Genomic DNA, 288358 nt, shown 5'->3' on the forward strand with positions numbered 1-288358 from the left:
GTGGTACCCTATGGCCTGGCAACATGACTGAAGTTTGATTCTGGATCCCTGTGGCCTGGGAACATGACTGAGGCGTGATTCTTGAAAATTGTGGCCTGGGAACATGACATCTGTTTAGATTGTGGAATACTGTGCCCCGGGAACTTGACTGAGCCTTGGTTCTGGAACCCTGTGGACTGGGAACATGACTGAGGTTTTATTCTGGAACCCTGTAGCCTGGGAATATGACATCGGTGGATTCTGGATCCCTGAGGCCTGGGAATATGAAAACGGTTTGATTCTGGAACCCTGTGGCCTGGGAACATGCCTGAGGTTTGATGGTGGAAACCTGTGGCCTGGCAACATGACTGAGGTTTGTTTCTGGAAGCCTGCTCCCTGGGCACATGACTGAGGTTTGATTCTGGACACCTGTGTCCTGGGAACATGACTGAGATTTGATTGCTGAACCCTGTGGCCTGCGAACATGACTCAGGTTTGCTTCCGGAACCATGTGTCCTGGGAATATGACTGAGGTTTGATTCTGGAAAGCTTTGGCCTGGGAAAATGATTGAGGTTTCATTGTGGAAACATGTGGCCTGGAATCATGACTGAGGTTTGATGGTGGAACACTATGGCCTGGCAAAATGACTGAGGCTTGATTCTGGAACCCTGTGGCCTGGCAAGTTGCCTTAGGTTTGATGGCAGAAACCTGTGGACTGGCAACATGACTGAGGTTTGATTGTGGAGCCCTGTGAACGGGGAACATGACTGAGGCCTGATACTGGCACCCCGTGGCGTGGGAACATGACATTGGTTTGATTCTGGAGCCCTGTTTACTCGGAACATGACTGAGGTTTGATGGTGGAACCCTGTGGACTGGCAACATGATTGAGGTTTCAGAGTGGAAGCCTCAGGCTTGGGAACATGAGTGAGGCTTGATGGTGGAAACCAGTGGCCTGGCAACATGACTGAGGTTTGATGGTGGAACCCTGTGGCTTGGCAAGATGACTTAGGTTTGATTGTGGAACACTCGGGCCTGAGAACATGACTGAGGCTTGATGGTGGAACCGTGGTCTGGCAACAGGACTGAGGTTTGATTGTGGGACTCTCTGGCCTAGGAATATGACTTAGGTTTAATTGTGGAAGCCTGTGGCCTGGGAACATGACTGGGATTTTATTTCTGAAACCTGTGTCCAGGGAACATGACTGAGGTTTTATTCTGGAACCCTGTGTCCTGGGAACACGACTGAGGTTTGATTCTGGATACCATTGGCCTGGGAAGATGACTGATGTTAGAGTGTGGAATCCTGTGGCCTGGGAACATGACATCGGTTTGGATTCTGGTACCCTGTTGCCTGGGAACATGAAATCGGGTTGTTTCTGGAAACCTGTGGCCTGGGAACACGACTGAGGTTTGATTCTGGAACCATGTGGCCTGGGAATATGACTGAGGTTTGATTCTGGATACCATTGGCCTGGGAAGATGACTGATGTTAGAGTGTGGAATCCTGTGGCCTGGGAACATGACATCGGTTTGGATTCTGGTTCCCTGTTGCCTGGGAACATGAAATCGGTTTGATTCTGGCAACCTGTGGCCTGGGAATATGACTGAGGTTTGATGGTGGTACCCTATGGCCTGGCAACATGACTGAAGTTTGATTCTGGATCCCTGTGGCCTGGGAACATGACTGAGGCGTGATTCTTGAAAACTGTGGCCTGGGAAAATGACATCTGTTTAGATTGTGGAATACTGTGCCCCGGGAACCTGACTGAGCCTTGGTTCTGGAACCCTGTGGACTGGGAACATGACTGAGGTTTTATTCTGGAACCCTGTAGCCTGGGAACATGACAGAGGATTGATTCTGGAACGCTGTGGCCTGGGAACATGAAATCGGTGGATTCTGGAACCCTGAGTCCTGGGAACATGACATCTGTTTAGATTGTGGAATACTGTGCCCCGGGAACCTGACTGAGCCTTGGTTCTGAAACCCTGATGACTGGGAACATGACTGAGGTTTTATTCTGGAACCCTGTAGCCTGGGAACATAATTGAGGACTGATTCTGGAACCCTGTGGCCTGGGAACATGAAATCGGTGGATTCTGGAACCCCGTGGCCTGGGAATATGAGAACGGTTTGATTCTGGAACCCTGTGGCCTGGGACCATGTCTGAGGTTTGATGGTGGAAACCTGTGGCCTGGCAACATGACTGAGGTTTCATTCTGGAAGACTGTGACCAGGGAACATGATATCGGGTTTATTCTGGAAACCTGTGTCCTGGGAACAAGACTGAGGTTTGATTCTGGAACCCTGTGGCCTGGGAACATGACTGAGGTTTGTTTCTGGAAGCCTGTTCCCTGGGAAAATGACTGAGGTTTGATTCTGGACACCTGTGTCCTGGGATCATGACTGAGGTTTGATTGTTGAAACCTGTGGCCTGCGAACATGACTCAGGTTTGATTCTGGAACCATGTGGCCTGGGAATATGACTGAGGTTTGATTCTGGATACCACTGGCCTGGGAAGATGACTGATGTTAGAGTGTGGAATCCTGTGGCCTGGGAACATGACTTCGGTTTGGATTCTGGTACCCTGTTGCCTGGGAACATGAAATCGGTTTGATTCTGGAAACCTGTGGCCTGGGAATATGACTGAGGTTTGATGGTGGAACCCTATGGCATGGCAACATGACTGAAGTTTGATTCTGGAACCCTGTGGCCTGGGAACATGACTGAGGCGTGATTCTTGAAAATTGTGGCCTGGGAACATGACATCTGTTTAGATTGTGGAATACTGTGCCCCGGGAACCTGACTGAGCCTTGGTTCTGGAACCCTGTGGACTGGGAACATGACTGAGGTTTTATTCTGGAAACCTGTAGCCTGGGAATATGACATCGGTGGATTCTGGATCCCTGAGGCCTGGGAATATGAAAACGGTTTGATTCTGGAACCCTGTGGCCTGGGAACATGCCTGAGGTTTGATGGTGGAAACCTGTGGCCTGGCAACATGACTGAGGTTTGTTTCTGGAAGCCTGCTCCCTGGGCACATGACTGAGGTTTGACTCTGGACACCTGTGTCCTGGGAACATGACTGAGATTTGATTGCTGAAACCTGTGGCCTGCGAACATGACTCAGGTTTGCTTCCGGAACCATGTGTCCTGGGAATATGACTGAGGTTTGATTCTGGAAACCTTTGGCCTGGGAAAATGACTGAGGTTTCATTGTGGAAACATGTGGCCTGGAATCATGACTGAGGTTTGATGGTGGAACACTATGGCCTGGCAAAATGACTGAGGCTTGATTCTGGAACCCTGTGGCCTGGCAAGTTGCCTTAGGTTTGATGGCAGAAACCTGTGGACTGGCAACATGACTGAGGTTTGATTGTGGAACAATGTGAACGGGGAACATGACTGAGGCCTGATACTGGCACCCCGTGGCGTGAGAACATGACATTGGTTTGATTCTGAAGCCCTGTTTACTCGGAACAGGACTGAGGTTTGATGGTGGAACCCTGTGGCCTGGCAACATGATTGAGGTTTCAGAGTGGAACCCTCAGGCTTGGGAACATGAGTGAGGCTTGATGGTGGAAACCAGTGGCCTGGCAACATGACTGAGGTTTGATGGTGGAAACCTGTGGCTTGGCAAGATGACTTAGGTTTGATTGTGGAACACTCGGGCCTGAGAACATGACTGAGGCTTGATGGTGGAACCGTGGTCTGGCAACAGGACTGAGGTTTGATTGTGGGACACTCTGGCCTGGGAATATGACTTAGGTTTAATTGTGGAACCCTGTGGCCTGGGAACATGACTGGGATTTTATTTCTAAACCTGTGTCCAGGGAACATGACTGAGGTTTTATTCTGGAACCCTGTGTCCTGGGAACACGACTGAGGTTTGATTCTGGAAACCATTGGCCTGGGAAGATGACTGATGTTAGAGTGTGGAATCCTGTGGCCTGGGAACATGACATCGGTTTGGATTCTCGTACCCTTTTGCCTGGGAACATGAAATCGGTTTGATTCTGGAAACCTGTGGCCTGGGAATATGACTGAGGTTTGATAGTGGTACCCTATGGCCTGGCAACGTGACTGAAGTTTGATTCTGGATCCCTGTGCCCTGGGAACATGATTGAGTCGTGATTCTTGAAAACTGTGGCCTGGGAACATGACATCTGTTTAGATTGTGGAATACTGTGCCCCGGGAACCTGACTGAGCCTTGGTTCTGGAACCCTGTGGACTGGGAACATGACTGAGGTTTTATTCTGGAACTCTGTAGCCTGGGAACATGACAGAGGATTGATTCTGGAACCCTGTGGTCTTGGAACATGAAATCGGTGGATTCTGGAACCCTGAGGCCTGGGAACATGACATCTGTTTAGATGGTGGAATACTGTGCCCCGGGAAACTGACTGAGCCTTGGTTCTTGAACCCTGTGGACTGGGAACATGACTGAGGTTTTATTCTGGAAACCTGTGGCCTGGGAACATGAAATCGGTGGATTCTGGAACCCTGTGGCCTGGGAATATGAGAACGGTTTGATTCTGGAACCCTGTGGCCTGGGACCATGTCTGAGGTTTGATGGTGGAAACCTGTGGCCTGGCAACATGACTGAGGTTTCATTCTGGAAGACTGTGACCAGGGAACATGATATCGGGTTTATTCTGGAAACCTGTGTCCTGGGAACAAGACTGAGGTTTGATTCTGGAACCCTGTGACCTGGGAACATGACTGAGGTTTGTTTCTGGAAGCCTGTTCCCTGGGAACATGACTGAGGTTTGATTCTGGACACCTGTGTCCTGGGATCATGACTGAGGTTTGATTGTTGAAACCTGTGGCCTGCGAACATGACTCAGGTTTGATTCTGGAACCATGTGTCCTGGGAATATGACTGAGGTTTGATTCTGGAAACCTTTGGCATGGGAAAATGACTGAGGTTTCATTGTGGAAACATGGGGCCTGGGATCATGACTGAGGTTTGATGGTGGAACACTATGGCCTGGCAAAATGACTGAGGCTTGATTCTGGAACCCTGTGGCCTGGCAAGTTGACTGAGGTTTGATGGCAGAAACCTGTGGACTGGCAACATGACTGAGGTTTGATTGTGGAACCCTGTGGCCTGGGAACATGACTGGGATTTTATTTCTGAAACCTGTGTCCAGGGAACATGACTGAGGTTTGGTTCTGGAACCCTGTGTCCTGGGAACACGACTGAGGTTTGATTCTGGAATCTTGTGGCCTGGGAATATGACTGAGGTTTGATTCTGGATACCTTTGGCCTGGGAAGATGACTGATGTTAGTTTGTGGAATCCTGTGGCCTGGGAACATGACATCGGTTTGGATTCTGGTACCCTGTTGCCTGGGAACATGAAATCGGTTTGATTCTGGAAACCTGTGTCCTGGGAATATGACTGAGGTTTGATGGTGGTACCCTATGGCCTGGCAACATGACTGAAGTTTGATTCTGGATCTCTGTGGCCTGAGAACATGACTGAGGCGTGATTCTTGAAAACTGTGGCCTGGGAACATGACATCTGTTTAGATTGTGGAATACTGTGCCCTGGGAACCTGACTGAGCATTGGTTCTGGAACCCTGTGGACTGGGAACATGACTGAGGATTTATTCTGGAACCCTGTAGCCTGGGAACATAACTGAGGATTGATTCTGGAACCCTGTGGACTGGGAACATGAAATCGGTGGATTCTGGAACTCTGTGGCCTGGGTATATGAGAACGGTTTGATTCTGGAACCCTGTGGCCTGGGACCATGTCTGAGGTTTGATGGTGGAAACCTGTGGCCTGGCAACATGACTGAGGTTTCATTCTGGAAGACTGTGACTAGGGAACATGATATCGGGTTTGTTCTGGAAACCTGTGTACTTGGAACAAGACTGAGGTTTGATTCTGGAACCCTGTGGCCTGGGAACATGACTGAGGTTTGTTTCTGGAAGCCTGTTCCCTGGGAACATGACTGAGGTTTGATTCTGGACACCTGTGTCCTGGGATCATGACTGAGGTTTGATTGTTGAAACCTGTGGCCTGCGAACATGACTCAGGTTTGATTCTGGAACCATGTGTCCTGGGAATATGACTGAGGTTTGATTCTGGAAACCTTTGTCCTGGGAAAATTACTGAGGTTTCATTGTGGAAACATGGGGCCTGGGATCATGACTGAGGTTTGATGGTGGAACACTATGGCCTGGCAAAATGACTGAGGCTTGATTCTGGAACCCTGTGGCCTGGCAAGTTGACTGAGGTTTGATGGCAGAAACCTGTGGACTGGCAACATGACTGAGGTTTGATTGTGGAACCCTGTGGCCTGGGAACATGACTGGGATTTTATTTCTGAAACCTGTGTCCAGGGAACATGACTGAGGTTTGATTCTGGAACCGTGTGTCCTGGGAACACGCCTGAGGTTTGATTCTGGAACCATGTGGCCTGGGAATATGACTGAGGTTTGATTCTGGATACCATTGGCCTGGGAAGATGACTGATGTTAGAGTGTGGAATCCTGTGGCCTGGGAACATGACATCAGTTTGGATTCTGGTACCCTGTTGCCTGGGAACATGAAATCGGTTTGATTCTGGAAACCTGTGGCCTGGGAATATGACTGAGGTTTGATGGTGGTACCCTATGGCCTGGCAACATGACTGAAGTTTGATTCTGGATCCCTGTGGCCTGGGAACATGACTGAGGCGTGATTCTTGAAAATTGTGGCCTGGGAACATGACATCTGTTTAGATTGTGGAATACTGTGCCCCGGGAACTTGACTGAGCCTTGGTTCTGGAACCCTGTGGACTGGGAACATGACTGAGGTTTTATTCTGGAACCCTGTAGCCTGGGAATATGACATCGGTGGATTCTGGATCCCTGAGGCCTGGGAATATGAAAACGGTTTGATTCTGGAACCCTGTGGCCTGGGAACATGCCTGAGATTTGATGGTGGAAACCTGTGGCCTGGCAACATGACTGAGGTTTGTTTCTGGAAGCCTGCTCCCTGGGCACATGACTGAGGTTTGATTCTGGACACCTGTGTCCTGGGAACATGACTGAGATTTGATTGCTGAACCCTGTGGCCTGCGAACATGACTCAGGTTTGCTTCCGGAACCATGTGTCCTGGGAATATGACTGAGGTTTGATTCTGGAAAGCTTTGGCCTGGGAAAATGATTGAGGTTTCATTGTGGAAACATGTGGCCTGGAATCATGACTGAGGTTTAATGGTGGAACACTATGGCCTGGCAAAATGACTGAGGCTTGATTCTGGAACCCTGTGGCCTGGCAAGTTGCCTTAGGTTTGATGGCAGAAACCTGTGGACTGGCAACATGACTGAGGTTTGATTGTGGAACCCTGTGAACGGGGAATATGACTGAGGCCTGATACTGGCACCCCGTGGCGTGGGAACATGACATTGGTTTGATTCTGGAGCCCTGTTTACTCGGAACATGACTGAGGTTTGATGGTGGAACCCTGTGGCCTGGCAACATGATTGAAGTTTCAGAGTGAAACCCTCAGGCTTGGGAACATGAGTGAGGCTTGATGGTGGAAACCAGTGGCCTGGCAACATGACTGAGGCTTGATGGTGGAACCGTGGTCTGGCAACAGGACTGAGGTTTGATTGTGGGACCCTCTGGCCTGGGAATATGACTTAGGTTTAATTGTGGAACCCTGTGGCCTGGGAACATGCCTGGGATTTTATTTCTAAACCTGTGTCCAGGGAACATGACTGAGGTTTTATTCTGGAACCCTGTGTCCTGGGAACACGACTGAGGTTTGATTCTGGAAACCATTGGCCTGGGAAGATGACTGATGTTAGAGTGTGGAATCCTGTGGCCTGGGAACATGACATCGGTTTGGATTCTGGTACCCTGTTGCCTGGGAACATGAAATCGGTTTGATTCTGGAAACCTGTGGCCTGGGAATATGACTGAGGTTTGATAGTGGTACCCTATGGCCTGGCAACGTGACTGAAGTTTGATTCTGGATCCCTGTGGCCTGGGAACATGATTGAGTCGTGATTCTTGAAAACTGTGGCCTGGGAACATGACATCTGTTTAGATTGTGGAATATTGTGCCCCGGGAACCTGACTGAGCCTTGGTTCCGGAACCCTGTGGACTGGGAACATGACTGAGGTTTTATTCTGGAACTCTGTAGCCTGGGAACATGACAGAGGATTGATTCTGGAACCCTGTGGTCTTGGAACATGAAATCGGTGGATTCTGGAACCCTGAGGCCTGGGAACATGACATCTGTTTAGATTGTGGAATACTGTGCCCCGGGAACCTGACTGAGCCTTGGTTCTGGAACCCTGTGGACTGGGAACATGACTGAGGTTTTATTCTGGAACCCTGTAGCCTGGGAACATAACTGAGGATTGATTCTGGAACCCTGTGGCCTGGGAACATGAAATCGGTGGATTCTGGAACTCTGTGGCCTGGGAATATGAGAACGGTTTGATTCTGGAACCCTGTGGCCTGGGACCATGTCTGAGGTTTGATGGTGGAAACCTGTGGCCTGGCAACATGACTGAGATTTCATTCTGGAAGACTGTGACCAGGGAACATGGTATCGGGTTTGTTCTGGAAACCTGTGTACTGGGAACAAGACTGAGGTTTGATTCTGGAACCCTGTGGCCTGGGAACATGACTGAGGTTTGTTTCTGGAAGCCTGTTCCCTGGGAACATGACTGAGGTTTGATTCTGGACACCTGTGTCCTGGGATCATGACTGAGGTTTGATTGTTGAAACCTGTGGCCTGCGAACATGACTCAGGTTTGATTCTGGAACCATGTGTCCTGGGAATATGACTGAGGTTTGATTCTGGAAACCTTTGTCCTGGGAAAATGACTGAGGTTTCATTGTGGAAACATGGGGCCTGGGATCATGACTGAGGTTTGATGGTGGAACACTATGGCCTGGCAAAATGACTGAGGCTTGATTCTGGAACCCCGTGGCCTGGCAAGTTGACTGAGGTTTGATGGCAGAAACCTGTGGACTGGCAACATGACTGAGGTTTGATTGTGGAACCCTGTGGCCTGGGAACATGACTGGGATTTTATTTCTGAAACCTGTGTCCAGGGAACATGACTGAGGTTTGATTCTGGAACCCTGTGTCCTGGGAACACGCCTGAGGTTTGATTCTGGAACCATGTGGCCTGGGAATATGACTGAGGTTTGATTCTGGATACCATTGGCCTGGGAAGATGACTGATGTTAGAGTGTGGAATCCTGTGGCCTGGGAACATGACATCAGTTTGGATTCTGGTACCCTGTTGCCTGGGAACATGAAATCGGTTTGATTCTGGAAACCTGTGGCCTAGGAATATGACTGAGGTTTGATGGTGGTACCCTATGGCCTGGCAACATGACTGAAGTTTGATTCTGGATCCCTGTGGCCTGGGAACATGACTGAGGCGTGATTCTTGAAAATTGTGGCCTGGGAACATGACATCTGTTTAGATTGTAGAATACTGTGCCCCGGGAACTTGCCTGAGCCTTGGTTCTGGAACCCTGTGGACTGGGAACATGACTGAGGTTTTATTCTGGAACCCTGTAGCCTGGGAATATGACATCGGTGGATTCTGGATCCCTGAGGCCTGGGAATATGAAAACGGTTTGATTCTGGAACCCTGTGGCCTGGGAACATGCCTGAGGTTTGATGGTGGAAACCTGTGGCCTGGCAACATGACTGAGGTTTGTTTCTGGAAGCCTGCTCCCTGGGCACATGACTGAGGTTTGATTCTGGACACCTGTGTCCTGGGAACATGACTGAGATTTGATTGCTGAACCCTGCGGCCTGCGAACATGACTCAGGTTTGCTTCCGGAACCATGTGTCCTGGGAATATGACTGAGGTTTGATTCTGGAAAGCTTTGGCCTGGGAAAATGATTGAGGTTTCATTGTGGAAACATGTGGCCTGGAATCATGACTGAGGTTTGATGGTGGAACACTATGGCCTGGCAAAATGACTGAGGCTTGATTCTGGAACCCTGTGGCCTGGCAAGTTGCCTTAGGTTTGATGGCAGAAACCTGTGGACTGGCAACATGACTGAGGTTTGATTGTGGAACCCTGTGAACGGGGAACATGACTGAGGCCTGATACTGGCACCCCGTGGCGTGGGAACATGACATTGGTTTGATTCTGGAGCCCTGTTTACTCGGAACATGACTGAGGTTTGATGGTGGAACCCTGTGGACTGGCAACATGATTGAGGTTTCAGAGTGGAAGCCTCAGGCTTGGGAACATGAGTGAGGCTTGATGGTGGAAACCAGTGGCCTGGCAACATGACTGAGGTTTGATGGTGGAACCCTGTGGCTTGGCAAGATGACTTAGGTTTGATTGTGGAACACTCGGGCCTGAGAACATGACTGAGGCTTGATGGTGGAACCGTGGTCTGGCAACAGGACTGAGGTTTGATTGTGGGACCCTCTGGCCTAGGAATATGACTTAGGTTTAATTGTGGAACCCTGTGGCCTGGGAACATGACTGGGATTTTATTTCTGAAACCTGTGTCCAGGGAACATGACTGAGGTTTTATTCTGGAACCCTGTGTCCTGGGAACACGACTGAGGTTTGATTCTGGAAACCATTGGCCTGGGAAGATGACTGATGTTAGAGTGTGGAATCCTGTGGCCTGGGAACATGACATCGGTTTGGATTCTGGTTCCCTGTTGTCTGGGAACATGAAATCGGTTTGATTCTGGCAACCTGTGGCCTGGGAATATGACTGAGATTTGATGGTGGTACCCTATGGCCTGGCAACATGACTGAAGTTTGATTCTGGATCCCTGTGGCCTGGGAACATGACTGAGGCGTGATTCTTGAAAACTGTGGCCTGGGAACATGACATCTGTTTAGATTGTGGAATACTGTGCCCCGGGAACCTGACTGAGCCTTGGTTCTGGAACCCTGTGGACTGGGAACATGACTGAGGTTTTATTCTGGAACCCTGTAGCCTGGGAACATGACAGAGGATGGATTCTGGAACCCTGTGGCCTGGGAACATGAAATCGGTGGATTCTGGAACCCTGAGTCCTGGGAACATGACATCTGTTTAGATTGTGGAATACTGTGCCCCGGGAACCTGACTGAGCCTTGGTTCTGAAACCCTGTGGACTGGGAACATGACTGAGGTTTTATTCTGGAACCCTGTAGCCTGGGAACATAACTGAGGACTGATTCTGGAACCCTGTGGCCTGGGAACATGAAATCGGTGGATTCTGGAACCCTGTGGCCTGGGAATATGAGAACGGTTTGATTCTTGAACCCTGTGGCCTGGGACCATGTCTGAGGTTTGATGGTGGAAAACTGTGGCCTGGCAACATGACTGAGGTTTCATTCTGGAAGACTGTGACCAGGGAACATGATATCGGGTTTATTCTGGAAACCTGTGTCCTGGGAACAAGACTGAGGTTTGATTCTGGAACCCTGTGGCCTGGGAACATGACTGAGGTTTGTTTCTGGAAGCCTGTTCCCTGGGAAAATGACTGAGGTTTGATTCTGGAACCCTGTGGCCTGGGAACATGACATCGGTGGATTCTGGAACCCTGAGGCCTGGGAATATGACATCTGTTTAGATTGTGGAATACTGCGCCCCGGGAACCTGACTGAGCCTTGGTTCTGGAACCCTGTGGACTGGGAACATGACTGAGGTTTTATTCTGGAACCCTGTAGCCTGGGAACATAACTGAGGACTGATTCTGGAACCCTGTGGCCTGGGAACATGAAATCGGTGGATTCTGGAACCCTGTGGCCTGGGAATATGAGAACGGTTTGATTCTGGAACCCTGTGGCCTGGGACCATGTCTGAGGTTTGATGGTGGAAACCTGTGGCCTGGCAACATGACTGAGGTTTCATTCTGGAAGACTGTGACCAGGGAACATGATATCGGGTTTATTCTGGAAACCTGTGTCCTGGGAACAAGACTGAGGTTTGATTCTGGAACCCTGTGGCCTGGGAACATGACTGAGGTTTGTTTCTGGAAGCCTGTTCCCTGGGAAAATGACTGAGGTTTGATTCTGGACACCTGTGTCCTGGGATCATGACTGAGGTTTGATTGTTGAAACCTGTGGCCTGCGAACATGACTCAGGTTTGATTCTGGAACCATGTGGCCTGGGAATATGACTGAGGTTTGATTCTGGATACCACTGGCCTGGGAAGATGACTGATGTTAGAGTGTGGAATCCTGTGGCCTGGGAACATGACTTCGGTTTGGATTCTGGTACCCTGTTGCCTGGGAACATGAAATCGGTTTGATTCTGGAAACCTGTGGCCTGGGAATATGACTGAGGTTTGATGGTGGTACCCTATGGCCTGGCAACATGACTGAAGTTTGATTCTGGATCCCTGTGGCCTGGGAACATGACTGAGGCGTGATTCTTGAAAATTGTGGCCTGGGAACATGACATCTGTTTAGATTGTGGAATACTGTGCCCCGGGAAATTGACTGAGCCTTGGTTCTGGAGCCCTGTGGACTGGGAACATGACTGAGGTTTTTTTCTGGAAACCTGTAGCCTGGGAATATGACATCGGTGGATTCTGGATCCCTGAGGCCTGGGAATATGAAAACGGTTTGATTCTGGAACCCTGTGGCCTGGGAAAATGCCAGAGGTTTGATGGTGGAAACCTGTGGCCTGGCAACATGACTGAGGTTTGTTTCTGGAAGCCTGCTCCCTGGGGACATGACTGAGGTTTGATTCTGGACACCTGTGTCCTGGGAACATGACTGAGATTTGATTGCTGAAACCTGTGGCCTGCGAACATGACTCAGGTTTGCTTCCGGAACCATGTGTCCTGGGAATATGACTGAGGTTCGATTCTGGAAACCTTTGGCCTGGGAAAATGACTGAGGTTTCATTGTGGAAACATGTGGCCTGGAATCATGACTGAGGTTTGATGGTGGAACACTATGGCCTGGCAAAATGACTGAGGCTTGATTCTGGAACCCTGTGGCCTGGCAAGTTGCCTTAGGTTTGATGGCAGAAACCTGTGGACTGGCAACATGACTGAGGTTTGATTGTGAAACCCTGTGAACGGGGAACATGACTGAGGCCTGATACTGGCACCCCGTGGCGTGGGAATATGACATTGGTTTGATTCTGGAGCCCTGTTTACTCGGAACAGGACTGAAGTTTGATGGTGGAACCCTGTGGCCTGGCAACATGATTGAGGTTTCAGAGTGGAACCCTCAGCCTTGGGAACATGAGTGAGGCTTGATGGTGGAAACCAGTGGCCTGGCAACATGACTGAGGTTTGATGGTGGAACCTTGTGGCTTGGCAAGATGACTTAGGTTTGATTGTGGAACACTCGGGCCTGAGAACATGACTGAGGCTTGATGGTGGAACCGTGGTCTGGCAACAGGACTGAGGTTTGATTGTGGGACCCTCTTGCCTGGGAATATGACTTAGGTTTAATTGTGGAACCCTGTGGCCTGGGAACATGACTGGGATTTTATTTCTAAACCTGTGTCCAGGGAACATGACTGAGGTTTTATTCTGGAACCCTGTGTCCTGGGAACAGGACTGAGGTTTGATTCTGGAAACCATTGGCCTGGGAAGATGACTGATGTTAGAGTGTGGAATCCTGTGGCCTGGGAACATGACATCGGTTTGGATTCTGGTACCCTGTTGCCTGGGAACATGAAATCGGTTTGATTCCGGAAACCTGTGGCCTGGGAATATGACTGAAGTTTGATGGTGGTACCCTATGGCCTGGCAACATGACTGAAGGTTGATTCTGGATCCCTGTGGCCTGGGAACATGACTGAGGCGTGATTCTTGAAAACTGTGGCCTGGGAATATGACATCTGTTTAGATTGTGGAATACTGTGCCCCGGGAACCTGACTGAGCCTTGGTTCTGGAACCCTGTGGACTGGGAACATGACTGAGGTTTTATTCTGGAACCCTGTAGCCTGGGAACATAAGAGAGGATTGATTCTGGAACCCTGTGGCCTGGGAACATGACATCGGTGGATTCTGGAACCCTGAGGCCTGGGAACATGACATCTGTTTAGATTGTGGAATACTGTGCCCCGTGAACCTGAGTGAGCCTTGGTTCTGGAACCCTGTGGACTGGGAACATGAGTGAGGTTTTATTCTGGAACTCTGTAGCCTGGGAACATAACAGAGGATTGATTCTGGAACCCTGTGGCCTGGGAACATGAAATCGGTGGATTCTGGAACCCTGTGGCCTGGGAATATGAGAACGGTTTGATTCTGGATCCCTGTGGCCTGGGAACATGACTGAGTCGTGATTCTTGAAAACTGTGGCCTGGGAATATGACATCTGTTTAGATTGGGGAATACTGTGCCCCGGGAACCTGACTGAGCCTTGGTTCTGGAATCCTGTGGACTGGGAAACTGACTGAGGTTTTATTCTGGAACCCTGTAGCCTGGGAACATGACAGAGGATTGATTCTGGAACCCTGTGGCCTGGGAACATGACATCGGTGGATTCTGGAACCCTGAGGCCTGGGAACATGCCATCTGTATAGATTGTGGAATACTGTGCCCCGGGAACCTGACTGAGCCTTGGTTCTGGAACCCTGTGGACTGGGAACATGACTGAGGTTTTATTCTGGAACCCTGTAGCCTGGGAACATGACAGAGGATTGATTCTGGAACCCTGTGGCCTTGGAACATGAAATCGGTGGATTCTGGAACCCTGAGGCCTGGGAACATGACATCTGTTTAGACTGTGGAATACTGTGCCCCGGGAACCTGACTGAGCCTTGGTTCTTGAACCCTGTGGACTGGGAACATGACTGAGGTTTTATTCTGGAACCCTGTAGCCTGGGAACATAACTGAGCATTGATTCTGGAACCCTGTGGCCTGGGAACATGAAATCGGTGGATTCGGGAACCCTGTGGCCTGGGAATATGAGAACGGTTTGATTCTGGAACCCTGTGGCCTGGGACCATGTCTGAGGTTTGATGGTGGAAACCTGTGGCCTGGCAACATGACTGAGGTTTCATTCTGGAAGACTGTGACCAGGGAACATGATATCGGGTTTATTCTGGAAACCTGTGTCCTGGGAACAAGACTGAGGTTTGATTCTGGAACCCTGTGGCCTGGAACATGACTGAGGTTTGATGGTGGAAACCTGTGGCCTGGCAACATGACAGAGGATTGATTCTGGAACCCTGTGGCCTGGGAACTTGAAATCGGTGGATTCTGGAACCCTGAGGCCTGGGAACATGACATCTGTTTAGATTGTGGAATACTGTGCCCCGGGAAACTGACTGAGCCTTGGTTCTGAAACCCTGTGGACTGGGAACATGACTGAGGTTTTATTCTGGAACCCTGTAGCCTGGGAACATAACTGAGGATTGATTCTGGAACCCTGTGGCCTGGGAACATGAAATCTGTGGATTCTGGAACTCTGTGGCCTGGGAATATGAGAACGGTTTGATTCTGGAACCCTGTGGCCTGGGACCATGTCTGAGGTTTGATGGTGGAAACCTGTGGCCTGGCAACATGACTGAGGTTTCATTCTGGAAGACTGTGACCAGGGAACATGATATCGGGTTTATTCTGGAAACCTGTGTCCTGGGAACAAGACTGAGGTTTGATTCTGGAAGCCTGTTCCCTGGGAACATGACTGAGGTTTGTTTCTGGAAGCCTGTTCCCTGGGAACATGACTGAGGTTTGATTCTGGACACCTGTGTCCTGGGATCATGACTGAGGTTTGATTGTTGAAACCTGTGGCCTGCGAACATGACTCAGGTTTGATTCTGGAACCATGTGTCCTGGGAATATGACTGAGGTTTGATTCTGGAAACCTTTGGCCTGGGAAAATGACTGAGGTTTCATTGTGGAAACATGGGGCCTGGGATCATGACTGAGGTTTGATGGTGGAACACTATGGCCTGGCAAAATGACTGAGGCTTGATTCTGGAACCCTGTGGCCTGGCAAGTTGACTGAGGTTTGATGGCAGAAACCTGTGGACTGGCAACATGACTGAGGTTTGATTGTGGAACCCTGTGTCCTGGGAACACGACTGAGGTTTGATTCTGGAACCATGTGGCCTGGGAATATGACTGAGGTTTCATTCTGGATACCATTGGCCTGGGAAGATGACTGATGTTAGAGTGTGGAATCCTGTGGCCTGGGAACATGACGTCGGTTTGGATTCTGGTACCCTGTTGCCTGGGAACATGAAATCGGTTTGATTCTGGAAACCTGTGGCCTGGGAATATGACTGAGGTTTGATGGTGGTACCCTATGGCCTGGCAACATGACTGAAGGTTGATTCTGGATCCCTGTGGCCTGGGAACATGACTGAGGCGTGATTCTTGAAAACTGTGGCCTGGGAACATGACATCTGTTTAGATTGTGGAATACTGTGCCCCGGGAACCTGACTGAGCCTTGGTTCTGGAACCCTGTGGACTGGGAACATGACTGAGGTTTTATTCTGGAACGCTGTAGCCTGGGAACATGACAGAGGATTGATTCTGGAACCCTGTGGCCTGGGAACATGAAATCGGTGGATTCTGGAACCCTGAGGCCTGGGAATATGACATCTGTTTAGATTGTGGAATACTGTGCCCCGGGAACCTGACTGAGCCTTGGTTCTGGAACCCTGTGGACTGGGAACATGACTGAGGTTTTATTCTGGAACCCAGTAGCCTGGGAACATAACTGAGGATCGATTCTGGAAACCTGTGGCCTGGGAACATGAAATCGGTGGATTCTGGAACCCTGTGGCCTGGGAATATGAGAACGGTTTGATTCTGGAACCCTGTGGCCTGGGACCATGTCTGATGTGTGATGGTGGAAACCTGTGGCCTGGCAACATGACTGAGGTTTCATTCTTGAAGACTGTGACCAGGGAACATGATATCGGGTTTATTCTGGAAATCTGTGTCCTGGGAAGAAGACTGAGGTTTAATTCTGGAACCCTGTGGCCTGGGAACATGACTGAGGTTTGTTTCTGGAAGCCTGTTCCCTGGGAACATGACTGAGGTTTGATTCTGGACACCTGTGTCCTGGGATCATGACTGAGGTTTGATTGTTGAAACCTGTGGCCTGCGAACATGACTCAGGTTTGATTCTGGAACCATGTGTCCTGGGAATATGACTGAGGTTTGATTCTGGAAACCTTTGGCCTGGGAAAATGACTGAGGTTTCATTGTGGAAACATGGGGCCTGGGATCATGACTGAGGTTTGATGGTGGAACACTATGGCCTGGCAAAATGACTGAGGCTTGATTCTGGAACCCTGTGGCCTGGCAAGTTGACTGAGGTTTGATGGCAGAAACCTGTGGACTGGCAACATGACTGAGGTTTGATTGTGGAACCCTGTGGCCTGGGAACATGACTGGGATTTTATTTCTGAAACCTGTGTCCAGGGAACATGACTGAGGTTTCATTCTGGAACCCTGTGTCCTGGGAACACGACTGAGGTTTGATTCTGGAACCATGTGGCCTGGGAATATGACTGAGGTTTGATTCTGGATACCATTGGCCTGGGCAGATGACTGATGTTAGAGTGTGGAATCCTGTGGCCTGGGAACATGACATCGGTTTGGATTCTGGTACCCTGTTGCCTGGGAACATGAAATCGGTTTGATTCTGGAAACCTGTGGCCTGGGAATATGACTGAGGTTTGATGGTGGTACCCTATGGCCTGGCAACATGACTGAAGTTTGATTCTGGATCCCTGTGGCCTGGGAACATGACTGAGGCGTGATTCTTGAAAACTGTGGCCTGGGAACATGACATCTGTTTAGATTGTGGAATATTGTGCCCCGGGAATCTGACTGAGCCTTGGTTCTGTAACCCTGTGGACTGGGAACATGACTGAGGTTTTATTCTGGAACCCTGTAGCCTGGGAACATGACAGAGGATTGATTCTGGAACCCTGTGGCCTGGGAACTTGAAATCGGTGGATTCTGGAACCCTGAGGCCTGGGAACATGACATCTGTTTAGATTGTGGAATACTGTGCCCCGGGAAACTGACTGAGCCTTGGTTCTGAAACCCTGTGGACTGGGAACATGACTGAGGTTTTATTCTGGAACCCTGTAGCCTGGGAACATAACTGAGGATTGATTCTGGAACCCTGTGGCCTGGGAACATGAAATCTGTGGATTCTGGAACTCTGTGGCCTGGGAATATGAGAACGGTTTGATTCTGGAACCCTGTGGCCTGGGACCATGTCTGAGGTTTGATGGTGGAAACCTGTGGCCTGGCAACATGACTGAGGTTTCATTCTGGAAGACTGTGACCAGGGAACATGATATCGGGTTTATTCTGGAAACCTGTGTCCTGGGAACAAGACTGAGGTTTGATTCTGGAAGCCTGTTCCCTGGGAACATGACTGAGGTTTGTTTCTGGAAGCCTGTTCCCTGGGAACATGACTGAGGTTTGATTCTGGACACCTGTGTCCTGGGATCATGACTGAGGTTTGATTGTTGAAACCTGTGGCCTGCGAACATGACTCAGGTTTGATTCTGGAACCATGTGTCCTGGGAATATGACTGAGGTTTGATTCTGGAAACCTTTGGCCTGGGAAAATGACTGAGGTTTCATTGTGGAAACATGGGGCCTGGGATCATGACTGAGGTTTGATGGTGGAACACTATGGCCTGGCAAAATGACTGAGGCTTGATTCTGGAACCCTGTGACCTGGCAAGTTGACTGAGGTTTGATGGCAGAAACCTGTGGACTGGCAACATGACTGAGGTTTGATTGTGGAACCCTGTGGCCTGGGAACATGACTGGGATTTTATTTCTGAAACCTGTGTCCAGGGAACATGACTGAGGTTTGATTCTGGAACCCTGTGTCCTGGGAACACGACTGAGGTTTGATTCTGGAACCATGTGGCCTGGGAATATGACTGAGGTTTGATTCTGGATACCATTGGCCTGGGAAGATGACTGATGTTAGAGTGTGGAATCCTGTGGCCTGGGAACATGACATCGGTTTGGATTCTGGTACCCTGTTGCCTGGGAACATGAAATCGGTTTGATTCTGGAAACCTGTGGCCTGGGAATATGACTGAGGTTTGATGGTGGTACCCTATGGCCTGGCAACATGACTGAAGTTTGATTCTGGATCCCTGTGGCCTGGGAACATGACTGAGGCGTGATTCTTGAAAACTGTGGCCTGGGAATATGACATCTGTTTAGATTGTGGAATACTGTGCCCCGGGAACTTGACTGAGCCTTGGTTCTGGAACCCTGTGGACTGGGAACATGACTGAGGTTTTACTCTGGAACCCTGTAGCCTGGGAATATGACGTCGGTGGATTCTGGATCCCTGAGGCCTGGGAATATGAAAACGGTTTGATTCTGGAACCCTGTGGCCTGGGAACATGCCTGAGGTTTGATGGTGGAAACCTGTGGCCTGGCAACATGACTGAGGTTTGTTTCTGGAAGCCTGCTCCCTGGGCACATGACTGAGGTTTGATTCTGGACACCTGTGTCCTGGGAACATGACTGAGATTTGATTGCTGAAACCTGTGGCCTGCGAACATGACTCAGGTTTGCTTCCAGAACCATGTGTCCTGGGAATATGACTGAGGTTTGATTCTGGAAACCTTTGGCCTGGGAAAATGACTGAGGTTTCATTGTGGAAACATGTGGCCTGGAATCATGACTGAGGTTTGATGGTGGAACACTATGGACTGGCAATATGACTGAGGCTTGATTCTGGAACCCTGTGGCCTGGCAAGTTGCCTTAGGTTTGATGGCAGAAACCTGTGGACTGGCAACATGACTGAGGTTTGATTGTGGAACCCTGTGAACGGGGAACATGACTGAGGCCTGATACTGGGACCCCGTGGCGTGGGAATATGACATTGGTTTGATTCTGGAGCCCTGTTTACTCGGAACAGGACTGAGGTTTGATGGTGGAACCCTGTGGCCTGGCAACATGATTGAGGTTTCAGAGTGGAACCCTCAGGCTTGGGAACATGAGTGAGGCTTGATGGTGGAAACCAGTGGCCTGGCAACATGACTGAGGTTTGATGGTGGAACCCTGTGGCTTGGCAAGATGACTTAGGTTTGATTGTGGAACACTCGGGCCTGAGAACATGACTGAGGCTTGATGGTGGAACCGTGGTCTGGCAACAGGACTGAGGATTGATTGTGGGACCCTCTGGCCTGGGAATATGACTGAGGTTTAACTGTGGAACCCTGTGGCCTGGGAACATGACTGGGATTTTATTTCTAAACCTGTGTCCAGGGAACATGACTGAGGTTTGATTCTGGAACCCTGTGTCCTGGGAACACGACTGAGGTTTGATTCTGGAACCATGTGGCCTGGGAATACGACTGAGGTTTGATTCTGGATACCACTGGCCTGGGAAGATGACTGATGTTAGAGTGTGGAATCCTGTGGCCTGGGAACATGACTTCGGTTTGGATTCTGGTATCCTGTTGCCTGGGAACATGAAATCGGTTTGATTCTGGAAACCTGTGGCCTGGGAATATGACTGAGGTTTGATGGTGGTACCCTATGGCCTGGCAACATGACTGAAGTTTGATTCTGGATCCCTGTGGCCTGGGAACATGACTGAGGCGTGATTCTTGAAAATTGTGGCCTGGGAACATGACATCTGTTTAGATTGTGGAATACTGTGCCCCGGGAACTTGACTGAGCCTTGGTTCTGGAACCCTGTGGACTGGGAACATGACTGAGGTTTTATTCTGGAACCCTGTAGCCTGGGAATATGACATCGGTGGATTCTGGATCCCTGAGGCCTGGGAATATGAAAACGGTTTGATTCTGGAACCCTGTGGCCTGGGAACATGCCTGAGGTTTGATGGTGGAAACCTGTGGCCTGGCAACATGACTGAGGTTTGTTTCTGGAAGCCTGCTCCCTGGGCACATGACTGAGGTTTGATTCTGGACACCTGTGTCCTGGGAACATGACTGAGATTTGATTGCTGAAACCTGTGGCCTGCGAACATGACTCAGGTTTGCTTCCGGAACCATGGGTCCTGGGAATATGACTGAGGTTTGATTCTGGAAACCTTTGGCCTGGGAAAATGACTGAGGTTTCATTGTGGAAACATGTGGCCTGGAATCATGACTGAGGTTTGATGGTGGAACACTATGGCCTGGCAAAATGACTGAGGCTTGATTCTGGAAACCTGTGGCCTGGGAATATGACTGAGGTTTGATGGTGGTACCCCATGGCCTGGCAACATGACTGAAGTTTGATTCTGGATCCCTGTGGCCTGGGAACATGACTGAGGCGTGATTCTTGAAAATTGTGGCCTGGGAACATGACATCTGTTTAGATTGTGGAATACTGTGCCCCGGGAACCTGACTGAGCCTTGGTTCTGGAACCCTGTGGACTGGGAACATGACTGAGGTTTTATTCTGGAACCCTGTAGCCTGGGAATATGACATCGGTGGATTCTGGATCCCTGAGGCCTGGGAATATGAAAACGGTTTGATTCTGGAACCCTGTGTCCTGGGAACATGCCTGAGGTTTGATGGTGGAAACCTGTGGCCTGGCAACATGACTGAGGTTTGTTTCTGGAAGCCTGCTCCCTGGGCACATGACTGAGGTTTGATTCTGGACACCTGTGTCCTGGGAACATGACTGAGATTTCATTGCTGAAACCTGTGGCCTGCGAACATGACTCAGGTTTGCTTCCGGAACCATGTGTCCTGGGAATATGACTGAGGTTTGATTCTGGAAACCTTTGGCCTGGGAAAATGACTGAGGTTTCATTGTGGAAACATGTGGCCTGGAATCATGACTGAGGTTTGATGGTGGAACACTATGGCCTGGCAAAATGACTGAGGCTTGATTCTGGAACCCTGTGGCCAGGCAAGTTGCCTTAGGTTTGATGGCAGAAACCTGTGGACTGGCAACATGACTGAGGTTTGATTGTGGAACCCTGTGAACGGGGAACATGACTGAGGCCTGATACTGGCACCCCGTGGCGTGGGAACATGACATTGGTTTGATTCTGGAGCCCTGTTTACTCGGAACATGACTGAGGATTGATGGTGGAACCCTGTGGCCTGGCAACATGATTGAGGTTTCAGAGTGGAACCCTCAGGCTTGGGAACATGAGTGAGGCTTGATGGTGGAAACCAGTGGCCTGGCAACATGACTGAGGTTTGATGGTGGAACCCTGTGGCTTGGCAAGATGACTTAGGTTTGATTGTGGAACACTCGGGCCTGGGAACATGACTGAGGCTTGATGGTGGAACCGTGGTCTGGCAACAGGACTGAGGTTTGATTGTGGAACCCTCTGGCCTGGGAATATGACTGAGGTTTAATTGTGGAACCCTGTGGCCTGGGAACATGACTGGGATTTTATTTCTGAAACCTGTGTCCAGGGAACATGACTGAGGTTTCATTCTGGAACCCTGTGTCCTGGGAACACGACTGAGGTTTGATTCTGGAACCTTGTAGCCTGGGAAGATGACTGAGGTTAGAGTGTGGAATCCTGTGGCCTGGGAACATGACATCGGTTTGGATTCTGGTACCCTGTTGCCTGGGAACATGAAATCGGTTTGATTCTGGAAACCTGTGGCCTGGGAATATGACTGAGGTTTGATGGTGGTACCCTATGGCCTGGCAACATGACTGAAGGTGGATTCTGGATCCCTGTGGCCTGGGAACATGACTGAGGCGTGATTCTTGAAAACTGTGGCCTGGGAACATGACATCTGTTTAGATTGTGGAATACTGTGCCCCGGGAACCTGACTGAGCCTTGGTTCTGGAACCCAGTGGACTGGGAACATGACTGAGGTTTTATTCTGGAACCCTGTAGCCTTGGAACATGACAGAGGATGGATTCTGGAACCCTGTGGCCTGGGAACATGACATCGGTGGATTCTGGAACCCTGAGGCCTGGGAACATGACATTTGTTTAGATTATGGAATACTGTGCCCCGGGAACCTGACTGAGCCTTGGTTCTGGAACCCTGTGGCCTGGGAACATGAGTGAGGTTTTATTCTGGAACCCTGTAGCCTGGGAACATAAATGAGGATTGATTCTGGAACCCTGTGGCCTGGGAACATGAAATCGGTGGATTATGGAACCCTGTGGCCTGGGAACATGTCTGAGGTCTGATGGTGGAAACGTGTGGCCTGGCAACATGACTGAGGTTTGATTCTGGAAGACTGTGACCAGGGAACATGATATCGGGTTTATACTGGAAACCTGTGTCCTGGGAACAAGACTGAGGTTTGATTCTGGAACCCTGTGGCCTGGGAACATGACTGAGGTTTGATTCTGGACACCTGTGTACTGGGATCATGACTGAGGTTTGATTGTTGAAACCTGTGGCCTGCGAACATGACTCAGGTTTGATTCTGGAACCATGTGTCCTGGGAATATGACTGAGATTTGATTCTGGAAACCTTTGGCCTGGGAAAATGACTGAGGTTTCATTGTGGAAACATGGGGCCTGGGATCATGACTGAGGTTTGATGGTGGAATACTATGGCCTGGCAAAATGACTGAGGCTTGATTCTGGAACCCTGTGGCCTGGCAAATTGACTGAGGTTTGATGGCAGAAACCTGTGGACTGGCAACATGACTGAGGTTTGATTGTGGAACCCTGAGGCCTGGGAACATGACTGGGATTTTATTTCTGAAACCTTTGTCCAGGGAACATGCCATTGGTTTGATTCTGGAACCCTGTGTCCTGGGAACACGATGAGTTTTGATTCTGTAACCATGTGGCCTGGGAATATGACTGAGGTTTGATTCTAGATACCATTGGCCTGGGAAGATGACTGATGTTAGAGTGTGGAATCCTGTGGCCTGGGAACATGACATCGGTTTGGATTCTGGTACCCTGTTGCCTGGGAACATGAAATCGGTTTGATTCTGGAAACCTGTGGCCTGGGAATATGACTGAGGTTTCATGGTGGTACCCTATGGCCTGGCAACATGACTGAAGTTTGATTCTTTATCCCTGTGGCCTGGGAAAATGGCTGAGGCGTCATTCTTGAAAATTGTGGCCTGGGAAAATTACATCTATTTAGATTGTGGAATACTGTGCCCCGGGAACTTGCCTGAGCCTTGGTTCTGGAACCCTGTGGACTGGGAACATGACTGAGGTTTTATTCTGGAACCCTGTAGCCTGGGAATATGACATCGGTGGATTCTGGATCCCTGAGGCCTGGGAATATGAAAACGGTTTGATTCTGGAACCCTGTGGCCTGGGAACATGCCTGAGGTTTGATGGTGGAAACCTGTGGCCTGGCAACATGACTGAGGTTTGTTTCTGGAAGCCTGTTCCCTGGGCACATGACTGAGGTTTGATTCTGGACACCTGTGTCCTGGGAACATGACTGAGATTTGATTGCTGAAACCTGTTGCCTGCGAACATGACCCAGGTTTGCTTCCGGAACCATGTGTCCTGGAAATATGAATGAGGTTTGATTCTGGAAACCTTTGGCCTGGGAAAATGACTGAGGTTTCATTGTGGAAACATGGGGCCTGGGATCATGACTGAGGTTTGATGGTGGTACCCTATGGCTTGGCAACATGACTGAAGTTTGATTCTGGATCCCTGTGGCCTGGGAACATGGCTGAGGCGTGATTCTTAAAAATTGAGGCCTGGGAACATGACATCTGTTTAGATTGTGGAATAGTGTGCCCCGGGAACTTGACTGAGCCTTGGTTCTGGAACCCTGTGGACTGGGAACATGACTGAGGTTTTATTCTGGAACCCTGTAGCCTGGGAATATGACATCGGTGGATTCTGGATCCCTGAGGCCTGGGAATATGAAAACGGTTTGATTCTGGAACCCTGTGGCCTGGGAACATGCCTGAGGTTTGATGGTGGAAACCTGTGGCCTGGCAACATGACTGAGGTTTGTTTCTGGAAGCCTGTTCCCTGGGCACATAACTGCGGTTTGATTCTGGACCCCAGTGTCCTGGGAACATGACTGAGATTTGATTGCTGAAACCTGTGGCCTGCGAAGATGACTCAGGTTTGCTTCCGGAACCATGTGTCCTGGGAATATGACTGAGGTTTGATTCTGGAAACCTTTGGCCTGGGAAAATGACTGAGGTTTCATTGTGGAAACATGGGGCCTGGAATCATGACTGAGGTTTGAAGGTTGAACCCTGTGGCCTGGCAACATGATTGAGCTTTCAGAGTAGAACCCTCAGGCTTGGGAACATGAGTGAGGCTTGATGGTGGAACCGTGGTCTGGCAACAGGACTGAGGTTTGATTGTGGAACCCTCTGGCCTAGGAATATGACTGAGGTTTAATTGTGGAACCCTGTGGCCTGGGAACATGACTGGGATTTTATTTCTGAAACCTGTGTCCAGGGAACATGACTGAGGTTTTATTCTGGAAACCTGTGTCCTGGGAACACGACTGAGGTTTGATTCTGGAAACCATTGGTCTGGAAGATGACTGATGTTAGAGTGTGGAATCCTGTGGCCTGGGAACATGACATCGGTTTGGATTCTGGTACCCTGTTGCCTGGGAACATGAAATCGGTTGGATTCTGGAAACCTGTGGCCTGGGAATATGACTGAGGTTTCATGGTGGTACCCTATGGCCCGGCAACATGACTGAAGTTTGATTCTGGATCCCTGTGGCCTGGGAACATGACTGAGGCGTGATTCTTGAAAACTGTGGCCTGGGTACATGACATCTGTTTAGATTGTGGAATACTGTGCCCCGGGAACCTGACTGAGCCTTGGTTCTGGAACACTGTGGACTGCGAACATGACTGAGGTTTTATTCTGGAACCCTGTGGCCTGGGAACATGAAATCGGTGGATTCTGGAATCCTGTGCCCTGGGAATATGAGAACGGTTTGATTCTGGAACCCTGTGGCCTGGGAACATGTCTGAGGTTTGATGGTGGAAACCTGTGGCCTGGCAACATGACTGAGGTTTCATTCTGGAAGACTGTGACCAAGGAACATGATATCGGGTTTATTGTGGAAACCTGTGTCCTGGGAACATGACTGAGATTTGATTGCTGAAACCTGTGGCCTGCGAACATGACTCCGGTTTGCTTCCGTAAACATGTGTCCTGGGAATAAGACTGAGGTTTGATTCTGGAAAGCTTTGGCCTGGGAAAATGACTGAGGTTTCATTGTGGAAACATGTGGCCTGGAATCATGACTGAGGTTTGATGGTGGAACACTATGGCCTGGCAAAATGACTGAGGCTTGATTCTGGAACCCTGTGGCCTGGCAAGTTGCCTTAGGTTTGATGGCAGAAACCTGTGGACTGGCAACATGACTGAGGTTTGCTTGTGGAACCCTGTGAACGGGGAACATGACTGAGGCCTGATACTGGCACCCCGTGGCGTGGGAACATGACATTGGTTTGATTCTGGAGCCCTGTTTACTCGGAACATGACTGAGGTTTGATGGTGGAACCCTGTGGCCTGGCAACATGATTGAGGTTTCAGAGTGGAACCCTCAGGCTTGGGAACATGAGTGAGGCTTGATGGTGGAAACCAGTGGCCTGGCAACATGACTGAGGTTTGATGGTGGAACCCTGTGGCTTGGCAAGATGACTTAGGTTTGATTGGGGAACACTCGGGCCTGAGAACATGACTGAGGCTTGATGGTGTAACCGTGGTCTGGCAACAGGACTGAGGTTTGATTGTGGAACCCTCTGGCCTGGGAATATGACTGAGGTTTAATTGTGGAAACCTGTGGCCTGGGAACATTACCGGGATTTTATTTCTGAAACCTGTGTCAAGGGAACATGACTGAGGTTTTATTCTGGAACCCTGTGTCCTGGGAACACGACTGAGGTTTGATTCTGGAAACCATTGGCCTGGGAAGATGACTGATGTTAGAGTGTGGAATCCTGTGGCCTGGGAACATGACATCAGTTTGGATTCTGGTACCCTGTTGCCTGGGAACATGAAATCGGTTTGATTCTGGAAACCTGTGGCCTGGGAACATGACTGAGGTTTGATGGTGGTACCCTATGGCCCGGCAACATGACTGAAGTTTAATTCTGGATCCCTGTGACCTGGGAACATGACTGAGGCGTTATTCTTGAAAACTGTGGCCTGGGAACATGACATCTGTTTATATATTGGAATACTGTGCCCCGGGAACCTGACTGAGCCTGGGTTCTGGAACCCTGTGGACTGGGAACATGACTGTGGTTTTATTCTGGAACCCTGTAGCCTGGGAACATAACTGAGGTTTGATTCTGGAACCCTGTGGCCTGGGAACATGAAATCGGTGGATTCTGGAACCCTGTGGCCTGGGAATATGAGAACGGTTTGATTCTGGAACCCTGTTGCCTGGGAACATGTCTGAGGTTTGATGGTGGAAACGTGTGGCCTGGCAACATGACTGAGGTTTGATTCTGGAAGACTGTGACCAGGGAACATGATATCGGGTTTATTCTGGAAACCTGTGTCCTGGGAACAAGACTGAGGTTTGATTCTGGAAGCCTGTTCCCTGGGAACATGACTGAGGTTTGATTCTGCACACCTGTGTCCTGGGATCATGACTGAGGTTTGATTGTTGAAACCTGTGGCCTGCCAACATGACTCAGGTTTGATTCTGGAACCATGTGTCCTGGGAATATGACTGAGGTTTGATTCTGGAAAACTTTGGCCTGGGAAAATGACTGAGGTTTCATTGTGGAAACATGGGACCTGGGATCATGACTGAGGTTTGACGGTGGAACACTATGGCCTGGCAAAATGACTGAGGCTTGATTCTGGAACCCTGTGGCCTGGCAAGTTGACTGAGGTTTGATGGCAGAAACCTGTGGACTGGCAACATGACTGAGGTTTGATTGTGGAACCCTGTGGACTGGGAACATGACTGGGATTTTATTTCTGAAACCTGTGTCCAGGGAACATGACTGAGGTTTTATTCTGGAACCCTGTGTCCTGGGAACACGACTGACGTTTGATTCTGGAAACCATTGGCCTGGGAAGATGACTGATGTTAGAGTGTGGAATCCTGTGGCCTGGGAACATGACATCGGTTGGGATTCTGGTACCCTGTTGCCTTGGAACATGAAATCGGTTTGATTCTGGAAACCTGTGGCCTGGGAATATGACTGAGGTTTGATGGTCGTACCCTATGGCCTGGCAACATGACTGAAGTTTGCTTCTGGATCCCTGTGGCCTGGGAACATGACTGAGTCGTGATTCTTGAAAACTGTGGCCTGGGAACATGACATCTGTTTAGATTGTGGAATAATGTGCCTCGGGAACCTGACTGAGCCTTGGTTCTGGAACCCTGTGGACTGGGAACATGACTGAGGTTTTATTCTGGAACCCTGTAGCCTGGGAACGTGACAGAGGATTGATTCTGGAACCCTGTGGCTTGGGAACATGAATTCGGTGGATTCTGGAACCCTGAGGCCTGGGAACATGACATCTGTTTAGATTGTGGAATACTGTGCCCCGGGAACCTGACTGAGCCTTGGTTCTGGAACCCTGTGGACTGGGAACATGACTGAGGTTTTATTCTGGAACCCTGTAGCCTGGGAACATAACTGAGGATTGATTCTGGAACCCTGTGGCCTGGGAACATGAAATCGGTGGATTCTGGAACCCTGTGGTCTGGGAATATTAGTACGGTTTGATTCTGGAACCCTGTGGCCTGGGACCATGTCTGAGGTTTGATGGTGGAAACCTGTGGCCTGGCAACATGACTGAGGTTTCATTCTGGAAGACTGTGACCAGGGAACATGATATCGGGTTTATTCTGGAAACCTGTGTCCTGGGAACAAGACTGAGGTTTGATTCTGGAACCCTGTGGCCTGGAACATGACTGAGGTTTGTTTCTGGAAGCCTGTTCCCTGGGAACATGACTGAGGTTTGATTCTGGACACCTGTGTCCTGGGATCATGACTGAGGTTTGATTGTTGAAACCTGTGGTCTGCGAACATGACTCAGGTTTGATTCTGGAACCATGTGTCCTGGGAATATGACTGAGGTTTGATTTTGGAAACCTTTGGCCTGGGAAAATGACTGAGGTTTCATTGTGGAAACATGGGGCCTGGGATCATGACTGAGGTTTGATGGTGGAACACTATGGCCTGGCAAAATGACTGAGGCTTGATTCTGGAACCCTGTGGCCTGGCAAGTTGACTGAGGTTTGATGGCAGAAACCTGTGGACTGGCAACATGACTGAGGTTTGATTGTGGAACCCTGTGGCCTGGGAACATGACTGGGATTTTATTTCTGAAACCTGTGTCCAGGGAACATGACTGAGGTTTTATTCTGGAACCCTGTGTCCTGGGAACACGAGTGACGTTTGATTCTGGAAACCATTGGCCTGGGAAGATGACTGATGTTAGAGTGTGGAATCCTGTGGCCTGGGAACATGACATCGGTTGGGATTCTGGTACCCTGTTGCCTGGGAACATGAAATCGGTTTGATTCTGGAAACCTGTGGCCTGGGAATATGACTGAGGTTTGTTGGTCGTACCCTATGGCCTGGCAACATGACTGAAGTTTGATTCTGGATCCCTGTGGCCTGGGAACATGGCTGAGGCGTGATTCTTGAAAATTGTGGCCTGGGAACATGACATCTGTTTAGATTGTGGAATACTGTGCCCCGGGAACTTGACTGAGCCTTGGTTCTGGAACCCTGTGGACTGGGAACATGACTGAGGTTTTATTCTGGAACCCTGTAGCCTGGGAATATGACATCGGTGGATTCTGGATCCCTGAGGCCTGGGAATATGAAAACGGTTTGATTCTGGAACCCTGTGGCCTGGGAACATGTCTGAGGTTTGATGGTGGAAACCTGTGGCCTGGCAACATGACTGAGGTTTGTTTCTGGAAGCCTGCTCCCTGGACACATGACTGAGGTTTGATTCTGGACACCTGTGTCCTGGGAACATGACTGAGATTTCATTGCTGAAACCTGTGGCCTGCGAACATGACTCAGGTTTGCTTCCGTAAACATGTGTCCTGGGAATATGACTGAGGTTTGATTCTGGAAACCTTTGGCCTGGGAAAATGACTGAGGTTTCATTGTGGAAACATGTGGCCTGGAATCATGACTGAGGTTTGATGGTGGAACACTATGGCCTGGCAAAATGACTGAGGCTTGATTCTGGAACCCTGTGGCCAGGCAAGTTGCCTTAGGTTTGATGGCAGAAATCTGTGGACTGGCAACATGACTGAGGTTTGATTGTGGAACCCTGTGAACGGGGAACATGACTGAGGCCTGATACTGGCACCCCGTGGCGTGGGAACATGACATTGGTTTGATTCTGGAGCCCTGTTTACTCGGAACATGACTGAGGTTTGATGGTGGAACCCTGTGGCCTGGCAACATGATTGAGGTTTCAGAGTGGCACCCTCAGCTTGGGAACATGAGTGAGGCTTGATGGTGGAAACCAGTGGCCTGGCAATATGACTGAGGTTTGATGGTGGAACCCTGTGGCTTGGCAAGATGACTTAGGTTTGATTGTGGAACACTCGGGCCTGAGAACATGACTGAGGCTTGATGGTGGAACCGTGGTATGGCAACAGGACTGAGGTTTGATTGTGGAACCATCTGGCCTGGGAATATGACTGAGGTTTAATTGTGGAACCCTGTGGCCTGGGAAAATGACTGGGATTTTATTTCTGAAACATGTGTCCAGGGAACATGACTGAGGTTTCATTCTGGAACCATGTGTCCTGGGAACACGACTGAGGTTTGATTCTGGAACTTTGTGGCCTGGGAAGATGACTGATGTTAGAGTGTGGAATCCTGTGGCCTGGGAACATGACATCGGTTTGGATTCTGGTACCCTGTTGCCTGGGAACATGAAATCGGTTTGATTCTGGAAACCTGTGGCCTGGGAATATGACTGAGGTTTGATGGTGGTACCCTATGGCCTGGCAACATGACTGAAGGTTGATTCTGGATCCCTGTGTCCTGGGAACATGACTGAGGCGTGATTCTTTAAAACTGTGGCCTGGGAACATGACATCTGTTTAGATTGAGGAATACTGTGCCCCGGGAACCTGACTGAGCCTTGGTTCTGGAACCCAGTGGACTGGGAACATGACTGAGGTTTTATTCTGGAACCCTGTGGCCTGGGAACATGAAATCGGTGGATTCTGGAACCCTGTGGTCTGGGAATATTAGTACGGTTTGATTCTGGAACCCTGTGGCCTGGGACCATGTCTGAGGTTTGATGGTGGAAACCTGTGGCCTGGCAACATGACTGAGGTTTCATTCTGGAAGACTGTGACCAGGGAACATGATATCGGGTTTATTCTGGAAACCTGTGTCCTGGGAACAAGACTGAGGTTTGATTCTGGAACCCTGTGGCCTGGAACATGACTGAGGTTTGTTTCTGGAAGCCTGTTCCCTGGGAACATGACTGAGGTTTGATTCTGGACACCTGTGTCCTGGGATCATGACTGAGGTTTGATTGTTGAAACCTGTGGTCTGCGAACATGACTCAGGTTTGATTCTGGAACCATGTGTCCTGGGAATATGACTGAGGTTTGATTTTGGAAACCTTTGGCCTGGGAAAATGACTGAGGTTTCATTGTGGAAACATGGGGCCTGGGATCATGACTGAGGTTTGATGGTGGAACACTATGGCCTGGCAAAATGACTGAGGCTTGATTCTGGAACCCTGTGGCCTGGCAAGTTGACTGAGGTTTGATGGCAGAAACCTGTGGACTGGCAACATGACTGAGGTTTGATTGTGGAACCCTGTGGCCTGGGAACATGACTGGGATTTTATTTCTGAAACCTGTGTCCAGGGAACATGACTGAGGTTTTATTCTGGAACCCTGTGTCCTGGGAACACGAGTGACGTTTGATTCTGGAAACCATTGGCCTGGGAAGATGACTGATGTTAGAGTGTGGAATCCTGTGGCCTGGGAACATGACATCGGTTGGGATTCTGGTACCCTGTTGCCTGGGAACATGAAATCGGTTTGATTCTGGAAACCTGTGGCCTGGGAATATGACTGAGGTTTGTTGGTCGTACCCTATGGCCTGGCAACATGACTGAAGTTTGATTCTGGATCCCTGTGGCCTGGGAACATGGCTGAGGCGTGATTCTTGAAAATTGTGGCCTGGGAACATGACATCTGTTTAGATTGTGGAATACTGTGCCCCGGGAACTTGACTGAGCCTTGGTTCTGGAACCCTGTGGACTGGGAACATGACTGAGGTTTTATTCTGGAACCCTGTAGCCTGGGAATATGACATCGGTGGATTCTGGATCCCTGAGGCCTGGGAATATGAAAACGGTTTGATTCTGGAACCCTGTGGCCTGGGAACATGTCTGAGGTTTGATGGTGGAAACCTGTGGCCTGGCAACATGACTGAGGTTTGTTTCTGGAAGCCTGCTCCCTGGACACATGACTGAGGTTTGATTCTGGACACCTGTGTCCTGGGAACATGACTGAGATTTCATTGCTGAAACCTGTGGCCTGCGAACATGACTCAGGTTTGCTTCCGTAAACATGTGTCCTGGGAATATGACTGAGGTTTGATTCTGGAAACCTTTGGCCTGGGAAAATGACTGAGGTTTCATTGTGGAAACATGTGGCCTGGAATCATGACTGAGGTTTGATGGTGGAACACTATGGCCTGGCAAAATGACTGAGGCTTGATTCTGGAACCCTGTGGCCAGGCAAGTTGCCTTAGGTTTGATGGCAGAAATCTGTGGACTGGCAACATGACTGAGGTTTGATTGTGGAACCCTGTGAACGGGGAACATGACTGAGGCCTGATACTGGCACCCCGTGGCGTGGGAACATGACATTGGTTTGATTCTGGAGCCCTGTTTACTCGGAACATGACTGAGGTTTGATGGTGGAACCCTGTGGCCTGGCAACATGATTGAGGTTTCAGAGTGGCACCCTCAGCTTGGGAACATGAGTGAGGCTTGATGGTGGAAACCAGTGGCCTGGCAATATGACTGAGGTTTGATGGTGGAACCCTGTGGCTTGGCAAGATGACTTAGGTTTGATTGTGGAACACTCGGGCCTGAGAACATGACTGAGGCTTGATGGTGGAACCGTGGTATGGCAACAGGACTGAGGTTTGATTGTGGAACCATCTGGCCTGGGAATATGACTGAGGTTTAATTGTGGAACCCTGTGGCCTGGGAAAATGACTGGGATTTTATTTCTGAAACATGTGTCCAGGGAACATGACTGAGGTTTCATTCTGGAACCATGTGTCCTGGGAACACGACTGAGGTTTGATTCTGGAACTTTGTGGCCTGGGAAGATGACTGATGTTAGAGTGTGGAATCCTGTGGCCTGGGAACATGACATCGGTTTGGATTCTGGTACCCTGTTTCCTGGGAACATGAAATCGGTTTGATTCTGGAAACCTGTGGCCTGGGAATATGACTGAGGTTTGATGGTGGTACCCTATGGCCTGGCAACATGACTGAAGGTTGATTCTGGATCCCTGTGTCCTGGGAACATGACTGAGGCGTGATTCTTTAAAACTGTGGCCTGGGAACATGACATCTGTTTAGATTGAGGAATACTGTGCCCCGGGAACCTGACTGAGCCTTGGTTCTGGAACCCAGTGGACTGGGAACATGACTGAGGTTTTATTCTGGAACCCTGTATCCTTGGAACATAACAGAGGATTGATTCTGGAACCCTGTGGCCTGGGAACATGAAATAAGTGGATTCTGGAACCCTGTGGCCTGGGAACATGTCTGAGGTCTGATGTTGGAAACGTGTGGCCTGGCAACATGACTGAGGTTTGATTCTGGAAGACTGTGACCAGGGAACATGATATCGGTTTCATTCTGGAAACCTGTGTCCTGGGAACAAGACTGAGGTTTGATTCTGGAACCCTGTGGCCTGGGAACATGACTGAGGTTTGTTTCTGGAAGCCTGTTCCCTGGGAACATGACTGAGGTTTGATTCTGGACACCTGTGTCCTGGGAACATGACTGAGATTTGATTGCTGAAACCTGTGGCCTGCGAACATGACTCAGGTTTGCTTCCGTAAACATGTGTCCTGGGAATAAGACTGAGGTTTGATTCTGGAAAGCTTTGGCCTGGGAAAATGACTGAGGTTTCATTGTGGAAACATGTGGCCTGGAATCATGACTGAGGTTTGATGGTGGAACACTATGGCCTGGCAAAATGACTGAGGCTTGATTCTGGAACCCTGTGGCCTGGCAAGTTGCCTTAGGTTTGATGGCAGAAACCTGTGGACTGGCAACATGACTGAGGTTTGATTGTGGAACCCTGTGAACGGGGAACATGACTGAGGCCTGATACTGGCACCCCGTGGCGTGGGATCATGACATTGGTTTGATTCTGGAGCCCTGTTTACTCGGAACATGACTGAGGTTTGATGGTGGAACCCTGTGGCCTGGCAACATGATTGAGGTTTCAGAGTGGAACCCTCAGGCTTGGGAACATGAGTGAGGCTTGATGGTGGAAACCAGTGGCCTGGCAACATGACTGAGGTTTGATGGTGCAACCCTGTGGCTTGGCAAGATGACTTAGGTTTGATTGTGGAACACTCGGGCCTGAGAACATGACTGAGGCTTGATGGTGGAACCGTGGTCTGGCAACAGGACTGAGGTTTGATTGTGGAACCCTCTGGCCTGGGAATATGACTGAGGTTTAATTGTGGAACCCTGTGGCCTGGGAACATTACCGGGATTTTATTTCTGAAACCTGTGTCAAGGGAACATGACTGAGGTTTCATTCTGGAACCATGTGTCCTGGGAACACGACTGAGGTTTGATTCTGGAAACCATTGGCCTGGGAATATGACTGATGTTAGAGTGTGGAATCCTGTGGCCTGGGAACATGACATCAGTTTGGATTCTGGTACCCTGTTGCCTGGGAACATGAAATCGGTTTGATTCTGGGAACCTGTGGCCTGGGAACATGACTGAGGTTTGATGGTGGTACCCTATGGCCCGGCAACATGACTGAAGTTTAATTCTGGATCCCTGTGACCTGGGAACATGACTGAGGCGTGATTCTTGAAAACTGTGGCCTGGGAACATGACATCTGTTTAGATATTGGAATACTGTGCCCCGGGAACCTGACTGAGCCTGGGTTCTGGAACCCTGTGGACTGGGAACATGACTGAGGTTTTAATCTGGAACCCTGTAGCCTGGGAACATAACTGAGGTTTGATTCTGGAACCCTGTGGCCTGGGAACATGAAATCGGTGGATTCTGGAACCCTGTGGCCTGGGAATATGAGAACGGTTTGATTCTGGAACCCTGTTGCCTGGGAACATGTCTGAGGTTTGATGGTGGAAACGTGTGGCCTGGCAACATGACTGAGGTTTGATTCTGGAAGACTGTGACCAGGGAACATGATATCGGGTTTATTCTGGAAACTTGTGTCCTGGGAACAAGACTGAGGTTTGATTCTGGAAGCCTGTTCCCTGGGAACATGACTGAGGTTTGATTCTGCACACCTGTGTCCTGGGATCATGACTGAGGTTTGATTGTTGAAACCTGTGGCCTGCCAACATGACTCAGGTTTGATTCTGGAACCATGTGTCCTGGGAATATGACTGAGGTTTGATTCTGGAAACCTTTGGCCTGGGAAAATGACTGAGGTTTCATTGTGGAAACATGGGGCCTGGGATCATGACTGAGGTTTGATGGTGGAACACTATGGCCTGGCAAAATGACTGAGGCTTGATTCTGGAACCCTGTGGCCTGGGAACATGACTGGGATTTTATTTCTGAAACCTTTGTCCAGGGAACATGCCATTGGTTTGATTCTGGAACCCTGTGTCCTGGAACACGATGAGTTTTGATTCTGTAACCATGTGGCCTGGCAACATGACTGAGGTTTGATTGTGGAACCCTGTGAACGGGGAACGTGACTGAGGCCTGATACTGGCACCCCGTGGCGTGGGAACATGACATTGGTTTGATTCTGGAGCGCTGTTTACTCGGAACATGACTGAGGTTTGATGGTGGAACCCTGTGGCTTGGCAAGATGACTTAGGTTTGATTGTGGAACACTCGGGCCTGAGAACATGACTGAGGCTTGATGGTGTAACCGTGGTCTGGCAACAGGACTGAGGTTTGATTGTGGAACCCTCTGGCCTGGGAATATGACTGAGGTTTCATTGTGGAACCCTGTGGCCTGGGAACATGACCGGGATTTTATTTCTGAAACCTGTGTCCAGGGAACATGACTGAGGTTTTTTTCTGGAACCCTGTGTCCTGGGAACACGACTGAGGTTTGATTCTGGAAACCATTGGCCTGGGAAGATGACTGATGTTAGAGTGTGGAATCCTGTGGCCTGGGAACATGACATCGGTTTGGATTCTGGTACCCTGTTGCCTGGGAACATGAAATCGGTTTGATTCTGGAAACCTGTGGCCTGGGAACATGACTGAGGTTTGATGGTGGTACCGTATGGCATGGCAATATGACTGAAGTTTAATTCTGGATCCCTGTGACCTGGGAACATGACTGAGGCGTGATTCTTGAAAACTGTGGCCTGGGAACATGACATCTGTTTAGATATTGGAATACTGTGCCCCGGGAACCTGACTGAGCCTGGGTTCTGGAACCCTGTGGACTGGGAACATGACCGAGGTTTTATTCTGGAACCCTGTAGCCTGGGAACATAACAGAGGATTGATTCTGGAACCCTGTGGCCTGGGAACATGACATCGGTGGATTCTGGAACCCTGAGGCCTGGGAACATGACATCTGTTTAGATTGTGGAATACTGTGCCCCGGGAACCTGACTGAGCCTAGGTTCTGGAACCCTGTGGACTGGGAACATGACTGAGGTTTTATTCTGGAACCCTATAGCCTGGGAACATAACTGAGGATTGATTCTGGAACCCTGTGGACTGGGAACATGAAATCGGTGGATTCTGGAATCCTGTGGCCAGGGAATATGAGAACGGTTTGATTCTGGAACCCTGTGGCCTGGGAACATGTCTGAGGTTTGATGGTGGAAACCTGTGGCCTGGCAACATGACTGAGGTTTGATTCTGGAAGACTGTGACCAGGGAACATGATATCTGGTTTATTCTGGAAACCTGTGTCCTGGGAACAAGACTGAGGTTTGATTCTGGAAGCCTGTTCCCTGGGAACATGACTGAGGTTTGATTCTGCACACCTGTGTCCTGGGATCATGACTGAGGTTTGATTGTTGAAACCTGTGGCCTGCGAACATGACTCAGGTTTGATTCTGGAACCATGTGTCCTGGGAATATGACTGAGGTTTGATTCTGGAAACCTTTGGCCTGGGAAAATGACTGAGGTTTCATTGTGGAAACATGGGGCCTGGGATCATGACTGAGGTTTGATGGTGGAACACTATGGCCTGGCAAAATGACAGAGGCTTGATTCTGGAACCCTGTGGCCTGGCAAGTTGACTGAGGTTTGATGGCAGAAACCTGTGGACTGGCAACATGACTGAGGTTTGATTGTGGAACCCTGTGGCCTGGGAACATGACTGGGATTTTATTTCTTAAACATTTGTCCAGGGAACATGCCATTGGTTTGATTCTGGAACCCTGTGTCCTGGGAACACGATGAGTTTTGATTCTGGAACCATGTGGCCTGGGAATATGACTGAGGTTTGATTCTAGATACCATTGGCCTGGGAAGATGACTGATGTTAGAGTGTGGAATCCTGTGGCCTGGGAACATGACATCGGTTTGTATTCTGGTACCCTGTTGCCTGGGAACATGAAATCGGTTTGATTCTGGAAACCTGTGGCCTGGGAATATGACTGAGGTTTCATGGTGGTACCCTATGGCCTGGCAACATGACTGAAGTTTGATTCTTTATCCCTGAGGCCTGGGAACATGGCTGAGGCGTCATTCTTGAAAATTGTGGCCTGGGAAAATTACATCTATTTAGATTGTGGAATACTGTGCCCCGGGAACTTGCCTGAGCCTTGGTTCTGGAACCCTGTGTACTGGGAACATGACTGAGGTTTTATTCTGGAACCCTGCAGCCTGGGAATATGACATCGGTGGATTCTGGATCCCTGAGGCCTGGGAATATGAAAACGGTTTGATTCTGGAACCCTGTGGCCTGGGAACATGCCTGAGGTTTGATGGTGGAAACCTGTGGCCTGGCAACATGACTGAGGTTTGTTTCTGGAAGCCTGTTCCCTGGGCACATGACTGCGGTTTGATTCTGGACCCCTGTGTCTTGGGAACATGACTGAGGTTTGATTGTTGACACCTGTGGCCTGCGAACATGACTCAGGTTTGCTTCCGGAACCATGTGTCCTGGGAATATGACTGACGTTTGATTCTGGAAACCTTCGGCCTGGGAAAATGACTGAGGTTTCATTGTGGAAACATGTGGCCTGGAATCATGACTGAGGTTTGATGGTGGAACACTATGACCTGGCAAAATGACTGTGGCTTGATTCTGGAACCCTGTGGCCAGGCAAGTTGCCTTAGGTTTGATGGCAGAAAACTGTGGACTGGCATCATGACTGTGGTTTGATTGTGGAACCCTGTGAACAGGGAACATGACTGAGGCCTGATACTGGCACCCCGTGGCGTGGGAACATGACATTGGTTTGATTCTGGAGCCCTGTTTACTCGGAACATGACTGAGGTTTGATGGTGGAACCCTGTGGCCTGGCAACATGATTGAGGTTTCAGAGTGGAACCCTCAGGCTTGGGAACATGAGTGAGGCTTGATGGTGGAAACCAGTGGCCTGGCAACATGACTGAGGTTTGATGGTGGAACCCTGTGGCTTGGCAAGATGACTTAGGTTTGATTGTGGAACACTCGGGCCTCAGAACATGACTGAGGCTTGATGGTGGAACCGTGGTCTGGCAACAGGACTGAGGTTTGATTGTGGAACCCTCTAGCCTGGGAATATGACTGAGATTTAATTGTGGAACCCTGTGGCCTGGGAACACGACTGGGATTTTATTTCTGAAAACTGTGTCCAGGGAACATGACTGAGGTTTTATTCTGGAACCCTGTGTCCTGGGAACACTACTGAGGTTTGATTCTGGAAACCATTGGCCTGGGAAGATGACTGATGTTAGAGTGTGGAATCCTGTGGCCTGGGAATATGACATCGGTTTGGATTCTGGTACCCTGTTGCCTGGGAACATGAAATCGGTTTGATTCTGGAAACCTGTGGCCTGGGAATATGACTGAGGTTTCATGGTGGTACCCTATGGCCTGGCAACATGACTGAAGTTTGATTCTGGATCCCTGTGGCCAGGGAACATGACTGAGGCGTGATTCTTGAAAATTGTCGCCTGGGAACATGACATCTGTATAGATTGTGGAATACTGTGCCCCGGGAACCTGACTGAGCCTTGGTTCTGGAACCCTGTGGACTGGGAATATGACTGAGGTTTTATTCTGGAACCCTGTAGCCTGGGAACATAACAGAGGATTGATTCTGAAACTCTGTGGCCTGGGAACATGACAACGGTGGATTCTGGAACCCTGAGGCTTGGGAACATGACATTTGTTTAGATTATGGAATACTGTGCCCCGGGAACCTGACTGAGCCTTGGTTCTGGAACCCTGTGGACTGGGAACATGAGTGAGGTTTTATTCTGGAACCCTGTAGCCTGGGAACATAACTGAGGATTGATTCTGGAACCCTGTGCCTTGGGAACATGAAATCGGTGGATTCTGGAACCCTGAGGCCTTGGAACATGAGAACGGTTTGATTCTGGAACCCTGTGGTCTGGGAACATGTCTGAGGTTTGATGGTGGAAACCTGTGGCCTGGCAACATGACTGAGGTTTGATTCTGGAAGACTGTGACCAGGGAACATGATATCGGGTTTATTCTGGAAACCTGTGTCCTGGGAACAAGACTGAGGTTTGATTCTGGAACCCTGTGGCCTGGGAACATGACTGAGGTTTGTTTCTGGAAGCCTGTTCCCTGGGAACATGACTGAGGTTTGATTCTGGACACCTGTGTACTGGGATCATGACTGAGGTTTGATTGTTGAAACCTGTGGCCTGCGAACATGACTCAGGTTTGATTCTGGAACCATGTGTCCTGGGAATATGACTGAGGATTGATTCTGGAAAGCTTTGGCCTGGGAAAATGACTGAGGTTTCATTGTGGAAACATGGGGCCTGGGAACATGATTGGGATTTTATTTCTGAAACCTGTGTCCAGGGAACATGACTGAGGTTTTATTCTGGAACCATGTGTCCTGGGAGCACGACTGAGGTTTGATTCTGGAAACCATTGGCCTGGGAAGATGACTGATGTTAGAGTGTGGAATCCTGTGGCCTGGGAACATGACATCGGTTTGGATTCTGGTACCCTGTTGCCTGGGAACATGAAATCGGTTTGATTCTGGAAACCTGTGGCCTGGGAATATGACTGAGGTTTGATGGTGGTACCCTATGGCCTGGCAACATGACTGAAGTTTGATTCTGGATCCCTGTGACCTGGGAACATGACTGAGGCGTGATTCTTGAAAACTGTGGCCTGGGAATATGACATCTGTTTAGATATTGGAATACTGTGCCCCGGGAACCTGACTGAGCCTTGGTTCTGGAACCCTGTGGACTGGGAACATGGCTGAGGTTTTATTCTGGAATCCTGTAGTCTGGGAACATAACAGAGGATTGATTCTGTAACCCTGTGGCCTGGGAACATGACATCGGTGGATTCTGGAACCCTGAGGCCTGGGAACATGACATCTGTTTAGATTGTGGAATACTGTGCCCCGGGAACCTGACTGAGCCTAGGTTCTGGAACCCTGTGGACTGGGAACATGACTGGGATTTTATTTCTGAAACCTTTGTTCAGGGAACATGACATTGGTTTGATTCTGGAACCCTGTGTCCTGGGAACACGACGGAGGTTTGATTCTGGAACCATGTGGCCTGGGAATATGACTGAGGTTTGATTCTGGATACCATTGTCCTGGAAGATGACTGATGTTAGAGTGTGGAATCCTGTGGCCTGGGAATATGACATCGGTTTGGATTCTGATACCCTGTTGCCTGGGAACATGATATCGGTTTGATTCTGGAAACCTGTGGCCTGGGAATATGACTGAGGTTTGATGGTGGTACCCTATGGCCTGGCAACATGACTGAAGTTTGATTCTGGATCCCTGTGGCCTGGGAACATGGCTGAGGCGTGATTCTTGAAAATTGTGGCCTGGGAACATGACATCTGTTTAGATTGTGGAATACTGTGCCCCGGGAACTTGACTGAACCTTGGATCAGGATCCCTGTGGACTGGGAACATGACTGAGGTTTGATGGTGGAAACCTGTGGCCTGGCAACATGACTGAGGTTTGTTTCTGGAAGCCTGTTCCCTGGGCACATGACTGAGGTTTGATTCTGGACCCCTGTGTCCTGGGAACATGACTGAGATTTGATTGCTGAAACCTGTGGCCTGCGAACATGACTCAGGTTTGCTTAGGGAAACATGTGTCCTGGGAATATGACTGAGGTTTTATTCTGGAAACCTTTGGCCTGGGAAAATGACTGAGGTTTCACTGTGGAAACATGTGGCCTGGAATCATGACTGAGGTTTGATGGTGGTACCCTATGGCCTGGCAACATGACTGAAGTTTGATTCTGGATCCCTGTGGAATGGGAACATGACTGAGGCGTGATTCTTGAAAACTCTGGCCTGGGAACATGACATCTGTTTAGATTGTGGAATACTGTGCCCCGGGAACTTGACTGAACCTTGGATCAGGATCCCTGTGGACTGGGAACATGACTGAGGTTTTATTCTGGAACCCTGTAGCCTGGGAATATGACATCGGTGGATTCTGGATCCCTGAGGCCTGGGAATATGAAAACGGTTTGATTCTGGAACCCTGTGGCCTGGGAACATGCCTGAGGTTTGATGGTGGAAACCTGTGGCCTGGCAACATGACTGAGGTTTGTTTCTGGAAGCCTGTTCCCTGGGAACATGACTGAGGTTTGATTCTGGACACCTGTGTACTGGGATCATGACTGAGGTTTGATTGTTGAAACCTGTGGCCTGCGAACATGACTCAGGTTTGATTCTGGAACCATGTGTCTTGGGAATATGACTGAGGTTTGATTCTGGAAACCTTTGGCCTGGGAAAATGACTGAGGTTTCATTGTGGAAACAAGGGGCCTGGGATCATGACTGAGGTTTGATGGTGGAACACTATGGCCTGGCAAAATGACTGAGGCTTGATTCTGGATCCCTGTGGCCTGGCAAGTTGACTGAGGTTTGATGGCAGAAACCTGTGGACTGGCAACATGACTGAGGTTTGATTGTGGAACCCTGTGGCCTGGGAACATGACTGGGATTTTATTTCTGAAACCTTTGTCCAGGGAACATGACTGAGGTTTGATTCTGGAACCCTGTGTCCTGGGAACACGACTGAGGTTTGATTCTGGAACCATGTGGCCTGGGAATATGACTGAGGTTTGATTCTGGATACCATTGGCCTGGGAAGATGACTGATGTTAGAGTGTGGAATCCTGTGGCCTGGGAACAGGACATCGGTTTGGATTCTGGTACCCTGTTGCCTGGGAACATGAAATCGGTTTGATTCTGGAAACCTGTGGCCTGGGAATATGACTGAAGTTTGATGGTGGTACCCTATGGCCTGGCAACATGATTGAAGTTTGATTCTGGATCCCTGTGGCCTGGGAACATGACTGAGTCGTGATTCTTGAAAACTGTGGCCTGGGAACATGACATCTGTTTAGATATTGGAATACTGTGCCCCGGGAACCTGACTGAGCCTGGGTTCTGGAACCCTGTGGACTGGGAACATGACTGAGATTTTATTCTGGAACCCTGTAGCCTGGGAACCTAACTGAGGATTGATTCTGGAACCCTGTGGCCTGGGAACATGACATCGGTGGATTCTGGAAACCTGTGGCCTGGGAATATGAGAACGGTTTGATTCTGGAACCCTGTGGCCTGGGAACATGTCTGAGGTTTGATGGTGGAAACCTGTGGCCTGGCAACATGACTGAAGTTTGATTCTGGAAGACTGTGACCAGGGAACATGATATCGGGTTTATTCTGGAAACCTGTGTCCTGGGAACAAGACTGAGGTTTGATTCTGGAAGCCTGTTCCCTGGGAACATGACTGAGGTTTGATTCTGGACACCTGTGTCCTGGGATCATGACTGAGGTTTGATTGTTGAAACCTGTGGCCTGCGAACATGACTCAGGTTTGATTCTGGAATCATGTGGCCTGGGAATATGACTGAGGTTTGATTCTGGATACCATTGGCCTGGGAAGATGACTGATGTTAGAGTGTGGAATCCTGTGGCCTGGGAACATGACATCGGTTTGGATTCTGGTACCCTGTTGCCTGGGAACATGAAATCGGTTTGATTCTGGAAACCTGTGGCCTGGGAATATGACTGAGGTTTGATGGTGGTACCCTATGGCCTGGCAACATGACTGAAGTTTGATTCTGGATCCCTGTGGTCTGGGAACATGACTGAGGCGTGATTCTGGAAAACTGTGGCCTGGGAACATGACATCTGTTTAGATTGTGGAATACTGTGCCCCGGGAACGTGACTGAGCCTTGGTTCTGGAACCCTGTGGACTGGGAACATGACTGAGGTTTTATTCTGGAACCCTGTAGCCTGGGAATATGACATCGGTGGATTCTGGATCCCTTTGGCCTGGGAATATGAAAACGGTTTGATTCTGGAACCCTGTGGCCTGGGAACATGCCTGAGGTTTGATGGTGGAAACCTGTGGACTGGGGACATGACTGAGGTTTGATTGTGGAACCATGTGGCCTGGGTATATGACTGAGGTTTGATTCTGGATACCATTGGTCTCGGAAGATGACTGATGTTAGAGTGTGGAATCCTGTGGCCTGGGAACATGACATCGGTTTGGATTCTGGTACCCTGTTGCCTGGGAACATGAAATCGGTTTGATTCTGGAAACCTGTGGCCTGGGAACATGACTGAGATTTGATTGCTGAAACCTGTGGCCTGCGAAGAGGACCCAGGTTTGCTTCCGGAACCATGTGTCCTGGGAATATGACTGAGGTTTGATTCTGGAAACCTTTGGCCTGGGAAAATGACTGAGGTTTCATTGTGAAAACATGTGTCCTGGGAATATGACTGAGGTTTGATTCTGGAAACCTTTGGCCTGGCAAAATGACTGAGGCTTGATTCTGGAAGCCTGTGGCCTGGCAAGTTGCCTTAGGTTTGAAGGCAGAAACCTGTGGACTGGCAACATGACGGAGGTTTGATTGTGGAACTCTGTGAATGGGGAACATGACTGAGGCCTGATACTGGCACCCCGTGGCGTGGGAACATGACATTGGTTTGATTCTGGAGCCCTGTTTACTGGGAACATGACTGAGGTTTGATGGTGGAACCCTGTGGCTTGGCAAGATGACTTAGGTTTGATTGTGGAACACTCGGGCCTGAGAACATGACTGAGGCTTGATGGTGGAACCGTGGTCTGGCAACAGGACTGAGGTTTGATTGTGGAACCCTGTGGCCTGGGAATATGACTAAGGTTTAATTGTGGAACCCTGTGGCCTGGGAACATGACTGGGATTTTATTTCTGAAACCTGTGTCCAGGGAACATGACTGAGGTTTTATTCTGGAACCCTGTGTCCTGGGAACACGACTGAGGTTTGATTCTGGAAACCACTGGCCGGGGAAGATGACTGATGTTAGAGTGTGGAATCCTGTGGCCTGGGAACATGACATCGGTTTGGATTCTGGTACCCTGTTGCCTGGGAACATGAAATCGGTTTGATTCTGGAAACCTGTGGCCTGGGAACATGACTGAGGCGTGATTCTTGAAAATTGTGGCCTGGGAACTTGACATCTGTTTAGATTGTGGAATACTGTGCACCGGGAACCTGACTGAGCCTGGGTTCTGGAACCCTGTGGACTGGGAACATGACTGAGGTTTTATTCTGGAACCCTGTAGCCTGGGAACATAAATGAGGATTGATTCTGGAACCCTGTGGCCTGGGAATATGAGAACGGTTTGATTCTGGAACCCTGTGGCCTGGGAACATGTCTGAGGTTTGATGGTGGAAACCTGTAGCCAGGCAACATGACTGAGGTTTGATTCTGGAAGACTGTGACCAGGGAACATGATATCGGATTTATTCTGGAAAACTGTGTCCTGGGAACAAGACTGAGGTTTGATTCTGGAAGCCTGTTCCCTGGGAACATGACTGAGGTTTGATTCTGGACACCTGTGTCCTGGGATCATGACTGAGGTTTGATTGTTGAAACCTGTGGCCTGCGAACATGACTCAGGTTTGATTCTGGAACCATGTGTCCTGGGAATATGACTGAGGTTTGATTCTGGAAACCTTTGGCCTGGAAAAATGACTGAAGTTTCATTGTGGAAACATGTGGCCTGGGATCATGCCTGAGGTTTGTTGGTGGAACCCTGTGGCCTGGGAACATGACTGGGATTTTATTTCTGAAACATTTGTCCAGGGAACATGACATTGGTTTGATTCTGGAATCCTGTGTCCTGGGAACACGACTGAGGTTTGATTCTGGAACCATGTGGCCTGGGAATATGACTGAGGTTTGATTCTGGATACCATTGGCCTGGGAAGATGACTGATGTTAGAGTGTGGAATCCTGTGGCCTGGGAACATGACATCGGTTTGGATTCTGGTACCCTGTTGCCTGGGAACATGAAATCGGTTTGATTCTGGAAACCTGTGGCCTGGGAATATGACTGAGGTTTGATGGTGGTACCCTATGGCCTGGCAACATGACTGAAGTTTGATTCTGGATCCCTGTGGCCTGGGAACATGTCTGAGGCGTGATTCGTGAAAACTGTGGCCTGGGAACATGACATCTGTTTAGATTTTGGAATACTGTGCCCCGGGAACCTGACTGAGCCTTGGTTCTGGAACCCTGTGGACTGGGAACATGACTGAGGTTTTATTCTGGAACCCTGTAGCCTGGGAACATAACAGAGGATTGATTCTGGAACCCTGTGTCCTGGGAACATGACATCAGTGGATTCTGGAACCCTGAGGCCTGGGAACATGACATCTGTTTAGATTGTGGAATACTGTGCCCCGGGAACCTGACTGAGCCTTGGTTCTGGAACCCTGTGGACTGGGAACATGACTGAGGTTTTATTCTGGAACCCTGTAGCCTGGGAGCATAACTGAGGATTGATTCTGGAACCCTGTGGACTGGGAACATGAAATCGGTGGATTCTGGAATCCTGTGGCCAGGGAATATGAGAACGGTTTGATTCTGGAACCCTGTGGCCTGGGAACATGTCTGAGGTTTGATGGTGGAAACCTGTGGCCTGGCAACATGACTGAGGTTTGATTCTGGAAGACTATGACCAGGGAACATGATATCTGGTTTATTCTGGAAACCTGTGTCCTGGGAACAAGACTGAGGTTTGATTCTGGAAGCCTGTTCCCTGGGAACATGACTGAGGTTTGATTCTGGACACCTGTGTCCTGGGATCATGACTGAGGTTTGATTGTTGAAACCTGTGGCCTGCGAACATGACTCAGGTTTGATTCTGGAACCATGTGTCCTGGGAATATGACTGAGGTTTGATTCTGGAAACCTTTGGCCTGGGAAAATGACTGAGGTTTCATTGTGGAAACATGGGGCCTGGGATCATGACTGAGGTTTGATGGTGGAACACTATGGCCTGGCAAAATGACTGAGGCTTGATTCTGGAACCCTGTGGCCTGGCAAGTTGACTGAGGTTTGATGGCAGAAACCTGTGGACTGGCAACATGACTGAGGTTTGATTGTGGAACACTGTGAACGGGGAACATGACTGAGGCCTGATACTGGCACCCCGTGGCGTGGGAACATGACATTGGTTTGATTCTGGAGCGCTGTTTACTCGGAACATGTCTGAGGTTTGATGGTGGAACCCTGTGGCCTGCCAACATGATTGAGGTTTCAGAGTGGAACCCACAGTCTTGGGAACATGAGTGAGGCTTGATGGTGGAAACCAGTGGCCTGGCAACATGACTGAGGTTTGATGGTGGAACCCTGTAGCTTGGCAAGATGACTTAGGTTTGATTGTGGAACACTCGGGCCTGAGAACATGACTGAGGCTTGATGGTGGAACCGTGGTCCGGCAACAGGACTGAGGTTTGATTGTGGAACCCTCTGGCCTGGGAATATGACTGAGGTTTAATTGTGGAACCCTGTGGCCTGGGAACATGACCGGGATTTTATTTCTGAAACCTGTGTCCAGGGAACATGACTGAGGTTTTATTCTGGAACCCTGTGTCCTGGGAACACGACTGAGGTTTGATTCTGAAAACCATTGGCCTGGGAAGATGACTGATGTTAGAGTGTGGAATCCTGTGGCCTGGGAACATGACATCGGTTTGGATTCTGGTACCCTGTTGCCTGGGAACATGAAATCGGTTTGATTCTGGAAACCTGTGGCCTGGGAACATGACGGAGGTTTGATGGTGGTACCCTATGGCCTGGCAATATGACTGAAGTTTAATTCTGGATCCCTGTGACCTGGGAACATGACTGAGGCGTGATTCTTGAAAACTGTGGCCTGGGAACATGACATCTGTTTAGATATTGGAATACTGTGCCCCGGGAACCTGACTGAGCCTGGGTTCTGGAACCCTGTGGACTGGGAACATGACCGAGGTTTTATTCTGGAACCCTGTAGCCTGGGAACATAACAGAGGATTGATTCTGGAACCCTGTGGCCTGGGAACATGACATCGGTGGATTCTGGAACCCTGAGGCCTGGGAACATGACATCTGTTTAGATTGTGGAATACTGTGCCCCGGGAACCTGACTGAGCCTAGGTTCTGGAACCCTGTGGACTGGGAACATGACTGAGGTTTTATTCTGGAACCCTGTAGCCTGGGAACATAACTGAGGATTGATTCTGGAACCCTGTGGCCTGGGAACATGAAATCGGTGGATTCTGGAATCCTGTGGCCAGGGAATATGAGAACGGTTTGATTCTGGAACCCTGTGGCCTGGGAACATGTCTGAGGTTTGATGGTGGAAACCTGTGGCCTGGCAACATGACTGAGGTTTGATTCTGGAAGACTGTGACCAGGGAACATGATATCGGGTTTATTCTGGAAACCTGTGTCCTGGGAACCAAACTGAGGTTTGATTCTGGAAGCCTGTTCCCTGGGAACATGACTGAGGTTTGATTCTGGACACCTGTGTCCTGGGATCATGACTGAGGTTTGATTGTTGAAACCTGTGGCCTGCGAACATGACTCAGGTTTGATTCTGGAACCATGTGTCCTGGGAATATGACTGAGGTTTGATTCTGGAAACCTTTGGCCTGGGAAAATGACTGATGTTTCATTGTGGAAACATGGGGCCTGGGATCATGACTGAGGTTTGATGGTGGAACACTATGGCCTGGCAAAATGACTGAGGCTTGATTCTGGAACCCTGTGGCCTGGCAAGTTGACTGAGGTTTGATGGCAGAAACCTGTGGACTGGCAACATGACTGAGGTTTGATTGTGGAACCCTGTGGCCTGGGAACATGACTGGGATTTTATTTCTGAAACCTTTGTCCAGGGAACATGACATTGGTTTGATTCTGGAACCCTGTGTCCTGGGAACACGACTGAGTTTTGATTCTGGAACCATGTGGCCTGGGAATATGACTGAGGTTTGATTCTAGATACCATTGGCCTGGGAAGATGACTGATGTTAGATTGTGGAATCCTGTGGCCTGGGAACATGACATCGGTTTGGATTCTGGTACCCTGTTGCCTGGGAACATGAAATCGGTTTGATTCTGGAAACCTGTGGCCTGGGAATATGACTGAGGTTTGATGGTGGTACCCTATGGCCTGGCAACATGACTGAAGTTTGATTCTGGATCCCTGTGGCCTGGGAACATGGCTGAGGCGTGATTCTTCAAAATTGTGGCCTGGGAAAATGATATCTATTTAGATTGCGGAATACTGTGCCCCGGGAACTTGCCTGAGCCTTGGTTCTGGAACCCTGTGTACTGGGAACATGCCTGAGGTTTTATTCTGGAACCCTGTAGCCTGGGAATATGACATCGGTGGATTCTGGATCCCTGAGGCCTGGGAATATGAAAACGGTTTGATTCTGGAACCCTGTCGCCTGGGAACATGCCTGAGATTTGATGGTGGAAACCTGTGGCCTGGCAACATGACTGAGGTTTGTTTCTGGAAGCCTGTTCCCTGGGCACATGACTGAGGTTTGATTCTGGACCCCTGTGTCCTGGGAACATGACTGAGATTTGATTGCTGAAACCTGTGGCCTGCGAACATGACTCAGGTTTGCTTCCGGAACCATGTGTCCTGGGAATATGACTGAGGTTTGATTCTGAAAACCTTCGGCCTGGGAAAATGACTGAGGTTTCATTGTGGAAACATGTGGCCTGGAATCATGACTGAGGTTTGATGGTGGAACACTATGACCTGGCAAAATGACTGAGGCTTGATTCTGGAACCCTGTGGCCAGGCAAGTTGCCTTAGGTTTGATGGCAGAAAACTGTGGACTGGCATCATGACTGTGGTTTGATTGTGGAACCCTGTGAACAGGGAACATGACTGAGGCCTGATACTGGCACCCCGTGGCGTGGGAACATGACATTGGTTTGATTCTGGAGCCCTGTTTACTCGGAACATGACTGAGGTTTGATGGTGGAAACCTGTGGCCTGGCAACATGATTGAGGTTTCAGAGTGGAACCCTCAGGCTTGGGAACATGAGTGAGGCTTGATGGTGGAAACCAGTGGCCTGGCAACATGACTGAGGTTTGATGGTGGAACCCTGTGGCTTGGCAAGATGACTTAGGTTTGATTGTGGAACACTCGGGCCTCAGAACATGACTGAGGCTTGATGGTGGAACCGTGGTCTGGCAACAGGACTGAGGTTTGATTGTGGAACCCTCTAGCCTGGGAATATGACTGAGATTTAATTGTGGAACCCTGTGGCCTGGGAACACGACTGGGATTTTATTTCTGAAAACTGTGTCCAGGGAACATGACTGAGGTTTTATTCTGGAACCCTGTGTCCTGGGAACACTACTGAGGTTTGATTCTGGAAACCATTGGCCTGGGAAGATGACTGATGTTAGAGTGTGGAATCTTGTGGCCTGGGAATATGACATCGGTTTCGATTCTGGTACCCTGTTGCCTGGGAACATGAAATCGGTTTGATTCTGGAAACCTGTGGCCTGGGAATATGACTGAGGTTTCATGGTGGTACCCTATGGCCTGGCAACATGACTGAAGTTTGATTCTGGATCCCTGTGGCCAGGGAACATGACTGAGGCGTGATTCTTGAAAATTGTCGCCTGGGAACATGACATCTGTATAGATTGTGGAATACTGTGCCCCGGGAACCTGACTGAGCCTTGGTTCTGGAACCCTGTGGACTGGGAACATGACTGAGGTTTTATTCTGGAACCCTGTAGCCTGGGAACATAACAGAGGATTGATTCTGAAACTCTGTGGCCTGGGAACATGACAACGGTGGATTCTGGAACCCTGAGGCTTGGGAACATGACATTTGTTTAGATTATGGAATACTGTGCCCCGGGAACCTGACTGAGCCTTGGTTCTGGAACCCTGTGGACTGGGAACATGAGTGAGGTTTTATTCTGGAACCCTGTAGCCTGGGAACATAACTGAGGATTGATTCTGGAACCCTGTGCCTTGGGAACATGAAATCGGTGGATTCTGGAACCCTGAGCCCTTGGAACATGAGAACGGTTTGATTCTGGAACCCTGTGGCCTGGGAACATGTCTGAGGTTTGATGGTGGAAACCTGTGGCCTGGCAACATGACTGAGGTTTGATTCTGGAAGACTGTGACCAGGGAACATGATATCGGGTTTATTCTGGAAACCTGTGTCCTGGGAACAAGACTGAGGTTTGATTCTGGAACCCTGTGGCCTGGGAACATGACTGAGGTTTGTTTCTGGAAGCCTGTTCCCTGGGAACATGAATGAGGTTTGATTCTGGACACCTGTGTACTGGGATCATGACTGAGGTTTGATTGTTGAAACCTGTGGCCTGCGAACATGACTCAGGTTTGATTCTGGAACCATGTGTCCTGGGAATATGACTGAGGATTGATTCTGGAAAGCTTTGGCCTGGGAAAATGACTGAGGTTTCATTGTGGAAACATGGGGCCTGGGAACATGACTGGGATTTTATTTCTGAAACCTGTGTCCAGGGAATATGACTGAGGTTTTATTCTGGAACCATGTGTCCTGGGAGCACGACTGAGGTTTGATTCTGTAAACCATTGGCCTGGGAAGATGACTGATGTTAGAGTGTGGAATCCTGTGGCCTGGGAACATGACATCGGTTTGGATTCTGGTACCCTGTTGCCTGGGAACATGAAATCGGTTTGATTCTGGAAACCTGTGGCCTGGGAATATGACTGAGGTTTGATGGTGGTACCCTATGGCCTGGCAACATGACTGAAGTTTGATTCTGGATCCCTGTGACCTGGGAACATGACTGAGGCGTGATTCTTGAAAACTGTGGCCTGGGAATATGACATCTGTTTAGATATTGGAATACTGTGCCCCGGGAACCTGACTGAGCCTTGGTTCTGGAACCCTGTGGACTGGGAACATGGCTGAGGTTTTATTCTGGAATCCTGTAGTCTGGGAACATAACAGAGGATTGATTCTGTAACCCTGTGGCCTGGGAACATGACATCGGTGGATTCTGGAACCCTGAGGCCTGGGAACATGACATCTGTTTAGATTGTGGAATACTGTGCCCCGGGAACCTGACTGAACCTAGGTTCTGGAACCCTGTGGACTGGGAACATGACTGGGATTTTATTTCTGAAACCTTTGTCCAGGGAACATGACATTGGTTTGATTCTGGAACCCTGTGTCCTGGGAACACGACGGAGGTTTGATTCTGGAACCATGTGGCCTGGGAATATGACTGAGGTTTGATTCTGGATACCATTGTCCTGGAAGATGACTGATGTTAGAGTGTGGAATCCTGTGGCCTGGGAATATGACATCGGTTTGGATTCTGATACCCTGTTGCCTGGGAACATGATATCGGTTTGATTCTGGAAACCTGTGGCCTGGGAATATGACTGAGGTTTGATGGTGGTACCCTATGGCCTGGCAACATGACTGAAGTTTGATTCTGGATCCCTGTGGCCTGGGAACATGGCTGAGGCGTGATTCTTGAAAATTGTGGCCTGGGAACATGACATCTGCTTAGATTGTGGAATACTGTGCCCCGGGAACTTGACTGAGCCTTGGTTCTGGAACCCTGTGGACTGGGAATATGACTGAGATTTTATTCTGGAACCCTGTAGCCTGGGAATATGACATCGGTGGATTCTGGATCCCTGAGGCCTGGGAATATGAAAACGGTTTGATTCTGGAACCCTGTGGCCTGGGAACATGCCTGAGGTTTGATGGTGGAAACCTGTGGCCTGGCAACATGACTGAGGTTTGTTTCTGGAAGCCTGTTCCCTGGGCACATGACTGAGGTTTGATTCTGGACCCCTGTGTCCTGGGAACATGACTGAGATTTGATTGCTGAAACCTGTGGCCTGCGAACATGACTCAGGTTTGCTTAGGGAAACATGTGTCCTGGGAATATGACTGAGGTTTTATTCTGGAAACCTTTGGCCTGGGAAAATGACTGAGGTTTCACTGTGGAAACATGTGGCCTGGAATCATGACTGAGGTTTGATGGTGGTACCCTATGGCCTGGCAACATGACTGAAGTTTGATTCTGGATCCCTGTGGAATGGGAACATGACTGAGGCGTGATTCTTGAAAACTCTGGCCTGGGAACATGACATCTGTTTAGATTGTGGAATACTGTGCCCCGGGAACTTGACTGAACCTTGGATCAGGATCCCTGTGGACTGGGAACATGACTGAGATTTTATTCTGGAACCCTGTAGCCTGGGAATATGACATCGGTGGATTCTGGTTCCCTGAGGCCTGGGAATATGAAAACGGTTTGATTCTGGAACCCTGTGGCCTGGGAACATGCCTGAGGTTTGATGGTGGAAACCTGTGGCCTGGCAACATGACTGAGGTTTGTTTCTGGAAGCCTGTTCCCTGGGAACATGACTGAGGTTTGATTCTGGACACCTGTGTACTGGGATCATGACTGAGGTTTGATTGTTGAAACCTGTGGCCTGCGAACATGACTCAGGTTTGATTCTGGAACCATGTGTCTTGGGAATATGACTGAGGTTTGATTCTGGAAACCTTTGGCCTGGGAAAATGACTGAGGTTTCATTGTGGAAACAAGGGGCCTGGGATCATGACTGAGGTTTGATGGTGGAACACTATGGCCTGGCAAAATGACTGAGGCTTGATTCTGGATCCCTGTGGCCTGGCAAGTTGACTGAGGTTTGATGGCAGAAACCTGTGGACTGGCAACATGACTGAGGTTTGATTGTGGAACCCTGTGGCCTGGGAACATGACTGGGATTTTATTTCTGAAACCTTTGTCCAGGGAACATGACTGAGGTTTGATTCTGGAACCCTGTGTCCTGGGAACACGACTGAGGTTTGATTCTGGAACCATGTGGCCTGGGAATATGACTGAGGTTTGATTCTGGATACCATAGGCCTGGGAAGATGACTGATGTTAGAGTGTGGAATCCTGTGGCCTGGGAACAGGACATCGGTTTGGATTCTGGTACCCTGTTGCCTGGGAACATGAAATCGGTTTGATTCTGGAAACCTGTGGCCTGGGAATATGACTGAAGTTTGATGGTGGTACCCTATGGCCTGGCAACATGATTGAAGTTTGATTCTGGATCCCTGTGGCCTGAGAACATGACTGAGTCGTGATTCTTGAAAACTGTGGCCTGGGAACATGACATCTGTTTAGATATTGGAATACTGTGCCCCGGGAACCTGACTGAGCCTGGGTTCTGGAACCCTGTGGACTGGGAACATGACTGAGATTTTATTCTGGAACCCTGTAGCCTGGGAACCTAACTGAGGATTGATTCTGGAACCCTGCGGCCTGGGAACATGACATCGGTGGATTCTGGAAACCTGTGGCCTGGGAATATGAGAACGGTTTGATTCTGGAAACCTGTGGCCTGGGAACATGTCTGAGGTTTGATGGTGGAAACCTGTGGCCTGGCAACATGACTGAAGTTTGATTCTGGAAGACTGTGACCAGGGAACATGATATCGGGTTTATTCTGGAAACCTGTGTCCTGGGAACAAGACTGAGGTTTGATTCTGGAAGCCTGTTCCCTGGGAACATGACTGAGGTTTGATTCTGGACACCTGTGTCCTGGGATCATGACTGAGGTTTGATTGTTGAAACCTGTGGCCTGCGAACATGACTCAGGTTTGATTCTGGAATCATGTGGCCTGGGAATATGACTGAGGTTTGATTCTGGATACCATTGGCCTGGGAAGATGACTGATGTTAGAGTGTGGAATCCTGTGGCCTGGGAACATGACATCGGTTTGGATTCTGGTACCCTGTTGCCTGGGAACATGAAATCGGTTTGATTCTGGAAACCTGTGGCCTGGGAATATGACTGAGGTTTGATGGTGGTACCCTATGGCCTGGCAACATGACTGAAGTTTGATTCTGGATCCCTGTGGTCTGGGAACATGACTGAGGCGTGATTCTGGAAAACTGTGGCCTGGGAACATGACATCTGTTTAGACTGTGGAATACTGTGCCCCGGGAACGTGACTGAGCCTTGGTTCTGGAACCCTGTGGACTGGGAACATGACTGAGGTTTTATTCTGGAACCCTGTAGCCTGGGAATATGACATCGGTGGATTCTGGATCCCTTTGGCCTGGGAACATGACTGAGGCGTGATTCTTGAAAACTGTGGCCTGGGAACATGACATCTGTTTAGATTTTGGAATACTGTGCCCCGGGAACCTGACTGAGCCTGGGTTCTGGAACCCTGTGGACTGGGAACATGACTGAGGTTTTATTCTGGAACCCTGTAGCCTGGGAACATAACTGAGGATTGATTCTGGAATCCTGTGGCCTGGGAACATGAAATCGGTGGATTCTGGAACCCTGTGGCCTGGGAATATGAGAACGGTTTGATTCTGGAACCCTGTGGCCTGGGAATATGTCTGAGGTTTGATGGTGGAAACCTGTGGCCTGGCAACATGACTGAGGTTTGATTCTGGAAGACTGTGACCAGGGAACATGATATCGGTTTTATTCTGGAAAACTGTGTCCTGGGAACAAGACTGAGGTTTGATTCTGGAAGCCTGTTCCCTGGGAACATGACTGAGGTTTGATTCTGGACACCTGTGTCCTGGGATCATGACTGAGGTTTGATTGTTGAAACCTGTGGCCTGTGAACATGACTCAGGTTTGATTCTGGAACCATGTGTCCTGGGAATATGACTGAGGTTTGATTCTGGAAACCTTTGGCCTGGGAAAATGACTGAGGTTTCATTGTGGAAACATGGGGCCTGGGATCATGACTGAGGTTTGATGGTGGAACACTATGGCCTGGCAAAATGACTGAGGCTTGATTCTAGAACCCTGTGGCCTGGCAAGTTGACTGAGGTTTGATGGCAGAAACCTGTGAACTGGCAACATGACTGAGGTTTGATTGTGGAACCCTGTGGCCTGGGAACATGACTGGGATTTTATTTCTGAAACATTTTTCCAGGGAACATGACATTGGTTTGATTCTGGAATCCTGTGTCCTGGGAACACGACTGAGGTTTGATTCTGGAACCATGTGGCCTGGGAATATGACTGAGGTTTGATTCTGGATACCATTGGCCTGGGAAGATGACTGATGTTAGAGTGTGGAATCCGGTGGCCTGGGAACATGACATCGGTTTGGATTCTGGTACCCTGTTGCCTGGGAACATGAAATCGGTTTGATTCTGGAAACCTGTGGCCTGGGAATATGACTGAGGTTTGATGGTGGTACCCTATGGCCTGGCAACATGACTGAAGTTTGATTCTGGATCCCTGTGGCCTGGGAACATGACTGAGGCGTGATTCGTGAAAACTGTGGCCTGGGAACATGACATCTGTTTAGATTTTGGAATACTGTGCCCCGGGAACCTGACTGAGCCTTGGTTCTGGAACCCTGTGGACTGGGAACATGACTGAGGTTTTATTCTGGAACCCTGTAGCCTGGGAACATAACAGAGGATTGATTCTGGAACCCTGTGTCCTGGGAACATGACATCAGTGGATTCTGGAACCCTGAGGCCTGGGAACATGACATCTGTTTAGATTGTGGAATACTGTGCCCCGGGAACCTGACTGAGCCTTGGTTCTGGAACCCTGTGGACTGGGAACAAGACTGAGGTTTGATTCTGGAAGCCTGTTCCCTGAGGACATGACTGAGGTTTGATTCTGGACACCTGTGTCCTGGGATCATGACTGAGGTTTGATTGTTGAAACCTGTGGCCTGCGAACATGACTCAGGTTTGATTCTGGAACCATGTGTCCTGGGAATATGACTGAGGTTTGATTCTGGAAACCTTTGGCCTGGGAAAATGACTGAGGTTTCATTGTGGAAACATGGGGCCTGGGATTATGACTGAGGTTTGATGGTGGAACACTATGGCCCGGCAAAATGACTGAGGCTTGATTCTAGAACCCGGTGGCCTGGCAAGTTGACTGAGGTTTGATGGCAGAAACCTGTGGACTGGGGACATGACTGAGGTTTGATTGTGGAACCCTGTGGCCTGGGAACATGACTGGGATTTTATTTCTGAAACCTGTGTCCAGGGAACATGTCATTGGTTTGATTCTGGAACCCTGTGTCCTGGGAACACGGCTGAGGTTTGATTCTGGAACCATGTGGCCTGGGTATATGACTGAGGTTTGATTCTGGATACCATTGGTCTCGGAAGATGACTGATGTTAGAGTGTGGAATCCTGTGGCCTGGGAACATGACATCGGTTTGGATTCTGGTACCCTGTTGCCTGGGAACATGAAATCGGTTTGATTCTGGAAACCTGTGGCCTGGGAACATGACTGAGATTTGATTGCTGAAACCTGTGGCCTGCGAAGAGGACCCAGGTTTGCTTCCGGAACCATGTGTCCTGGGAATATGACTGAGGTTTGATTCTGGAAACCTTTGGCCTGGGAAAATGACTGAGGTTTCATTGTGAAAACATGTGTCCTGGGAATATGACTGAGGTTTGATTCTGGAAGCCTTTGGCCTGGCAAGTTGCCTTAGGTTTGAAGGCAGAAACCTGTGGACTGGCAACATGACGGAGGTTTGATTGTGGAACTCTGTGAATGGGGAACATGACTGAGGCCTGATACTGGCACCCCGTGGCGTGGGAACATGACATTGGTTTGATTCTGGAGCCCTGTTTACTGGGAACATGACTGAGGTTTGATGGTGGAACCCTGTGGCTTGGCAAGATGACTTAGGTTTGATTGTGGAACACTCGGGCCTGAGAACATGACTGAGGCTTGATGGTGGAACCGTGGTCTGGCAACAGGACTGAGGTTTGATTGTGGAACCCTCTGGCCTGGGAATATGACTAAGGTTTAATTGTGGAACCCTGTGGCCTGGGAACATGACTGGGATTTTATTTCTGAAACCTGTGTCCAGGGAACATGACTGAGGTTTTATTCTGGAACCCTGTGTCCTGGGAACACGACTGAGGTTTGATTCTGGAAACCACTGGCCGGGGAAGATGACTGATGTTAGAGTGTGGAATCCTGTGGCCTGGGAACATGACATCGGTTTGGATTCTGGTACCCTGTTGCCTGGGAACATGAAATCGGTTTGATTCTGGAAACCTGTGGCCTGGGAACATGACTGAGGCGTGATTCTTGAAAATTGTGGCCTGGGAACTTGACATCTGTTTAGATTGTGGAATACTGTGCACCGGGAACCTGACTGAGCCTGGGTTCTGGAACCCAGTGGACTGGGAACATGACTGAGGTTTTATTCTGGAACCCTGTAGCCTGGGAACATAAATGAGGATTGATTCTGGAACCCTGTGGCCTGGGAATATGAGAACGGTTTGATTCTGGAACCCTGTGGCCTGGGAACATGTCTGAGGTTTGATAGTGGAAACCTGTGGCCTGGCAACATGACTGAGGTTTGATTCTGGAAGACTGTGACCAGGGAACATGATATCTGTTTTATTCTGGAAAACTGTGTCCTGGGAACAAGACTGAGGTTTGATTCTGGAAGCCTGTTCCCTGGGAACATGACTGAGGTTTGATTCTGGACACCTGTGTCCTGGGATCATGACTGAGGTTTGATTGTTGAAACCTGTGGCCTGCGAACATGACTCAGGTTTGATTCTGGAACCATGTGTCCTGGGAATATGACTGAGGTTTGATTCTGGAAACCTTTGGCCTGGGAAAATGACTGAGGTTTCATTGTGGAAACATGGGGCCTGGGATCATGACTGAGGTTTGATGGTGGAACACTATGGCCTGGCAAAATGACTGAGGCTTGATTCTAGAACCCTGTGGCCTGGCAAGTTGACTGAGGTTTGATGGCAGAAACCTGTGGACTGGCAACATGACTGAGGTTTGATTGTGGAACCCTGTGGCCTGGGAACATGACTGGGATTTTATTTCTGAAACATTTGTCCAGGGAACATGACATTGGTTTGATTCTGGAATCCTGTGTCCTGGGAACACGACTGAGGTTTGATTCTGGAACCATGTGGCCTGGGAATATGACTGAGGTTTGATTCTGGATACCATTGGCCTGGGAAGATGACTGATGTTAGAGTGTGGAATCCTGTGGCCTGGGAACATGACATCGGTTTGGATTCTGGTACCCTGTTGCCTGGGAACATGAAATCGGTTTGATTCTGGAAACCTGTGGCCTGGGAATATGACTGAGGTTTGATGGTGGTACCCTATGGCCTGGCAACATGACTGAAGTTTGATTCTGGATCCCTGTGGCCTGGGAACATGACTGAGGCGTGATTCGTGAAAACTGTGGCCTGGGAACATGACATCTGTTTAGATTTTGGAATACTGTGCCCCGGGAACCTGACTGAGCCTTGGTTCTGGAACCCTGTGGACTGGGAACATGACTGAGGTTTTATTCTGGAACCCTGTAGCCTGGGAACATAACAGAGGATTGATTCTGGAACCCTGTGTCCTGGGAACATGACATCAGTGGATTCTGGAACCCTGAGGCCTGGGAACATGACATCTGTTTAGATTGTGGAATACTGTGCCCCGGGAACCTGACTGAGCCTTGGTTCTGGAACCCTGTGGACTGGGAACAAGACTGAGGTTTGATTCTGGAACCCTGTGTCCTGGGAACATGACTGAGGTTTGTTTCTGGAAGCCTGTTCCCTGAGGACATGACTGAGGTTTGATTCTGGACACCTGTGTCCTGGGATCATGACTGAGGTTTGATTGTTGAAACCTGTGCCCTGCGAACATGACTCAGGTTTGATTCTGGAAACATGTGTCCTGGGAATATGACTGAGGTTTGATTCTGGAAACATTTGGCCTGGGAAAATGACTGAGGTTTCATTGTGGAAACATGGGGCCTGGGATTATGACTGAGGTTTGATGGTGGAACACTATGGCCCGGCAAAATGACTGAGGCTTGATTCTGGAACCCGGTGGCCTGGCAAGTTGACTGAGGTTTGATGGCAGAAACCTGTGGACTGGGGACATGACTGAGGTTTGATTGTGGAACCCTGTGGCCTGGGAACATGACTGGGATTTTATTTCTGAAACCTGTGTCCAGGGAACATGTCATTGGTTTGATTCTGGAACCCTGTGTCCTGGGAACACGGCTGAGGTTTGATTCTGGAACCATGTGGCCTGGGTATATGATTGAGGTTTGATTCTGGATACCATTGGTCTCGGAAGATGACTGATGTTAGAGTGTGGAATCCTGTGGCCTGGGAACATGACATCGGTTTGGATTCTGGTACCCTGTTGCCTGGGAACATGAAATCGGTTTGATTCTGGAAACCTGTGGCCTGGGAACATGACTGAGATTTGATTGCTGAAACCTGTGGCCTGCGAAGAGGACCCAGGTTTGCTTCCGGAACCATGTGTCCTGGGAATATGACTGAGGTTTGATTCTGGAAACCTTTGGCCTGGGAAAATGACTGAGGTTTCATTGTGAAAACATGTGTCCTGGGAATATGACTGAGGTTTGATTCTGGAAACCTTTGGCCTGGCAAAATGACTGAGGCTTGATTCTGGAAGCCTGTGGCCTGGCAAGTTGCCTTAGGTTTGAAGGCAGAAACCTGTGGACTGGCAACATGACGGAGGTTTGATTGTGGAACTCTGTGAATGGGGAACATGACTGAGGCCTGATACTGGCACCCCGTGGCGTGGGAACATGACATTGGTTTGATTCTGGAGCCCTGTTTACTGGGAACATGACTGAGGTTTGATGGTGGAACCCTGTGGCTTGGCAAGATGACTTAGGTTTGATTGTGGAACACTCGGGCCTGAGAACATGACTGAGGCTTGATGGTGGAACCGTGGTCTGGCAACAGGACTGAGGTTTGATTGTGGAACCCTCTGGCCTGGGAATATGACTAAGGTTTAATTGTGGAACCCTGTGGCCTGGGAACATGACTGGGATTTTATTTCTGAAACCTTTGTCCAGGGAACATGACATTGGTTTGATTCTGGAACCCTGTGTCCTGGGAACACGACTGAGTTTTGATTCTGGAACCATGTGGCCTGGGAATATGACTGAGGTTTGATTCTAGATACCATTGGCCTGGGAAGATGACTGATGTTAGATTGTGGAATCCTGTGGCCTGGGAACATGACATCGGTTTGGATTCTGGTACCCTGTTGCCTGGGAACATGAAATCGGTTTGATTCTGGAAACCTGTGGCCTGGGAATATGACTGAGGTTTGATGGTGGTACCCTATGGCCTGGCAACATGACTGAAGTTTGATTCTGGATCCCTGTGGCCTGGGAACATGGCTGAGGCGTGATTCTTCAAAATTGTGGCCTGGGAAAATGATATCTATTTAGATTGCGGAATACTGTGCCCCGGGAACTTGCCTGAGCCTTGGTTCTGGAACCCTGTGTACTGGGAACATGCCTGAGGTTTTATTCTGGAACCCTGTAGCCTGGGAATATGACATCGGTGGATTCTGGATCCCTGAGGCCTGGGAATATGAAAACGGTTTGATTCTGGAACCCTGTGGCCTGGGAACATGCCTGAGGTTTGATGGTGGAAACCTGTGGCCTGGCAACATGACTGAGGTTTGTTTCTGGAAGCCTGTTCCCTGGGCACATGACTGAGGTTTGATTCTGGACCCCTGTGTCCTGGGAACATGACTGAGATTTGATTGCTGAAACCTGTGGCCTGCGAACATGACTCAGGTTTGCTTCCGGAACCATGTGTCCTGGGAATATGACTGAGGTTTGATTCTGAAAACCTTCGGCCTGGGAAAATGACTGAGGTTTCATTGTGGAAACATGTGGCCTGGAATCATGACTGAGGTTTGATGGTGGAACACTATGACCTGGCAAAATGACTGAGGCTTGATTCTGGAACCCTGTGGCCAGGCAAGTTGCCTTAGGTTTGATGGCAGAAAACTGTGGACTGGCATCATGACTGTGGTTTGATTGTGGAACCCTGTGAACAGGGAACATGACTGAGGCCTGATACTGGCACCCCGTGGCGTGGGAACATGACATTGGTTTGATTCTGGAGCCCTGTTTACTCGGAACATGACTGAGGTTTGATGGTGGAAACCTGTGGCCTGGCAACATGATTGAGGTTTCAGAGTGGAACCCTCAGGCTTGGGAACGTGAGTGAGGCTTGATGGTGGAAACCAGTGGCCTGGCAACATGACTGAGGTTTGATGGTGGAACCCTGTGGCTTGGCAAGATGACTTAGGTTTGATTGTGGAACACTCGGGCCTCAGAACATGACTGAGGCTTGATGGTGGAACCGTGGTCTGGCAACAGGACTGAGGTTTGATTGTGGAACCCTCTAGCCTGGGAATATGACTGAGATTTAATTGTGGAACCCTGTGGCCTGGGAACACGACTGGGATTTTATTTCTGAAAACTGTGTCCAGGGAACATGACTGAGGTTTTATTCTGGAACCCTGTGTCCTGGGAACACTACTGAGGTTTGATTCTGGAAACCATTGGCCTGGGAAGATGACTGATGTTAGAGTGTGGAATCTTGTGGCCTGGGAATATGACATCGGTTTCGATTCTGGTACCCTGTTGCCTGGGAACATGAAATCGGTTTGATTCTGGAAACCTGTGGCCTGGAAATATGACTGAGGTTTCATGGTGGTACCCTATGGCCTGGCAACATGACTGAAGTTTGATTCTGGATCCCTGTGGCCAGGGAACATGACTGAGGCGTGATTCTTGAAAATTGTCGCCTGGGAACATGACATCTGTATAGATTGTGGAATACTGTGCCCCGGGAACCTGACTGAGCCTTGGTTCTGGAACCCTGTGGACTGGGAACATAACAGAGGATTGATTCTGAAACTCTGTGGCCTGGGAACATGACAACGGTGGATTCTGGAACCCTGAGGCTTGGGAACATGACATTTGTTTAGATTATGGAATACTGTGCCCCGGGAACCTGACTGAGCCTTGGTTCTGGAACCCTGTGGACTGGGAACATGAGTGAGGTTTTATTCTGGAACCCTGTAGCCTGGGAACATAACTGAGGATTGATTCTGGAACCCTGTGCCTTGGGAACATGAAATCGGTGGATTCTGGAACCCTGAGCCCTTGGAACATGAGAACGGTTTGATTCTGGAACCCTGTGGCCTGGGAACATGTCTGAGGTTTGATGGTGGAAACCTGTGGCCTGGCAACATGACTGAGGTTTGATTCTGGAAGACTGTGACCAGGGAACATGATATCGGGTTTATTCTGGAAACCTGTGTCCTGGGAACAAGACTGAGGTTTGATTCTGGAACCCTGTGGCCTGGGAACATGACTGAGGTTTGTTTCTGGAAGCCTGTTCCCTGGGAACATGACTGAGGTTTGATTCTGGACACCTGTGTCCTGGGATCATGACTGAGGTTTGATTGTTGAAACCTGTGGCCTGCGAACATGACTCAGGTTTGATTCTGGAACCATGTGTCCTGGGAATATGACTGAGGATTGATTCTGGAAAGCTTTGGCCTGGGAAAATGACTGAGGTTTCATTGTGGAAACATGGGGCCTGGGAACATGACTGGGATTTTATTTCTGAAACCTGTGTCCAGGGAATATGACTGAGGTTTTATTCTGGAACCATGTGTCCTGGGAGCACGACTGAGGTTTGATTCTGTAAACCATTGGCCTGGGAAGATGACTGATGTTAGAGTGTGGAATCCTGTGGCCTGGGAACATGACATCGGTTTGGATTCTGGTACCCTGTTGCCTGGGAACATGAAATCGGTTTGATTCTGGAAACCTGTGGCCTGGCAACATGACTGAAGTTTGATTCTGGATCATCCCTGTGACCTGGGAACATGACTGAGGCGTGATTCTTGAAAACTGTGGCCTGGGAATATGACATCTGTTTAGATATTGGAATACTGTGCCCCGGGAACCTGACTGAGCCTTGGTTCTGGAACCCTGTGGACTGGGAACATGGCTGAGGTTTTATTCTGGAATCCTGTAGTCTGGGAACATAAAAGAGGATTGATTCTGTAACCCTGTGGCCTGGGAACATGACATCGGTGGATTCTGGAACCCTGAGGCCTGGGAACATGACATCTGTTTAGATTGTGGAATACTGTGCCCCGGGAACCTGACTGAGCCTAGGTTCTGGAACCCTGTGGACTGGGAACATGACTGGGATTTTATTTCTGAAACCTTTGTCCAGGGAACATGACATTGGTTTGATTCTGGAACCCTGTGTCCTGGGAACACGACGGAGGTTTGATTCTGGAACCATGTGGCCTGGGAATATGACTGAGGTTTGATTCTGGATACCATTGTCCTGGAAGATGACTGATGTTAGAGTGTGGAATCCTGTGGCCTGGGAATATGACATCGGTTTGGATTCTGATACCCTGTTGCCTGGGAACATGATATCGGTTTGATTCTGGAAACCTGTGGCCTGGGAATATGACTGAGGTTTGATGGTGGTACCCTATGGCCTGGCAACATGACTGAAGTTTGATTCTGGATCCCTGTGGCCTGGGAACATGGCTGAGGCGTGATTCTTGAAAATTGTGGCCTGGGAACATGACATCTGTTTAGATTGTGGAATACTGTGCCCCGGGAACTTGACTGAGCCTTGGTTCTGGAACCCTGTGGACTGGGAATATGACTGAGATTTTATTCTGGAACCCTGTAGCCTGGGAATATGACATCGGTGGATTCTGGATCCCTGAGGCCTGGGAATATGAAAACGGTTTGATTCTGGAACCCTGTGGCCTGGGAACATGCCTGAGGTTTGATGGTGGAAACCTGTGGCCTGGCAACATGACTGAGGTTTGTTTCTGGAAGCCTGTTCCCTGGGCAATTGACTGAGGTTTGATTCTGGACCCCTGTGTCCTGGGAACATGACTGAGATTTGATTGCTGAAACCTGTGGCCTGCGAACATGACTCAGGTTTGCTTAGGGAAACATGTGTCCTGGGAATATGACTGAGGTTTTATTCTGGAAACCTTTGGCCTGGGAAAATGACTGAGGTTTCACTGTGGAAACATGTGGCCTGGAATCATGACTGAGGTTTGATGGTGGTACCCTATGGCCTGGCAACATGACTGAAGTTTGATTCTGGATCCCTGTGGTCTGGGAACATGACTGAGGCGTGATTCTTGAAAACTCTGGCCTGGGAACATGACATCTGTTTAGATTGTGGAATACTGTGCCCCGGGAACTTGACTGAACCTTGGATCAGGATCCCTGTGGACTGGGAACATGACTGAGATTTTATTCTGGAACCCTGTAGCCTGGGAATATGACATCGGTGGATTCTGGTTCCCTGAGGCCTGGGAATATGAAAACGGTTTGATTCTGGAACCCTGTGACCTGGGAACATGCCTGAGGTTTGATGGTGGAAACCTGTGGCCTGGCAACATGACTGAGGTTTGTTTCTGGAAGCCTGTTCCCTGGGAACATGACTGAGGTTTGATTCTGGACACCTGCGTACTGGGATCATGACTGAGGTTTGATTGTTGAAACCTGTGGCCTGCGAACATGACTCAGGTTTGATTCTGGAACCATGTGTCTTGGGAATATGACTGAGGTTTGATTCTGGAAACCTTTGGCCTGGGAAAATGACTGAGGTTTCATTGTGGAAACAAGGGGCCTGGGATCATGACTGAGGTTTGATGGTGGAACACTATGGCCTGGCAAAATGACTGAGGCTTGATTCTGGATCCCTGTGGCCTGGCAAGTTGACTGAGGTTTGATGGCAGAAACCTGTGGACTGGCAACATGACTGAGGTTTGATTGTGGAACCCTGTGGCCTGGGAACATGACTGGGATTTTATTTCTGAAACCTTTGCCCAGGGAACATGACTGAGGTTTGATTCTGGAACCCTGTGTCCTGGGAACACGACTGAGGTTTGATTCTGGAACCATGTGGCCTGGGAATATGACTGAGGTTTGATTCTGGATACCATAGGCCTGGGAAGATGACTGATGTTAGAGTGTGGAATCCTGTGGCCTGGGAACAGGACATCGGTTTGGATTCTGGTACCCTGTTGCCTGGGAACATGAAATCGGTTTGATTCTGGAAACCTGTGGCCTGGGAATATGACTGAAGTTTGATGGTGGTACCCTATGGCCTGGCAACATGATTGAAGTTTGATTCTGGATCCCTGTGGCCTGAGAACATGACTGAGTCGTGATTCTTGAAAACTGTGGCCTGGGAACATGACATCTGTTTAGATATTGGAATACTGTGCCCCGGGAACCTGACTGAGCCTGGGTTCTGGAACCCTGTGGACTGGGAACATGACTGAGATTTTATTCTGGAACCCTGTAGCCTGGGAACCTAACTGAGGATTGATTCTGGAACCCTGCGGCCTGGGAACATGACATCGGTGGATTCTGGAAACCTGTGGCCTGGGAATATGAGAACGGTTTGATTCTGGAAACCTGTGGCCTGGGAACATGTCTGAGGTTTGATGGTGGAAACCTGTGGCCTGGCAACATGACTGAGGTTTGATTCTGGAAGACTGTGACCAGGGAACATGATATCGGGTTTATTCTGGAAACCTGTGTCCTGGGAACAAGACTGAGGTTTGATTCTGGAAGCCTGTTCCCTGGGAACATGACTGAGGTTTGATTCTGGACACCTGTGTCCTGGGATCATGACTGAGGTTTGATTGTTGAAACCTGTGGCCTGCGAACATGACTCAGGTTTGATTCTGGAATCATGTGGCCTGGGAATATGACTGAGGTTTGATTCTGGATACCATTGGCCTGGGAAGATGACTGATGTTAGAGTGTGGAATCCTGTGGCCTGGGAACATGACATCGGTTTGGATTCTGGTACCCTGTTGCCTGGGAACATGAAATCGGTTTGATTCTGGAAACCTGTGGCCTGGGAATATGACTGAGGTTTGATGGTGGTACCCTATGGCCTGGCAACATGACTGAAGTTTGATTCTGGATCCCTGTGGTCTGGGAACATGACTGAGGCGTGATTCTGGAAAACTGTGGCCTGGGAACATGACATCTGTTTAGACTGTGGAATACTGTGCCCCGGGAACGTGACTGAGCCTTGGTTCTGGAACCCTGTGGACTGGGAACATGACTGAGGTTTTATTCTGGAACCCTGTAGCCTGGGAATATGACATCGGTGGATTCTGGATCCCTTTGGCCTGGGAACATGACTGAGGCGTGATTCTTGAAAACTGTGGCCTGGGAACATGACATCTGTTTAGATTTTGGAATACTGTGCCCCGGGAACCTGACTGAGCCTGGGTTCTGGAACCCTGTGGACTGGGAACATGACTGAGGTTTTATTCTGGAACCCTGTAGCCTGGGAACATAACTGAGGATTGATTCTGGAATCCTGTGGCCTGGGAACATGAAATCGGTGGATTCTGGAACCCTGTGGCCTGGGAATATGAGAACCGTTTGATTCTGGAACCCTGTGGCCTGGGAATATGTCTGAGGTTTGATGGTGGAAACCTGTGGCCTGGCAACATGACTGAGGTTTGATTCTGGAAGACTGTGACCAGGGAACATGATATCGGTTTTATTCTGGAAAACTGTGTCCTGGGAACAAGACTGAGGTTTGATTCTGGAAGCCTGTTCCCTGGGAACATGACTGAGGTTTGATTCTGGACACCTGTGTCCTGGGATCATGACTGAGGTTTGATTGTTGAAACCTGTGGCCTGTGAACATGACTCAGGTTTGATTCTGGAACCATGTGTCCTGGGAATATGACTGAGGTTTGATTCTGGAAACCTTTGGCCTGGGAAAATGACTGAGGTTTCATTGTGGAAACATGGGGCCTGGGATCCTGACTGAGGTTTGATGGTGGAACACTATGGCCTGGCAAAATGACTGAGGCTTGATTCTAGAACCCTGTGGCCTGGCAAGTTGACTGAGGTTTGATGGCAGAAACCTGTGAACTGGCAACATGACTGAGGTTTGATTGTGGAACCCTGTGGCCTGGGAACATGACTGGGATTTTATTTCTGAAACATTTTTCCAGGGAACATGACATTGGTTTGATTCTGGAATCCTGTGTCCTGGGAACACGACTGAGGTTTGATTCTGGAACCATGTGGCCTGGGAATATGACTGAGGTTTGATTCTGGATACCATTGGCCTGGGAAGATGACTGATGTTAGAGTGTGGAATCCTGTGGCCTGGGAACATGACATTGGTTTGGATTCTGGTACCCTGTTGCCTGGGAACATGAAATCGGTTTGATTCTGGAAACCTGTGGCCTGGGAATATGACTGAGGTTTGATGGTGGTACCCTATGGCCTGGCAACATGACTGAAGTTTGATTCTGGATCCCTGTGGCCTGGGAACATGACTGAGGCGTGATTCGTGAAAACTGTGGCCTGGGAACATGACATCTGTTTAGATTTTGGAATACTGTGCCCCGGGAACCTGACTGAGCCTTGGTTCTGGAACCCTGTGGACTGGGAACATGACTGAGGTTTTATTCTGGAACCCTGTAGCCTGGGAACATAACAGAGGATTGATTCTGGAACCCTGTGTCCTGGGAACATGACATCAGTGGATTCTGGAACCCTGAGGCCTGGGAACATGACATCTGTTTAGATTGTGGAATACTGTGCCCCGGGAACCTGACTGAGCCTTGGTTCTGGAACCCTGTGGACTGGGAACAAGACTGAGGTTTGATTCTGGAAGCCTGTTCCCTGAGGACATGACTGAGGTTTGATTCTGGACACCTGTGTCCTGGGATCATGACTGAGGTTTGATTGTTGAAACCTGTGGCCTGCGAACATGACTCAGGTTTGATTCTGGAACCATGTGTCCTGGGAATATGACTGAGGTTTGATTCTGGAAACCTTTGGCCTGGGAAAATGACTGAGGTTTCATTGTGGAAACATGGGGCCTGGGATTATGACTGAGGTTTGATGGTGGAACACTATGGCCCGGCAAAATGACTGAGGCTTGATTCTAGAACCCGGTGGCCTGGCAAGTTGACTGAGGTTTGATGGCAGAAACCTGTGGACTGGGGACATGACTGAGGTTTGATTGTGGAACCCTGTGGCCTGGGAACATGACTGGGATTTTATTTCTGAAACCTGTGTCCAGGGAACATGTCATTGGTTTGATTCTGGAACCCTGTGTCCTGGGAACACGGCTGAGGTTTGATTCTGGAACCATGTGGCCTGGGTATATGACTGAGGTTTGATTCTGGATACCATTGGTCTCGGAAGATGACTGATGTTAGAGTGTGGAATCCTGTGGCCTGGGAACATGACATCGGTTTGGATTCTGGTACCCTGTTGCCTGGGAACATGAAATCGGTTTGATTCTGGAAACCTGTGGCCTGGGAACATGACTGAGATTTGATTGCTGAAACCTGTGGCCTGCGAAGAGGACCCAGGTTTGCTTCCGGAACCATGTGTCCTGGGAATATGACTGAGGTTTGATTCTGGAAACCTTTGGCCTGGGAAAATGACTGAGGTTTCATTGTGAAAACATGTGTCCTGGGAATATGACTGAGGTTTGATTCTGGAAGCCTTTGGCCTGGCAAGTTGCCTTAGGTTTGAAGGCAGAAACCTGTGGACTGGCAACATGACGGAGGTTTGATTGTGGAACTCTGTGAATGGGGAACATGACTGAGGCCTGATACTGGCACCCCGTGGCGTGGGAACATGACATTGGTTTGATTCTGGAGCCCTGTTTACTGGGAACATGACTGAGGTTTGATGGTGGAACCCTGTGGCTTGGCAAGATGACTTAGGTTTGATTGTGGAACACTCGGGCCTGAGAACATGACTGAGGCTTGATGGTGGAACCGTGGTCTGGCAACAGGACTGAGGTTTGATTGTGGAACCCTCTGGCCTGGGAATATGACTAAGGTTTAATTGTGGAACCCTGTGGCCTGGGAACATGACTGGGATTTTATTTCTGAAACCTGTGTCCAGGGAACATGACTGAGGTTTTATTCTGGAACCCTGTGTCCTGGGAACACGACTGAGGTTTGATTCTGGAAACCACTGGCCGGGGAAGATGACTGATGTTAGAGTGTGGAATCCTGTGGCCTGGGAACATGACATCGGTTTGGATTCTGGTACCCTGTTGCCTGGGAACATGAAATCGGTTTGATTCTGGAAACCTGTGGCCTGGGAACATGACTGAGGCGTGATTCTTGAAAATTGTGGCCTGGGAACTTGACATCTGTTTAGATTGTGGAATACTGTGCACCGGGAACCTGACTGAGCCTGGGTTCTGGAACCCAGTGGACTGGGAACATGACTGAGGTTTTATTCTGGAACCCTGTAGCCTGGGAACATAAATGAGGATTGATTCTGGAACCCTGTGGCCTGGGAATATGAGAACGGTTTGATTCTGGAACCCTGTGGCCTGGGAACATGTCTGAGGTTTGATAGTGGAAACCTGTGGCCTGGCAACATGACTGAGGTTTGATTCTGGAAGACTGTGACCAGGGAACATGATATCTGTTTTATTCTGGAAAACTGTGTCCTGGGAACAAGACTGAGGTTTGATTCTGGAAGCCTGTTCCCTGGGAACATGACTGAGGTTTGATTCTGGACACCTGTGTCCTGGGATCATGACTGAGGTTTGATTGTTGAAACCTGTGGCCTGCGAACATGACTCAGGTTTGATTCTGGAACCATGTGTCCTGGGAATATGACTGAGGTTTGATTCTGGAAACCTTTGGCCTGGGAAAATGACTGAGGTTTCATTGTGGAAACATGGGGCCTGGGATCATGACTGAGGTTTGATGGTGGAACACTATGGCCTGGCAAAATGACTGAGGCTTGATTCTAGAACCCTGTGGCCTGGCAAGTTGACTGAGGTTTGATGGCAGAAACCTGTGGACTGGCAACATGACTGAGGTTTGATTGTGGAACCCTGTGGCCTGGGAACATGACTGGGATTTTATTTCTGAAACATTTGTCCAGGGAACATGACATTGGTTTGATTCTGGAATCCTGTGTCCTGGGAACACGACTGAGGTTTGATTCTGGAACCATGTGGCCTGGGAATATGACTGAGGTTTGATTCTGGATACCATTGGCCTGGGAAGATGACTGATGTTAGAGTGTGGAATCCTGTGGCCTGGGAACATGACATCGGTTTGGATTCTGGTACCCTGTTGCCTGGGAACATGAAATCGGTTTGATTCTGGAAACCTGTGGCCTGGGAATATGACTGAGGTTTGATGGTGGTACCCTATGGCCTGGCAACATGACTGAAGTTTGATTCTGGATCCCTGTGGCCTGGGAACATGACTGAGGCGTGATTCGTGAAAACTGTGGCCTGGGAACATGACATCTGTTTAGATTTTGGAATACTGTGCCCCGGGAACCTGACTGAGCCTTGGTTCTGGAACCCTGTGGACTGGGAACATGACTGAGGTTTTATTCTGGAACCCTGTAGCCTGGGAACATAACAGAGGATTGATTCTGGAACCCTGTGTCCTGGGAACATGACATCAGTGGATTCTGGAACCCTGAGGCCTGGGAACATGACATCTGTTTAGATTGTGGAATACTGTGCCCCGGGAACCTGACTGAGCCTTGGTTCTGGAACCCTGTGGACTGGGAACAAGACTGAGGTTTGATTCTGGAACCCTGTGTCCTGGGAACATGACTGAGGTTTGTTTCTGGAAGCCTGTTCCCTGAGGACATGACTGAGGTTTGATTCTGGACACCTGTGTCCTGGGATCATGACTGAGGTTTGATTGTTGAAACCTGTGCCCTGCGAACATGACTCAGGTTTGATTCTGGAACCATGTGTCCTGGGAATATGACTGAGGTTTGATTCTGGAAACATTTGGCCTGGGAAAATGACTGAGGTTTCATTGTGGAAACATGGGGCCTGGGATTATGACTGAGGTTTGATGGTGGAACACTATGGCCCGGCAAAATGACTGAGGCTTGATTCTGGAACCCGGTGGCCTGGCAAGTTGACTGAGGTTTGATGGCAGAAACCTGTGGACTGGGGACATGACTGAGGTTTGATTGTGGAACCCTGTGGCCTGGGAACATGACTGGGATTTTATTTCTGAAACCTGTGTCCAGGGAACATGTCATTGGTTTGATTCTGGAACCCTGTGTCCTGGGAACACGGCTGAGGTTTGATTCTGGAACCATGTGGCCTGGGTATATGACTGAGGTTTGATTCTGGATACCATTGGTCTCGGAAGATGACTGATGTTAGAGTGTGGAATCCTGTGGCCTGGGAACATGACATCGGTTTGGATTCTGGTACCCTGTTGCCTGGGAACATGAAATCGGTTTGATTCTGGAAACCTGTGGCCTGGGAACATGACTGAGATTTGATTGCTGAAACCTGTGGCCTGCGAAGAGGACCCAGGTTTGCTTCCGGAACCATGTGTCCTGGGAATATGACTGAGGTTTGATTCTGGAAACCTTTGGCCTGGGAAAATGACTGAGGTTTCATTGTGAAAACATGTGTCCTGGGAATATGACTGAGGTTTGATTCTGGAAGCCTTTGGCCTGGCAAGTTGCCTTAGGTTTGAAGGCAGAAACCTGTGGACTGGCAACATGACGGAGGTTTGATTGTGGAACTCTGTGAATGGGGAACATGACTGAGGCCTGATACTGGCACCCCGTGGCGTGGGAACATGACATTGGTTTGATTCTGGAGCCCTGTTTACTGGGAACATGACTGAGGTTTGATGGTGGAACCCTGTGGCTTGGCAAGATGACTTAGGTTTGATTGTGGAACACTCGGGCCTGAGAACATGACTGAGGCTTGATGGTGGAACCGTGGTCTGGCAACAGGACTGAGGTTTGATTGTGGAACCCTCTGGCCTGGGAATATGACTAAGGTTTAATTGTGGAACCCTGTGGCCTGGGAACATGACTGGGATTTTATTTCTGAAACCTGTGTCCAGGGAACATGACTGAGGTTTTATTCTGGAACCCTGTGTCCTGGGAACACGACTGAGGTTTGATTCTGGAAACCACTGGCCGGGGAAGATGACTGATGTTAGAGTGTGGAATCCTGTGGCCTGGGAACATGACATCGGTTTGGATTCTGGTACCCTGTTGCCTGGGAACATGAAATCGGTTTGATTCTGGAAACCTGTGGCCTGGGAACATGACTGAGGCGTGATTCTTGAAAATTGTGGCCTGGGAACTTGACATCTGTTTAGATTGTGGAATACTGTGCACCGGGAACCTGACTGAGCCTGGGTTCTGGAACCCAGTGGACTGGGAACATGACTGAGGTTTTATTCTGGAACCCTGTAGCCTGGGAACATAAATGAGGATTGATTCTGGAACCCTGTGGCCTGGGAATATGAGAACGGTTTGATTCTGGAACCCTGTGGCCTGGGAACATGTCTGAGGTTTGATAGTGGAAACCTGTGGCCTGGCAACATGACTGAGGTTTGATTCTGGAAGACTGTGACCAGGGAACATGATATCTGTTTTATTCTGGAAAACTGTGTCCTGGGAACAAGACTGAGGTTTGATTCTGGAAGCCTGTTCCCTGGGAACATGACTGAGGTTTGATTCTGGACACCTGTGTCCTGGGATCATGACTGAGGTTTGATTGTTGAAACCTGTGGCCTGCGAACATGACTCAGGTTTGATTCTGGAACCATGTGTCCTGGGAATATGACTGAGGTTTGATTCTGGAAACCTTTGGCCTGGGAAAATGACTGAGGTTTCATTGTGGAAACATGGGGCCTGGGATCATGACTGAGGTTTGATGGTGGAACACTATGGCCTGGCAAAATGACTGAGGCTTGATTCTAGAACCCTGTGGCCTGGCAAGTTGACTGAGGTTTGATGGCAGAAACCTGTGGACTGGCAACATGACTGAGGTTTGATTGTGGAACCCTGTGGCCTGGGAACATGACTGGAATTTTATTTCTGAAACATTTGTCCAGGGAACATGACATTGGTTTGATTCTGGAATCCTGTGTCCTGGGAACACGACTGAGGTTTGATTCTGGAACCATGTGGCCTGGGAATATGACTGAGGTTTGATTCTGGATACCATTGGCCTGGGAAGATGACTGATGTTAGAGTGTGGAATCCTGTGGCCTGGGAACATGACATCGGTTTGGATTCTGGTACCCTGTTGCCTGGGAACATGAAATCGGTTTGATTCTGGAAACCTGTGGCCTGGGAATATGACTGAGGTTTGATGGTGGTACCCTATGGCCTGGCAACATGACTGAAGTTTGATTCTGGATCCCTGTGGCCTGGGAACATGACTGAGGCGTGATTCGTGAAAACTGTGGCCTGGGAACATGACATCTGTTTAGATTTTGGAATACTGTGCCCCGGGAACCTGACTGAGCCTTGGTTCTGGAACCCTGTGGACTGGGAACATGACTGAGGTTTTATTCTGGAACCCTGTAGCCTGGGAACATAACAGAGGATTGATTCTGGAACCCTGTGTCCTGGGAACATGACATCAGTGGATTCTGGAACCCTGAGGCCTGGGAACATGACATCTGTTTAGATTGTGGAATACTGTGCCCCGGGAACCTGACTGAGCCTTGGTTCTGGAACCCTGTGGACTGGGAACAAGACTGAGGTTTGATTCTGGAACCCTGTGTCCTGGGAACATGACTGAGGTTTGTTTCTGGAAGCCTGTTCCCTGAGGACATGACTGAGGTTTGATTCTGGACACCTGTGTCCTGGGATCATGACTGAGGTTTGATTGTTGAAACCTGTGCCCTGCGAACATGACTCAGGTTTGATTCTGGAACCATGTGTCCTGGGAATATGACTGAGGTTTGATTCTGGAAACATTTGGCCTGGGAAAATGACTGAGGTTTCATTGTGGAAACATGGGGCCTGGGATTATGACTGAGGTTTGATGGTGGAACACTATGGCCCGGCAAAATGACTGAGGCTTGATTCTGGAACCCGGTGGCCTGGCAAGTTGACTGAGGTTTGATGGCAGAAACCTGTGGACTGGGGACATGACTGAGGTTTGATTGTGGAACCCTGTGGCCTGGGAACATGACTGGGATTTTATTTCTGAAACCTGTGTCCAGGGAACATGTCATTGGTTTGATTCTGGAACCCTGTGTCCTGGGAACACGGCTGAGGTTTGATTCTGGAACCATGTGGCCTGGGTATATGACTGAGGTTTGATTCTGGATACCATTGGTCTCGGAAGATGACTGATGTTAGAGTGTGGAATCCTGTGGCCTGGGAACATGACATCGGTTTGGATTCTGGTACCCTGTTGCCTGGGAACATGAAATCGGTTTGATTCTGGAAACCTGTGGCCTGGGAACATGACTGAGATTTGATTGCTGAAACCTGTGGCCTGCGAAGAGGACCCAGGTTTGCTTCCGGAACCATGTGTCCTGGGAATATGACTGAGGTTTGATTCTGGAAACCTTTGGCCTGGGAAAATGACTGAGGTTTCATTGTGAAAACATGTGTCCTGGGAATATGACTGAGGTTTGATTCTGGAAACCTTTGGCCTGGCAAAATGACTGAGGCTTGATTCTGGAAGCCTGTGGCCTGGCAAGTTGCCTTAGGTTTGAAGGCAGAAACCTGTGGACTGGCAACATGACGGAGGTTTGATTGTGGAACTCTGTGAATGGGGAACATGACTGAGGCCTGATACTGGCACCCCGTGGCGTGGGAACATGACATTGGTTTGATTCTGGAGCCCTGTTTACTGGGAACATGACTGAGGTTTGATGGTGGAACCCTGTGGCTTGGCAAGATGACTTAGGTTTGATTGTGGAACACTCGGGCCTGAGAACATGACTGAGGCTTGATGGTGGAACCGTGGTCTGGCAACAGGACTGAGGTTTGATTGTGGAACCCTCTGGCCTGGGAATATGACTAAGGTTTAATTGTGGAACCCTGTGGCCTGGGAACATGACTGGGATTTTATTTCTGAAACCTGTGTCCAGGGAACATGACTGAGGTTTTATTTTGGAACCCTGTGTCCTGGGAACACGACTGAGGTTTGATTCTGGAAACCACTGGCCGGGGAAGATGACTGATGTTAGAGTGTGGAATCCTGTGGCCTGGGAACATGACATCGGTTTGGATTCTGGTACCCTGTTGCCTGGGAACATGAAATCGGTTTGATTCTGGAAACCTGTGGCCTGGGAACATGACTGAGGCGTGATTCTTGAAAATTGTGGCCTGGGAACTTGACATCTGTTTAGATTGTGGAATACTGTGCACCGGGAACCTGACTGAGCATGGGTTCTGGAACCCTGTGGACTGGGAACATGACTGAGGTTTTATTCTGGAACCCTGTGGCCTGGGAACATGTCTGAGGTTTGATGGTGGAAACCTGTGGCCTGGCAACATGACTGAGGTTTGATTCTGGAAGACTGTGACCAGGGAACATGATATCGGTTTTATTCTGGAAAACTGTGTCCTGGGAACAAGACTGAGGTTTGATTCTGGAAGCCTGTTCCCTGGGAACATGACTGAGGTTTGATTCTGGACACCTGTGTCCTGGGATCATGACTGAGGTTTGATTGTTGAAACCTGTGGCCTGCGAACATGACTCAGGTTTGATTCTGGAACCATGTGTCCTGGGAATATGACTGAGGTTTGATTCTGGAAACCTTTGGCCTGGGAAAATGACTGAGGTTTCATTGTGGAAACATGGGGCCTGGGATCATGACTGAGGTTTGATGGTGGAACACTATGGCCTGGCAAAATGACTGAGGCTTGATTCTAGAACCCTGTGGCCTGGCAAGTTGACTGAGGTTTGATGGCAGAAACCTGTGGACTGGCAACATGACTGAGGTTTGATTGTGGAACCCTGTGGCCTGGGAACATGACTGGGATTTTATTTCTGAAACATTTGTCCAGGGAACATGACATTGGTTTGATTCTGGAATCCTGTGTCCTGGGAACACGACTGAGGTTTGATTCTGGAACCATGTGGCCTGGGAATATGACTGAGGTTTGATTCTGGATACCATTGGCCTGGGAAGATGACTGATGTTAGAGTGTGGAATCCTGTGGCCTGGGAACATGACATCGGTTTGGATTCTGGTACCCTGTTGCCTGGGAACATGAAATCGGTTTGATTCTGGAAACCTGTGGCCTGGGAATATGACTGAGGTTTGATGGTGGTACCCTATGGCCTGGCAACATGACTGAAGTTTGATTCTGGATCCCTGTGGCCTGGGAACATGACTGAGGCGTGATTCGTGAAAACTGTGGCCTGGGAACATGACATCTGTTTAGATTTTGGAATACTGTGCCCCGGGAACCTGACTGAGCCTTGGTTCTGGAACCCTGTGGACTGGGAACATGACTGAGGTTTTATTCTGGAACCCTGTAGCCTGGGAACATAACAGAGGATTGATTCTGGAACCCTGTGTCCTGGGAACATGACATCAGTGGATTCTGGAACCCTGAGGCCTGGGAACATGACATCTGTTTAGATTGTGGAATACTGTGCCCCGGGAACCTGACTGAGCCTTGGTTCTGGAACCCTGTGGACTGGGAACAAGACTGAGGTTTGATTCTGGAACCCTGTGTCCTGGGAACATGACTGAGGTTTGTTTCTGGAAGCCTGTTCCCTGAGGACATGACTGAGGTTTGATTCTGGACACCTGTGTCCTGGGATCATGACTGAGGTTTGATTGTTGAAACCTGTGCCCTGCGAACATGACTCAGGTTTGATTCTGGAACCATGTGTCCTGGGAATATGACTGAGGTTTGATTCTGGAAACCTTTGGCCTGGGAAAATGACTGAGGTTTCATTGTGGAAACATGGGGCCTGGGATTATGACTGAGGTTTGATGGTGGAACACTATGGCCCGGCAAAATGACTGAGGCTTGATTCTGGAACCCGGTGGCCTGGCAAGTTGACTGAGGTTTGATGGCAGAAACCTGTGGACTGGGGACATGACTGAGGTTTGATTGTGGAACCCTGTGGCCTGGGAACATGACTGGGATTTTATTTCTGAAACCTGTGTCCAGGGAACATGTCATTGGTTTGATTCTGGAACCCTGTGTCCTGGGAACACGGCTGAGGTTTGATTCTGGAACCATGTGGCCTGGGTATATGATTGAGGTTTGATTCTGGATACCATTGGTCTCGGAAGATGACTGATGTTAGAGTGTGGAATCCTGTGGCCTGGGAACATGACATCGGTTTGGATTCTGGTACCCTGTTGCCTGGGAACATGAAATCGGTTTGATTCTGGAAACCTGTGGCCTGGGAACATGACTGAGATTTGATTGCTGAAACCTGTGGCCTGCGAAGAGGACCCAGGTTTGCTTCCGGAACCATGTGTCCTGGGAATATGACTGAGGTTTGATTCTGGAAACCTTTGGCCTGGGAAAATGACTGAGGTTTCATTGTGAAAACATGTGTCCTGGGAATATGACTGAGGTTTGATTCTGGAAACCTTTGGCCTGGCAAAATGACTGAGGCTTGATTCTGGAAGCCTGTGGCCTGGCAAGTTGCCTTAGGTTTGAAGGCAGAAACCTGTGGACTGGCAACATGACGGAGGTTTGATTGTGGAACTCTGTGAATGGGGAACATGACTGAGGCCTGATACTGGCACCCCGTGGCGTGGGAACATGACATTGGTTTGATTCTGGAGCCCTGTTTACTGGGAACATGACTGAGGTTTGATGGTGGAACCCTGTGGCTTGGCAAGATGACTTAGGTTTGATTGTGGAACACTCGGGCCTGAGAACATGACTGAGGCTTGATGGTGGAACCGTGGTCTGGCAACAGGACTGAGGTTTGATTGTGGAACCCTCTGGCCTGGGAATATGACTAAGGTTTAATTGTGGAACCCTGTGGCCTGGGAACATGACTGGGATTTTATTTCTGAAACCTGTGTCCAGGGAACATGACTGAGGTTTTATTCTGGAACCCTGTGTCCTGGGAACACGACTGAGGTTTGATTCTGGAAACCACTGGCCGGGGAAGATGACTGATGTTAGAGTGTGGAATCCTGTGGCCTGGGAACATGACATCGGTTTGTATTCTGGTACCCTGTTGCCTGGGAACATGAAATCGGTTTGATTCTGGAAACCTGTGGCCTGGGAACATGACTGAGGCGTGATTCTTGAAAATTGTGGCCTGGGAACTTGACATCTGTTTAGATTGTGGAATACTGTGCACCGGGAACCTGACTGAGCATGGGTTCTGGAACCCTGTGGACTGGGAACATGACTGAGGTTTTATTCTGGAACCCTGTGGCCTGGGAACATGTCTGAGGTTTGATGGTGGAAACCTGTGGCCTGGCAACATGACTGAGGTTTGATTCTGGAAGACTGTGACCAGGGAACATGATATCGGTTTTATTCTGGAAAACTGTGTCCTGGGAACAAGACTGAGGTTTGATTCTGGAAGCCTGTTCCCTGGGAACATGACTGAGGTTTGATTCTGGACACCTGTGTCCTGGGATCATGACTGAGGTTTGATTGTTGAAACCTGTGGCCTGCGAACATGACTCAGGTTTGATTCTGGAACCATGTGTCCTGGGAATATGACTGAGGTTTGATTCTGGAAACCTTTGGCCTGGGAAAATGACTGAGGTTTCATTGTGGAAACATGGGGCCTGGGATCATGACTGAGGTTTGATGGTGGAACACTATGGCCTGGCAAAATGACTGAGGCTTGATTCTAGAACCCTGTGGCCTGGCAAGTTGACTGAGGTTTGATGGCAGAAACCTGTGGACTGGCAACATGACTGAGGTTTGATTGTGGAACCCTGTGGCCTGGGAACATGACTGGGATTTTATTTCTGAAACATTTGTCCAGGGAACATGACATTGGTTTGATTCTGGAATCCTGTGTCCTGGGAACACGACTGAGGTTTGATTCTGGAACCATGTGGCCTGGGAATATGACTGAGGTTTGATTCTGGATACCATTGGCCTGGGAAGATGACTGATGTTAGAGTGTGGAATCCTGTGGCCTGGGAACATGACATCGGTTTGGATTCTGGTACCCTGTTGCCTGGGAACATGAAATCGGTTTGATTCTGGAAACCTGTGGCCTGGGAATATGACTGAGGTTTGATGGTGGTACCCTATGGCCTGGCAACATGACTGAAGTTTGATTCTGGATCCCTGTGGCCTGGGAACATGACTGAGGCGTGATTCGTGAAAACTGTGGCCTGGGAACATGACATCTGTTTAGATTTTGGAATACTGTGCCCCGGGAACCTGACTGAGCCTTGGTTCTGGAACCCTGTGGACTGGGAACATGACTGAGGTTTTATTCTGGAACCCTGTAGCCTGGGAACATAACAGAGGATTGATTCTGGAACCCTGTGTCCTGGGAACATGACATCAGTGGATTCTGGAACCCTGAGGCCTGGGAACATGACATCTGTTTAGATTGTGGAATACTGTGCCCCGGGAACCTGACTGAGCCTTGGTTCTGGAACCCTGTGGACTGGGAACAAGACTGAGGTTTGATTCTGGAACCCTGTGTCCTGGGAACATGACTGAGGTTTGTTTCTGGAAGCCTGTTCCCTGAGGACATGACTGAGGTTTGATTCTGGACACCTGTGTCCTGGGATCATGACTGAGGTTTGATTGTTGAAACCTGTGCCCTGCGAACATGACTCAGGTTTGATTCTGGAACCATGTGTCCTGGGAATATGACTGAGGTTTGATTCTGGAAACCTTTGGCCTGGGAAAATGACTGAGGTTTCATTGTGGAAACATGGGGCCTGGGATTATGACTGAGGTTTGATGGTGGAACACTATGGCCCGGCAAAATGACTGAGGCTTGATTCTGGAACCCGGTGGCCTGGCAAGTTGACTGAGGTTTGATGGCAGAAACCTGTGGACTGGGGACATGACTGAGGTTTGATTGTGGAACCCTGTGGCCTGGGAACATGACTGGGATTTTATTTCTGAAACCTGTGTCCAGGGAACATGTCATTGGTTTGATTCTGGAACCCTGTGTCCTGGGAACACGGCTGAGGTTTGATTCTGGAACCATGTGGCCTGGGTATATGACTGAGGTTTGATTCTGGATACCATTGGTCTCGGAAGATGACTGATGTTAGAGTGTGGAATCCTGTGGCCTGGGAACATGACATCGGTTTGGATTCTGGTACCCTGTTGCCTGGGAACATGAAATCGGTTTGATTCTGGAAACCTGTGGCCTGGGAACATGACTGAGATTTGATTGCTGAAACCTGTGGCCTGCGAAGAGGACCCAGGTTTGCTTCCGGAACCATGTGTCCTGGGAATATGACTGAGGTTTGATTCTGGAAACCTTTGGCCTGGGAAAATGACTGAGGTTTCATTGTGAAAACATGTGTCCTGGGAATATGACTGAGGTTTGATTCTGGAAACCTTTGGCCTGGCAAAATGACTGAGGCTTGATTCTGGAGGCCTGTGGCCTGGCAAGTTGCCTTAGGTTTGAAGGCAGAAACCTGTGGACTGGCAACATGACGGAGGTTTGATTGTGGAACTCTGTGAATGGGGAACATGACTGAGGCCTGATACTGGCACCCCGTGGCGTGGGAACATGACATTGGTTTGATTCTGGAGCCCTGTTTACTGGGAACATGACTGAGGTTTGATGGTGGAACCCTGTGGCTTGGCAAGATGACTTAAGTTTGATTGTGGAACACTCGGGCCTGAGAACATGACTGAGGCTTGATGGTGGAACCGTGGTCTGGCAACAGGACTGAGGTTTGATTGTGGAACCCTCTGGCCTGGGAATATGACTAAGGTTTAATTGTGGAACCCTGTGGCCTGGGAACATGACTGGGATTTTATTTCTGAAACCTGTGTCCAGGGAACATGACTGAGGTTTTATTCTGGAACCCTGTGTCCTGGGAACACGACTGAGGTTTGATTCTGGAAACCACTGGCCGGGGAAGATGACTGATGTTAGAGTGTGGAATCCTGTGGCCTGGGAACATGACATCGGTTTGGATTCTGGTACCCTGTTGCCTGGGAACATGAAATCGGTTTGATTCTGGAAACCTGTGGCCTGGGAACATGACTGAGGCGTGATTCTTGAAAATTGTGGCCTGGGAACTTGACATCTGTTTAGATTGTGGAATACTGTGCACCGGGAACCTGACTGAGCCTGGGTTCTGGAACCCTGTGGACTGGGAACATGACTGAGGTTTTATTCTGGAACCCTGTAGCCTGGGAACATAAATGAGGATTGATTCTGGAACCCTGTGGCCTGGGAATATGAGAACGGTTTGATTCTGGAACCCTGTGGCCTGGGAACATGTCTGAGGTTTGATGGTGGAAACCTGTGGCCTGGCAACATGACTGAGGTTTGATTCTGGAAGACTGTGACCAGGGAACATGATATCGGTTTTATTCTGGAAAACTGTGTCCTGGGAACAAGACTGAGGTTTGATTCTGGAAGCCTGTTCCCTGGGAGCATGACTGAGGTTTGTTTCTGGACACCTGTGTCCTGGGATCATGACTGAGGTTTGATTGTTGAAACCTGTGGCCTGCGAACATGACTCAGGTTTGATTCTGGAACCATGTGTCCTGGGAATATGACTGAGGTTTGATTCTGGAAACCTTTGGCCTGGGAAAATGACTGAGGTTTCATTGTGGAAACATGGGGCCTGGGATCATGACTGAGGTTTGATGGTGGAACACTATGGCCTGGCAAAATGACTGAGGCTTGATTCTAGAACCCTGTGGCCTGGCAAGTTGACTGAGGTTTGATGGCAGAAACCTGTGGACTGGCAACATGACTGAGGTTTGATTGTGGAACCCTGTGGCCTGGGAACATGACTGGGATTTTATTTCTGAAACATTTGTCCAGGGAACATGACATTGGTTTGATTCTGGAATCCTGTGTCCTGGGAACACGACTGAGGTTTGATTCTGGAACCATGTGGCCTGGGAATATGACTGAGGTTTGATTCTGGATACCATTGGCCTGGGAAGATGACTGATGTTAGAGTGTGGAATCCTGTGGCCTGGGAACATGACATCGGTTTGGATTCTGGTACCCTGTTGCCTGGGAACATGAAATCGGTTTGATTCTGGAAACCTGTGGCCTGGGAATATGACTGAGGTTTGATGGTGGTACCCTATGGCCTGGCAACATGACTGAAGTTTGATTCTGGATCCCTGTGGCCTGGGAACATGACTGAGGCGTGATTCGTGAAAACTGTGGCCTGGGAACATGACATCTGTTTAGATTTTGGAATACTGTGCCCCGGGAACCTGACTGAGCCTTGGTTCTGGAACCCTGTGGACTGGGAACATGACTGAGGTTTTATTCTGGAACCCTGTAGCCTGGGAACATAACAGAGGATTGATTCTGGAACCCTGTGTCCTGGGAACATGACATCAGTGGATTCTGGAACCCTGAGGCCTGGGAACATGACATCTGTTTAGATTGTGGAATACTGTGCCCCGGGAACCTGACTGAGCCTTGGTTCTGGAACCCTGTGGACTGGGAACAAGACTGAGGTTTGATTCTGGAACCCTGTGTCCTGGGAACATGACTGAGGTTTGTTTCTGGAAGCCTGTTCCCTGAGGACATGACTGAGGTTTGATTCTGGACACCTGTGTCCTGGGATCATGACTGAGGTTTGATTGTTGAAACCTGTGCCCTGCGAACATGACTCAGGTTTGATTCTGGAACCATGTGTCCTGGGAATATGACTGAGGTTTGATTCTGGAAACCTTTGGCCTGGGAAAATGACTGAGGTTTCATTGTGGAAACATGGGGCCTGGGATCATGACTGAGGTTTGATGGTGGAACACTATGGCCCGGCAAAATGACTGAGGCTTGATTCTGGAACCCGGTGGCCTGGCAAGTTGACTGAGGTTTGATGGCAGAAACCTGTGGACTGGGGATATGACTGAGGTTTGATTGTGGAACCCTGTGGCCTGGGAACATGACTGGGATTTTATTTCTGAAACCTGTGTCCAGGGAACATGTCATTGGTTTGATTCTGGAACCCTGTGTCCTGGGAACACGGCTGAGGTTTGATTCTGGAAGCATGTGGCCTGGGTATATGACTGAGGTTTGATTCTGTATACCATTGGTCTCGGAAGATGACTGATGTTAGAGTGTGGAATCCTGTGGCCTGGGAACATGACATCGGTTTGGATTCTGGTACCCTGTTGCCTGGGAACATGAAATCGGTTTGATTCTGGAAACCTGTGGCCTGGGAACATGACTGAGATTTGATTGCTGAAACCTGTGGCCTGCGAAGAGGACCCAGGTTTGCTTCCGGAACCATGTGTCCTGGGAATATGACTGAGGTTTGATTCTGGAAACCTTTGGCCTGGGAAAATGACTGAGGTTTCATTGTGAAAACATGTGTCCTGGGAATATGACTGAGGTTTGATTCTGGAAACCTTTGGCCTGGCAAAATGACTGAGGCTTGATTCTGGAAGCCTTTGGCCTGGCAAGTTGCCTTAGGTTTGAAGGCAGAAACCTGTGGACTGGCAACATGACGGAGGTTTGATTGTGGAACTCTGTGAATGGGGAACATGACTGAGGCCTGATACTGGCACCCCGTGGCGTGGGAACATGACATTGGTTTGATTCTGGAGCCCTGTTTACTGGGAACATGACTGAGGTTTGATGGTGGAACCCTGTGGCTTGGCAAGATGACTTAGGTTTGATTGTGGAACACTCGGGCCTGAGAACATGACTGAGGCTTGATGGTGGAACCGTGGTCTGGCAACAGGACTGAGGTTTGATTGTGGAACCCTCTGGCCTGGGAATATGACTAAGGTTTAATTGTGGAACCCTGTGGCCTGGGAACATGACTGGGATTTTATTTCTGAAACCTGTGTCCAGGGAACATGACTGAGGTTTTATTCTGGAACCCTGTGTCCTGGGAACACGACTGAGGTTTGATTCTGGAAACCACTGGCCGGGGAAGATGACTGATGTTAGAGTGTGGAATCCTGTGGCCTGGGAACATGACATCGGTTTGGATTCTGGTACCCTGTTGCCTGGGAACATGAAATCGGTTTGATTCTGGAAACCTGTGGCCTGGGAACATGACTGAGGCGTGATTCTTGAAAATTGTGGCCTGGGAACTTGACATCTGTTTAGATTGTGGAATACTGTGCACCGGGAACCTGACTGAGCCTGGGTTCTGAGACCCTGTGGATTGGGAACATGACTGAGGTTTTATTCTGGAACCCTGTAGCCTGGGAACATAAATGAGGATTGATTCTGGAACCCTGTGGCCTGGGAATATGAGAACGGTTTGATTCTGGAACCCTGTGGCCTGGGAACATGTCTGAGGTTTGATGGTGGAAACCTGTGGCCTGGCAACATGACTGAGGTTTGATTCTGGAAGACTGTGACCAGGGAACATGATATCGGTTTTATTCTGGAAAACTGTGTCCTGGGAACAAGACTGAGGTTTGATTCTGGAAGCCTGTTCCCTGGGAACATGACTGAGGTTTGATTCTGGACACCTGTGTCCTGGGATCATGACTGAGGTTTGATTGTTGAAACCTGTGGCCTGCGAACATGACTCAGGTTTGATTCTGGAACCATGTGTCCTGGGAATATGACTGAGGTTTGATTCTGGAAACCTTTGGCCTGGGAAAATGACTGAGGTTTCATTGTGGAAACATGGGGCCTGGGATCATGACTGAGGTTTGATGGTGGAACACTATGGCCTGGCAAAATGACTGAGGCTTGATTCTAGAACCCTGTGGCCTGGCAAGTTGACTGAGGTTTGATGGCAGAAACCTGTGGACTGGCAACATGACTGAGGTTTGATTGTGGAACCCTGTGGCCTGGGAACATGACTGGGATTTTATTTCTGAAACATTTGTCCAGGGAACATGACATTGTTTTGATTCTGGAATCCTGTGTCCTGGGAACACGACTGAGGTTTGATTCTGGAACCATGTGGCCTGGGAATGTGACTGAGGTTTGATTCTGGATACCATTGGCCTGGGAAGATGACTGATGTTAGAGTGTGGAATCCTGTGGCCTGGGAACATGACATCGGTTTGGATTCTGGTACCCTGTTGCCTGGGAACATGAAATCGGTTTGATTCTGGAAACCTGTGGCCTGGGAATATGACTGAGGTTTGATGGTGGTACCCTATGGCCTGGCAACATGACTGAAGTTTGATTCTGGATCCCTGTGGCCTGGGAACATGACTGAGGCGTGATTCTGGAAAACTGTGGCCTGGGAACATGACATCTGTTTAGATTTTGGAATACTGTGCCCCGGGAACCTGACTGAGCCTTGGTACTGGAACTCTGTGGACTGGGAACATGACTGAGGTTTTATTCTGGAACCCTGTAGCCTGGGAACATAACAGAGGATTGATTCTGGAACCCTGTGTCCTGGGAACATGACATCAGTGGATTCTGGAACGCTGAGGCCTGGGAACATGACATCTGTTTAGATTGTGGAATACTGTGCCCCGGGAACCTGACTGAGCCTTGGTTCTGGAACCCTGTGGACTGGGAACAAGACTGAGTTTTGATTCTGGAACCCTGTGTCCTGGGAACATGACTGAGGTTTGTTTCTGGAAGCCTGTTCCCTGAGGACATGACTGAGGTTTGATTCTGGACACCTGTGTCCTGGGATCATGACTGAGGTTTGATTGTTGAAACCTGTGCCCTGCGAACATGACTCAGGTTTGATTCTGGAACCATGTGTCCTGGGAATATGACTGAGGTTTGATTCTGGAAACCTTTGGCCTGGGAAAATGACTGAGGTTTCATTGTGGAAACATGGGGCCTGGGATTATGACTGAGGTTTGATGGTGGAACACTATGGCCCGGCAAAATGACTGAGGCTTGATTCTGGAACCCGGTGGCCTGGCAAGTTGACTGAGGTTTGATGGCAGAAACCTGTGGACTGGGGACATGACTGAGGTTTGATTGTGGAACCCTGTGGCCTGGGAACATGACTGGGATTTTATTTCTGAAACCTGTGTCCAGGGAACATGTCATTGGTTTGATTCTGGAACCCTGTGTCCTGGGAACACGGCTGAGGTTTGATTCTGGAACCATGTGGCCTGGGTATATGACTGAGGTTTGATTCTGGATACCATTGGTCTCGGAAGATGACTGATGTTAGAGTGTGGAATCCTGTGGCCTGGGAACATGACATCGGTTTGGATTCTGGTACCCTGTTGCCTGGGAACATGAAATCGGTTTGATTCTGGAAACCTGTGGCCTGGGAACATGACTGAGATTTGATTGCTGAAACCTGTGGCCTGCGAAGAGGACCCAGGTTTGCTTCCGGAACCATGTGTCCTGGGAATATGACTGAGGTTTGATTCTGGAAACCTTTGGCCTGGGAAAATGACTGAGGTTTCATTGTGAAAACATGTGTCCTGGGAATATGACTGAGGTTTGATTCTGGAAACCTTTGGCCTGGCAAAATGACTGAGGCTTGATTCTGGAAGCCTGTGGCCTGGCAAGTTGCCTTAGGTTTGAAGGCAGAAACCTGTGGACTGGCAACATGACGGAGGTTTGATTGTGGAACTCTGTGAATGGGGAACATGACTGAGGCCTGATACTGGCACCCCGTGGCGTGGGAACATGACATTGGTTTGATTCTGGAGCCCTGTTTACTGGGAACATGACTGAGGTTTGATGGTGGAACCCTGTGGCTTGGCAAGATGACTTAGGTTTGATTGTGGAACACTCGGGCCTGAGAACATGACTGAGGCTTGATGGTGGAACCGTGGTCTGGCAACAGGACTGAGGTTTGATTGTGGAACCCTCTGGCCTGGGAATATGACTAAGGTTTAATTGTGGAACCCTGTGGCCTGGGAACATGACTGGGATTTTATTTCTGAAACCTGTGTCCAGGGAACATGACTGAGGTTTTATTCTGGAACCCTGTGTCCTGGGAACACGACTGAGGTTTGATTCTGGAAACCACTGGCCGGGGAAGATGACTGATGTTAGAGTGTGGAATCCTGTGGCCTGGGAACATGACATCGGTTTGGATTCTGGTACCCTGTTGCCTGGGAACATGAAATCGGTTTGATTCTGGAAACCTGTGGCCTGGGAACATGACTGAGGCGTGATTCTTGAAAATTGTGGCCTGGGAACTTGACATCTGTTTAGATTGTGGAATACTGTGCACCGGGAACCTGACTGAGCCTGGGTTCTGGAACCCTGTGGACTGGGAACATGACTGAGGTTTTATTCTGGAACCCTGTAGCCTGGGAACATAAATGAGGATTGATTCTGGAACCCTGTGGCCTGGGAATATGAGAACGGTTTGATTCTGGAACCCTGTGGCCTGGGAACATGTCTGAGGTTTGATGGTGGAAACCTGTGGCCTGGCAACATGACTGAGGTTTGATTCTGGAAGACTGTGACCAGGGAACATGATATCGGTTTTATTCTGGAAAACTGTGTCCTGGGAACAAGACTGAGGTTTGATTCTGGAAGCCTGTTCCCTGGGAACATGACTGAGGTTTGATTCTGGACACCTGTGTCCTGGGATCATGACTGAGGTTTGATTGTTGAAACCTGTGGCCTGCGAACATGACTCAGGTTTGATTCTGGAACCATGTGTCCTGGGAATATGACTGAGGTTTGATTCTGGAAACCTTTGGCCTGGGAAAATGACTGAGGTTTCATTGTGGAAACATGGGGCCTGGGATCATGACTGAGGTTTGATGGTGGAACACTATGGCCTGGCAAAATGACTGAGGCTTGATTCTAGAACCCTTTGGCCTGGCAAGTTGACTGAGGTTTGATGGCAGAAACCTGTGGACTGGCAACATGACTGAGGTTTGATTGTGGAACCCTGTGGCCTGGGAACATGACTGGGATTTTATTTCTGAAACATTTGTCCAGGGAACATGACATTGGTTTGATTCTGGAATCCTCTGTCCTGGGAACACGACTGAGGTTTGATTCTGGAACCATGTGGCCTGGGAATATGACTGAGGTTTGATTCTGGATACCATTGGCCTGGGAAGATGACTGATGTTAGAGTGTGGAATCCTGTGGCCTGGGAACATGACATCGGTTTGGATTCTGGTACCCTGTTGCCTGGGAACATGAAATCGGTTTGATTCTGGAAACCTGTGGCCTGGGAATATGACTGAGGTTTGATGGTGGTACCCTATGGCCTGGCAACATGACTGAAGTTTGATTCTGGATCCCTGTGGCCTGGGAACATGACTGAGGCGTGATTCGTGAAAACTGTGGCCTGGGAACATGACATCTGTTTAGATTTTTGAATACTGTGCCCCGGGAACCTGACTGAGCCTTGGTTCTGGAACCCTGTGGACTGGGAACATGACTGAGGTTTTATTCTGGAACCCTGTAGCCTGAGAACATAACAGAGGATTGATTCTGGAACCCTGTGTCCTGGGAACATGACATCAGTGGATTCTGGAACCCTGAGGCCTGGGAACATGACATCTGTTTAGATTGTGGAATACTGTGCCCCGGGAACCTGACTGAGCCTTGGTTCTGGAACCCTGTGGACTGGGAACAAGACTGAGGTTTGATTCTGGAACCCTGTGTCCTGGGAACATGACTGAGGTTTGTTTCTGGAAGCCTGTTCCCTGAGGACATGACTGAGGTTTGATTCTGGACACCTGTGTCCTGGGATCATGACTGAGGTTTGATTGTTGAAACCTGTGCCCTGCGAACATGACTCAGGTTTGATTCTGGAACCATGTGTCCTGGGAATATGACTGAGGTTTGATTCTGGAAACCTTTGGCCTGGGAAAATGACTGAGGTTTCATTGTGGAAACATGGGGCCTGGGATTATGACTGAGGTTTGATGGTGGAACACTATGGCCCGGCAAAATGACTGAGGCTTGATTCTGGAACCCGGTGGCCTGGCAAGTTGACTGAGGTTTGATGGCAGAAACCTGTGGACTGGGGACATGACTGAGGTTTGATTGTGGAACCCTGTGGCCTGGGAACATGACTGGGATTTTATTTCTGAAACCTGTGTCCAGGGAACATGTCATTGGTTTGATTCTGGAACCCTGTGTCCTGGGAACACGGCTGAGGTTTGATTCTGGAACCATGTGGCCTGGGTATATGACTGAGGTTTGATTCTGGATACCATTGGTCTCGGAAGATGACTGATGTTAGAGTGTGGAATCCTGTGGCCTGGGAACATGACATCGGTTTGGATTCTGGTACCCTGTTGCCTGGGAACATGAAATCGGTTTGATTCTGGAAACCTGTGGCCTGGGAACATGACTGAGATTTGATTGCTGAAACCTGTGGCCTGCGAAGAGGACCCAGGTTTGCTTCCGGAACCATGTGTCCTGGGAATATGACTGAGGTTTGATTCTGGAAACCTTTGGCCTGGGAAAATGACTGAGGTTTCATTGTGAAAACATGTGTCCTGGGAATATGACTGAGGTTTGATTCTGGAAACCTTTGGCCTGGCAAAATGACTGAGGCTTGATTCTGGAAGCCTGTGGCCTGGCAAGTTGCCTTAGGTTTGAAGGCAGAAACCTGTGGACTGGCAACATGACGGAGGTTTGATTGTGGAACTCTGTGAATGGGGAACATGACTGAGGCCTGATACTGGCACCCCGTGGCGTGGGAACATGACATTGGTTTGATTCTGGAGCCCTGTTTACTGGGAACATGACTGAGGTTTGATGGTGGAACCCTGTGGCTTGGCAAGATGACTTAGGTTTGATTGTGGAACACTCGGGCCTGAGAACATGACTGAGGCTTGATGGTGGAACCGTGGTCTGGCAACAGGACTGAGGTTTGATTGTGGAACCCTCTGGCCTGGGAATATGACTAAGGTTTAATTGTGGAACCCTGTGGCCTGGGAACATGACTGGGATTTTATTTCTGAAACCTGTGTCCAGGGAACATGACTGAGGTTTTATTCTGGAACCCTGTGTCCTGGGAACACGACTGAGGTTTGATTCTGGAAACCACTGGCCGGGGAAGATGACTGATGTTAGAGTGTGGAATCCTGTGGCCTGGGAACATGACATCGGTTTGGATTCTGGTACCCTGTTGCCTGGGAACATGAAATCGGTTTGATTCTGGAAACCTGTGGCCTGGGAACATGACTGAGGCGTGATTCTTGAAAATTGTGGCCTGGGAACTTGACATCTGTTTAGATTGTGGAATACTGTGCACCGGGAACCTGACTGAGCCTGGGTTCTGGAACCCTGTGGACTGGGAACATGACTGAGGTTTTATTCTGGAACCCTGTAGCCTGGGAACATAAATGAGGATTGATTCTGGAACCCTGTGGCCTGGGAATATGAGAACGGTTTGATTCTGGAACCCTGTGGCCTGGGAACATGTCTGAGGTTTGATGGTGGAAACCTGTGGCCTGGCAACATGACTGAGGTTTGATTCTGGAAGACTGTGACCAGGGAACATGATATCGGTTTTATTCTGGAAAACTGTGTCCTGGGAACAAGACTGAGGTTTGATTCTGGAAGCCTGTTCCCTGGGAACATGACTGAGGTTTGATTCTGGACACCTGTGTCCTGGGATCATGACTGAGGTTTGATTGTTGAAACCTGTGGCCTGCGAACATGACTCAGGTTTGATTCTGGAACCATGTGTCCTGGGAATATGACTGAGGTTTGATTCTGGAAACCTTTGGCCTGGGAAAATGACTGAGGTTTCATTGTGGAAACATGGGGCCTGGGATCATGACTGAGGTTTGATGGTGGAACACTATGGCCTGGCAAAATGACTGAGGCTTGATTCTAGAACCCTTTGGCCTGGCAAGTTGACTGAGGTTTGATGGCAGAAACCTGTGGACTGGCAACATGACTGAGGTTTGATTGTGGAACCCTGTGGCCTGGGAACATGACTGGGATTTTATTTCTGAAACATTTGTCCAGGGAACATGACATTGGTTTGATTCTGGAATCCTCTGTCCTGGGAACACGACTGAGGTTTGATTCTGGAACCATGTGGCCTGGGAATATGACTGAGGTTTGATTCTGGATACCATTGGCCTGGGAAGATGACTGATGTTAGAGTGTGGAATCCTGTGGCCTGGGAACATGACATCGGTTTGGATTCTGGTACCCTGTTGCCTGGGAACATGAAATCGGTTTGATTCTGGAAACCTGTGGCCTGGGAATATGACTGAGGTTTGATGGTGGTACCCTATGGCCTGGCAACATGACTGAAGTTTGATTCTGGATCCCTGTGGCCTGGGAACATGACTGAGGCGTGATTCGTGAAAACTGTGGCCTGGGAACATGACATCTGTTTAGATTTTTGAATACTGTGCCCCGGGAACCTGACTGAGCCTTGGTTCTGGAACCCTGTGGACTGGGAACATGACTGAGGTTTTATTCTGGAACCCTGTAGCCTGAGAACATAACAGAGGATTGATTCTGGAACCCTGTGTCCTGGGAACATGACATCAGTGGATTCTGGAACCCTGAGGCCTGGGAACATGACATCTGTTTAGATTGTGGAATACTGTGCCCCGGGAACCTGACTGAGCCTTGGTTCTGGAACCCTGTGGACTGGGAACAAGACTGAGGTTTGATTCTGGAACCCTGTGTCCTGGGAACATGACTGAGGTTTGTTTCTGGAAGCCTGTTCCCTGAGGACATGACTGAGGTTTGATTCTGGACACCTGTGTCCTGGGATCATGACTGAGGTTTGATTGTTGAAACCTGTGCCCTGCGAACATGACTCAGGTTTGATTCTGGAACCATGTGTCCTGGGAATATGACTGAGGTTTGATTCTGGAAACCTTTGGCCTGGGAAAATGACTGAGGTTTCATTGTGGAAACATGGGGCCTGGGATTATGACTGAGGTTTGATGGTGGAACACTATGGCCCGGCAAAATGACTGAGGCTTGATTCTGGAACCCGGTGGCCTGGCAAGTTGACTGAGGTTTGATGGCAGAAACCTGTGGACTGGGGACATGACTGAGGTTTGATTGTGGAACCCTGTGGCCTGGGAACATGACTGGGATTTTATTTCTGAAACCTGTGTCCAGGGAACATGTCATTGGTTTGATTCTGGAACCCTGTGTCCTGGGAACACGGCTGAGGTTTGATTCTGGAACCATGTGGCCTGGGTATATGACTGAGGTTTGATTCTGGATACCATTGGTCTCGGAAGATGACTGATGTTAGAGTGTGGAATCCTGTGGCCTGGGAACATGACATCGGTTTGGATTCTGGTACCCTGTTGCCTGGGAACATGAAATCGGTTTGATTCTGGAAACCTGTGGCCTGGGAACATGACTGAGATTTGATTGCTGAAACCTGTGGCCTGCGAAGAGGACCCAGGTTTGCTTCCGGAACCATGTGTCCTGGGAATATGACTGAGGTTTGATTCTGGAAACCTTTGGCCTGGGAAAATGACTGAGGTTTCATTGTGAAAACATGTGTCCTGGGAATATGACTGAGGTTTGATTCTGGAAACCTTTGGCCTGGCAAAATGACTGAGGCTTGATTCTGGAGGCCTGTGGCCTGGCAAGTTGCCTTAGGTTTGAAGGCAGAAACCTGTGGACTGGCAACATGACGGAGGTTTGATTGTGGAACTCTGTGAATGGGGAACATGACTGAGGCCTGATACTGGCACCCCGTGGCGTGGGAACATGACATTGGTTTGATTCTGGAGCCCTGTTTACTGGGAACATGACTGAGGTTTGATGGTGGAACCCTGTGGCTTGGCAAGATGACTTAGGTTTGATTGTGGAACACTCGGGCCTGAGAACATGACTGAGGCTTGATGGTGGAACCGTGGTCTGGCAACAGGACTGAGGTTTGATTGTGGAACCCTCTGGCCTGGGAATATGACTAAGGTTTAATTGTGGAACCCTGTGGCCTGGGAACATGACTGGGATTTTATTTCTGAAACCTGTGTCCAGGGAACATGACTGAGGTTTTATTCTGGAACCCTGTGTCCTGGGAACACGACTGAGGTTTGATTCTGGAAACCACTGGCCGGGGAAGATGACTGATGTTAGAGTGTGGAATCCTGTGGCCTGGGAACATGACATCGGTTTGGATTCTGGTACCCTGTTGCCTGGGAACATGAAATCGGTTTGATTCTGGAAACCTGTGGCCTGGGAACATGACTGAGGCGTGATTCTTGAAAATTGTGGCCTGGGAACTTGACATCTGTTTAGATTGTGGAATACTGTTTCACTGGGAACCTGACTGAGCCTGGGTTCTGGAACCCTGTGGACTGGGAACATGACTGAGGTTTTATTCTGGAACCCTGTAGCCTGGGAATATAAATGAGGATTGATTCTGGAACCCTGTGGCCTGGGAATATGAGAACGGTTTGATTCTGGAACCCTGTGGCCTGGGAACATGTCTGAGGTTTGATGGTGGAAACCTGTGGCCTGGCAACATGACTGAGGTTTGATTCTGGAAGACTGTGACCAGGGAACATGATATCGGTTTTATTCTGGAAAACTGTGTCCTGGGAACAAGACTGAGGTTTGATTCTGGAAGCCTGTTCCCTGGGAACATGACTGAGGTTTGATTCTGGACACCTGTGTCCTGGGATCATGACTGAGGTTTGATTGTTGAAACCTGTGGCCTGCGAACATGACTCAGGTTTGATTCTGGAACCATGTGTCCTGGGAATATGACTGAGGTTTGATTCTGGAAACCTTTGGCCTGGGAAAATGACTGAGGTTTCATTGTGGAAACATGGGGCCTGGGATCATGACTGAGGTTTGATGGTGGAACACTATGGCCTGGCAAAATGACTGAGGCTTGATTCTAGAACCCTTTGGCCTGGCAAGTTGACTGAGGTTTGATGGCAGAAACCTGTGGACTGGCAACATGACTGAGGTTTGATTGTGGAACCCTGTGGCCTGGGAACATGACTGGGATTTTATTTCTGAAACATTTGTCCAGGGAACATGACATTGGTTTGATTCTGGAATCCTCTGTCCTGGGAACACGACTGAGGTTTGATTCTGGAACCATGTGGCCTGGGAATATGACTGAGGTTTGATTCTGGATACCATTGGCCTGGGAAGATGACTGATGTTAGAGTGTGGAATCCTGTGGCCTGGGAACATGACATCGGTTTGGATTCTGGTACCCTGTTGCCTGGGAACATGAAATCGGTTTGATTCTGGAAACCTGTGGCCTGGGAATATGACTGAGGTTTGATGGTGGTACCCTATGGCCTGGCAACATGACTGAAGTTTGATTCTGGATCCCTGTGGCCTGGGAACATGACTGAGGCGTGATTCGTGAAAACTGTGGCCTGGGAACATGACATCTGTTTAGATTTTTGAATACTGTGCCCCGGGAACCTGACTGAGCCTTGGTTCTGGAACCCTGTGGACTGGGAACATGACTGAGGTTTTATTCTGGAACCCTGTAGCCTGAGAACATAACAGAGGATTGATTCTGGAACCCTGTGTCCTGGGAACATGACATCAGTGGATTCTGGAACCCTGAGGCCTGGGAACATGACATCTGTTTAGATTGTGGAATACTGTGCCCCGGGAACCTGACTGAGCCTTGGTTCTGGAACCCTGTGGACTGGGAACAAGACTGAGGTTTGATTCTGGAACCCTGTGTCCTGGGAACATGACTGAGGTTTGTTTCTGGAAGCCTGTTCCCTGAGGACATGACTGAGGTTTGATTCTGGACACCTGTGTCCTGGGATCATGACTGAGGTTTGATTGTTGAAACCTGTGCCCTGCGAACATGACTCAGGTTTGATTCTGGAACCATGTGTCCTGGGAATATGACTGAGGTTTCATTCTGGAAACCTTTGGCCTGGGAAAATGACTGAGGTTTCATTGTGGAAACATGGGGCCTGGGATTATGACTGAGGTTTGATGGTGGAACACTATGGCCCGGCAAAATGACTGAGGCTTGATTCTGGAACCCGGTGGCCTGGCAAGTTGACTGAGGTTTGATGGCAGAAACCTGTGGACTGGGGACATGACTGAGGTTTGATTGTGGAACCCTGTGGCCTGGGAACATGACTGGGATTTTATTTCTGAAACCTGTGTCCAGGGAACATGTCATTGGTTTGATTCTGGAACCCTGTGTCCTGGGAACACGGCTGAGGTTTGATTCTGGAACCATGTGGCCTGGGTATATGACTGAGGTTTGATTCTGGATACCATTGGTCTCGGAAGATGACTGATGTTAGAGTGTGGAATCCTGTGGCCTGGGAACATGACATCGGTTTGGATTCTGGTACCCTGTTGCCTGGGAACATGAAATCGGTTTGATTCTGGAAACCTGTGGCCTGAGAACATGACTGAGATTTGATTGCTGAAACCTGTGGCCTGCGAAGAGGACCCAGGTTTGCTTCCGGAACCATGTGTCCTGGGAATATGACTGAGGTTTGATTCTGGAAACCTTTGGCGTGGGAAAATGACTGAGGTTTCATTGTGAAAACATGTGTCCTGGGAATATGACTGAGGTTTGATTCTGGAAACCTTTGGCCTGGCAAAATGACTGAGGCTTGATTCTGGAGGCCTGTGGCCTGGCAAGTTGCCTTAAGTTTGAAGGCAGAAACCTGTGGACTGGCAACATGACGGAGGTTTGATTGTGGAACTCTGTGAATGGGGAACATGACTGAGGCCTGATACTGGCACCCCGTGGCGTGGGAACATGACATTGGTTTGATTCTGGAGCCCTGTTTACTGGGAACATGACTGAGGTTTGATGGTGGAACCCTGTGGCTTGGCAAGATGACTTAGGTTTGATTGTGGAACACTCGGGCCTGAGAACATGACTGAGGCTTGATGGTGGAACCGTGGTCTGGCAACAGGACTGAGGTTTGATTGTGGAACCCTCTGGCCTGGGAATATGACTAAGGTTTAATTGTGGAACCCTGTGGCCTGGGAACATGACTGGGATTTTATTTCTGAAACCTGTGTCCAGGGAACATGACTGAGGTTTTATTCTGGAACCCTGTGTCCTGGGAACACGACTGAGGTTTGATTCTGGAAACCACTGGCCGGGGAAGATGACTGATGTTAGAGTGTGGAATCCTGTGGCCTGGGAACATGACATCGGTTTGGATTCTGGTACCCTGTTGCCTGGGAACATGAAATCGGTTTGATTCTGGAAACCTGTGGCCTGGGAACATGACTGAGGGGTGATTCTTGAAAATTGTGGCCTGGGAACTTGACATCTGTTTAGATTGTGGAATACTGTGCACCGGGAACCTGACTGAGCCTGGGTTCTGGAACCCTGTGGACTGGGAACATGACTGAGGTTTTATTCTGGAACCCTGTAGCCTGGGAACATAAATGAGGATTGATTCTGGAACCCTGTGGCCTGGGAATATGAGAACGGTTTGATTCTGGAACCCTGTGGCCTGGGAACATGTCTGAGGTTTGATGGTGGAAACCTGTGGCCTGGCAACATGACTGAGGTTTGATTCTGGAAGACTGTGACCAGGGAACATGATATCGGTTTTATTCTGGAAAACTGTGTCCTGGGAACAAGACTGAGGTTTGATTCTGGAAGCCTGTTCCCTGGGAACATGACTGAGGTTTGATTCTGGACACCTGTGTCCTGGGATCATGACTGAGGTTTGATTGTTGAAACCTGTGGCCTGCGAACATGACTCAGGTTTGATTCTGGAACCATGTGTCCTGGGAATATGACTGAGGTTTGATTCTGGAAACCTTTGGCCTGGGAAAATGACTGAGGTTTCATTGTGGAAACATGGGGCCTGGGATCATGACTGAGGTTTGATGGTGGAACACTATGGCCTGGCAAAATGACTGAGGCTTGATTCTAGAACCCTGTGGCCTGGCAAGTTGACTGAGGTTTGATGGCAGAAACCTGTGGACTGGCAACATGACTGAGGTTTGATTGTGGAACCCTGTGGCCTGGGAACATGACTGGGATTTTATTTCTGAAACATTTGTCCACGGAACATGACATTGGTTTGATTCTGGAATCCTGTGTCCTGGGAACACGACTGAGGTTTGATTCTGGAACCATGTGGCCTGGGAATATGACTGAGGTTTGATTCTGGATACCATTGGCCTGGGAAGATGACTGATGTTAGAGTGTGGAATCCTGTGGCCTGGGAACATGACATCGGTTTGGATTCTGGTACCCTGTTGCCTGGGAACATGAAATCGGTTTGATTCTGGAAACCTGTGGCCTGGGAATATGACTGAGGTTTGATGGTGGTACCCTATGGCCTGGCAACATGACTGAAGTTTGATTCTGGATCCCTGTGGCCTGGGAACATGACTGAGGCGTGATTCGTGAAAACTGTGGCCTGGGAACATGACATCTGTTTAGATTTTTGAATACTGTGCCCCGGGAACCTGACTGAGCCTTGGTTCTGGAACCCTGTGGACTGGGAACATGACTGAGGTTTTATTCTGGAACCCTGTAGCCTGAGAACATAACAGAGGATTGATTCTGGAACCCTGTGTCCTGGGAACATGACATCAGTGGATTCTGGAACCCTGAGGCCTGGGAACATGACATCTGTTTAGATTGTGGAATACTGTGCCCCGGGAACCTGACTGAGCCTTGGTTCTGGAACCCTGTGGACTGGGAACAAGACTGAGGTTTGATTCTGGAACCCTGTGTCCTGGGAACATGACTGAGGTTTGTTTCTGGAAGCCTGTTCCCTGAGGACATGACTGAGGTTTGATTCTGGACACCTGTGTCCTGGGATCATGACTGAGGTTTGATTGTTGAAACCTGTGCCCTGCGAACATGACTCAGGTTTGATTCTGGAACCATGTGTCCTGGGAATATGACTGAGGTTTCATTCTGGAAACCTTTGGCCTGGGAAAATGACTGAGGTTTCATTGTGGAAACATGGGGCCTGGGATTATGACTGAGGTTTGATGGTGGAACACTATGGCCCGGCAAAATGACTGAGGTTTGATTCTGGAACCCGGTGGCCTGGCAAGTTGACTGAGGTTTGATGGCAGATACCTGTGGACTGGGGACATGACTGAGGTTTGTTTGTGGAACCCTGTGGCCTGGGAACATGACTGGGATTTTATTTCTGAAACCTGTGTCCAGGGAACATGTCATTGGTTTGATTCTGGAACCCTGTGTCCTGGGAACACGGCTGAGGTTTGATTCTGGAACCATGTGGCCTGGGTATATGACTGAGGTTTGATTCTGGATACCATTGGTCTCGGAAGATGACTGATGTTAGAGTGTGGAATCCTGTGGCCTGGGAACATGACATCGGTTTGGATTCTGGTACCCTGTTGCCTGGGAACATGAAATCGGTTTGATTCTGGAAACCTGTGGCCTGGGAACATGACTGAGATTTGATTGCTGAAACCTGTGGCCTGCGAAGAGGACCCAGGTTTGCTTCCGGAACCATGTGTCCTGGGAATATGACTGAGGTTTGATTCTGGAAACCTTTGGCCTGGGAAAATGACTGAGGTTTCATTGTGAAAACATGTGTCCTGGGAATATGACTGAGGTTTGATTCTGGAAACCTTTGGCCTGGCAAAATGACTGAGGCTTGATTCTGGAGGCCTGTGGCCTGGCAAGTTGCCTTAGGTTTGAAGGCAGAAACCTGTGGACTGGCAACATGACGGAGGTTTGATTGTGGAACTCTGTGAATGGGGAACATGACTGAGGCCTGATACTGGCACCCCGTGGCGTGGGAACATGACATTGGTTTGATTCTGGAGCCCTGTTTACTGGGAACATGACTGAGGTTTGATGGTGGAACCCTGTGGCTTGGCAAGATGACTTAGGTTTGATTGTGGAACACTCGGGCCTGAGAACATGACTGAGGCTTGATGGTGGAACCGTGGTCTGGCAACAGGACTGAGGTTTGATTGTGGAACCCTCTGGCCTGGGAATATGACTAAGGTTTAATTGTGGAACCCTGTGGCCTGGGAACATGACTGGGATTTTATTTCTGAAACCTGTGTCCAGGGAACATGACTGAGGTTTTATTCTGGAACCCTGTGTCCTGGGAACACGACTGAGGTTTGATTCTGGAAACCACTGGCCGGGGAAGATGACTGATGTTAGAGTGTGGAATCCTGTGGCCTGGGAACATGACATCGGTTTGGATTCTGGTACCCTGTTGCCTGGGAACATGAAATCGGTTTGATTCTGGAAACCTGTGGCCTGGGAACATGACTGAGGGGTGATTCTTGAAAATTGTGGCCTGGGAACTTGACATCTGTTTAGATTGTGGAATACTGTGCACCGGGAACCTGACTGAGCCTGGGTTCTGGAACCCTGTGGACTGGGAACATGACTGAGGTTTTATTCTGGAACCCTGTAGCCTGGGAACATAAATGAGGATTGATTCTGGAACCCTGTGGCCTGGGAATATGAGAACGGTTTGATTCTGGAACCCTGTGGCCTGGGAACATGTCTGAGGTTTGATGGTGGAAACCTGTGGCCTGGCAACATGACTGAGGTTTGATTCTGGAAGACTGTGACCAGGGAACATGATATCGGTTTTATTCTGGAAAACTGTGTCCTGGGAACAAGACTGAGGTTTGATTCTGGAAGCCTGTTCCCTGGGAACATGACTGAGGTTTGATTCTGGACACCTGTGTCCTGGGATCATGACTGAGGTTTGATTGTTGAAACCTGTGGCCTGCGAACATGACTCAGGTTTGATTCTGGAACCATGTGTCCTGGGAATATGACTGAGGTTTGATTCTGGAAACCTTTGGCCTGGGAAAATGACTGAGGTTTCATTGTGGAAACATGGGGCCTGGGATCATGACTGAGGTTTGATGGTGGAACACTATGGCCTGGCAAAATGACTGAGGCTTGATTCTAGAACCCTGTGGCCTGGCAAGTTGACTGAGGTTTGATGGCAGAAACCTGTGGACTGGCAACATGACTGAGGTTTGATTGTGGAACCCTGTGGCCTGGGAACATGACTGGGATTTTATTTCTGAAACATTTGTCCACGGAACATGACATTGGTTTGATTCTGGAATCCTGTGTCCTGGGAACACGACTGAGGTTTGATTCTGGAACCATGTGGCCTGGGAATATGACTGAGGTTTGATTCTGGATACCATTGGCCTGGGAAGATGACTGATGTTAGAGTGTGGAATCCTGTGGCCTGGGAACATGACATCGGTTTGGATTCTGGTACCCTGTTGCCTGGGAACATGAAATCGGTTTGATTCTGGAAACCTGTGGCCTGGGAATATGACTGAGGTTTGATGGTGGTACCCTATGGCCTGGCAACATGACTGAAGTTTGATTCTGGATCCCTGTGGCCTGGGAACATGCCTGAGGCGTGATTCGTGAAAACTGTGGCCTGGGAACATGACATCTGTTTAGATTTTTGAATACTGTGCCCCGGGAACCTGACTGAGCCTTGGTTCTGGAACCCTGTGGACTGGGAACATGACTGAGGTTTTATTCTGGAACCCTGTAGCCTGAGAACATAACAGAGGATTGATTCTGGAACCCTGTGTCCTGGGAACATGACATCAGTGGATTCTGGAACCCTGAGGCCTGGGAACATGACATCTGTTTAGATTGTGGAATACTGTGCCCCGGGAACCTGACTGAGCCTTGGTTCTGGAACCCTGTGGACTGGGAACAAGACTGAGGTTTGATTCTGGAACCCTGTGTCCTGGGAACATGACTGAGGTTTGTTTCTGGAAGCCTGTTCCCTGAGGACATGACTGAGGTTTGATTCTGGACACCTGTGTCCTGGGATCATGACTGAGGTTTGATTGTTGAAACCTGTGCCCTGCGAACATGACTCAGGTTTGATTCTGGAACCATGTGTCCTGGGAATATGACTGAGGTTTGATTCTGGAAACCTTTGGCCTGGGAAAATGACTGAGGTTTCATTGTGGAAACATGGGGCCTGGGATTATGACTGAGGTTTGATGGTGGAACACTATGGCCCGGCAAAATGACTGAGGCTTGATTCTGGAACCCGGTGGCCTGGCAAGTTGACTGAGGTTTGATGGCAGAAACCTGTGGACTGGGGACATGACTGAGGTTTGATTGTGGAACCCTGTGGCCTGGGAACATGACTGGGATTTTATTTCTGAAACCTGTGTCCAGGGAACATGTCATTGGTTTGATTCTGGAACCCTGTGTCCTGGGAACACGGCTGAGGTTTGATTCTGGAACCATGTGGCCTGGGTATATGACTGAGGTTTGATTCTGGATACCATTGGTCTCGGAAGATGACTGATGTTAGAGTGTGGAATCCTGTGGCCTGGGAACATGACATCGGTTTGGATTCTGGTACCCTGTTGCCTGGGAACATGAAATCGGTTTGATTCTGGAAACCTGTGGCCTGGGAACATGACTTAGATTTGATTGCTGAAACCTGTGGCCTGCGAAGAGGACCCAGGTTTGCTTCCGGAACCATGTGTCCTGGGAATATGACTGAGGTTTGATTCTGGAAACCTTTGGCCTGGGAAAATGACTGAGGTTTCATTGTGAAAACATGTGTCCTGGGAATATGACTGAGGTTTGATTCTGGAAACCTTTGGCCTGGCAAAATGACTGAGGCTTGATTCTGGAGGCCTGTGGCCTGGCAAGTTGCCTTAGGTTTGAAGGCAGAAACCTGTGGACTGGCAACATGACGGAGGTTTGATTGTGGAACTCTGTGAATGGGGAACATGACTGAGGCCTGATACTGGCACCCCGTGGCGTGGGAACATGACATTGGTTTGATTCTGGAGCCCTGTTTACTGGGAACATGACTGAGGTTTGATGGTGGAACCCTGTGGCTTGGCAAGATGACTTAGGTTTGATTGTGGAACACTCGGGCCTGAGAACATGACTGAGGCTTGATGGTGGAACCGTGGTCTGGCAACAGGACTGAGGTTTGATTGTGGAACCCTCTGGCCTGGGAATATGACTAAGGTTTAATTGTGGAACCCTGTGGCCTGGGAACATGACTGGGATTTTATTTCTGAAACCTGTGTCCAGGGAACATGACTGAGGTTTTATTCTGGAACCCTGTGTCCTGGGAACACGACTGAGGTTTGATTCTGGAAACCACTGGCCGGGGAAGATGACTGATGTTAGAGTGTGGAATCCTGTGGCCTGGGAACATGACATCGGTTTGGATTCTGGTACCCTGTTGCCTGGGAACATGAAATCGGTTTGATTCTGGAAACCTGTGGCCTGGGAACATGACTGAGGCGTGATTCTTGAAAATTGTGGCCTGGGAACTTGACATCTGTTTAGATTGTGGAATACTGTTTCACTGGGAACCTGACTGAGCCTGGGTTCTGGAACCCTGTGGACTGGGAACATGACTGAGGTTTTATTCTGGAACCCTGTAGCCTGGGAATATAAATGAGGATTGATTCTGGAACCCTGTGGCCTGGGAATATGAGAACGGTTTGATTCTGGAACCCTGTGGCCTGGGAACATGTCTGAGGTTTGATGGTGGAAACCTGTGGCCTGGCAACATGACTGAGGTTTGATTCTGGAAGACTGTGACCAGGGAACATGATATCGGTTTTATTCTGGAAAACTGTGTCCTGGGAACAAGACTGAGGTTTGATTCTGGAAGCCTGTTCCCTGGGAACATGACTGAGGTTTGATTCTGGACACCTGTGTCCTGGGATCATGACTGAGGTTTGATTGTTGAAACCTGTGGCCTGCGAACATGACTCAGGTTTGATTCTGGAACCATGTGTCCTGGGAATATGACTGAGGTTTGATTCTGGAAACCTTTGGCCTGGGAAAATGACTGAGGTTTCATTGTGGAAACATGGGGCCTGGGATCATGACTGAGGTTTGATGGTGGAACACTATGGCCTGGCAAAATGACTGAGGCTTGATTCTAGAACCCTTTGGCCTGGCAAGTTGACTGAGGTTTGATGGCAGAAACCTGTGGACTGGCAACATGACTGAGGTTTGATTGTGGAACCCTGTGGCCTGGGAACATGACTGGGATTTTATTTCTGAAACATTTGTCCAGGGAACATGACATTGGTTTGATTCTGGAATCCTCTGTCCTGGGAACACGACTGAGGTTTGATTCTGGAACCATGTGGCCTGGGAATATGACTGAGGTTTGATTCTGGATACCATTGGCCTGGGAAGATGACTGATGTTAGAGTGTGGAATCCTGTGGCCTGGGAACATGACATCGGTTTGGATTCTGGTACCCTGTTGCCTGGGAACATGAAATCGGTTTGATTCTGGAAACCTGTGGCCTGGGAATATGACTGAGGTTTGATGGTGGTACCCTATGGCCTGGCAACATGACTGAAGTTTGATTCTGGATCCCTGTGGCCTGGGAACATGACTGAGGCGTGATTCGTGAAAACTGTGGCCTGGGAACATGACATCTGTTTAGATTTTTGAATACTGTGCCCCGGGAACCTGACTGAGCCTTGGTTCTGGAACCCTGTGGACTGGGAACATGACTGAGGTTTTATTCTGGAACCCTGTAGCCTGAGAACATAACAGAGGATTGATTCTGGAACCCTGTGTCCTGGGAACATGACATCAGTGGATTCTGGAACCCTGAGGCCTGGGAACATGACATCTGTTTAGATTGTGGAATACTGTGCCCCGGGAACCTGACTGAGCCTTGGTTCTGGAACCCTGTGGACTGGGAACAAGACTGAGGTTTGATTCTGGAACCCTGTGTCCTGGGAACATGACTGAGGTTTGTTTCTGGAAGCCTGTTCCCTGAGGACATGACTGAGGTTTGATTCTGGACACCTGTGTCCTGGGATCATGACTGAGGTTTGATTGTTGAAACCTGTGCCCTGCGAACATGACTCAGGTTTGATTCTGGAACCATGTGTCCTGGGAATATGACTGAGGTTTGATTCTGGAAACCTTTGGCCTGGGAAAATGACTGAGGTTTCATTGTGGAAACATGGGGCCTGGGATTATGACTGAGGTTTGATGGTGGAACACTATGGCCCGGCAAAATGACTGAGGCTTGATTCTGGAACCCGGTGGCCTGGCAAGTTGACTGAGGTTTGATGGCAGAAACCTGTGGACTGGGGACATGACTGAGGTTTGATTGTGGAACCCTGTGGCCTGGGAACATGACTGGGATTTTATTTCTGAAACCTGTGTCCAGGGAACATGTCATTGGTTTGATTCTGGAACCCTGTGTCCTGGGAACACGGCTGAGGTTTGATTCTGGAACCATGTGGCCTGGGTATATGACTGAGGTTTGATTCTGGATACCATTGGTCTCGGAAGATGACTGATGTTAGAGTGTGGAATCCTGTGGCCTGGGAACATGACATCGGTTTGGATTCTGGTACCCTGTTGCCTGGGAACATGAAATCGGTTTGATTCTGGAAACCTGTGGCCTGAGAACATGACTGAGATTTGATTGCTGAAACCTGTGGCCTGCGAAGAGGACCCAGGTTTGCTTCCGGAACCATGTGTCCTGGGAATATGACTGAGGTTTGATTCTGGAAACCTTTGGCGTGGGAAAATGACTGAGGTTTCATTGTGAAAACATGTGTCCTGGGAATATGACTGAGGTTTGATTCTGGAAACCTTTGGCCTGGCAAAATGACTGAGGCTTGATTCTGGAGGCCTGTGGCCTGGCAAGTTGCCTTAAGTTTGAAGGCAGAAACCTGTGGACTGGCAACATGACGGAGGTTTGATTGTGGAACTCTGTGAATGGGGAACATGACTGAGGCCTGATACTGGCACCCCGTGGCGTGGGAACATGACATTGGTTTGATTCTGGAGCCCTGTTTACTGGGAACATGACTGAGGTTTGATGGTGGAACCCTGTGGCTTGGCAAGATGACTTAGGTTTGATTGTGGAACACTCGGGCCTGAGAACATGACTGAGGCTTGATGGTGGAACCGTGGTCTGGCAACAGGACTGAGGTTTGATTGTGGAACCCTCTGGCCTGGGAATATGACTAAGGTTTAATTGTGGAACCCTGTGGCCTGGGAACATGACTGGGATTTTATTTCTGAAACCTGTGTCCAGGGAACATGACTGAGGTTTTATTCTGGAACCCTGTGTCCTGGGAACACGACTGAGGTTTGATTCTGGAAACCACTGGCCGGGGAAGATGACTGATGTTAGAGTGTGGAATCCTGTGGCCTGGGAACATGACATCGGTTTGGATTCTGGTACCCTGTTGCCTGGGAACATGAAATCGGTTTGATTCTGGAAACCTGTGGCCTGGGAACATGACTGAGGGGTGATTCTTGAAAATTGTGGCCTGGGAACTTGACATCTGTTTAGATTGTGGAATACTGTGCACCGGGAACCTGACTGAGCCTGGGTTCTGGAACCCTGTGGACTGGGAACATGACTGAGGTTTTATTCTGGAACCCTGTAGCCTGGGAACATAAATGAGGATTGATTCTGGAACCCTGTGGCCTGGGAATATGAGAACGGTTTGATTCTGGAACCCTGTGGCCTGGGAACATGTCTGAGGTTTGATGGTGGAAACCTGTGGCCTGGCAACATGACTGAGGTTTGATTCTGGAAGACTGTGACCAGGGAACATGATATCGGTTTTATTCTGGAAAACTGTGTCCTGGGAACAAGACTGAGGTTTGATTCTGGAAGCCTGTTCCCTGGGAACATGACTGAGGTTTGATTCTGGACACCTGTGTCCTGGGATCATGACTGAGGTTTGATTGTTGAAACCTGTGGCCTGCGAACATGACTCAGGTTTGATTCTGGAACCATGTGTCCTGGGAATATGACTGAGGTTTGATTCTGGAAACCTTTGGCCTGGGAAAATGACTGAGGTTTCATTGTGGAAACATGGGGCCTGGGATCATGACTGAGGTTTGATGGTGGAACACTATGGCCTGGCAAAATGACTGAGGCTTGATTCTAGAACCCTGTGGCCTGGCAAGTTGACTGAGGTTTGATGGCAGAAACCTGTGGACTGGCAACATGACTGAGGTTTGATTGTGGAACCCTGTGGCCTGGGAACATGACTGGGATTTTATTTCTGAAACATTTGTCCACGGAACATGACATTGGTTTGATTCTGGAATCCTGTGTCCTGGGAACACGACTGAGGTTTGATTCTGGAACCATGTGGCCTGGGAATATGACTGAGGTTTGATTCTGGATACCATTGGCCTGGGAAGATGACTGATGTTAGAGTGTGGAATCCTGTGGCCTGGGAACATGACATCGGTTTGGATTCTGGTACCCTGTTGCCTGGGAACATGAAATCGGTTTGATTCTGGAAACCTGTGGCCTGGGAATATGACTGAGGTTTGATGGTGGTACCCTATGGCCTGGCAACATGACTGAAGTTTGATTCTGGATCCCTGTGGCCTGGGAACATGACTGAGGCGTGATTCGTGAAAACTGTGGCCTGGGAACATGACATCTGTTTAGATTTTTGAATACTGTGCCCCGGGAACCTGACTGAGCCTTGGTTCTGGAACCCTGTGGACTGGGAACATGACTGAGGTTTTATTCTGGAACCCTGTAGCCTGAGAACATAACAGAGGATTGATTCTGGAACCCTGTGTCCTGGGAACATGACATCAGTGGATTCTGGAACCCTGAGGCCTGGGAACATGACATCTGTTTAGATTGTGGAATACTGTGCCCCGGGAACCTGACTGAGCCTTGGTTCTGGAACCCTGTGGACTGGGAACAAGACTGAGGTTTGATTCTGGAACCCTGTGTCCTGGGAACATGACTGAGGTTTGTTTCTGGAAGCCTGTTCCCTGAGGACATGACTGAGGTTTGATTCTGGACACCTGTGTCCTGGGATCATGACTGAGGTTTGATTGTTGAAACCTGTGCCCTGCGAACATGACTCAGGTTTGATTCTGGAACCATGTGTCCTGGGAATATGACTGAGGTTTCATTCTGGAAACCTTTGGCCTGGGAAAATGACTGAGGTTTCATTGTGGAAACATGGGGCCTGGGATTATGACTGAGGTTTGATGGTGGAACACTATGGCCCGGCAAAATGACTGAGGTTTGATTCTGGAACCCGGTGGCCTGGCAAGTTGACTGAGGTTTGATGGCAGATACCTGTGGACTGGGGACATGACTGAGGTTTGTTTGTGGAACCCTGTGGCCTGGGAACATGACTGGGATTTTATTTCTGAAACCTGTGTCCAGGGAACATGTCATTGGTTTGATTCTGGAACCCTGTGTCCTGGGAACACGGCTGAGGTTTGATTCTGGAACCATGTGGCCTGGGTATATGACTGAGGTTTGATTCTGGATACCCTTGGTCTCGGAAGATGACTGATGTTAGAGTGTGGAATCCTGTGGCCTGGGAACATGACATCGGTTTGGATTCTGGTACCCTGTTGCCTGGGAACATGAAATCGGTTTGATTCTGGAAACCTGTGGCCTGGGAACATGACTGAGATTTGATTGCTGAAACCTGTGGCCTGCGAAGAGGACCCAGGTTTGCTTCCGGAACCATGTGTCCTGGGAATATGACTGAGGTTTGATTCTGGAAACCTTTGGCCTGGGAAAATGACTGAGGTTTCATTGTGAAAACATGTGTCCTGGGAATATGACTGAGGTTTGATTCTGGAAACCTTTGGCCTGGCAAAATGACTGAGGCTTGATTCTGGAGGCCTGTGGCCTGGCAAGTTGCCTTAGGTTTGAAGGCAGAAACCTGTGGACTGGCAACATGACGGAGGTTTGATTGTGGAACTCTGTGAATGGGGAACATGACTGAGGCCTGATACTGGCACCCCGTGGCGTGGGAACATGACATTGGTTTGATTCTGGAGCCCTGTTTACTGGGAACATGACTGAGGTTTGATGGTGGAACCCTGTGGCTTGGCAAGATGACTTAGGTTTGATTGTGGAACACTCGGGCCTGAGAACATGACTGAGGCTTGATGGTGGAACCGTGGTCTGGCAACAGGACTGAGGTTTGATTGTGGAACCCTCTGGCCTGGGAATATGACTAAGGTTTAATTGTGGAACCCTGTGGCCTGGGAACATGACTGGGATTTTATTTCTGAAACCTGTGTCCAGGGAACATGACTGAGGTTTTATTCTGGAACCCTGTGTCCTGGGAACACGACTGAGGTTTGATTCTGGAAACCACTGGCCGGGGAAGATGACTGATGTTAGAGTGTGGAATCCTGTGGCCTGGGAACATGACATCGGTTTGGATTCTGGTACCCTGTTGCCTGGGAACATGAAATCGGTTTGATTCTGGAAACCTGTGGCCTGGGAACATGACTGAGGGGTGATTCTTGAAAATTGTGGCCTGGGAACTTGACATCTGTTTAGATTGTGGAATACTGTGCACCGGGAACCTGACTGAGCCTGGGTTCTGGAACCCTGTGGACTGGGAACATGACTGAGGTTTTATTCTGGAACCCTGTAGCCTGGGAACATAAATGAGGATTGATTCTGGAACCCTGTGGCCTGGGAATATGAGAACGGTTTGATTCTGGAACCCTGTGGCCTGGGAACATGTCTGAGGTTTGATGGTGGAAACCTGTGGCCTGGCAACATGACTGAGGTTTGATTCTGGAAGACTGTGACCAGGGAACATGATATCGGTTTTATTCTGGAAAACTGTGTCCTGGGAACAAGACTGAGGTTTGATTCTGGAAGCCTGTTCCCTGGGAACATGACTGAGGTTTGATTCTGGACACCTGTGTCCTGGGATCATGACTGAGGTTTGATTGTTGAAACCTGTGCCCTGCGAACATGACTCAGGTTTGATTCTGGAACCATGTGTCCTGGGAATATGACTGAGGTTTCATTCTGGAAACCTTTGGCCTGGGAAAATGACTGAGGTTTCATTGTGGAAACATGGGGCCTGGGATTATGACTGAGGTTTGATGGTGGAACACTATGGCCCGGCAAAATGACTGAGGTTTGATTCTGGAACCCGGTGGCCTGGCAAGTTGACTGAGGTTTGATGGCAGAAACCTGTGGACTGGGGACATGACTGAGGTTTGTTTGTGGAACCCTGTGGCCTGGGAACATGACTGGGATTTTATTTCTGAAACCTGTGTCCAGGGAACATGTCATTGGTTTGATTCTGGAACCCTGTGTCCTGGGAACACGGCTGAGGTTTGATTCTGGAACCATGTGGCCTGGGTATATGACTGAGGTTTGATTCTGGATACCATTGGTCTCGGAAGATGACTGATGTTAGAGTGTGGAATCCTGTGGCCTGGGAACATGACATCGGTTTGGATTCTGGTACCCTGTTGCCTGGGAACATGAAATCGGTTTGATTCTGGAAACCTGTGGCCTGGGAACATGACTGAGATTTGATTGCTGAAACCTGTGGCCTGCGAAGAGGACCCAGGTTTGCTTCCGGAACCATGTGTCCTGGGAATATGACTGAGGTTTGATTCTGGAAACCTTTGGCCTGGGAAAATGACTGAGGTTTCATTGTGAAAACATGTGTCCTGGGAATATGACTGAGGTTTGATTGTGGAACCCTGTGGCCTGGGAACATGACTGGGATTTTATTTCTGAAACATTTGTCCACGGAACATGACATTGGTTTGATTCTGGAATCCTGTGTCCTGGGAACACGACTGAGGTTTGATTCTGGAACCATGTGGCCTGGGAATATGACTGAGGTTTGATTCTGGATACCATTGGCCTGGGAAGATGACTGATGTTAGAGTGTGGAATCCTGTGGCCTGGGAACATGACATCGGTTTGGATTCTGGTACCCTGTTGCCTGGGAACATGAAATCGGTTTGATTCTGGAAACCTGTGGCCTGGGAATATGACTGAGGTTTGATGGTGGTACCCTATGGCCTGGCAACATGACTGAAGTTTGATTCTGGATCCCTGTGGCCTGGGAACATGACTGAGGCGTGATTCGTGAAAACTGTGGCCTGGGAACATGACATCTGTTTAGATTTTTGAATACTGTGCCCCGGGAACCTGACTGAGCCTTGGTTCTGGAACCCTGTGGACTGGGAACATGACTGAGGTTTTATTCTGGAACCCTGTAGCCTGAGAACATAACAGAGGATTGATTCTGGAACCCTGTGTCCTGGGAACATGACATCAGTGGATTCTGGAACCCTGAGGCCTGGGAACATGACATCTGTTTAGATTGTGGAATACTGTGCCCCGGGAACCTGACTGAGCCTTGGTTCTGGAACCCTGTGGACTGGGAACAAGACTGAGGTTTGATTCTGGAACCCTGTGTCCTGGGAACATGACTGAGGTTTGTTTCTGGAAGCCTGTTCCCTGAGGACATGACTGAGGTTTGATTCTGGACACCTGTGTCCTGGGATCATGACTGAGGTTTGATTGTTGAAACCTGTGCCCTGCGAACATGACTCAGGTTTGATTCTGGAACCATGTGTCCTGGGAATATGACTGAGGTTTCATTCTGGAAACCTTTGGCCTGGGAAAATGACTGAGGTTTCATTGTGGAAACATGGGGCCTGGGATTATGACTGAGGTTTGATGGTGGAACACTATGGCCCGGCAAAATGACTGAGGTTTGATTCTGGAACCCGGTGGCCTGGCAAGTTGACTGAGGTTTGATGGCAGAAACCTGTGGACTGGGGACATGACTGAGGTTTGTTTGTGGAACCCTGTGGCCTGGGAACATGACTGGGATTTTATTTCTGAAACCTGTGTCCAGGGAACATGTCATTGGTTTGATTCTGGAACCCTGTGTCCTGGGAACACGGCTGAGGTTTGATTCTGGAACCATGTGGCCTGGGTATATGACTGAGGTTTGATTCTGGATACCATTGGTCTCGGAAGATGACTGATGTTAGAGTGTGGAATCCTGTGGCCTGGGAACATGACATCGGTTTGGATTCTGGTACCCTGTTGCCTGGGAACATGAAATCGGTTTGATTCTGGAAACCTGTGGCCTGGGAACATGACTGAGATTTGATTGCTGAAACCTGTGGCCTGCGAAGAGGACCCAGGTTTGCTTCCGGAACCATGTGTCCTGGGAATATGACTGAGGTTTGATTCTGGAAACCTTTGGCCTGGGAAAATGACTGAGGTTTCATTGTGAAAACATGTGTCCTGGGAATATGACTGAGGTTTGATTCTGGAAACCTTTGGCCTGGCAAAATGACTGAGGCTTGATTCTGGAGGCCTGTGGCCTGGCAAGTTGCCTTAGGTTTGAAGGCAGAAACCTGTGGACTGGCAACATGACGGAGGTTTGATTGTGGAACTCTGTGAATGGGGAACATGACTGAGGCCTGATACTGGCACCCCGTGGCGTGGGAACATGACATTGGTTTGATTCTGGAGCCCTGTTTACTGGGAACATGACTGAGGTTTGATGGTGGAACCCTGTGGCTTGGCAAGATGACTTAGGTTTGATTGTGGAACACTCGGGCCTGAGAACATGACTGAGGCTTGATGGTGGAACCGTGGTCTGGCAACAGGACTGAGGTTTGATTGTGGAACCCTCTGGCCTGGGAATATGACTAAGGTTTAATTGTGGAACCCTGTGGCCTGGGAACATGACTGGGATTTTATTTCTGAAACCTGTGTCCAGGGAACATGACTGAGGTTTTATTCTGGAACCCTGTGTCCTGGGAACACGACTGAGGTTTGATTCTGGAAACCACTGGCCGGGGAAGATGACTGATGTTAGAGTGTGGAATCCTGTGGCCTGGGAACATGACATCGGTTTGGATTCTGGTACCCTGTTGCCTGGGAACATGAAATCGGTTTGATTCTGGAAACCTGTGGCCTGGGAACATGACTGAGGGGTGATTCTTGAAAATTGTGGCCTGGGAACTTGACATCTGTTTAGATTGTGGAATACTGTGCACCGGGAACCTGACTGAGCCTGGGTTCTGGAACCCTGTGGACTGGGAACATGACTGAGGTTTTATTCTGGAACCCTGTAGCCTGGGAACATAAATGAGGATTGATTCTGGAACCCTGTGGCCTGGGAATATGAGAACGGTTTGATTCTGGAACCCTGTGGCCTGGGAACATGTCTGAGGTTTGATGGTGGAAACCTGTGGCCTGGCAACATGACTGAGGTTTGATTCTGGAAGACTGTGACCAGGGAACATGATATCGGTTTTATTCTGGAAAACTGTGTCCTGGGAACAAGACTGAGGTTTGATTCTGGAAGCCTGTTCCCTGGGAACATGACTGAGGTTTGATTCTGGACACCTGTGTCCTGGGATCATGACTGAGGTTTGATTGTTGAAACCTGTGGCCTGCGAACATGACTCAGGTTTGATTCTGGAACCATGTGTCCTGGGAATATGACTGAGGTTTGATTCTGGAAACCTTTGGCCTGGGAAAATGACTGAGGTTTCATTGTGGAAACATGGGGCCTGGGATCATGACTGAGGTTTGATGGTGGAACACTATGGCCTGGCAAAATGACTGAGGCTTGATTCTAGAACCCTGTGGCCTGGCAAGTTGACTGAGGTTTGATGGCAGAAACCTGTGGACTGGCAACATGACTGAGGTTTGATTGTGGAACCCTGTGGCCTGGGAACATGACTGGGATTTTATTTCTGAAACATTTGTCCACGGAACATGACATTGGTTTGATTCTGGAATCCTGTGTCCTGGGAACACGACTGAGGTTTGATTCTGGAACCATGTGGCCTGGGAATATGACTGAGGTTTGATTCTGGATACCATTGGCCTGGGAAGATGACTGATGTTAGAGTGTGGAATCCTGTGGCCTGGGAACATGACATCGGTTTGGATTCTGGTACCCTGTTGCCTGGGAACATGAAATCGGTTTGATTCTGGAAACCTGTGGCCTGGGAATATGACTGAGGTTTGATGGTGGTACCCTATGGCCTGGCAACATGACTGAAGTTTGATTCTGGATCCCTGTGGCCTGGGAACATGACTGAGGCGTGATTCGTGAAAACTGTGGCCTGGGAACATGACATCTGTTTAGATTTTTGAATACTGTGCCCCGGGAACCTGACTGAGCCTTGGTTCTGGAACCCTGTGGACTGGGAACATGACTGAGGTTTTATTCTGGAACCCTGTAGCCTGAGAACATAACAGAGGATTGATTCTGGAACCCTGTGTCCTGGGAACATGACATCAGTGGATTCTGGAACCCTGAGGCCTGGGAACATGACATCTGTTTAGATTGTGGAATACTGTGCCCCGGGAACCTGACTGAGCCTTGGTTCTGGAACCCTGTGGACTGGGAACAAGACTGAGGTTTGATTCTGGAACCCTGTGTCCTGGGAACATGACTGAGGTTTGTTTCTGGAAGCCTGTTCCCTGAGGACATGACTGAGGTTTGATTCTGGACACCTGTGTCCTGGGATCATGACTGAGGTTTGATTGTTGAAACCTGTGCCCTGCGAACATGACTCAGGTTTGATTCTGGAACCATGTGTCCTGGGAATATGACTGAGGTTTCATTCTGGAAACCTTTGGCCTGGGAAAATGACTGAGGTTTCATTGTGGAAACATGGGGCCTGGGATTATGACTGAGGTTTGATGGTGGAACACTATGGCCCGGCAAAATGACTGAGGTTTGATTCTGGAACCCGGTGGCCTGGCAAGTTGACTGAGGTTTGATGGCAGAAACCTGTGGACTGGGGACATGACTGAGGTTTGTTTGTGGAACCCTGTGGCCTGGGAACATGACTGGGATTTTATTTCTGAAACCTGTGTCCAGGGAACATGTCATTGGTTTGATTCTGGAACCCTGTGTCCTGGGAACACGGCTGAGGTTTGATTCTGGAACCATGTGGCCTGGGTATATGACTGAGGTTTGATTCTGGATACCATTGGTCTCGGAAGATGACTGATGTTAGAGTGTGGAATCCTGTGGCCTGGGAACATGACATCGGTTTGGATTCTGGTACCCTGTTGCCTGGGAACATGAAATCGGTTTGATTCTGGAAACCTGTGGCCTGGGAACATGACTGAGATTTGATTGCTGAAACCTGTGGCCTGCGAAGAGGACCCAGGTTTGCTTCCGGAACCATGTGTCCTGGGAATATGACTGAGGTTTGATTCTGGAAACCTTTGGCCTGGGAAAATGACTGAGGTTTCATTGTGAAAACATGTGTCCTGGGAATATGACTGAGGTTTGATTGTGGAACCCTGTGGCCTGGGAACATGACTGGGATTTTATTTCTGAAACATTTGTCCACGGAACATGACATTGGTTTGATTCTGGAATCCTGTGTCCTGGGAACACGACTGAGGTTTGATTCTGGAACCATGTGGCCTGGGAATATGACTGAGGTTTGATTCTGGATACCATTGGCCTGGGAAGATGACTGATGTTAGAGTGTGGAATCCTGTGGCCTGGGAACATGACATCGGTTTGGATTCTGGTACCCTGTTGCCTGGGAACATGAAATCGGTTTGATTCTGGAAACCTGTGGCCTGGGAATATGACTGAGGTTTGATGGTGGTACCCTATGGCCTGGCAACATGACTGAAGTTTGATTCTGGATCCCTGTGGCCTGGGAACATGACTGAGGCGTGATTCGTGAAAACTGTGGCCTGGGAACATGACATCTGTTTAGATTTTTGAATACTGTGCCCCGGGAACCTGACTGAGCCTTGGTTCTGGAACCCTGTGGACTGGGAACATGACTGAGGTTTTATTCTGGAACCCTGTAGCCTGAGAACATAACAGAGGATTGATTCTGGAACCCTGTGTCCTGGGAACATGACATCAGTGGATTCTGGAACCCTGAGGCCTGGGAACATGACATCTGTTTAGATTGTGGAATACTGTGCCCCGGGAACCTGACTGAGCCTTGGTTCTGGAACCCTGTGGACTGGGAACAAGACTGAGGTTTGATTCTGGAACCCTGTGTCCTGGGAACATGACTGAGGTTTGTTTCTGGAAGCCTGTTCCCTGAGGACATGACTGAGGTTTGATTCTGGACACCTGTGTCCTGGGATCATGACTGAGGTTTGATTGTTGAAACCTGTGCCCTGCGAACATGACTCAGGTTTGATTCTGGAACCATGTGTCCTGGGAATATGACTGAGGTTTCATTCTGGAAACCTTTGGCCTGGGAAAATGACTGAGGTTTCATTGTGGAAACATGGGGCCTGGGATTATGACTGAGGTTTGATGGTGGAACACTATGGCCCGGCAAAATGACTGAGGTTTGATTCTGGAACCCGGTGGCCTGGCAAGTTGACTGAGGTTTGATGGCAGAAACCTGTGGACTGGGGACATGACTGAGGTTTGTTTGTGGAACCCTGTGGCCTGGGAACATGACTGGGATTTTATTTCTGAAACCTGTGTCCAGGGAACATGTCATTGGTTTGATTCTGGAACCCTGTGTCCTGGGAACACGGCTGAGGTTTGATTCTGGAACCATGTGGCCTGGGTATATGACTGAGGTTTGATTCTGGATACCATTGGTCTCGGAAGATGACTGATGTTAGAGTGTGGAATCCTGTGGCCTGGGAACATGACATCGGTTTGGATTCTGGTACCCTGTTGCCTGGGAACATGAAATCGGTTTGATTCTGGAAACCTGTGGCCTGGGAACATGACTGAGATTTGATTGCTGAAACCTGTGGCCTGCGAAGAGGACCCAGGTTTGCTTCCGGAACCATGTGTCCTGGGAATATGACTGAGGTTTGATTCTGGAAACCTTTGGCCTGGGAAAATGACTGAGGTTTCATTGTGAAAACATGTGTCCTGGGAATATGACTGAGGTTTGATTCTGGAAACCTTTGGCCTGGCAAAATGACTGAGGCTTGATTCTGGAGGCCTGTGGCCTGGCAAGTTGCCTTAGGTTTGAAGGCAGAAACCTGTGGACTGGCAACATGACGGAGGTTTGATTGTGGAACTCTGTGAATGGGGAACATGACTGAGGCCTGATACTGGCACCCCGTGGCGTGGGAACATGACATTGGTTTGATTCTGGAGCCCTGTTTACTGGGAACATGACTGAGGTTTGATGGTGGAACCCTGTGGCTTGGCAAGATGACTTAGGTTTGATTGTGGAACACTCGGGCCTGAGAACATGACTGAGGCTTGATGGTGGAACCGTGGTCTGGCAACAGGACTGAGGTTTGATTGTGGAACCCTCTGGCCTGGGAATATGACTAAGGTTTAATTGTGGAACCCTGTGGCCTGGGAACATGACTGGGATTTTATTTCTGAAACCTGTGTCCAGGGAACATGACTGAGGTTTTATTCTGGAACCCTGTGTCCTGGGAACACGACTGAGGTTTGATTCTGGAAACCACTGGCCGGGGAAGATGACTGATGTTAGAGTGTGGAATCCTGTGGCCTGGGAACATGACATCGGTTTGGATTCTGGTACCCTGTTGCCTGGGAACATGAAATCGGTTTGATTCTGGAAACCTGTGGCCTGGGAACATGACTGAGGGGTGATTCTTGAAAATTGTGGCCTGGGAACTTGACATCTGTTTAGATTGTGGAATACTGTGCACCGGGAACCTGACTGAGCCTGGGTTCTGGAACCCTGTGGACTGGGAACATGACTGAGGTTTTATTCTGGAACCCTGTAGCCTGGGAACATAAATGAGGATTGATTCTGGAACCCTGTGGCCTGGGAATATGAGAACGGTTTGATTCTGGAACCCTGTGGCCTGGGAACATGTCTGAGGTTTGATGGTGGAAACCTGTGGCCTGGCAACATGACTGAGGTTTGATTCTGGAAGACTGTGACCAGGGAACATGATATCGGTTTTATTCTGGAAAACTGTGTCCTGGGAACAAGACTGAGGTTTGATTCTGGAAGCCTGTTCCCTGGGAACATGACTGAGGTTTGATTCTGGACACCTGTGTCCTGGGATCATGACTGAGGTTTGATTGTTGAAACCTGTGGCCTGCGAACATGACTCAGGTTTGATTCTGGAACCATGTGTCCTGGGAATATGACTGAGGTTTGATTCTGGAAACCTTTGGCCTGGGAAAATGACTGAGGATTCATTGTGGAAACATGGGGCCTGGGATCATGACTGAGGTTTGATGGTGGAACACTATGGCCTGGCAAAATGACTGAGGCTTGATTCTAGAACCCTGTGGCCTGGCAAGTTGACTGAGGTTTGATGGCAGAAACCTGTGGACTGGCAACATGACTGAGGTTTGATTGTGGAACCCTGTGGCCTGGGAACATGACTGGGAATTTATTTCTGAAACATTTGTCCAGGGAACATGACATTGGTTTGATTCTGGAATCCTGTGTCCTGGGAACACGACTGAGGTTTGATTCTGGAACCATGTGGCCTGGGAATATGCCTGAGGTTTGATTCTGGATACCATTGGCCTGGGAAGATGACTGATGTTAGAGTGTGGAATCCTGTGGCCTGGGAACATGACATCGGTTTGGATTCTGGTACCCTGTTGCCTGGGAACATGAAATCGGTTTGATTCTGGAAACCTGTGGCCTGGGAACATGACTGAGGCGTGATTCTTGAAAATTGTGGCCTGGGAACTTGACATCTGTTTAGATTGTGGAATACTGTGCACCGGGAACCTGACTGAGCCTGGGTTCTGGAACCCTGTGGACTGGGAACATGACTGAGGTTTTATTCTGGAACCCTGTAGCCTGGGAACATAACAGAGGATTGATTCTGGAACCCTGTGTCCTGGGAACATGACATCAGTGGATTCTGGAACCCTGAGGCCTGGGAACATGACATCTGTTTAGATTGTGGAATACTGTGCCCCGGGAACCTGACTGAGCCTTGGTTCTGGAACCCTGTGGACTGGGAACAAGACTGAGGTTTGATTCTGGAACCCTGTGTCCTGGGAACATGACTGAGGTTTGTTTCTGGAAGCCTGTTCCCTGAGGACATGACTGAGGTTTGATTCTGGACACCTGTGTCCTGGGATCATGACTGAGGTTTGATTGTTGAAACCTGTGCCCTGCGAACATGACTCAGGTTTGATTCTGGAACCATGTGTCCTGGGAATATGACTGAGGTTTGATTCTGGAAACCTTTGGCCTGGGAAAATGACTGAGGTTTCATTGTGGAAACATGGGGCCTGGGATTATGACTGAGGTTTGATGGTGGAACACTATGGCCCGGCAAAATGACTGAGGCTTGATTCTGGAACCCTGTGGCCTGGCAAGTTGACTGAGGTTTGATGGCAGAAACCTGTGGACTGGGGACATGACTGAGGTTTGATTGTGGAACCCTGTGGCCTGGGAACATGACTGGGATTTTATTTCTGAAACCTGTGTCCAGGGAACATGTCATTGGTTTGATTCTGGAACCCTGTGTCCTGGGAACACGGCTGAGGTTTGATTCTGGAACCATGTGGCCTGGGTATATGACTGAGGTTTGATTCTGGATACCATTGGTCTCGGAAGATGACTGATGTTAGAGTGTGGAATCCTGTGGCCTGGGAACATGACATCGGTTTGGATTCTGGTACCCTGTTGCCTGGGAACATGAAATCGGTTTGATTCTGGAAACCTGTGGCCTGGGAACATGACTGAGATTTGATTGCTGAAACCTGTGGCCTGCGAAGAGGACCCAGGTTTGCTTCCGGAACCATGTGTCCTGGGAATATGACTGAGGTTTGATTCTGGAAACCTTTGGCCTGGGAAAATGACTGAGGTTTCATTGTGAAAACATGTGTCCTGGGAATATGACTGAGGTTTGATTCTGGAAACCTTTGGCCTGGCAAAATGACTGAGGCTTGATTCTGGAAGCCTGTGTCCTGCCAAGTTGCCTTAGGTTTGAAGGCAGAAACCTGTGGACTGGCAACATGACGGAGGTTTGATTGTGGAACTCTGTGAATGGGGAACATGACTGAGGCCTGATACTGGCACCCCGTGGCGTGGGAACATGACATTGGTTTGATTCTGGAGCCCTGTTTACTGGGAACATGACTGAGGTTTGATGGTGGAACCCTGTGGCTTGGCAAGATGACTTAGGTTTGATTGTGGAACACTCGGGCCTGAGAACATGACTGAGGCTTGATGGTGGAACCGTGGTCTGGCAACAGGACTGAGGTTTGATTGTGGAACCCTCTGGCCTGGGAATATGACTAAGGTTTAATTGTGGAACCCTGTGGCCTGGGAACATGACTGGGATTTTATTTCTGAAACCTGTGTCCAGGGAACATGACTGAGGTTTTATTCTGGAACCCTGTGTCCTGGGAACACGACTGAGGTTTGATTCTGGAAACCACTGGCCGGGGAAGATGACTGATGTTAGAGTGTGGAATCCTGTGGCCTGGGAACATGACATCGGTTTGGATTCTGGTACCCTGTTGCCTGGGAACATGAAATCGGTTTGATTCTGGAAACCTGTGGCCTGGGAACATGACTGAGGCGTGATTCTTGAAAATTGTGGCCTGGGAACTTGACATCTGTTTAGATTGTGGAATACTGTGCACCGGGAACCTGACTGAGCCTGGGTTCTGAAACCCTGTGGACTGGGAACATGACTGAGGTTTTATTCTGGAACCCTGCAGCCTGGGAACATAAATGAGGAATGATTCTGGAACCCTGTGGCCTGGGAATATGAGAACGGTTTGATTCTGGAACCCTGTGGCCTGGGAACATGTCTGAGGTTTGATGGTGGAAACCTGTGGCCTGGCAACATGACTGAGGTTTGATTCTGGAAGACTGTGACCAGGGAACATGATATCGGTTTTATTCTGGAAAACTGTGTCCTGGGAACAAGACTGAGGTTTGATTCTGGAAGCCTGTTCCCTGGGAACATGACTGAGGTTTGATTCTGGACACCTGTGTCCTGGGATCATGACTGAGGTTTGATTGTTGAAACCTGTGGCCTGCGAACATGACTCAGGTTTGATTCTGGAACCATGTTTCCTGGGAATATGACTGAGGTTTGATTCTGGAAACCTTTGGCCTGGGAAAATGACTGAGGTTTCATTGTGGAAACATGGGGCCTGGGATCATGACTGAGGTTTGATGGTGGAACACTATGGCCTGGCAAAATGACTGAGGCTTGATTCTAGAACCCTGTGGCCTGGCAAGTTGACTGAGGTTTGATGGCAGAAACCTGTGGACTGGCAACATGACTGAGGTTTGATTGTGGAACCCTGTGGCCTGGGAACATGACTGGGATTTTATTTCTGAAACATTTGTCCAGGGAACATGACATTGGTTTGATTCTGGAATCCTCTGTCCTGGGAACACGACTGAGGTTTGATTCTGGAACCATGTGGCCTGGGAATATGACTGAGGTTTGATTCTGGATACCATTGGCCTGGGAAGATGACTGATGTTAGAGTGTGGAATCCTGTGGCCTGGGAACATGACATCGGTTTGGATTCTGGTACCCTGTTGCCTGGGAACATGAAATCGGTTTGATTCTGGAAACCTGTGGCCTGGGAATATGACTGAGGTTTGATGGTGGTACCCTATGGCCTGGCAACATGACTGAAGTTTGATTCTGGATCCCTGTGGCCTGCGAACATGACTGAGGCGTGATTCGTGAAAACTGTGGCCTGGGAACATGACATCTGTTTAGATTTTGGAATACTGTGCCCCGGGAACATGACTGAGCCTTGGTTCTGGAACCCTGTGGACTGGGAACATGACTGAGGTTTTATTCTGGAACCCTGTAGCCTGGGAACATAACAGAGGATTGATTCTGGAACCCTGTGTCCTGGGAACATGACATCAGTGGATTCTGGAACCCTGAGGCCTGGGAACATGACATCTGTTTAGATTGTGGAATACTGTGCCCCGGGAACCTGACTGAGCCTTGGTTCTGGAACCCTGTGGACTGGGAACAAGACTGAGGTTTGATTCTGGAACCCTGTGTCCTGGGAACATGACTGAGGTTTGTTTCTGGAAGCCTGTTCCCTGACGACATGACTGAGGTTTGATTCTGGACACCTGTGTCCTGGGATCATGACTGAGGTTTGATTGTTGAAACCTGTGCCCTGCGAACATGACTCAGGTTTGATTCTGGAACCATGTGTCCTGGGAATATGACTGAGGTTTGATTCTGGAAACCTTTGGCCTGGGAAAATGACTGAGGTTTCATTGTGGAAACATGGGGCCTGGGATTATGACTGAGGTTTGATGGTGGAACACTATGGCCCGGCAAAATGACTGAGGCTTGATTCTGGAACCCGGTGGCCTGGCAAGTTGACTGAGGTTTGATGGCAGAAACCTGTGGACTGGGGACATGACTGAGGTTTGATTGTGGAACCCTGTGGCCTGGGAACATGACTGGGATTTTATTTCTGAAACCTGTGTCCAGGGAACATGTCATTGGTTTGATTCTGGAACCCTGTGTCCTGGGAACACGGCTGAGGTTTGATTCTGGAACCATGTGGCCTGGGTATATGATTGAGGTTTGATTCTGGATACCATTGGTCTCGGAAGATGACTGATGTTAGAGTGTGGAATCCTGTGGCCTGGGAACATGACATCGGTTTGGATTCTGGTACCCTGTTGCCTGGGAACATGAAATCGGTTTGATTCTGGAAACCTGTGGCCTGGGAACATGACTGAGATTTGATTGCTGAAACCTGTGGCCTGCGAAGAGGACCCAGGTTTGCTTCCGGAACCATGTGTCCTGGGAATATGACTGAGGTTTGATTCTGGAAACCTTTGGCCTGGGAAAATGACTGAGGTTTCATTGTGAAAACATGTGTCCTGGGAATATGACTGAGGTTTGATTCTGGAAACCTTTGGCCTGGCAAAATGACTGAGGCTTGATTCTGGAAGCCTGTGGCCTGGCAAGTTGCCTTAGGTTTGAAGGCAGAAACCTGTGGACTGGCAACATGACGGAGGTTTGATTGTGGAACTCTGTGAATGGGGAACATGACTGAGGCCTGATACTGGCACCCCGTGGCGTGGGAACATGACATTGGTTTGATTCTGGAGCCCTGTTTACTGGGAACATGACTGAGGTTTGATGGTGGAACCCTGTGGCTTGGCAAGATGACTTAGGTTTGATTGTGGAACACTCGGGCCTGAGAACATGACTGAGGCTTGATGGTGGAACCGTGGTCTGGCAACAGGACTGAGGTTTGATTGTGGAACCCTCTGGCCTGGGAATATGACTAAGGTTTAATTGTGGAACCCTGTGGCCTGGGAACATGACTGGGATTTTATTTCTGAAACCTGTGTCCAGGGAACATGACTGAGGTTTTATTCTGGAACCCTGTGTCCTGGGAACACGACTGAGGTTTGATTCTGGAAACCACTGGCCGGGGAAGATGACTGATGTTAGAGTGTGGAATCCTGTGGCCTGGGAACATGACATCGGTTTGTATTCTGGTACCCTGTTGCCTGGGAACATGAAATCGGTTTGATTCTGGAAACCTGTGGCCTGGGAACATGACTGAGGCGTGATTCTTGAAAATTGTGGCCTGGGAACTTGACATCTGTTTAGATTGTGGAATACTGTGCACCGGGAACCTGACTGAGCATGGGTTCTGGAACCCTGTGGACTGGGAACATGACTGAGGTTTTATTCTGGAACCCTGTGGCCTGGGAACATGTCTGAGGTTTGATGGTGGAAACCTGTGGCCTGGCAACATGACTGAGGTTTGATTCTGGAAGACTGTGACCAGGGAACATGATATCGGTTTTATTCTGGAAAACTGTGTCCTGGGAACAAGACTGAGGTTTGATTCTGGAAGCCTGTTCCCTGGGAACATGACTGAGGTTTGATTCTGGACACCTGTGTCCTGGGATCATGACTGAGGTTTGATTGTTGAAACCTGTGGCCTGCGAACATGACTCAGGTTTGATTCTGGAACCATGTGTCCTGGGAATATGACTGAGGTTTGATTCTGGAAACCTTTGGCCTGGGAAAATGACTGAGGTTTCATTGTGGAAACATGGGGCCTGGGATCATGACTGAGGTTTGATGGTGGAACACTATGGCCTGGCAAAATGACTGAGGCTTGATTCTAGAACCCTGTGGCCTGGCAAGTTGACTGAGGTTTGATGGCAGAAACCTGTGGACTGGCAACATGACTGAGGTTTGATTGTGGAACCCTGTGGCCTGGGAACATGACTGGGATTTTATTTCTGAAACATTTGTCCAGGGAACATGACATTGGTTTGATTCTGGAATCCTGTGTCCTGGGAACACGACTGAGGTTTGATTCTGGAACCATGTGGCCTGGGAATATGACTGAGGTTTGATTCTGGATACCATTGGCCTGGGAAGATGACTGATGTTAGAGTGTGGAATCCTGTGGCCTGGGAACATGACATCGGTTTGGATTCTGGTACCCTGTTGCCTGGGAACATGAAATCGGTTTGATTCTGGAAACCTGTGGCCTGGGAATATGACTGAGGTTTGATGGTGGTACCCTATGGCCTGGCAACATGACTGAAGTTTGATTCTGGATCCCTGTGGCCTGGGAACATGACTGAGGCGTGATTCGTGAAAACTGTGGCCTGGGAACATGACATCTGTTTAGATTTTGGAATACTGTGCCCCGGGAACCTGACTGAGCCTTGGTTCTGGAACCCTGTGGACTGGGAACATGACTGAGGTTTTATTCTGGAACCCTGTAGCCTGGGAACATAACAGAGGATTGATTCTGGAACCCTGTGTCCTGGGAACATGACATCAGTGGATTCTGGAACCCTGAGGCCTGGGAACATGACATCTGTTTAGATTGTGGAATACTGTGCCCCGGGAACCTGACTGAGCCTTGGTTCTGGAACCCTGTGGACTGGGAACAAGACTGAGGTTTGATTCTGGAACCCTGTGTCCTGGGAACATGACTGAGGTTTGTTTCTGGAAGCCTGTTCCCTGAGGACATGACTGAGGTTTGATTCTGGACACCTGTGTCCTGGGATCATGACTGAGGTTTGATTGTTGAAACCTGTGCCCTGCGAACATGACTCAGGTTTGATTCTGGAACCATGTGTCCTGGGAATATGACTGAGGTTTGATTCTGGAAACCTTTGGCCTGGGAAAATGACTGAGGTTTCATTGTGGAAACATGGGGCCTGGGATCATGACTGAGGTTTGATGGTGGAACACTATGGCCCGGCAAAATGACTGAGGCTTGATTCTGGAACCCGGTGGCCTGGCAAGTTGACTGAGGTTTGATGGCAGAAACCTGTGGACTGGGGATATGACTGAGGTTTGATTGTGGAACCCTGTGGCCTGGGAACATGACTGGGATTTTATTTCTGAAACCTGTGTCCAGGGAACATGTCATTGGTTTGATTCTGGAACCCTGTGTCCTGGGAACACGGCTGAGGTTTGATTCTGGAAGCATGTGGCCTGGGTATATGACTGAGGTTTGATTCTGTATACCATTGGTCTCGGAAGATGACTGATGTTAGAGTGTGGAATCCTGTGGCCTGGGAACATGACATCGGTTTGGATTCTGGTACCCTGTTGCCTGGGAACATGAAATCGGTTTGATTCTGGAAACCTGTGGCCTGGGAACATGACTGAGATTTGATTGCTGAAACCTGTGGCCTGCGAAGAGGACCCAGGTTTGCTTCCGGAACCATGTGTCCTGGGAATATGACTGAGGTTTGATTCTGGAAACCTTTGGCCTGGGAAAATGACTGAGGTTTCATTGTGAAAACATGTGTCCTGGGAATATGACTGAGGTTTGATTCTGGAAACCTTTGGCCTGGCAAAATGACTGAGGCTTGATTCTGGAAGCCTGTGGCCTGGCAAGTTGCCTTAGGTTTGAAGGCAGAAACCTGTGGACTGGCAACATGACGGAGGTTTGATTGTGGAACTCTGTGAATGGGGAACATGACTGAGGCCTGATACTGGCACCCCGTGGCGTGGGAACATGACATTGGTTTGATTCTGGAGCCCTGTTTACTGGGAACATGACTGAGGTTTGATGGTGGAACCCTGTGGCTTGGCAAGATGACTTAGGTTTGATTGTGGAACACTCGGGCCTGAGAACATGACTGAGGCTTGATGGTGGAACCGTGGTCTGGCAACAGGACTGAGGTTTGATTGTGGAACCCTCTGGCCTGGGAATATGACTAAGGTTTAATTGTGGAACCCTGTGGCCTGGGAACATGACTGGGATTTTATTTCTGAAACCTGTGTCCAGGGAACATGACTGAGGTTTTATTCTGGAACCCTGTGTCCTGGGAACACGACTGAGGTTTGATTCTGGAAACCACTGGCCGGGGAAGATGACTGATGTTAGAGTGTGGAATCCTGTGGCCTGGGAACATGACATCGGTTTGTATTCTGGTACCCTGTTGCCTGGGAACATGAAATCGGTTTGATTCTGGAAACCTGTGGCCTGGGAACATGACTGAGGCGTGATTCTTGAAAATTGTGGCCTGGGAACTTGACATCTGTTTAGATTGTGGAATACTGTGCACCGGGAACCTGACTGAGCATGGGTTCTGGAACCCTGTGGACTGGGAACATGACTGAGGTTTGATTGTGGAACCCTGTGGCCTGGGAACATGTCTGAGGTTTGATGGTGGAAACCTGTGGCCTGGCAACATGACTGAGGTTTGATTCTGGAAGACTGTGACCAGGGAACATGATATCGGTTTTATTCTGGAAAACTGTGTCCTGGGAACAAGACTGAGGTTTGATTCTGGAAGCCTGTTCCCTGGGAACATGACTGAGGTTTGATTCTGGACACCTGTGTCCTGGGATCATGACTGAGGTTTGATTGTTGAAACCTGTGGCCTGCGAACATGACTCAGGTTTGATTCTGGAACCATGTGTCCTGGGAATATGACTGAGGTTTGATTCTGGAAACCTTTGGCCTGGGAAAATGACTGAGGTTTCATTGTGGAAACATGGGGCCTGGGATCATGACTGAGGTTTGATGGTGGAACACTATGGCCTGGCAAAATGACTGAGGCTTGATTCTAGAACCCTGTGGCCTGGCAAGTTGACTGAGGTTTGATGGCAGAAACCTGTGGACTGGCAACATGACTGAGGTTTGATTGTGGAACCCTGTGGCCTGGGAACATGACTGGGATTTTATTTCTGAAACATTTGTCCAGGGAACATGACATTGGTTTGATTCTGGAATCCTGTGTCCTGGGAACACGACTGAGGTTTGATTCTGGAACCATGTGGCCTGGGAATATGACTGAGGTTTGATTCTGGATACCATTGGCCTGGGAAGATGACTGATGTTAGAGTGTGGAATCCTGTGGCCTGGGAACATGACATCGGTTTGGATTCTGGTACCCTGTTGCCTGGGAACATGAAATCGGTTTGATTCTGGAAACCTGTGGCCTGGGAATATGACTGAGGTTTGATGGTGGTACCCTATGGCCTGGCAACATGACTGAAGTTTGATTCTGGATCCCTGTGGCCTGGGAACATGACTGAGGCGTGATTCGTGAAAACTGTGGCCTGGGAACATGACATCTGTTTAGATTTTGGAATACTGTGCCCCGGGAACCTGACTGAGCCTTGGTTCTGGAACCCTGTGGACTGGGAACATGACTGAGGTTTTATTCTGGAACCCTGTAGCCTGGGAACATAACAGAGGATTGATTCTGGAACCCTGTGTCCTGGGAACATGACATCAGTGGATTCTGGAACCCTGAGGCCTGGGAACATGACATCTGTTTAGATTGTGGAATACTGTGCCCCGGGAACCTGACTGAGCCTTGGTTCTGGAACCCTGTGGACTGGGAACAAGACTGAGGTTTGATTCTGGAACCCTGTGTCCTGGGAACATGACTGAGGTTTGTTTCTGGAAGCCTGTTCCCTGAGGACATGACTGAGGTTTGATTCTGGACACCTGTGTCCTGGGATCATGACTGAGGTTTGATTGTTGAAACCTGTGCCCTGCGAACATGACTCAGGTTTGATTCTGGAACCATGTGTCCTGGGAATATGACTGAGGTTTGATTCTGGAAACCTTTGGCCTGGGAAAATGACTGAGGTTTCATTGTGGAAACATGGGGCCTGGGATTATGACTGAGGTTTGATGGTGGAACACTATGGCCCGGCAAAATGACTGAGGCTTGATTCTGGAACCCGGTGGCCTGGCAAGTTGACTGAGGTTTGATGGCAGAAACCTGTGGACTGGGGACATGACTGAGGTTTGATTGTGGAACCCTGTGGCCTGGGAACATGACTGGGATTTTATTTCTGAAACCTGTGTCCAGGGAACATGTCATTGGTTTGATTCTGGAACCCTGTGTCCTGGGAACACGGCTGAGGTTTGATTCTGGAACCATGTGGCCTGGGTATATGACTGAGGTTTGATTCTGGATACCATTGGTCTCGGAAGATGACTGATGTTAGAGTGTGGAATCCTGTGGCCTGGGAACATGACATCGGTTTGGATTCTGGTACCCTGTTGCCTGGGAACATGAAATCGGTTTGATTCTGGAAACCTGTGGCCTGGGAACATGACTGAGATTTGATTGCTGAAACCTGTGGCCTGCGAAGAGGACCCAGGTTTGCTTCCGGAACCATGTGTCCTGGGAATATGACTGAGGTTTGATTCTGGAAACCTTTGGCCTGGGAAAATGACTGAGGTTTCATTGTGAAAACATGTGTCCTGGGAATATGACTGAGGTTTGATTCTGGAAACCTTTGGCCTGGCAAAATGACTGAGGCTTGATTCTGGAGGCCTGTGGCCTGGCAAGTTTCCTTAGGTTTGAAGGCAGAAACCTGTGGACTGGCAACATGACGGAGGTTTGATTGTGGAACTCTGTGAATGGGGAACATGACTGAGGCCTGATACTGGCACCCCGTGGCGTGGGAACATGACATTGGTTTGATTCTGGAGCCCTGTTTACTGGGAACATGACTGAGGTTTGATGGTGGAACCCTGTGGCTTGGCAAGATGACTTAAGTTTGATTGTGGAACACTCGGGCCTGAGAACATGACTGAGGCTTGATGGTGGAACCGTGGTCTGGCAACAGGACTGAGGTTTGATTGTGGAATCCTCTGGCCTGGGAATATGACTAAGGTTTAATTGTGGAACCCTGTGGCCTGGGAACATGACTGGGATTTTATTTCTGAAACCTGTGTCCAGGGAACATGACTGAGGTTTTATTCTGGAACCCTGTGTCCTGGGAACACGACTGAGGTTTGATTCTGGAAACCACTGGCCGGGGAAGATGACTGATGTTAGAGTGTGGAATCCTGTGGCCTGGGAACATGACATCGGTTTGGATTCTGGTACCCTGTTGCCTGGGAACATGAAATCGGTTTGATTCTGGAAACCTGTGGCCTGGGAACATGACTGAGGCGTGATTCTTGAAAATTGTGGCCTGGGAACTTGACATCTGTTTAGATTGTGGAATACTGTGCACCGGGAACCTGACTGAGCCTGGGTTCTGGAACCCTGTGGACTGGGAACATGACTGAGGTTTTATTCTGGAACCCTGTAGCCTGGGAACATAAATGAGGATTGATTCTGGAACCCTGTGGCCTGGGAATATGAGAACGGTTTGATTCTGGAACCCTGTGGCCTGGGAACATGTCTGAGGTTTGATGGTGGAAACCTGTGGCCTGGCAACATGACTGAGGTTTGATTCTGGAAGACTGTGACCAGGGAACATGATATCGGTTTTATTCTGGAAAACTGTGTCCTGGGAACAAGACTGAGGTTTGATTCTGGAAGCCTGTTCCCTGGGAACATGACTGAGGTTTGTTTCTGGACACCTGTGTCCTGGGATCATGACTGAGGTTTGATTGTTGAAACCTGTGGCCTGCGAACATGACTCAGGTTTGATTCTGGAACCATGTGTCCTGGGAATATGACTGAGGTTTGATTCTGGAAACCTTTGGCCTGGGAAAATGACTGAGGTTTCATTGTGGAAACATGGGGCCTGGGATCATGACTGAGGTTTGATGGTGGAACACTATGGCCTGGCAAAATGACTGAGGCTTGATTCTAGAACCCTGTGGCCTGGCAAGTTGACTGAGGTTTGATGGCAGAAACCTGTGGACTGGCAACATGACTGAGGTTTGATTGTGGAACCCTGTGGCCTGGGAACATGACTGGGATTTTATTTCTGAAACATTTGTCCAGGGAACATGACATTGGTTTGATTCTGGAATCCTGTGTCCTGGGAACACGACTGAGGTTTGATTCTGGAACCATGTGGCCTGGGAATATGACTGAGGTTTGATTCTGGATACCATTGGCCTGGGAAGATGACTGATGTTAGAGTGTGGAATCCTGTGGCCTGGGAACATGACATCGGTTTGGATTCTGGTACCCTGTTGCCTGGGAACATGAAATCGGTTTGATTCTGGAAACCTGTGGCCTGGGAATATGACTGAGGTTTGATGGTGGTACCCTATGGCCTGGCAACATGACTGAAGTTTGATTCTGGATCCCTGTGGCCTGGGAACATGACTGAGGCGTGATTCGTGAAAACTGTGGCCTGGGAACATGACATCTGTTTAGATTTTGGAATACTGTGCCCCGGGAACCTGACTGAGCCTTGGTTCTGGAACCCTGTGGACTGGGAACATGACTGAGGTTTTTTTCTGGAACCCTGTAGCCTGGGAACATAACAGAGGATTGATTCTGGAACCCTGTGTCCTGGGAACATGACATCAGTGGATTCTGGAACCCTGAGGCCTGGGAACATGACATCTGTTTAGATTGTGGAATACTGTGCCCCGGGAACCTGACTGAGCCTTGGTTCTGGAACCCTGTGGACTGGGAACAAGACTGAGGTTTGATTCTGGAACCCTGTGTCCTGGGAACATGACTGAGGTTTGTTTCTGGAAGCCTGTTCCCTGAGGACATGACTGAGGTTTGATTCTGGACACCTGTGTCCTGGGATCATGACTGAGGTTTGATTGTTGAAACCTGTGCCCTGCGAACATGACTCAGGTTTGATTCTGGAACCATGTGTCCTGGGAATATGACTGAGGTTTGATTCTGGAAACCTTTGGCCTGGGAAAATGACTGAGGTTTCATTGTGGAAACATGGGGCCTGGGATCATGACTGAGGTTTGATGGTGGAACACTATGGCCCGGCAAAATGACTGAGGCTTGATTCTGGAACCCGGTGGCCTGGCAAGTTGACTGAGGTTTGATGGCAGAAACCTGTGGACTGGGGATATGACTGAGGTTTGATTGTGGAACCCTGTGGCCTGGGAACATGACTGGGATTTTATTTCTGAAACCTGTGTCCAGGGAACATGTCATTGGTTTGATTCTGGAACCCTGTGTCCTGGGAACACGGCTGAGGTTTGATTCTGGAAGCATGTGGCCTGGGTATATGACTGAGGTTTGATTCTGTATACCATTGGTCTCGGAAGATGACTGATGTTAGAGTGTGGAATCCTGTGGCCTGGGAACATGACATCGGTTTGGATTCTGGTACCCTGTTGCCTGGGAACATGAAATCGGTTTGATTCTGGAAACCTGTGGCCTGGGAACATGACTGAGATTTGATTGCTGAAACCTGTGGCCTGCGAAGAGGACCCAGGTTTGCTTCCGGAACCATGTGTCCTGGGAATATGACTGAGGTTTGATTCTGGAAACCTTTGGCCTGGGAAAATGACTGAGGTTTCATTGTGAAAACATGTGTCCTGGGAATATGACTGAGGTTTGATTCTGGAAACCTTTGGCCTGGCAAAATGACTGAGGCTTGATTCTGGAAGCCTTTGGCCTGGCAAGTTGCCTTAGGTTTGAAGGCAGAAACCTGTGGACTGGCAACATGACGGAGGTTTGATTGTGGAACTCTGTGAATGGGGAACATGACTGAGGCCTGATACTGGCACCCCGTGGCGTGGGAACATGACATTGGTTTGATTCTGGAGCCCTGTTTACTGGGAACATGACTGAGGTTTGATGGTGGAACCCTGTGGCTTGGCAAGATGACTTAGGTTTGATTGTGGAACACTCGGGCCTGAGAACATGACTGAGGCTTGATGGTGGAACCGTGGTCTGGCAACAGGACTGAGGTTTGATTGTGGAACCCTCTGGCCTGGGAATATGACTAAGGTTTAATTGTGGAACCCTGTGGCCTGGGAACATGACTGGGATTTTATTTCTGAAACCTGTGTCCAGGGAACATGACTGAGGTTTTATTCTGGAACCCTGTGTCCTGGGAACACGACTGAGGTTTGATTCTGGAAACCACTTGCCGGGGAAGATGACTGATGTTAGAGTGTGGAATCCTGTGGCCTGGGAACATGACATCGGTTTGGATTCTGGTACCCTGTTGCCTGGGAACATGAAATCGGTTTGATTCTGGAAACCTGTGGCCTGGGAACATGACTGAGGCGTGATTCTTGAAAATTGTGGCCTGGGAACTTGACATCTGTTTAGATTGTGGAATACTGTGCACCGGGAACCTGACTGAGCCTGGGTTCTGGAACCCTGTGGACTGGGAACATGACTGAGGTTTTATTCTGGAACCCTGTAGCCTGGGAACATAAATGAGGATTGATTCTGGAACCCTGTGGCCTGGGAATATGAGAACGGTTTGATTCTGGAACCCTGTGGCCTGGGAACATGTCTGAGGTTTGATGGTGGAAACCTGTGGCCTGGCAACATGACTGAGGTTTGATTCTGGAAGACTGTGACCAGGGAACATGATATCGGTTTTATTCTGGAAAACTGTGTCCTGGGAACAAGACTGAGGTTTGATTCTGGAAGCCTGTTCCCTGGGAACATGACTGAGGTTTGTTTCTGGACACCTGTGTCCTGGGATCATGACTGAGGTTTGATTGTTGAAACCTGTGGCCTGCGAACATGACTCAGGTTTGATTCTGGAACCATGTGTCCTGGGAATATGACTGAGGTTTGATTCTGGAAACCTTTGGCCTGGGAAAATGACTGAGGTTTCATTGTGGAAACATGGGGCCTGGGATCATGACTGAGGTTTGATGGTGGAACACTATGGCCTGGCAAAATGACTGAGGCTTGATTCTAGAACCCTGTGGCCTGGCAAGTTGACTGAGGTTTGATGGCAGAAACCTGTGGACTGGCAACATGACTGAGGTTTGATTGTGGAACCCTGTGGCCTGGGAACATGACTGGGATTTTATTTCTGAAACATTTGTCCAGGGAACATGACATTGGTTTGATTCTGGAATCCTGTGTCCTGGGAACACGACTGAGGTTTGATTCTGGAACCATGTGGCCTGGGAATATGCCTGAGGTTTGATTCTGGATACCATTGGCCTGGGAAGATGACTGATGTTAGAGTGTGGAATCCTGTGGCCTGGGAACATGACATCGGTTTGGATTCTGGTACCCTGTTGCCTGGGAACATGAAATCGGTTTGATTCTGGAAACCTGTGGCCTGGGAATATGACTGAGGTTTGATGGTGGTACCCTATGGCCTGGCAACATGACTGAAGTTTGATTCTGGATCCCTGTGGCCTGGGAACATGACTGAGGCGTGATTCGTGAAAACTGTGGCCTGGGAACATGACATCTGTTTAGATTTTTGAATACTGTGCCCCGGGAACCTGACTGAGCCTTGGTTCTGGAACCCTGTGGACTGGGAACATGACTGAGGTTTTATTCTGGAACCCTGTAGCCTGGGAACATAACAGAGGATTGATTCTGGAACCCTGTGTCCTGGGAACATGACATCAGTGGATTCTGGAACCCTGAGGCCTGGGAACATGACATCTGTTTAGATTGTGGAATACTGTGCCCCGGGAACCTGACTGAGCCTTGGTTCTGGAACCCTGTGGACTGGGAACAAGACTGAGGTTTGATTCTGGAACCCTGTGTCCTGGGAACATGACTGAGGTTTGTTTCTGGAAGCCTGTTCCCTGAGAACATGACTGAGGTTTGATTCTGGACACCTGTGTCCTGGGATCATGACTGAGGTTTGATTGTTGAAACCTGTGCCCTGCGAACATGACTCAGGTTTGATTCTGGAACCATGTGTCCTGGGAATATGACTGAGGTTTGATTCTGGAAACCTTTGGCCTGGCAAAATGACTGAGGCTTGATTCTGGAGGCCTGTGGCCTGGCAAGTTGCCTTAGGTTTGAAGGCAGAAACCTGTGGACTGGCAACATGACGGAGGTTTGATTGTGGAACTCTGTGAATGGGGAACATGACTGAGGCCTGATACTGGCACCCCGTGGCGTGGGAACATGACATTGGTTTGATTCTGGAGCCCTGTTTACTGGGAACATGACTGAGGTTTGATGGTGGAACCCTGTGGCTTGGCAAGATGACTTAGGTTTGATTGTGGAACACTCGGGCCTGAGAACATGACTGAGGCTTGATGGTGGAACCGTGGTCTGGCAACAGGACTGAGGTTTGATTGTGGAACCCTCTGGCCTGGGAATATGACTAAGGTTTAATTGTGGAACCCTGTGGCCTGGGAACATGACTGGGATTTTATTTCTGAAACCTGTGTCCAGGGAACATGACTGAGGTTTTATTCTGGAACCCTGTGTCCTGGGAACACGACTGAGGTTTGATTCTGGAAACCACTGGCCGGGGAAGATGACTGATGTTAGAGTGTGGAATCCTGTGGCCTGGGAACATGACATCGGTTTGGATTCTGGTACCCTGTTGCCTGGGAACATGAAATCGGTTTGATTCTGGAAACCTGTGGCCTGGGAACATGACTGAGGCGTGATTCTTGAAAATTGTGGCCTGGGAACTTGACATCTGTTTAGATTGTGGAATACTGTGCACCGGGAACCTGACTGAGCCTGGGTTCTGGAACCCTGTGGACTGGGAACATGACTGAGGTTTTATTCTGGAACCCTGTAGCCTGGGAACATAACAGAGGATTGATTCTGGAACCCTGTGTCCTGGGAACATGACATCAGTGGATTCTGGAACCCTGAGGCCTGGGAACATGACATCTGTTTAGATTGTGGAATACTGTGCCCCGGGAACCTGACTGAGCCTTGGTTCTGGAACCCTGTGGACTGGGAACAAGACTGAGGTTTGATTCTGGAACCCTGTGTCCTGGGAACATGACTGAGGTTTGTTTCTGGAAGCCTGTTCCCTGAGGACATGACTGAGGTTTGATTCTGGACACCTGTGTCCTGGGATCATGACTGAGGTTTGATTGTTGAAACCTGTGCCCTGCGAACATGACTCAGGTTTGATTCTGGAACCATGTGTCCTGGGAATATGACTGAGGTTTGATTCTGGAAACCTTTGGCCTGGGAAAATGACTGAGGTTTCATTGTGGAAACATGGGGCCTGGGATTATGACTGAGGTTTGATGGTGGAACACTATGGCCCGGCAAAATGACTGAGGCTTGATTCTGGAACCCGGTGGCCTGGCAAGTTGACTGAGGTTTGATGGCAGAAACCTGTGGACTGGGGACATGACTGAGGTTTGATTGTGGAACCCTGTGGCCTGGGAACATGACTGGGATTTTATTTCTGAAACCTGTGTCCAGGGAACATGTCATTGGTTTGATTCTGGAACCCTGTGTCCTGGGAACACGGCTGAGGTTTGATTCTGGAACCATGTGGCCTGGGTATATGACTGAGGTTTGATTCTGGATACCATTGGTCTCGGAAGATGACTGATGTTAGAGTGTGGAATCCTGTGGCCTGGGAACATGACATCGGTTTGGATTCTGGTACCCTGTTGCCTGGGAACATGAAATCGGTTTGATTCTGGAAACCTGTGGCCTGGGAACATGACTGAGATTTGATTGCTGAAACCTGTGGCCTGCGAAGAGGACCCAGGTTTGCTTCCGGAACCATGTGTCCTGGGAATATGACTGAGGTTTGATTCTGGAAACCTTTGGCCTGGGAAAATGACTGAGGTTTCATTGTGAAAACATGTGTCCTGGGAATATGACTGAGGTTTGATTCTGGAAACCTTTGGCCTGGCAAAATGACTGAGGCTTGATTCTGGAAGCCTGTGGCCTGCCAAGTTGCCTTAGGTTTGAAGGCAGAAACCTGTGGACTGGCAACATGACGGAGGTTTGATTGTGGAACTCTGTGAATGGGGAACATGACTGAGGCCTGATACTGGCACCCCGTGGCGTGGGAACATGACATTGGTTTGATTCTGGAGCCCTGTTTACTGGGAACATGACTGAGGTTTGATGGTGGAACCCTGTGGCTTGGCAAGATGACTTAGGTTTGATTGTGGAACACTCGGGCCTGAGAACATGACTGAGGCTTGATGGTGGAACCGTGGTCTGGCAACAGGACTGAGGTTTGATTGTGGAACCCTCTGGCCTGGGAATATGACTAAGGTTTAATTGTGGAACCCTGTGGCCTGGGAACATGACTGGGATTTTATTTCTGAAACCTGTGTCCAGGGAACATGACTGAGGTTTTATTCTGGAACCCTGTGTCCTGGGAACACGACTGAGGTTTGATTCTGGAAACCACTGGCCGGGGAAGATGACTGATGTTAGAGTGTGGAATCCTGTGGCCTGGGAACATGACATCGGTTTGGATTCTGGTACCCTGTTGCCTGGGAACATGAAATCGGTTTGATTCTGGAAACCTGTGGCCTGGGAACATGACTGAGGCGTGATTCTTGAAAATTGTGGCCTGGGAACTTGACATCTGTTTAGATTGTGGAATACTGTGCACCGGGAACCTGACTGAGCCTGGGTTCTGAAACCCTGTGGACTGGGAACATGACTGAGGTTTTATTCTGGAACCCTGCAGCCTGGGAACATAAATGAGGAATGATTCTGGAACCCTGTGGCCTGGGAATATGAGAACGGTTTGATTCTGGAACCCTGTGGCCTGGGAACATGTCTGAGGTTTGATGGTGGAAACCTGTGGCCTGGCAACATGACTGAGGTTTGATTCTGGAAGACTGTGACCAGGGAACATGATATCGGTTTTATTCTGGAAAACTGTGTCCTGGGAACAAGACTGAGGTTTGATTCTGGAAGCCTGTTCCCTGGGAACATGACTGAGGTTTGATTCTGGACACCTGTGTCCTGGGATCATGACTGAGGTTTGATTGTTGAAACCTGTGGCCTGCGAACATGACTCAGGTTTGATTCTGGAACCATGTGTCCTGGGAATATGACTGAGGTTTGATTCTGGAAACCTTTGGCCTGGGAAAATGACTGAGGTTTCATTGTGGAAACATGGGGCCTGGGATCATGACTGAGGTTTGATGGTGGAACACTATGGCCTGGCAAAATGACTGAGGCTTGATTCTAGAACCCTGTGGCCTGGCAAGTTGACTGAGGTTTGATGGCAGAAACCTGTGGACTGGCAACATGACTGAGGTTTGATTGTGGAACCCTGTGGCCTGGGAACATGACTGGGATTTTATTTCTGAAACATTTGTCCAGGGAACATGACATTGTTTTGATTCTGGAATCCTGTGTCCTGGGAACACGACTGAGGTTTGATTCTGGAACCATGTGGCCTGGGAATATGACTGAGGTTTGATTCTGGATACCATTGGCCTGGGAAGATGACTGATGTTAGAGTGTGGAATCCTGTGGCCTGGGAACATGACATCGGTTTGGATTCTGGTACCCTGTTGCCTGGGAACATGAAATCGGTTTGATTCTGGAAACCTGTGGCCTGGGAATATGACTGAGGTTTGATGGTGGTACCCTATGGCCTGGCAACATGACTGAAGTTTGATTCTGGATCCCTGTGGCCTGGGAACATGACTGAGGCGTGATTCGTGAAAACTGTGGCCTGGGAACATGACATCTGTTTAGATTTTGGAATACTGTGCCCCGGGAACCTGACTGAGCCTTGGTTCTGGAACCCTGTGGACTGGGAACATGACTGAGGTTTTATTCTGGAACCCTGTAGCCTGGGAATATAACAGAGGATTGATTCTGGAACCCTGTGTCCTGGGAACATGACATCAGTGGATTCTGGAACCCTGAGGCCTGGGAACATGACATCTGTTTAGATTGTGGAATACTGTGCCCCGGGAACCTGACTGAGCCTTGGTTCTGGAACCCTGTGGACTGGGAACAAGACTGAGTTTTGATTCTGGAACCCTGTGTCCTGGGAACATGACTGAGGTTTGTTTCTGGAAGCCTGTTCCCTGAGGACATGACTGAGGTTTGATTCTGGACACCTGTGTCCTGGGATCATGACTGAGGTTTGATTGTTGAAACCTGTGCCCTGCGAACATGACTCAGGTTTGATTCTGGAACCATGTGTCCTGGGAATATGACTGAGGTTTGATTCTGGAAACCTTTGGCCTGGGAAAATGACTGAGGTTTCATTGTGGAAACATGGGGCCTGGGATTATGACTGAGGTTTGATGGTGGAACACTATGGCCCGGCAAAATGACTGAGGCTTGATTCTGGAACCCTGTGGCCTGGCAAGTTGACTGAGGTTTGATGGCAGAAACCTGTGGACTGGGGACATGACTGAGGTTTGATTGTGGAACCCTGTGGCCTGGGAACATGACTGGGATTTTATTTCTGAAACCTGTGTCCAGGGAACATGTCATTGGTTTGATTCTGGAACCCTGTGTCCTGGGAACACGGCTGAGGTATGATTCTGGAACCATGTGGCCTGGGTATATGACTGAGGTTTGATTCTGGATACCATTGGTCTCGGAAGATGACTGATGTTAGAGTGTGGAATCCTGTGGCCTGGGAACATGACATCAGTTTGGATTCTGGTACCCTGTTGCCTGGGAACATGAAATCGGTTTGATTCTGGAAACCTGTGGCCTGGGAACATGACTGAGATTTGATTGCTGAAACCTGTGGCCTGCGAAGAGGACCCAGGTTTGCTTCCGGAACCATGTGTCCTGGGAATATGACTGAGGTTTGATTCTGGAAACCTTTGGCCTGGGAAAATGACTGAGGTTTCATTGTGAAAACATGTGTCCTGGGAATATGACTGAGGTTTGATTCTGGAAACCTTTGGCCTGGCAAAATGACTGAGGCTTGATTCTGGAAGCCTGTGGCCTGGCAAGTTGCCTTAGGTTTGAAGGCAGAAACCTGTGGACTGGCAACATGACGGAGGTTTGATTGTGGAACTCTGTGAATGGGGAACATGACTGAGGCCTGATACTGGCACCCCGTGGCGTGGGAACATGACATTGGTTTGATTCTGGAGCCCTGTTTACTGGGAACATGACTGAGGTTTGATGGTGGAACCCTGTGGCTTGGCAAGATGACTTAGGTTTGATTGTGGAACACTCGGGCCTGAGAACATGACTGAGGCTTGATGGTGGAACCGTGGTCTGGCAACAGGACTGAGGTTTGATTGTGGAACCCTCTGGCCTGGGAATATGACTAAGGTTTAATTGTGGAACCCTGTGGCCTGGGAACATGACTGGGATTTTATTTCTGAAACCTGTGTCCAGGGAACATGACTGAGGTTTTATTCTGGAACCCTGTGTCCTGGGAACACGACTGAGGTTTGATTCTGGAAACCACTGGCCGGGGAAGATGACTGATGTTAGAGTGTGGAATCCTGTGGCCTGGGAACATGACATCGGTTTGGATTCTGGTACCCTGTTGCCTGGGAACATGAAATCGGTTTGATTCTGGAAACCTGTGGCCTGGGAACATGACTGAGGCGTGATTCTTGAAAATTGTGGCCTGGGAACTTGACATCTGTTTAGATTGTGGAATACTGTGCACCGGGAACCTGACTGAGCCTGGGTTCTGGAACCCTGTGGACTGGGAACATGACTGAGGTTTTATTCTGGAACCCTGTAGCCTGGGAACATAAATGAGGATTGATTCTGGAACCCTGTGGCCTGGGAATATGAGAACGGTTTGATTCTGGAACCCTGTGGCCTGGGAACATGTCTGAGGTTTGATGGTGGAAACCTGTGGCCTGGCAACATGACTGAGGTTTGATTCTGGAAGACTGTGACCAGGGAACATGATATCGGTTTTATTCTGGAAAACTGTGTCCTGGGAACAAGACTGAGGTTTGATTCTGGAAGCCTGTTCCCTGGGAACATGACTGAGGTTTGATTCTGGACACCTGTGTCCTGGGATCATGACTGAGGTTTGATTGTTGAAACCTGTGGCCTGCGAACATGACTCAGGTTTGATTCTGGAACCATGTGTCCTGGGAATATGACTGAGGTTTGATTCTGGAAACCTTTGGCCTGGGAAAATGACTGAGGTTTCATTGTGGAAACATGGGGCCTGGGATCATGACTGAGGTTTGATGGTGGAACACTATGGCCTGGCAAAATGACTGAGGCTTGATTCTAGAACCCTGTGGCCTGGCAAGTTGACTGAGGTTTGATGGCAGAAACCTGTGGACTGGCAACATGACTGAGGTTTGATTGTGGAACCCTGTGGCCTGGGAACATGACTGGGATTTTATTTCTGAAACATTTGTCCAGGGAACATGACATTGGTTTGATTCTGGAATCCTCTGTCCTGGGAACACGACTGAGGTTTGATTCTGGAACCATGTGGCCTGGGAATATGACTGAGGTTTGATTCTGGATACCATTGGCCTGGGAAGATGACTGATGTTAGAGTGTGGAATCCTGTGGCCTGGGAACATGACATCGGTTTGGATTCTGGTACCCTGTTGCCTGGGAACATGAAATCGGTTTGATTCTGGAAACCTGTGGCCTGGGAATATGACTGAGGTTTGATGGTGGTACCCTATGGCCTGGCAACATGACTGAAGTTTGATTCTGGATCCCTGTGGCCTGCGAACATGACTGAGGCGTGATTCGTGAAAACTGTGGCCTGGGAACATGACATCTGTTTAGATTTTGGAATACTGTGCCCCGGGAACATGACTGAGCCTTGGTTCTGGAACCCTGTGGACTGGGAACATGACTGAGGTTTTATTCTGGAACCCTGTAGCCTGAGAACATAACAGAGGATTGATTCTGGAACCCTGTGTCCTGGGAACATGACATCAGTGGATTCTGGAACCCTGAGGCCTGGGAACATGACATCTGTTTAGATTGTGGAATACTGTGCCCCGGGAACCTGACTGAGCCTTGGTTCTGGAACCCTGTGGACTGGGAACAAGACTGAGGTTTGATTCTGGAACCCTGGGTCCTGGGAACATGACTGAGGTTTGTTTCTGGAAGCCTGTTCCCTGACGACATGACTGAGGTTTGATTCTGGACACCTGTGTCCTGGGATCATGACTGAGGTTTGATTGTTGAAACCTGTGCCCTGCGAACATGACTCAGGTTTGATTCTGGAACCATGTGTCCTGGGAATATGACTGAGGTTTGATTCTGGAAACCTTTGGCCTGGGAAAATGACTGAGGTTTCATTGTGGAAACATGGGGCCTGGGATTATGACTGAGGTTTGATGGTGGAACACTATGGCCCGGCAAAATGACTGAGGCTTGATTCTGGAACCCGGTGGCCTGGCAAGTTGACTGAGGTTTGATGGCAGAAACCTGTGGACTGGGGACATGACTGAGGTTTGATTGTGGAACCCTGTGGCCTGGGAACATGACTGGGATTTTATTTCTGAAACCTGTGTCCAGGGAACATGTCATTGGTTTGATTCTGGAACCCTGTGTCCTGGGAACACGGCTGAGGTTTGATTCTGGAACCTTGTGGCCTGGGTATATGACTGAGGTTTGATTCTGGATACCATTGGTCTCGGAAGATGACTGATGTTAGAGTGTGGAATCCTGTGGCCTGGGAACATGACATCGGTTTGGATTCTGGTACCCTGTTGCCTGGGAACATGAAATCGGTTTGATTCTGGAAACCTGTGGCCTGGGAACATGACTGAGATTTGATTGCTGAAACCTGTGGCCTGCGAAGAGGACCCAGGTTTGCTTCCGGAACCATGTGTCCTGGGAATATGACTGAGGTTTGATTCTGGAAACCTTTGGCCTGGGAAAATGACTGAGGTTTCATTGTGAAAACATGTGTCCTGGGAATATGACTGAGGTTTGATTCTGGAAACCTTTGGCCTGGCAAAATGACTGAGGCTTGATTCTGGAGGCCTGTGGCCTGGCAAGTTGCCTTAGGTTTGAAGGCAGAAACCTGTGGACTGGCAACATGACGGAGGTTTGATTGTGGAACTCTGTGAATGGGGAACATGACTGAGGCCTGATACTGGCACCCCGTGGCGTGGGAACATGACATTGGTTTGATTCTGGAGCCCTGTTTACTGGGAACATGACTGAGGTTTGATGGTGGAACCCTGTGGCTTGGCAAGATGACTTAGATTTGATTGTGGAACACTCGGGCCTGAGAACATGACTGAGGCTTGATGGTGGAACCGTGGTCTGGCAACAGGACTGAGGTTTGATTGTGGAACCCTCTGGCCTGGGAATATGACTAAGGTTTAATTGTGGAACCCTGTGGCCTGGGAACATGACTGGGATTTTATTTCTGAAACCTGTGTCCAGGGAACATGACTGAGGTTTTATTCTGGAACCCTGTGTCCTGGGAACACGACTGAGGTTTGATTCTGGAAACCACTGGCCGGGGAAGATGACTGATGTTAGAGTGTGGAATCCTGTGGCCTGGGAACATGACATCGGTTTGGATTCTGGTACCCTGTTGCCTGGGAACATGAAATCGGTTTGATTCTGGAAACCTGTGGCCTGGGAACATGACTGAGGGGTGATTCTTGAAAATTGTGGCCTGGGAACTTGACATCTGTTTAGATTGTGGAATACTGTGCACCGGGAACCTGACTGAGCCTGGGTTCTGGAACCCTGTGGACTGGGAACATGACTGAGGTTTTATTCTGGAACCCTGTAGCCTGGGAACATAAATGAGGATTGATTCTGGAACCCTGTGGCCTGGGAATATGAGAACGGTTTGATTCTGGAACCCTGTGGCCTGGGAACATGTCTGAGGTTTGATGGTGGAAACCTGTGGCCTGGCAACATGACTGAGGTTTGATTCTGGAAGACTGTGACCAGGGAACATGATATCGGTTTTATTCTGGAAAACTGTGTCCTGGGAACAAGACTGAGGTTTGATTCTGGAAGCCTGTTCCCTGGGAACATGACTGAGGTTTGATTCTGGACACCTGTGTCCTGGGATCATGACTGAGGTTTGATTGTTGAAACCTGTGGCCTGCGAACATGACTCAGGTTTGATTCTGGAACCATGTGTCCTGGGAATATGACTGAGGTTTGATTCTGGAAACCTTTGGCCTGGTAAAATGACTGAGGATTCATTGTGGAAACATGGGGCCTGGGATCATGACTGAGGTTTGATGGTGGAACACTATGGCCTGGCAAAATGACTGAGGCTTGATTCTAGAACCCTGTGGCCTGGCAAGTTGACTGAGGTTTGATGGCAGAAAACTGTGGACTGGCAACATGACTGAGGTTTGATTGTGGAACCCTGTGGCCTGGGAACATGACTGGGATTTTATTTCTGAAACATTTGTCCAGGGAACATGACATTGGTTTGATTCTGGAATCCTGTGTCCTGGGAACACGACTGAGGTTTGATTCTGGAACCATGTGGCCTGGGAATATGCCTGAGGTTTGATTCTGGATACCATTGGCCTGGGAAGATGACTGATGTTAGAGTGTGGAATCCTGTGGCCTGGGAACATGACATCGGTTTGGATTCTGGTACCCTGTTGCCTGGGAACATGAAATCGGTTTGATTCTGGAAACCTGTGGCCTGGGAATATGACTGAGGTTTGATGGTGGTACCCTATGGCCTGGCAACATGACTGAAGTTTGATTCTGGATCCCTGTGGCCTGGGAACATGACTGAGGCGTGATTCGTGAAAACTGTGGCCTGGGAACATGACATCTGTTTAGATTTTGGAATACTGTGCCCCGGGAACCTGACTGAGCCTTGGTTCTGGAACCCTGTGGACTGGGAACATGACTGAGGTTTTATTCTGGAACCCTGTAGCCTGGGAACATAACAGAGGATTGATTCTGGAACCCTGAGGCCTGGGAACATGACATCTGTTTAGATTGTGGAATACTGTGCCCCGGGAACCTGACTGAGCCTTGGTTCTGGAACCCTGTGGACTGGGAACAAGACTGAGGTTTGATTCTGGAACCCTGTGTCCTGGGAACATGATTGAGGTTTGTTTCTGGAAGCCTGTTCCCTGAGAACATGACTGAGGTTTGATTCTGGACACCTGTGTCCTGGGATCATGACTGAGGTTTGATTGTTGAAACCTGTGCCCTGCGAACATGACTCAGGTTTGATTCTGGAACCATGTGTCCTGGGAATATGACTGAGGTTTGATTCTGGAAACCTTTGGCCTGGCAAAATGACTGAGGCTTGATTCTGGAGGCCTGTGGCCTGCCAAGTTGCCTTAGGTTTGAAGGCAGAAACCTGTGGACTGGCAACATGACGGAGGTTTGATTGTGGAACTCTGTGAATGGGGAACATGACTGAGGCCTGATACTGGCACCCCGTGGCGTGGGAACATGACATTGGTTTGATTCTGGAGCCCTGTTTACTGGGAACATGACTGAGGTTTGATGGTGGAACCCTGTGGCTTGGCAAGATGACTTAGGTTTGATTGTGGAACACTCGGGCCTGAGAACATGACTGAGGCTTGATGGTGGAACCGTGGTCTGGCAACAGGACTGAGGTTTGATTGTGGAACCCTCTGGCCTGGGAATATGACTAAGGTTTAATTGTGGAACCCTGTGGCCTGGGAACATGACTGGGATTTTATTTCTGAAACCTGTGTCCAGGGAACATGACTGAGGTTTTATTCTGGAACCCTGTGTCCTGGGAACACGACTGAGGTTTGATTCTGGAAACCACTGGCCGGGGAAGATGACTGATGTTAGAGTGTGGAATCCTGTGGCCTGGGAACATGACATCGGTTTGGATTCTGGTACCCTGTTGCCTGGGAACATGAAATCGGTTTGATTCTGGAAACCTGTGGCCTGGGAACATGACTGAGGCGTGATTCTTGAAAATTGTGGCCTGGGAACTTGACATCTGTTTAGATTGTGGAATACTGTGCACCGGGAACCTGACTGAGCCTGGGTTCTGGAACCCTGTGGACTGGGAACATGACTGAGGTTTTATTCTGGAACCCTGTAGCCTGGGAACATAAATGAGGATTGATTCTGGAACCCTGTGGCCTGGGAATATGAGAACGGTTTGATTCTGGAACCCTGTGGCCTGGGAACATGTCTGAGGTTTGATGGTGGAAACCTGTGGCCTGGCAACATGACTGAGGTTTGATTCTGGAAGACTGTGACCAGGGAACATGATATCGGTTTTATTCTGGAAAACTGTGTCCTGGGAACAAGACTGAGGTTTGATTCTGGAAGCCTGTTCCCTGGGAACATGACTGAGGTTTGATTCTGGACACCTGTGTCCTGGGATCATGACTGAGGTTTGATTGTTGAAACCTGTGGCCTGCGAACATGACTCAGGTTTGATTCTGGAACCATGTGTCCTGGGAATATGACTGAGGTTTGATTCTGGAAACCTTTGGCCTGGGAAAATGACTGAGGTTTCATTGTGGAAACATGGGGCCTGGGATCATGACTGAGGTTTGATGGTGGAACACTATGGCCTGGCAAAATGACTGAGGCTTGATTCTAGAACCCTGTGGCCTGGCAAGTTGACTGAGGTTTGATGGCAGAAACCTGTGGACTGGCAACATGACTGAGGTTTGATTGTGGAACCCTGTGGCCTGGGAACATGACTGGGATTTTATTTCTGAAACATTTGTCCAGGGAACATGACATTGGTTTGATTCTGGAATCCTGTGTCCTGGGAACACGACTGAGGTTTGATTCTGGAACCATGTGGCCTGGGAATATGCCTGAGGTTTGATTCTGGATACCATTGGCCTGGGAAGATGACGGATGTTAGAGTGTGGAATCCTGTGGCCTGGGAACATGACATCGGTTTGGATTCTGGTACCCTGTTGCCTGGGAACATGAAATCGGTTTGATTCTGGAAACCTGTGGCCTGGGAATATGACTGAGGTTTGATGGTGGTACCCTATGGCCTGGCAACATGACTGAAGTTTGATTCTGGATCCCTGTGGCCTGGGAACATGACTGAGGCGTGATTCGTGAAAACTGTGGCCTGGGAACATGACATCTGTTTAGATTTTGGAATACTGTGCCCCGGGAACCTGACTGAGCCTTGGTTCTGGAACCCTGTGGACTGGGAACAAGACTGAGGTTTGATTCTGGAACCCTGTGTCCTGGGAACATGACTGAGGTTTGTTTCTGGAAGCCTGTTCCCTGAGAACATGACTGAGGTTTGATTCTGGACACCTGTGTCCTGGGATCATGACTGAGGTTTGATTGTTGAAACCTGTGCCCTGCGAACATGACTCAGGTTTGATTCTGGAACCATGTGTCCTGGGAATATGACTGAGGTTTGATTCTGGAAACCTTTGGCCTGGCAAAATGACTGAGGCTTGATTCTGGAGGCCTGTGGCCTGGCAAGTTGCCTTAGGTTTGAAGGCAGAAACCTGTGGACTGGCAACATGACGGAGGTTTGATTGTGGAACTCTGTGAATGGGGAACATGACTGAGGCCTGATACTGGCACCCCGTGGCGTGGGAACATGACATTGGTTTGATTCTGGAGCCCTGTTTACTGGGAACATGACTGAGGTTTGATGGTGGAACCCTGTGGCTTGGCAAGATGACTTAGGTTTGATTGTGGAACACTCGGGCCTGAGAACATGACTGAGGCTTGATGGTGGAACCGTGGTCTGGCAACAGGACTGAGGTTTGATTGTGGAACCCTCTGGCCTGGGAATATGACTAAGGTTTAATTGTGGAACCCTGTGGCCTGGGAACATGACTGGGATTTTATTTCTGAAACCTGTGTCCAGGGAACATGACTGAGGTTTTATTCTGGAACCCTGTGTCCTGGGAACACGACTGAGGTTTGATTCTGGAAACCACTGGCCGGGGAAGATGACTGATGTTAGAGTGTGGAATCCTGTGGCCTGGGAACATGACATCGGTTTGGATTCTGGTACCCTGTTGCCTGGGAACATGAAATCGGTTTGATTCTGGAAACCTGTGGCCTGGGAACATGACTGAGGCGTGATTCTTGAAAATTGTGGCCTGGGAACTTGACATCTGTTTAGATTGTGGAATACTGTGCACCGGGAACCTGACTGAGCCTGGGTTCTGGAACCCTGTGGACTGGGAACATGACTGAGGTTTTATTCTGGAACCCTGTAGCCTGGGAACATAAATGAGGATTGATTCTGGAACCCTGTGGCCTGGGAATATGAGAACGGTTTGATTCTGGAACCCTGTGGCCTGGGAACATGTCTGAGGTTTGATGGTGGAAACCTGTGGCCTGGCAACATGACTGAGGTTTGATTCTGGAAGACTGTGACCAGGGAACATGATATCGGTTTTATTCTGGAAAACTGTGTCCTGGGAACAAGACTGAGGTTTGATTCTGGAAGCCTGTTCCCTGGGAACATGACTGAGGTTTGATTCTGGACACCTGTGTCCTGGGATCATGACTGAGGTTTGATTGTTGAAACCTGTGGCCTGCGAACATGACTCAGGTTTGATTCTGGAACCATGTGTCCTGGGAATATGACTGAGGTTTGATTCTGGAAACCTTTGGCCTGGGAAAATGACTGAGGTTTCATTGTGGAAACATGGGGCCTGGGATCATGACTGAGGTTTGATGGTGGAACACTATGGCCTGGCAAAATGACTGAGGCTTGATTCTAGAACCCTGTGGCCTGGCAAGTTGACTGAGGTTTGATGGCAGAAACCTGTGGACTGGCAACATGACTGAGGTTTGATTGTGGAACCCTGTGGCCTGGGAACATGACTGGGATTTTATTTCTGAAACATTTGTCCAGGGAACATGACATTGGTTTGATTCTGGAATTCTGTGTCCTGGGAACACGACTGAGGTTTGATTCTGGAACCATGTGGCCTGGGAATATGCCTGAGGTTTGATTCTGGATACCATTGGCCTGGGAAGATGACGGATGTTAGAGTGTGGAATCCTGTGGCCTGGGAACATGACATCGGTTTGGATTCTGGTACCCTGTTGCCTGGGAACATGAAATCGGTTTGATTCTGGAAACCTGTGGCCTGGGAATATGACTGAGGTTTGATGGTGGTACCCTATGGCCTGGCAACATGACTGAAGTTTGATTCTGGATCCCTGTGGCCTGGGAACATGACTGAGGCGTGATTCGTGAAAACTGTGGCCTGGGAACATGACATCTGTTTAGATTTTGGAATACTGTGCCCCGGGAACCTGACTGAGCCTTGGTTCTGGAACCCTGTGGACTGGGAACATGACTGAGGTTTTATTCTGGAACCCTGTAGCCTGGGAACGTAACAGAGGATTGATTCTGGAACCCTGTGTCCTGGGAACATGACATCAGTGGATTCTGGAACCCTGAGGCCTGGGGACATGACATCTGTTTAGATTGTGGAATACTGTGCCCCGGGAACCTGACTGAGCCTTGGTTCTGGAACCCTGTGGACTGGGAACAAGACTGAGGTTTGATTCTGGAACCCTGTGTCCTGGGAACATGACTGAGGTTTGTTTCTGGAAGCCTGTTCCCTGAGGACATGACTGAGGTTTGATTCTGGACACCTGTGTCCTGGGATCATGACTGAGGTTTGATTGTTGAAACCTGTGCCCTGCGAACATGACTCAGGTTTGATTCTGGAACCATGTGTCCTGGGAATATGACTGAGGTTTGATTCTGGAAACCTTTGGCCTGGGAAAATGACTGAGGTTTCATTGTGGAAACATGGGGCCTGGGATTATGACTGAGGTTTGATGGTGGAACACTATGGCCTAGCAAAATGACTGAGGCTTGATTCTGGAACCCTGTGGCCTGGCAAGTTGACTGAGGTTTGATGGCAGAAACCTGTGGACTGGGGACATGACTGAGGTTTGATTGTGGAACCCTGTGGCCTGGGAACATGACTGGGATTTTATTTCTGAAACCTGTGTCCAGGGAACATGTCATTGGTTTGATTCTGGAACCCTGTGTCCTGGGAACACGGCTGAGGTTTGATTCTGGAACCATGTGGCCTGGGTATATGACTGAGGTTTGATTCTGGATACCATTGGTCTCGGAAGATGACTGATGTTAGAGTGTGGAATCCTGTGGCCTGGGAACATGACATCGGTTTGGATTCTGGTACCCTGTTGCCTGGGAACATGAAATCGGTTTGATTTTGGAAACCTGTGGCCTGGGAACATGACTGAGATTTGATTGCTGAAACCTGTGGCCTGCGAAGAGGACCCAGGTTTGCTTCCGGAACCATGTGTCCTGGGAATATGACTGAGGTTTGATTCTGGAAACCTTTGGCGTGGGAAAATGACTGAGGTTTCATTGTGAAAACATGTGTCCTGGGAATATGACTGAGGTTTGATTCTGGAAACCTTTGGCCTGGCAAAATGACTGAGGCTTGATTCTGGAAGCCTGTGGCCTGCCAAGTTGCCTTAGGTTTGAAGGCAGAAACCTGTGGACTGGCAACATGACGGAGGTTTGATTGTGGAACTCTGTGAATGGGGAACATGACTGAGGCCTGATACTGGCACCCCGTGGCGTGGGAACATGACATTGGTTTGATTCTGGAGCCCTGTTTACTGGGAACATGACTGAGGTTTGATGGTGGAACCCTGTGGCTTGGCAAGATGACTTAGGTTTGATTGTGGAACACTCGGGCCTGAGAACATGACTGAGGCTTGATGGTGGAACCGTGGTCTGGCAACAGGACTGAGGTTTGATTGTGGAACCCTCTGGCCTGGGAATATGACTAAGGTTTAATTGTGGAACCCTGTGGCCTGGGAACATGACTGGGATTTTATTTCTGAAACCTGTGTCCAGGGAACATGACTGAGGTTTTATTCTGGAACCCTGTGTCCTGGGAACACGACTGAGGTTTGATTCTGGAAACCACTGGCCGGGGAAGATGACTGATGTTAGAGTGTGGAATCCTGTGGCCTGGGAACATGACATCGGTTTGGATTCTGGTACCCTGTTGCCTGGGAACATGAAATCGGTTTGATTCTGGAAACCTGTGGCCTGGGAACATGACTGAGGCGTGATTCTTGAAAATTGTGGCCTGGGAACTTGACATCTGTTTAGATTGTGGAATACTGTGCACCGGGAACCTGACTGAGCCTGGGTTCTGAAACCCTGTGGACTGGGAACATGACTGAGGTTTTATTCTGGAACCCTGCAGCCTGGGAACATAAATGAGGAATGATTCTGGAACCCTGTGGCCTGGGAATATGAGAACGGTTTGATTCTGGAACCCTGTGGCCTGGGAACATGTCTGAGGTTTGATGGTGGAAACCTGTGGCCTGGCAACATGACTGAGGTTTGATTCTGGAAGACTGTGACCAGGGAACATGATATCGGTTTTATTCTGGAAAACTGTGTCCTGGGAACAAGACTGAGGTTTGATTCTGGAAGCCTGTTCCCTGGGAACATGACTGAGGTTTGATTCTGGACACCTGTGTCCTGGGATCATGACTGAGGTTTGATTGTTGAAACCTGTGGCCTGCGAACATGACTCAGGTTTGATTCTGGAACCATGTGTCCTGGGAATATGACTGAGGTTTGATTCTGGAAACCTTTGGCCTGGGAAAATGACTGAGGTTTCATTGTGGAAACATGGGGCCTGGGATCATGACTGAGGTTTGATGGTGGAACACTATGGCCTGGCAAAATGACTGAGGCTTGATTCTAGAACCCTGTGGCCTGGCAAGTTGACTGAGGTTTGATGGCAGAAACCTGTGGACTGGCAACATGACTGAGGTTTGATTGTGGAACCCTGTGGCCTGGGAACATGACTGGGATTTTATTTCTGAAACATTTGTCCAGGGAACATGACATTGTTTTGATTCTGGAATCCTGTGTCCTGGGAACACGACTGAGATTTGATTCTGGAACCATGTGGCCTGGGAATATGACTGAGGTTTGATTCTGGATACCATTGGCCTGGGAAGATGACTGATGTTAGAGTGTGGAATCCTGTGGCCTGGGAACATGATATCGGTTTGGATTCTGGTACCCTGTTGCCTGGGAACATGAAATCGGTTTGATTCTGGAAACCTGTGGCCTGGGAATATGACTGAGGTTTGATGGTGGTACCCTATGGCCTGGCAACATGACTGAAGTTTGATTCTGGATCCCTGTGGCCTGGGAACATGACTGAGGCGTGATTCGTGAAAACTGTGGCCTCGGAACATGACATCTGTTTAGATTTTGGAATACTGTGCCCCGGGAACCTGACTGAGCCTTGGTACTGGAACTCTGTGGACTGGGAACATGACTGAGGTTTTATTCTGGAACCCTGTAGCCTGGGAACATAACAGAGGATTGATTCTGGAACCCTGTGTCCTGGGAACATGACATCAGTGGATTCTGGAACCCTGAGGCCTGGGAACATGACATCTGTTTAGATTGTGGAATACTGTGCCCCGGGAACCTGACTGAGCCTTGGTTCTGGAACCCTGTGGACTGGCAACAAGACTGAGGTTTGATTCTGGAACCCTGTGTCCTAGGAACATGACTGAGGTTTGTTTCTGGAAGCCTGTTCCCTGAGGACATGACTGAGGTTTGATTCTGGACACCTGTGTCCTTGGATCATGACTGAGGTTTGATTGTTGAAACCTGTGCCCTGCGAACATGACTCAGGTTTGATTCTGGAACCATGTGTCCTGGGAATATGACTGAGGTTTGATTCTGGAAACCTTTGGCCTGGGAAAATGACTGAGGTTTCATTGTGGAAACATGGGACCTGGAATTATGACTGAGGTTTGATGGTGGAACACTATGGCCCGGCAAAATGACTGAGGCTTGATTCTGGAACCCTGTGGCCTGGCAAGTTGACTGAGGTTTGATGGCAGAAACCTGTGGACTGGGGACATGACTGAGGTTTGATTGTGGAACCCTGTGGCCTGGGAACATGACTGGGATTTTATTTCTGAAACCTGTGTCCAGGGAACATGTCATTGGTTTGATTCTGGAACCCTGTGTCCTGGGAACACGGCTGAGGTTTGATTCTGGAACCATGTGGCCTGGGTATATGACTGAGGTTTGATTCTGGATACCATTGGTCTCGGAAGATGACTGATGTTAGAGTGTGGAATCCTGTGGCCTGGGAACATGACATCGGTTTGGATTCTGGTACCCTGTTGCCTGGGAACATGAAATCGGTTTGATTCTGGAAACCTGTGGCCTGGGAACATGACTGAGATTTGATTGCTGAAACCTGTGGCCTGCGAAGAGGACCCAGGTTTGCTTCCGGAACCATGTGTCCTGGGAATATGACTGAGGTTTGATTCTGGAAACCTTTGGCCTGGGAAAATGACTGAGGTTTCATTGTGAAAACATGTGTCCTGGGAATATGACTGAGGTTTGATTCTGGAAACCTTTGGCCTGGCAAAATGACTGAGGCTTGATTCTGGAAGCCTGTGGCCTGGCAAGTTGCCTTAGGTTTGAAGGCAGAAACCTGTGGACTGGCAACATGACAGAGGTTTGATTGTGGAACTCTGTGAATGGGGAACATGACTGAGGCCTGATACTGGCACCCCGTGGCGTGGGAACATGACATTGGTTTGATTCTGGAGCCCTGTTTACTGGGAACATGACTGAGGTTTGATGGTGGAACCCTGTGGCTTGGCAAGATGACTTAGGTTTGATTGTGGAACACTCGGGCCTGAGAACATGACTGAGGCTTGATGGTGGAACCGTGGTCTGGCAACAGGACTGAGGTTTGATTGTGGAACCCTCTGGCCTGGGAATATGACTAAGGTTTAATTGTGGAACCCTGTGACCTGGGAACATGACTGGGATTTTATTTCTGAAACCTGTGTCCAGGGAACATTACTGAGGTTTTATTCTGGAACCCTGTGTCCTGGGAACACGACTGAGGTTTGATTCTGGAAACCACTTGGCGGGGAAGATGACTGATGTTAGAGTGTGGAATCCTGTGGCCTGGGAACATGACATCGGTTTGGATTCTGGTACCCTGTTGCCTGGGAACATGAAATCGGTTTGATTCTGGAAACCTGTGGCCTGGGAACATGACTGAGGCGTGATTCTTGAAAATTGTGGCCTGGGAACTTGACATCTGTTTAGATTGTGGAATACTGTGCACCGGGAACCTGACTGAGCCTGGGTTCTGGAACCCTGTGGACTGGGAACATGACTGAGGTTTTATTCTGGAACCCTGTAGCCTGGGAACATAAATGAGGATTGATTCTGGAACCCTGTGGCCTGGGAATATGAGAACGGTTTGATTCTGGAACCCTGTGGCCTGGGAACATGTCTGAGGTTTGATGGTGGAAACCTGTGGCCTGGCAACATGACTGAGGTTTGATTCTGGAAGACTGTGACCAGGGAACATGATATCGGTTTTATTCTGGAAAACTGTGTCCTGGGAACAAGACTGAGGTTTGATTCTGGAAGCCTGTTCCCTGGGAACATGACTGAGGTTTGATTCTGGACACCTGTGTCCTGGGATCATGACTGAGGTTTGATTGTTGAAACCTGTGGCCTGCGAACATGACTCAGGTTTGATTCTGGAACCATGTGTCCTGGGAATATGACTGAGGTTTGATTCTGGAAACCTTTGGCCTGGGAAAATGACTGAGGTTTCATTGTGGAAACATGGGGCCTGGGATCATGACTGAGGTTTGATGGTGGAACACTATGGCCTGGCAAAATGACTGAGGCTTGATTCTAGAGCCCTGTGGCCTGGCAAGTTGACTGAGATTTGATGGCAGAAACCTGTGGACTGGCAACATGACTGAGGTTTGATTGTGGAACCCTGTGGCCTGGGAACATGACTGGGATTTTATTTCTGAAACATTTGTCCAGGGAACATGACATTGGTTTGATTCTGGAATCCTGTGTCCTGGGAACACGACTGAGGTTTGATTCTGGAAACATGTGGCCTGGGAATATGACTGAGGTTTGATTCTGGATACCATTGGCCTGGGAAGATGACTGATGTTAGAGTGTGGAATCCTGTGGCCTGGGAACATGACATCGGTTTGGATTCTGGTACCCTGTTGCCTGGGAACATGAAATCGGTTTGATTCTGGAAACCTGTGGCCTGGGAATATGACTGAGGTTTGATGGTGGTACCCTATGGCCTGGCAACATGACTGAAGTTTGATTCTGGATCCCTGTGGCCTGGGAACATGACTGAGGCGTGATTCGTGAAAACTGTGGCCTGGGAACATGACATCTGTTTAGATTTTGGAATACTGTGCCCCGGGAACCTGACTGAGCCTTGGTTCTGGAACCCTGTGGACTGGGAACATGACTGAGGTTTTATTCTGGAACCCTGTAGCCTGGGAACATAACAGAGGATTGATTCTGGAACCCTGTGTCCTGGGAACATGACATCAGTGGATTCTGGAACCCTGAGGCCTGGGAACATGACATCTGTTTAGATTGTGGAATACTGTGCCCCGGGAACCTGACTGAGCCTTGGTTCTGGAACCCTGTGGACTGGGAACAAGACTGAGGTTTGATTCTGGAACCCTGTGTCCTGGGAACATGACTGAGGTTTGTTTCTGGAAGCCTGTTCCCTGAGGACATGACTGAGGTTTGATTCTGGACACCTGTGTCCTGGGATCATGACTGAGGTTTGATTGTTGAAACCTGTGCCCTGCGAACATGACTCAGGTTTGATTCTGGAACCATGTGTCCTGGGAATATGACTGAGGTTTGATTCTGGAAACCTTTGGCCTGGGAAAATGACTGAGGTTTCATTGTGGAAACATGGGGCCTGGGATTATGACTGAGGTTTGATGGTGGAACACTATGGCCTGGCAAAATGACTGAGGCTTGATTCTGGAACCCTGTGGCCTGGCAAGTTGACTGAGGTTTGATGGCAGAAACCTGTGGACTGGGGACATGACTGAGGTTTGATTGTGGAACCCTGTGGCCTGGGAACATGACTGGGATTTTATTTCTGAAACCTGTGTCCAGGGAACATGTCATTGGTTTGATTCTGGAACCCTGTGTCCTGGGAACACGGCTGAGGTTTGATTCTGGAACCATGTGGCCTGGGTATATGACTGAGGTTTGATTCTGGATACCATTGGTCTCGGAAGATGACTGATGTTAGAGTGTGGAATCCTGTGGCCTGGGAACATGACATCGGTTTGGATTCTGGTACCCTGTTGCCTGGGAACATGAAATCGGTTTGATTCTGGAAACCTGTGGCCTGGGAACATGACTGAGATTTGATTGCTGAAACCTGTGGCCTGCGAAGAGGACCCAGGTTTGCTTCCGGAACCATGTGTCCTGGGAATATGACTGAGGTTTGATTCTGGAAATCTTTGGCATGGGAAAATGACTGAGGTTTCATTGTGAAAACATGTGTCCTGGGAATATGACTGAGGTTTGATTCTGTAAACCTTTGGCCTGGCAAAATGACTGAGGCTTGATTCTGGAAGCCTGTGGCCTGGCAAGTTGCCTTAGGTTTGAAGGCAGAAACCTGTGGACTGGCAACATGACAGAGGTTTGATTGTGGAACTCTGTGAATGGGGAACATGACTGAGGCCTGATACTGGCACCCCGTGGCGTGGGAACATGACATTGGTTTGATTCTGGAGCCCTGTTTACTGGGAACATGACTGAGGTTTGATGGTGGAACCCTGTGGCTTGGCAAGATGACTTAGGTTTGATTGTGGAACACTCGGGCCTGAGAACATGACTGAGGCTTGATGGTGGAACCGTGGTCTGGCAACAGGACTGAGGTTTGATTGTGGAACCCTCTGGCCTGGGAATATGACTAAGGTTTAATTGTGGAACCCTGTGGCCTGGGAACATGACTGGGATTTTATTTCTGAAACCTGTGTCCAGGGAAAATGACTGAGGTTTTATTCTGGAACCCTGTGTCCTGGGAACACGACTGAGGTTTGATTCTGGAAACCACTGGCCGGGGAAGATGACTGATGTTAGAGTGTGGAATCCTGTGGCCTGGGAACATGACATCGGTTTGGATTCTGGTACCCTGTTGCCTGGGAACATGAAATCGGTTTGATTCTGGAAACCTGTGGCCTGGGAACATGACTGAGGCGTGATTCTTGAAAATTGTGGCCTGGGAACTTGACATCTGTTTAGATTGTGGAATACTGTGCACCGGGAACCTGACTGAGCCTGGGTTCTGGAACCCTGTGGACTGGGAACATGACTGAGGTTTTATTCTGGAACCCTGTAGCCTGGGAACATAAATGAGGATTGATTCTGGAACCCTGTGGCCTGGGAATATGAGAACGGTTTGATTCTGGAACCCTGTGGCCTGGGAACATGTCTGAGGTTTGATGGTGGAAACCTGTGGCCTGGCAACATGACTGAGGTTTGATTCTGGAAGACTGTGACCAGGGAACATGATATCGGTTTTATTCTGGAAAACTGTGTCCTGGGAACAAGACTGAGGTTTGATTCTGGAAGCCTGTTCCCTGGGAACATGACTGAGGTTTGATTCTGGACACCTGTGTCCTGGGATCATGACTGAGGTTTGATTGTTGAAACCTGTGGCCTGCGAACATGACTCAGGTTTGATTCTGGAACCATGTGTCCTGGGAATATGACTGAGGTTTGATTCTGGAAACCTTTGGCCTGGGAAAATGACTGAGGTTTCATTGAGGAAACATGGGGCCTGGGATCATGACTGAGGTTTGATGGTGGAACACTATGGCCTGGCAAAATGACTGAGGCTTGATTCTAGAACCCTGTGGCCTGGCAAGTTGACTGAGGTTTGATGGCAGAAACCTGTGGACTGGCAACATGACTGAGGTTTGATTGTGGAACCCTGTTGCCTGGGAATATGGCTGGGATTTTATTTCTGAAACATTTGTCCAGGGAACATGACATTGGTTTGATTCTGGAATCCTGTGTCCTGGGAACACGACTGAGGTTTGATTCTAGAACCATGTGGCCTGGGAATATGACTGAGGTTTGATTCTGGATACCATTGGCCTGGGAAGATGAGTGATGTTAGAGTGTGGAATCCTGTGGCCTGGGAACATGACATCGGTTTGGATTCTGGTACCCTGTTGCCTGGGAACATGAAATCGGTTTGATTCTGGAAACCTGTGGCCTGGGAATATGACTGAGGTTTGATGGTGGTACCCTATGGCCTGGCAACATGACCGAAGTTTGATTCTGGATCCCTGTGGCCTGGGAACATGACTGAGGCGTGATTCGTGAAAACTGTGGCCTGGGAACATGACATCTGTTTAGATTGTGGAATACTGTGCCCCGGGAACATGACTGAGCCTTGGTTCTGGAACCCTGTGGACTGGGAACATGACTGAGGTTTTATTCTGGAACCCTGTAGCCTGGGAACATAACAGAGGATTGATTCTGGAACCCTGTGTCCTGGGAATATGACATCAGTGGATTCTGGAACCCTGAGGCCTGGGAACATGACATCTGTTTAAATTGTGGAATACTGTGCCCCGGGAACCTGACTGAGCCTTGGTTCTGGAACCCTGTGGACTGGGAACAAGACTGAGGTTTGATTCTGGAACCCTGTGTCCTGGGAACATGACTGAGGTTTGTTTCTGGAAGCCTGTTCCCTGAGGACATGACTGAGGTTTGATTCTGGACACCTGTGTCCTGGGATCATGACTGAGGTTTGATTGTTGAAACCTGTGCCCTGCGAACATGACTCAGGTTTGATTCTGGAACCATGTGTCCTGGGAATATGACTGAGGTTTGATTCTGGAAACCTTTGGCCTGGGAAAATGACTGAGGTTTCATTGTGGAAACATGGGGCCTGGGATTATGACTGAGGTTTAATGGTGGAACACTATTGCCCGGCAAAATGACTGAGGCTTGATTCTGGAACCCTGTGGCCTGGCAAGTTGACTGAGGTTTGATGGCAGAAACCTGTGGACTGGGGACATGACTGAGGTTTGATTGTGGAACCCTGTGGCCTGGGAACATGACTGGGATTTTATTTCTGAAACCTGTGTCCAGGGAACATGTCATTGGTTTGATTCTGGAACCCTGTGTCCTGGGAACACGGCTGAGGTTTGATTCTGGAAACATGTGGCCTGGGTATATGACTGAGGTTTGATTCTGGATACCATTGGTCTCGGAAGATGACTGATGTTAGAGTGTGGAATCCTGTGGCCTGGGAACATGACATCGGTTTGGATTCTGGTACCCTGTTGCCTGGGAACATGAAATCGGTTTGATTCTGGAAACCTGTGGCCTGGGAATATGACTGAGGTTTGATGGTGGTACCCAATGGCCTGGCAAAATGACTGAAGTTTGATTCTGGAACCCTGTGGCCTGGGAACATGGCTGAGGCGTGATTCTTGAAAACTGTGGCTTGGGAAAATGACATCTATTTAGATTGTGGAATACTGTGCCCCGGGAACTTGACTGAGCCTTGCTTCTGGAACCCTGTGTACTGGGAACATGACTGAGGTTTTATTCTGGAACCCTGGAGCCTGGGAACATAACAGAGGATTGATTCTGGAACCCTGTGGCCTGGGAACATGACATCGGTGGATTCTGGAACCCTGAGGCCTGGGAACATGACATCTGTTTAGATTGTGGAATACTGTGCCCCGGGAACCTGACTGAGCCTAGGTTCTGGAACCCTGTGGACTGGGAACATGACTGAGGTTTTATTCTGGAACCCTGTAGCCTGGGAACATAACTGAGGATTGATTCTGGAACCCTGTGGCCTGGGAACATGAAATCGGTGGATTCTTGAACCCTGTGGCCTGGGAACATGTCTGAGGTTTGATGGTGGAAACCTGTGGCCTGGCAACATGACTGAGGTTTGATTCTGGAAGACTGTGACCAGGGAACATGATATCGGGTTTATTTTGGAAACCTGTGTCCTGGGAACAAGAGTGAGGTTTGATTCTGGAAGCCTGTTCCCTGGGAACATGACTGAGGTTTGATTCTGGACACCTGTGTCCTGGGATCATGACTGAGGTTTGATTGTTGAAACCTGTGGCCTGCGAACATGACTCAGGTTTGATTCTGGAACCATGTGTCCTGGGAATATGACTGAGGTTTGATTCTGGAAACCTTTGGCCTGGGAAAATGACTGAGGTTTCATTGTGGAAACATGGGGCCTGGGATCATGACTGAGGTTTGATGGTGGAACACTATGGCCTGGCAAAATGACTGAGCCTTGATTCTGGAACCCTGTGGCCTGGCAAGTTGACTGAGGCTTGATGTCAGAACCCTGTGGACTGGCAACATGACTGAGGTTTGATTGTGGAACCCTGTGGCCTGGGAACATGACTGGGATTTTATTTCTGAAACCTTTGTCCAGGGAACATGACATTGGTTTGATTCTGGAACCCTGTGTCCTAGGAACACGACTGAGGTTTGATTCTGGAACCATGTTGCCTGGGAATATGACTGAGGTTTGATTCTGGATACCATTGGCCTGGGAAGATGACTGATGTTAGAGTGTGGAATCCTGTGGCCTGAGAACATGACATCGGTTTGGATTCTGGTACCCTGTTGCCTGGGAACATGAAATCGGTTTGAATCTGGAAACCTGTGGCCTGGGAATATGACTGAGGTTTGATGGTTGTACCCTATGTCATGGCAACATGACTGAAGTTTGATTCTGGATCCCTGTGGCCTGGGAACATGGCTGAGGCGTGATTCTTGAAAATTGTGGCCTGGGAACATGACATCTGTTTAGATAGTGGAATACTGTGCCCCGGGAAATTGACTGAGCCTTGGTTCTGGAACCCTGTGGACTGGGAATATGACTGAGGTTTTATTCTGGAACCCTGTAGCCTGGGAATATGACTTCGGTGGATTCTGTATCCCTGAGGCCTGGGAATATGAAAACCGTTTGATTCTGGAAACCTGTGGCCTGGGAACATGCCTGAGGTTTGATGGTGGAACCCTGTGAACGGGGAACATGACTGAGGCCTGATACTGGCACCCCGTGGCTTGGGAACATGACATTGGTTTGATTCTGGAGCCCTGTTTACTCGGAACATGACTGAGGTTTGATGGTGGAACCCTGTGGCCTGGCAACATGATTGAGGTTTCAGAGTGGGACCCTCAGGCTTGGGAACATGTGTGAGGCTTGATGGTGGAAACCAGTGGCGTGGCAACATGTCTGAGGTTTGATGGTGGAACCCTGTGGCTTGGCAAGATGAGTTAGGTTTGATTGTGGAACACTCGGGCCTGAGAACATGACTGAGGCTTGATGGTGGAAACCTGTGGCCTGGCAATATGACTGAGGTTTGTTTCTGGAAGCCTGTTCCCTGGGCACATGACTGAGGTTTGATTCTGGACACCTGTGTCCTGGGAACATGACTGAAATTTGATTGCTGAAACCTGTGGCCTGCGAACATGACTCAGGTTTGCTTCCGGAACCATGGGTCCTGGGAATATGACTGAGTTTTGATTCTGGAAACCTTTGGCCTGGGAAAGTGACTGAGGTTTCATTGTGGAAACATGTGGCCTGGAATCATGACTGAGGTTTGATGGTGGAACACTATGGCCTGGCAAAATGACTGAGGCTTGATTCTGGAACCCTGTGGCCTGGCAAGTTGACTGAGGTTTGATGGCAGAAACCTGTGGACTGGCAACATGACTGAGGTTTGATTGTGGAACCCTGTGGCCTGGGAACATGACTGGGATTTTATTTCTGAAACCTGTGTCCAGGGAACATGACTGAGGTTTGATTCTGGAACCCTGTGTCCTGGGAACACGACTGAGGTTTGATTCTGGAACCATGTGGCCTGGGAATATGAGTGAGGTTTGATTCTGGATACCATTGGCCTGGGAAGATGACTGATGTTAGAGTGTGGAATCCTGTGGCCTGGTAACATGACATCGGTTTGGATTCTGGTACCCTGTTGCCTGGGAACATGAAATCGGTTTGATTCTGGAAACCTGTGGCCTGGGAATATGACTGAGGTTTGATGGTGGTACCCTATGACCTGGCAACATGACTGAAGTTTGATTCTGGATCCCTGTGGCCTGGCAAATTGCCTTAGGTTTGATGGCAGAAACCTGTGGACTGGCAACATGACTGAGGTTTGATTGTGGAACCCTGTGAATGGGGAACATGACTGAGGCCTGATACGGGCACCCCATGGCGTGGGAACATGACATTGGTTTGCTTCTGGAGCCCTGTTTACTCGGAACATGACTGAGGTTTCATGGTGGAACCCTGTGGCTTGGCAAGTTGACTTAGGTTTGATTGTGGAACACTCTGGCCTGGGAACATGACTGAGGCTTGATGGTGGAACTGTGGTCTGGCAACAGGACTGAGCTTTGATTGTGGAACCCTGTGGCCTGGGAACATGACTGGGATTTTATTTCTGAAACCTGTGTCCAGGGAACAGGACTGAGGTTTTATTCTGGAACCCTGTGTCCTGAGAACACGACTGAGGTTTGATTCTGGAAACCATTGGCCTGGGAAGATGACTGATGTTAGAGTGTGGAATCCTGTGGCCTGGGAACATGACATCGGTTTGGATTTTGGTACCCTGTTGCCTGGGAACATGAAATTGGTTTGATTCTGGAAACCTGTGGCCTGGAAATATGACTGAGGTTTGATGGTGGTACCCTATGGCCTGGCAACATGACTGAAGTTTGATTCTGCATCCCTGTGGTCTGGGAACATGAGTGAGGCGTGATTATTGAAAACTGTGGCCTGGGAACATGACATCAGTTTAGATTGTGGAATACTGTGCCCCGGGAACCTGACTGAGCCTTGGTTCTGGAACCCTGTGGACTGGGAACATGACTGAGGTTTTATTCTGGAACCCTGTAGCCTGGGAACATAACTGAGGATTGATTCTGCAACCCTGTGGCCTGGGAACATGAAATCGGTGGATTCTGGAACCCTGTGGCCTGGGAATATGAGAACGGTTTGATTCTGGAACCCTGTGGCCTGGGAACATGTCTGAGGTTTGATGGTGGAAACCTGTGGCCTGGCAACATGACTGAGGTTTGATTCTGGAAGACTGTGACCAGAGAACATGGAATCGGGTTTATTTTGGAAACCTGTTTCCTGGGAACAAGACTGAGGTTTGATTCTGGAACCCTGTGGCCTGGGAACATGACTGAGGTTTCTTTTTGGAAGCCTGTTCCCTGAGGACATGATTGAATTTTGATTCTGGACACCTGTTTCCTGGGATCATGACTGAGGTTTGATTGTTGAAACCTGTGGCCTGCGAACATGACTCAGGTTTGATTCTGGAACCATGTGTCCTGGGAATATGCCTGAGATTTGATTCTGGAAACCTTTGGCCTGGGAAAATGACTGAGGTTTCATTGTGGAAACATGGGGCCTGGGATCATGACTGAAGTTTGATGGTGGAACACTATGGCCTGGCAAAATGACTGAGGCTTGATTCTGGAACCCTGTGGCCTGGCAAGTTGACTGAGGTTTGATGGCAGAAACCTGTGGACTGGCAACATGACTGAGGTTTGATTGTGGAACCCTGTGGCCTGGGAATATGAATGAGGTTTGAAGGTGGTACCCTATGGCCTGGCAACATGACTGAAGTTTGATTCTGGATCCCTGTGGCCTGGGAACATGGCTGAGGCGTGATTCTTGAAAATTGTGGGCTGGGAACATGACATCTGTTTAGATTGTGGAATACTGTGCCCCGGGAACTTGACTGAGCCTTGGTTCTGGAACCCTGTGGACTGAGAACATGACTGAGGTTTTATTCTGGAACCCTGTAGCCTGGGAATATGACATCGGTGGATTCTGGATCCCTGAGGCCTGGGAATATGAAAACGGTTTGATTCTGGAACCCTGTGTCCTGGGAACATGCCTGAGGTTTGATGGTGGAAACCTGTGGCCTGGCAACATGACTGAGGTTTGTTTCCTGAAGCCTGTTCCCTGGGCACATGACTGAAGTTTGATTCTGAACACCTGTGTCCTGGGAACATGACTGAAATTTGATTGTTGAAACCTGTGGCCTGCGAACATGACTCAGGTTTGCTTCCGGAACCATGGGTCCTGGGAATATGACTGACGTTTGATTCTGGAAACCTTTGGCCTGGGAAAATGACTGAGGTTTCATTGTGGAAACATGGGGCCTGGGATCATGACTGAGGTTTGATGGTGGAACACTATGGCCTGGCAAAATGACTGAGGCTTGATTCTGGAACCCTGTGGCCTGGCAAGTTGACTGAGGTTTGATGGCAGAAACCTGTGGACTGGCAACATGACTGAGGTTTGATTGTGGAACCCTGTGAATGGGGAACATTACTGAGGCCTGATACGGGCACCCCATGGCGTGGGAACATGACATTGGTTTGATTCTGGAGCCCTGTTTACTCGGAACATGACTGAGCTTTGATGGTGGATCCCTGTGGACTGGCAACATGATTGAGGTTTCAGAGTGGAACTCTCAGGCTTGGGAACATGAGTGAGGCTTGATGGTGGAAACCAGTGGCCTGGCAACATGACTGAGGATTGATGGTGGAACCCTGTGGCTTGGCAAGATGACTTAGGTTTAATTGTGGAACACTCTGGCCTGGGAACATGACTGAGGCTTGATGGTTGAACTGTGGTCTGGCAACAGGACTGAGGTTTGATTGTGGAACCCTGTGGCCTGGGAACATGACTGGGATTTTATTTCTGAAACCTGTGTCCAGGGAACATGACTGACGTTTTATTCTGGAAACCATTGGCCTGGGAAGATGACTGATGTTAGAGTGTGGAATCCTGTGGCCTGGGAACATGACATCGGTTTGGATTCTGGTACCCTGTTGCCTGGGAACATGACATCTGTTTAGATTGTGGAATACTGTGCCCCGGGAACCTGACTGAGCCTTGGTTCTGGAACCCTGTGGACTGGGAACATAACTGAGGTTTTATTCTGGAACCCTGTAGCCTGGGAATATAACTGAGGACTGATTCTGGAACCCTGTGGCCTGGGAACATGAAATCGGTGGATTCTGAAACCCTGTGGCCTGGGAAAATGAGAACGGTTTGATCCTGGGAGCCTGTGGCCTGCGAACCTGACTCAGGTTTTATTCTGGAACCCTGTGTCCTGGGAACACGACTGAGGTTTGATTCTGGAAACCACTGGCCGGGGAAGATGACTGATGTTAGAGTGTGGAATCCTGTGGCCTGGGAACATGACATCGGTTTCGATTCTGGTACCCTGTTGCCTGGGAACATGAAATCGGTTTGATTCTGGAAACCTGTGGCCTGGGAACATGACTGAGGCGTGATTCTTGAAAATTGTGGCCTGGGAACTTGACATCTGTTTAGATTGTGGAATACTGTGCACCGGGAACCTGACTGAGCCTGGGTTCTGGAACCCTGTGGACTGGGAACATGACTGAGGTTTTATTCTGGAACCCTGTAGCCTGGGAACATAAATGAGGATTGATTCTGGAACCCTGTGGCCTGGGAATATGAGAACGGTTTGATTCTGGAACCCTGTGGCCTGGGAACATGTCTGAGGTTTGATGGTGGAAACCTGTGGCCTGGCAACATGACTGAGGTTTGATTCTGGAAGACTGTGACCAGGGAACATGATATCGGTTTTATTCTGGAAAACTGTGTCCTGGGAACAAGACTGAGGTTTGATTCTGGAAGCCTGTTCCCTGGGAACATGACTGAGGTTTGATTCTGGACACCTGTGTCCTGGGATCATGACTGAGGTTTGATTGTTGAAACCTGTGGCCTGCGAACATGACTCAGGTTTGATTCTGGAACCATGTGTCCTGGGAATATGACTGAGGTTTGATTCTGGAAACCTTTGGCCTGGGAAAATGACTGAGGTTTCATTGTGGAAACATGGGGCCTGGGATCATGACTGAGGTTTGATGGTGGAACACTATGGCCTGGCAAAATGACTGAGGCTTGATTCTAGAACCCTGTGGCCTGGCAAGTTGACTGAGGTTTGATGGCAGAAACCTGTGGACTGGCAACATGACTGAGGTTTGATTGTGGAACCCTGTGGCCTGGGAATATGGCTGGGATTTTATTTCTGAAACATTTGTCCAGGGAACATGACATTGGTTTGATTCTGGAATCCTGTGTCCTGGGAACACGACTGAGGTTTGATTCTAGAACCATGTGGCCTGGGAATATGACTGAGGTTTGATTCTGGATACCATTGGCCTGGGAAGATGACTGATGTTAGAGTGTGGAATCCTGTGGCCTGGGAACATGACATCGGTTTGGATTCTGGTACCCTGTTGCCTGGGAACATGAAATCGGTTTGATTCTGGAAACCTGTGGCCTGGGAATATGACTGAGGTTTGATGGTGGTACCCTATGGCCTGGCAACATGACCGAAGTTTGATTCTGGATCCCTGTGGCCTGGGAACATGACTGAGGCGTGATTCGTGAAAACTGTGGCCTGGGAACATGACATCTGTTTAGATTGTGGAATACTGTGCCCCGGGAACCTGACTGAGCCTTGGTTCTGGAACCCTGTGGACTGGGAACATGACTGAGGTTTTATTCTGGAACCCTGTAGCCTGGGAACATAACAGAGGATTGATTCTGGAACCCTGTGTCCTGGGAATATGACATCAGTGGATTCTGGAACCCTGAGGCCTGGGAACATGACATCTGTTTAAATTGTGGAATACTGTGCCCCGGGAACCTGACTGAGCCTTGGTTCTGGAACCCTGTGGACTGGGAACAAGACTGAGGTTTGATTCTGGAACCCTGTGTCCTGGGAACATGACTGAGGTTTGTTTCTGGAAGCCTGTTCCCTGAGGACATGACTGAGGTTTGATTCTGGACACCTGTGTCCTGGGATCATGACTGAGGTTTGATTGTTGAAACCGGTGCCCTGCGAACATGACTCAGGTTTGATTCTGGAACCATGTGTCCTGGGAATATGACTGAGGTTTGATTCTGGAAACCTTTGGCCTGGGAAAATGACTGAGGTTTCATTGTGGAAACATGGGGCCTGGGATTATGACTGAGGTTTAATGGTGGAACACTATTGCCCGGCAAAATGACTGAGGCTTGATTCTGGAACCCTGTGGCCTGGCAAGTTGACTGAGGTTTGATGGCAGAAACCTGTGGACTGGGGACATGACTGAGGTTTGATTGTGGAACCCTGTGGCCTGGGAACATGACTGGGATTTTATTTCTGAAACCTGTGTCCAGGGAACATGTCATTGGTTTGATTCTGGAACCCTGTGTCCTGGGAACACGGCTGAGGTTTGATTCTGGAAACATGTGGCCTGGGTATATGACTGAGGTTTGATTCTGGATACCATTGGTCTCGGAAGATGACTGATGTTAGAGTGTGGAATCCTGTGGCCTGGGAACATGACATCGGTTTGGATTCTGGTACCCTGTTGCCTGGGAACATGAAATCGGTTTGATTCTGGAAACCTGTGGCCTGGGAATATGACTGAGGTTTGATGGTGGTACCCAATGGCCTGGCAAAATGACTGAAGTTTGATTCTGGAACCCTGTGGCCTGGGAACATGGCTGAGGCGTGATTCTTGAAAACTGTGGCTTGGGAAAATGACATCTATTTAGATTGTGGAATACTGTGCCCCGGGAACTTGACTGAGCCTTGCTTCTGGAACCCTGTGTACTGGGAACATGACTGAGGTTTTATTCTGGAACCCTGGAGCCTGGGAACATAACAGAGGATTGATTCTGGAACCCTGTGGCCTGGGAACATGACATCGGTGGATTCTGGAACCCTGAGGCCTGGGAACATGACATCTGTTTGGATTGTGGAATACTGTGCCCCGGGAACCTGACTGAGCCTAGGTTCTGGAACCCTGTGGACTGGGAACATGACTGAGGTTTTATTCTGGAACCCTGTAGCCTGGGAACATAACTGAGGATTGATTCTGGAACCCTGTGGCCTGGGAACATGAAATCGGTGGATTCTTGAACCCTGTGGCCTGGGAACATGTCTGAGGTTTGATGGTGGAAACCTGTGGCCTGGCAACATGACTGAGGTTTGATTCTGGAAGACTGTGACCAGGGAACATGATATGGGGTTTATTTTGGAAACCTGTGTCCTGGGAACAAGAGTGAGGTTTGATTCTGGAAGCCTGTTCCCTGGGAACATGACTGAGGTTTGATTCTGGACACCTGTGTCCTGGGATCATGACTGAGGTTTGATTGTTGAAACCTGTGGCCTGCGAACATGACTCAGGTTTGATTCTGGAACCATGTGTCCTGGGAATATGACTGAGGTTTGATTCTGGAAACCTTTGGCCTGGGAAAATGACTGAGGTTTCATTGTGGAAACATGGGGCCTGGGATCATGACTGAGGTTTGATGGTGGAACACTATGGCCTGGCAAAATGACTGAGCCTTGATTCTGGAACCCTGTGGCCTGGCAAGTTGACTGAGGCTTGATGTCAGAACCCTGTGGACTGGCAACATGACTGAGGTTTGATTGTGGAACCCTGTGGCCTGGGAACATGACTGGGATTTTATTTCTGAAACCTTTGTCCAGGGAACATGACATTGGTTTGATTCTGGAACCCTGTGTCCTAGGAACACGACTGAGGTTTGATTCTGGAACCATGTTGCCTGGGAATATGACTGAGGTTTGATTCTGGATACCATTGGCCTGGGAAGATGACTGATGTTAGAGTGTGGAATCCTGTGGCCTGAGAACATGACATCGGTTTGGATTCTGGTACCCTGTTGCCTGGGAACATGAAATCGGTTTGAATCTGGAAACCTGTGGCCTGGGAATATGACTGAGGTTTGATGGTTGTACCCTATGGCCTGGCAACATGACTGAAGTTTGATTCTGGATCCCTGTGGCCTGGGAACATGGCTGAGGCGTGATTCTTGAAAATTGTGGCCTGGGAACATGACATCTGTTTAGATAGTGGAATACTGTGCCCCGGGAACTTGACTGAGCCTTGGTTCTGGAACCCTGTGGACTGGGAATATGACTGAGGTTTTATTCTGGAACCCTGTAGCCTGGGAATATGACTTCGGTGGATTCTGTATCCCTGAGGCCTGGGAATATGAAAACCGTTTGATTCTGGAAACCTGTGGCCTGGGAACATGCCTGAGGTTTGATGGTGGAACCCTGTGAACGGGGAACATGACTGAGGCCTGATACTGGCACCCCGTGGCTTGGGAACATGACATTGGTTTGATTCTGGAGCCCTGTTTACTCGGAACATGACTGAGGTTTGATGGTGGAACCCTGTGGCCTGGCAACATGATTGAGGTTTCAGAGTGGGACCCTCAGGCTTGGGAACATGTGTGAGGCTTGATGGTGGAAACCAGTGGCGTGGCAACATGTCTGAGGTTTGATGGTGGAACCCTGTGGCTTGGCAAGATGAGTTAGGTTTGATTGTGGAACACTCGGGCCTGAGAACATGACTGAGGCTTGATGGTGGAAACCTGTGGCCTGGCAACATGACTGAGGTTTGTTTCTGGAAGCCTGTTCCCTGGGCACATGACTGAGGTTTGATTCTGGACACCTGTGTCCTGGGAACATGACTGAAATTTGATTGCTGAAACCTGTGGCCTGCGAACATGACTCAGGTTTGCTTCCGGAACCATGGGTCCTGGGAATATGACTGAGTTTTGATTCTGGAAACCTTTGGCCTGGGAAAGTGACTGAGGTTTCATTGTGGAAACATGTGGCCTGGAATCATGACTGAGGTTTGATGGTGGAACACTATGGCCTGACAAAATGACTGAGGCTTGATTCTGGAACCCTGTGGCCTGGCAAGTTGACTGAGGTTTGATGGCAGAAACCTGTGGACTGGCAACATGACTGAGGTTTGATTGTGGAACCCTGTGGCCTGGGAACATGACTGGGATTTTATTTCTGAAACCTGTGTCCAGGGAACATGACTGAGGTTTGATTCTGGAACCCTGTGTCCTGGGAACACGACTGAGGTTTGATTCTGGAACCATGTGGCCTGGGAATATGAGTGAGGTTTGATTCTGGATACCATTGGCCTGGGAAGATGACTGATGTTAGAGTGTGGAATCCTGTGGCCTGGTAACATGACATCGGTTTGGATTCTGGTACCCTGTTGCCTGGAAACATGAAATCGGTTTGATTCTGGAAACCTGTGGCCTGGGAATATGACTGAGGTTTGATGGTGGTACCCTATGGCCTGGCAACATGACTGAAGTTTGATTCTGGATCCCTGTGGCCTGGCAAATTGCCTTAGGTTTGATGGCAGAAACCTGTGGACTGGCAACATGACTGAGGTTTGATTGTGGAACCCTGTGAATGGGGAACATGACTGAGGCCTGATACGGGCACCCCATGGCGTGGGAACATGACATTGGTTTGCTTCTGGAGCCCTGTTTACTCGGAACATGACTGAGGTTTCATGGTGGAACCCTGTGGCTTGGCAAGTTGACTTAGGTTTGATTGTGGAACACTCTGGCCTGGGAACATGACTGAGGCTTGATGGTGGAACCGTGGTCTGGCAACAGGACTGAGCTTTGATTGTGGAACCCTGTGGCCTGGGAACATGACTGGGATTTTATTTCTGAAACCTGTGTCCAGGGAACGGGACTGAGGTTTTATTCTGGAACCCTGTGTCCTGAGAACACGACTGAGGTTTGATTCTGGAAACCATTGGCCTGGGAAGATGACTGATGTTAGAGTGTGGAATCCTGTGGCCTGGGTACATGACATCGGTTTGGATTTTGGTACCCTGTTGCCTGGGAATATGAAATTGGTTTGATTCTGGAAACCTGTGGCCTGGAAATATGACTGAGGTTTGATGGTGGTACCCTATGGCCTGGCAACATGACTGAAGTTTGATTCTGCATCCCTGTGGTCTGGGAACATGAGTGAGGCGTGATTCTTGAAAACTGTGGCCTGGGAACATGACATCAGTTTAGATTGTGGAATACTGTGCCCCGGGAACCTGACTGAGCCTTGGTTCTGGAACCCTGTGGACTGGGAACATGACTGAGGTTTTATTCTGGAACCCTGTAGCCTGGGAACATAACTGAGGATTGATTCTGCAACCCTGTGGCCTGGGAACATGAAATCGGTGGATTCTGGAACCCTGTGGCCTGGGAATATGAGAACGGTTTGATTCTGGAACCCTGTGGCCTGGGAACATGTCTGAGGTTTGATGGTGGAAACCTGTGGCCTGGCAACATGACTGAGGTTTGATTCTGGAAGACTGTGACCAGAGAACATGGAATCGGGTTTATTTTGGAAACCTGTTTCCTGGGAACAAGACTGAGGTTTGATTCTGGAACCCTGTGGCCTGGGAACATGACTGAGGTTTCTTTTTGGAAGCCTGTTCCCTGAGGACATGACTGAATTTTGATTCTGGACACCTGTTTCCTGGGATCATGACTGAGGTTTGATTGTTGAAACCTGTGGCCTGCGAACATGACTCAGGTTTGATTCTGGAACCATGTGTCCTGGGAATATGCCTGAGGTTTGATTCTGGAAACCTTTGGCCTGGGAAAATGACTGAGGTTTCATTGTGGAAACATGGGGCCTGGGATCATGACTGAAGTTTGATGGTGGAACACTATGGCCTGGCAAAATGACTGAGGCTTGATTCTTGAACCCTGTGGCCTGGCAAGTTGACTGAGGTTTGATGGCAGAAACCTGTGGACTGGCAACATGACTGAGGTTTGATTGTGGAACCCTGTGGCCTGGGAATATGAATGAGGTTTGAAGGTGGTACCCTATGGCCTGGCAACATGACTGAAGTTTGATTCTGGATCCCTGTGGCCTGGGAACATGGCTGAGGCGTGATTCTTGAAAATTGTGGGCTGGGAACATGACATCTGTTTAGATTGTGGAATACTGTGCCCCGGGAACTTGACTGAGCCTTGGTTCTGGAACCCTGTGGACTGAGAACATGACTGAGGTTTTATTCTGGAACCCTGTAGCCTGGGAATATGACATCGGTGGATTCTGGATCCCTGAGGCCTGGGAATATGAAAACGGTTTGATTCTGGAACCCTGTGTCCTGGGAACATGCCTGAGGTTTGATGGTGGAAACCTGTGGCCTGGCAACATGACTGAGGTTTGTTTCCTGAAGCCTGTTCCCTGGGCACATGACTGAAGTTTGATTCTGAACACCTGTGTCCTGGGAACATGACTGAAATTTGATTGTTGAAACCTGTGGCCTGCGAACATGACTCAGGTTTGCTTCCGGAACCATGGGTCCTGGGAATATGACTGACGTTTGATTCTGGAAACCTTTGGCCTGGGAAAATGACTGAGGTTTCATTGTGGAAACATGGGGCCTGGGATCATGACTGAGGTTTGATGGTGGAACACTATGTCCTGGCAAAATGACTGAGGCTTGATTCTGGAACCCTGTGGCCTGGCAAGTTGACTGAGGTTTGATGGCAGAAACCTGTGGACTGGCAACATGACTGAGGTTTGATTGTGGAACCCTGTGAATGGGGAACATTACTGAGGCCTGATACGGGCACCCCATGGCGTGGGAACATGACATTGGTTTGATTCTGGAGCCCTGTTTACTCGGAACATGACTGAGCTTTGATGGTGGATCCCTGTGGACTGGCAACATGATTGAGGTTTCAGAGTGGAACTCTCAGGCTTGGGAACATGAGTGAGGCTTGATGGTGGAAACCAGTGGCCTGGCAACATGACTGAGGATTGATGGTGGAACCCTGTGGCTTGGCAAGATGACTTAGGTTTAATTGTGGAACACTCTGGCCTGGGAACATGACTGAGGCTTGATGGTTGAACTGTGGTCTGGCAACAGGACTGAGGTTTGATTGTGGAACCCTGTGGCCTGGGAACATGACTGGGATTTTATTTCTGAAACCTGTGTCCAGGGAACATGACTGACGTTTTATTCTGGAAACCATTGGCCTGGGAAGATGACTGATGTTAGAGTGTGGAATCCTGTGGCCTGGGAACATGACATCGGTTTGGATTCTGGTACCCTGTTGCCTGGGAACATGACATCTGTTTAGATTGTGGAATACTGTGCCCCGGGAACCTGACTGAGCCTTGGTTCTGGAACCCTGTGGACTGGGAACATAACTGAGGTTTTATTCTGGAACCCTGTAGCCTGGGAATATAACTGAGGACTGATTCTGGAACCCTGTGGCCTGGGAACATGAAATCGGTGGATTCTGAAACCCTGTGGCCTGGGAAAATGAGAACGGTTTGATTCTGGGAGCCTGTGGCCTGCGAACCTGACTCAGGTTTTATTCTGGAACCCTGTGTCCTGGGAACACGACTGAGGTTTGATTCTGGAAACCACTGGCCGGGGAAGATGACTGATGTTAGAGTGTGGAATCCTGTGGCCTGGGAACATGACATCGGTTTGGATTCTGGTACCCTGTTGCCTGGGAACATGAAATCGGTTTGATTCTGGAAACCTGTGGCCTGGGAACATGACTGAGGCGTGATTCTTGAAAATTGTGGCCTGGGAACTTGACATCTGTTTAGATTGTGGAATACTGTGCACCGGGAACCTGACTGAGCCTGGGTTCTGGAACCCTGTGGACTGGGAACATGACTGAGGTTTTATTCTGGAACCCTGTAGCCTGGGAACATAAATGAGGATTGATTCTGGAACCCTGTGGCCTGGGAATATGAGAACGGTTTGATTCTGGAACCCTGTGGCCTGGGAACATGTCTGAGGTTTGATGGTGGAAACCTGTGGCCTGGCAACATGACTGAGGTTTGATTCTGGAAGACTGTGACCAGGGAACATGATATCGGTTTTATTCTGGAAAACTGTGTCCTGGGAACAAGACTGAGGTTTGATTCTGGAAGCCTGTTCCCTGGGAACATGACTGAGGTTTGATTCTGGACACCTGTGTCCTGGGATCATGACTGAGGTTTGATTGTTGAAACCTGTGGCCTGCGAACATGACTCAGGTTTGATTCTGGAACCATGTGTCCTGGGAATATGACTGAGGTTTGATTCTGGAAACCTTTGGCCTGGGAAAATGACTGAGGTTTCATTGTGGAAACATGGGGCCTGGGATCATGACTGAGGTTTGATGGTGGAACACTATGGCCTGGCAAAATGACTGAGGCTTGATTCTAGAACCCTGTGGCCTGGCAAGTTGACTGAGGTTTGATGGCAGAAACCTGTGGACTGGCAACATGACTGAGGTTTGATTGTGGAACCCTGTGGCCTGGGAATATGGCTGGGATTTTATTTCTGAAACATTTGTCCAGGGAACATGACATTGGTTTGATTCTGGAATCCTGTGTCCTGGGAACACGACTGAGGTTTGATTCTAGAACCATGTGGCCTGGGAATATGACTGAGGTTTGATTCTGGATACCATTGGCCTGGGAAGATGACTGATGTTAGAGTGTGGAATCCTGTGGCCTGGGAACATGACATCGGTTTGGATTCTGGTACCCTGTTGCCTGGGAACATGAAATCGGTTTGATTCTGGAAACCTGTGGCCTGGGAATATGACTGAGGTTTGATGGTGGTACCCTATGGCCTGGCAACATGACTGAAGTTTGATTCTGGATCCCTGTGGCCTGGCAAATTGCCTTAGGTTTGATGGCAGAAACCTGTGGACTGGCAACATGACTGAGGTTTGATTGTGGAACCCTGTGAATGGGGAACATGACTGAGGCCTGATACGGGCACCCCATGGCGTGGGAACATGACATTGGTTTGCTTCTGGAGCCCTGTTTACTCGGAACATGACTGAGGTTTCATGGTGGAACCCTGTGGCTTGGCAAGTTGACTTAGGTTTGATTGTGGAACACTCTGGCCTGGGAACATGACTGAGGCTTGATGGTGGAACCGTGGTCTGGCAACAGGACTGAGCTTTGATTGTGGAACCCTGTGGCCTGGGAACATGACTGGGATTTTATTTCTGAAACCTGTGTCCAGGGAACAGGACTGAGGTTTTATTCTGGAACCCTGTGTCCTGAGAACACGACTGAGGTTTGATTCTGGAAACCATTGGCCTGGGAAGATGACTGATGTTAGAGTGTGGAATCCTGTGGCCTGGGAACATGACATCGGTTTGGATTTTGGTACCCTGTTGCCTGGGAACATGAAATTGGTTTGATTCTGGAAACCTGTGGCCTGGAAATATGACTGAGGTTTGATGGTGGTACCCTATGGCCTGGCAACATGACTGAAGTTTGATTCTGCATCCCTGTGGTCTGGGAACATGAGTGAGGCGTGATTCTTGAAAACTGTGGCCTGGGAACATGACATCAGTTTAGATTGTGGAATACTGTGCCCCGGGAACCTGACTGAGCCTTGGTTCTGGAACCCTGTGGACTGGGAACATGACTGAGGTTTTATTCTGGAACCCTGTAGCCTGGGAACATAACTGAGGATTGATTCTGCAACCCTGTGGCCTGGGAACATGAAATCGGTGGATTCTGGAACCCTGTGGCCTGGGAATATGAGAACGGTTTGATTCTGGAACCCTGTGGCCTGGGAACATGTCTGAGGTTTGATGGTGGAAACCTGTGGCCTGGCAACATGACTGAGGTTTGATTCTGGAAGACTGTGACCAGAGAACATGGAATCGGGTTTATTTTGGAAACCTGTTTCCTGGGAACAAGACTGAGGTTTGATTCTGGAACCCTGTGGCCTGGGAACATGACTGAGGTTTCTTTTTGGAAGCCTGTTCCCTGAGGACATGACTGAATTTTGATTCTGGACACCTGTTTCCTGGGATCATGACTGAGGTTTGATTGTTGAAACCTGTGGCCTGCGAACATGACTCAGGTTTGATTCTGGAACCATGTGTCCTGGGAATATGCCTGAGGTTTGATTCTGGAAACCTTTGGCCTGGGAAAATGACTGAGGTTTCATTGTGGAAACATGGGGCCTGGGATCATGACTGAAGTTTGATGGTGGAACACTATGGCCTGGCAAAATGACTGAGGCTTGATTCTGGAACCCTGTGGCCTGGCAAGTTGACTGAGGTTTGATGGCAGAAACCTGTGGACTGGCAACATGACTGAGGTTTGATTGTGGAACCCTGTGGCCTGGGAATATGAATGAGGTTTGAAGGTGGTACTCTATGGCCTGGCAACATGACTGAAGTTTGATTCTGGATCCCTGTGGCCTGGGAACATGGCTGAGGCGTGATTCTTGAAAATTGTGGGCTGGGAACATGACATCTGTTTAGATTGTGGAATACTGTGCCCCGGGAACTTGACTGAGCCTTGGTTCTGGAACCCTGTGGACTGGGAACATGACTGAGGTTTTATTCTGGAACCCTGTAGCCTGGGAATATGACATCGGTGGATTCTGGATCCCTGAGGCCTGGGAATATGAAAACGGTTTGATTCTGGAACCCTGTGTCCTGGGAACATGCCTGAGGTTTGATGGTGGAAACCTGTGGCCTGGCAACATGACTGAGGTTTGTTTCCTGAAGCCTGTTCCCTGGGCACATGACTGAAGTTTGATTCTGAACACCTGTGTCCTGGGAACATGACTGAAATTTGATTGTTGAAACCTGTGGCCTGCGAACATGACTCAGGTTTGCTTCCGGAACCATGGGTCCTGGGAATATGACTGACGTTTGATTCTGGAAACCTTTGGCCTGGGAAAATGACTGAGGTTTCATTGTGGAAACATGGGGCCTGGGATCATGACTGAGGTTTGATGGTGGAACACTATGGCCTGGCAAAATGACTGAGGCTTGATTCTGGAACCCTGTGGCCTGGCAAGTTGACTGAGGTTTGATGGCAGAAACCTGTGGACTGGCAACATGACTGAGGTTTGATTGTGGAACCCTGTGAATGGGGAACATTACTGAGGCCTGATACGGGCACCCCATGGCGTGGGAACATGACATTGGTTTGATTCTGGAGCCCTGTTTACTCGGAACATGACTGAGCTTTGATGGTGGATCCCTGTGGACTGGCAACATGATTGAGGTTTCAGAGTGGAACTCTCAGGCTTGGGAACATGAGTGAGGCTTGATGGTGGAAACCAGTGGCCTGGCAACATGACTGAGGATTGATGGTGGAACCCTGTGGCTTGGCAAGATGACTTAGGTTTAATTGTGGAACACTCTGGCCTGGGAACATGACTGAGGCTTGATGGTTGAACTGTGGTCTGGCAACAGGACTGAGGTTTGATTGTGGAACCCTGTGGCCTGGGAACATGACTGGGATTTTATTTCTGAAACCTGTGTCCAGGGAACATGACTGACGTTTTATTCTGGAAACCATTGGCCTGGGAAGATGACTGATGTTAGAGTGTGGAATCCTGTGGCCTGGGAACATGACATCGGTTTGGATTCTGGTACCCTGTTGCCTGGGAACATGACATCTGTTTAGATTGTGGAATACTGTGCCCCGGGAACCTGACTGAGCCTTGGTTCTGGAACCCTGTGGACTGGGAACATAACTGAGGTTTTATTCTGGAACCCTGTAGCCTGGGAACATAACTGATGATTGATTCTGCAACCCTGTGGCCTGGGAACATGACATCGGTGGATTCTTGAAACCTGTGGCCTGGGAATATGAGAACGGTTTGATTCTGGAACCCTGTGGCCTGGGAACATGTCTGAGATTTGATGGTGGAAACCTGTGGCTTGGCAACATGACTGAGGTTTGATTCTGGAGGACTGTGACCAGGGAACATGATATCGGGTTTATTCTGGAAACCTGTGTCCTGGGAACAAGACTGAGGTTTGATTCTGGAAACCTGTGGCCTGGGAACATGACTGAGGTTTGTTTCTGGAAGCCTGTTCCCTGGGAACATGACTGAGGTTTGATTCTGGAAACCTTTGGCCTGGGAAAATGACTGAGGTTTCATTGTGGAAACATGGGGCCTGGGATCATGACTGAGGTTTAATTTTGGAACACTATGGCCTGGCAAAATGACTGAGGCTTGATTCTGGAACCCTGTGGCCTGGCAAGTTGACTGAGGTTTGATGGCAGAAACCTGTGGACTGGCAACATGACTGAGGTTTGATTGTGGAACCCTGTGGCCTGGGAAAATGACTGGGATTTTATTTCTGAAACCTGTTCCAGGGAACATGACTGAGGTTTGATTCTGAAACCCTATGTCCTGGGAACATGACTGAGGTTTGATTCTGGAACCATGTGGCCTGGGAATATGACTGAGGTTTGATTCTGGATACCATTGGCCTGGGAAGATGACTGATGTTGGAGTGTGGAATCCTATGGCCTGGGAACATGACATCGGTTTGTATTCTGGTACCCTGTTGCCGGGGAACATGAAATCGGTTTGATTCTGGAAACCTGTGGCCTGGGAATATGACTGAGGTTTGTTGGTGGTACCCTTTGGCCTGGCAACATGACTGAAGTTTGATTCTGGATCCCTGTGGCCTGGGAACATGGCTGAGGCGTGATTCTTGAAAATTGTGGCCTGGGAACATGACATCGGTTTAGATTGTGGAATACTGTGCCCCGGGAACTTGACTGAGCCTTGGTTCTGGGACCCTGTGGACTGGGAACATGACTGAGGTTTTATTCTGGAACCCTGTAGCCTGGGAATATGACATGGGTGGATTTTGGATCCCTGAGGCCTGGGAATATGAAAACGGTTTGATTCTGGAACCCTGCGCCCGGGAACATGCCTGAGGTTTGATGGTGGAAACCTGTGGCCTGGCAACATGTTTGAGGTTTCAGAGTGGAACCCTTATGCTTGGGAACATGAGTGAGGCTTGACGGTGGAAACCAGTGGCCTGGCAACATGACTGAGGTTTGATGGTGGAACCCTGTGGCTTGGCAAGATGACTTAGGTTTGGTTGTGGAACACTCTGGCCTGGGAACATGACTGAGGCTTGATGGTGGAACCGTGGTCTGGCAACAGGACTGAGGTTTGATTGTGGAACCCTCTGGCCTGGGAATATGACTGAGGTTTAATTGTGGAACCCTGTGGCCTGGGAACATGACTGGGATTTTATTTCTGAAACCTGTGTCCAGGGAACATGACTGAGGTTTTATTCTGGAACTCTGTGCCCTGGGAACACGACTGAGGTTTGATTCTGGAAACCATTGGCCTGGGAATATGACTGAGGTTTGATGGTGGTACCCTATGTCCTGGCAACATGACTGAAGTTTGATTCTGGATCCCTGTGGCCTGGGAACATGACTGAGGCGTGATTCTTGAAAACTGTGGCCTGGGAACATGACATCTGTTTAGATTTTGGAATACTGTGCCCCGGGAATCTGACTGAGCCTTGGTTCTGGAACCCTGTGGACTGGGAACATGACTGAGGTTTTATTCTGGAACCCTGTAGCCTGGGAATATAACAGAGGATTGATTCTGGAAACCTGTGTCCTGGGAACAAGACTGAGGTTTGATTCTGGAACCCTGTGGCCTGGAAACATGACTGAGGTTTGTTTCTGGAAGCCTGTTCCCTGGGAACATGACTGAGGTTTGATTCTAGACACCTGTGTCCTGGGATCATGACTGAGGTTTGATTGTTGAAACCTGTGGCCTGCGAACATGACTCAGGTTTGATTCTGGAACCATGTGTCCTGGGAATATGACTGAGGTTAATTCTGGAAACCTTTGGCCTGGGAAAATGACTGAGGTTTCATTGTGGAAACATGGGGCCTGGGATCATGATTGAGGTTTGATGGTGGAACACTATGGTCTGGCAAAATGACTGAGGCTTGATTCTGGAACCCTGTGTCCTGGGAACACGACTGAGGTTTGATTCTGGAACCATGTGGCCTGGGAATATGACTGAGGTTTGATTCTGGATACCATTTGCCTGGGAAGATGTCTGATGTTAGAGTGTGGAATCCTGTGGCCTGGGAATATGACATCGGTTTGGATTCTGGTACCCTGTTGCCTGGGAACATGAAATCGGTTTGATTCTGGAAACCAGTGCCCTGGAATATGACTGAGGTTTGATGGTGGTACCCTATGGCCTGGCAACATGACTGAAGTTTGATTCTGGATCCCTGTGGCCTGGGAACATGGCTGAGGCGTGATTCTTGAAAATTGTGGCCTGGGAACATGACATCTGTTTAGATTGTGGAATACTGTGCCCCGGGAAATTGACTGAGCCTTGGTTCTGGAACCCTGTGGACTGGGAACATTACTGAGGTCTTATTTTGGAACCCTGTAGCCTGGGAATATGACATCGGTGGATTCTGGTTCCCTGAGGCCTGGGAATATGAAAACGGTTTGATTCTGGAACCCTGTGTCCTGGGAACATGCCTGAGGTTTGATGGTGGAAACCTGTGGCCTGGCAACATGACTGAGGTTTGTTTCTGGAAGCCTGCTCCCTGGGCACATGACTGAGGTTTGATTCTGGACACCTGTGTCCTGGGAACATGACTGAGATTTGATTGCTGAAACCTGTGGCCTGCAAACTTGACCCAGGTTTGCTTCCAGAACCATGTGTCCTGAGAATATAACTGAGGTTTGATTCTGGAAACCTTTGGCCTGGGAAAATGACTGAGGTTTCATTGTGGAAACATGGGGCCTGGAATCATGCCTGAGGTTTGATGGTGGAACACTATGGCCTGGCAAAATGACTGAGGCTTGATTCTGGATCCCTGTGGCCTGGCAAGTTGCCTTAGGTTTGATGGCAGAAACCTGTGGACTGGCAACATGACTGAGGTTTGATTGTGGAACCCTGTGGCCTGGCAAGTTGACTGAGGTTTGATGGCAGAAACCTGTGGACTGGCAACATGACTGAGGTTTGATTGTGGAACCCTGTGGCCTGGGAACATGACTGGGATTTCATTTCTGAAACCTGTTCCAGGGAACATGACTGAGGTTTTATTCTGGAACTCTGTGCCCTGGGAAAACGACTGAGGTTTGATTCTGGAAACCATTGACCTGGGAATATGACTGAGGTTTGATGGTGGTACCCTATGTCCAGACAACATGACTGAAGTTTGATTCTGGATCCCTGTGGCCTGGGAACATGACTGAGGCGTAATTCTTGAAAACTGTGTCCTGGGAACATGACATCTGTTTAGATTTCGGAATACTGTGCCCCGGGAACCTGACTGAGCCTTGGTTCTGGAACCCTGTGGACTGGGAACATGACTGAGGTTTTATTCTGGAACACTGTAGCCTGGGAACATAACAGAGGATTGACTCTGCAACCCTGTGGCCTGGGAACATGAAATCGGTGGATTCTGGAACCCTGTGGCCTTGGAATATGAGAACGGTTTGATTCTGGAACCCTGTGGCCTGGGAACATGTCTGAGGTTTGATGGTGGAAACCTGTGGCCTGGCAACATGACTGAGGTTTGATTCTGGAAGACTGTGACCAGGGAACATGATATCGGGTTGATTCTGGAAACCTGTGTCCTGGGAACAAGACTGAGGTTTGATTCTGGAACCCTGTGGCCTGGAAACATGACTGAGGTTTGTTTCTGGAAGCCTGTTCCCTGGGAACATGACTGAGGTTTGATTCTAGACACCTGTGTCCTGGGATCATGAGTGAGGTTTGATTGTTGAAACCTGTGGCCTGCGAACATGACTCAGGTTTGATTCTGGAACCATGTGTCCTGGGAATATGACTGAGGTTAATTCTGGAAACCTTTGGCCTGGGAAAATGACTGAGGTTTCATTGTGGAAACATGGGGCCGGGGATCATGACTGAGGTTTGATGGTGGAACACTATGGTCTGGCAAAATGACTGAGGCTTGATTCTGGAACCCTGTGGCCTGGCAAGTTGACTGAGGTTTGATGGCAGAAACCTGTGGACTGGCAACATGACTGAGGTTTGATTGTGGAACCCTGTGAATGGGGAACATGACTGAGGCCTGATACTGGCACCCCGTGGCGTGGGAACATGACATTGGTTTTATTCTGGAGCCCTGTTTACTCGGAACATGACTGAGGTTTGCTGGTTGAACCGTTTGACCTGGCAAAATGATTGAGGTTTCAGAGTGGAACCCTCAGGCTTGGGAACATGAGTGAGGCTTGATGGTGGAAACCAGTGGCCTGGCAACATGACTGAGGTTTGATGGAGGAACCCTGTGGCTTGGCAAGATGACTTAGGTTTGATCGTGGACACTCTGGCCTGAGAACATGACTGAGGCTTGATGGTGGAACCGTGGTCTGGCAACAGGACTGAGGTTTGATTGTGGAACCCTCTGGCCTGGGAATATGACTGAGGTTTAATTGTGGAACCCTGTGGCCTGGGAACATGACTGGGATTTGTTTTTTGAAACCTGTGTCCAGGGAACATGACTGAGGTTTTCTTCTGGAAACCTGTGTCCTGGGAAAACGACTGAGGTTTGATTCTGGAAATCATTGGCCTGGGAAGATGACTGATGTTAGAGTGTGGAATCCTGTGGCCTGGGAACATGACATTGGTTTGTATTCCGGTACCCTGTTGCCTGGGAACATGAAATCGGGTTTTTTCTGGAAACCTGTGGCCTGGGAATATGACTGAGGTTTGATGGTGGTACCCTATGGCCTGGCAACATGACTAAAGTTTGATTCTGGATCCCTTTGGACTGGGAACATGACTGAGGGGTGATTCTTGAAAATTGTGGCCTGGGAACATGACATCTGTTTAGATTGCGGAATACTGTGCCCCGGGAACCTGACTGAGCCTTGGTTCTGGAACCCTGTGGACTGAGAACATGACTGAGGTTTGATGGTGGAAACCCGTGGCCTGGCAACATGACTGAGGTTTGTTTCTGGAAGCCTGTTCCCTCAGCACATGACTGAGGTTTGATTCTGGACACCTGTGTCCTGGGAACATGCCTGAGATTTGATTGCTAAAACCTGTGGCCTGCGAACATGACTCAGGTTTGCTTCCGGAACCATGTGTCCTGGGAATATGACTGAGGTTTGATTCTGGAAATCTTTGGCCTGGGAAAATGACTGAGGTTTCGTTTTGGAAACATGTGGCCTGGAATCATGACTGAGGTTTGATGGTGGAACACTATGGCCTGGCAGAATGTCTGAGGCTTGATTCTGGAACCCTGTGGCCTGGCAAGTTGCCTTAGGTTTGATGGCAGAAACCTGTGGACTGGCAACATGACTGAGGTTTGATTGTGGAACCCTGTGAACGGGGAACATGACTGAGGCCTGATAATGGCAACCCGTGGCGTGGGAACATGACTTTGGTTTGATTTTGGAGCCCTGTTTACTCGGACCATGACTGAGGTTTGATGGTTGACCCCTGTGGCTTGGCAACATGATTGAGGTTTCAGAGTGGAACCCTCAGGCTTGGGAACATGAGTGAGTCTTGATGGTGGAAACCAGTGGCCTGGCAACATGACTGAGGTTTGATGGTGGAAACCTGTGGCTTGGCAAGATGACTTAGGTTTGATTGGGGAACACTCTGGCCTGGGAATATGACTGAGGCTTGATGTTGGAACCGTGGTCTGGCAACAGGACTGAGGTTTGATTGTGGAACCCTCTGGCCTGGGAATATGACTGATGTTTAATTGTGGAACCCTGTGGCCTGGGAACATGACTGAGGTTTTATTCTGGAACCCTGTAGCCTGGGAACATGACAGAGGATTGATTCTGGAACCCTGTGGCCTGGGAAAATGACATCGGTGGATTCTGGAACCCTGAGGCCTGGGAACATGACATCTGTTTAGATTGTGGAATACTGTGCCCCGGGAACCTGACTGAGCCTTGGTTCTGGAACCCTGTGGACTGGGAACATGTCTGAGGTTTTATTCTGGAACCCTGTAGCCTGGGAACATAACTGGGGATTGATTCTGGAACCCTGTGGCCTGGGAACATGAAATCGGTGGATTCTGGAACCCTGTGGCCTGGGAACATGACTGAGGTTTGTTTCTGGAAGCCTGTTCCCTGGGAACATGACTGAGGTTTGATTCTGGACACCTGTGTCCTGGGATCATGACTGAGGTTTGATTTTTGACACCTGTGGCCTGCGAACATGACTCAGGTTTGATTCTGGAACCATATGTCCTGGGAATATGACTGAGGTTTGATTCTGGAAACCTTTGGCCTGGGAAAATGACTGAGGTTTCATTGTGGAAACGTGGGGCCGGGGATCATGACTGAGGTTTGATGGTGGAACACTATGGCCTGGCAAAATGACTGAGGCTTGATTCTGGAACCCTGTGGCCTGGCAAGTTGACTGAGGTTTGATGGCAGAAACCTGTTTACTGGCAACATGACTGAGGTTTGATTGTGGAACCCTGTGAACGGGGAACATGACTGAGGCCTGATACTGGCACCCCGTGGCGTGGGAACATGACATTGGTTTGATTCTGGAGCCCTGTTTACTCGGAACATGACTGAGGTTTGATGGTGGAACCCTGTGGCCTGGCAACAGGAATGAGGTTTGATTGTCGAACATTCTGGCCTGGGAACATGACTGAGGCTTAATGGTGGAACCGTGGTCTGGCAACAGGCCTGAGGTTTGATTGTGGATCACTCTGGCCTGGGAACATGACTGAGGCTTGATGGTCGAACCGTGGTCTGGCAACAGGACTGAGGTTTGATTGTGGAACCCTCTGGCCTGGGAATATGACTGAGGTTTAATTGTGGAACCCTGTGGCCTGGGAACATGACTGGGATTTTATTTCTGAAACCTGTGTCCAGGGAGCATGACTGAGGTTTTATTCTGGAACCCTGTAGCCTGGGAAAATAACAGAGGATTGATTCTGGAACCCTGTGGCCTGGGAACATGACATCGGTGGATTCTGGAACCCTGATGCCTGGGAACATGATATCTGTTTAGATTGTGGAATACTGTGCCCCGTGAACCTGAGTGAGCCTTGGTTCTGGAACCCTGTGGACTGGGAACATGACTGAGGTTTGTTTCTGGAAGCCTGTTCCCTTGGGACATGACTGAGGTTTGATTCTGGACACCTGTGTCCTGGGATCATGACTGAGGTTTGATTGTTGAAACCTGTGGCCTGCGAACATGACACAGATTTGATTCTGGAACCATGTGTCCTGGGAATATGACTGAGGTTTGATTCTGGAAACCTTTGGCCTGGGAAAATGACTGAGGTTTCATTGTGGAAACATGGGGCCTGGGATCATGACTGAGGTTTGATGGTGGAACACTATGGCCTGGCAAAATGACTGAGGCTTGATTCTGGAACGCTGTGGCCTGGCAAGTTGACTGAGGTTTGATGGCAGAAACCTGTGGACTGGCAACATGACTGAGGTTTGATTGTGGAACCCTGTGGCCTGGGAACATGACTGGGATTTTATTTCTGAAACCTTTGTCCTGGTAACATTACATTGGTTTGATTCTGGAATCCTGTGTCCTGCTAACACGACGGAGGTTTGATTCTGGAACCATGTGGCCTGGGAATATGACTGAGGTTTGATTCTGGATACCATTGGCCTGGGAAGATGACTGATGTTAGAGTGTAGAATCCTGTGGCCTGGGAACATGACATCCGTTTGGATTCTGATACCCTGTTGCCTGGGAACATGAAATCGGTTTGATTCTGGAAACCTGTGGCCTGGGAATATGACTGAGGTTTGATGGTGGTACCCTATGGCCTGGCAACATGACTGAAGTTTGATTCTGGATCCCTGTGGCCTGGGAACATGACTGAGGCGTGATTCTTGAAAACTGTGACCAGAGAATATGATATCTGTTTAGATTTTGGAATACTGTGCCCCGGGAAACTGACTGAGCCTTGGTTCTGGAACCCTGTGGTCTGGGAACATGACTGAGGTTTTATTCTGGAACCCTGTAGCCTGGGAATATAACAGAGGATTGATTATGGAACCCTGTGGACTGGGAACATGTCTGAGGTTTGATGGTGGAAACCTGTGGCCTGGCAACATGACTGAGGTTTGTTTCTGGAAGCCTGTTCCCTGGGCACATGACTGAGGTTTGATTCTGGACACCTGTGTCCTGGGAACATGACTGAGATTTGATTGCTGAAACCTGTGGCCGGAGAACATGACTCAGGTTTGCTTCCGGAACCATGTGTCCTGGGAATATGACTGAGGTTTGATTCTGGAAACCTTTGGCCTGGGAAAATGACTGAGGTTTCATTGTGGAAACATGTGGCCTGGAAACATGACTGAGGTTTGATGGTGGAACACTATGGCCTGGCAAAATGACTGAGGCTTGATTATGGAACCCTGTGGCCTGGCAAGTTGCCTTAGGTTTGATGGAAGAAACCTGTGGACTGGCAACATGACTGAGGTTTGATTGTGGAACCCTGGGCACGGGGAACATGACTGAGGCCTGATACTGGAACCCCGTGACGTGGGAACATGACATTGGTTTGATTCTGGGGCCCTGTTTACTGGGAACATGACTGAGGTTTTATGGTTGAACCCTGTGGCCTGGCAACATGATTGAGGTTTGACACTGGAACCCTGTGGCTTGGCAAGATGACTTAGGTTTGATTGTGGAACGCTCTGGCCTGGAAACGTGACCGAGGTTTGATGGTGGAACTGTGGTCTGGCAACAGGACTGAGGTTTGATTATGGAACGCTCTGGCCTGGGAATATGACTGAGGTTTAATTGTGGAACCCTGTGGCCCGGGAACATGACTAGGATTTTATTTCTGAAACCTGTGTCCAGGGAACATGCCTGAGGTTTTATTCTGGAACCTTGTGTCCTAGGAACACGACTGAGGTTTGATTCTGGAAACTTGTGGCCTGGGAATATGACTGAGGTTTGATTCTGGATACCATTGGCCTGGGAAGATGACTGATGTTAGAGTGTGGAATCCTGTGGGCTGGGAACATGACATTGGTTTGTATTCCGGTACCCTGTTGCCTGGGAACATGAAATCGGGTTGATTCTGGAAACCTGTGGCCTGGGAATATGACTGAGGTATGATGGTGGTACCCTATGGCTTGGCAACATGACTGAAGTTTGATTCTGGATCCCTGTTGCCTGAGAACATGACTGAGGCGTGATTCTTGAAAACTGTGGCCTGGGAACATGACATCTGTTTAGATTGTGGAATACTTTGCCCCGGGAACCTGACTGAGCCTTGGTTCTGGAACCCTGTGGACTGGGAACATGACCGAGGTTTTATTCTTGAACCCTGTAGCCTGGGAACATAACAGAGGATTTATTCTGGAACCCTGTGGCCTGGCAACATGTCTGAGGTTTGATGGTGGAAACCTGTGGCCTGGCAACATGATTGAGGTTTGATTCTGGAAGACTGTGACCAGGGAACATGATATCGGGTTTATTCTGGAAACCTGTGCCCTGGGTACATGACTGAGGTTTGATTCTGGAACCCTGTGGCCTGGGAACATGAAATCAGTGGATTCTGGAACCCTGAGGCCCTGGAACATGACATCAGTTTAAATTGTGGAATACTGTGCCCCGGTAACCTGACTGAGCCTTGATTCTGGAACCCTGTGGACTGCGAACATGACTGAGGTTTTATTCTGGAACCCTGTAGCCTGGGAACATGACAGAGGATTGATTCTGGAACCCTGTGGCCTGGGAACATGACATCGGTGGATTCTGGAAACCTGAGGCCTGGGAACATGACATCTGTTTAGATTGTGGAATACTGTGCCCCGGGAACCTGACTGAGCCTTGGTTCTGGAACCCTGTCGACTGGGAACATGACTGAGGTTTTATTCTGGAACCCTGTAGCCTGGGAACATAACTGAGGTTTGATTCTGGAACCCTGTGGCCTGGGAACATGAAATCGATGGATTCTGGAACGCTGTGGCCTGGGAATATGAGAACGGTTTGATTCTGGAACCCTGTGGCCTGGGAACATGTCTGAGGTTTGATGGTGGAAACCTGTGGCCTGGCAACATGACTGAGGTTTGATTCTGGAAGACTGTGACCAGGGAACATGATATTGGGTTGATTCTGGAAACCTGTGTCCTGGGAACAAGACTGAGGTTTGATTCTGGAACCCTGTGCCCTGGGAACATGACTGAGGTTTGTTTCTGGAAGCCTGTTCCCTGGGAACATGACTGAGGTTTGATTCTGGACACCTGTGTCCTGGGATCATGACTGAGGTTTGATTGTTGAAACCTGTGGCCTGCGAACATGACTCAGGTTTGATTCTGGAACCATGTGTCCTGGGAATATGACTGAGGTTTGATTCTGGAAACCTTTGGCCTGGGAAAATGACTGAGGTTTCATTGTGGGAACATGGGGCCTGGGATCATGACTGAGGTTTGATGGTGGAACACTATGGCCTGGCAAAATGACTGAGGCTTGATTCTGGAACCCTGTGTCCTGGGAACACGACTGAGGTTTGATTGGGGAACCATGTGGCCTGGGAATATGACTGAGGTTTGATTCTGGATACCATTGGCCTGGGAAGATGACTGATGTTAGAGTGTGGAATCCTGTGGCCTGGGAACATGACATCGGTTTGGATTCTGGTACCCTGTTGCCTGGGAACATGAAATCGGTTTGATTCTGGAGGCCTGTGGCCTGGGAATATGACTGAGGTTTGATGGTGGTACCCTATGGCCTGGCAACACGACTGAAGTTTGATTCTGGATCCCTGTGGCCTGGGAACATGGCTGAGGCGTGATTCTTGAAAATTGTGGCCTGGGAACATGACATCTCTTTAGATTGTGGAATACTGTGCCCCGGGAATTTGACTGAGCCATGGTTCTGGAACCTTGTGGTCTGGGAACATGACTGAGGTTTTATTCTGGAACCCTGTAGCCTGGGAATATGACATCGGTGGATTCTGGATCCCTGAGACCTGGGAATATGAAAACGGTTTGATTCTGGAACCCTGTGGCCTGGGAACATGCCTGAGGTTTGATGGTGGAAACCTGTGGCCTGGCAACATGACTGAGGTTTGTTTCTGGAAGCCTGTTCCCTGGGCACATGACTGAGGTTTGATTCTGGACACCTGTGTCCTGGGAAAATGACTGAGATTTGATTGCTGTAACCTGTGGCCTGCGGACATGACTCAGGTTTGCTTCCGGAGCCATGTGTCCTGGGAATATGACTGAGGTTTGATTCTGGAAACCTTTGGCCTGGGAAAATGACTGAGGTTTCATTGTGGAAACATCTGGCCGGGAATCTTGAATGAGGTTTGATGGTGGAACACTATGGCCTGGCAAAATGACTGAGGCTTGATTCTGGAACCCTGTGGCCGGGCAAGTTGCCTTAGGTTTGATGGCAGAAACCTGTGGACTGGCAACATGACTGAGGTTTGATTGTGGAACCCTTTGAACGGGGAACATGACTGAGGTCTGATACTGGCACCCCGTGGCGTGGGAATTTGACATTGGTTTGATTCTGGAGCCCTGTTTACTCGGAACATGACTGAGGTTTGATGGTGGAACCCTGTGGCTTGGCAAGATGACTTAGGTTTGATTGTGGAACACTCGGGCCTGAGAACATGACTGAGGCTTGATGGTGGAACCGTGGTATGGCAACAGGACTGAGGTTTGATTGTGGAACCCTCTGGCCTGGGAAAATGACTGAGGTTTAATTGTGGAACCCTGTGGCCTGGGAACATGACTGGGATTTTATTTCTGAAACCTGTGTCCAGGGAACATGACTGAGGTTTTATTCTGGAACCCTGTGTCCTGGGAACACGACTGAGGTTTGATTCTGGAAACCATTGGCCTTGGAAGATGACTGATGTTAGAGTGTGGAATCCTGTGGCCTGGGAACATGACATCGGTTTGGATTCTGGTACCCTGTTGTCTGGCAACATGAAATCGGTTTGATTCTGTTAACCTGTGGCCTGGGAATATGACTGAGGTTTGATGGTGGTACCCTATGGCCTGGCAACATGACTGAAGATTGATTCTGGATCCCTGTGGCCTGGGAACATGACTGAGGCGTGACTCTTGAAAACTGTGGCCTGGGAACGTGACATCTGTTTAGATTGTGGAATACTGTGCCCCGGGAACCTGACTGAGCCTTGGTTCTGGAACCCTGTGGACTGGGAACATGACTGAGGTTTTATTCTGGAACCCTGTAGCTTGGGAACATGACAGAGGATTGATTCTGTAACCCTTTGGCCTGGGAACATGACATCGGTGGATTCTGGAACCCTGAGGCCTGGGAACATGACATCTGTTTAGATTGTGGAATACTGTGCCCCGGGAACCTGACTGAGCCTTGGTTCTGGAACCCTGTGGACTGGGAACATGACTGAGGTTTTATTCTGGAACCCTGTAGCTTGGGAACATGACAGAGGATTGATTCTGGAACCCTGTGGCCTGGGAACATGACATCGGTGGATTCTGGAACCCTGAGGCCTGGGAACATGACATCTGTTTAGATTGTGGAATACTGTGCCCCGGGAACCTGACTGAGCCTTGGTTCTGGAACCCTGTGGACTGGGAACATGACTGAGGTTTTATTCTGGAACCCTGTAGCCTGGGAACATAACTGAGGATTGATTCTGGAACCCTGTATCCTGGGAACATGACATCGGTGGATTCTGGAACCCTGTGGCCTGGGAATATGCGAACGGTTTGATTCTGGAACCCTGTGGCCTGGGAACATGTCTGAGGTTTGATGGTGGAAACCTGTGTCCTGGCAACATGACTGAGGTTTGATTCTGGAAGACTGTGACCAGGGAACATGATATCGGGTTGATTCTGGAAACCTGTGTCCTGGGAACAAGACTGAGGTTTGATTCTGGAACCCTGTGGCCTGGGAACATGACTGAGGTTTGTTTCTGGAAGCCTGTTCACTGAGAACATAACTGAGGTTTGATTCTGGACACCTGTGTCCTGGGAATATGACTGAGGTTTGATTGCTGAAACCTGTGGCCTGCGAACATGACTCAGGTTTGATTCTGGAACCATGTGTCCTGGGAATATGACTGAGGTTTGATTCTGGAAACCTTTGGCCTGGGAAAATTACTGAAGTTTCATTGTGGAAACATGGGTTCTGGGATCATGCCTGAGGTTTGTTGGTGGAACCCTGTGCACAGGGAACATGACTGAGGCCTGATACTGGAACCCCGTGGTGTGGGAACATGACATTGGTTTGATTCTGGAGCCCTGTTTACTGGGAACATGACTGAGGTTTGATGGTGGAACCCTGTGGCTTGCAAGATGACTTAGGTTTGATTGTGGAACACTCTGTCCTGGTAATATGACTGAGATTTAATTGTGGAACCCTGTGGCCTGGTAACATGACTGGGTTTTATTTCTGAAACCTGTGTCCAGGGAACATGACAGGTTTTATTGTGGAACCCTGTGTCCTGGGCAAACGACTGAGGTTTGATTCTGGAACCATGTGGCCTGGGAAAATGTCTGAGGTTTGATTCTGTAAACCATTGGCCTGGGAAGATGATTGATGCTCGAGTGTGGAATCCTGTGGCCTGGGAACATGACATCGGTTTGGATTCTGGTACCCTGTTGCCTGGGAACATGAAATCGGTTTGATTCTGGAAACCTGTGGCCTGGGAACATGACTGGGGTTTGATGGTGGTACCCTATGGCCTGGCAACATGACTGAAGTTTGATTCTGGATCCCTGTGGCCTGGGAACATGACTGAGGCGTGATTCTTGAAAACTGTGGCCTGGGCACATGACAACTGTTTAGATTGTGGAATACTGTGCCCCGGGAACCTGACTGAGCCTTGGTTCTGGAACCCTGTGGACTGGGAACATGATTGAGGATTTATTCTGGAACCCTGTAGCCTGGGAACAGAACTGAGGATTGATTCTGGAACACTGTGGCCTGGGAACATGACATCGGTGGATTCTGGAACCCTGAAGCCTGGGAACATGACCTCTGTTTAGATTGTGGAATACTGTGCCCCGGGAACCTGCCTGAGCCTTGGTTCTGCAACTCTGTGGACTGGGAACATAACTGAGGTTTTATTCTGGAAACCTGTAGCCTGGGAATATAACTGAGGACTGATTCTGGAACCCTGTGGCCTGGGAACATGCAATCGGTGGATTCTGAAACCCTGTGGCCTGGGAATATGAGAACGGTTTGATTCTGGAAGCCTGTGGCCTGGGAACATGTCTGAGGTTTGATGGTGGAAACCTGTGGCCTGGCAACATGACTGAGGTTTGATTCTGGAAGACTGTGACCAGGGAACATGATATCGGGTTTATTCTGGAAACCTGTGTCCTGGGAACAAGACTGAGGTTTGATTCTGGAACCCTGTGCCCTGGGAACATGACTGAGGTTTGTTTCTGGAAGCCTGTTTCCTGGGGACATGACTGAGGTTTGATTCTGGACACCTGTGTCCTGGGATCATGACTGAGGTTTGATTGTTGAAACCTGTGGCCTGCGAACATGACTCAGGTTTGATTCTGGAACCATGTGTCCTGGGAATATGACTGAGGTTTGATTCTGGAAACCTTTGGACTGCGAAAATGACTGAGGTTTCATTGTGGAAACATGGGGCCTGGCATCATGACTGAGGTTTAATGGTGGAACACTATGGCCTGGCAAAATGACTGAGGCTTGATTCTGGAACCCTGTGGCCTGGGAACATGAAATCGATGGATTCTGGAACCCTGTGGCCTGGGAATATGAGAACGGTTTGATTCTGGAACCCTGTGGCCTGGGAACATGTCTGAGGTTTGATGGTGGAAACCTGTGGCCTGGCAACATGACTGAGGTTTGATTCTGGAAGACTGTGACCAGAGAACATGATATCGGGTTTATTCTGGAAACCTGTGTCCTGGGAACAAGACTGAGGTTTGATTCTGGAACCCTGTGGCCTGGGAACATGACTGAGGTTTGTTTCTGGAAGCCTGTTTCCTGGGAACATGACTGAGGTTTGATTCTGGACACCTGTGTCCTGGGATCATGACTGAGGTTTGATTGTTGAAACCTGTGGCCTGCGAACATGACTCAGGTTTGATTCTGGAACCATGTGTCCTGGGAAAATGACTGAGGTTTCATTGTGGAAACATGGGGCCTGGGATCATGACTGAGGTTTGATGGTGGAACACTATGGCCTGGCAAAATGACTAAGGCTTGATTCTGGAACCCTGTGGCCTGGCAAGTTGACTGAGGTTTGATGGCAAAAACCTGTGGTCTGGCAACATGACTGAGGTTTGATTGTGGAACCCTGTGGCCTGGGAACATGACTGGGATTTTATTTCTGAAACCTGTGTCCAGGGAACATGACTGAGGTTTGATTCTTGAACCCTGTGTCCTGGGAACACGACTGAAGTTTGATTCTAGAACCATGTGGCCTGGGAATATGACTGAGGTTTGATTCTGGATACCATTGGCCTGGGAACATGGCTGAGGCGTGATTCTTGAAAACTGTGGCCTGGGAACATGACATCTGTTTAGATTGTGGAATACTGTGCCCCGGGAACTTGACTGAGCCTTGGTTCTGGAACCCTGTGGACTGGGAACATGACTGAGCTTTTATTCTGGAACCCTGTAATCTGGGAACATAACTGAGGATTGATTCTGGAACCCTGTGGCCTGGGAACATGAAATCGGTGGATTCTGGAACCCTGTGGCCTGGGAACATGTCTGAGGTTTGATGGTGGAAACCTGTGGCCTGGCAACATGACTGAGGTTTGATTCTGGAAGACTGTGACCAGGGAACATGATATCGGGTTGATTCTGGAAACCTGTGTCCTGGGAACAAGACTGAGGTTTGATTCTGGAACCCTGTGGCCTGGGAACATGACTGAGGTTTGTTTCTGGAAGCCTGTTCCCTGGGAACATGACTGAGGTTTGATTCTGGACACCTGTGTCCTGGGATCATGACTGAGGTTTGATTGTTGAAACCTGTGGCCTGCGAACATGACTCAGGTTTGATTCTGGAACCATGTGTCCTGGGAATATGACTGAGGTTTGATTCTGGAATCCTTTGGCCTGGGAAAATGACTGAGGTTTCATTGTGGGAACATGGGGCCTGGGATCATGACTGAGGTTTGATGGTGGAACACTATGGCCTGGCAAAATGACTGAGGCTTGATTCTGGAACCCTGTGGCCTGGCAAGTTGACTGAGGTTTGATGGCAGAAACCTGTGGACTGGCAACATGATAGAGGTTTGATTGTGGAACTCTGTGGCCTGGGAACATGACTCGGATTTTATTTCTGAAACCTGTGTCCAGGGAACATGACTGAGGTTTAATTCTGGAACCCTGTGTCCTGGGAACACGACTGAGGTTTGATTCTAGAACCATGTGGCCTGGGAATATGACTGAGGTTGGAATCTGGATACCATTGGCCTGGGAAGATGACTGATGTTAGAGTGTGGAATCCTGTGGCCTGGGAACATGACATCGGTTTGGATTCTGGTACCCTGTTGCCTGGGAACATGAAATCGGTTTGATTGTGGAAACCTGCGGCCTGAGAATATGACTGAGGTTTGATGGTGGTACCCTATGGCCTGGCAACATGACTGAAGTTTGATTCTGGATCCCTGTGGGTTGGGAACATGACTGAGGCGTAACTCTTGAAAACTGTGGCCTGGGAACATGACATCTGTTTAGATTTTGGAATACTGTGCCCCGGGAACCTGACTGAGCCTGGGTTCTGGAACCCTGTGGACTGGGAACATGACTGAGGTTTTATTCTGGAACCTTGTAGCCTGGGAACATAACAGAGGATTGATTCTGGAACCCTGTGGCCTGGGAACATGATATCGGTGGATTCTGGAAACCTGAGGCCTGGGAACATGACATCTGTTTAGATTGTGGAATACTGTGCCCCGGGAACCTGACTGAGCCTAGGTTCTGGAACCCTGTGGACTGGGATCATGACTGAGGTGGTATTCTGGAACCCTGTAGCCTGGGAACATAACTGAGGATTGATTCTGGAACCCTGTGGCCTGGGAACATGAAATCGGTGGATTCTGGAACCCTGTGGCCTGGGAATATGAGAACGGTTTGATTCTGGAACCCTGTGGCCTGGGAACATATCTGAGGTTTGATGGTGGAAACCTGTGGCCTGGCAACATGACTGAGGTTTGATTCTGGACGACTGTGGCCAGGGAACATGAAATCGGTTTGATTCTGGAAACCTGTGTCCTGGGAATATGACTGAGGTGTGATGGTGGTACCCTATGGCCTGGCAACATGACTGAAGTTTGATTCTGGATCCCTGTGGCCTGGGAACATGACTGAGGCGTGATTCTTGAAAACTGTGGCCTGGGAACATGACATCTGTTTAGATTTTGGAATACTGTGCCCCGGGAACCTGACTGAGCCTGGGTTCTGGAACCCTGTGGACTGGGAACATGACTGAGGTTTATTCTGGAACCCTGTAGCCTGGAAACATAACAGAGGATTGATTCTGGAATCCTGTGGCCTGGGAACATGACATCGGTGGATTCTGGCACCCTGAGGCCTGGGAACATGACATCTGTTTAGATTGTGGAATACTGTGCCCCGGGAACCTGCCTGAGCCTTGGTTCTGCAACTCTGTGGACTGGGAACATAACTGAGGTTTTATTCTGGAACCCTGTAGCCTGGCAATATAACTGAGGACTGATTCTGGAACCCTGTGGCCTGGGAACATGAAATCGGTGGATTCTGAAACCCTGTGGCCTGGGAAAATGAGAACGGTTTGATTCTGGGAGCCTGTGGCCTGCGAACCTGACTCAGGTTTGATTCTGGAACCATGTGTCCTGGGAATATGACTGAGGTTTGATTCTGGAAACCTTTGGCCTGGGAAAATGACTGAGGTTTCATTGTGGAAACATGGGGCCTGGGATCATGACTGAGGTTTGATGGTGGAACACTATGGCCTGGCAAAATGACTGAGGCTTGATTCTGGAACCCTGTGTCCTGGGAAGACGACTGAGGTTTGATTGGGGAACCATGTGGCCTGGGAATATGACTGAGGTTTGATTCTGGATACCATTGGCCTGGGAAGATGACTGATGTTAGAGTGTGGAATCCTGTGGCCTGGGAACATGACATCGGTTTGGATTCTGGTACCCTGTTGCCTGGGAACATGAAATCGGTTTGATTCTGGAGGCCTGTGGCCTGGGAATATGACTGAGGTTTGATGGTGGTACCCTATGGCCTGGCAACACGACTGAAGTTTGATTCTGGATCCCTGGGGCCTGGGAACATGGCTGAGGCGTGATTCTTGAAAATTGTGGCCTGGGAACATGTCATCTGTTTAGATTGTGGAATACTGTGCCCCGGGAGTTTGACTGAGCCATGGTTCTGGAACCTTGTGGTCTGGGAACATGACTGAGGTTTTATTCTGGAACCCTGTAGCCTGGGAATATGACCTCGGTGGATTCTGGATCCCTGAGGCCTGGGAATATGAAAACGGTTTGATTCTGGAACCCTGTGGCCTGGGAACATGCCTGAGGTTTGATGGTGGAACACTATGGCCTGGCAAAATGACTGAGGCTTGATTCTGGAACCCTGTGGCCGGGCAAGTTGCCTTAGGTTTGATGGCAGAAACCTGTGGACTGGCAACATGACTGAGGTTTGATTGTGGAACCCTGTGAACGGGGAACATGACTGAGGTCTAATACTGGCACCCCGTGGCGTGGGAATTTGACATTGTTTTGATTCTGGACCCCTGTTTACTCGGAACATGACTGAGGTTTGATGGTGGAACCCTGTGGCCTGGCAACATGATTGAGGTTTCAGAGTGGAACCCTCAGGCTTGGGAACAAGTGTGAGGCTTGATGGTGGAAACCAGTGGCCTGGCAACATGACTGAGGTTTGATGGTGGAACCCTGTGGCTTGGCAAGATGACTTAGGTTTGATTGTGGAACACTCGGGCCTGAGAACATGACTGAGGCTTGATGGTGGAACCGTGGTCTGGCAACAGGACTGAGGTTTGATTGTGGAACCCTCTGGCCTGGGAAAATGACTGAGGTTTAATTGTGGAACCCTGTGGCCTGGGAACATGACTGGGATTTTATTTCTGAAACCTGTGTCCAGGGAACATGACTGAGGTTTTATTCTGGAACCCTGTGTCCTGGGAACACGACTGAGGTTTGATTCTGGAAACCATTGGCCTGGGAAGATGACTGATGTTAGAGTGTGGAATCCTGTGGCCTGGGAACATGACATCAGTTTGGATTCTGGTACCCTGTTGTCTGGCAACATGAAATCGGTTTGATTCTGAAAACCTGTGGCCTGGGAATATGACTGAGGTTTGATGGTGGTACCCTATGCCCTGGCAACATGACTGAAGGTTGATTCTGGATCCCTGTGGCCTGGGAACATGACTGAGGCGTGATTCTTGAAAACTGTGGCTTGGGAACGTGACATCTGTTTAGATTGTGGAATACTGTGCCCCGGGTACCTGACTGAGCCTTGGTTCTGGAACCCTGTGGACTGGGAACATGACTGAGGTTTTATTCTGGAACCCTGTAGCTTGGGAACATGACAGAGGATTGATTCTGGAACCCTTTGGCCTGGGAACATGACATCGGTGGATTCTGGAACCCTGAGGCCTGGGAACATGACATCTGTTTAGATTGTGGAATACTGTGCCCCGGGAACCTGACTGAGCCTTGGTTCTGGAACCCTGTGGACTGGGAACATGACTGAGGTTTTATTCTGGAACCCTGTAGCTTGGGAACATGACAGAGGATTGATTCTGGAACCCTGTGGCCTGGGAACATGACATCGGTGGATTCTGGAAACCTGAGGCCTGGGAACATGACATCTGTTTAGATTGTGGAATACTGTGCCCCGGGAACCTGACTGAGCCTTGGTTCTGGAACCCTGTGGACTGGGAAAATGACTGAGGTTTTATTCTGGAACCCTGTAGCCTGGGAACATAACTGAGGATTGATTCTGGAACCCTGTGTCCTGGGAACATGACATCGGTGGATTCTGGAACCCTGTGGCCTGGGAATATGAGAACGGTTTGATTCTGGAACCCTGTGGCCTGGGAACATGTCTGAGGTTTGATGGTGGAAACCTGTGGCCTGGCAACATGACTGAGGTTTGCTTCTGGAAGACTGTGACCAGGGAACATGATATTGGGTTGATTCTGGAAACCTGTGTCCTGGGAACAAGACTGAGGTTTGATTCTGGAACCCTGTGCCCTGGGAACATGACTGAGGTTTGTTTCTGGAAGCCTGTTCACTGAGAACATGACTGAAGTTTGATTCTGGACACCTGTGTCCTGGGAATATGACTGAGGTTTGATTGCTGAAACCTGTGGCCTGCGAACATGACTCAGGTTTGATTCTGGAACCATGTGTCCTGGGAATATGACTGAGGTTTGATTCTGGAAACGTTTGGCCTGGGAAAATGACTGAAGTTTCATTGTGGAAACATGTGGCCTGGGATCATGCCTGAGGTTTGTTGGTGGAACCCTGTGCACAGGGAACATGACTGAGGCCTGATACTGGAACCCCGTGGTGTGGGAACATGACATTGGTTTGATTCTGGAGCCCTGTTTACTGGGAACATGACTGAGGTTTGATGGTGGAACCCTGTGGCTTTCCAAGATGACTTAGGTTTGATTGTGGAACACTCTGGCCTGGGAATATGACTGAGATTTAATTGTGGAACCCTGTGGCCTGGGAACATGACTGGGATTTTATTTCTGAAACCTGTGTCCAGGGAACATGACTGAGGTTTTATTGTGGAACCCTGTGTCCTGGGCACACGACTGAGGTTTGATTCTGGAACCATGTGGCCTGGGAAAATGTCTGAGGTTTGATTCTGGAAACCATTGGCCTGGGAAGATGATTGATGCTCGAGTGTGGAATCCTGTGGCCTGGGAACATGACATCGGTTTGGATTCTGGTACCCTTTTGCCTGGGAACATGAAATCGGTTTGATTCTGGAAACCTGTGTCCTGGGAACATGACTGGGGTTTGATGGTGGTACCCTATGGCCTGGCAACATGACTGAAGTTTGATTCTGGATCCCTGTGGCCTGGGAACATGACTGAGGCGTGATTCTTGAAAACTGTGGCCTGGGCACATGACAACTGTTTAGATTGTGGAATACTGTGCCCCGGGAACCTGACTGAGCCTTGGTTCTGGAACCCTGTGGACTGGGAACATGATTGAGGATTTATTCTGGAAGCCTGTAGCCTGGGAACAGAACTGAGGATTGATTCTGGAACACTGTGGCCTGGGAACATGACATCGGTGGATTCTGGAACCCTGAAGCCTGGGAACATGACCTCTGTTTAGATTGTGGAATACTGTGCTCCGGGAAACTTACTGAGCCTTGGTTCTGGAACCCTGTGGACAGGGAACATGACTGAGGTTTTATTCTGGAACCATGTAGCCTGGGAACATAACTGAGGATTGATTCTGGAACCCTGTGGCCTGGGAACATTACATCAGTGGATTCTGGAACCCTGTGGCCTGGGAACATGTCTGAGGTTTAATGGTGGAAATCTGTGGCCTGGCAACATGACTGAGGTTTGATTCTGGACGACTTTGGCCAGGGAACATGAAATCGGTTTGATTCTGGAAACCTGTGGCCTGGGAATATGACTGAGGTTTGATGGTGGTACCCTATGGCCTGGCAACATGACTGAAGTTTGATTCTGGATCCCTGTGGCCTGGGAACATGACTGAGGCGTGATTCTTCAAAACTGTGGCCTGGGAACATGACATCTGTTTAGATTTTGGAATACTGTGCCCCGGGAACCTGACTGAGCCTGGGTTCTGGAACCCTGTGGACTGGGAACATGACTGAGGTTTATTCTGGAACCCTGTAGCCTGGGAACATAACAGAGGATTGATTCTGGAACCCTGTGGCCTGGGAACATGACATCGGTGGATTCTGGAACCCTGAGGCCTGGGAACATGACATCTGTTTAGATTGTGGAATACTGTGCCCCGGGAACCTGCCTGAGCCTTGGTTCTGCAACTCTGTGGACTGGGAACATAACTGAGGTTTTATTCTGGAACCCTGTAGCCTGGGAATATAACTGAGGACTGATTCTGGAACCCTGTGGCCTGGGAACATGAAATCGGTGGATTCTGAAACCCTGTGGCCTGGGAATATGAGAACGGTTTGATTCTGGAAGCCTGTGGCCTGGGAACATGTCTGAGGTTTGATGGTGGAAACCTGTGGCCTGGCAACATGACTGAGGTTTGATTCTGGAAGACTGTGACCAGGGAACATGATATCGGGTTTATTCTGGAAACCTGTGTCCTGGGAAGAAGACTGAGGTTTGATTGTGGAACCCTGTGGCCTGGGAACAAGACTGGGATTTTATTTCTGAAACCTGTGTCCAGGGAGCATGACTGAGGTTTGATTCTGAAACCCTGTGTCCTGGGAACACGACTGAGGTTTGATTCTCGAACCATGTGGCCTGGGAATATGACTGAGGTTTGATTCTGGATACCATTGGCCTGGGAATATGACTGATGTTAGAGTGTGGAATCCTGTGGCCTGGGAACATGACATCGGTTTGGATTCTGGTACCCTGTTGCCTGGGAACATGAAATCGGTTTGATTCTGGAAACCTGTGGCCTGGGAATATGACTGAGGTGTGATGGTGGTACCCTATGGCCTGGCAACATGACTGAAGTTTGATTCTGGATCCCTGTGGCCTGGGAACATGGCTGAGGCGTGATTCTTGAAAATTGTGGCCTGGGAACATGACATCTATTTAGATTGTGGAATACTGTGCCCCGGGAACTTGACTGAGCCTAGGTTCTGGAACCCTGTGTACTGGGAACATGACTGAGGTTTTATTCTGGAACCCTGTAGCCTGAGAATATGACATCTGTGGATTCTGGATCGCTGAGGCCTGGGAATATGAAAACGGTTTGATTCTGGAACCCTGTGGCCTGGGAACATGCCTGAGGTTTGATGGTGGAAACCTGTGGCCTGGCAACATGACTGAGGTTTGTTTCTGGAAGCCTGTTCCCTGGGCACATGACTGAGGTTTGATTCTGGACACCTGTGTCCTGGAACATGACTGAGATCTGATTGCTGAAACCTGTGGCCTGCGAACATGACTCAGGTTTGCTTCCGGAACCAAGTGTCCTGGGAATATGACTGAGGTTTGATTCTGGAAACCTTTGGCCTGGGAAAATGACTGAGGTTTCATTGTGGAAACATGTGGCCTGGAATCATGACTGAGGTTTGATGGTGGAACACTATGGCCTGGCAAAATGACTGAGGCTTGATTCTGGAACCCTGTGGCCGGGCAAGTTGCCTTAGGTTTGATGGCAGAAACCTGTGGACTGGCAACATGACTGAGGTTTTGACTGTGGAACCCTGTGAACAGGGAACATGACTGAGGCCTGATACTGGCACCCCGTGGCTTGGGAACATGACATTGGTTTGATTCTGGAGCCCTGTTTACTCGGAACATGACTGAGGTTTGATTGTGGAACCCTGTGGCCTGGCAACATGATTGAGGTTTCAGAGTGGAACCCTCAGGCTTGGGAACATGAGTGAGGCTTGATGGTGGAAACCAGTGGCCTGGCAAGATGACTGAGGTTTGATGGTGGAAACCTGTGGCTTGGCAAGATGACCTACGTTTGATTGTGGAACACTCGGGCCTGAGAACATGACTGAGGCTTGATGGTGGAACCGTGGTCTGGCAACAGGACTGAGGTTTGATTGTGGAACCCTCTGGCCTGGGAATATGACTGAGGTTTAATTGTGGAACCCTGTGGCCTGGGAACATGACTGGGATTTTATTTCTGAAACCTGTGTCCAGGGAACATGACGTAGGTTTTATTCTGGAACCCTGTTTCCTAGGAAAACGACTGAGGTTTGATTCTGGAAACCATTGGCCTGGGAAGATGACTGATGTTAGAGTGTGGAATCCTGTGGCCTGGGAACATGACATCGGTTTGGATTCTGGTACCCTGTTGCCTGGGAACATGAAATCGGTTTGATTCTGGAAACCTGTGGCCTGGGAATATGACTGAGGTTTGATGGTGGTTCACTATGGCCTGGCAACATGACTGAAGTTTGATTCTGGATCCCTGTGGCCTGGGAACATGACTGAGGCGTGATTCTTCAAAACTGTGGCCTGGGAACATGACATCTGTTTAGATTTTGGAATACTGTGCCCCGGGAACCTGACTGAGCCTTTGTTCTGGAACCCTGTGGACTGGGAACATGACTGAGGTTTTATTCTGGAACCATTTAGCCTGGGAACATAACAGAGGATTGATTCTGGAACCCTGTGGCCTGGGAACATGAAATCAGTGGATTCTGGAACCCTGAGGCCTGGGAACATGACATCTGTTTAGACTGTGGAATACTGTGCCCCGGGAACCTGACTGAGCCTTGGTTCTGGAGCCCTGTGGACTGGGAACATGACTGAGGTTTTATTCTGGAACCTTGTAGCCTGGGAACATAACTGAGGATTGATTCTGGAACCCTGTGGCCTGGCAACATGACATCGGTGGATTCTGGAAACCTGTGGCCTGGGAACATGACATCTGTTTAGATTGTGGAATACTGTGCCCCGGGAACCTGACTGAGCCTTGGTTCTGGAACCCTGTGGACTGGGAACATGACTGAGGTTTTATTCTGGAACCCTGTAGCCTGGGAACATAACTGAGGATTGATTCTGGAACCCTGTGTCCTGGGAACATGACATCGGTGGATTCTGGAACCCTGTGGCCTGGGAATATGAGAACGGTTTGATTCTGGAACCCTGTGGCCTGGGAACATGTCTGAGGTTTGATGGTGGAAACCTGTGGCCTGGCAACATGACTGAGGTTTGATTCTGGAAGACTGTGACCAGGGAACATGATATCGGGTTGATTCTGGAAACCTGTGTCCTGGGAACAAGACTGAGGTTTGATTCTGGAACCCTGTGGCCTGGGAACATGACTGAGGTTTGTTTCTGGAAGCCTGTTCACTGAGAACATGACTGAGGTTTGATTCTGGACACCTGTGTCCTGGGAATATGACTGAGGTTTGATTGCTGAAACCTGTGGCCTGCGAACATGACTCAGGTTTGATTCTGGAACCATGTGTCCTGGGAATATGACTGAGGTTTGATTCTGGAAACCTTTGGCCTGGGAAAATTACTGAAGTTTCATTGTGGAAACATGGGTTCTGGGAGCATGCCTGAGGTTTGTTGGTGGAACCCTGTGCACAGGGAACATGACTGAGGCCTGATACTGGAACCCCGTGGTGTGGGAACATGACATTGGTTTGATTCTGGAGCCCTGTTTACTGGGAACATGACTGAGGTTTGATGGTGGAACCCTGTGGCTTGCCAAGATGACTTAGGTTTGATTGTGGAACACTCTGGCCTGGTAATATGACTGAGATTTAATTGTGGAACCCTGTGGCCTGGGAACATGACTGGGATTTTATTTCTGAAACCTGTGTCCAGGGAACATGACTGAGGTTTTATTGTGGAACCCTGTGTCCTGGGCAAACGACTGAGGTTTGATTCTGGAACCATGTGGCCTGGGAAAATGTCTGAGGTTTGATTCTGTAAACCATTGGCCTGGGAAGATGATTGATGCTCGAGTGTGGAATCCTGTGGCCTGGGAACATGACATCGGTTTGGATTCTGGTACCCTGTTGCCTGGGAACATGAAATCGGTTTGATTCTGGAAAGCTGTGGCCTGGGAACATGACTGGGGTTTGATGGTGGTACCCTATGGCCTGGCAACATGACTGAAGTTTGATTCTGGATCCCTGTGGCCTGGGAACATGACTGAGGAGTGATTCTTGAAAACTGTGGCCTGGGTACAGGACAACTGTTTAGATTGTGGAATACTGTGCCCCGGGAACCTGACTGAGCCTTGGTTCTGGAACCCTGTGGACTGGGAACATGATTGAGGATTTATTCTGGAACCCTGTAGCCTGGGAACAGAACTGAGGATTGATTCTGGAACACTGTGGCCTGGGAACATGACATCGGTGGATTCTGGAACCCTGAAGCCTGGGAACATGACCTCTGTTTAGATTGTGGAATACTGTGCCCCGGGAACCTGCCTGAGCCTTGGTTCTGCAACTCTGTGGACTGGGAACATAACTGAGGTTTTATTCTGGAACCCTGTAGCCTGGGAATATAACTGAGGACTGATTCTGGAACCCTGTGGCCTGGGAACATGAAATCGGTGGATTCTGAAACCCTGTGGCCTGGGAATATGAGAACGGTTTGATTCTGGAAGCCTGTGGCCTGGGAACATGTCTGAGGTTTGATGGTGGAACCCTGTGAACGGGGAACATGACTGAGGCCTGATACTGGCACCCCGTGGCGTGGGAACATGACATTGGTTTGATTCTGGAGCCCTGTTTACCGGGAATTTGACTGAGGTTTGATGGTGGAACCATGTGTCCTGGCAACATGATTGAGGTTTCAGAGTGGAACCCTCAGGCTTGGGAACATGAGTGAGTCTTGATGGTGGAAACCAGTGGCCTGGCAACATGACTGAGGTTTGATGGTGGAAACCTGTGTCCTGGGAATATGACTGAGGTTTGATTGCTGAAACCTGTGGCCTGCGAACATGACTCAGGTTTGATTCTGGAACCCTGTGGCCAGGGAACATGACTGAGGTTTGATGGTGGAAATATGTAGCCTAGGAACATTACTGAGATTTGATTCTGGACGACAGTGGCCAGGGAATATGATATCGGGTTGATTCTGGAAACCTGTGTCCTGGGAACAAGACTGAGGTTTGATTCTGGAACCCTGTGCCCTGGGAACATGACTGAGGTTTGTTTTTGGAAGCCTGTTCCCTGGGGACATGACTGAGGTTTTATTCTGGACACCTGTGTCCTGGGAACATGACTGAGGTTTGATTGCTGAAACCTGTGGCCTGCGAACATGACTCAGCTTTGATTCTGGAACCATGTGTCCTGGGAATATGACTGAGGTTTGATTCTGGAAACCTTTGGCCTGGGAAAATGACTGAAGTTTCAATGTGGAAACATGTGGCCTGGGATCATGCCTGAGGTTTGTTGGTGGAACCCTGTGCACAGGGAACATGACTGAGGCCTGATACCGGAACCCCGTGGTGTGGGAACATGACATTGGTTTGATTCTGGAGCCCTGTTTACTGGGAACATGAATGAGGTTTGATGGTTGAACCCTGTGGCCTGGCAACATGATTGAGGTTTCAGAGTGGAACCCTCAGGCTTGGGAACGTGAGTGAGGCTTGATGGTGGAACCCTGTGGTCTGGAAACATGACTGAGGTTTGATGGTGGAACCCTGAGGCTTGCCAAGATGACTTAGGTTTGATTGTGGAACACTCTGGCCTGGGAATATGACTGAGATTTAATTGTGGAACCCTGTGGCCTGGGAACATGACTGGGATTTTATTTCTGAAACCTGTGTCCAGGGAGCATGACTGAGGTTTGATTCTGAAACCCTGTGTCCTGGGAACACGACTGAGGTTTGATTCTCGAACCATGTGGCCTGGGAATATGACTGAGGTTTGATTCTGGATACCTTTGGCCTGGGAAGATGACTGATGTTAGAGTGTGGAATCCTGTGGCCTGGGAACATGACATCGGTTTGGATTCTGGTACCCTGTTGCCTGGGAACATGAAATCGGTTTGATTCTGGAAACCTGTGGCCTGGAAACATGACTGAGTCGTGATTCTTGAAAACTGTGGCCTGAGAATAGAACATCTGTTTAGATTGTGGAATACTGTGCCCCGGGAACCTGACTGAGCCTTGGTTCTGGAACCCTGTGGACTAGGAACATGACTGCGGTTTTATTCTGGAACCCTGTACCCTGGGAACATAACTGAGGATTGATTCTGGAACCCGGTGGCCTGGGAACATGAAATCGATGGATTCTGGAACTCTTTGGCCTGGGAATATGAGAACGGTTTGATTCTGGAACCCTGTGGCCTGGGAACATGTCTGAGTTTTGATGGTGGAAACCTGTGGACTGGCAACATGACTGAGGTTTGATTCTGGAAGACTGTGACCAGGGAACATGATATCGTGTTGATTCTGGAAACCTGTGTCCTGGGAACAAGACTGAGGTTTGATTCTGGAACCCTGTGGCCTGGGAACATGACTGAGGTTTGTTTCTGGAAGCCTGTTCCCTGGGAACATGACTGAGGTTTGATTCTGGACACCTGTGTCCTGGGATCATGACTGAGGTTTGATTGTTGAAACCTGTGGCCTGCGAACATGACTCAGGTTTGATTCTGGAACCACGTGTCCTGGGAATATGACTGAGGTTTGATTCTGGAAACCTTTGGCCTGGGAAAATGACTGACGTTTCATTGTGGAAACATGGGGCCTGGGATCATGACTGAGGTTTGATGGTGGAACACTATGGCCTGGCAAAATGACTGAGGCTTGATTCTGGAACCCTGTGGCCTGGCAAGTTGCCTTAGGTTTGATGGCAGAAACCTGTGGACTGGCAACATGACTGAGGTTTGATTGTGGAACCCTGTGAATGGGGCACATGACTGAGGCCTGATACTGGCACCCCGTGGCGTGGGAAAATGACATTGGTTTGATTCTGGAGCCCTGTTTACTGGGAACATGACTGAGGTTTGATGATTGAACCCTGTGGCCCGGCAACATGATTGAGGTTTCAGAGTGGAACCCTCAGGCTTGGGAACATGAGTGAGGCTTGATGGTGGAACCGTGGTCTGGCAACAGGACTGAGGTTTGATTCTGGAACCATGTGGCCTGGGAATATGACTGAGGTTTGATTCTGGATAACATTGGCCTGGGAAGATGACTGATGTTAGAGTGTGGAATCCTGTGGCCTGGGAACATGACTTCGGTTTGGATTCTGGTACCCTGTTGCCTGGGAACATGAAATCGATTTGATTCTGGAAACCTGTGGCCTGGGAATATGACTGAGGTTTGATGGTGGTACCCTATGGAATGGCAACATGACTGAAGTTTGATTCTGGATCCCTGTGGCCTGGGAACATGACTGAGGTGTGATTCTTGAAAATTGTGGCCTGGGAACATGACATCTGTTTAGATTGTGGAATAATGTGCCCCGGGGACTTGACTGAGCCTTGGTTCTGGAACCCTGTGGACTGGGAACATGACTGAGGTTTTATTCTGGAACCCTGTAGCCTGGGAATATGACATCGGTGGATTCTGGATCCCTGAGGCCTGGGAATATGAAAGAGGTTTGATTCTGGAACCCTGTGGCCTGGGAACATGCCTGAGGTTTGATGGTGGAAACCTGTGGCCTGGCAACATGACTGAGGTTTGTTTCTGGAAGCCTGTTCCCTGGGCACATGACTGAGGTTTGATTCTGGACACCTGTGTCCTGGAACATGAGTGAGATCTGATTGCTGAAACCTGTGGCCTGCGAACATGACTCAGGTTTGCTTCCGGAACCAAGTGTCCTGGGAATATGACTGAGGTTTGATTCTGGAGCCCAGTTTACTCGGAACAGGACTGAGGTTTGATCTTGGAACCCTGTGGCCTGGCAACATGATTGAGGTTTCAGAGTGGAACCCTCAGGCTTGGGAACATGAGTGAGGCTTGATGGTGGAAACCAGTGGCCTGGCAACATGACTGAGGTTTGATGGTGGAACCCTGTGGCTTGGCAAGATGACTTAGGTTTGATTGTGGAACACTCGGGCCTGAGAACATGACAGAGGCTTGATGGTGGAATCGTGGTCTGGCAACAGGACTGAGGTTTGATTGTGGAACCCTCTGGCCTGGGAATATGACTGAGGTTTAATTGTGGAACCCTGTGGCCTGGGAACATGACCGGGATTTTATTTCTGAAACCTGTGTCCAGGGAACATGACTGAGGTTTGATTCTGGAACCCTGTGTCCTGGGAATTTGACTGAGGTTTGATTCTGGAAACCTTTGGCCTGGGAATATGACTGAGGTTTCATTGTGGAAACATGGGGCCTGGGATCATGACTGACGTTTGATGGTGGAACACAATGGCCTTGCAAAATGACTGAGGCTTGATTCTGGAACCCTGTGGCCTGGCAAGTTGACTGAGATTTGATGGCAGAAACCTGTGGTCCGGCAAAATGACTGAGGTTTGATTGTGGAACCCTGTGGCCTGGGAACATGACTGGGATTTTATTCCTGAAACATGTGTCCAGGGAACATGACTGAGGTTTGATTCTGGATCCCTGTGTCCTGGGAACACGACTGAGGTTTGATTCTGGAACCATGTGGCCTGGGAATATGACTAAGGTTTGATTCTGGATACCATTGGCCTGGGAAGATGACTGATGTTAGAGTGTGGAATCCTGTGGCCTGGGGACATGACATCGGTTTGGATTCTGGTACCCTGTTGCCTGGGAACATGAAATCGGTTTGATTCTGGAAACCTGTGGCCTGGGAATATGACTGAGGTTTCATGGTGGTACCCTATGGCCTGGCAACATGACTGAAGGTTGATTCTGGATCCCTGTGGCCTGGGAACATGACTGAGGTTTGATTCTGGACGACTGTGGCCAGGGAACATGAAATCGGTTTGAATCTGGAAACCTGTGGATTGGGAAAAAGACTGAGGTTTGATTCTGGAACCCTGTGGCCTGGGAACATGAAATCGGTGGATTCTGGAACCCTGTGGCCTGGGAATATGAGAACTGTTTGATTCTGGAACCCTGTGGCCTGGGAACATGTCTGAGGTTTAATGGTGGAAACCTGTGGCCTGGCAACATGACTGAGGTTTGATTCTGGAAGATTGTGACCAGGGAACATGATATCGTTTTGATTCTGGAAACCTGTGTCCTGGGAACAAGACTGAGGTTTGATTCTGGAACCCTGTGGCCTGGGAACATGACTTAGGTTTGTTTCTGGAAGCCTGTTCCCTGGGAACATGACTGAGGTTTGATTCTGGACACCTGTGTCCTGGGATCATGACTGAGGTTTGATTGTTGAAACCTGTGGCCTGCGAACATGACTCAGGTTTGATTCTGGAACCATGTGTCCTGGGAATATGACTGAGGTTTAATTCTGGAAACCTTTGGCCTGGGAAAATGACTGAGGTTTCATTGTGAAAACATGTGGCCTGGAATCATGACTGAGGTTTGATGGTGGAACACTATGGCCTGGCCAAATGACTGAGGCTTGATTCTGGAACCCTGTGGCCTGGCAAGTTGACTGAGGTTTGATGGCAGAAACCTGTGGACTGGCAACATGACTGAGGTTTGATTGTGGAACCCTGTGAATGGGGAACATGACTGAGGCCTGATACTGGCACCCCGTGGCGTGGGAACATGACATTGGTTTGATTCTGGAGCCCTGTTTACTGGGAACATGACTGAGGTTTCATGGTTGAACCCTGTGGCCTGGCAACATGATTGAGGTTTCAGAGTGGAACCCTCAGGCTTGGGAACATGAGTGAGGCTTGATGGTGTAACCGTGGTCTAGCAACAGGACTGAGGTTTGACTGTGGAACCCTGTGGCCTGGGAATATGTCTGAGGTTTAATTGTGGAACCCTGTGGCCTGGGAATATGACTAGGATTTTATTTCTGAAACCTGTGTCCAGGGAACATGACTGAGGTTTTATTCTGGAACCCTGTGTCCTGGGAACACGACTGGGGTTTGATTCTGGAAACCATTGGCCTGGGAAAATGACTGATGTTAGAGTGTGGAATCCTGTGGCCTGGGAACATGACATCCGTTTGGATTCTGGTACCCTGTTGCCTGGGAACATGAAATCGGTTTGATTCTGGAAACCTGTGGCCTGGGAATATGACTGAGGTTTGATGGTGGTACCCTATGCCCTGGCAACATGACTGAAGATTGATTCTTGATCCCTGTGGCCTGGAAACATGGCTGAGGCGTGATTCTTGAAAATTGTGGCCTGGGAACGTGACATCTGTTTAGATTGTGGAATACTGTGCCCCGGGAACTTGACTGAGCCTTGGTTCTGGAACCCTATGGACTGGGAATATGACTGAGTTTTTATTCTGGAACCCTGTAGCCTGGGAATATGACATCGGTGGATTCTGGATCCCTGAGGCCTGGGAATATGAAAACGGTTTGATTCTGGAACCCTGTGGCCTGGGAACATGCCTGAGGTTTGATGGTGGAAACCTGTGGACTGGCTACATGACTGAGGTTTGTTTCTGGAAGCCTGTTCCCTGGACACATGACTGAGGTTTGATTCTGGACACCTGTGTCCTGGAAACATCACTGAGATTTGATTGCTGAAACCTGTGGCCTGCGAACATGACCCAGGTTTGCTTCCGGAACCATGTGTCCTGGGAATATGACTGAGGTTTGATTCTGGAAATCTTTGGCCTGGGAAAATGACTGAGGTTTCATTGTGGAAACATGTGGCCTGGAATCATGACTGAGGTTTGATGGTGGAACACTATGGCCTGGCCAAATGACTGAGGCTTGATTCTGGAACCCTGTGGCCTGGCAAGTTGCCTTAGGTTTGATGGCAGAAACCTGTGGACTGGCAACATGACTGAGGTTTGATTGTGGAACCCTGTGAACGCGGAACATGACTGAGGCCTGATCCTGGCACCCCGTGGCGTGGGAACATGACATTGGTTTGATTCTGGAGCCCTGTTTACTCGGAACATGACTGAGGTTTGATGGTGGAAGCCTGTGGCCTGGCAACATGATTGAGGTTTCAGAGTGGAACCCTCAGGCTTGGGAACATGAGTGAGGCTTGATGGTGGAAACCAGTGGCCTGGCAACATGACTGAGGTTTGATGGTGGAACCCTGTGGCTTGGCAAGATGACTTAGGTTTGATTTTGGAACACTCGGGCCTGAGAACATGACTGAGGCTTGATGGTGGAACCGTGGTCTGGCAACAGGACTGAGGTTTGATTGCGGAACACTGTGGCCTGGGAACATGACAGAGGATTGATTCTGGAACCCTGTGGCCTGGGAACAAGAAATCGGTCGATTCTGGAACTCTGTGGCCTGGGAATATGAGAACGGTTTGATTCTGGAACCCTGTGGCCTGGGAACATGTCTGAGGTTTGATGGTGGAAACCTGTGGCCTGGCAACATGACTGAGGTTTGATTCTGGAAGACTGTGACCAGGGAACATGATATCGGGTTGATTCTGGAAACCTGTGTCCTGGGAACAAGACTGAGGTTTGTTTCTGGAAACCTTTGGCCTGGGAAAATGACTGAGGTTTCATTGTGGAAACATGGGTCCTGGGATCATGACTGAGGTTTGATGGTGGAACACTATGCCCTGGCAAAATGACTGAGGCTTGATTCTGGAACCCTGTGGCCTGGCAAGTTGACTGAGGTTTGATGGCAGAAACCTGTGGACTGGCAATATGACTGAGGTTTGATTGTGGAACCCTGTGGCCTGGGAACATGACTGGGATTTTATTTCTGAAACCTGTGTCCAGGGAACATGACTGAGGTTTGATTCTGGAACCCTGTGTCCGGGGAACACGACTGAGGTTTGATTCTGGAACCCTGTGTCCTGGGAACACGACTGAGGTTTGATTCTGGAACCATGTGAACGCGGAACATGACTGAGGCCTGATACTGGCACCCCGTGGCGTGGGAACATGACATTGGTTTGATTCTGGAGCCCTGTTTACTCGGAACATGACTGAGGATTGATGGTTGAACCCTGTGGCCTGGCAACATGATTGAGGTTTCAGAGTGGAACCCTCAGGCTTGGGAACATGAGTGAGACTTGATGGTGGAAACCAGTGGCCTGGCAACATGACTGAGGTTTGATTCTGGAACCCTGTGTCCTGGGAAAACGACTGAGGTTTGATTCTGGAACCATGTGGCCTGGAAATATGACTGAGGATTGATTCTGGATACCATTGGCCTGGGAAGATGACTGATGTTAGAGTGTGGAATCCTGTGGCCTGGGAACATGACATCGTTTTGGATTCTGGTACCCTGTTGCCTGGGAACATGAAATCGGTTTGATTCTGGAAACCTGTGGCCTGGGAATATGACTGAGGTTTGTTGGTGGTACCCTATGGCGTGGCAACATGCCTGAGGTTTGATTCTGGATCCCTGTGGCCTGGGAACATGACTGAGTCGTGATTCTTGAAAACTGTGGCCTGGGAACATGACATCTGTTTAGATTGTGGAATACTGTGCCCCGGGAACCTGACTGAGCCTTGGTTCTGGAACCCTGTGGACTGGGAACATGACTGAGGTTTTATTCTGGAACCCTGTAGCCTGGGAACATAACTGAGGATTGATTCTGGAACCCGGTGGCCTGGGAACATGAAATCGATGGATTCTGGAACTCTGTGGCCTGGGAATATGAGAACGGTTTGATTCTGGAACCCTGTGGCCTGGGAACATGTCTGAGTTTTGATGGTGGAAACCTGTGGCGTGGCAACATGACTGAGGTTTGATTCTGGAAGACTGTGACCAGGGAACATGATATCGGGTTGATTCTGGAAACCTGTGTCCTGGGAACAAGACTGAGGTTTGATTCTGGAACCCTGTGGCCTGGGAACATGACTGAGGTTTGTTTCTGGAAGCCTGTTCCCTGGGAACATGACTGAGGTTTGATTCTGGACACCTGTGTCCTGGGATCATGACTGAGGTTTGATTGTTGAAACCTGTGGCCTGCGAACATGACTCAGGTTGTTTCTGGAACCACGTGTCCTGGGAATATGACTGAGGTTTGATTGTGGAAACCTTTGGCCTGGGAAAATGACTGAGGTTTCACTGTGGAAACATGGGGCCTGGGATCATGACTGAGGTTTGATGGTGGAACACTATGGCCTGGCAAAATGACTGTGGCTTGATTCTGGAACCCTGTGGCCTGGCAAGGTGACTGAGGTTTGATGGCAGAAACCTGTGGACTGGCAACATGACTGAGCTTTGATTGTGGAACCTTGTGGCCTGGGAAAATGACTGGGATTTTATTTCTGAAACCTGTGTCCAGGGAACATGACTGAGGTTTGATTCTGGAACCCTGTGTCCTGGGAACACGACTGAGGTTTGATTCTGGAACCATGTGGCCTGGGTATATGACTGAGGTTTGATTCTGGATACTATTGGCCTGGGAAAATGACTGATGTTAGAGTGTGGGATCCTGTGGCCTGGGAACATGACATCGGTTAGGATTCTGGTACCCTGTTGCCTGGGAACATGAAATCGGTTTGATTGTGGAAACCTGTGGCCTGGGAATATGACTGAGGTTTGCTGGTGGTACCCTATGGCCTGGCAACATGACTGAAGTTTGATTCAGGATCCCTGTGGCCTGGGAACATGGCTGAGGCGTGATTCTTGAAAATTGTGGCCTGGGAACATGACATCTGTTTAGATTGTGGAATACTGTGCCCCGGGAACTTGACTGAGCCTTGGTTCTGAAAACCTGTGGACTCGGAACAAGACTGAGGTTTTATTCTGGAACCCTGTAACCTGGGAATATGACATCGGTGGATTCTGGATCCCTGAGACCTGGGAATATGAAAACGGTTTGATTCTGGAACCCTGTGGCCTGGGAACATGCCTGAGGTTTGATGGTGGAAACCTATGGCCTGGCAACATGACTGAGGTTTGTTTCTGGAAGCCTGTTCCCTGGGCACATGACTGAGGTTTGATTCTGGACACCTGTGTCCTGGGAACATGACTGAGATTTGATTGCTGAAACCTGTGGCCTGCGAACATGACTCCGGTTTGCTTCCCGAACCATGTGTCCTGGTAATATGGCTGAGGTTTGATTCTGGAAACCTTTGGCCTGGGAAAATGACTGAGGTTTCATTGTGGAAACATGTGGCCTGGAATCATGACTGAGGTTTCATGGTGGAACACTATGGCCTGGCAAAATGACTGAGGCTTGATTCTGGAACCCTGTGGCCTGGCAAGTTGCCTTAGGTTTGATGGCAGAAACCTGTGGACTGGCAACATGACTGAGGTTTGATTGTGGAACCCTGTGAATGGGGAACATGACTGAGGCCTGATACTGGCACCCCGTGGCGTGGGAACATGACATTGGTTTGATTCTGGAGCCCTGTTTACTGGGAACATGACTGAGGTTTGATGGTTGAACCCTGTGGCCCGGCAACATGATTGAGGTTTCAGAGTGGAACCCTCAGGCTTGGGAACATGAGTGAGGCTTGATGGTGGAACCGTGGTCTGGCAACAGGACTGAGGTTTGATTGTGGAACCCTCTGGCCTGGGAATATGGCTGAGGTTTAAATGTGGAACCCTGTGGCCTGGGAATATGACTGAGGTTTCATGGTGGTACCCTATGGCCTGGCAACATGACTGAAGGTTGATTCTGGATCCCTGTGGCCTGGGAACATGACTGAGGCGTGATTCTTGAAAACTGTGACCTGGGAACATGACATCTGTTTAGATTGTGGAATACTGTGCCCCGGGAACCTGACTGAGCCTTGGTTCTGGAACCCTGTGGACTGGGAAAATGACTGAGATTTTATTCTGGAACCCTGTAGCCTGGGAACATAATAGAGGATTCATTCTGGAACCCTGTGTCCGGGAACATGACATCGGTGGATTCTGGAACCCTGAGGCCTGGGAACATGACATCTGTTTAGATTGTGGAATACTGTGCCTTGGGAACCTGACTGAGCCTTTGTTCTGGAACCCTGTGGACTGGGAACATGAGTGAGATTTTATTCTGGAACCCTGTAGCCTCGGAACATGACATCGGTGGATTCTGGAACCCTGTGGCCTGGGAATATGAGAACGGTTTGATTCTGGAACCCTGTGGCCTGGGAACATGTCTGAGGTTTGATTCTGGATACCATTGGCCTGGGAAGATGACTGATGTTAGAGTGTGGAATCCTGTGGCCTGGGAACATGACATCGGTTTGGATTCTGGTACCCTGTTGCCTGGGAACATGAAATCGGTTTGATTCTGGAAACCTGTGGCCTGGGAATATGACTGAGGTTTGATGGTGGTACCCTATGTCCTGGCAACATGACTGAAGTTTGATTCTAGATCCCTGTGGCCTGGGAACATGACTGAGGCGTGATTCTTGAAAACTGTGGCCTGGGAACATGACATCTGTTTAGATTGTGGAATACTGTGCCCCGGGAACTTGACTGAGCCTTGGTTCTGGAACCCTGTGGACTGGGAATATGACTGAGGTTTTATTCTGGAACCCTGTAGCGTGGGAATATGACATCGGTGGATTCTGGATCCCTGAGGCCTGGGTATATGAAAACGGTTTGATTCTGGAACCCTGTGGCCTGGGAACATGCCTGAGGATTGATGGTGGAAAGCTGTGGCCTGGCAACATGACTGAGGTTTGTTTCTGGAAGCCTGTTCCCTGGGAACATGACTGAGGTTTGATTCTGGACACCTGTGTCCTGGGAACATGACTGAGATTTGATTGCTGAAACCTGTGGCCTGCGAACATGACCCAGGTTTGCTTCCGGAACCATGTGTCCTGGGAATATGACTGAGGTTTGATTCTGGAAACCTTTGGCCTGGGAAAATGACTGAGGTTTCATTGTGGAAACATGTGGCCTGGAATCATGACTGAGGTTCGATGGTGGAACACTATGGCCTGGCAAAATGACTGAGTCTTGATTCTGGAACCCTGTGGCCTGGCAAGTTGCCTTAGGTTTGATGGCAGAAACCTGTGGACTGGCAACATGACTGAGGTTTGATTGTGGAACCCTGTGAACGCGGAACATGACTGAGGCCTGATACTGGCATCCTGTGGCGTGGGAACATGACATTGGTTTGATTCTGGAGCCCTGTTTACTCGGAACATGACTGAGGTTTGATGGTTGAACCCTGTGGCCTGGCAACATGATTGAGGTTTCAGAGTGGAATCCTCAGGCTTGGGAACATGAGTGAGTCTTGATGGTGGAAACCAGTGGCCTGGCAACATGACTGAGGTTTGATTCTGGAACCCTGTGTCCTGGGAAAACGACTGAGGTTTGATTCTGGAACCATGTGGCCTGGGAATATGACTGAGGATTGATTCTGGATACCATTGGCCTGGGAAGATGACTGATGTTAGAGTGTGGAATCCTGTGGCCTGGGAACATGACATCGGTTTGGATTCTGGTACCCTGTTGCCTGGGAACATGAAATCGGTTTGATTCTGGAAACCTGTGGCCTGGGAATATGACTGAGGTTTGATGGTGGTTCCCTATGGCCTGTCAACATGCCTGAAGTTTGATTCTGGATCCCTGTGGCCTGGGAACATGACTGAGTCGTGATTCTTGAAAACTGTGGCCTGGGAACATGACATCTGTTTAGATTGTGGAATACTGTGCCCCGGGAACCTGACTGAGCCTTGGTTCTGGAACCCTGTGGACTGGGAACATGACTGAGGTTTTATTCTGGAACCCTGTAGCCTGGGAACATGACAGAGGATTGCTTCTGGAACCCTGTGGCCTGGGAACATGACATCGGTGAATTCTGGAACCCTGAGGCCTGGGAACATGACATCTGTTTAGATTGTGGAATACTGTGCCCCGGGAACCTGACTGAGCCTTGGTTCTGGAACCCTGTGGACTGGGAACATGACTGAGGTTTTATTCTGGAACCCTGTAGCCTGGGAACATAACTGAGGATTGATTCTGGAACCCGGTGGCCTGGGAACATGAAATCGATGGATTCTGGAACTCTGTGGCCTGGGAATATGAGAACGGTTTGATTCTGGAACCCTGTGGCCTGGGAACATGTCTGAGTTTTGATGGTGGAAACCTGTGGCGTGGCAACATGACTGAGGTTTGATTCTGGAAGACTGTGACCAGGGAACATGATATCGGGTTGATTCTGGAAACCTGTGTCCTGGGAACAAGACTGAGGTTTGATTCTGGAACCCTGTGGCCTGGGAACATGACTGAGGTTTGTTTCTGGAAGCCTGTTCCCTGGGAACATGACTGAGGTTTGATTCTGGACACCTGTGTCCTGGGATCATGACTGAGGTTTGATTGTTGAAACCTGTGGCCTGCGAACATGACTCAGGTTGTTTCTGGAACCACGTGTCCTGGGAATATGACTGAGGTTTGATTGTGGAAACCTTTGGCCTGGGAAAATGACTGAGGTTTCACTGTGGAAACATGGGGCCTGGGATCATGACTGAGGTTTGATGGTGGAACACTATGGCCTGGCAAAATGACTGTGGCTTGATTCTGGAACCCTGTGGCCTGGCAAGTTGACTGAGGTTTGATGGCAGAAACCTGTGGACTGGCAACATGACTGAGCTTTGATTGTGGAACCTTGTGGCCTGGGAAAATGACTGGGATTTTATTTCTGAAACCTGTGTCCAGGGAACATGACTGAGGTTTGATTCTGGAACCCTGTGTCCTGGGAACACGACTGAGGTTTGATTCTGGAACCATGTGGCCTGGGTATATGACTGAGGTTTGATTCTGGATACTATTGGCCTGGGAAAATGACTGATGTTAGAGTGTGGGATCCTGTGGCCTGGGAACATGACATCGGTTAGGATTCTGGTACCCTGTTGCCTGGGAACATGAAATCGGTTTGATTGTGGAAACCTGTGGCCTGGGAATATGACTGAGGTTTGCTGGTGGTACCCTATGGCCTGGCAACATGACTGAAGTTTGATTCAGGATCCCTGTGGCCTGGGAACATGGCTGAGGCGTGATTCTTGAAAATTGTGGCCTGGGAACATGACATCTGTTTAGATTGTGGAATACTGTGCCCCGGGAACTTGACTGAGCCTTGGTTCTGAAAACCTGTGGACTCGGAACAAGACTGAGGTTTTATTCTGGAACCCTGTAACCTGGGAATATGACATCGGTGGATTCTGGATCCCTGAGACCTGGGAATATGAAAACGGTTTGATTCTGGAACCCTGTGGCCTGGGAACATGCCTGAGGTTTGATGGTGGAAACCTATGGCCTGGCAACATGACTGAGGTTTGTTTCTGGAAGCCTGTTCCCTGGGCACATGACTGAGGTTTGATTCTGGACACCTGTGTCCTGGGAACATGACTGAGATTTGATTGCTGAAACCTGTGGCCTGCGAACATGACTCCGGTTTGCTTCCCGAACCATGTGTCCTGGTAATATGGCTGAGGTTTGATTCTGGAAACCTTTGGCCTGGGAAAATGACTGAGGTTTCATTGTGGAAACATGTGGCCTGGAATCATGACTGAGGTTTCATGGTGGAACACTATGGCCTGGCAAAATGACTGAGGCTTGATTCTGGAACCCTGTGGCCTGGCAAGTTGCCTTAGGTTTGATGGCAGAAACCTGTGGACTGGCAACATGACTGAGGTTTGATTGTGGAACCCTGTGAATGGGGAACATGACTGAGGCCTGATACTGGCACCCCGTGGCGTGGGAACATGACATTGGTTTGATTCTGGAGCCCTGTTTACTGGGAACATGACTGAGGTTTGATGGTTGAACCCTGTGGCCCGGCAACATGATTGAGGTTTCAGAGTGGAACCCTCAGGCTTGGGAACATGAGTGAGGCTTGATGGTGGAACCGTGGTCTGGCAACAGGACTGAGGTTTGATTGTGGAACCCTCTGGCCTGGGAATATGGCTGAGGTTTAAATGTGGAACCCTGTGGCCTGGGAATATGACTGAGGTTTCATGGTGGTACCCTATGGCCTGGCAACATGACTGAAGGTTGATTCTGGATCCCTGTGGCCTGGGAACATGACTGAGGCGTGATTCTTGAAAACTGTGACCTGGGAACATGACATCTGTTTAGATTGTGGAATACTGTGCCCCGGGAACCTGACTGAGCCTTGGTTCTGGAACCCTGTGGACTGGGAAAATGACTGAGATTTTATTCTGGAACCCTGTAGCCTGGGAACATAACAGAGGATTCATTCTGGAACCCTGTGTCCGGGAACATGACATCGGTGGATTCTGGAACCCTGAGGCCTGGGAACATGACATCTGTTTAGATTGTGGAATACTGTGCCTTGGGAACCTGACTGAGCCTTTGTTCTGGAACCCTGTGGACTGGGAACATGAGTGAGATTTTATTCTGGAACCCTGTAGCCTCGGAACATGACATCGGTGGATTCTGGAACCCTGTGGCCTGGGAATATGAGAACGGTTTGATTCTGGAACCCTGTGGCCTGGGAACATGTCTGAGGTTTGATTCTGGATACCATTGGCCTGGGAAGATGACTGATGTTAGAGTGTGGAATCCTGTGGCCTGGGAACATGACATCGGTTTGGATTCTGGTACCCTGTTGCCTGGGAACATGAAATCGGTTTGATTCTGGAAACCTGTGGCCTGGGAATATGACTGAGGTTTGATGGTGGTACCCTATGTCCTGGCAACATGACTGAAGTTTGATTCTAGATCCCTGTGGCCTGGGAACATGACTGAGGCGTGATTCTTGAAAACTGTGGCCTGGGAACATGACATCTGTTTAGATTGTGGAATACTGTGCCCCGGGAACTTGACTGAGCCTTGGTTCTGGAACCCTGTGGACTGGGAATATGACTGAGGTTTTATTCTGGAACCCTGTAGCGTGGGAATATGACATCGGTGGATTCTGGATCCCTGAGGCCTGGGTATATGAAAACGGTTTGATTCTGGAACCCTGTGGCCTGGGAACATGCCTGAGGATTGATGGTGGAAAGCTGTGGCCTGGCAACATGACTGAGGTTTGTTTCTGGAAGCCTGTTCCCTGGGAACATGACTGAGGTTTGATTCTGGACACCTGTGTCCTGGGAACATGACTGAGATTTGATTGCTGAAACCTGTGGCCTGCGAACATGACCCAGGTTTGCTTCCGGAACCATGTGTCCTGGGAATATGACTGAGGTTTGATTCTGGAAACCTTTGGCCTGGGAAAATGACTGAGGTTTCATTGTGGAAACATGTGGCCTGGAATCATGACTGAGGTTCGATGGTGGAACACTATGGCCTGGCAAAATGACTGAGTCTTGATTCTGGAACCCTGTGGCCTGGCAAGTTGCCTTAGGTTTGATGGCAGAAACCTGTGGACTGGCAACATGACTGAGGTTTGATTGTGGAACCCTGTGAACGCGGAACATGACTGAGGCCTGATACTGGCATCCTGTGGCGTGGGAACATGACATTGGTTTGATTCTGGAGCCCTGTTTACTCGGAACATGACTGAGGTTTGATGGTTGAACCCTGTGGCCTGGCAACATGATTGAGGTTTCAGAGTGGAATCCTCAGGCTTGGGAACATGAGTGAGTCTTGATGGTGGAAACCAGTGGCCTGGCAACATGACTGAGGTTTGATTCTGGAACCCTGTGTCCTGGGAAAACGACTGAGGTTTGATTCTGGAACCATGTGGCCTGGGAATATGACTGAGGATTGATTCTGGATACCATTGGCCTGGGAAGATGACTGATGTTAGAGTGTGGAATCCTGTGGCCTGGGAACATGACATCGGTTTGGATTCTGGTACCCTGTTGCCTGGGAACATGAAATCGGTTTGATTCTGGAAACCTGTGGCCTGGGAATATGACTGAGGTTTGATGGTGGTTCCCTATGGCCTGTCAACATGCCTGAAGTTTGATTCTGGATCCCTGTGGCCTGGGAACATGACTGAGTCGTGATTCTTGAAAACTGTGGCCTGGGAACATGACATCTGTTTAGATTGTGGAATACTGTGCCCCGGGAACCTGACTGAGCCTTGGTTCTGGAACCCTGTGGACTGGGAACATGACTGAGGTTTTATTCTGGAACCCTGTAGCCTGGGAACATGACAGAGGATTGCTTCTGGAACCCTGTGGCCTGGGAACATGACATCGGTGAATTCTGGAACCCTGAGGCCTGGGAACATGACATCTGTTTAGATTGTGGAATACTGTGCCCCGGGAACCTGACTGAGCCTTGGTTCTGGAACCCTGTGGACTGGGAACATGACTGAGGTTTTATTCTGGAACCCTGTAGCCTGGGAACATAACTGAGGATTGATTCTGGAACCCGGTGGCCTGGGAACATGAAATCGATGGATTCTGGAACTCTGTGGCCTGGGAATATGAGAACGGTTTGATTCTGGAACCCTGTGGCCTGGGAACATGTCTGAGTTTTGATGGTGGAAACCTGTGGCGTGGCAACATGACTGAGGTTTGATTCTGGAAGACTGTGACCAGGGAACATGATATCGGGTTGATTCTGGAAACCTGTGTCCTGGGAACAAGACTGAGGTTTGATTCTGGAACCCTGTGGCCTGGGAACATGACTGAGGTTTGTTTCTGGAAGCCTGTTCCCTGGGAACATGACTGAGGTTTGATTCTGGACACCTGTGTCCTGGGATCATGACTGAGGTTTGATTGTTGAAACCTGTGGCCTGCGAACATGACTCAGGTTGTTTCTGGAACCACGTGTCCTGGGAATATGACTGAGGTTTGATTGTGGAAACCTTTGGCCTGGGAAAATGACTGAGGTTTCACTGTGGAAACATGGGGCCTGGGATCATGACTGAGGTTTGATGGTGGAACACTATGGCCTGGCAAAATGACTGTGGCTTGATTCTGGAACCCTGTGGCCTGGCAAGTTGACTGAGGTTTGATGGCAGAAACCTGTGGACTGGCAACATGACTGAGCTTTGATTGTGGAACCTTGTGGCCTGGGAAAATGACTGGGATTTTATTTCTGAAACCTGTGTCCAGGGAACATGACTGAGGTTTGATTCTGGAACCCTGTGTCCTGGGAACACGACTGAGGTTTGATTCTGGAACCATGTGGCCTGGGTATATGACTGAGGTTTGATTCTGGATACTATTGGCCTGGGAAAATGACTGATGTTAGAGTGTGGGATCCTGTGGCCTGGGAACATGACATCGGTTAGGATTCTGGTACCCTGTTGCCTGGGAACATGAAATCGGTTTGATTGTGGAAACCTGTGGCCTGGGAATATGACTGAGGTTTGCTGGTGGTACCCTATGGCCTGGCAACATGACTGAAGTTTGATTCAGGATCCCTGTGGCCTGGGAACATGGCTGAGGCGTGATTCTTGAAAATTGTGGCCTGGGAACATGACATCTGTTTAGATTGTGGAATACTGTGCCCCGGGAACTTGACTGAGCCTTGGTTCTGAAAACCTGTGGACTCGGAACAAGACTGAGGTTTTATTCTGGAACCCTGTAACCTGGGAATATGACATCGGTGGATTCTGGATCCCTGAGACCTGGGAATATGAAAACGGTTTGATTCTGGAACCCTGTGGCCTGGGAACATGCCTGAGGTTTGATGGTGGAAACCTATGGCCTGGCAACATGACTGAGGTTTGTTTCTGGAAGCCTGTTCCCTGGGCACATGACTGAGGTTTGATTCTGGACACCTGTGTCCTGGGAACATGACTGAGATTTGATTGCTGAAACCTGTGGCCTGCGAACATGACTCCGGTTTGCTTCCCGAACCATGTGTCCTGGTAATATGGCTGAGGTTTGATTCTGGAAACCTTTGGCCTGGGAAAATGACTGAGGTTTCATTGTGGAAACATGTGGCCTGGAATCATGACTGAGGTTTCATGGTGGAACACTATGGCCTGGCAAAATGACTGAGGCTTGATTCTGGAACCCTGTGGCCTGGCAAGTTGCCTTAGGTTTGATGGCAGAAACCTGTGGACTGGCAACATGACTGAGGTTTGATTGTGGAACCCTGTGAATGGGGAACATGACTGAGGCCTGATACTGGCACCCCGTGGCGTGGGAACATGACATTGGTTTGATTCTGGAGCCCTGTTTACTGGGAACATGACTGAGGTTTGATGGTTGAACCCTGTGGCCCGGCAACATGATTGAGGTTTCAGAGTGGAACCCTCAGGCTTGGGAACATGAGTGAGGCTTGATGGTGGAACCGTGGTCTGGCAACAGGACTGAGGTTTGATTGTGGAACCCTCTGGCCTGGGAATATGGCTGAGGTTTAAATGTGGAACCCTGTGGCCTGGGAATATGACTGAGGTTTCATGGTGGTACCCTATGGCCTGGCAACATGACTGAAGGTTGATTCTGGATCCCTGTGGCCTGGGAACATGACTGAGGCGTGATTCTTGAAAACTGTGACCTGGGAACATGACATCTGTTTAGATTGTGGAATACTGTGCCCCGGGAACCTGACTGAGCCTTGGTTCTGGAACCCTGTGGACTGGGAAAATGACTGAGATTTTATTCTGGAACCCTGTAGCCTGGGAACATAACAGAGGATTCATTCTGGAACCCTGTGTCCGGGAACATGACATCGGTGGATTCTGGAACCCTGAGGCCTGGGAACATGACATCTGTTTAGATTGTGGAATACTGTGCCTTGGGAACCTGACTGAGCCTTTGTTCTGGAACCCTGTGGACTGGGAACATGAGTGAGATTTTATTCTGGAACCCTGTAGCCTCGGAACATGACATCGGTGGATTCTGGAACCCTGTGGCCTGGGAATATGAGAACGGTTTGATTCTGGAACCCTGTGGCCTGGGAACATGTCTGAGGTTTGATTCTGGATACCATTGGCCTGGGAAGATGACTGATGTTAGAGTGTGGAATCCTGTGGCCTGGGAACATGACATCGGTTTGGATTCTGGTACCCTGTTGCCTGGGAACATGAAATCGGTTTGATTCTGGAAACCTGTGGCCTGGGAATATGACTGAGGTTTGATGGTGGTACCCTATGTCCTGGCAACATGACTGAAGTTTGATTCTAGATCCCTGTGGCCTGGGAACATGACTGAGGCGTGATTCTTGAAAACTGTGGCCTGGGAACATGACATCTGTTTAGATTGTGGAATACTGTGCCCCGGGAACTTGACTGAGCCTTGGTTCTGGAACCCTGTGGACTGGGAATATGACTGAGGTTTTATTCTGGAACCCTGTAGCGTGGGAATATGACATCGGTGGATTCTGGATCCCTGAGGCCTGGGTATATGAAAACGGTTTGATTCTGGAACCCTGTGGCCTGGGAACATGCCTGAGGATTGATGGTGGAAAGCTGTGGCCTGGCAACATGACTGAGGTTTGTTTCTGGAAGCCTGTTCCCTGGGAACATGACTGAGGTTTGATTCTGGACACCTGTGTCCTGGGAACATGACTGAGATTTGATTGCTGAAACCTGTGGCCTGCGAACATGACCCAGGTTTGCTTCCGGAACCATGTGTCCTGGGAATATGACTGAGGTTTGATTCTGGAAACCTTTGGCCTGGGAAAATGACTGAGGTTTCATTGTGGAAACATGTGGCCTGGAATCATGACTGAGGTTCGATGGTGGAACACTATGGCCTGGCAAAATGACTGAGTCTTGATTCTGGAACCCTGTGGCCTGGCAAGTTGCCTTAGGTTTGATGGCAGAAACCTGTGGACTGGCAACATGACTGAGGTTTGATTGTGGAACCCTGTGAACGCGGAACATGACTGAGGCCTGATACTGGCATCCTGTGGCGTGGGAACATGACATTGGTTTGATTCTGGAGCCCTGTTTATTCGGAACATGACTGAGGTTTGATGGTTGAACCCTGTGGCCTGGCAACATGATTGAGGTTTCAGAGTGGAATCCTCAGGCTTGGGAACATGAGTGAGTCTTGATGGTGGAAACCAGTGGCCTGGCAACATGACTGAGGTTTGATTCTGGAACCCTGTGTCCTGGGAAAACGACTGAGGTTTGATTCTGGAACCATGTGGCCTGGGAATATGACTGAGGATTGATTCTGGATACCATTGGCCTGGGAAGATGACTGATGTTAGAGTGTGGAATCCTGTGGCCTGGGAACATGACATCGGTTTGGATTCTGGTACCCTGTTGCCTGGGAACATGAAATCGGTTTGATTCTGGAAACCTGTGGCCTGGGAATATGACTGAGGTTTGATGGTGGTTCCCTATGGCCTGTCAACATGCCTGAAGTTTGATTCTGGATCCCTGAGGCCTGGGAACATGACTGAGTCGTGATTCTTGAAAACTGTGGCCTGGGAACATGACATCTGTTTAGATTGTGGAATACTGTGCCCCGGGAACCTGACTGAGCCTTGGTTCTGGAACCCTGTGGACTGGGAACATGACTGAGGTTTTATTCTGGAACCCTGTAGCCTGGGAACATGACAGAGGATTGCTTCTGGAACCCTGTGGCCTGGGAACATGACATCGGTGAATTCTGGAACCCTGAGGCCTGGGAACATGACATCTGTTTAGATTGTGGAATACTGTGCCCCGGGAACCTGACTGAGCCTTGGTTCTGGAACCCTGTGGACTGGGAACATGACTGAGGTTTTATTCTGGAACCCTGTAGCCTGGGAACATAACTGAGGATTGATTCTGGAACCCGGTGGCCTGGGAACATGAAATCGATGGATTCTGGAACTCTGTGGCCTGGGAATATGAGAACGGTTTGATTCTGGAACCCTGTGGCCTGGGAACATGTCTGAGTTTTGATGGTGGAAACCTGTGGCCTGGCAACATGACTGAGGTTTGATTCTGGAAGACTGTGACCAGGGAACATGATATCGGGTTGATTCTGGAAACCTGTGTCCTGGGAACAAGACTGAGGTTTGATTCTGGAACCCTGTGGCCTGGGAACATGACTGAGGTTTGTTTCTGGAAGCCTGTTCCCTGGGAACATGACTGAGGTTTGATTCTGGACACCTGTGTCCTGGGATCATGACTGAGGTTTGATTGTTGAAACCTGTGGCCTGCGAACATGACTCAGGTTTGATTCTGGAACCACGTGTCCTGGGAATATGACTGAGGTTTGATTCTGGAAACCTTTGGCCTGGGAAAATGACTGAGGTTTCATTGTGGAAACATGGGGCCTGGGATCATGACTGAGGTTTGATGGTGGAACACTATGGCCTGGCAAAATGACTGAGGCTTTATTCTGGAACCCTGTGGCCTGGCAAGTTGACTGAGGTTTGATGGCAGAAACCTGTGGACTGGCAACATGACTGAGGTTTGATTGTGGAACCTTGTGGCCTGGGAACATGACTGGGATTTTATTTCTGAAACCTGTGTCCAGGGAACATGACTGAGGTTTGATTCTGGAACCCTGTGTCCTGGGAACAAGACTGAGGTTTGATTCTGGAACCATGTGGCCTGGGAATATGACTGAGGTTTGATTCTGGATACCATTGGCCTGGGAAGATGATTGATGTTAGAGTGTGGAATCCTGTGGCCTGGGAACATGACATCGGTTTGGATTCTGGTACCCTGTTGCCTGGGAACATGAAATCGGTTTGATTGTGGAAACCTGTGGCCTGGGAATATGACTGAGGTTTGATGGTGGTACCCTATGCCCTGGCAACATGACTGAAGTTTGATTCAGGATCCCTGTGGCCTGCGAACATGGCTGAGGCGTGATTCTTGAAAATTGTGGCCTGGGAACATGACATCTGTTTAGATTGTGGAATACTGTGCCCCGGGAACTTGACTGAGCCTTGGTTCTGGAACCCTGTGGACTCGGAACAAGACTGAGGTTTTATTCTGGAACCCTGTAGCCTGGGAATATGACATCGGTGGATTCTGGATCCCTGAGACCTGGGAATATGAAAACGGTTTGATTCTGGAACCCTGTGGCCTGGGAACATGCCTGAGGTTTGATGGTGGAAACCTGTGGCCTGGCAACATGACTGAGGTTTGTTTCTGGAAGCCTGTTCCCTGGGCACATGACTGAGGTTTTATTCTGGACACCTGTGTCCTGGGAACATGACTGAGATTTGATTGCTGAAACCTGTGGCCTGCGAACATGACTCCGGTTTGCTTCCCGAACCATGTGTCCTGGTAATATGGCTGAGGTTTGATTCTGGAAACCTTTGGCCTGGGAAAATGACTGAGGTTTCATTGTGGAAACATGTGGCCTGGAATCATGACTGAGGTTTCATGGTGGAACACTATGGCCTGGCAAAATGACTGAGGCTTGATTCTGGAACCCTGTGGCCTGGCAAGTTGCCTTAGGTTTGATGGCAGAAACCTGTGGACTGGCAACATGACTGAGGTTTGATTGTGGAACCCTGTGAATGGGGAACATGACTGAGGCCTGATACTGGCACCCCGTGGCGTGGGAACATGACATTGGTTTGATTCTGGAGCCCTGTTTACTGGGAACATGACTGAGGTTTGATGGTTGAACCCTGTGGCCCGGCAACATGATTGAGGTTTCAGAGTGGAACCCTCAGGCTTGGGAACATGAGTGAGGCTTGATGGTGGAACCGTGGTCTGGCAACAGGACTGAGGTTTGATTGTGGAACCCTCTGGCCTGGGAATATGGCTGAGGTTTAAATGTGGAACCCTGTGGCCTGGGAATATGACTGAGGTTTCATGGTGGTACCCTATGGCCTGGCAACATGACTGAAGGTTGATTCTGGATCCCTGTGGCCTGGGAACATGACTGAGGCGTGATTCTTGAAAACTGTGACCTGGGAACATGACATCTGTTTAGATTGTGGAATACTGTGCCCCGGGAACCTGACTGAGCCTTGGTTCTGGAACCCTGTGGACTGGGAAAATGACTGAGATTTTATTCTGGAACCCTGTAGCCTGGGAACATAACAGAGGATTCATTCTGGAACCCTGTGTCCGGGAACATGACATCGGTGGATTCTGGAACCCTGAGGCCTGGGAACATGACATCTGTTTAGATTGTGGAATACTGTGCCTTGGGAACCTGACTGAGCCTTTGTTCTGGAACCCTGTGGACTGGGAACATGAGTGAGATTTTATTCTGGAACCCTGTAGCCTCGGAACATGACATCGGTGGATTCTGGAACCCTGTGGCCTGGGAATATGAGAACGGTTTGATTCTGGAACCCTGTGGCCTGGGAACATGTCTGAGGTTTGATTCTGGATACCATTGGCCTGGGAAGATGACTGATGTTAGATGTGGAATCCTGTGGCCTGGGAACATGACATCGGTTTGGATTCTGGTACCCTGTTGCCTGGGAACATGAAATCGGTTTGATTCTGGAAACCTGTGGCCTGGGAATATGACTGAGGTTTGATGGTGGTACCCTATGTCCTGGCAACATGACTGAAGTTTGATTCTAGATCCCTGTGGCCTGGGAACATGACTGAGGCGTGATTCTTGAAAACTGTGGCCTGGGAACATGACATCTGTTTAGATTGTGGAATACTGTGCCCCGGGAACTTGACTGAGCCTTGGTTCTGGAACCCTGTGGACTGGGAATATGACTGAGGTTTTATTCTGGAACCCTGTAGCGTGGGAATATGACATCGGTGGATTCTGGATCCCTGAGGCCTGGGTATATGAAAACGGTTTGATTCTGGAACCCTGTGGCCTGGGAACATGCCTGAGGATTGATGGTGGAAAGCTGTGGCCTGGCAACATGACTGAGGTTTGTTTCTGGAAGCCTGTTCCCTGGGAACATGACTGAGGTTTGATTCTGGACACCTGTGTCCTGGGAACATGACTGAGATTTGATTGCTGAAACCTGTGGCCTGCCAACATGACTCCGGTTTGCTTCCAGAACCATGTGTCCTGGGAATATGACTGAGGTTTGATTCTGGAAACCTTTGGCCTGGGAAAATGACTGAGATTTCATTGTGGAAACATGTGGCCTGAAATCATGACTGAGGTTTGATGGTGGAACACTATGGCCTGGCAAAATGACTGAGGCTTGATTCTGGAACCCTGTGGCCGGGCAAGTTGCCTTGGGTTTGATGGCAGAAACCTGTGGACTGGCAACATGACTGAGGTTTGATTGTGGAACCCTGTGAATGGGGAACATGACTGAGGCCTGATACTGGCACCCCGTGGCGTGGGAACATGACATTGGTTTGATTCTGGAGCCCTGTTTACTGGGAACATGACTGAGGCTTGATGGTTGAACCCTGTGGCCCGGCAACATGATTGAGGATTCAGAGTGGAACCCTCAGGCTTGGGAACATGAGTGAGGCTTGATGGTGGAACCGTGGTCTGGCAACAGGACTGAGGTTTGATTGTGGAACCCTCTGGCCTGGGAATATGACTGAGGTTTAAATGTGGAACCCTGTGGCCTGGGAATATGACTGAGGTTTCATGGTGGTACCCTATGGCCTGGCAACATGACTGAAGGTCGATTCTGGATCCCTGTGGCCTGGGAACATGACTGAGGCGTGATTCTTGAAAACTGTGACCTGGGAACATGACATCTGTTTAGATTGTGGAATACTGTGCCCCGGGAACCTGACTGAGCCTTGGTTCTGGAACCCTGTGGACTGGGAAAATGACTGAGATTTTATTCTGGAACCCTGTAGCCTGGGAACATAACAGAGGATTCATTCTGGAACCCTGTGGACGGGAACATGACATCGGTGGATTCTGGAACCCTGAGGCCTGGGAACATGACATCTGTTTAGATTGTGGAATACTGTGCTGCGGGAACCTGACTGAGCCTTGGTTCTGGAACCCTGTGGACTGGGAACATGAGTGAGATTTTATTCTGGAACCCTGTAGCCTGGGAACATGACATCGGTGGATTCTGGAGCCCTGTTTACTCGGAACATGACTGAGGTTTGATGGTGGAACCCTGTGGCCTGGCAACATGATTGAGGTTTCAGAGTGGAACCCTCAGGCTTGGGAACATGAGTGAGGCTTGATGGTGGAAGCCTGAGGCTTGGCAAGATGACTTAGGTTTGATTGTGGAACACTCGGGTCTGAGAACATGACTGAGGCTTGATGGTGGAACCGTGGTCTGGCAACAGGACTGAGGTTTGATTGTGGAACCCTCTGGCCTGGGAATATGACTGAGGTTTAATTGTGGAACCCTGTGGCCTGGGAACATGACTGGGATTTTATTTCTGAAAGCTGTGTCCAGGGAACATGACTGAGGTTTTATTCTGGAACCCTGTGTCCTGGGAACACGACTGAGGTTTAATTCTGGAAACCATTGGCCTGGGAAGATGACTGATGTTAGAGTGTGGAATCCTGTGGCCTGGGAACATGACATCGGTTTGGATTCTGGTACCCTGTTGCCTGGGAACATGAAATCGGTTTCATTCTGGAAACCTGTGGCCTGGGAATATGACTGAGGTTTCATGGTGGTACCCTATGGCCTGGCAACATGACTGAAGTTTGATTCTGGATCCCTGTGGCCTGGGAACATGGCTGAGGCGTGATTCTTGAAAATTCTGGCCTGGGAACATGACATCTGTTTAGATTGTGGAATACTGTGCCCCGGGAACCTGACTGAGCCTTGGTTCTGGAACCCTGTGGACTGGGAACATGACTGAGGTTTTATTCTGGAACCCTGTAGCCTGGGAACATGACAGAGGATTGCTTCTGGAACCCTGTGGCCTGGGAACATGACATCGGTGAATTCTGGAACCCTGAGGCCTGGGAACATGACATCTGTTTAGATTGTGGAATACTGTGCCCCGGGAACCTGACTGAGCCTTGGTTCTGGAACCCTGTGGACTGGGAACATGACTGAGGTTTTATTCTGGAACCCTGTAGCCTGGGAACATAACTGAGGATTGATTCTGGAACCCGGTGGCCTGGGAACATGAAATCGATGGATTCTGGAACTCTGTGGCCTGGGAATATGAGAACGGTTTGATTCTGGAACCCTGTGGCCTGGGAACATGTCTGAGTTTTGATGGTGGAAACCTGTGGCCTGGCAACATGACTGAGGTTTGATGGTGGAAACCTGTGGCCTGGCAACATGACTGAGGTTTGATTCTGGAAATCTTTGGCCTGGGAAAATGACTGAGGTTTCATTGTGGAAACATGTGGCCTGGAATCATGACTGAGGTTTGATGGTGGAACACTATGGCCTGGCCAAATGACTGAGGCTTGATTCTGGAACCCTGTGGCCTGGCAAGTTGCCTTAGGTTTGATGGCAGAAACCTGTGGACTGGCAACATGACTGAGGTTTGATTGTGGAACCCTGTGAACGCGGAACATGACTGAGGCCTGATACTGGCACCCCGTGGCGTGGGAACATGACATTGGTTTGATTCTGGAGCCCTGTTTACTCGGAACATGACTGAGGTTTGATGGTGGAAGCCTGTGGCCTGGCAACATGATTGAGGTTTCAGAGTGGAACCCTCAGGCTTGGGAACATGAGTGAGGCTTGATGGTGGAAACCAGTGGCCTGGCAACATGACTGAGGTTTGATGGTGGAACCCTGTGGCTTGGCAAGATGACTTAGGTTTGATTTTGGAACACTCGGGCCTGAGAACATGACTGAGGCTTGATGGTGGAACCGTGGTCTGGCAACAGGACTGAGGTTTGATTGCGGAACACTGTGGCCTGGGAACATGACAGAGGATTGATTCTGGAACCCTGTGGCCTGGGAACAAGAAATCGGTGGATTCTGGAACTCTGTGGCCTGGGAATATGAGAACGGTTTGATTCTGGAACCCTGTGGCCTGGGAACATGTCTGAGGTTTGATGGTGGAAACCTGTGGCCTGGCAACATGACTGAGGTTTGATTCTGGAAGACTGTGACCAGGGAACATGATATCGGGTTGATTCTGGAAACCTGTGTCCTGGGAACAAGACTGAGGTTTGATTCTGGAAACCTTTGGCCTGGGAAAATGACTGAGGTTTCATTGTGGAAACATGGGTCCTGGGATCATGACTGAGGTTTGATGGTGGAACACTATGCCCTGGCAAAATGACTGAGGCTTGATTCTGGAACCCTGTGGCCTGGCAAGTTGACTGAGGTTTGATGGCAGAAACCTGTGGACTGGCAATATGACTGAGGTTTGATTGTGGAACCCTGTGGACTGGGAACATGACTGGGATTTTATTTCTGAAACCTGTGTCCAGGGAACATGACTGAGGTTTGATTCTGGAACCCTGTGTCCGGGGAACACGACTGAGGTTTGATTCTGGAACCCTGTGTCCTGGGAACACGACTGAGGTTTGATTCTGGAACCATGTGAACGCGGAACATGACTGAGGCCTGATACTGGCACCCCGTGGCGTGGGAACATGACATTGGTTTGATTCTGGAGCCCTGTTTACTCGGAACATGACTGAGGATTGATGGTTGAACCCTGTGGCCTGGCAACATGATTGAGGTTTCAGAGTGGAACCCTCAGGCTTGGGAACATGAGTGAGACTTGATGGTGGAAACCAGTGGCCTGGCAACATGACTGAGGTTTGATTCTGGAACCCTGTGTCCTGGGAAAACGACTGAGGTTTGATTCTGGAACCAGGTGGCCTGGAAATATGACTGAGGATTGATTCTGGATACCATTGGCCTGGGAAGATGACTGATGTTAGAGTGTGGAATCCTGTGGCCTGGGAACATGACATCGGTTTGGATTCTGGTACCCTGTTGCCTGGGAACATGAAATCGGTTTGATTCTGGAAACCTGTGGCCTGGGAATATGACTGACGTTTGTTGGTGGTACCCTATGGCGTGGCAACATGCCTGAGGTTTGATTCTGGATCCCTGTGGCCTGGGAACATGACTGAGTCGTGATTCTTGAAAACTGTGGCCTGGGAACATGACATCTGTTTAGATTGTGGAATACTGTGCCCCGGGAACCTGACTGAGCCTTGGTTCTGGAACCCTGTGGACTGGGAACATGACTGAGGTTTTATTCTGGAACCCTGTAGCCTGGGAACATGACAGAGGATTGCTTCTGGAACCCTGTGGCCTGGGAACATGACATCGGTGAATTATGGAACCCTGAGGCCTGGGAACATGACATCTGTTTAGATTGTGGAATACTGTGCCCCGGGAACCTGACTGAGCCTTGGTTCTGGAACCCTGTGGACTGGGAAAATGACTGAGATTTTATTCTGGAACCCTGTAGCCTGGGAACATAACAGAGGATTCATTCTGGAACCCTGTGTCCGGGAACATGACATCGGTGGATTCTGGAACCCTGAGGCCTGGGAACATGACATCTGTTTAGATTGTGGAATACTGTGCCTTGGGAACCTGACTGAGCCTTTGTTCTGGAACCCTGTGGACTGGGAACATGAGTGAGATTTTATTCTGGAACCCTGTAGCCTCGGAACATGACATCGGTGGATTCTGGAACCCTGTGGCCTGGGAATATGAGAACGGTTTGATTCTGGAACCCTGTGGCCTGGGAACATGTCTGAGGTTTGATTCTGGATACCATTGGCCTGGGAAGATGACTGATGTTAGAGTGTGGAATCCTGTGGCCTGGGAACATGACATCGGTTTGGATTCTGGTACCCTGTTGCCTGGGAACATGAAATCGGTTTGATTCTGGAAACCTGTGGCCTGGGAATATGACTGAGGTTTGATGGTGGTACCCTATGTCCTGGCAACATGACTGAAGTTTGATTCTAGATCCCTGTGGCCTGGGAACATGACTGAGGCGTGACTCTTGAAAACTGTGGCCTGGGAACATGACATCTGTTTAGATTGTGTAATACTGTGCCCCGGGAACTTGACTGAGCCTTGGTTCTGGAACCCTGTGGACTGGGAATATGACTGAGGTTTTATTCTGGAACCCTGTAGCGTGGGAATATGACATCGGTGGATTCTGGATCCCTGAGGCCTGGGTATATGAAAACGGTTTGATTCTGGAACCCTGTGGCCTGGGAACATGCCTGAGGATTGATGGTGGAAAGCTGTGGCCTGGCAACATGACTGAGGTTTGTTTCTGGAAGCCTGTTCCCTGGGAACATGACTGAGGTTTGATTCTGGACACCTGTGTCCTGGGAACATGACTGAGATTTGATTGCTGAAACCTGTGGCCTGCGAACATGACCCAGGTTTGCTTCCGGAACCATGTGTCCTGGGAATATGACTGAGGTTTGATTCTGGAAACCTTTGGCCTGGGAAAATGACTGAGGTTTCATTGTGGAAACATGTGGCCTGGAATCATGACTGAGGTTCGATGGTGGAACACTATGGCCTGGCAAAATGACTGAGTCTTGATTCTGGAACCCTGTGGCCTGGCAAGTTGCCTTAGGTTTGATGGCAGAAACCTGTGGACTGGCAACATGACTGAGGTTTGATTGTGGAACCCTGTGAACGGGGAACATGACTGAGGCCTGATACTGGCATCCCGTGGCGTGGGAACATGACATTGGTTTGATTCTGGAGCCCTGTTTACTCGGAACATGACTGAGGTTTGATGGTTGAACCCTGTGGCCTGGCAACATGATTGAGGTTTCAGAGTGGAACCCTCAGGCTTGGGAACATGAGTGAGTCTTGATGGTGGAAACCAGTGGCCTGGCAACATGACTGAGGTTTGATTCTGGAACCCTGTGTCCTGGGAAAACGACTGAGGTTTGATTCTGGAACCATGTGGCCTGGGAATATGACTGAGGATTGATTCTGGATACCATTGGCCTGGGAAGATGACTGATGTTAGAGTGTGGAATCCTGTGGCCTGGGAACATGACATCGGTTTGGATTCTGGTACCCTGTTGCCTGGGAACATGAAATCGGTTTGATTCTGGAAACCTGTGGCCTGGGAATATGACTGAGGTTTGATGGTGGTTCCCTATGGCCTGTCAACATGCCTGAAGTTTGATTCTGGATCCCTGTGGCCTGGGAACATGACTGAGTCGTGATTCTTGAAAACTGTGGCCTGGGAACATGACATCTGTTTAGATTGTGGAATACTGTGCCCCGGGAACCTGACTGAGCCTTGGTTCTGGAACCCTGTGGACTGGGAACATGACTGAGGTTTTATTCTGGAACCCTGTAGCCTGGGAACATGACAGAGGATTGCTTCTGGAACCCTGTGGCCTGGGAACATGACATCGGTGAATTCTGGAACCCTGAGGCCTGGGAACATGACATCTGTTTAGATTGTGGAATACTGTGCCCCGGGAACCTGACTGAGCCTTGGTTCTGGAACCCTGTGGACTGGGAACATGACTGAGGTTTTATTCTGGAACCCTGTAGCCTGGGAACATAACTGAGGATTGATTCTGGAACCCGGTGGCCTGGGAACATGAAATCGATGGATTCTGGAACTCTGTGGCCTGGGAATATGAGAACGGTTTGATTCTGGAACCCTGTGGCCTGGGAACATGTCTGAGTTTTGATGGTGGAAACCTGTGGCCTGGCAACATGACTGAGGTTTGATTCTGGAAGACTGTGACCAGGGAACATGATATCGGGTTGATTCTGGAAACCTGTGTCCTGGGAACAAGACTGAGGTTTGATTCTGGAACCCTGTGGCCTGGGAACATGACTGAGGTTTGTTTCTGGAAGCCTGTTCCCTGGGAACATGACTGAGGTTTGATTCTGGACACCTGTGTCCTGGGATCATGACTGAGGTTTGATTGTTGAAACCTGTGGCCTGCGAACATGACTCAGGTTTGATTCTGGAACCACGTGTCCTGGGAATATGACTGAGGTTTGATTCTGGAAACCTTTGGCCTGGGAAAATGACTGAGGTTTCATTGTGGAAACATGGGGCCTGGGATCATGACTGAGGTTTGATGGTGGAACACTATGGCCTGGCAAAATGACTGAGGCTTGATTCTGGAACCCTGTGGCCTGGCAAGTTGACTGAGGTTTGATGGCAGAAACCTGTGGACTGGCAACATGACTGAGGTTTGATTGTGGAACCTTGTGGCCTGGGAACATGACTGGGATTTTATTTCTGAAACCTGTGTCCAGGGAACATGACTGAGGTTTGATTCTGGAACCCTGTGTCCTGGGAACACGACTGAGGTTTGATTCTGGAACCATGTGGCCTGGGAATATGACTGAGGTTTGATTCTGGATACCATTGGCCTGGGAAGATGATTGATGTTAGAGTGTGGAATCCTGTGGCCTGGGAACATGACATCGGTTTGGATTCTGGTACCCTGTTGCCTGGGAACATGAAATCGGTTTGATTGTGGAAACCTGTGGCCTGGGAATATGACTGAGGTTTGATGGTGGTACCCTATGGCCTGGCAACATGACTGAAGTTTGATTCAGGATCCCTGTGGCCTGGGAACATGGCTGAGGCGTGATTCTTGAAAATTGTGGCCTGGGAACATGACATCTGTTTAGATTGTGGAATACTGTGCCCCGGGAACTTGACTGAGCCTTGGTTCTGGAACCCTGTGGACTCGGAACAAGACTGAGGTTTTATTCTGGAACCCTGTAGCCTGGGAATATGACATCGGTGGATTCTGGATCCCTGAGACCTGGGAATATGAAAACGGTTTGATTCTGGAACCCTGTGGCCTGGGAACATGCCTGAGGTTTGATGGTGGAAACCTGTGGCCTGTCAACATGACTGAGGTTTGTTTCTGGAAGCCTGTTCCCTGCGCACATGACTGAGGTTTGATTCTGGACACCTGTGTCCTGGGAACATGACTGAGATTTGATTGCTGAAACCTGTGGCCTGCCAATATGACTCCGGTTTGCTTCCAGAACCATGTGTCCTGGGAATATGACTGAGGTTTGATTCTGGAAACCTTTGGCCTGGGAAAATGACTGAGATTTCATTGTGGAAACATGTGGCCTGAAATCATGACTGAGGTTTGATGGTGGAACACTATGGCCTGGCAAAATGACTGAGGCTTGATTCTGGAACCCTGTGGCCGGGCAAGTTGCCTTGGGTTTGATGGCAGAAACCTGTGGACTGGCAACATGACTGAGGTTTGATTGTGGAACCCTGTGAATGGGGAACATGACTGAGGCCTGATACTGGCACCCCGTGGCGTGGGAACATGACATTGGTTTGATTCTGGAGCCCTGTTTACTGGGAACATGACTGAGGCTTGATGGTTGAACCCTGTGGCCCGGCAACATGATTGAGGATTCAGAGTGGAACCCTCAGGCTTGGGAACATGAGTGAGGCTTGATGGTGGAACCGTGGTCTGGCAACAGGACTGAGGTTTGATTGTGGAACCCTCTGGCCTGGGAATATGACTGAGGTTTAAATGTGGAACCCTGTGGCCTGGGAATATGACTGAGGTTTCATGGTGGTACTCTATGGCCTGGCAACATGACTGAAGGTCGATTCTGGATCCCTGTGGCCTGGGAACATGACTGAGGCGTGATTCTTGAAAACTGTGACCTGGGAACATGACATCTGTTTAGATTGTGGAATACTGTGCCCCGGGAACCTGACTGAGCCTTGATTCTGGAACCCTGTGGACTGGGAAAATGACTGAGATTTTATTCTGGAACCCTGTAGCCTGGGAACATAACAGAGGATTCATTCTGGAACCCTGTGGACGGGAACATGACATCGGTGGATTCTGGAACCCTGAGGCCTGGGAACATGACATCTGTTTAGATTGTGGAATACTGTGCCGCGGGAACCTGACTCAGCCTTGGTTCTGGAACCCTGTGGACTGGGAACATGAGTGAGATTTTATTCTGGAACCCTGTAGCCTGGGAACATGACATCGGTGGATTCTGGAGCCCTGTTTACTCGGAACATGACTGAGGTTTGATGGTGGAACCCTGTGGCCTGGCAACATGATTGAGGTTTCAGAGTGGAACCCTCAGGCTTGGGAACATGAGTGAGGCTTGATGGTGGAAGCCTGAGGCTTGGCAAGATGACTTAGGTTTGATTGTGGAACACTCGGGTCTGAGAACATGACTGAGGCTTGATGGTGGAACCGTGGTCTGGCAACAGGACTGAGGTTTGATTGTGGAACCCTCTGGCCTGGGAATATGACTGAGGTTTAATTGTGGAACCCTGTGGCCTGGGAACATGACTGGGATTTTATTTCTGAAAGCTGTGTCCAGGGAACATGACTGAGGTTTTATTCTGGAACCCTGTGTCCTGGGAACACGACTGAGGTTTAATTCTGGAAACCATTGGCCTGGGAAGATGACTGATGTTAGAGTGTGGAATCCTGTGGCCTGGGAACATGACATCGGTTTGGATTCTGGTACCCTGTTGCCTGGGAACATGAAATCGGTTTCATTCTGGAAACCTGTGGCCTGGGAATATGACTGAGGTTTGATGGTGGTACCCTATGGCCTGGCAACATGACTGAAGTTTGATTCTGGATCCCTGTGGCCTGGGAACATGGCTGAGGCGTGATTCTTGAAAATTCTGGCCTGGGAACATGACATCTGTTTAGATTGTGGAATACTGTGCCCCGGGAACCTGACTGAGCCTTGGTTCTGGAGCCCTGTGGACTGGGAACATGACTGAGGTTTTATTCTGGAACCCTGTAGCCTGGGAACATGACAGAGGATTGCTTCTGGAACCCTGTGGCCTGGGAACATGACATCGGTGAATTCTGGAACCCTGAGGCCTGGGAACATGACATCTGTTTAGATTGTGGAATACTGTGCCCCGGGAACCTGACTGAGCCTTGGTTCTGGAACCCTGTGGACTGGGAACATGACTGAGGTTTTATTCTGGAACCCTGTAGCCTGGGAACATAACTGAGGATTGATTCTGGAACCCGGTGGCCTGGGAACATGAAATCGATGGATTCTGGAACTCTGTGGCCTGGGAATATGAGAACGGTTTGATTCTGGAACCCTGTGGCCTGGGAACATGTCTGAGTTTTGATGGTGGAAACCTGTGGCCTGGCAACATGACTGAGGTTTGATTCTGGAAGACTGTGACCAGGGAACATGATATCGGGTTGATTCTGGAAACCTGTGTCCTGGGAACAAGACTGAGGTTTGATTCTGGAACCCTGTGGCCTGGGAACATGACTGAGGTTTGTTTCTGGAAGCCTGTTCCCTGGGAACATGACTGAGGTTTGATTCTGGACACCTGTGTCCTGGGATCATGACTGAGGTTTGATTGTTGAAACCTGTGGCCTGCAAACATGACTCAGGTTTGATTCTGGAACCACGTGTCCTGGGAATATGACTGAGGTTTGATTCTGGAAACCTTTGGCCTGGGAAAATGACTGAGGTTTCATTGTGGAAACATGGGGCCTGGGATCATGACTGAGGTTTGATGGTGGAACACTATGGCCTGGCAAAATGACTGAGGCTTGATTCTGGAACCCTGTGGCCTGGCAAGTTGACTGAGGTTTGATGGCAGAAACCTGTGGACTGGCAACATGACTGAGGTTTGATTGTGGAACCTTATGGCCTGGGAACATGACTGGGATTTTATTTCTGAAACCTGTGTCCAGGGAACATGACTGAGGTTTGATTCTGGAACCCTGTGTCCTGGGAACACGACTGAGGTTTGATTCTGGAACCATGTGGCCTGGGAATATGACTGAGGTTTGATTCTGGATACCATTGGCCTGGGAAGATGACTGATGTTAGAGTGTGGAATCCTGTGGCCTGGGAACATGACATCGGTTTGGATTCTGGTACCCTGTTGCCTGGGAACATGAAATCGGTTTGATTGTGGAAACCTGTGGCCTGGGAATATGACTGAGGTTTGATGGTGGTACCCTATGGCCTGGCAACATGACTGAAGTTTGATTCAGGATCCCTGTGGCCTGGGAACATGGCTGAGGCGTGATTCTTGAAAATTGTGGCCTGGGAACATGACATCTGTTTAGATTGTGGAATACTGTGCCCCGGGAACTTGACTGAGCCTTGGTTCTGGAACCCTGTGGACTCGGAACAAGACTGAGGTTTTATTCTGGAACCCTGTAGCCTGGGAATATGACATCGGTGGATTCTGGATCCCTGAGACCTGGGAATATGAAAACGGTTTGATTCTGGAACCCTGTGGCCTGGGAACATGCCTGAGGTTTGATGGTGGAAACCTGTGGCCTGTCAACATGACTGAGGTTTGTTTCTGGAAGCCTGTTCCCTGCGCACATGACTGAGGTTTGATTCTGGACACCTGTGTCCTGGGAACATGACTGAGATTTGATTGCTGAAACCTGTGGCCTGCCAACATGACTCCGGTTTGCTTCCAGAACCATGTGTCCTGGGAATATGACTGAGGTTTGATTCTGGAAACCTTTGGCCTGGGAAAATGACTGAGATTTCATTGTGGAAACATGTGGCCTGAAATCATGACTGAGGTTTGATGGTGGAACACTATGGCCTGGCAAAATGACTGAGGCTTGATTCTGGAACCCTGTGGCCGGGCAAGTTGCCTTGGGTTTGATGGCAGAAACCTGTGGACTGGCAACATGACTGAGGTTTGATTGTGGAACCCTGTGAATGGGGAACATGACTGAGGCCTGATACTGGCACCCCGTGGCGTGGGAACATGACATTGGTTTGATTCTGGAGCCCTGTTTACTGGGAACATGACTGAGGCTTGATGGTTGAACCCTGTGGCCCGGCAACATGATTGAGGATTCAGAGTGGAACCCTCAGGCTTGGGAACATGAGTGAGGCTTGATGGTGGAACCGTGGTCTGGCAACAGGACTGAGGTTTGATTGTGGAACCCTCTGGCCTGGGAATATGACTGAGGTTTAAATGTGGAACCCTGTGGCCTGGGAATATGACTGAGGTTTCATGGTGGTACCCTATGGCCTGGCAACATGACTGAAGGTCGATTCTGGATCCCTGTGGCCTGGGAACATGACTGAGGCGTGATTCTTGAAAACTGTGACCTGGGAACATGACATCTGTTTAGATTGTGGAATACTGTGCCCCGGGAACCTGACTGAGCCTTGGTTTTGGAACCCTGTGGACTGGGAAAATGACTGAGATTTTATTCTGGAACCCTGTAGCCTGGGAACATAACAGAGGATTCATTCTGGAACCCTGTGGACGGGAACATGACATCGGTGGATTCTGGAACCCTGAGGCCTGGGAACATGACATCTGTTTAGATTGTGGAATACTGTGCCGCGGGAACCTGACTCAGCCTTGGTTCTGGAACCCTGTGGACTGGGAACATGAGTGAGATTTTATTCTGGAACCCTGTAGCCTGGGAACATGACATCGGTGGATTCTGGAGCCCTGTTTACTCGGAACATGACTGAGGTTTGATGGTGGAACCCTGTGGCCTGGCAACATGATTGAGGTTTCAGAGTGGAACCCTCAGGCTTGGGAACATGAGTGAGGCTTGATGGTGGAAGCCTGAGGCTTGGCAAGATGACTTAGGTTTGATTGTGGAACACTCGGGTCTGAGAACATGACTGAGGTTTGATGGTGGAACACTATGGCCTGGCAAAATGACTGAGGCTTGATTCTGGAACCCTGTGGCCGGGCAAGTTGCCTTAGGTTTGATGGCAGAAACCTGTGGACTGGCAACATGACTGAGGTTTTGATTGTGGAACCCTGTGAACAGGGAACATGACTGAGGCCTGATACTGGCACCCCGTGGCTTGGGAACATGACATTGGTTTGATTCTGGAGCCCTGTTTACTCGGAACATGACTGAGGTTTGATTGTGGAAACCTGTGGCCTGGCAACATGATTGAGGTTTCAGAGTGGAACCCTCAGGCTTGGGAACATGAGTGAGGCTTGATGGTGGAAACCAGTGGCCTGGCAAGATGACTGAGGTTTGATGGTGGAACCCTGTGGCTTGGCAAGATGACCTAGGTTTGATTGTGGAACACTCGGGCCTGAGAACATGACTGAGGCTTGATGGTGGAACCGTGGTCTGGCAACAGGACTGAGGTTTGATTGTGGAACCCTCTGGCCTGGGAATATGACTGAGGTTTAATTGTGGAACCCTGTGGCCTGGGAACATGACTGGGATTTTATTTCTGAAACCTGTGTCCAGGGAACATGACGGAGGTTTTATTCTGGAACCCTGTGTCCTGGGAAAACGACTGAGGTTTGATTCTGGAAACCATTGGCCTGGGAAGATGACTGATGTTAGAGTGTGGAATCCTGTGGCCTGGGAACATGACATCGGTTTGGATTCTGGTACCCTGTTGCCTGGGAACATGAAATCGGTTTGATTCTGGAAACCTGTGGCCTGGGAATATGACTGAGGTTTGATGGTGGTTCACTATGGCCTGGCAACATGACTGAAGTTTGATTCTGGATCCCTGTGGCCTGGGAACATGACTGAGGCGTGATTCTTCAAAACTGTGGCCTGGGAACATGACATCTGTTTAGATTTTGGAATACTGTGCCCCGGGAACCTGACTGAGCCTTTGTTCTGGAACCCTGTGGACTGGGAACATGACTGAGGTTTTATTCTGGAACCCTGTAGCCTGGGAACATAACAGAGGATTGATTCTGGAACCCTGTGGCCTGGGAACATGAAATCAGTGGATTCTGGAACCCTGAGGCCTGGGAACATGACATCTGTTTAGACTGTGGAATACTGTGCCCCGGGAACCTGACTGAGCCTTGGTTCTGGAGCCCTGTGGACTGGGAACATGACTGAGGTTTTATTCTGGAACCTTGTAGCCTGGGAACATAACTGAGGATTGATTCTGGAACCCTGTGGCCTGGCAACATGACATCGGTGGATTCTGGAAACCTGTGGCCTGGGAACATGACATCTGTTTAGATTGTGGAATACTGTGCCCCGGGAACCTGACTGAGCCTTGGTTCTGGAACCCTGTGGACTGGGAACATGACTGAGGTTTTATTCTGGAACCCTGTAGCCTGGGAACATAACTGAGGATTGATTCTGGAACCCTGTGTCCTGGGAACATGACATCGGTGGATTCTGGAACCCTGTGGCCTGGGAATATGAGAACGGTTTGATTCTGGAACCCTGTGGCCTGGGAACATGTCTGAGGTTTGATGGTGGAAACCTGTGGCCTGGCAACATGACTGAGGTTTGATTCTGGAAGACTGTGACCAGGGAACATGATATCGGGTTGATTCTGGAAACCTGTGTCCTGGGAACAAGACTGAGGTTTGATTCTGGAACCCTGTGCCCTGGGAACATGACTGAGGTTTGTTTCTGGAAGCCTGTTCACTGAGAACATGACTGAGGTTTGATTCTGGACACCTGTGTCCTGGGAATATGACTGAGGTTTGATTGCTGAAACCTGTGGCCTGCGAACATGACTCAGGTTTGATTCTGGAACCATGTGTCCTGGGAATATGACTGAGGTTTGATTCTGGAAACCTTTGGCCTGGGAAAATTACTGAAGTTTCATTGTGGAAACATGGGTTCTGGGAGCATGCCTGAGGTTTCTTGGTGGAACCCTGTGCACAGGGAACATGACTGAGGCCTGATACTGGAACCCCGTGGTGTGGGAACATGACATTGGTTTGATTCTGGAGCCCTGTTTACTGGGAACATGACTGAGGTTTGATGGTGGAACCCTGTGGCTTGCCAAGATGACTTAGGTTTGATTGTGGAACACTCTGGCCTGGTAATATGACTGAGATTTAATTGTGGAACCCTGTGGCCTGGGAACATGACTGGGATTTTATTTCTGAAACCTGTGTCCAGGGAACATGACTGAGGTTTTATTGTGGAACCCTGTGTCCTGGGCAAACGACTGAGGTTTGATTCTGGAACCATGTGGCCTGGGAAAATGTCTGAGGTTTGATTCTGTAAACCATTGGCCTGGGAAGATGATTGATGCTCGAGTGTGGAATCCTGTGGCCTGGGAACATGACATCGGTTTGGATTCTGGTACCCTGTTGCCTGGGAACATGAAATCGGTTTGATTCTGGAAACCTGTGGCCTGGGAACATGACTGGGGTTTGATGGTGGTACCCTATGGCCTGGCAACATGACTGAAGTTTGATTCTGGATCCCTGTGGCCTGGGAACATGACTGAGGCGTGATTCTTGAAAACTGTGGCCTGGGCACAGGACAACTGTTTAGATTGTGGAATACTGTGCCCCGGGAACCTGACTGAGCCTTCGTTCTGGAACCCTGTGGACTGGGAACATGATTGAGGATTTATTCTGGAACCCTGTAGCCTGGGAACAGAACTGAGGATTGATTCTGGAACACTGTGGCCTGGGAACATGACATCGGTGGATTCTGGAACCCTGAAGCCTGGGAACATGACCTCTGTTTAGATTGTGGAATACTGTGCCCCGGGAACCTGCCTGAGCCTTGGTTCTGCAACTCTGTGGACTGGGAACATAACTGAGGTTTTATTCTGGAACCCTGTAGCCTGGGAATATAACTGAGGACTGATTCTGGAACCCTGTGGCCTGGGAACATGAAATCGGTGGATTCTGAAACCCTGTGGCCTGGGAATATGAGAACGGTTTGATTCTGGAAGCCTGTGGCCTGGGAACATGTCTGAGGTTTGATGGTGGAACCCTGTGAACGGGGAACATGACTGAGGCCTGATACTGGCACCCCGTGGCGTGGGAACATGACATTGGTTTGATTCTGGAGCCCTGTTTACCGGGAATTTGACTGAGGTTTGATGGTGGAACCATGTGTCCTGGCAACATGATTGAGGTTTCAGAGTGGAACCCTCAGGCTTGGGAACATGAGTGAGTCTTGATGGTGGAAACCAGTGGCCTGGCAACATGACTGAGGTTTGATGGTGGAAACCTGTGTCCTGGGAATATGACTAAGGTTTGATTGCTGAAACCTGTGGCCTGCGAACATGACTCAGGTTTGATTCTGGAACCCTGTGGCCAGGGAACATGACTGAGGTTTGATGGTGGAAATATGTAGCCTAGGAACATTACTGAGATTTGATTCTGGACGACAGTGGCCAGGGAATATGATATCGGGTTGATTCTGGAAACCTGTGTCCTGGGAACAAGACTGAGGTTTGATTCTGGAACCCTGTGCCCTGGGAACATGACTGAGGTTTGTTTTTGGAAGCCTGTTCCCTGGGGACATGACTGAGGTTTTATTCTGGACACCTGTGTCCTGGGAACATGACTGAGGTTTGATTGCTGAAACCTGTGGCCTGCGAACATGACTCAGCTTTGATTCTGGAACCATGTGTCCTGGGAATATGACTGAGGTTTGATTCTGGAAACCTTTGGCCTGGGAAAATGACTGAAGTTTCAATGTGGAAACATGTGGCCTGGGATCATGCCTGAGGTTTGTTGGTGGAACCCTGTGCACAGGGAACATGACTGAGGCCTGATACCGGAACCCCGTGGTGTGGGAACATGACATTGGTTTGATTCTGGAGCCCTGTTTACTGGGAACATGACTGAGGTTTGATGGTTGAACCCTGTGGCCTGGCAACATGATTGAGGTTTCAGAGTGGAACCCTCAGGCTTGGGAACGTGAGTGAGGCTTGATGGTGGAACCCTGTGGTCTGGAAACATGACTGAGGTTTGATGGTGGAACCCTGAGGCTTGCCAAGATGACTTAGGTTTGATTGTGGAACACTCTGGCCTGGGAATATGACTGAGATTTAATTGTGGAACCCTGTGGCCTGGGAACATGACTGGGATTTTATTTCTGAAACCTGTGTCCAGGGAGCATGACTGAGGTTTGATTCTGAAACCCTGTGTCCTGGGAACACGACTGAGGTTTGATTCTCGAACCATGTGGCCTGGGAATATGACTGAGGTTTGATTCTGGATACCATTGGCCTGGGAAGATGACTGATGTTAGAGTGTGGAATCCTGTGGCCTGGGAACATGACTTCGGTTTGGATTCTGGTACCCTGTTGCCTGGGAACATGAAATCGGTTTGATTCTGGAAACCTGTGGCCTGGGAATATGACTGAGGTTTGATGGTGGTACCCTATGGAATGGCAACATGACTGAAGTTTGATTCTGGATCCCTGTGGCCTGGGAACATGACTGAGGTGTGATTCTTGAAAATTGTGGCCTGGGAACATGACATCTGTTTAGATTGTGGAATACTGTGCCCCGGGGACTTGACTGAGCCTTGGTTCTGGAACCCTGTGGACTGGGAACATGACTGAGGTTTTATTCTGGAACCCTGTAGCCTGGGAATATGACATCGGTGGATTCTGGATCCCTGAGGCCTGGGAATATGAAAGCGGTTTGATTCTGGAACCCTGTGGCCTGGGAACATGCCTGAGGTTTGATGGTGGAAACCTGTGGCCTGGCAACATGACTGAGGTTTGTTTCTGGAAGCCTGCTCCCTGGGCACATGACTGAGGTTTGATTCTGGACACCTGTGTCCTGGGAACATGACTGAGATTTGATTGCTGAAACCTGTGGCCTGCGAACATGACTCAGGTTTGCTTCCGGAACCATGTGTCCTGGGAATATGACTGAGGTTTGATTCTGGAAACCTTTGGCCTGGGAAAATGACTGAGGTTTCATTGTGGAAACATGTGGCCTGGAATCATGACTGAGGTTTGATGGTGGAACACTATGGCCTGGCAAAATGACTGAGCCTTGATTCTGGAACCCTGTGGCCTGGCAAGTTGCCTTAGGTTTGATGGCAGCAACCTGTGGACTGGCAACATGACTGAGGTTTGATTGTGGAACCCTGTGAACGGGGAACATGACTGAGGCCTGATACTGGCACCCCGTTGCGTGGGAATATGACATTGGTTTGATTCTGGAGCCCAGTTTACTCGGAACAGGACTGAGGTTTGATCTTGGAACCCTGTGGCCTGGCAACATGATTGAGGTTTCAGAGTGGAACCCTCAGGCTTGGGAACATGAGTGAGGCTTGATGGTGGAAACCAGTGGCCTGGCAACATGACTGAGGTTTGATGGTGGAACCCTGTGGCTTGGCAAGATGACTTAGGTTTGATTGTGGAACACTCGGGCCTGAGAACATGACTGAGGCTTGATGGTGGAATCGTGGTCTGGCAACAGGACTGAGGTTTGATTGTGGAACCCTCTGGCCTGGGAATATGACTGAGGTTTAATTGTGGAACCCTGTGGCCTGGGAACATGACCGGGATTTTATTTCTGAAACCTGTGTCCAGGGAACATGACTGAGGTTTGATTCTGGAACCCTGTGTCCTGGGAATTTGACTGAGGTTTGATTCTGGAAACCTTTGGCCTGGGAATATGACTGAGGTTTCATTGTGGAAACATGGGGCCTGGGATCATGACTGACGTTTGATGGTGGAACACTATGGCCTTGCAAAATGACTGAGGCTTGATTCTGGAACCCTGTGGCCTGGCAAGTTGACTGAGGTTTGATGGCAGAAACCTGTGGTCTGGCAAAATGACTGAGGTTTGATTGTGGAACCCTGTGGCCTGGGAACATGACTGGGATTTTATTCCTGAAACATGTGTCCAGGGAACATGACTGAGGTTTGATTCTGGATCCCTGTGTCCTGGGAACACGACTGAGGTTTGATTCTGGAACCATGTGGCCTGGGAATATGACTAAGGTTTGATTCTGGATACCATTGGCCTGGGAAGATGACTGATGTTAGAGTGTGGAATCCTGTGGCCTGGGGACATGACATCGGTTTGGATTCTGGTACCCTGTTGCCTGGGAACATGAAATCGGTTTGATTCTGGAAACCTGTGGCCTGGGAATATGACTGAGGTTTCATGGTGGTACCCTATGGCCTGGCAACATGACTGAAGGTTGATTCTGGATCCCTGTGGCCTGGGAACATGACTGAGGTTTGATTCTGGACGACTGTGGCCAGGGAACATGAAATCGGTTTGAATCTGGAAACCTGTGGATTGGGAAAAAGACTGAGGTTTGATTCTGGAACCCTGTGGCCTGGGAACATGAAATCGGTGGATTCTGGAACCCTGTGGCCTGGGAATATGAGAACTGTTTGATTCTGGAACCCTGTGGCCTGGGAACATGTCTGAGGTTTGATGGTGGAAACCTGTGGCCTGGCAACATGACTGAGGTTTGATTCTGGAAGACTGTGACCAGGGAACATGATATCGTTTTGATTCTGGAAACCTGTGTCCTGGGAACAAGACTGAGGTTTGATTCTGGAACCCTGTGGCCTGGGAACATGACTTAGGTTTGTTTCTGGAAGCCTGTTCCCTGGGAACATGACTGAGGTTTGATTCTGGACACCTGTGTCCTGGGATCATGACTGAGGTTTGATTGTTGAAACCTGTGGCCTGCGAACATGACTCAGGTTTGATTCTGGAACCATGTGTCCTGGGAATATGACTGAGGTTTAATTCTGGAAACCTTTGGCCTGGGAAAATGACTGAGGTTTCATTGTGGAAACATGGGGCCTGGGATCATGACTGAGGTTTGATGGTGGAACACTATGGCCTGGCAAAATGACTGAGGCTTGATTCTGGAACCCTGTGGCCTGGCAAGTTGACTGAGGTTTGATGGCAGAAACCTGTGGACTGGCAACATGACTGAGGTTTGATTGTGGAACCCTGTGAATGGGGAACATGACTGAGGCCTGATACTGGCACCCCGTGGCGTGGGAACATGACATTGGTTTGATTCTGGAGCCCTGTTTACTGGGAACATGACTGAGGTTTCATGGTTGAACCCTGTGGCCTGGCAACATGATTGAGGTTTCAGAGTGGAACCCTCAGGCTTGGGAACATGAGTGAGGCTTGATGGTGTAACCGTGGTCTAGCAACAGGACTGAGGTTTGACTGTGGAACCCTGTGGCCTGGGAATATGTCTGAGGTTTAATTGTGGAACCCTGTGGCCTGGGAATATGACTAGGATTTTATTTCTGAAACCTGTGTCCAGGGAACATGACTGAGGTTTTATTCTGGAACCCTGTGTCCTGGGAACACGACTGGGGTTTGATTCTGGAAACCATTGGCCTGGGAAAATGACTGATGTTAGAGTGTGGAATCCTGTGGCCTGGGAACATGACATCCGTTTGGATTCTGGTACCCTGTTGCCTGGGAACATGAAATCGGTTTGATTCTGGAAACCTGTGGCCTGGGAATATGACTGAGGTTTGATGGTGGTACCCTATGCCCTGGCAACATGACTGAAGATTGATTCTTGATCCCTGTGGCCTGGAAACATGGCTGAGGCGTGATTCTTGAAAATTGTGGCCTGGGAACGTGACATCTGTTTAGATTGTGGAATACTGTGCCCCGGGAACTTTACTGAGCCTTGGTTCTGGAACCCTATGGACTGGGAATATGACTGAGTTTTTATTCTGGAACCCTGTAGCCTGGGAATAAGACATCGGTGGATTCTGGATCCCTGAGGCCTGGGAATATGAAAACGGTTTGATTCTGGAACCCTGTGGCCTGGGAACATGCCTGAGGTTTGATGGTGGAAACCTGTGGACTGGCTACATGACTGAGGTTTGTTTCTGGAAGCCTGTTCCCTGGACACATGACTGAGGTTTGATTCTGGACACCTGTGTCCTGGAAACATCACTGAGATTTGATTGCTGAAACCTGTGGCCTGCGAACATGACCCAGGTTTGCTTCCGGAACCATGTGTCCTGGGAATATGACTGAGGTTTGATTCTGGAAATCTTTGGCCTGGGAAAATGACTGAGGTTTCATTGTGGAAACATGTGGCCTGGAATCATGACTGAGGTTTGATGGTGGAACACTATGGCCTGGCCAAATGACTGAGGCTTGATTCTGGAACCCTGTGGCCTGGCAAGTTGCCTTAGGTTTGATGGCAGAAACCTGTGGACTGGCAACATGACTGAGGTTTGATTGTGGAACCCTGTGAACGCGGAACATGACTGAGGCCTGATACTGGCACCCCGTGGCGTGGGAACATGACATTGGTTTGATTCTGGAGCCCTGTTTACTCGGAACATGACTGAGGTTTGATGGTGGAAGCCTGTGGCCTGGCAACATGATTGAGGTTTCAGAGTGGAACCCTCAGGCTTGGGAACATGAGTGAGGCTTGATGGTGGAAACCAGTGGCCTGGCAACATGACTGAGGTTTGATGGTGGAACCCTGTGGCTTGGCAAGATGACTTAGGTTTGATTTTGGAACACTCGGGCCTGAGAACATGACTGAGGCTTGATGGTGGAACCGTGGTCTGGCAACAGGACTGAGGTTTGATTGCGGAACACTGTGGCCTGGGAACATGACAGAGGATTGATTCTGGAACCCTGTGGCCTGGGAACAAGAAATCGGTGGATTCTGGAACTCTGTGGCCTGGGAATATGAGAACGGTTTGATTCTGGAACCCTGTGGCCTGGGAACATGTCTGAGGTTTGATGGTGGAAACCTGTGGCCTGGCAACATGACTGAGGTTTGATTCTGGAAGACTGTGACCAGGGAACATGATATCGGGTTGATTCTGGAAACCTGTGTCCTGGGAACAAGACTGAGGTTTGATTCTGGAAACCTTTGGCCTGGGAAAATGACTGAGGTTTCATTGTGGAAACATGGGTCCTGGGATCATGACTGAGGTTTGATGGTGGAACACTATGCCCTGGCAAAATGACTGAGGCTTGATTCTGGAACCCTGTGGCCTGGCAAGTTGACTGAGGTTTGATGGCAGAAACCTGTGGAGTGGCAACATGACTGAGGTTTGATTGTGGAACCCTGTGGCCTGGGAACATGACTGGGATTTTATTTCTGAAACCTGTGTCCAGGGAACATGACTGAGGTTTGATTCTGGAACCCTGTGTCCGGGGAACACGACTGAGGTTTGATTCTGGAACCCTGTGTCCTGGGAACACGACTGAGGTTTGATTCTGGAACCATGTGAACGCGGAACATGACTGAGGCCTGATACTGGCACCCCGTGGCGTGGGAACATGACATTGGTTTGATTCTGGAGCCCTGTTTACTCGGAACATGACTGAGGATTGATGGTTGAACCCTGTGGCCTGGCAACATGATTGAGGTTTCAGAGTGGAACCCTCAGGCTTGGGAACATGAGTGAGACTTGATGGTGGAAACCAGTGGCCTGGCAACATGACTGAGGTTTGATTCTGGAACCCTGTGTCCTGGGAAAACGACTGAGGTTTGATTCTGGAACCATATGGCCTGGAAATATGACTGAGGATTGATTCTGGATACCATTGGCCTGGGAAGATGACTGATGTTAGAGTGTGGAATCCTGTGGCCTGGGAACATGACATCGGTTTGGATTCTGGTACCCTGTTGCCTGGGAACATGAAATCGGTTTGATTCTGGAAACCTGTGGCCTGGGAATATGACTGAGGTTTGTTGGTGGTACCCTATGGCGTGGCAACATGCCTGAGGTTTGATTCTGGATCCCTGTGGCCTGGGAACATGACTGAGTCGTGATTCTTGAAAACTGTGGCCTGGGAACATGACATCTGTTTAGATTGTGGAATACTGTGCCCCGGGAACCTGACTGAGCCTTGGTTCTGGAACCCTGTGGACTGGGAACATGACTGAGGTTTTATTCTGGAACCCTGTAGCCTGGGAACATGACAGAGGATTGCTTCTGGAACCCTGTGGCCTGGGAACATGACATCGGTGAATTATGGAACCCTGAGGCCTGGGAACATGACATCTGTTTAGATTGTGGAATACTGTGCCCCGGGAACCTGACTGAGCCTTGGTTCTGGAACCCTGTGGACTGGGAACATGACTGAGGTTTTATTCTGGAACCCTGTAGCCTGGGAACATAACTGAGGATTGATTCTGGAACCCTGTAGCGTGGGAATATGACATCGGTGGATTCTGGAACTCTGTGGCCTGGGTATATGAAAACGGTTTGATTCTGGAACCCTGTGGCCTGGGAACATGTCTGAGTTTTGATGGTGGAAAGCTGTGGCCTGGCAACATGACTGAGGTTTGTTTCTGGAAGCCTGTTCCCTGGGAACATGACTGAGGTTTGATTCTGGACACCTGTGTCCTGGGAACATGACTGAGATTTGATTGCTGAAACCTGTGGCCTGCGAACATGACACAGGTTTGCTTCCGGAACCATGTGTCCTGGGAATATGACTGAGGTTTGATTCTGGAAACCTTTGGCCTGGGAAAATGACTGAGGTTTCATTGTGGAAACATGTGGCCTGGAATCATGACTGAGGTTCGATGGTGGAACACTATGGCCTGGCAAAATGACTGAGTCTTGATTCTGGAACCCTGTGGCCTGGCAAGTTGCCTTAGGTTTGATGGCAGAAACCTGTGGACTGGCAACATGACTGAGGTTTGATTGTGGAACCCTGTGAACGCGGAACATGACTGAGGCCTGATACTGGCATCCCGTGGCGTGGGAATATGACATTGGTTTGATTCTGGAGCCCTGTTTACTCGGAACATGACTGAGGTTTGATGGTTGAACCCTGTGGCCTGGCAACATGATTGAGGTTTCAGAGTGGAACCCTCAGGCTTGGGAACATGAGTGAGGCTTGATGGTGGAACCCTGTGGCTTGGCAAGATGACTTAGGTTTGATTGTAGAACACTCGGGCCTGAGAACATGACTGAGGCTTGATGGTGGAACCGTGGTCTGGCAACAGGACTGAGGTTTGATTGTGGAACCCTCTGGCCTGGGAATATGACTGAGGTTTAATTGTGGAACCCTGTGGCCTGGGAACATGACTGGGATTTTATTTCTGAAACCTGTGTCCAGGGAACATGACTGAGGTTTGATTCTGGAACCCTGTGTCCTGGGAACACGACTGAGGTTTGATTCTGGAAACCATTGGCCTGGGAAGATGACTGATGTTAGAGTGTGGAATCCTGTGGCCTGGGAACATGACATCGGTTTGGATTCTTGTACCCTGTTGCCTGGGAACATGAAATCGGTTTGATTCTGGAAACCTGTGGCCTGGGAATATGACTGAGGTTTGATGGTAGTACCCTATGGCCTGGCAACATGACTGAAGTTTGATTCTGGATCCCTGTGGCCTGGGAACATGACTGAGGCGTGATTCTTGAATACTGTGGCCTGGGAACATGACTTCTGTTTAGATTTTGGAATACTGTGCCCCGGGAACCTGACTGAGCCTTGGTTCTGGAACCCTGTGGACTGGGAACATGACTGAGGTTTTATTCTGGAACCCTGTAGCCTGGGAACATAACAGAGGATTGATTCTGGAACCCTGTGGCCTGGGAACATGAAATCGGTGGATTCTGGAACCCTGTGGCCTGGGAATATGAGAACGGTTTGATTCTGGAAACCTGTGGCCTGGGAACATGTCTGAGGTTTGATGCTGGAAACGTGTAGCCTGGCAACATGACTGAGGTTTGATTCTGGAAGACTGTGACCAGGGAACATGATATCGGGTTTATTCTGGAAACCTGTGTACTGGGAACAAGACTGAGGTTTGGTTCTGGAACCCTGTGGCCTGGGAACATGACTGAGGTTTGTTTCTGGAAGCCTGTTCCCTGGGAACATGACTGAGGTTTGATTCTGGACACCTGTGTCCTGGGATCATGACTGAGGTTTGATTGTTGAAACCTGTGGCCTGCGAACATGACTCAGGTTTGATTCTGGAACCATGTGTCCTGGGAATATGACTGAGGTTTGATTCTGGAAACCTTTGGCCTGGGAAAATGACTGAGGTTTCATTATGGAAACATGGGACCTGGGATCATGACTGAGGTTTGATGGTGGAACACTATGGCCTGGCAAAATGACTGAGGCTTGATTCTGGAACCCTGTGGCCTGGCAAGTTGACTGAGGTTTGATGGCAGAAACCTGTGGACTGGCAACATGACTGAGGTTTGATTGTGGAACCCTGTGGCCTGGGAACGTGACTGGGATTTTATTTCTGAAACCTGTGTCTAGGGAACATGACTGAGGTTTGATCCTGGAACCCTGTGTCCTGGGAACAAACTGAGGTTTGATTCTGGAACCATGTGGCCTGGGAATATGACTGAGGTTTGATTCTGGATACCATTGGCCTGGGAAGATGACTGATTTTAGAGTGTGGAATCCTGTGGCCTGGGAACATGACATCGGTTTGGATTCTGGTATCCTGTTGCCTGGGAACATGAAATCGGTTTGATTCTGGAAACCTGTGGCCTGGGAATATGACTGAGGTTTGAAGGTGGTACCCTATGGCCTGGCAACATGACTGAAGTTTGATTCTGGATCCCTGTGGCCTGGGAACATGGCTGAGGCGTGATTCTTGAAAATTGTGGCCTGGGAACATGACATCTGTTTAGATTGTGGAATACTGTGCCCCGGGAACTTGACTGAGCCTTGGTTCTGGAACCCTGTGGACTGGGAACATGACTGAGGTTTTATTCTGGAACCCTGTAGCCTGGGAATATGACATGGGTGGATTCTGGATCCCTGAGGCCTGGGAATATGATAACCGTTTGATTCTGGAACCCTGTGGCCTGGGAACATGCCTGAGGTTTAATGCTGGAAACCTGTGGCCTGGCAACATGACTGAGGTTTGTTTCTGGAAGCCTGTTCCCTGGGCACATGACTGAGGTTTGATTCTGGACACCTGTGTCCTGGGAACATGACTGAGATTTGATTGCTGAAACCTGTGGCCTGCGAACATGACTCAGGTTTGCTTCCGGAACCATGTGTCCTGGGAATATGACTGAGGTTTGATTCTGGAAACCTTTGGCCTGGGAAAATGACTGAGGTTTCATTGTGGAAACATGTGGCCTGGAATCATGACTGAGGTTTGATGGTGGAACACTATGGCCTGGCAAAATGCCTGAGGCTTGATTCTGGAACCCTGTGGCCTGGCAATTTGCCTTAGGTTTGATGGCAGAAACCTGTGGACTGGAAACGTGACTGAGGTTTGATTGTGGAACCCTGTGAACGGGGACATGACTGAGGCCTGATACTGGCACCCCGTGGCGTGGGAACATGACATTGGTTTGATTCTGGGCCCTGTTTACTCGGAACATGACTGAGGTTTGATGGTTGAACCCTGTGGCCTGGCAACATGATTGAGGTTTCAGAGTGGAACCCTCAGGCTTGGGAACATGAGTGAGGCTTGATGGTGGAAACCAGTGGCCTGGCAACATGACTGAGGTTTGATGGTGGAACCCTGTGGCTTGGCAAGATGACTTAGGTTTGATTGTGGAACACTCTGGCCTGGGAACATGACTGAGGCTTGATGGTGGAACCGTGGTCTGGCAACAGGACTGAGGTTTGATTGTGGAACCCTCTGGCCTGGGAATATGACTGAGGTTTATTTGTGGAACCCTGTGGCCTGGGAACATGACTGGGATTTTATTTTGAAACCTGTGTCCAGGCAACATGACTGAGGTTTTATTCTGGAACCCTGTGTCCTGGGAACACGACTGAGGTTTGATTCTGGAAACCATTGGCCTGGGAAGATGACTGATGTTAGAGTGTGGAATCCTGTGGCCTGGGAACATGACATCGGTTTAGATTCTTGTACCCTGTTGCCTGGGAACATGAAATCGGTTTGATTCTGGAAACCTGTGGCCTGGGAATATGACTGAGGTTTGATGGTGGTACCCTATGGCCTGGCAACATGACTGAAGTTTGATTCTGGATCCCTGTGGCCTGGGAACATGACTGAGGCGTGATTCTTGAATACTGTGGCCTGGGAACATGACTTCTGTTTAGATTTTGGAATACTGTGCCCCGGGAACCTGACTGAGCCTTGGTTCTGGAACCCTGTGGACTGGGAACATGACTGAGGTTTTATTCTGGAACCCTGTAGCCTGGGAACATAACTGAGGATTGATTCTGGAACCCTGTGGCCTGGGAACATGAAATCGGTGGATTCTGGAACCCTGTGGCCTGGGAATATGAGAACGGTTTGATTCTGGAAACCTGTGGCCTGGGAACATGTCTGAGGTTTGATGGTGGAAACGTGTAGCCTGGCAACATGACTGAGGTTTGATTCTGGAAGACTGTGACCAGGGAACATGATATCGGGTTTATTCTGGAAACCTGTGTCCTGGGAACAAGACTGAGGTTTGATTCTGGAACCCTGTGGCCTGGGAACATGACTGAGGTTTGTTTCTGGAAGCCTGTTCCCTGGGAACATGACTGAGGTTTGATTCTGGACACCTGTGTCCTGGGATCATGACTGAGGTTTGATTGTTGAAACCTGTGGCCTGCGAACATGACTCAGGTTTGATTCTGGAACCATGTGTCCTGGGACTATGACTGAGGTTTGATTCTGGAAACCTTTGGCCTGGGAAAATGACTGAGGTTTCATTGTGGAAACATGGGGCCTGGGATCATGACTGAGGTTTGATGGTGGAACACTATGGCTTGGCAAAATGACTGAGGCTTGATTCTGGAACCCTGTGGCCTGGCAAGTTGACTGAGGTTTGATGGCAGAAACCTGTGGACTGGCAACATGACTGAGGTTTGATTGTGGAACCCTGTGGCCTGGGAACATGACTGGGATTTTATTTCTGAAACCTGTGTCCAGGGAACATGACTGAGGTTTGATTCTGGAACCCTGTGTCCTGGGAACACGACTGAGGTTTGATTCTGCAATCATGTGGCCTGGGAATATGACTGAGGTTTGATTCTAGATACCATTGGCCTGGGAAGATGACTGATGTTAGAGTGTGGAATCCTGTGGCCTGGGAACATGACATCGGTTTGGATTCTGGTACCCTGTTGCCTGGGAACATGAAATCGGTTTGATTATGGAAACCTGTGGCCTGGGAATATGACTGAGGTTTGATGGTGGTACCCTATGGCCTGGCAACATGACTGAAGTTTGATTCTGGATCCCTGTGGCCTGGGAACATGACTGAGGCGTGATTCTTGAAAACTGTGGCCTGGGAAGATGACATCTGTTTAGATTTTGGAATACTGTGCTCAGGGAACCTGACTGAGCCTTGGTTCTGGAACCCTGTGGACTGGGAACATGACTGAGGTTTTACTCTTTAACCCTGTAGCCTGGGAATATGACATCGGTGGATTCTGGATCCCTGAGGCCTGGGAATATGAAAACGGTTTGATTCTGGAACCCTGTGGCCTGGGAACATGCCTGAGGTTTAATGCTGGAAATCTGTGGCCTGGCAACATGACTGAGGTTTGTTTCTGGAAGCCTGTTCCCTGGGCACATGACTGAGGTTTGATTCTGGACACCTGTGTCCTGGGAACATGACTGAGATTTGATTGCTGAAACCTGTGGCCTGCGAACATGACTCAGGCTTGCTTCCGGAACCATGTGTCCTGGGAATATGACTGAGGTTTGATTCTGGAAACCTTTGGCCTGGGAAAATGACTGAGGTTTCAGTGTGGAAACATGTGGCCTGGAATCATGACTGAGGTTTGATGGTGGAACACTATGGCCGGGCAAAATGACTGAGGCTTGATTCTGGATCCCTGTGGCCTGGCAAGTTGCCTTAGGTTTGATGGCAGAAACCTGTGGACTGGCAACGTGACTGAGGTTTGATTGTGGAACCCTGTGAACGGGGAACATGACTGAGGCCTGATACTGGCACCCCGTGGCGTGGGAACATGACATTGGTTTGATTCTGGAGCCCTGTTTACTCGGAACATGAATGAGGTTTGATGGTGGAACCCTGTGGCCTGGCAACATGATTGAGGTTTCAGACTGGAACCCTCAGGCTTGGGAACATGAGTGAGGCTTGATGATGGAAACCAGTGGCCTGGCAACATGACTGAGGTTTGATGGTGGAACCCTGTGGCTTGGCAAGATGCCTTAGTTTTGATTGTGGAATACTCTGGCCTGGGAACATAACTGAGGCTTGATGGTGGAACCGTGGTCTGGCAACAGGACTGAGGTTTGATTGTGGAACCCTCTGGCCTGGGAATATGACTGAGGTTTAATTGTGGAACCCTGTGGCCTGGGAACATGACTGGGATTTTATTTCTGAAACCTGTGTCCAGGGAACATGACTGAGATTTTATTCTGGAACCCTGTGTCCTGGGAACACGACTGAGGTTTGATTCTGGAAACCATTGGCCTGGGAAGATGACTGATGTTAGAGTGTGGAATCCTGTGGCCTGGGAACATGACATCGGTTTGGATTCTTGTACCCTGTTGCCTGGGAACATGAAATAGGTTTGATTCTGGAAACCTGTGGCCTGGGAATATGACTGAGGTTTGATGGTGGTACCCTATGGCCTGGCAACATGACTGAAGTTTGATTCTGGATCCCTGTGGCCTGGGAACATGACTGAGGCGTGATTCTTGAATACTGTGGCCTGGGAACATGACTTCTGTTTAGATTTTGGAATACTGTGCCCCGGGAACCTGACTGAGCCTTGGTTCTGGAACCCTGTGGACTGGGAACATGACTGAGGTTTTATTCTGGAACCCTGGAGCCTGGGAACATAACAGAGGATTGATTCTGGAACCCTGTGGCCTGGGAACATGAAATCGGTGGATTCTGGAACCCTGTGGCCTGGGAATATGAGAACGGTTTGATTCTGGAAACCTGTGGCCTGGGAACATGTCTGAGGTTTGATGGTGGAAACGTGTAGCCTGGCAACATGACTGAGGTTTGATTCTGGATGACTGTGACCAGGGAACATGATATCGGGTTTATTCTGGAAACCTGTGTACTGGGAACAAGACTGAGGTTTGGTTCTGGAACCCTGTGGCCTGGGAACATGACTGAGGTTTGTTTCTGGAAGCCTGTTCCCTGGGAACATGACTGAGGTTTGATTCTGGACACCTGTGTCCTGGGATCATGACTGAGGTTTGATTGTTGAAACCTGTGGCCTGCGAACATGACTCAGGTTTGATTCTGGAACCATGTGTCCTGGGAATATGACTGAGGTTTGATTCTGGAAACCTTTGGCCTGGGAAAATGACTGAGGTTTCATTGTGGAAACATGGGGCCTGGGATCATGACTGAGGTTTGATGGTGGAACACTATGGCCTGGCAAAATGACTGAGGCTTGATTCTGGAACCCTGTGACCTGGCAAGTTGACTGAGGTTTGATGGCAGAAACCTGTGGACTGGCAACATGACTGAGGTTTGATTGTGGAACCCTGTGGCCTGGGAACATGACTGGGATTTTATTTCTGAAACCTGTGTCCAGGGAACATGACTGAGGTTTGATTCTGGAACCCTGTGGCCTGGGAACATGGCTGAGGTGTGATTCTTGAAAATTGTGGCCTGGGAACATGACATCTGTTTAGATTGTGGAATACTGTGCCCCGGGAACTTGACTGAGCCTTGGTTCTGGAACCCTGTGGACTGGGAACATGACTGAGGTTTTATTCTGGAACCCTGTAGCCTGGGAATATGACATCAGTGGATTCTGGATCGCTGAGGCCTGGGAATATGATAACGGTTTGATTCTGGAACCCTGTGGCCTGGGAACATGCCTGAGGTTTAATGCTGGAAACCTGTGGCCTGGCAACATGACTGAGGTTTGTTTCTGGAAGCCTGTTCCCTGGGCACATGACTGAGGTTTGATTCTGGACACCTGTGTCCTGGGAACATGACTGAGATTTGATTGCTGAAACCTGTGGCCTGCGAACATGACTCAGGTTTGCTTCCGGAACCATGTGTCCTGGGAATATGACTGAGGTTTGATTCTGGAAACCTTTGGCCTGGGAAAATGACTGAGGTTTCATTGTGGAAACATGTGGCCTGGAATCATGACTGAGGTTTGATGGTGGAACACTATGGCCAGGAAAAATGACTGAGGCTTGATTCTGGAACCCTGTGGCCTGGCAATTTGCCTTAGGTTTGATGGCAGAAACCTGTGGACTGGCAACATGACTGAGGTTTGATTGTGGAACCCTGTGAACGGGGACATGACTGAGGCCTGATACTGGCACCCCGTGGCGTGGGAACATGACATTGGTTTGATTCTGGGCCCTGTTTACTCGGAATATGACTGAGGTTTGATCGTTGAACCCTGTGGCCTGGCAACATGATTGAGGTTTCAGAGTGGAACCCTCAGGCTTGGGAACATGAGTGAGGCTTGATGGTGGAAACCAGTGGCCTGGCAACATGACTGAGGTTTGATGGTGGAACCCTGTGGCTTGGCAAGATGACTTAGGTTTGATTGTGGAACACTCTGGCCTGGGAATATGACTGAGGTTTATTTGTGGAACCCTGTGGCCTGGGAACATGACTGGGATTTTATTTCTGAAACCTGTGTCTAGGGAACATGACTGAGGTTTGATTCTGGAACCCTGTGTCCTGGGAACACGACTGAGGTTTGATTCTGGAACCATGTGGCCTGGGAATATGACTGAGGTTTGATTCTGGATACCACTGGCCTGGGAAGATGACTGATGTTAGAGTGTGGAATCCTGTGGCCTGGGAACATGACATCGGTTTGGATTCTGGTACCCTGTTGCCTGGGAACATGAAATCGGTTTGATTCTGGAAACCTGTGGCCTGGGAATATGACTGAGGTTTGATGGTGGTACCCTATGGCCTGGCAACATGACTGAAGTTTGATTCTGGATCCCTGTGGCCTGGGAACATGACTGAGGCGTGATTCTTGAAAACTGTGGCCTGGGAACATGACATCTGTTTAGATTGTGGAATACTGTGCCCCGGGAACTTGACTGAGCCTTGGTTCTGGAACCCTGTGGACTGGGAACATGACTGAGGTTTTATTCTGGAACCCTTTAGCCTGGGAATATGACATCGGTGGATTCTGGATCCCTGAGGCCTGGGAATATGAAAACGGTTTGATTCTGGAACCCTGTGGCCTGGGAACATGCCTGAGGTTTAATGCTGGAAATCTGTGGCCTGGCAACATGACTGAGGTTTGTTTCTGGAAGCCTGTTCCCTGGGCACATGACTGAGGTTTGATTCTGGACACCTGTGTCCTGGGAACATGACTGAGATTTGATTGCTGAAACCTGTGGCCTGCGAACATGACTCAGGCTTGCTTCCGGAACCATGTGTCCTGGGAATATGACTGAGGTTTGATTCTGGAAACCTTTGGCCTGGGAAAATGACTGAGGTTTCAGTGTGGAAACATGTGGCCTGGAATCATGACTGAGGTTTGATGGTGGAACACTATGGCCGGGCAAAATGACTGAGGCTTGATTCTGGATCCCTGTGGCCTGGCAAGTTGCCTTAGGTTTGATGGCAGAAACCTGTGGACTGGCAACGTGACTGAGGTTTGATTGTGGAACCCTGTGAACGGGGAACATGACTGAGGCCTGATACTGGCACCCCGTGGCGTGGGAACATGACATTGGTTTGATTCTGGAGCCCTGTTTACTCGGAACATGAATGAGGTTTGATGGTGGAACCCTGTGGCCTGGCAACATGATTGAGGTTTCAGACTGGAACCCTCAGGCTTGGGAACATGAGTGAGGCTTGATGATGGAAACCAGTGGCCTGGCAACATGACTGAGGTTTGATGGTGGAACCCTGTGGCTTGGCAAGATGACTTAGTTTTGATTGTGGAATACTCTGGCCTGGGAACATAACTGAGGCTTGATGGTGGAACCGTGGTCTGGCAACAGGACTGAGGTTTGATTGTGGAACCCTCTGGCCTGGGAATATGACTGAGGTTTAATTGTGGAACCCTGTGGCCTGGGAACATGACTGGGATTTTATTTCTGAAACCTGTGTCCAGGGAACATGACTGAGATTTTATTCTGGAACCCTGTGTCCTGGGAACACGACTGAGGTTTGATTCTGGAAACCATTGGCCTGGGAAGATGACTGATGTTAGAGTGTGGAATCCTGTGGCCTGGGAACATGACATCGGTTTGGATTCTTGTACCCTGTTGCCTGGGAACATGAAATAGGTTTGATTCTGGAAACCTGTGGCCTGGGAATATGACTGAGGTTTGATGGTGGTACCCTATGGCCTGGCAACATGACTGAAGTTTGATTCTGGATCCCTGTGGCCTGGGAACATGACTGAGGCGTGATTCTTGAATACTGTGGCCTGGGAACATGACTTCTGTTTAGATTTTGGAATACTGTGCCCCGGGAACCTGACTGAGCCTTGGTTCTGGAACCCTGTGGACTGGGAACATGACTGAGGTTTTATTCTGGAACCCTGGAGCCTGGGAACATAACAGAGGATTGATTCTGGAACCCTGTGGCCTGGGAACATGAAATCGGTGGATTCTGGAACCCTGTGGCCTGGGAATATGAGAACGGTTTGATTCTGGAAACCTGTGGCCTGGGAACATGTCTGAGGTTTGATGGTGGAAACGTGTAGCCTGGCAACATGACTGAGGTTTGATTCTGGATGACTGTGACCAGGGAACATGATATCGGGTTTATTCTGGAAACCTGTGTACTGGGAACAAGACTGAGGTTTGGTTCTGGAACCCTGTGGCCTGGGAACATGACTGAGGTTTGTTTCTGGAAGCCTGTTCCCTGGGAACATGACTGAGGTTTGATTCTGGACACCTGTGTCCTGGGATCATGACTGAGGTTTGATTGTTGAAACCTGTGGCCTGCGAACATGACTCAGGTTTGATTCTGGAACCATGTGTCCTGGGAATATGACTGAGGTTTGATTCTGGAAACCTTTGGCCTGGGAAAATGACTGAGGTTTCATTGTGGAAACATGGGGCCTGGGATCATGACTGAGGTTTGATGGTGGAACACTATGGCCTGGCAAAATGACTGAGGCTTGATTCTGGAACCCTGTGACCTGGCAAGTTGACTGAGGTTTGATGGCAGAAACCTGTGGACTGGCAACATGACTGAGGTTTGATTGTGGAACCCTGTGGCCTGGGAACATGACTGGGATTTTATTTCTGAAACCTGTGTCCAGGGAACATGACTGAGGTTTGATTCTGGAACCCTGTGGCCTGGGAACATGGCTGAGGTGTGATTCTTGAAAATTGTGGCCTGGGAACATGACATCTGTTTAGATTGTGGAATACTGTGCCCCGGGAACTTGACTGAGCCTTGGTTCTGGAACCCTGTGGACTGGGAACATGACTGAGGTTTTATTCTGGAACCCTGTAGCCTGGGAATATGACATCAGTGGATTCTGGATCGCTGAGGCCTGGGAATATGATAACGGTTTGATTCTGGAACCCTGTGGCCTGGGAACATGCCTGAGGTTTAATGCTGGAAACCTGTGGCCTGGCAACATGACTGAGGTTTGTTTCTGGAAGCCTGTTCCCTGGGCACATGACTGAGGTTTGATTCTGGACACCTGTGTCCTGGGAACATGACTGAGATTTGATTGCTGAAACCTGTGGCCTGCGAACATGACTCAGGTTTGCTTCCGGAACCATGTGTCCTGGGAATATGACTGAGGTTTGATTCTGGAAACCTTTGGCCTGGGAAAATGACTGAGGTTTCATTGTGGAAACATGTGGCCTGGAATCATGACTGAGGTTTGATGGTGGAACACTATGGCCAGGAAAAATGACTGAGGCTTGATTCTGGAACCCTGTGGCCTGGCAATTTGCCTTAGGTTTGATGGCAGAAACCTGTGGACTGGCAACATGACTGAGGTTTGATTGTGGAACCCTGTGAACGGGGACATGACTGAGGCCTGATACTGGCACCCCGTGGCGTGGGAACATGACATTGGTTTGATTCTGGCCCTGTTTACTCGGAATATGACTGAGGTTTGATCGTTGAACCCTGTGGCCTGGCAACATGATTGAGGTTTCAGAGTGGAACCCTCAGGCTTGGGAACATGAGTGAGGCTTGATGGTGGAAAACCAGTGGCCTGGCAACATGACTGAGGTTTGATGGTGGAACCCTGTGGCTTGGCAAGATGACTTAGGTTTGATTGTGGAACACTCTGGCCTGGGAACATGACTGAGGCTTGATGGTGGAACCGTGGTCTGGCAACAGGACTGAGGTTTGATTGTGGAACCCTCTGGCCTGGGAATATGACTGAGGTTTATTTGTGGAACCCTGTGGCCTGGGAACATGACTGGGATTTTATTTCTGAAACCTGTGTCTAGGGAACATGACTGAGGTTTGATTCTGGAACCCTGTGTCCTGGGAACACGACTGAGGTTTGATTCTGGAACCATGTGGCCTGGGAATATGAGTGAGGTTTGATTCTGGATACCATTGGCCTGGGAAGATGACTGATGTTAGAGTGTGGAATCCTGTGGCCTGGGAACATGACATCGGTTTGGATTCTGGTACCCTGTTGCCTGGGAACATGAAATCGGTTTGATTCTGGAAACCTGTGGCCTGGGAATATGACTGAGGTTTGATGGTGGTACCCTATGGCCTGGCAACATGACTGAAGTTTGATTCTGGATCCCTGTGTCCTGGGAACATGGCTGAGGCGTGATTCTTGAAAATTGTGGCCTGGGAACATGACATCTGTTTAGATTGTGGAATACTGTGCCCCGGGAACTTGACTGAGCCTTGGTTCTGGAACCCTGTGGACTGGGAACATGACTGAGGTTTTATTCTGGAACCCTTTAGCCTGGGAATATGACATCGGTGGATTCTGGATCCCTGAGGCCTGGGAATATGAAAACGGTTTGATTCTGGAACCCTGTGGCCTGGGAACATGCCTGAGGTTTAATGCTGGAAATCTGTGGCCTGGCAACATGACTGAGGTTTGTTTCTGGAAGCCTGTTCCCTGGGCACATGACTGAGGTTTGATTCTGGACACCTGTGTCCTGGGAACATGACTGAGATTTGATTGCTGAAACCTGTGGCCTGCGAACATGACTCAGGCTTGCTTCCGGAACCATGTGTCCTGGGAATATGACTGAGGTTTGATTCTGGAAACCTTTGGCCTGGGAAAATGACTGAGGTTTCAGTGTGGAAACATGTGGCCTGGAATCATGACTGAGGTTTGATGGTGGAACACTATGGCCGGGCAAAATGACTGAGGCTTGATTCTGGATCCCTGTGGCCTGGCAAGTTGCCTTAGGTTTGATGGCAGAAACCTGTGGACTGGCAACGTGACTGAGGTTTGATTGTGGAACCCTGTGAACGGGGAACATGACTGAGGCCTGATACTGGCACCCCGTGGCGTGGGAACATGACATTGGTTTGATTCTGGAGCCCTGTTTACTCGGAACATGAATGAGGTTTGATGGTGGAACCCTGTGGCCTGGCAACATGATTGAGGTTTCAGACTGGAACCCTCAGGATTGGGAACATGAGTGAGGCTTGATGATGGAAACCAGTGGCCTGGCAACATGACTGAGGTTTGATGGTGGAACCCTGTGGCTTGGCAAGATGACTTAGTTTTGATTGTGGAATACTCTGGCCTGGGAACATAACTGAGGCTTGATGGTGGAACCGTGGTCTGGCAACAGGACTGAGGTTTGATTGTGGAACCCTCTGGCCTGGGAATATGACTGAGGTTTAATTGTGGAACCCTGTGGCCTGGGAACATGACTGGGATTTTATTTCTGAAACCTGTGTCCAGGGAACATGACTGAGATTTTATTCTGGAACCCTGTGTCCTGGGAACACGACTGAGGTTTGATTCTGGAAACCATTGGCCTGGGAAGATGACTGATGTTAGAGTGTGGAATCCTGTGGCCTGGGATCATGACATCGGTTTGGATTCTTCTACCCTGTTGCCTGGGAACATGAAATCGGTTTGATTCTGAAAACCTGTGGCCTGGGAATATGACTGAGGTTTGATGGTGGTACCCTATGGCCTGGCAACATGACTGAAGTTTGATTCTGGATCCCTGTGGCCTGGGAACATGACTGAGGCGTGATTCTTGAATACTGTGGCCTGGGAACATGACTTCTGTTTAGATTTTGGAATACTGTGCCCCGGGAACCTGACTGAGCCTTGGTTCTGGAACCCTGTGGACTGGGAACATGACTGAGGTTTTATTCTGGAACCCTGTAGCCTGGGAACATAACAGAGGATTGATTCTGGAACCCTGTGGCCTGGGAACATGAAATCGGTGGATTCTGGAACCCTGTGGCCTGGGAATATGAGAACGGTTTGATTCTGGAAACCTGTGGCCTGGGAACATGTCTGAGGTTTGATGGTGGAAACGTGTAGCCTGGCAACATGACTGAGGTTTGATTCTGGATGACTGTGACCAGGGAACATGATATCGGGTTGATTCTGGAAACCTGTGTCCTGGGAACAAGACTGAGGTTTGGTTCTGGAACCCTGTGGCCTGGGAACATGACTGAGGTTTGTTTCTGGAAGCCTGTTCCCTGGGAACATGACTGAGGTTTGATTCTGGACACCTGTGTCCTGGGATCATGACTGAGGTTTGATTGTTGAAACCTGTGGCCTGCGAACATGACTCAGGTTTGATTCTGGAACCATGTGTCCTGGGAATATGACTGAGGTTTGATTCTGGAAACCTTTGGCCTGGGAAAATGACTGAGGTTTCATTGTGGAAACATGGGGCCTGGGATCATGACTGAGGTTTGATGGTGGAACACTATGGCCTGGCAAAATGACTGAGGCTTGATTCTGGAACCCTGTGACCTGGCAAGTTGACTGAGGTTTGATGGCAGAAACCTGTGGACTGGCAACATGACTGAGGTTTGATTGTGGAACCCTGTGGCCTGGGAACATGACTGGGATTTTATTTCTGAAACCTGTGTCCAGGGAACATGACTGAGGTTTGATTCTGGAACCCTGTGGCCTGGGAACATGGCTGAGGTGTGATTCTTGAAAATTGTGGCCTGGGAACATGACATCTGTTTAGATTGTGGAATACTGTGCCCCGGGAACTTGACTGAGCCTTGGTTCTGGAACCCTGTGGACTGGGAACATGACTGAGGTTTTATTCTGGAACCCTGTAGCCTGGGAATATGACATCGGTGGATTCTGGATCGCTGAGGCCTGGGAATATGATAACGGTTTGATTCTGGAACCCTGTGGCCTGGGAACATGCCTGAGGTTTAATGCTGGAAACCTGTGGCCTGGCAACATGACTGAGGTTTGTTTCTGGAAGCCTGTTCCCTGGGCACATGACTGAGGTTTGATTCTGGACACCTGTGTCCTGGGAACATGACTGAGATTTGATTGCTGAAACCTGTGGCCTGCGAACATGACTCAGGTTTGCTTCCGGAACCATGTGTCCTGGGAATATGACTGAGGTTTGATTCTGGAAACCTTTGGCCTGGGAAAATGACTGAGGTTTCATTGTGGAAACATGTGGCCTGGAATCATGACTGAGGTTTGATGGTGGAACACTATGGCCTGGCAAAATGACTGAGGCTTGATTCTGGAACCCTGTGGCCTGACAATTTGCCTTAGGTTTGATGGCAGAAACCTGTGGACTGGCAACATGACTGAGGTTTGATTGTGGAACCCTGTGAACGGGGACATGACTGAGGCCTGATACTGGCACCCCGTGGCGTGGGAACATGACATTGGTTTGATTCTGGGCCCTGTTTACTCGGAACATGACTGAGGTTTGATCGTTGAACCCTGTGGCCTGGCAACATGATTGAGGTTTCAGAGTGGAACCCTCAGGCTTGGGAACATGAGTGAGGCTTGATGGTGGAAACCAGTGGCCTGGCAACATGACTGAGGTTTGATGGTGGAACCCTGTGGCTTGGCAAGATGACTTAGGTTTGATTGTGGAACACTCTGGCCTGGGAACATGACTGAGGCTTGATGGTGGAACCGTGGTCTGGCAACAGGACTGAGGTTTGATTGTGGAACCCTCTGGCCTGGGAATATGACTGAGGTTTATTTGTGGAACCCTGTGGCCTGGGAACATGACTGGGATTTTATTTCTGAAACCTGTGTCTAGGGAACATGACTGAGGTTTGATTCTGGAACCCTGTGTCCTGGGAACACGACTGAGGTTTGATTCTGGAACCATGTGGCCTGGGAATATGAGTGAGGTTTGATTCTGGATACCATTGGCCTGGGAAGATGACTGATGTTAGAGTGTGGAATCCTGTGGCCTGGGAACATGACATCGGTTTGGATTCTGGTACCCTGTTGCCTGGGAACATGAAATCGGTTTGATTCTGGAAACCTGTGGCCTGGGAATATGACTGAGGTTTGATGGTGGTACCCTATGGCCTGGCAACATGACTGAAGTTTGATTCTGGATCCCTGTGGCCTGGGAACATGGCTGAGGCGTGATTCTTGAAAATTGTGGCCTGGGAACATGACATCTGTTTAGATTGTGGAATACTGTGCCCCGGGAACTTGACTGAGCCTTGGTTCTGGAACCCTGTGGACTGGGAACATGACTGAGGTTTTATTCTGGAACCCTGTAGCCTGGGAATATGACATCGGTGGATTCTGGATCGCTGAGGCCTGGGAATATGATAACGGTTTGATTCTGGAACCCTGTGGCCTGGGAACATGCCTGAGGTTTAATGCTGGAAACCTGTGGCTTGGCAACATGACTGAGGTTTGTTTCTGGAAGCCTGTTCCCTGGGCAAATGACTGAGGTTTGATTCTGGACACCTGTGTCCTGGGAACATGACTGAGATTTGATTGCTGAAACCTGTGGCCTGCGAACATGACTCAGGTTTGCTTCCGGAACCATGTGTCCTGGGAATATGACTGAGGTTTGATTCTGGAAACCTTTGGCCTGGGAAAATGACTGAGGTTTCATTGTGGAAACATGTGGCCTGGAATCATGACTGAGGTTTGATGGTGGAACACTATGGCCTGGCAAAATGACTGAGGCTTGATTCTGGAACCCTGTGGCCTGGCAATTTGCCTTAGGTTTGATGGCAGAAACCTGTGGACTGGCAACATGACTGAGGTTTGATTGTGGAACCCTGTGAACGGGGACATGACTGAGGCCTGATACTGGCACCCCGTGGCGTGGGAACATGACATTGGTTTGATTCTGGAGCCCTGTTTACTCGGAACATGACTGAAGTTTGATGGTTGAACCCTGTGGCCTGGCAACATGATTGAGGTTTCAGAGTGGAACCCTCAGGCTTGGGAACATGAGTGAGGCTTGATGGTGGAAACCAGTGGCCTGGCAACATGACTGAGGTTTGATGGTGGAACCCTGTGGCTTGGCAAGATGACTTAGGTTTGATTGTGGAACACTCTGGCCTGGGAACATGACTGAGGCTTGATGGTGGAACCGTGGTCTGGCAACAGGACTGAGGTTTGATTGTGGAACCCTCTGGCCTGGGAATATGACTGAGGTTTAATTGTGTATCCCTGTGGCCTGGGAACATGACTGGGATTTTATTTCTGAAACCTGTGTCCAGGGAACATGACTGAGGTTTTATTCTGGAACCCTGTGTCCTGGGAACACGACTGAGGTTTGATTCTGGAAACCATTGGCCTGGGAAGATGACTGATGTTAGAGTGTGGAATCCTGTGGCCTGGGAACATGACATCGGTTTGGATTCTGGTACCCTGTTGCCTGGGAACATGAAATCGGTTTGATTCTGGAAACCTGTGGCCTGGGAATATGACTGAGGTTTGATGGTGGTACCCTATGTCCTGGCAACATGACTGAAGTATGATTCTGGATCCCAGTGGCCTGGGAACATGACTGAGGCGTCATTCTTGAATACTGTGGCCTGGGAACATGACTTCTGTTTAGATTGTGGAATACTGTGCCCCGGGAACCTGACTGAGCCTTGGTTCTGGAACCCTGTGGACTGGGAACATGACTGAGGTTTCATTCTGGAACCCTGTAGCCTGGGAACATAACAGAGGATTGATTCTGGAACCCTGTGGCCTGGGAACATGAAATCGGTGGATTCTGGAACCCTGTGGCCTGGGAATATGAGAACGGTATGATTCTGGAAACCTGTGGCCTGGGAACATGTCTGAGGTTTGATGGTGGAAACGTGTAGCCTGGCAACATGACTGAGGTTTGATTCTGGAAGACTGTGACCAGGGAACATGATATCGGGTTTATTCTGGAAACCTGTGTCCTGGGAACAAGACTGAAGTTTGATTCTGGAACCCTGTGGTCTGGGAACATGACTGAGGTTTGTTTCTGGAAGCCTGTTCCCTGGGAACATGACTGAGGTTTGATTCTGGACACCTGTGTCCTGGGATCATGACTGAGGTTTGATTGTTGAAACCTCTGGCCTGCGAACATGACTCAGGTTTGATTCTGGAACCATGTGTCCTGGGAATATGACTGAGGTTTGATTCTGGAAACCTTTGGCCTGGGAAAATGACTGAGGTTTCATTGTGGAAACATGGGGCCTGGGATCATGACTGAGGTTTGATGGTGGAACACTATGGCCTGGCAAAATGACTGAGGCTTGATTCTGGAACCCTGTGGCCTGGCAAGTTGACTGAGGTTTGATGGCAGAAACCTGTGGACTGGCAACATGACTGAGGTTTGATTGTGGAACCCTGTGGCCTGGGAACATGACTGGGATTTTATTTCTGAAACCTGTGTCCAGGGAACATGACTGAGGTTTGATTCTGGAACCCTGTGTCCTGGGAACACGACTGAGGTTTGATTCTGGAACCATGTGGCCTGGGAATATGACTGAGGTTTGATTCTGGATACCATTGGCCTGGGAAGATGACTGATGTTACACTGTGGAATCCTGTTGCCTGGGAACATGAAATCGGTTTGATTCTGGAAACCTGTGGCCTGGGAATATGACTGAGGTTTGATGGTGGTACCCTATGGCCTGGCAACATGACTGAAGTTTGATTCTGGATCCCTGTGGCCTGGGAACATGGCTGAGGCGTGATTCTTGAAAATTGTGGCCTGGGAACATGACATCTGTTTAGATTGTGGAATACTGTGCCCCGGGAACTTGACTGAGCCTTGGTTCTGGAACCCTGTGGACTGGGAACATGACTGAGGTTTTATTCTGGAACCCTGTAGCCTGGGAATATGACATCGGTGGATTCTGGATCGCTGAGGCCTGGGAATATGAAAACGGTTTGATTCTGGAACCCTGCGGCCTGGGAACATGCCTGAGGTTTAATGCTGGAAACCTGTGGCCTGGCAACATGACTGATGTTTGTTTCTGGAAGCCTGTTCCCTGGGCACATGACTGAGATTTGATTCTGGACACCTGTGTCCTGGGAACATGACTGAGATTTGATTGCTGAAATCTGTGGCCTGCGAACATGACTCAGGTTTCCTTCCGGAACCATGTGTAATGGGAATATGACTGAGGTTTGATTCTGGAAACCTTTGGCCTGGGAAAATGACTGAGGTTTCATTGTGGAAACATGTGGCCTGGAATCATGACTGAGGTTTGATGGTGGAACACTATGGCCTGGCAAAATGACTGAGGCTTGATTCTGGAACCCTGTGGCCTGGCAAGTTGCCTTAGGTTTGATGGCAGAAACCTGTGGATTGGCAACATGACTGAGGTTTGATTGTGGAACCCTGTGAACGGGGAACATGACTGAGGCCTGATACTGGCACCCCGTGGCGTGGGAACATGACATTGGTTTGATTCTGGAGCCCTGTTTACTCGGAACATGACTGTGGTTTGATGGTTGAACCCTGTGGCCTGGCAACATGATTGAGGTTTCAGAGTGGAACCCTCAGGGTTGGGAACATGAGTGAGGCTTGATGGTGGAAACCAGTGGCCTGGCAACATGACTGAGGTTTGATGGTGGTCCCTGTGGCTTGGCAAGATGACTTAGGTTTGATTGTGGAACACTCTGGCCTGGGAACATGACTGAGGCTTGATGGTGGAACCGTGGTCTGGCAACAGGACTGAGGTTTGATTGTGGAACCCTCTGGCCTGGGAATATGACTGAGGTTTAATTGTGGAACCCTGTGGCCTGGGAACATGACTGGGATTTTATTTCTGAAACCTGTGTCCAGGGAACATGACTGAGGTTTTATTCTAGAACCCTGTGTCCCGGGAACACGACTGAGGTTTGATTCTGGAAACCATTGGCCTGGGAAGATGACTGATGTTAGAGTGTGGAATCCTGTGGCCTGTGAACATGACATCAGTTTGGATTCTGGTAACCTGTTGCCTGGGAACATGAAATCGGTTTGATTCTGGAAACCTGTGAACTGGGAATATAACTGGGGTTTGATGGTGGTACCCTATGGCCTGGCAACATGACCGAAGTTTGATTCTCGATCCCTGTGGCCTGGGAACATGACTGAGGCGTGATTCTTGAATACTGTGGCCTGGGAACATGACATCTGTTTAGATTGTGGAATACTGTGCCCCGGGAACCTGAGTGAGCCATGGTTCTGGAACCCTGTGGACTGGGAACATGACTGAGGTTTTATTCTGGAACCCTGTAGCCTGGGAACATAACTGAGGATTGATTCTGGAACCCTGTGGCCTGGGAACATGAAATCGGTGGATTCTGGAACCCTGTGGCCTGGGAATATGAGAACGGTTTGATTCTGGAACCCTGTGGCCTGGGAACATGTCTGAGGTTTGATGGTGGAAACCTGTGGCCTGGCAACATGACTGAGGTTTGATTCTGGAAGACTGTGACCAGGGTACATGATATCGGGTTTATTCTGGAAACCTGTGTCCTGGGAACAAGACTGAGGTTTGATTCTGGAACCCTGTGGCCTGGGAACATGACTGAGGTTTGTTTCTGGAAGCCTGTTCCCTGGGATCATGACTGAGGTTTGATTCTGGACACCTGTGTCCTGGGATCGTGACTGAGGTTCGATTGTTGAAACCTGTGGCCTGCGAACATGACTCAGGTTTGATTCTGGAACCATGTGTCCTGGGAATATGACTGAGGTTTGATTCTGGAAACCTTTGGCCTGGGAAAATGACTGAGGTTTCATTGTGGAAACATGGGGCCTGGGATCATGACTGAGGTTTGATGGTGGAACACTATGGCCTGGCAAAATGACTGAGGCTTGATTCTGGAACCCTGTGGCCTGGCCAGTTGACTGAGGTTTGATGGCAGAAACCTGTGGACTGGCAACATGACTGAGGTTTGATTGTGCAAACCTGTGGCCTGGGAACATGACTGGGATTTTATTTCTGAAACCTGTGTCCAGGGAACATGACTGAGGTTTGATTCTGAAACCCTGTGTCCTTGGAACACGACTGAGGTTTGATTCTGGAACCATGTGGCCTGGGAATATGACTGAGGTTTGACTCTGGATACCATTGGCCTGGGAAGATGACTGATGTTAGAGTGTGGAATCCTATGGCCTGGGAACATGACATCGGTTTGTATTCTGGTACCCTGTTGCCTGGGAACATGAAATCGGTTTGATTCTGGAAACCTGTGGCCTGGGAATATGACTGAGGTTTGATGGTGGTAGCCTATGGCCTGGCAACATGACTGAAGTTTGATTCTGGATCCCTGTGGCCTGGGAACATGGCTGAGGCGTGATTCTTGAAAATTGTGGCCTGGGAACATGACATCTGTTTAGATTGTGGAATACTGTGCCCCGGGAACTTGACTGAGCCTTGGTTCTGGGACCATGTGGACTGGGAACATGACTGAGGTTTTATTCTGGAACCCTGTAGCCTGGGAATATGACATGGGTGGATTTTGGATCCCTGAGGCCTGGGAATATGAAAACGGTTTGATTCTGGAACCCTGTGGCCTGGGAACATGCCTGAGGTTTGATGGTGGAAACCTGTGGCCTGGCAACATGTTTGAGGTTTCAGAGTGGAACCCTCAGGCTTGGGAACATGAGTGAGGCTTGACGGTGGAAACGAGTGGCCTGGCAACATGACTGAGGTTTGATGGTGGAACCCTGTGGCTTGGCAAGATGACTTAGGTTTGTTTGTGGAACACTCTGGCCTGGGAACATGACTGAGGCTTGATGGTGGAACCGTGGTCTGGCAACAGGACAGAGGTTTGATTGTGGAACCCTCTGGCCTGGGAATATGACTGAGGTTTAATTGTGGAACCCTGTGGCCTGGGAACATGACTGGGCTTTTATTTCTGAAACCTGTATCCAGGGAACATGACTGAGGTTTTATTCTGGAACCCTGTGCCCTGGGAACACGACTGAGGTTTGATTCTGGAAACCATTGGCCTGGGAAGATGACTGATGTTAGAGTTTGGAATCCTGTGGACTGGGAACAGGACATCGGTTTGGATTCTGGTACCCTGTTGCCTGGGAACATGAAATCGGTTTGATTCTGGAAACCTGTGGCCTGGGAATATGACTGAGGTTTGATGGTGGTACCCTATGGCCTGGCAACATGACTGAAGTTTGATTCTCGATCCCTGTGGCCTGGGAACATAACTGAGGCGTGATTCTTGAAAACTGTGGCCTGGGAACATGACATCTGTTTAGATTTCGGAATACTGTGCCCCGGGAACCTGACTGAGCCTTGGTTCTGGATCCCTGTGGACTGGGAACATGACTGAGGTTTTATTCTGGAAACCTGTAGCCTGGGAACATAACTGAGGCTTGATTCTGGAACCCTGTGGCCTGGCAAGTTGACTGAGGTTTGATGGCAGAAACCTGTGGACTGGCAACATGACTGAGGTTTGATTGTGGAACCCTGTGCCCTGGGAACATGACTGGGATTTTATTTCTGAAACCTGTGTCCAGGGAACATGACTGAGGTTTGATTCTGGAACCCTGTGTCCTAGGAACAAGACTGAGGTTTGATTCTGGAACCCTGTGGCCTGGGAACATGACTGAGGTTTGTTTCTGGAAGCCTGTTCCCTGGGAACATGACTGAGGTTTGATTCTGGACACCTGTGTCTTGGGATCATGTCTGAGGTTTGATTGTTGAAACCTGTGGCCTGCGAACATGACTCAGGTTTAATTCTGGAACCATGTGTCCTGGGAATATGACTGAGGTTTGATTCTGGAAACCTTTGGCCTGGGAAAATGACTGAGGTTTCATTGTGGAAACATGGGGCTGGGATCATGACTGAGGTTTGATGGTGGAACACTATGGCCTGGCAAAATGACTGAGGCTTGATTCTGGAACCCTGTGGCCTGGCAAGTTGATTGAGGTTTGAGGGCAGAAACCTGTGGACTGGCAACATGACTGAGGTTTGATTGTGGAGCCCTGTGGCCTGGGAACATGACTGGGATTTTATTTCTGAAACCTGTGTCCAGGGAACATGACTGAGGTTTGATTCTGAAACCTGTGTCCTGGGAACACGACTGAGGTTTGATTCTGGAACCATGTGGCCTGGGAATATGACTGAGGTATGATTCTGGATACCATTGGCCTGGGAAGATGACTGATGTTAGAGTGTGGAATCCTATGTCCTGGGAACATGACATCGGTTTGTATTCTGGTACTCTGTTGCCTGGGAACATGAAATCGGTTTGATTCTGGAAACCTGTGGCCTGGGAATATGACTGAGGTTTGATGGTGGTACCCTAAGGCCTGGCAACATGACTGAAGTTTGATTCTGGATCCCTGTGGCCTGGGAACATGGCTGAGGCGTGATTCTTGAAAATTGTGGCATAGGAACATGACATCTGTTTAGATTGTGGAATACTGTGCCCCGGGAACTTGACTGAGCCTTGGTTCTGGGACCCTGTGGACTGGGAACATGACTGAGGTTTTATTCTGGAACCCTGTAGCCTGGGAATATGACATGGGTGGATTTTGGATCCCTGAGGCCTGGGAATATGAAAACGGTTTGATTCTGGAACCCTGTGGCCTGGGAACATGCCTGAGGTTTGATGGTGGAAACCTGTGGCCTGGCAACATGTTTGAGGTTTCAGAGTGGAACCCTCAGGCTTGGGAACATGAGTGAGGCTTGACGGTGGAAACGAGTGGCCTGGCAACATGACTGAGGTTTGATGGTGGAACCCTGTGGCTTGGCAAGATGACTTAGGTTTGATTGTGGAACACTCTGGCCTGGGAACATGACTGAGGCTTGATGGTGGAACCGTGGTCTGGCAACAGGACTGAGGTTTGATTGTGGAACCCTCTGGCCTGGGAATATGACTGAGGTTTAATTGTGGAACCCTGTGGCCTGGGAACATGACTGGAATTTTATTTCTGAAACCTGTGTCCAGGGAACATGACTGAGGTTTTATTCTGGAACCCTGTGTCCTGGGAACACGACTGAGGTTTGATTCTGGAAACCATTGGCCTGGGAAGATGACTGATGTTAGAGTGTGGAATCCTGTGGCCTGGGAACATGACATCGGTTTGGATTCTGTTACCCAGTTGCCTGGGAACATGAAATCGGTTTGATTCTGGAAACCTGTGGCCTGGGAATATGACTGAGGTTTGATGGTGGTACCCTATGGCCTGGCAACATGACTGAAGTTTGATTCTCGATCCCTGTGGCCTGGGAACATAACTGAGGCGTGATTCTTGAAAACTGTGGCCTGGGAACATGACATCTGTTTAGATTTCGGAATACTGTGCCCCGGGAACCTGACTGAGCCTTGGTTCTGGATCCCTGTGGACTGGGAACATGACTGAGGTTTTATTCTGGAAACCTGTAGCCTGGGAACATAACTGAGGCTTGATTCTGGAACCCTGTGGCCTGGCAAGTTGACTGAGGTTTGATGGCAGAAACCTGTGGACTGGCAACATGACTGAGGTTTGATTGTGGAACCCTGTGCCCTGGGAACATGACTGGGATTTTATTTCTGAAACCTGTGTCCAGGGAACATGACTGAGGTTTGATTCTGGAACCCTGTGTCCTAGGAACAAGACTGAGGTTTGATTCTGGAACCCTGTGGCCTGGGAACATGACTGAGGTTTGTTTCTGGAAGCCTGTTCCCTGGGAACATGACTGAGGTTTGATTCTGGACACCTGTGTCTTGGGATCATGTCTGAGGTTTGATTGTTGAAACCTGTGGCCTGCGAACATGACTCAGGTTTAATTCTGGAACCATGTGTCCTGGGAATATGACTGAGGTTTGATTCTGGAAACCTTTGGCCTGGGAAAATGACTGAGGTTTCATTGTGGAAACATGGGGCTGGGATCATGACTGAGGTTTGATGGTGGAACACTATGGCCTGGCAAAATGACTGAGGCTTGATTCTGGAACCCTGTGGCCTGGCAAGTTGACTGAGGTTTGAGGGCAGAAACCTGTGGACTGGCAACATGACTGAGGTTTGATTGTGGAGCCCTGTGGCCTGGGAACATGACTGGGATTTTATTTCTGAAACCTGTGTCCAGGGAACATGACTGAGGTTTGATTCTGAAACCTGTGTCCTGGGAACACGACTGAGGTTTGATTCTGGAACCATGTGGCCTGGGAATATGACTGAGGTATGATTCTGGATACCATTGGCCTGGGAAGATGACTGATGTTAGAGTGTGGAATCCTATGGCCTGGGAACATGACATCGGTGGAATCTGGAATCCTGAGGCCTGGGAACATGACATCTGTTTAGATTGTGGAAGATCGTGCCCCGGGAACGTTACTGAGCCTTGGTTCTGGAACCCTGTGGTCTGGGAACCTGACTGAGGTTTTATTCTGGAACCCTGTAGAATGGGAACATGAAATCGGTGGATTCTGGAACCCTGTGGCCTGGGAACATGAAATCGGTGGATTCTGGAACCCTGTCGCCTGGGAATATGAGAACGGTTTGATTCTGGAACCCTGTGACCTGGGAACATGTCTGAGGTTTGATGGTGGAAACCTGTGGCCTGGCAACATGACTGAGGTTTGATTCTGGAAGACTGTGACCAGGGATCATGATATCGGGTTTATTCTGGAAACCTGTGTCCTGGGAACAAGACTGAGGTTTGATTCTGGAACCCTGTGGCCTGGGAACATGACTGAGGTTTGTTTCTGGAAGCCTGTTGCCTGGGGACATGACTGAGGTTTGATTCTGGACACCTGTGTCCTGGGATGATGACTGAGGTTTGATTGTTGAAACCTGTGGCCGGCGAACATGACTCAGGTTTGATTCTTGAACTATGTGTCCTGGGAATATGACTGAGGTTTGATTCTGGAAACCTTTGGCCTGGGAAAATGACTGAGGTTTCACTGTGGAAACATGTGGCCTGGAATCATGACTGAGGTTTGATGGTGGTACACTGTGGCCTGGCAATATGACTGAAGTTTGATTCTGGATCCCTGTGGCCTGGGAACATGACTTCTGTTTAGATTGTGGAATACTGTGCCCCGGGAACCTGAGTGAGCCTTGGTTCTGGAACCCTGTGGACTGGGAACATGACTGAGGTTTTATTCTGGAACCCTGTAGCCTGGGAACATAACAGAGGATTGATTCTGGAACCCTGTGGCCTGGGAACATGAAATCGGTGGATTCTGGAACCCTGTGGCCTGGGAATATGAGAACGGTTTGATTCTGGAACCCTGTGGTCTGGGAACATGACTGAGGTTTGTTTCTGGAAGCCTGTTCCCTGGGAACATGACTGAGGTTTGATTCTGGACACCTGTGTCCTGGGATCATGACTGAGGTTTGATTGTTGAAACCTCTGGCCTGCGAACATGACTCAGGTTTGATTCTGGAACCATGTGTCCTGGGAATATGACTGAGGTTTGATTCTGGAAACCTTTGGCCTGGGTAAATGACTGAGGTTTCATTGTGGAAACATGGGGCCTGGGATCATGACTGAGGTTTGATGGTGGAACACTATGGCCTGGCAAAATGACTGAGGCTTGATTCTGGAACCCTGTGGCCTGGCAAGTTGACTGAGGTTTGATGGCAGAAACCTGTGGACTGGCAACATGACTGAGGTTTGATTGTGGAACCCTGTGGCCTGGGAACATGACTGGGATTTTATTTCTGAAACCTGTGTCCAGGGAACATGACTGAGGTTTGATTCTGGAACCATGTGGCCTGGGAATATGACTGAGGTTTGATTCTGGATACCATTTGCCTGGGAAGATGACTGATGTTAGAGTGTGGAATCCTATGTCCTGGGAACATGACTTCGGTGTGTATTCTGGTACCCTGTTGCCTGGGAAGATGAAATCAGTTTGATTCTGGAAACCTGTGGCCTGGAAATATGACTGAGGTTTGATGGTGGTACCCTATGTCCTGGCAACATGACTGAAGTTTGATTCTGGATCCCTGTGGCCTGGGAACATGGCTGAGGCGTGATTCTTGAAAACTGTGGCCTGGGAACATGACATCTGTTTAGATTGTGGAATACTGTGCCCCGGGAAATTGACTGAGCCTTGGTTCTGGGACCCTGTGGACTGGGAACATGACTGAGGTTTTATTCTGGAACCCTGTAGCCTGGGAATATGACATGGGTGGATTCTGGATCCCTGAGGCCTGGGAATATGAAAACGGTTTGATTCTGGAACCCTGTGGCCTGGGAACATGCCTGAGGTTTGATGGTGGAAACCTGTGGCCTGGCAACATGTTTGAGGTTTCAGAGTGGAACCCTCAGGCTTGGGAACATGAGTGAGGCTTGACGGTGGAAACCAGTGGCCTGGCAACATGACTAAGTTTTGATGCTGGAACCCTGTGGCTTGGCAAGATGACTTAGGTTTTTTTGTGGAACACTCTGTCCTGGGAACATGAGTGAGGTTTGATTGTGGAACCCTGTGGCCTGGGAACATGACTTTGATTTTATTTCTGAAACCTGTGTCCAGGGAACATGACTGAGATTTGATTCTGGAACCCTGTGTCCTGGGAACACGACTGAGGTTTGATTCTGGATACCATTGGCCTGGGAAGATGACTGATGTTACAGTGTGGAATCCTGTGGCCTGGGAACATGACATCGGTTTGGATTCTGGTACCCTGTTGCCTGGGAACATGAAATCGGTTTGATTCTGGAAACCTCTGCCCTAGAATATGACTGAGGTTTGATGGTGGTACCCTATGGCCTGGCAACATGACTGAAGTTTGATTCTGGATACCTGTGGCCTGGGAACATGTCTGAGGCGTGATTCTTGAAAATTGTGGCCTGGGAACATGACATCTGTTTAGATTGTGGAATACTGTGCCCCGGGAACTTGACTGAGCCTTGGTTCTGGAACCCTGTGGACTGGGAACATGACTGAGGTCTTATTCTGGAACCCTGTAGCCTGGGAATATGACATCGGTGGATTCTGGATCCCTGAGGCCTGGGAATATGAAAACGGTTTGATTCTGGAACCCTGTGGCCTGGGAACATGCCTGAGGTTTGATGGTGGAAACCTGTGGCCTGGCAACATGACTGAGGTTTGTTTCTGGAAGCCTGTTCCCTGGGCACATGACTGAGGTTTGATTCTGGACACCTGTGTCCTGGGAACATGACTGAGATTTGATTGCTGAAACCTGTGGCCTGCGAACATGACTCAGGTTTGCTTCCGGAACCATGTGTCCTGGGAATATGACTGAGGTTTGATTCTGGAAACCTTTGGCCTGGGAAAATGACTGAGGTTTCATTGTGGAAACATGTGGCCTGGAATCATGCCTGAGGTTTGATTTTGGAACACTATGGCCCGGCAAAATGACTGAGGCTTGATTCTGGAACCCTGTGGCCTGGCAAGTTGCCTTAGGTTTGATGGCAGAAACCTGTGGACTGGCAACATGACTGAGGTTTGATTGTGGAACCCTGTGAAAGGGGAACATGACTGAGGCCTGTTACTGGCACCCCGTGGCGTGGGAAAATGACATTGGTTTTATTCTGGAGCCCTGTTTACTCGGAACATGACTGAGGTTTGATGGTTGAACCGTGGTCTGGCAATAGGACTGAGGTTTGATTGTGGAACCCTCTGGCCTGGGAATATGACTGAGGTTTAATTGTGGAAACCTGTGGCCTGGGAACATGACTGGGATTTTATTTCTGAAACCTGTGTCCTGGGAACACGACTGAGGTTTGATTCTGGAAACCATTGGCCTGGGAAGATGACTGATGTTAGAGAGTGGAATCCTGTGGCCTGGGAACAGGACATCGGTTTGGATTCTGGTACCCTGTTGCCTGGGAACATGAAATCGGTTTGATTCTGGAAACCTGTGGCCTGGGAATATGACTGAGGTTTGATGGTGGTACCCTATGGCCTGGCAACATGACTGAAGTTTGATTCTGGATCCCTGTGGCCTGGGAACATGACTGAGGCGTGATTCTTCAAAACTGTGGCCTGGGAACATGACATCTGTTTAGATTTTGGAATACTGTGCCCCGGGAAACTGACTGAGCCTTGGTTCTGGAACCCTGTGGACTGCGAACATGACTGAGGTTTTATTCTGGAACCCTGTAGCCTGGGAATATGACTGAGGTTTGATTCTGGAAACCTTTGGCCTGGGAAAATGACTGAGGCTTGATTCTGGAACTCTGTGGCCTGGCAAGTTGACTGAGGTTTGATGGCAGAAACCTGTGGACTGGCAACATGTCTGAGGTTTGATTGTGCAACCCTGTGGCCTGGGAACATGACTGGGATTTTATTTCTGAAACCTGTGTCCAGGGAACATGACTGAGGTTTGATTCTGAAACCCTGTGTCCTGGGAACACGACTGAGGTTTGATTCTGGAACCATGTGGCCTGGGAATATGACTGAGGTTTGACTCTGGATACCATTGGCCTGGGAAGATGACTGATGTTAGAGTGTGGAATCCTATGGCCTGGGAACATGACATCGGTTTGTATTCTGGTACCCTGTTGCCTGGGAACATGAAATCGGTTTGATTCTGGAAACCTGTGGCCTGGGAATATGACTGAGGTTTGATGGTGGTACCCTATGGCCTGGCAACATGACTGAAGTTTGATTCTGGATCCCTGTGGCCTGGGAACATGGCTGAGGCGTGATTCTTGAAAATTGTGGCCTGGGAACATGACATCTGTTTAGATTGTGGAATACTGTGCCCCGGGAACTTGACTGAGCCTTGGTTCTGGGACCATGTGGACTGGGAACATGACTGAGGTTTTATTCTGGAACCCTGTAGCCTGGGAATATGACATGGGTGGATTTTGGATCCCTGAGGCCTGGGAATATGAAAACGGTTTGATTCTGGAACCCTGTGGCCTGGCAACATGACTGAGGTTTGATGGTGGAACCCTGTGGCTTGACAAGATGACTTAGGTTTGTTTGTGGAACACTCTGGCCTGGGAACATGACTGAGGCTTGATGGTGGAACCGTGGTCTGGCAACACGACTGAGGTTTGATTCTGGAAACCATTGGCCTGGGAAGATGACTGATGTTAGAGTGTGGAATCCTGTGGCCTGGGAACATGACATCGGTTTGGATTCTTGTACCCTGTTGCCTGGGAACATGAAATAGGTTTGATTCTGGAAACCTGTGGCCTGGGAATATGACTGAGGTTTGATGGTGGTACCCTATGGCCTGGCAACATGACTGAAGTTTGATTCTGGATCCCTGTGGCCTGGGAACATGACTGAGGCGTGATTCTTGAATACTGTGGCCTGGGAACATGACTTCTGTTTAGATTTTGGAATACTGTGCCCCGGGAACCTGACTGAGCCTTGGTTCTGGAACCCTGTGGACTGGGAACATGACTGAGGTTTTATTCTGGAACCCTGTAGCCTGGGAACATAACTGAGGATTGATTCTGGAACCCTGTGGACTGGGAACATGAAATCGGTGGATTCTGGAACCCTGTGGCCTGGGAATATGAGAAAGGTTTGATTCTGGAACCCTATGGCCTGGGAACATGTCGGAGGTTTGATGGTGGAAACCTGTGGCATGGCAACATGACTGAGGTTTGACTCTGGAAGACTGTGACCAGGGAACATGATATCGGGTTTATTCTGGAAACCTGTGTCCTGGGAACAAGACTGAGGTTTGATTCTGGAACCCTGTGGCCTGAGAACATGACTGAGGTTTGTTTCTGGAAGCCTGTTCCCTGGGAACATGACTGAGGTTTGATTCTGGACACCTGTGTCCTGGGATCATGACTGAGGTTTCATTGTTGAAACCTGTGGCCTGCGAACATGACTCAGGTTTGATTCTGGAACCATGTGTCCTGGGAATATGACTGAGGTTTGATTCTAGAAACCTTTGGTCTGGGAAAATGACTGAGTTTTCATTTTGGAAACATGGGGCCTGGGATCATGACTGAGGTTTGATGGTGGAACACTGTGGTCTGTGCAAAATGACTGAGGCTTGATTCTGGAACCCTGTGGCCTGGGAACACGACTGGGATTTTATTTCTGAAACCTGTGTCCAGGGAACATGACGGAGGTTTGATTCTGGAACCCTGTGTCCTGGGAACACGACTGAGGTTTGATTCTGGAACCATGTGGCCTGGGAATATGACTGAGGTTTGATTCTGGATACCATTGGCCTGGGAAGATGACTGATGTTAGAGTGTGGAATCCTGTGGCCTGGGAACATGACATCGGTTTGGATTCTGGTACCCTGTTGCCTGGGAACATGAAATCGGTTTGATTCTGGAAACCTATGCCCTGGAATATGATTGAGGTTTGATGGTGGTACCCTATGGCCTGGCAACATGACTGAAGTTTGATTCTGGATCCCTGTGGCCTGGGAACATGGCTGAGGCGTGATTCTTGAAAATTGTGGCCTGGGAACATGACATCTGTTTAGATTGTAGAATACTGTGCCCCGGGAACTTGACTGAGCCTTGGTTCGGGAACCCTGTGGACTGGGAACATGACTGAGGTCTGATTCTGGAACCCTGTAGCCTGGGAATATGACATCGGTGGATTCTGGATCCCTGAGGCCTGGGAATATGAAAACGGTTTGATTCTGGAACCCTGTGGCCTGGGAACATGCCTGAGGTTTGATGGTGGAAACCTGTGGCCTGGCAACATGACTGAGGTTTGTTTCTGGAAGCCTGTTCCCTGGGCACATGACTGAGGTTTGATTCTGGACACCTGTGTCCTGGGAACATGACTGAGATTTGATTGCTGAAACCTGTGGCCTGCGAACATGACTCAGGTTTGCTTCCGGAACCATGTGTCCTGGGAATATAACTGAGGTTTGATTCTGGAAACCTTTGGCCTGGGAAAATGACTGAGGTTTCATGGTGGAAACTTGTGACCTGGAATCATGCCTGAGGTTTGATGGTGGAGCACTATGGCCTGGCAAAATGACTGAGGCTTGATTCTGGAACCCTGTGGCCTGGCAAGTTGCCTTAGGTTTGATGGCAGAAACCTGTGGACTGGCAACATGACTGAGGTTTGATTGTGGAACCCTGTGAACGGGGAACATGACGGAGGCCTGATCCTGGCACCCCGTGGCGTGGGAACATGACATTGGATTGATTCTGGAGCCCTGTTTACTCGGAACATGACTGAGGTTTGATGGTGGAAACCTGTGGCCTGGCAACATGATTGAGGTTTCAGAGTGGAACCCTCAGGCTTGGGAACATGAGTGAGGCTTGATGGTGGAAACCAGTGGCCTGGCAATATGACTGAGGTTTGATGGTGGAACCCTGTGGCTTGGGAACATGACTGGGATTTTATTTCTGAAACCTTTGTCCAGGGAACATGTCATTGGTTTGATTTTGGAACCCTGTGTCCTGGGAACACGACTGAGGTTTGATTCTGGAACCATGTGGCCTGGGAATATGACTGAGGTTTGATTCTGGAACCATGTGGCCTGGGAATATGACTGAGGTTTGATTCTGGATACCATTGGCCTGGGAAGATGACTGATGTTAGAGTGTGGAATCCTATGTCCTGGGAACATGACTTCGGTGTGTATTCTGGTACCCTGTTGCCTGGGAAGATGAAATCAGTTTGATTCTGGAAACCTGTGGCCTGGAAATATGACTGAGGTTTGATGGTGGTACCCTATGTCCTGGCAACATGACTGAAGTTTGATTCTGGATCCCTGTGGCCTGGGAACATGGCTGAGGCGTGATTCTTGAAAACTGTGGCCTGGGAACATGACATCTGTTTAGATTGTGGAATACTGTGCCCCGGGAAATTGACTGAGCCTTGGTTCTGGGACCCTGTGGACTGGGAACATGACTGAGGTTTTATTCTGGAACCCTGTAGCCTGGGAATATGACATGGGTGGATTCTGGATCCCTGAGGCCTGGGAATATGAAAACGGTTTGATTCTGGAACCCTGTGGCCTGGGAATATGCCTGAGGTTTGATGGTGGAAACCTGTGGCCTGGCAACATGTTTGAGGTTTCAGAGTGGAACCCTCAGGCTTGGGAACATGAGTGAGGCTTGACGGTGGAAACCAGTGGCCTGGCAACATGACTAAGTTTTGATGCTGGAACCCTGTGGCTTGGCAAGATGACTTAGGTTTTTTTGTGGAACACTCTGTCCTGGGAACATGAGTGAGGTTTGATTGTGGAACCCTGTGGCCTGGGAACATGACTTTGATTTTATTTCTGAAACCTGTGTCCAGGGAACATGACTGAGATTTGATTCTGGAACCCTGTGTCCTGGGAACACGACTGAGGTTTGATTCTGGATACCATTGGCCTGGGAAGATGACTGATGTTACAGTGTGGAATCCTGTGGCCTGGGAACATGACATCGGTTTGGATTCTGGTACCCTGTTGCCTGGGAACATGAAATCGGTTTGATTCTGGAAACCTCTGCCCTAGAATATGACTGAGGTTTGATGGTGGTACCCTATGGCCTGGCAACATGACTGAAGTTTGATTCTGGATACCTGTGGCCTGGGAACATGTCTGAGGCGTGATTCTTGAAAATTGTGGCCTGGGAACATGACATCTGTTTAGATTGTGGAATACTGTGCCCCGGGAACTTGACTGAGCCTTGGTTCTGGAACCCTGTGGACTGGGAACATGACTGAGGTCTTATTCTGGAACCCTGTAGCCTGGGAATATGACATCGGTGGATTCTGGATCCCTGAGGCCTGGGAATATGAAAACGGTTTGATTCTGGAACCCTGTGGCCTGGGAACATGCCTGAGGTTTGATGGTGGAAACCTGTGGCCTGGCAACATGACTGAGGTTTGTTTCTGGAAGCCTGTTCCCTGGGCACATGACTGAGGTTTGATTCTGGACACCTGTGTCCTGGGAACATGACTGAGATTTGATTGCTGAAACCTGTGGCCTGCGAACATGACTCAGGTTTGCTTCCGGAACCATGTGTCCTGGGAATATGACTGAGGTTTGATTCTGGAAACCTTTGGCCTGGGAAAATGACTGAGGTTTCATTGTGGAAACATGTGGCCTGGAATCATGCCTGAGGTTTGATTTTGGAACACTATGGCCCGGCAAAATGACTGAGGCTTGATTGTGGAACCCTGTGAAAGGGGAACATGACTGAGGCCTGTTACTGGCACCCCGTGGCGTGGGAAAATGACATTGGTTTTATTCTGGAGCCCTCTTTACTCGGAACATGACTGAGGTTTGATGGTTGAACCGTGGTCTGGCAATAGGACTGAGGTTTGATTGTGGAACCCTCTGACCTGGGAATATGACTGAGGTTTAATTGTGGAAACCTGTGGCCTGGGAACATGACTGGGATTTTATTTCTGAAACCTGTGTCCTGGGAACACGACTGAGGTTTGATTCTGGAAACCATTGGCCTGGGAAGATGACTGATGTTAGAGAGTGGAATCCTGTGGCCTGGGAACAGGACATCGGTTTGGATTCTGGTACCCTGTTGCCTGGGAACATGAAATCGGTTTGATTCTGGAAACCTGTGGCCTGGGAATATGACTGAGGTTTGATGGTGGTACCCTATGGCCTGGCAACATGACTGAAGTTTGATTCTGGATCCCTGTGGCCTGGGAACATGACTGAGGCGTGATTCTTCAAAACTGTGGCCTGGGAACATGACATCTGTTTAGATTTTGGAATACTGTGCCCCGGGAACCTGACTGAGCCTTGGTTCTGGAACCCTGTGGACTGCGAACATGACTGAGGTTTTATTCTGGAACCCTGTAGCCTGGGAATATGACTGAGGTTTGATTCTGGAAACCTTTGGCCTGGGAAAATGACTGAGGTTTCATTGTGGAAACATGGGGCCTGGGATCATGACTGAGGTTTGATGGTGGAACACTATGGCCTGGCAAAATGACTGAGGCTTGATTCTGGAACTCTGTGGCCTGGCAAGTTGACTGAGGTTTGATGGCAGAAACCTGTGGACTGGCAACATGTCTGAGGTTTGATTGTGCAACCCTGTGGCCTGGGAACATGACTGGGATTTTATTTCTGAAACCTGTGTCCAGGGAACATGACTGAGGTTTGATTCTGAAACCCTGTGTCCTGGGAACACGACTGAGGTTTGATTCTGGAACCATGTGGCCTGGGAATATGACTGAGGTTTGACTCTGGATACCATTGGCCTGGGAAGATGACTGATGTTAGAGTGTGGAATCCTATGGCCTGGGAACATGACATCGGTTTGTATTCTGGTACCCTGTTGCCTGGGAACATGAAATCGGTTTGATTCTGGAAACCTGTGGCCTGGGAATATGACTGAGGTTTGATGGTGGTACCCTATGGCCTGGCAACATGACTGAAGTTTGATTCTGGATCCCTGTGGCCTGGGAACATGGCTGAGGCGTGATTCTTGAAAATTGTGGCCTGGGAACATGACATCTGTTTAGATTGTGGAATACTGTGCCCCGGGAACTTGACTGAGCCTTGGTTCTGGGACAATGTGGACTGGGAACATGACTGAGGTTTTATTCTGGAACCCTGTAGCCTGGGAATATGACATGGGTGGATTTTGGATCCCTGAGGCCTGGGAATATGAAAACGGTTTGATTCTGGAACCCTGTGGCCTGGCAACATGACTGAGGTTTGATGGTGGAACCCTGTGGCTTGACAAGATGACTTAGGTTTGTTTGTGGAACACTCTGGCCTGGGAACATGACTGAGGCTTGATGGTGGAACCGTGGTCTGGCAACACGACTGAGGTTTGATTCTGGAAACCATTGGCCTGGGAAGATGACTGATGTTAGAGTGTGGAATCCTGTGGCCTGGGAACAGGACATCGGTTTGGATTCTGGTACCCTGTTGCCTGGGAACATGAAATCGGTTTGATTCTGGAAACCTGTGGCCTGGGAATATGACTGAGGTTTGATGGTGGTACCCTATGGCCTGGCAAAATGACTGAAGTTTGATTCTCGATCCCTGTGGCCTGGGAACATGACATCTGTTTAGATTTCGGAATACTGTGCCCCGGCAACCTGAGTGAGCCTTGGTTCTGGAACCCTGTGGACTGGGAACATGACTGAGGTTTTATTCTGGAACCCTGTAGCCTGGGAACATAACTGAGGATTGATTCTGGAACCCTGTGGCCTGGGAACATGAAATCGGTGGATTCTGGAACCCTGTGGCCTGGGAATATGAGAAAGGTTTGATTCTGGAACCCTATGGCCTGGGAACATGTCGGAGGTTTGATGGTGGAAACCTGTGGCATGGCAACATGACTGAGGTTTGATTCTGGAAGACTGTGACCAGGGAACATGATATCGGGTTTATTCTGGAAACCTGTGTCCTGGGAACAAGACTGAGGTTTGATTCTGGAACCCTGTGGCATGAGAACATGACTGAGGTTTGTTTCTGGAAGCCTGTTCCCTGGGAACATGACTGAGGTTTGATTCTGGACACCTGTGTCCTGGGATCATGACTGAGGTTTCATTGTTGAAACCTGTGGCCTGCGAACATGACTCAGGTTTGATTCTGGAACCATGTGTCCTGGGAATATGACTGAGGTTTGATTCTGGAAACCTTTGGCCTGGGAAAATGACTGAGGTTTCATTTTGGAAACATGGGGCCTGGGATCATGACTGAGGTTTGATGGTGGAACACTATGGCCTGGCAAAATGACTGAGGCTTGATTCTGGAACCCTGTGGCCTGGCAAGTTGCCTTAGGTTTGATGGCAGAAACCTGTGGACTGGCAACATGACTGAGGTTTGATTGTGGAACCCTGTGAACGGGGAACATGACTGAGGCCTGATCCTGGCACCCCGTGGCGTGGGAACATGACATTGGATTGATTCTGGAGCCCTGTTTACTCGGAACATGACTGAGGTTTGATGGTGGAACCCTGTGGCCTGGCAACATGATTGAGGTTTCAGAGTGGAACCCTCAGGCTTGGGAACATGAGTGAGGCTTGATGGTGGAAACCAGTGGCCTGGCAATATGACTGAGGTTTGATTCTGGAACCCTGTGGCCTGGGAACGTGTCTGAGGTTTGATGGTGGAAACCTGTGGCCTGGTAACATGACTGAGGTTTGATTCTGGAAGACTGTGACCAGGGAACATGATATCGGGTTTATTCTGGACACCTGTGTCCTGGGAACAAGACTTAGGTTTGATTCTGGAACCCTGTGGCCTGGGAACATGACTGAGGTTTGTTTCTGGAAGCCTGTTCCCTGGGAACATGACTGAGGTTTGATTCTGGACACCTGTGTCCTGGGATCATGACTGAGGTTTGATTGTTGAAACCTGTGGCCTGCGAACATGACTCAGGTTTGATTCTGGAACCATGTGTCCTGGGAATATGACTGAGGTTTGATTCTGGAAACCTTTGGCCTGGGAAAATGACTGAGGTTTCATTGTGGAAACATGGGGCCTGGGATCATGACTGAGGTTTGATGGTGGAACACTATGGCCTGGCAAAATGACTGAGGCTTGATTCTGGAACGCTGTGGCCTGGCAAGTTGACTGAGGTTTGATGGCAGAAACCTGTGGACTGGCAACATGACTGAGGTTTGATTGTGGAACTCTGTGAACGGGGAACATGACTGAGGCCTGATACTGGCACCCCGTGGCGTAGGAACATGACATTGGTTTGATTCTGGAGCCCTGTTTACCGGGAATTTGACTGAGGTTTGATGGTGGAACCATGTGTCCTGGCAACATGATTGAGGTTTCAGAGTGGAACCCTCAGGCTTGGGAACATGAGTGAGGCTTGATGGTGGAAACCATTGGCCTAGCAACATGACTGAGGTTTGATGGTGGAACCCTGTGGCTTGGCAAGATGACTTAGGTTTGATTGTGGAACACTCTGGCCTGGGAACATGACTGAGGCTTGATGGTGGAACCGTGGTCTGGCAACAGGACTGAGGTTTGATTGTGGAACCCTCTGGCCTGGGAATATGACTGAGGTTAAATTGTGGAACGCTGTGGCCTGGGAACATGACTGGGATTTTATTTCTGAAACCTGTGGCCTGCGAACATGACTCAGGTTTGATTCTGGAACCCTGTGTCCTAGGAACAAGACTGAGGTTTGATTCTGGAACCATGTGTCCTGGGAAGATGACTGATGTTAGAGTGTGGAATCCTGTGGCTTGGGAACATGACATCGGTTTGGATTCTGGTACCCTGTTGCCTGGGAACATGAAATCGGTTTGATTCTGGAAACCTGTGGTCTCGGAATATGACTGAGGTTTGATGGTGGTACCCTATGGCCTGGCAACATGAGTGAAGTTTGATTCTGGATCCCTGTGGCCTGGGAACATGACTGAGGCGTGATTCTTGAAAACTGTGGCCTAGGAACATGACATCTGTTTAGATTTTGGAATACTGTGCCCCGGGAACCTGACTGAGCCTTGGATCTGGAACACTGTGGACTGGGAATATGACTGAGGTTTTATTCTGGAACCCTGTAGCCTGGGAACATGACAGAGGATTGATTCTGGAACCCTGTGGCCTGGGAACATGACATCGGTGAATTCTGGAACCCTGAGGCATGGGAACATGACATCTGTTTAGATTGTGGAATGCTGTGCCCCGGGAAGCTGACTGAGCCTTGGTCCTGGAACCCTGTGGACTGGGAACATGACTGAGGTTTTATTCTGGAACCCTGTAGCCTGGGAACATAACTGAGGCTTGATTCTGGAACCCTGTGGCCTGGCAAGTTGACTGAGGTTTGAGGGCAGAAACCTGTGGACTGGCAACATGACTGAGGTTTGATTGTGGAGCCCTGTGGCCTGGGAACATGACTGGGATTTTATTTCTGAAACCTGTGTCCAGGGAACATGACTGAGGTTTGATTCTGAAACCTGTGTCCTGGGAACACGACTGAGGTTTGATTCTGGAACCATGTGGCCTGGGAATATGACTGAGGTTTGATTCTGGATACCATTGGCCTGGGAAGTTGACTGATGTTAGAGTGTGGAATCCTATGGCCTGGGAACATGACATCGGTTTGTATTCTGGTACTCTGTTGCCTGGGAACATGAAATCGGTTTGATTCTGGAAACCTGTGGCCTGGGAATATGACTGAGGTTTGATGGTGGTACCCTAAGGCCTGGCAACATGACTGAAGTTTGATTCTGGATCCCTGTGGCCTGGGAACATGGCTGAGGCGTGATTCTTGAAAATTGTGGCATAGGAACATGACATCTGTTTAGATTGTGGAATACTGTGCCCCGGGAACTTGACTGAGCCTTGGTTCTGGGACCCTGTGGACTGGGAACATGACTGAGGTTTTATTCTGGAACCCTGTAGCCTGGGAATATGACATGGGTGGATTTTGGATCCCTGAGGCCTGGGAATATGAAAACGCTTTGATTCTGGAACCCTGTGGCCTGGGAACATGCCTGAGGTTTGATGGTGGAAACCTGTGGCCTGGCAACATGTTTGAGGTTTCAGAGTGGAACCATCAGGCTTGGGAACATGAGTGAGGCTTGACGGTGGAAACGAGTGGCCTGGCAACATGACTGAGGTTTGATGGTGGAACCCTGTGGCTTGGCAAGATGACTTAGGTTTGATTGTGGAACACTCTGGCCTGGGAACATGACTGAGGCTTGATGGTGGAACCGTGGTCTGGCAAAAGGACTGAGGTTTGATTGTCGAACCCTCTGGCCTGGGAATATGACTGAGGTTTAATTGTGGAACCCTGTGGCCTGGGAACATGACTGGAATTTTATTTCTGAAACCTGTGTCCAGGGAACATGACTGTTGTTTTATTCTGGAACCCTGTGTCCTGGGAACACGACTGAGGTTTGATTCTGGAAACCATTGGCCTGGGAAGATGACTGATGTTAGAGTGTGGAATCCTGTGGCCTGGGAACATGACATCGATTTGGATTCTGTTACCCAGTTGCCTGGGAACATGAAATCGGTTTGATTCTGGAAACCTGTGGCCTGGGAATATGACTGAGGTTTGATGGTGGTACCCTATGGCCTGGCAACATGACTGAAGGTTGATTCTGGATCCCTGTGGACTGGGAACATGACTGAGGCGTGATTCTTGAAAACTGTGGCCTGGGAACATGACATCTGTTTAGATTTTGGAATACTCTGCCCCGGGAACCTGACTGAGCCTTGCTTCTGGAACCCTGTGGACTGGAAACATGACTG

The sequence above is a fragment of the Balaenoptera physalus genome (assembly GCF_965194825.1).
Source record: "Balaenoptera physalus genome assembly, chromosome: 20".
Classification (NCBI taxonomy): domain Eukaryota; kingdom Metazoa; phylum Chordata; class Mammalia; order Artiodactyla; family Balaenopteridae; genus Balaenoptera; species Balaenoptera physalus.